The sequence below is a fragment of the Podarcis muralis genome, chromosome 2 (genome assembly GCF_964188315.1).
Source record: "Podarcis muralis chromosome 2, rPodMur119.hap1.1, whole genome shotgun sequence".
Taxonomy (NCBI): Eukaryota; Metazoa; Chordata; class Lepidosauria; order Squamata; family Lacertidae; genus Podarcis; species Podarcis muralis.
Genome location: NC_135656.1, coordinates 103225150 through 103453617, shown reverse-complemented (window position 1 = coordinate 103453617; position 228468 = coordinate 103225150). Strand labels below are relative to the sequence as shown.

At 45.9% G+C, this 228468-nt stretch overlaps 4 protein-coding genes across 11 annotated transcripts; 1 reads left to right on the top strand and 3 right to left on the bottom strand.

The window, feature by feature from the left end:
- Positions 1–2454: 2454 nt before the first annotated feature.
- KCTD6 (potassium channel tetramerization domain containing 6) lies at positions 2455–22419 on the top strand. Of its 3 annotated transcripts, none has more exons than XM_028719597.2 (4): positions 2466–2612; positions 15245–15391; positions 15583–15690; positions 20003–22419. In XM_028719597.2, the coding sequence occupies exons 3-4, from the start codon at positions 15664–15666 to the stop codon at positions 20687–20689; spliced, it is 714 nt and encodes a 237-aa protein (XP_028575430.1). In that variant the 5' UTR covers positions 2466–2612; positions 15245–15391; positions 15583–15663; the 3' UTR covers positions 20690–22419. The 3 variants fall into 3 exon arrangements, with proteins under 3 accessions (XP_028575428.1, XP_028575430.1, XP_028575431.1); XM_028719598.2 differs by having other exon boundaries at positions 15245–15406; XM_028719595.2 differs by lacking the exon at positions 15245–15391 and having other exon boundaries at positions 2455–2612.
- Positions 22420–25130: 2711 nt separating this feature from the next.
- ACOX2 (acyl-CoA oxidase 2) lies at positions 25131–58751 on the bottom strand. Of its 2 annotated transcripts, none has more exons than XM_028719591.2 (16): positions 58538–58751; positions 57899–57968; positions 56261–56439; positions 55254–55416; positions 46368–46519; positions 45432–45539; positions 43827–43946; positions 42547–42662; positions 41895–42067; positions 40380–40542; positions 38599–38789; positions 35978–36139; positions 34316–34421; positions 32676–32893; positions 31233–31365; positions 25131–28110 (listed from the first exon to the last, which is right to left on the bottom strand). In XM_028719591.2, the coding sequence occupies exons 3-16, from the start codon at positions 56418–56420 to the stop codon at positions 28048–28050; spliced, it is 2028 nt and encodes a 675-aa protein (XP_028575424.2). In that variant the 5' UTR covers positions 56421–56439; positions 57899–57968; positions 58538–58751; the 3' UTR covers positions 25131–28047. The 2 variants fall into 2 exon arrangements, with proteins under 2 accessions (XP_028575424.2, XP_028575425.2); XM_028719592.2 differs by having other exon boundaries at positions 56261–56421.
- A 15257-nt stretch (positions 58752–74008) lies between these two features.
- FAM107A (family with sequence similarity 107 member A) lies at positions 74009–141003 on the bottom strand. 4 transcript variants are annotated; one of them, XM_028719588.2, is made up of 5 exons: positions 140879–141003; positions 112483–112546; positions 87170–87344; positions 79407–79563; positions 74009–76495 (listed from the first exon to the last, which is right to left on the bottom strand). In XM_028719588.2, the coding sequence occupies exons 3-5, from the start codon at positions 87337–87339 to the stop codon at positions 76388–76390; spliced, it is 435 nt and encodes a 144-aa protein (XP_028575421.1). In that variant the 5' UTR covers positions 87340–87344; positions 112483–112546; positions 140879–141003; the 3' UTR covers positions 74009–76387. The 4 variants fall into 4 exon arrangements, with proteins under 4 accessions (XP_028575421.1, XP_028575422.1, XP_028575418.1 ...); XM_028719589.2 differs by lacking the exons at positions 112483–112546; positions 140879–141003 and adding exons at positions 95717–96057; positions 105115–105421; XM_028719585.2 differs by lacking the exons at positions 112483–112546; positions 140879–141003 and adding an exon at positions 105115–105416.
- Positions 141004–144044: 3041 nt separating this feature from the next.
- On the bottom strand, positions 144045–193165 carry FAM3D (FAM3 metabolism regulating signaling molecule D). Of its 2 annotated transcripts, XM_077925107.1 has the most exons (10): positions 193155–193165; positions 164014–164080; positions 161620–161730; positions 159924–159944; positions 159139–159262; positions 157584–157642; positions 151163–151213; positions 149701–149785; positions 148781–148907; positions 144045–146105 (listed from the first exon to the last, which is right to left on the bottom strand). In XM_077925107.1, exons 2-10 carry the CDS (start codon positions 164024–164026, stop codon positions 146016–146018), a joined length of 681 nt encoding a protein of 226 aa, XP_077781233.1. In that variant the 5' UTR covers positions 164027–164080; positions 193155–193165; the 3' UTR covers positions 144045–146015. The 2 variants fall into 2 exon arrangements, with proteins under 2 accessions (XP_077781233.1, XP_077781234.1); XM_077925108.1 differs by lacking the exons at positions 161620–161730; positions 193155–193165.
- Between the last annotated feature and the right edge of the window lie 35303 nt (positions 193166–228468).

Genomic DNA, 228468 nt, shown 5'->3' with positions numbered 1-228468 from the left:
AATGACCTTATTGGAGAGGTTATTAGCTAAATATAAACTCACATGTGAACTAAAACTATAGATGCCATTCACTGTGTATTTGAAAATGGTAACATTCTAGTGGCATAAAATAGGCACGGGCAGATTGAAGGCTTGTAGGATCTACTTTTCCCCATTTCTTTTTTCCCTGGGCTGGAGCGGGGCACATTGCCAATTTGTGGCAGAGTCAGCTATTTATTTATTTATTTAGAGCATTTGTCCCCTATTCCTTAGCAAAAATAAAACAAAAACAAAAGTTCTCAGAGTGGCTCACATACAACCAACTTAAACAAGACAGTCCTTGCCCACAGGCTTACAACCAATAATTAAAAAAATCCCTATTACACAAAAGGGGAAAGGGATAGGGAGAGAAAATTATACTCAGGCAATCCTTAAGTAATTGTTTTTATAACGACAAGCTTGCATAGTTCAGGGGTAAGGAGCTGGACTTTCAGCTAAACTGATGGAATGAGGCCTGCTTTCCATCTCTCCCACTTGTGGAAATATATACTGTATATTACAAGTTACATCTGAGTTACTACAAATCAATGCGGAGCCTGTTTGACAAAATGGTTAACATTCCAAATTAGGGCCAGAGGGCCTAAGCGTCAAATTCCTACTCATCAGCCGTGAAGCTCAGTGGGTGATATTGAGCCAGTCTCTTATCTCTCAGCCCAAGCTAGGTCTCAGCATTGTTGGGGGCTTAATGGGTGGCGAGAGGATCTTGTACACTGCACTGAGCTCCTTGGAAGGAGGGCAGGATAAAGTGTTCAGGTGGGTATGTCTAAAGATTAGGGCCTTGCTGTGCAGTCAGATATACATCTACTCAGAGGGTGAGCCTACTCCCAGGTAAGTGTGCGTAGAATTTCAGCCTCAGACTTAAATCAGTGGCCCAAAGGTGGGGAATCTTTGGCCCTCTGTTTAAGAAATCAACAACAATGTTGCTGACCAGCAGTGACCAGAGGAGGAATGACCGCTGGGAGGAGCGCAGAAAGAAGAAACGCCATGGCACACCTGCATCAGCACAACCGGTCACCTTCATCTGCCCCACCTGCAACACAACATGTCTCTGCTGTATTGGTCTCTACAGCCACAGGAGGCGCTGTCACTCTTTACCCCTAAAGGTGCACTTCTCCATCATCAACCGAAGACTGATGGATGCCCACCAGAATGCTGCTGAAGTACAGCTCCCACCATCCTTGCCCATTGGCCAAGCTTACTGGGGTTGATGGGAGTTGTAGTTTAGCAAATAGCTGGAGTGCTAAAGGTTCCCAACCCTTGCATTTAAGCCCCTAATGTCTATTCAAGCATTTATGAGCAGCCCTATCAAAGATACTTATTCTTTAAAATGTGAAGGATGAGCCTGATGAATGAAGGGTTTAGAAGTTAGGACTGGCTCCCTCCTTGTCCTTCTGCCTGCAGGTGAATACTTTCTCGTTCCAACAGAAACTGACTGCTCTTAATGAAAGGGCTGGTGCCGTTTGATTAATTGATTAATTCCATCAATGTTCAGTTGTTTCTTTAATGCCCCCCCCTTTTTTGCAAGCTGGGGGAAAAGGCCAGGTATAATTTGTTGTTAACATCCATCCATGCTGTATTGTTTTTAAAACTCGATTGGGAGCCACCCAGAGTGGCTGGGGAAACTCAGCCAGATGGGCGGGGTATAAATAATAAATAATAATTATTATTATTGTTGTTGTTGTTGTTAGTCTGGGTGTGTGGATTCAAACCACTGCTTTAGCAACACCAAAGTGACCTCCCTGGGATACAAGCCTGGGCAGTGCGTATGGAGGTCCTGGGCTGCCCAGAAAAAGACCCCCTTCTTGGCCACGCTGATGTGGTCCAAAGGAAATCAGAACAATACATTTGGCCAGCTTGGCACCAGGAGTCGCTGGAAGGAGGTGTACAAGGCGCCATCCAATTCCAGATTTACTCCTTAGCCTTTTCCTCTCCCGAAGAAGCCACCTGGGCAACCCAGTCAGATGGGTTGGGTACAAATAAAATTATTACAAAGTACTATATCCTGCAAGGCAGCAGAGGTTTAGGATCAGAGCAGGGTAATAACAGTGCTTTTTTCTGGGGGTACTCAAGGATACGCAATACTAGCACCCAGATGTTAAAAGCGTGGGAGTACCAGCACCTTTTTTTTTTAAAAAAAAAGCACTGGATATAAATAAATATATAGCATCAACAACAATAGTAATAATCATAATCATAACGGCACTCTCTTCATCTCCAAAGCCCCGGTCCTCCATGCATGCACTGAACTCGGCGGGACTTGCATACGAATCAATAGGCTTAGGAGAATGGGGATAATTTGCTTTTGGCTCGCTTCGGAGAGACTGACTCCACTCCAGCCTAGGCCTCGCCAGGCTCCGCTCCTCCTTTTCCTCTCCAGCCCTTCCCTTAGGAAGGCTTCCCCCCGCCCCTTGCACGAGGCCTCGCGGAGCAAGGCAGGCCCTGCAGGAGGAGGAGGAGGAGGAGGCGCCGGCGCCGGGGAGGAGCCAGCGACGCCGCCGGCCCGGGAGCAGCGCAGAGTGCGCGCTGCAAGCCGAGAGACGGAGGGAGCTTCCCCGAGGCGCGCCTGTTCCCGAGTGAGTAGCGGCGGAGGTCGGGGCATCATAAAATGGCGGGAAGACACCGCCGGGAGGGCTGCCCAGGGGACGGCTGCGCCGCGGTTGTTGCACCCTCGGGACGCCTGGCTTCCTCGTCGCGGCGGCGGCGGCGAAGGGGAGGAGGGAGGGAGACCGGAACGCCCGGGCTTCTTACAAAGGAGGGGTGGGAGATGCAGCCCGGACTCCTGGGTTCCTGTTCAGGAGAGAAAAGGGAGGAGAGGAGCAGGAAATGTAAGCTGGCAGGATGCTTGGGTCCCTTTTCAGGAGATGAGGCAGGCAGGACGCTTGGGTCCCTTTGTAGGAGGGAAAGATGAGTGCAAACAGGACACCTGGGTCCCTTTTCAGGAGGGAAAGGGAGCGAAAACAGGACACCTGGGTCCCTTTTCAGGAGAGGAGGCAGGCAGGACGCCTGGTGTGTGTGTGTGTTTAGGGATTTGTCAGGACGCCTGGCTTCTTATTAAGGGAGTAATCAGGATGTGTCCGAAGAGCCATCCTGGATCATTCGACATTGGGCAGCTACCACATAAATGTTACACCTTCAGTCCTTCTCATGGGAATGGTGGTTAAAGAGTGATCCTCTCGGCTATTGCAGTACACTACATGCTAATGGGTAACATGGGCATACTTTTCTGTGTTAGCGATCTCATGGTACAAAGTCTGGATATTGGACTTTGTTTTATTTCGGTTTTTTTGTTTTTGCAGGCGCATGTGAATTATGTCATTAAGGCAGCAGTCCTAATTACACTTACTGGGAAATTAGCCCCACTGAGCAAAACATGCTTGGGATTAGAGTGCAGAATACCTAAAATTCTCTCTGTGTGTGTTGGCTCTGAAGGATGGTTGATTTCCAGAATTACCTGTTTTTTGTTTTCATGTGTGTGCTGCCAGGATTCTTGGATCCTTCTGTAGTTTCTGTAGGAAGATGGAATTCCTGGTATTATGTGTGACAGTTTGAAGCATAGCCAGGACCTCTGTTTTTTGGTGGGGTTACACTGTATTCCCCTGAAAGGTGGAGGAAAGCATGTGTTGAAGAAGGGTCCCTGTGCTGTTTTCGTTTTTTAAATTCAGTAGGATGATTCTGCCAGCCCATTGGGATACCCGAGTAAGAGCCTCTCTGTGTTGTGGCTCTATGGCTTTCCCCTTCTGAAGGTAGTAGTGTTTGGAAATGAAGGTGAAGAGGATCCTTATTTAGATTGAAGGGTGGGGAGGAATTGTTTAATAGGGTTTCTTGTTTGGTCTTTTGCTGGTTCCGGCACAATGTGTTTTCATCCTTGCCTGTCATCCACCCACAATCCAGGGCTGCAAATACTGCTCTACTGTATATATCTTTCACTTTCTGTTCTGTAATTGTGCGGTGCCCTTCTGCTGTTAGTGAAATAATCAACATGTGCACCAACTTTAACCAAATCAGGTCCTCCTGGATTATAACCTATGGCAACCATGTCACTCTTGGTTCTTGGAATTTGGTTTAGCTAGCTCAGATGCATTGTTTCGTATAAGCAGAAGTCCAAATGATAGTCTGTGCCAATCACTGTTTTGCACATGGTCACATATTTCCACAGGGGGAACTGCTGTCAAAAAAGACCGCTTCCAATCAAGAAACAGACCAAGATATTTTGAGGCCTGTGGCAGCCTGGGGTGTGAATTATAATAAGCCAAATAACTGATAATTTGATAGCCTTGTTCTCACAGTGGCCAACCAGATACCTATGGGAACCCTGCAAGGACATAAGCACAGCAACACTTTCTTTTTACTTGTGCTCACCAGCAACAACTGTTCAGAGGCATCCTGCTTTCAACACTGGAAGCTTTTATGCAGCCTTCAGGGCTAGCTGGTATCCATGGATAGCCTTATTCCCTGTGTGAAAAGCAGATACATCATGTTGTCGGTTGTGCTCAAACTTCCCATGGAGACAGGAATAGAAAGTATTAATTAGGTTAGTGGGTTCTGTTGCTGGACGCTCTTCAGGTAGCCCTGCCATCAGAATTTGGAGGGATGTCCCAATGAAGGGTTAAGGGGTATATCAAAGAAATGCTGACAAGAATGGAAAGCTGGTCTTTGGGAACCAGGTGAGTAGCAAATGCTTTCAGAGGTAGGAACAAACTGTGTCGCAATGCAGGAATCTCAGCTAGATCATACGTGACCAGTTCAAGATCCTGGTACTTTCATTCTAAGCTGTAAATGTTCTAGGTCAGGCATGGGCAAACTCGGCCCTCCATATGCTTTGGGACTACAATTCCCATCATCCATGACCACTGGTCCTGTTAGCTAGGGATGATGGGAGTTGTAGTCCCAAAACATCTGGAGGGCCGAGTTTGCCCATGCGTGCTTACCTAAGGGGGCTCTCTCTGTCTTTGTCTTCATTAGCCAAATTAACAGCTTTGCAGCCCTGCTTGCTCTGTAGTAGGATATTCATTGATTCATAGAATTGCAGAGTTGGAAGGGACCCTGAGGGACATCTAGTCCAAGCCCTTGAAATGCAGGAATCTCAACTAGATCATACATGACAGGACTGACCATCCAACCTCTGCTTAAAATCCTCCAAGGAAGGAGAGTCCACCACCTCCAAGGAGAGACCGTTCCACTGTCAGACAATTCTTACTGTCAGAAAGCTCTTCCTGATGTTTAGTCAAAATCTCATTTCTTGTACTGTACTTGAATCCATTGGTTTGGGTCCCAGCTTGCTCCATCCTCCATGTGACAGCCCTTAGATATTTGAAGGTGGTTAGCACATGTCCTCTCAGTTTCCTCTTTTTCAGGCTAAACGTACCCAGCTCCTTCAACCATTCCTCATAAGACCTGATTTCCAGACCCTTGATCATCTTGGTTTCCTTCCTTTTTACATGTTCCAGTTTGTCAGTATCCTTCTTAAATTGTGCTGCCCAGAACTGGACACAATACTCCCAAGTGTGGTCTGACCAAGGCAGAATAGAGCAAGACTATTGACTTCCCTTGATTGGGACACTAGACTTCTCTTGATGCAGCCTAGAATAGCATTAGCTTATTTTTGCTAATCTATCACACTGTTGACTTGTGTTAAGCTTGTGCCCATATATGTTGTGCTGGACAGATCCATGCTGCATTAGACAGCAGGTGGATTTTCTATGTAGCCACCAAATTAGTTCTACCTATTTATATATTTGGGGTAATCAAAGTGGCATCCTCCAGGTGGACTACAGCTTGCATCATCCCTGACCATTGTCCAAACTGACAGGGGCTGATGGAAGTTAGAGTCCAAAGACATCTGGAAGGCACCACGTTGGCTTAGCCGTGTTAGACGGCAATGGCTAGTAAATAAGACCCCATAGCATTTGGGAGGGGCAAGGCACCATCCACAGAACACTGCAGCTTCTCAACCTCTGTTCATTAGAGAGAGTCTTCAGATGGTCTACACCAGGGGTTGGCAAACTACGGGCCGCGGGCTGGATACGGCCCGAGGGGGTCGTTAAAGCGGCCCCTGGCCCTTGCCGCCCGTTCGGTCAGTCCCCATGTGGAGTAAAACTGGCGTGACGCGCCGGTTTAGCTCTGCGCAGGGACTGACCTCCAGGACGCAGCCACGGCTTCCTATTGGCTGCAGGAAGCTCCTGCAGCCAATAGGAAGCTGCAGACGCTGCCTCCTCCCCCGCCATGGCTCCAAAAGCCAGCGGGGAAAGAACGGAGGGTGTGTGCGCATGTGCATGGGTGCACACGCTCCTGTGTGCGTGCCCATGCGCTCTTGCGTGCAGGTGATCCGGCCTGCCGGCGGAAAAGTTTGCCGACCCCTGGTCTACATAGTAGTATCACGATGCAAATGCCAGCATATGGCCTGAGTCTGTGGAATTCTGAACATTTCAAGCTCTCCCTGTTTTGGTGGGTAGATGGGAATGCGGCTTTTGTTTTTAAAGAAACCTTGTGGAACAGGGTAAGATCCACTTGCAGCACAAGACTGTACACGTTTAAGCAGGAAGTAAGTCCCGGGTAAGTATAGGATTGATTGCACTGAAGTTAATGAACATACAATAATAGAATCTTTGATTTGGTAGGGATCCAAGGGTCATCTAGTCCAACCCCTGCAATGCAGGAATCTCAGCTAAAGCATCCTGTAGCTTTAGGGAGGTATATAAATTCTAATCATCATCATCCTCCATGTCTAAGCTAGGTTCATTAACTTTCAGTAATGAGTAAAACTTAGCTGAATACCACTTGAGTAATGTGTGAACCCTGCCCACATACCGTATTTTTTGCTCTATAAGACTCACTTTTTCCCTCCTAAAAAGTAAGGGGAAATGTGTCTGCGTCTTATGGAGCGAATGCAGGCTGCGCAGCTATCCCAGAAGCCAGAACAGTAAGAGGGATTGCTGCTTTCACTGCACAGCGATCCCTCTTGCTGTTCTGGCTTCTGAGATTCAGAATTATTTTTTTTCTTGTTTTCCTCCTCCAAAAACTAAGTGCGTCTTGTGGTCTGGTACGGTACTCAGTAGGACTGGGCAATATATCGATATCACCTGTTCAAAGTCCATATTGTGATGTCGGTTTCATAGTTTTGTGTGTGGGTGTACGCTATGAAAAAAATCACAATGTGGGGAAAACCGTGAAGCCAACCAACGCCTCTACATAGCTCCATCCTTATTTCAGACATTGTGATATATCAGTATATCGCGATGTTTAGCTGGTGATAATATCATAAAGTTGAAAACCAGCCCTAACTGATGTTCAGCCTGGGACAGAAGGGAGAAAACCGTGCAGGGAAAGTAGCTACCCTTCCAGCTGTTTGTGAAAACACCAACGCAGCCCATCAGTCTGAAACGGGATGAGATTGTAGTATAGTAGTTATCACCATAAAGGGGGTTAGGTAAGCAAATTGAGGGCATGTGCTTAAAAATAATCAATGCTAGAGTACAGTGGAACCTCGACCTACATCCGCCTCTTCTCACGGACGTTCCAAGTTGCGACCGCGGCAAACCCAGAAGTAAACACTGGGTTTGCCGCGATTCGCACATGCGCGCAAGCGGCTTCTGCCACCTGCACATGTGCACAAGTGGCTGCCGCCTCTACACATGCACAGAAGTGCGCAGCCGGCGAATGTGCACACGCACAACGGCGCCTCTACTAGCGTTTGGTTTTGCCCAGTGGACAGGCCTCCGGAATGGATTATGATCATAAGTAGAGGCTGTACTCTAGTGCTAAATAGCCAAGTGGTAGGTCGTTGAAAAACTTGCATTTAAAGACCGCTCATTAAATGGTATCATTTTGTTGCTGTATTTTAAATGCTTTCTGGCTTCTTATGCTGCCTAGGTTCCTTTGTAACTCTAATCTCTCTGAACATTTTCCTTTCCTTTTTAAAAACAAAAATGTTCATGCCCAATTCTTTACATGTTTCAGACAGGGAGAGATTCAGCACAAATGCCGCTGTAGTTCTCCTTGGAGCTAGGACACATACTCCATCTGTTACATATATAAAATATCTTGGTGCCAGAGGCAGGGATCTTAGTATAATGGGATGCAATTGTCATTCTGCAAACAGCTTGAAAGACGGACAGCATGGAGTTGTGCAAGGAAAATTACAGCCTCTTTTTTAGTTAATTTTTTTTAAAGCCCTTTCAAATTCCCATTTTTGTATTGTCTGTAAAATCTTCAAGGTTTTAAAAAGCCAAGGTACCTCTGAGTGGGACGCGGGTGGCGCTGTGGGTTAAACCACAGAGCCTAGGGCTTGCCGATCAGAAGGTCAGCGGTTCAAATCCCCGTGACGGGGTGAGCTCCCGTTGCTCAGTCCCTGCTCCTGCCAAACTAGCAGTTCAAAAGCATGTCAAAGTGCAAGTAGATAAATAGGTACCGCTCCGGCAGGAAGGTAAACGGCGTTTCCGGGCGCTTCTCTGGTTCGCCAAAAGTGGCTTAGGCATGCTGGCCACATGACCCAGAAGCTGCACGCCGGCTCCCTCGGCCAATAAAGCGAGATGAGCACTGCAACCCCAGAGTCGTCCACGACTGGACCTAATGATCAGGGGTCCCTTTACCTTTACCTCTGAATAGTTGTTCACATGGGTAGAACATCAGCCATTTGCGATAATCTGGGAGCAGTGTCTCCCCCCCCCCCCCAGTGTTAGGACACATGACTTTTTCTTAGGCTCAGTCTCTTGTGCCACCAGTTAAAAGGATCTTAGGTAAAAGACCGTGAGCTGGATGTTGCTGAACTACAACTCTCAGAGGTCGATGATACAGCTGTAGCTGTGCTACACCCGCAAGGCCACAGATTCCCTACTCCTGGGCTGGGTGGACCAGTGGTTTAACTCACTGTAAGGCTGTGCTCTATCTCTGTAACTAACAGAACTGATCACTCTAATTCTGTTTTCATTCTTTTTTATCCCGTCGAAAGGTTTTGCAGCGGCGTGTGACTCATTAGCTGACATTTACACAAGCTGGGCCTTGTGTAATGAAAACCACATAGGTATCACTTTAGGGGATCACTGCAGAGGCATAATGCCATTGCTAAGCTTACCCATGTATCCTCCAACCTTTCCCTTTGAAAACAAAGCGAAGCACCAGCTCAGATTTCTAGACGCGAGCTTAAAATTATTTAGTCGACAGCTGGTCAGGACTGACCAGCCATATTTCCATCTTCCAGCTTCCCTCCTTCCTTTTTGGGTTGGGTGTAGGTACGCTGGTTGCTTTGGGGAGCAGTAGGGCTTTCCCCCCCCATGGCAATTTCCATGCTTGCAGTTTTCTCCCTGTACCTCTACAGCGTCCTGTGTCCAGGGTGGAGTACTTGCTTGGCAGGCGTGTAATGCCAGATTCAGGCTGCTCACAATCTACATGCTCCCCCCCCCCTCCCCAATTTCAGGCCATCTGTGCATTGCAAATAGCTGCCATGCACAAAAGCACACAGTTCGTCTGCCCCCCCCCCCCCAGCTGATCTGCGTAGATCTGTGGGGTCATCGTTCTCTCGCATCAGATAATCAATCTGATGATCAGGAAGAGGACAATTTGTACCCCTAGCACTGTGCTTGATTTCCATTTCTCTCCCCTCCCCTCCTCTGCTGCCATCAAAATTGGTGGACCCCTTGGGAAGCAGGAGAAACATTTGATCATGGGGCAGGAAGGCAGTGAGGCAAATTAGACTCCTGAACTATGGGTTAGCACCCCCCCTCCCGTTTTTGTGGCTTTGTTTTCAGGGTTGCTGTTAGGGGTAGTAAAAAAAATAAAAAATTAGATATTCATCCTGTTCCTGGATAATCTTATTTTGCCCACCAAGCAAAGTGAGCACAAGTTTCTGAAAATAGTAAAATAAAAATAGCAACACTACTACTACTACTACTACTACTACTACTACTACTACTACTACTACTAATAAAACAGTGGTACCTCGGGTTAAGTACTTAATTCGTTCCGGAGGTCTGTTCTTAACCTGAAACTGTTCTTAACCTGAAGCACCACTTTAGCTAATGGGGCCTCCCGCTGCCGCCGCGCTGCCGGAGCACAGTTTCTGTTCTCATCCTGAAGCAAAGTTCTTCACCTGAAGCACTATTTCTAGGTTAGCGGAGTGTGTAACCTGAAGTGTATGTAACCTGAAGCGTATGTAACCTGAAGCGTATGTAACCCGAGGTACCACTGTAATAACAAGCCATTTCTATAGAACAGGCATGTCCAACACACAAGAGACTGCGATCTACTCCCAGTATAAAAATTCTGGAAGTGATCTACCCATTTTTTAGGGAGGGAGGAGACGAAAGTTCTTGACCTTTTGGGAGGAGGGAGAAAATCACTCACCTAAAACTGCAATGCTGCGGTAACGACTCTCTGCTTCCGTTTTCTAACATACCATTAAGGAACACCCATTTGACGCAAACGAGGAACAGAGCCGCGGATGAGGGGGCGGGGACTTTCATCCGCAGACTTGCTTATCGCCAACGCCGATTGAGAGGGAGCCCAAGATCGTCCGGGGATCAACCTGTCCATCGCGGTCAACAGCAACAGGTTGGACATCCCTGCTATAGAACATATAACTTCTGGTCATCAGCATTTTAAAAAATGAACCTGGTTGAAGAGCTGTGCTGGTTGTTGGGGAGACAGAAGGTGCTGCCATGGTCAGAGCAGGAAAAATTATCTGTAGTTGCAATTAAAAAATAAATAAATCAGGATCCAGCAATCAGCATCTATGAAGCCAAACCTGGACATGGGTAGGGAAAGATGTCAAATAATGTTTTAGGTGCCACAGCGTTGCTTTTTGAGGCACCTGAGATCTTTCCAGCCACGCTTGGGACGCTCACTTTGCTTCTGTGTTTTGTGCGTGCCATAATATTTCCCCAGTTTGCACCAGCTTCTCTGTCCCTGCTCTTCTGCTCTGGGAATTGCCATCCTGTTATTTCTTGCAAGGAAACAATGGCCGAGCCTCCTATTGTTGCCCCCAGAAATCTTACGCGCTTGGGCCCATGAAATAAATCAGGATGGGTGTTTTGTGGTTCCATTGAAATACAGCCCTACAGCTTCCAGGCTAAAGTTGTTTGATAGAGTCAGCTTCTTTTAAAAAAGAAAAGGCGATGTTCTAACTGCATGCGATAGTCTGTCGCTGTGCATAACTTTGTTCCTTCCTTGAAGTGTTAACGTTTTCTAACCAGATTTCTAGATTGTTAGCGGTCCTGGAAACCTACACCAAATCAATGAGGCATCTGCTGTCTGCGCCTCCTTTTTGCCCGTGCAAACGGATGGGAAGAGGCTTGCCTGAACTAATTGCTTTGATAAATTATTCATTCTGGTGCTACGCAGCAGGCTGGCGATCAAATGCTGTCTCTTTTGCCTGCGGAGGAGACAAGAAGATGTAAATCTCCCTTCCCCTGCAAAGAGCAGTGATTTAGGTATCTTTTAAGGCCTACGGGGTCAATAAAGGGAATGGAAATTGGTCACAAAAGCTGAACTGGTTGATGCCGACTGACTTACTGCTCTTCCTTTTTCAAATCAAGAGACAGACATCCATTGGGTGTCACTGCGCTTCGGAGATTGGAGAAAAATGCCCACAACATCTGACTGTGGTTAATTTCCAATGGGATAGTTCTTTATCTCCCCCTCTTGCCCGCAGTAAACTTTCACCTGCAGTGAATTCATCAAAAACTTTCAGTTTTGTTTCCCATGGTTGATGGTTTCGCCATAAGCTGTGTCTTCAACACTTCATTGTTGTTTAGTTGTTTAGTTGTGTCCGACTCTTCGTGACCCCATGGACCAGAGCACGCCAGGCACTCCTGTCTTCCACTGCCTCCCGCAGTTTGGTCAAACTCATGCTGGTAGCTTTGAGAACACTGTCCAACCATCTTGTCCTCTGTCGTCCCCTTCTCCTTGTGCCCTCCATCTTTCCCAACGTCAGGGTCTTTTCCAGGGAGTCTTCTCTTCTCATGAGGTGGCCAAAGTCTTGGAGCCTCAGCTTCGGGACCTGTCCTTCCAGTGAGCATTCAGGGCTGATTTCCTTAAGAATGGATAGGTTTGATCGTCTTGCAGTCCATGGGACTCTCAAGAGTCTCCTCCAGCACCATAATTCAAAAGCATCAATTCTTCGGCGATCAGCCTTCTTTATGGTCCAGCTCTCACTTCCATACATCACTACTGGGAAAACCATGGCTTTAACTATATGGAACTATACGGACCTCAGAAAACATGGCTTTGGATAAAAAGCTTGCTTAAACCTTCAAGCTGTTTCCTCCCTCCACCCGCTTCTCAATGTGATGTCTTAGTGGGAAAAAGAGGAATAATAGATTCTTACAGATACTGGTAGACTTTAAAGACAAGGTGCTTGGATTACGGTGGCCAAAGATGGAAATCTCTCTGTGAAATCCATTAGCTCCACACCCTCATGTTTGCTACCCCTTCAGCTATCTAAAAAACAGTTGCTGTCAGGTCTGAAGGTACGGATGCAGCTGGGAGCCCCTCTCTGTACACACCAGGTGATCTCATGATATGCAACATTGCATGGTCTGGGTTCTCAATCACACAGGGTTGGGAGTCCGTGTGTTGCTTAAGCCTCAGAGCTCTTCTAAGGAACTGAGGAACCAAGGCATCTGCACTTGCCTGGTCAACAGACTGGAGAACTCAATTCCCAAATCTAGAGGAGAGTCTGACTGTGACAAATTAATCAAGGAGTTGACATCAGTCAGTTGCCTTCACTACACAGTTGTACCTTGGTTGACGAACGCCTTACGACTCAAACGTTTTGGCTCCCGAACGCTGCCAACCCGGAAGTGATTGTTCCGGTTTGCGAGTGTTCTTTGGAACCCGGACGTCCGACGCGGTTTCCACAGGTTCTGATTGGCTGCAGGACCTTCCAGCAGCCAATCAGAAGCCGTGCCTTGGTTTCTGAACGTTTTGGAAGTCGAACAGACTTCCGGAATGGATTCCGTTCGACTTCCAAGATACGACTGTACTACTGAAAACCCTTTTCTTTAGGTAAGCCTACCAAGCCTAGATAGGATATGAAAACAGCCAACCACTTAGAAGTTTTATTTATGGTGAAGTGGTATACATGTTTTGTTAAATAAATAAAATAAACATTTTCTGATGTTGACACAACTTCTGCGTGCTTTCAGTCCTACGTACGTACGACCAATGGCAGGGTCCGATTTGAATATGTCACACAGATTGTGGGCAAAGCTACTGCGCCGGAATGCCATTTTGCGATGTTAGTCTTGGCTTGGGGTGGCTTAGCCCTGGCCTGATCTGGACACCCCCCCTTCCAAACATTTATTTTCTGGTCTTCCCTGGCACCTCCAATATGGGTGGCAGCAAAAAAAGGGTTTTTAAAAAAGTAGATACAGTGCTGTGATGAGGATGCAAATCACCAGTCGTCAGATCAATCGTTTGATGAGTGGAGAGGGGCCAATTACTTTTCTCTTAACTGATTCACACAGATTCTCTAGAGGAGAGTGTATTGTGTGTGCTCCTCTGGCCAAAAATGGTCAACTGTCCCTATTTTAGCTTCTTCCATTTTCCCTCTCTCTCTCTGTCTGCCCCCTCTCCCAAACCTATCTGCCTATGAAAGAATGGTGAGCCAGTTATTTCAAAGCTGGAAAGAAATATTGTTCCAACTAACGAGATGGATTTTTGCAGAGGGCGGCAGCAGCCCTGCTGTTTCCAGCCAAGCCAAGCCTTGCATTGTTTTGTTTTGTTTTTACTGTGGAGAGTTCACATTTGCCTGTGGAAATGTGGGTCGCCGTTTGGACCGGTTTGTAGTTAGCCGTTCCTGTGAGATCACAGAGCTTGCAAGGAAGCTGAGCACAATTGTACTGGAAGCCGCATTCTTCCACAGCACTCGCAAGGATCCCAGTTTGCCGTCCATTGAAGCTGAAGAGCAAATGCTTTTCCGGTTCTGAGCTCCCCATAGTTACGAAAGGCTCCAAGGACAAAACCGTGGTATTGTTGTGGTTTTTTTAATCTTTGCTGCATGACTAGAGAGTAGGAAGATTTCAGACTGAAAAAAATGTTTTTAATGCCAGATCAGTGGGAGTGGACTATCACTTTGCCCCAAATACAAAGCCTGGGCTGTGTGTTAAGATCAGCAAGGGGAGCCTTCATGGTTGTTCCACCACCCTCAGAAACCGTGTGGGTAGGTAGCTTGGTAAGTGGGCATTCTCTGTGGCAGCCCCTAAGTTGCAGAAGGCCCCCTTCCCATGGCTTCTTCACTGTACAGTGGTACCTCGGGTTAAGAACTTAATTCATTCTGGAGGTCCGTTCTTAACCTGAAACTGTTCTCAACCTGAGGTACAACTTTAGCTAATGGGGCCTCCCGCTGCTGCTGCGCCACCGGCACACGATTTCCGTTCTCATCCTGAGGTAAAGTTCTTAACCCAACATACTATTTCTGGGTTAGCGGAGTCTGTAACCTGAAGCGCCTGTAACCTGAAGCGTCTGTAACCCAGGGTACTACTGTACAGCTTTTGGAGAATGCTGAAGACTTTATCCTGGCCTCTGACACCAAAGATGTGTGTTTTCAGCACCCCACCCTGTTACTGTGAACATAATTTATGTTTTAACTTTAATTCTCCTTTCTTAATGGTTGTAATCCGCCCTGGGATCTGCTGGTGAAGTCTGGGTGGTGATAAATAATAAAAGTTTTTGAAGCTTATTTATGTGTTGTTTTGTGTCTAGCCCATGGCTGTGGCTATTGCTGTTTGATTTTCAGTGTTGGCTCATTTCCAGTTTCCTTACTTTGATGAGCTCCTGTACAGGACACACACGGGTTAATGGCAAACCCTCCCCCCATCCTGGAACCTTTCAGATGCTGCTGGACTTACAGAATAATAATTTTATGATTTATACCCTGTCCATCTGGCTGGGTTGCCTCCCTCCAATCCCTGACCATTGTCCGTGCTGGCTGAGCATGATGGTTGTTGTAGTCCAAAACATCTAGATCAGGGTTTCCCAAACATGGGTCTCCCAACTGGTTTTGGACTACAATTCCCATCATCCCTGACCCCCTGGTCCAGCTAGCTAGGGATGATGGGAGTTGTAGTCCAAAAACAGCTGGAGACCCAAGCTTGGGGCAGCTGGATTTTGAGGTGCATCCATGTCATTGATTCACATGTCCAGAGCGAAGGGATTCCTTGGCGTATGTTTGGAAGGGTCCAACCTTTGAAAACCGTCTCCTTTCTCCCAGATAAAATATGCGGACCATTTTTTAAAAGTGTGGATCACCTTCAGAGACCAAGTGCTCATTATTTCTACTCAGGCGGCTGCGTAATGATTATCTTTTTTCCCCCTGCGAGGCTCAGCGGCTCTCTACACCTGCAAAGGATGCAAGAAGGTCAGTGGCAGGAAGGTAATTTTTTTCTGCAGGTGATTGTACTTGAGTTTCTTTGTAGCTGGAATCCGAGGCGCAGGCAAAGAGCCTGCCGTTTGAAGGGGTAGAAACACCGCTCTCTTGTTCTTGCTCTTCTCCATCTTGAAAGTGCTTACAATCTGCTCTGCTTTTTTCCTCTCTCCCACCCCCACCAGGGAGGAATAAGCCGCGAATTGCATAAACTTTCCAAAGACTTCCAATAAATCCAGGCTCGCGCAGCTCGCGCATTGGAACAGATGGATAATGGAGACTGGGGATATATAGTAAGTATGCCGGCTGGGCTGTGGGGGCATGGCAAATTCTCCCAGGGGTTCTGTGTGTGTCTGCTGGGCACGTGTGTTTAAATCTGCCCTCCTGTGCTCCTTTACCAGACAGCTGGCCCCATACAAATGCTCCATTTCTTCCAGTCGTAATACCCTGTATGTGTTGTTGGCTACAGACCTACAGCCAAAGATTTGGCCGGTAGATTTCCTCTGTCAGCTGCAGGCAAGGGTGGAGAACCTTCTTCCAGCACGAAGATCACATTCATTGGAGGCTTTTAAGCCGTGTTAGGAACTCAGATAATATAAGCTAGGTGCCAAATGGCTCCTTAAAGCAAGATTAAAGGTAAAGGACCCCTGACAGTTAAGTTCAGTCACAGACAACTCTGGGGTTGCAGCGCTCATCTCGCATTACAGGCTGAGGGAGCCGGCGTTTGTCCGCAGACAGTTTTTCTGGGTCATGTGGCCAGCATGACTAAGCCGCTTCTGGCGCAACGGAACACCGAAACCAGAGCAGTTCATGGAGACGCCATTTACCTTCCCGCCGGAGCAGTACCTATTTATCTACTTGCACTTTTGGGCGTGCTTTCAAACTGCTAGGTTGGCAGGAGCTGGGACAGAGCAACGGGAGCTCACCCTGTCGCGGGGATTCGAACCGCCGACCTTCTGATCGGCAAGCCGAAGAGGCTTAGTGGGTTAGACCACAGTGCCACCCGCGTCCCACTAAAAAGCAAGATTACAGCTGCCCAAATGGAATGCTTTGTTGCCATTTAGGGTAAGACTGCTCTAAAGTCTTATTTTTCAAAGGATGAACTGACTGTGATTGATCATCAGTTAAACACCTGGCTGGTTCAGATGACAACCTTGAGCTAGGTTAAGAGCTTTGAGAACTTAAAGAAGAAAAGTGGCTTGATCCAGGGACAGGCCACATATATATATATTGGCCTATTCTGACCTATTTTTCTTAATGGTGACTGCTCCTACCCAGGCTGCACAGAAAAAAGCATTTTGGTTCCTGAAATTCATTCCAATTGTGCAGATAAAATATAACTGATAGAATTCTACAGGATGTGTTGTTAGTGTGTGGAAACAGTCAAGATGCAATGATCCCCAGGCTTGCACCTCCAGATGGTGGAGATGTCAAGCGCCGTCCTGAGGCCAAGGCACCTTTACTTGGTCGCAAATGGTTTGTAGCCAGGTGCAAAATGCGCCTGGCTAATTTCGAACACAGCTTTTAAGCAGAGGTGGGTGGCCATCTGTCACAAATGCTTTAGTTGAGATTCCTGCATTGCAGGGGGTATGGCGAACCTGGTCTTTCTCCTCCGTCTGACAAAGCAGGCGACTCCATGGGAATTTATGCTACGCTGAATTTATGTCACAAGGATCTTCGCTGTTGGCACTCTTCTAACAGCTTCATACCATGTAGTATTACTTGTTTATTACAGTTACAGCCGTACCTTGGAAGTCGAACGGAATCCATTCCAGAAGTCCGCTCGACTTCCAAAACGTTCGGAAACCAAAGCATGGCTTCTGATTGGCTGCAGGAAGCTCCTGCAGCCAATCAGAAGCCGTGGAAGCCCCGTCAGACGTTCGGCTTCCAAAAATAGTTTGCAAACTGGAACTGTCACTTCCGGGTTTGCGGCGTTTGGGAGCCAAAACTTTCGAGAACTAAGCTGTTTAAAAACCAAGGTAACAATTGTACTTATATTTTGCCTTTCAGGGTACAAAGCCTCCCAAGGCTGCTTATAAGTAACATTTGCATTTCAAAACAAAACAGAATGTTATATTAAGTCATCAGGGTATTTCACACAGGGCAGTTGATGGTAGGTAGAAAGATCCTGGTTTGTGCAGGGGGGTGGGGAGGATACTGCAAACCCCAGGTGTCCCTTGCCTACGTCCTAGAGACTATATTCATATCTGAGAAAATTTCCACCTCTTCCTCTTTTCCTTTGAATGGGCAGTATCCGTCAATAGCTCCTAATGCACAAGAACAGCTGAAATCCCATTTAATAAGGCCTGCACAGGTGAATCTCCTAATGCCAAGCATCCTTTTCTAAAAACCACCCCGCAGGCAGCGGAAGAATTAGATGAGCATCTCACCTTGACTCAAAAGCACTCTATGTCCTGCTAGTTCACTCATGAATCCGCCACCTGGCCTAGAAGTGAATCTGCCTTGTTTTTCCCCAGTGCAGTGGTCAAGAAGTCATTGATGTTTGCAGCCAGAAAGTTTTACCTCCATCTTCACTATAATGTTTTAAAGGAGCCTTATTTTGCTATTTCTATTGACTCATCCTGGGGGGCTTCTCTGGGCAAATCACACATTTCTCCTAATTGGCTCTTCATTTCAGCAGTTCATTTGTTATGTGGCTCTTTTATTTCGACCTAAAAGAGATCCTTACTCAAGTCTGGTGCCGCTGGTCCTCTCGGCATTGGTTTCTTTTTTGTTCGGCTGAGCTATTTCTGCCTAGTATATGTTGAATGTGCATAGAGCAAGGAGAGGCATTGTGCTTGAATTCAGACTCTGTAGCCTGCTGGGCTACACTGTAAAGGCTAAGCAGGTTCCCTCCCTTCCAGACACACTGTCACAAAAAAAATCTCCAAAAGAGTTGTGCAGCATTGTGGACAAAGGCACACGGGGTGCCTAAGTGAGCTCATTCTTGGGTGAAATTGGCCGCATGGAGCCATTTAGTGCAGCCTCCGGGGGGTGGGGGTGGGTACCATAATTGTATAAAGCCCAGTTGGGCTAATAGTAGACCGGTTGAAATGAATGAGCCTAAGTTAGCCATGGCCATGGATTTCAATGGCTCTGCTCTTGAGTAGAGCTAACATTGGGTGCAAACCAAAGTGGCGTGTGTGCCAGGAGTGCCACAGAGAACAGTGGTTTGCGACTGATCCTGGGGTGCAAGTACCTTTTTTTTTTGCACCTCTTACTTTTTGCAGCTTTGTAAATTAAGGATAAAGAGGCAGTCACGCCTCCCTTCACCTGGTTGCCCGCCTTCCTCTCCTCTTTGGACAAGAGGTGGGGACACTTGTGCGCAGGAGTGACGGCACAGTAGAATAACTGCATGAGCAGCAGGCTCTGCACTGTGATCTCAAAAGGAAATGGCAGGCCAGGTGAGAACGGCACGCAGAGCCAGGGCGATGCGGGATGAGTCAGTTACTGCGCCGCTGATAGGTGGCTGCGTTCGGTCACCCGTCGGCAATTGTTCCTCCGCCCAAGAGAGCAGCTAATTATATGGCTAGATGAATGCTTCCCAGAGGATGGTACAGTTGTGTTCCAGATGGAATTGAAAGGCAGATTATAAATACTGTTCTGCCTTATCAGGGGAGGAATCCAGTTGATGCCTTTGGGCTCAGCCAAGGAGCTTTTGATTCAGGCGGTGCCTCTGCTAAGTGGACAGGCAAATTTTTTTTTGGGGGGGGTTGTCCTCTCTCCCTGCTCCCTCCTTGTGCCACCTGAAAATTGAGCTAGAGACCCTCCAGAACAGGGCGGCAGGTGGCAAGAGGGAGAGCTGCAGGCATAGTTGTCAACCGTCCCTTATTTGGCGGGAAACTCCCTTATCCCAGCGCTGTGTCCTGCTGCTGTCCCTTATTGATGATTTCCCTTAAATTTCATGGGTTTCAAAGGAAGCAGCTCCTCTCCCTCCCTCCTTGCCGGCCAGAGAAGAGGGAGGTTCCAACTGTGTTGTTTGGCTGTGTTGCTCACCCAATAAGGAGTCTAAGAACGACTGGGCTTGCGTGCCTTGTGCCGATCAAATCGACCGCGTTGCCTGGGGACTCGCCTTTGCTCAGTGCTCCCCAGCGGAGAGGTGACGGTGGTTTTCCTTGCTGCATCCCCTTTGCCGGGTTGCTGCGCTGTGGGAACGACCGCTTGAGGCTTCGTTTGGCTGCTAGCTGGGCTTTCTGTCTTTGGCTCGGAGGGGCTCAGAAGGCGAACATACCTGTGCTGGGAAAATCGCTTATTTTGGCCGCTGATCCCTTATTTTCGAGGCTGCTGGTCCCTTATTTTCAAATCTGTAAGTTGACAGCTATGGCTGCAGGTGGAAGGGCAAATCAGGAAAACTCCCCTCCATTTCTGTTCTTCTGGATCACAAACACTTCTGTGAGTGCAAGTTGGGCTCTACCTGAATTAACTTTGGATTATAATGCCCCATGCTAAGTCATACAGGGGGAAAGTGCAGTTCTTATTGCTTGCTTGCTTGTGTTTGTTTGTTTGCATAAGCAGTGGTTTTTTAAATGATCGTTTAAGGTACTTACGGGGTATTCATATGTTGGCTTGTGAGAGCTCTGAAACTTTTCCTCTCCCCTTCCGTAGATGACTGAGCCGGTCACTCTGAATGTGGGTGGACATTTGTACACGACGTCGCTCACCACGCTCACGAGGTACCCCGATTCCATGCTGGGAGCCATGTTCCGGGGAGGCTTCCCCACCGCCAGGGACTCCCAGGGCAACTATTTCATCGACCGGGACGGGCCGCTTTTCCGGTACGTCCTCAACTTTTTACGGACGTCAGAGCTGACTCTGCCTCTGGACTTCAAGGAATTTGACCTGCTTCGTAAAGAAGCGGACTTCTACCAGATCGAACCCTTGATACAGTGTCTTAACGAGCCCAAACCTCTGTATCCCGTGGATACCTTTGAGGAAGTGGTGGAGCTCTCCAGCACTCGCAAGCTCTCGAAATATTCCAACCCAGTGGCGGTGATCATAACGCAGCTGACCATCACGACCAAGGTCCACTCGTTGCTGGAAGGGATCTCCAACTATTTCACCAAGTGGAACAAGCATATGATGGACACGAGGGACTGCCAAGTTTCTTTCACGTTTGGGCCCTGCGATTACCACCAAGAAGTCTCCCTTCGGGTCCACCTGATGGAGTACATCACAAAGCAAGGCTTCACCATCCGAAACACCAGGGTCCACCACATGAGTGAACGAGCCAATGAAAATACGGTGGAACACAACTGGACTTTCTGTAGACTGGCACAGAAAACGGACGACTGATTTCACCCCTTCTTTCCCTGTTTGTTTACCGTCCAGAAGCTATGTAGCAGCTTCTCAGAACAAGGTATTAAGAGACTGGAGACTGGCTTCCACTTAAAACAACATTGGAGAAAATCTCTGCATCTCTCCCTTTCTCCATATATACATAGATTATATATATATATATATATTTGTTTTAAATATTTATTATGGATTCCTAAGGACCGGAGAATGGGCATGCTCCGGCCTCTAATCTTCCGTCATGTCGTGAGGAAATGTTTGCATGTGCCTGCTCATTCCATCAAAGAAACATTTATTTTTTTATTTTCACAAAGGATGAACCTTGGAAGGACTGTGAAATAATTACATTTAGGACACGTTTTCCGTGGTGTTCACACAGTACAATGTAAAGTGCTAAAAATCGTCTCCTGGTTTTTAACCTGTGTTTAACCCGTCTAGTGCTCTTTACAAACCACTCCTGAGGCTCCAGTCCAGTGTGAATTAGCTCGTAAGCTACACCAAAATTAATAAGAAACAGTACAAGAGAAGTTTGTGTAGGAGAAGTTCTCTCTGGGCTGTACCCAGATTTGTTAATGTGCAGCTGGGGAGAGGAAAAGCTACCATCATGTAATCTAACCTAGTTTTCATAAATCGGTAAGCAAGCAGTATTAAAAAAATTGAGGTACCATCAGGCTTCTTCCGCCCCTGGTTTTATTGTCAGCAGTACAGCATTTTACAGTTAAGAGAACTCTTTCTTTCTATGCATTATAAAACAAGCAACCAAATATTACCTATGGCGATAAAAATACAGTTAGAAGTATTTCCATTGGATTTGGAAGGAAAAAATAATAATAATCCCTGTGGCAGAACTTTTTTTTAAATGCCTGGTGCAGTATTATTCCCAGGTGTAATGCTTGCCAGCAAGAAGCTAATAAAAAAAAAATGGAAATTACAGATTTGGGGTTTTTTTTTGCTCTCTTGAAATTATTCCAAGATACATAGGAGTAAATGAAAATGAAGAAAGAAAACTTTTTAGAATCACTGGTTGGAATTTTCTAAGCAAAATAATGACAGCGCTGCAATGTCAGGATTTAGGGATCTATATTACACATGGCAGCTGGGCTGGGCGAGAGGAATATAATTGTGAAGAATTGCATCTTCCCGTAGAATAACGAAGGCCAGCTGGCACGCTGCAGGCCAGATCTAGCCCTTGAAACAATTTGATCTGGTCCTCTGAGGCCCTACCAAATGCTTTTTGAATGGGGTTAAAAAAACAAATCTTGCTTTACAATTTTGCTTGTAAGGGGAAGAAGTAGCGAGTCTGCACGTATGTTTCCTATACATTTTATTGTATTGCTGTTGCATTTGCATTGTGGGGATGCACAGATGCCACTGCTGATCTCCCGCCATTCGGGGATCTTTCACGAAGCCTCCCCACCCCTCCCAGGCTTATGACCTCATACCATCTGAGCGCTTGTGTTCTGCGTCTGCTTAGCGCTAATAGATGCCAGAACACCCTTTGCATTCTCCAGCCTCCAGATGAGCACTCGGGACAACAGAGGGTCCTCTTAAGAACACAGGAGCCGACCTTCTCTGCCATTAAAACAAACAAAAAGCTTGTTTCTCGTGGATGCAGATAAAGTATTTAGAAATGTACAATTGCAGCAGTCTCTCTCGCTTTGTGTTTGTGCATGGGGCTTGTAGTAACACAGATATGACCCTTATACGATGAAATACACGAGGTCAAGAAACGTGAGAGAAACAGTATTATAAATATTACAACGTGGGATGCCTTTAAGGTCATGTTTTAGAGCTCGCACAGAAAGCTAATAAAAAAATGGAAATTACAGATATGGGTTATTTTTTCTTTCTCGAAATTATTCCAAGATGGATAGGAGTAAATGGAAATGAAGAAAACTTTTTAGAATCACTGGTTGGAATTTTCTAAGCAAAATAATGACAGCGCTGCAATGTCAGGATTTAGGGATCTATATTACACATGGCAGCTGGGCTGGGCGAGAGGAATATAATTGTGAAGAATTGCATCTTCCCGTAGAATAACGAAGGCCAGCTGGCACGCTGCAGGCCAGATCTAGCCCTTGAAACAATTTGATCTGGTCCTCTGAGGCCCTACCAAATGTTCTTTGAATGGGGTTAAAAAACAAATGTTGCTTTACAGTTTTGCTTGTAAGGGGAAGAAGTAGCGAGTCTGCACGTATGTTTCCTATACATTTTATTGTATTGCTGTTGCATTTGCATTGTGGGGATGCACAGATGCCACTGCTGATCTCCCGTCATTCGGGGATCTTTCACGAAGCCTTCCCACCCCTCCCAGGCTTATGACCTCATACCATCTGAGCGCTTGTGTTCTGCGCCTGCTTAGCGCTAATAGATGCCAGAACACCCTTTGCTCTCCCAGCCTCCAGATGAGCACTCGGGACAACAGAGGGTCCTCTTAAGAACACAGGAGACGACCTTCTCTGCCATTAAAACAAACAAAAAGCTTGTTTCTCGTGGATGCAGATAAAGTATTTAGAAATGTACAATTGCAGCAGTCTCTCTCGCTTTGTGTTTGTGCATGGGGCTTGTAGTAACACAGATATAACCGGATGTCCCTTATACGATGAAATACACAAGGACAAGAAACGTGAGAGAAACAGTATTATAAATATTACAACGTGAGATGCCTTTAAGGTCATGTTTTAGAGCTCGCACAGAAAGCAGTTCTGGAACACGGCATTCAGGTGTGTGTGTGTTTGTGTGCGTACCTATTCATTCAATAATTGTTGCAACCTTGCTTGCGAACGGCCTGAAGGGTTTTTAATTAAAAAGTCATTAAGTCTTGCTTTTGCTTCTTTAGTGATGTCAGAGGGAGGGAGGGAGGGAGGTTTCTGCCTCAGGCAGATAAAGGACGCTTGCGCCAGCGTGTTTTCCCCTACAGTGTTTGTTTATTTTTTGCTCAGTTAAAGACCAAAAAAAGAGAAAGAAATCTAAGCGGCCTATTACCGTATTTTTCGCCCTATAGGACACACCGGCCCATAGGACGCACCTAGATTTGGGGGGGGGGGAATAAAGGGAAAAAAATTATTCCCCCCCACACACGCGGGGCTGGGGCGGGGGAAGCCCGAGCTTCCCCCGACCCCAGCCCCCAGAACAGGAGTCAGAGCGATGCCGAAGCTGTGGGCAGCTTCAGCATCGCTCTGGGAGCTTGCGCGGCTGGGGGAGGGGGAAGCCCTCCGCCAGCCTCCAAACCACGTCGGGGGACAGCGGGATGGTGCGCTGCGCCTCCCCACTGTCCCCCGAGCTTGTGGGGCTGGCGGTGGGGCTCTCCTGAAGCCTGGAGAGCGAGAGGGCTTCAGCGAAAGCCTGCACTCGCCCCATAGGACACACACACACATTTCCCCTTCATTTTTGGAGGGGAAAAAGTGCGTCCTATAGGGCGAAAAATACGGTATATGAAAGCAGTAAAAGCACAAAAAAGTTCAATAAAGTTTGCTAAAAACTTCGGGAAAGTTTAGGTATAAGAGGTTTTTTTAAAATTGGTTATGTTCTCAGCTGTTTTCAATATTGTGTTCAAGTTTTGTAACACATCCTGGAACCTTAGAGTGAAGGGTGGGTGATAAATGATAATGGGCAGTGTGTAGGGAGGTCTTGGGCTGCCCAGACAACAAGATCGCCCTCTCGTCCTCACTGATGTGGTCCAAAGGAAAGCAGAGCATTTGGCACCACCTTGGATGCGGGAGTTGCTGGAATAGTGGCAGAGGGTTGTTAATGTACAGTGGTACCTCTGGTTACGTACTTGATTCGTTCCAGAGGTCCGTTCTTAACCTGAAACTGTTCTTAACCTGAGGTACCACTTTAGCTAATGGGGCCTCCCACTGCTGCCGCACCGCCAGAGCACAATTTCTATTCTCATCCTGAAGCAAAGTTCTTAACCCGAGGTACTACTTCTGGGTTAGGGGAGTCTGTAACCTGAAGTGTATGTAACCCGAGGTACCACTGTATTTTGCTACTAAAGCGAAATAGCTTGCTTGTCCCTCTGCTTTGCAGCAGCTGCCTGGTTACTACAAATAGGCTCATTAATTTTGTGAGACGACTTCGATAAGTAAGAGGCTGTTTCAGTGGACCTGTATCAGCCGGCCGTTTTACCAAACTCTCCCAAATAAAATAATCCCAGAAGATAGAATGCAAGAAGGGGGAATGTGGAATTTGAAGACAACGGAGGCCTGCAAAATTTAACTCAAGACTAAAAACATTTCTAAACCTCAAGCAGAGGCCCTGCTAGCTTCAGCCAAGGTTCGCTTGATTCTTTACTCAAACCCTTTCCAGCATTTAAATCCAGTTAGCAGTAGATTTGGAGGGTTCCAGCACCAATAAATTCTGCACCCTTCCCCAAAAGCTGTTTTCTCCTCATATATGTCTCCATATATGAGACAACACCGATCGTTTCAATGAGACAATGTGGCATCACATGTTTTTATTTGCAATGGCTAGAATTGTTCAACGTACGAATAGCAGAATCTAAAAAAAATTAAGCGGCGCCATTTAAAAATAGAACAACATTGTATGGGGAAGATAGACCCATCACCTCTTGGATTTTGAACAGCTCCACTTGCAAATGACACTTTCTTTTTGTTTAAAGTACTAATGACGCCATGGAGCTACATTGACGTAGTGCATTAATGAGCTACAGATACAGCACAGTGACTTAAGTGTGAGGAAACAAATCCTCTATTCAACTTGTAGCTTGATTACAAACTCATTAGGTGGCCTTTGTCAAGCTGTTACGATCCCTCCTTCATCTTCACCTCAGCTTGAAGGTATTACCTTTTTATTCTGTGCCTTTCCTCCCGGACTTCAGGACTCCATGGTTCTTTGCCCTCCACCCCCTTTGCACTTTAACCTAACAACAAAGGAGGCAGTTTAGGATGAGGGAAGGTGACAGCTCAAGGACCAACAAATGAGCTTCATGGCTGAGTGTAGATTTGAATCCTAGACTCCTCAGTCCGAGTTTTCACGTTCCAACCACAGTCGCACATGCAGCCTCTTGCTCTTAAACTTTAAACGCCAGTAGAGGATTTCCCCCATTCCTTTACTGCGCTCCTTTAATTTATTCACAAGATCATTATTTATTGCTCTTTGTTCCTCAGCCTTCTCCCCTCTCGTAGAAGCTCAAAGTGCTGCACAATAATCATAAAAATAAAATATGCATAAAACCATAAAACCCTTATCAGCAATGAAATACAATTCAACAGACGGCGATACCTAGACTGCTGAACTTCAGTCCAGCTCTGTACTAAAGTATGTTCTAAGTTTTCAAGAATGATAGTGGGGGTGGGGAGCCAGCTTTCCACCAGGATGGAATTCCACAATCAAGGAGACACCACCGAGAAGTCTCTGCTTTGCATCGCGGCCCCATGGCCCATGTCTCTCCAAGGGGCTACAAGCACAGCTTTGCCATCTCTAACCCTGAACTGACAAAAACTGAGGAAGGCACTTGTTTTAAGTACTTGAGTATCAAGCCACTTGGGGTTTTGTACCAATCCCTTGAATCAGGCACAGTTAGCTCATAGGCAGCCCGTGCAGCACTTTAAGGATTGGTGACACACGAGCCCCTCTTGCTGCCCCATGTGTTTACCTGGCAGCAGCAGTAGCGTCAGCTTTTGCACAGTCTTCAAGGTAAGTCCCACATGGTGTGCATTGTAGTAGTCTATCACTAAAAGGGGGCGAGACACATATGTATCCCCTGCATCCTCCAAGGAGCTTCACATGGCATACATGGCTTTCCCCACATTTTATCCTCATAACAATTCACTGGTAGGTTAGCAGAGGTGCCTGTGGATGAGGCCATTGTTCCTTTTATAGGCAGGGAACGAACTTGCATCCCTTCCCCACTGAATGGCAATTTATTTGCTTAAAAGTGCTCTTCCTAAATTGCACACTTGCAAGCTGATTAAATGGAACTTGATCATTAGCTTAATTTCAGCTTGTGTGCTTCTGCCAGCCTGGTGCCTGTGTGAAATTAATTTAAAACATCTATACCCCTGTCTTTCCTGTGCAGGATCTTTAATTTAGTGCAAGCTCTGTCACCACAGTCAGATTTTAAATTAGAGGTTGCGAGGTGGGTTTGAGAGACCTACAATTACATCCTAAGGGTCTGGTGGTTCTTAAAGGCATCTTGGCGAGTTTCTTTCTTTCTTTTTTACTGGTTAGGCACTTGGAGAATAGGTGCGTTTCCCTGAAAGTATTAAAAACAAGAATCGTCATTACGGACCATTCCATGCCTCTTCTTACATTAGTGAAGGCGAATTTCCACGCAGGAAACGTGTGTGTAAGAAAAGGGGGCGGAATCATTTTTGGTTGTCATACATATGACAAGTATGATGTCATACTTGATGTCGTATGACATCAAGTGGATCTGACCTGGGTGAAATGGTGCAGCTTGCATTCCGCTCCAGATTTACATTGCAAGCCCTGCTTGCAAAAGGAACAACTGGGAGCCCCAATTTAATGCTCCCAGTTGCTCCTTTGCAGCCGAGGCTTTACCTGAGGTCATATGACATCAATTGGTGGGTGTGGCCAGGCCCTGAGAAGAGCCATAGCAATGCCTTCTGCCATCACCGGAATTCTGCCATCAATAAAGTTGCTATAGGGAAGAAGAAGAGTTTGATTTGATATCCCATTTTATCACTACCCGAAGGAGTCTCAAAGCGGCTAACAATCTCCTTTCCCTTCCTCCCCCACAACAAACACTCTGTGAGGTGAGTGGGGCTCTGAAGTATGACTAGGCCCAAGGTCACCCAGCAGCTGCATGTGGAAGAGCGGGGATGCGAACCTGGTTCACCAGATTACGAGTCCACTGCTCTTAACCACTACACCACACTGACTCTCTAGGGGGTTCTGTAGAACTGCTACCCTCTTGGTCCTGGTCCAGATCCTAAAGCAAGGGAGGGAATTGTGGCGCTCCTCCTAGCTCTGGTCAGCATGACCAATGGTCAAGGATGATGGGAGCTGTAGTTCAGCCATATCTGGAGGGCCACAGGTTCCCCAATCCCAGCCCTAAAACGGCTGGTGGACTGATCTCGTGGCAGTAATTCTGGTGGACTGGGCTGGCACATACCTTGTCAGTAAGGGCTGCTGTGCACAGCGAAATAAAATAAAACTTGGCTTATTTGGTGAAGTTAAAAGGCATCTCCCCACCGCCAAAGCAAATTGTTCAGATTCGCTGGCTGCCTTCCGCTTGCCAGGAAAACTCAAGAGAAAGGCAGTCGGCCACTACATTTTATGGGTTTACATTAATCAATAAACGTTGTTGTTGCTTTGAGAGCAGCAGGGCGGGGGGGGGGGGGGGAGCTGCCTCTCTGCTTCATTTCCTCCTTTCACAGCTTGGACAGGGCATTCCGGAAAAGCGGCTTCAAATACGTCTCAAAAATCCGGTTGTCCTGTTGAGGAGACAGAAAGTGAGTGTCAATCGCATAGTCAGTCAGTGGAGGAATCAACTTCCTGTCTAACCCTGTGCTTCCTTCTTTAGTGTCAAGACTGAACAGGGTAAAGGCAGGGCTTATGGGCTCTTGCCCAGCTGCAGAGTTCAGCAATGGAACCGGTATGAAGGTCATGTTTGGAAAAGGCGCTGTAGGAAGACGTGCTTATGTGCAGTGTGTTCCTGCAGCAGCTAAGATGCAGGCCACACACATCACCTAATAATGGTCAGTAAGTGCTGAGAAGGAATTAAAGAACCTCTTAATGAGGGTGAAAAGGGACGCGGGTGGCGCTGTGGGTAAAAGCCTCAGTGCCTAGGACTTGCCGATCGAAAGGTTGGCGGTTCGAATCCCCGCAGCGGGGTGCGCTCCCATCGCTCGGTCCCAGCGCCTGCCAACCTAGCAGTTCGAAAGCACCCCGGGTGCAAGTAGATAAATAGGGACCGCTTACCAGCGGGAAGGTAAACGGCATTCCGTGTGCTGCGCTGGCTCGCCAGATGCAGCTTGTCACGCTGGCCACGTGACCCGGAAGTGTCTGCGGACAGTGCTGGCTCTCGGCCTATAGAGTGAGATGAGCGCACAACCCTAGAGTCTGGCAAGACTGGCCCGTACGGGCAGGGGTACCTTTACCTCTTAATGAGGGTGAAAGAGGAGACCGCAAAATATGCCCTGAAGCTCAACATCAAAAAAATTTAGATCATGGCCACTGGTCCCATCACCTCCTGGCAATTAGAAGGGGAAGAAATGGAGGCAGCGAGAGATTTTACTTTCTTGGGCTCCATGATCACTGCAGGTGGTGACAGCAGTCACAAAATTAAAAGACGCCTGCATGTCAGCTATGTCCTCCTAAGGCCCTCAGGAGGAACACAGCTTTCAACTGCATCGGGGTCAGGCTCCCAAGCCTTGCAAATAAGCAGGGCTCTGCACTGAGCTGTCTCATTCTCCCTTGGAGATATGCAAGAGAGAAACATGCCTGTATTTTACCGACATTACTAATAGGTAAAGGTAAAGGTAAAGGGACTCCTGACCATTAGGTCCAGTCGTGACCGACTCTGGGGTTGCGGTGCTCAACTTGCTTTATTGGCCAAGGGAGCCGGCGTACAGCTTCTGGGTCATGACTAAGCCGCTTCTGGCGAACCAGAGCAGCACACAGAAACGCTGTTTACCTTTCCGCCAGAGTGGTACCTATTTATCTACTTGCACTTTGATGTGTTTTCGAACTGCTAGGTTGGCAGGAGCAGGGACCGAGCAATGGGAGCTCACCCCGTCACAGGGATTCAAACCGCCGACTTTCTGATCAGCAAGTCCTAGGCTCTGTGTTTTAACCCACAGCGCCCAAACTCTGCAGCAATAAAACCTGGATTCTATTAAGTGCACAGTTAAGCAAATCGTGCAGATGATTTCCCTATTTTGCAGAATCTATTCTCAGTTATTGAATCATGGTTTAAAGGAAACCCACAACAGCTGCCCCGTTTCTTCCTCTGATTTTAGTCAAGAGCTGTGCCCCTCTTCGGCTTCCCTGTGATTCTGGTTTTGCTGCTTGGGGGGAAATCCAAAGAACAGCTCACCCTGTTGGCTGCTGGGAGTCCTATTAAGCTCCTACTGCGGCACTGAAGATTGTTAGATGCTGACAATGTACATTCATGCTTCTCCCTGCAGTCGCCAGAGCTAGAAAATTGCCTTTCCTAAAAATACATGTGCCCCATAGCAAATCTGGTGTGCCCCCTCACCTTTCTGCGCAGCAGTGTGGAGTGCACACAACCCTTTATATAAGTGTGCCTTGACCCTCTTCTCTTCCTGTTTCTCCATCTTTCTGTGCATCAGCTGATCTGTGTTCTTTTCACTCCCTGCTCTTTTTTTTTTTTTTGCTAATGCCATATCACCCCTCAACTCTCCTTATTTCCCCCGCCTTCTCCAAAGCTCCCGTCAGCCCTCCCCTAAAAATAAAGCTTGCCCCGAACCACCCCAAACTCACCCCCCCCTGCACTTTTTGGCTCCAGTTAACACTTCCCTGCCCTGTTCCATCTACAGTAGTACCTCGGGTTACATACGCTTCAGGTGACAGACTCCGCTAACCCAGAAATAGTGCTTCAGGTTAAGAACTTTGCTTCAGGATGAGAACAGAAATCGGGCTCCAGCGGCGCGGCGGCAGCAGGAGGCCCCATTAGCTAAAGTGGTGCTTCAGGTTAAGAACAGTTTCAGGTTAAGAACGGACCTCCGGAACGAATTAAGTTCTTAACCCGAGGTACCACTGTACTGTTTACGATGCTCAGGGCTGCTTGTATTTTGGGCTAAATCTGTCACAACGGTCCAGAATTCTGCACCGTGCAAATCCAAACTATGCATTGTGGAATGCTAATATGCATTAAGTTATGCAAATTGGACGCAAATGTTTAATTTGTGCTCAGTCTGCATAGATTAAACACAAATGTGCTTTCCATAATTAAATTTCGGCTCAGTATGGAAAGCAGGCTTTGCCCTGCTCTAGTGCAGCATGGCAATTACTGTATTTTTTGCTCTATAAGGCGCACCCGACCATAAGACGCACCCAGTTCTAGCGGAGGAGAACAAGAAAAAAAATGTTCTCTCCCTCTCTGCTCAGCACGTCTCCAGCAAAGCGGGAGGAGAAATGGAAGGGGCTCCATTTCTCCTGCTGCTTCTCTGAAGGGGCACTGCGCAGAGAGGGAAAGCTGCGCAGCGGCTCTCCAGCGAAGTGAAGCCAGGGGAGCAAGAGGGATTGACCCCTCTTGCTCTCTTGGCTTCAGCAAAAGCAACGCGAAGCCTCCTGAGCACAGCGGGAGCGCTCCCGCTGTGCTCAGGAGGCTTTGGGAGGCTATCCCTGAAGCCAGGAGATCAAGAGGGATAGGTGCGCACTGATCCCTCTCGCTCTCCTGGCTTCAGCGATAGCTGCGCAGCCTGCATTCGCTCCATAAGACGCACACACATTTCTCCTTACTTTTTAGGAGGGGGAAAGTATGTCTTATAGAGCGAAAGACATGGTAATTCACGTTAAACGGGGAAGCACCGGTAGGCCTCTCCTTTAAGTTGTCTGGATGCCTGTTGACTTTGGCCTGCGCTGTTCTCACCTGGTGGTTGGTTGGTGACTTCTTGGCCGACTCGTAAAGCCTCTGATAGGCTTGACCGTCGTAGCAGCCAAGGGCTGAATTTAAATTAGCGTCTGAGAAATCAAAGGCATCCACTAAGGGCACAGCATCTTTCCTGAAAAAGAGCAAAGGAAACTTAATGAGCCCCAATATACAAGTCACAATTTCTACTCCATAAAAACCAAATAAAACCCCTAATACTTGCTCTGCACCCTAGAAGTGCCAGAAAGCTTTTTTGTTCCTTTTGCAGCATAAACATTAACTTTGTCCAGTTGGCGGTTCAAATCCCCGCGACGGGGTGAGCTCCCGTTGCTCGGTCCCTGCTCCTGCCAACCTAGCAGTTCAAAAGCACGTCAAAGTGCAAGTAGATAAATAGGTACTGCTCCGGCGGGAAGGTAAACGGCATTTCCGTGCACTGCACTGGTTTGCCAGAAGCGGCTTAGTCATGCTGGCCACATGACCCGGAAGCTGTACGCCGGCTCCCTCGACCAGTAAAGCGAGATGAGCGCCACAACCCCAGTCGGCCACGACTGGACCTAATGGTCAGGGGTCCCTTTACCTTTACCTCCATCACTAGATAATCAATTTGCCTCTTGACTGCACAAATAAATCTGTTCTCAGAGCTAGGTATGGAAGATACTATTTTGATATCCAGGGGCACCCGTTGCTTTGGGTTTTATAACCCAGAATAAACCCAGTAGTGTTATTCTATGCTGGGTAGATATATTGTGATCCCAGACAAATGAAAGGAGATACACATGGGATAACTGAAAATAATAAGAAAATGTAAGTTTCACAGGGGAGCCAGCAGAACAATTTACTTTACCATCTATCAGTTACAGATTGTGTCTCTTTAATTTCAATCCACCAAGGTAAACCCCGAAGATAATCCATTAATGGCATGCAAACAATAACTTTATCTTTTAATGCTTTTACGCTTCGTGGTGAAGTCACGACATCATAGTCACCCTCCTTATTGGAAGCGATTTGATAAACGTCTTTAGAGTAAATATTTCTGACTTCTTCAAAAAGCCCACGCAGCTGATTTTGCATCAAAACCACCTGCCGGTGCTGAGGCATCCGCTTCCGTTGGGAAACGGAGAGGTCGCGGCTTCTGCGCTTTTCAAAATTTCAGAGCCAGCAGGAACGCAATGCTTACTGCAATATCTTTATCTGATTGTTTTTATTAAAAACAGACAAGATCTCGATAAGCCACAAGAGACGTCATCGGAGTAGGAAACTGACCAAAAGGTCAAAGAGACATTTTCTATTTGATGGGTGAATAATGGCTTTCACCCATCCTAATGTTGGGCAGCTTGCTAGTTTCATATACAGTATTGTTTAATGACTGTTACAACACAACGCATGTTCCAAACATGGAACCAACGGTATTAAGCCCTTAGCAGAAAAAGAGAATAACCTCACCGAACGACAGCCAGGAGATCCAGGTACGATTCGGTCACCATGTCAGATTGCTTTGTAGAAAGGTAGCCATCCTGCACAAAGTCTCCCAAGTCAGAGAAGATCCCATGCAAGGCATAGAGGTCGCAGAGATGCTTAAGGACCCTCTGGATGGCAGCCTCTTTTCCAAACGTCTCCAGCGCTTTGACAAATTTTTCCACCACGATGTATTGGCTGTGAGCCTGCCAAAGTAAAAACAGCTAGAAGCAAGCACCATTCACCTCTGTGCGATAACTCGCCTTGGGGGGAAGCGGTGGCATTGTGGAACCAGGAATTGTCTCCAGCCTAACTGTTAGAGGTCACACCCACATTTAAAGCACCGTTATAAAAGTAAAAAGGTTAAGGACCCCTGGACGGTTAAGTCCAGTCAAAGGCGACTATGGGGTTGAGGCGCTCATCTCGCTTTCAGGCCGAGGGAGCCGGCGTTTGTCCACAGACAGCTTTCCAGGTCATGTGGCCAGCAGGACTAAACTACTTCTGTCACAACGGGACACCGTGACGGAAACCAGAGAGCACAGAAACACCTTTTACCTTCCTGCCACAGCGGTACCTATTTATCTACTTGCACTAGCATGCTTTCAAACTGCTAGGCTGGCAGGAGCATGGGACAGAGCAACGGGAGCTCACCCCGTCGCGGGAATTTGAACATGGCTCTGTGAGAGGTCTCCTAACAACTCTCAGCATATGACAGACCCCAGGTTTCTTTGTGGGAAGGGGGCTTTAAATGCCTGGTGCGGATATGACCCCAATATCAAGGTGACCGCAGTGCCTTTCAGACTCAGCCCCTAGCTGAGTGGGAGCTGATTGTCTCCAATGTGCTCCCACATGACTGGGGGCTGTGTCTGGCATGCCTGTGTTTCCACAGCAAAGGCATAAGCCTGCAAATCCGTTCCTCACTCCTTTCCCAAAACCTCCACTCCATTACTCTGTCTATTATGGGGTCCTGCTTCCACAACTCTTAAAAGAAATCCTGAGCTGGGTTAGGTGGACTGAATTTATGCATCACTCCCCACAGCAGAAAGTCCCGAAATGATTTAGAGTGAGACAAAATGATCTCTCGCCAGTTCTTTCTACTGTTCATCACCACACACACCCATTTAGGGAAAGTCGTAGCTCAGGGGAAGATCATCTGAGGGCCCCGGTTCAATCCTTGGCATCTCCAGGTACGGTTATTTTTATTTATCCGTTTCATAAAATGTATAGACTACTGGATTGTTAAAAATTTTTAAAAGCCCTCAAAGCAGTTTACAAAAAGACTCCTCCAGAGTTTGCTGGATTCTAACTCCTATCAGTCCTGGCCAGAATGATCAGTCGCCAGGGATTATGGGAGATGAAGTCCAGCAAGATCTTGAGGGTCAAAGGTTAGCCACTCCTCCTTTAACAAGGTGCTGCTTAGACCTAGAAACATCAGTATCATGTTCTTATACAAAACAGGGCTTTTTAAAAATGGGATCAGGATGCAACACAATATGATATACTGTTTGTTGTTGTTGTTGTTGTTGTTGTTGTTGTTGTTGTTGGCTTAGTTTTTCAAGTGCAGTTTACGAGACAGGATTCCTGGCAGAAGAGCCAGTAGTGGGTGAAGCTACAAAGTTTTTACCAACCATGGCAGCCTGGGCAAGTTGGACAGAGCACCTGTTCCAAGCGTCGTGCTGTGCCATTCCCTGCTGAACCAAACCCTGGAGTTTTACAGCTGCGTTTCTTGCAACTCTATAGGGAAAGATTAAAATAACAATAGTAATTTATTATTTTCCCCAGCCACTCTGGGCGGCTTCCAACAGAATATTAAAAACACGACAAAACATCAAACATTAAAAACTTCCCTAAACAGGGCTGCCTTCGGGTGTCTTCTAAAAGTCAGATAGTTGTTTATTTCCTTGAAATCTGATGGGAGGGCATTTCACAGGGCGGGCGCCACCACCAAGAAGGCCCTCTGCCTGGTTCCCTGTAACCTCACTTCTCGCAGTGAGGGAACCACCAGAAGGCCCTCGGAGCTGGACCTCCGTGTCCGGGCTGCATGATGGGGGTGGAGACGCTCCATCAGTAACTATTATAGACACCCAAAAAACTGTCAACAATTTTGCAAATATTTATGGCTATTTTTAAAAAATGCACCTAAATGGCAGAAACAAAGGTCTGGTCTGCACATGGGGGAGAATGAAGTTGACAGAAATCTGGGCTGTATCATGCAGGTGTCTTCACCAGTTTTTAATGGTCCATGATGTAAAGCACAAAAACTCCATGCAAATTAAAACAGCTCTTAGAAAAAAATGTTGGAGCTTCCCCCCCCCCCCCAAAGTCATAAGGTCTAAAGTGATGGCAATCCCTCCTACTACCACCTAAGAACTCTACCACCATGTTTTGATGAATGTATAGCTTGGGCAATATGCACACGTACCAGCCTCTCTCCACAGAAGCTCTTACCCCACTTCTAGATTTTTCGCTCTATAAGATGCACATTTTCCCCTCCTAAAAAGTAAGGGGAAATGTGTGTGCGTCTTATGGAGCGAATGCAGGCTGTGCAGCTATCGCTGAAGCCAGAACAGCAAGAGGGATTGCTGCACAGGGATTCAGAATATTTTTTTTTCTTGTTTTCTTCCTCCAAAAACTAGGTGCGTCTTATGGTCTGGTGCATCTTATAGAGCGAAAAATACGGTACAAATAAGTCCCCTGTTATATGATGAATTTATCCTGCATTCAGAACATTTGCATCTTGCTCTTAAATTGCATTTTATTGCATTGCCCTTTTGCACCCCATAGATTTGAAATTCTAACAAGATAAAAGACAACATAAGAAACAAAAGAAGCAATAAAAATACAATTAAAAAAATAATGTGTTTTTAATGCAGCCATGACATGAACTGAATGAATGAAACTCGTAGTTCACTGGTGGTGCACAGACTACAGTTCGAGAATCCCTGATATAAACCATTTCAAAAAGCATTCTAAAAACAGTTAACACATTCAACTAGTAATTTCAGGGTCACGGGGAACAGAATCTTTCAGCCTTCAAATAGGGCTTATGTAATCAGCCCTTCATCAAGGGAGTTTGGGGGAGCAATTGTAATATCACAAAACAACCCCATGAGGTAGGTTAGACTGATACAACTTGGACCAAAGCCTTCCCTGATCACTATTACACCTTATTTGATCTCCTGTTGTTTATCATCCTGTGCCTTTAAGATGAGACATGCAAGAAATCCTCACCCCCCCCCCAAAAAAAACCCACCCAAGCAAAACTTGGATTCCAGCATCTCTGTACCAACCTGAATGCTCTGTGCCTGTAAGCTTCAGTGTAAACGTCAGGATTGAGGAAGTCTCTCTTTTCCTGGGCTTGGCATTTCCCAAAGCTTTCAGAAGTCAGGTAAGCAACTGATGAAGGAAGAGGCTGGCCGCTTTGTGCCACCCCAAGGCACTTGACCAGAAACCTAATGACAAAGAAAATGAGAACTGAGCCACATCCTCATCCCAGAGGCATTTGCTGAACTAGGCACCTTGTTTCCAAACACTTATTTTTCAGCGGTTAAAAAGCAGGGCCACAGATAAGGCAATGTTTCTGTACGACTCATGATACAAATAACTGGAAAACAGGATAGTTAATAGGCAGGCCAGGGGGAGAAAGATATTTAAGAACATAAAGGTAAAGGTAAAGGGACCTCTGACCATTAAGTCCAATCGTGGCCGACTCTGGGGTTGCGGCGCTCATCTCGCTTTACTGGCCGAGGGAGCCGGCGTACAGCTTCCGGGTCATGTGGCCAGCATGACTAAGCCGCTTCTGGCGAACCAGAGCAGCGCACGGAAACGCCGTTTACCTTCCCGCCGGAGCGGTACCTATTTATCTACTTGCACGTTGGCGTGCTTTTGAACCACTAGGTTGGCAGGAGCAGGGACCGAGCAACAGGAGCTCACCCATTGCGGGGATTCGAACCGTCGACCTTCTGATCAGCAAGTCCTAGGCTCTGTGGCTTAACCCAGTGCCACCCGCATCCCATTTAAGAACATGCAACATGGCTATATCTCAGGATATTGACTCTGCTGCAGAATCCTCAGCAACTCTATCTTGCATTCTTAAGTGTGCTGGGTTTGCAACCCTACTTGTTGGCAGAGAAAACACAAAAAATATATTTGTCAGAATCACTATTCCAGAGTCTCCTACAAAGGCCCACCCCCAGGAGGCCACTAGATTAGTCACTCAAAGACTCCACTGAGTACAGACTTCCCACAAAATACCTGCTGCCACCAGCAGGCCTCTCCCTTTATATTCTTACCCAAATACATCTGCACAAGCCACCCAGGATGAGACGTGTGGACCTTAGAATCCACCCAGACCAGAACACAGTTTAAATGCTGAGCAGACAATTGATTAAGGAACACAACATCCAGAACAAGCAGTTATTGCATACAGAAGATTCAATGGTATTTCAAAAACAGCTATCCTCTTTTACAGTTGCTTGCTTTCTGTCTGCCTGTCTCTTTCATCTCATTCTCCATTTCTTTCTGTCTCTTGCAGTCAGTCAGCTGTCATTTTCCAATCAACGCTCAATTCGCTTAAGTGATTTCTAATCCCACTTTTCATTAAAAATAATCCTAGAGTGGTGTTATCTGCCTATCACTCACTCGTAGCTCCACCCAATATTTGACTCCATTCCTCTACTGTCAATCATTCTTCCACTCATTCTTCTGCCAGGCAGAGTCTGCAGAAGAGAGAAGAGTTACACTGGCACACTTGAGCACTGCATATCCTGATTTTCGGCCCATAACATCTCACATACCACTATCTTTCCTTAATCCTTATCTTAGTCCCCAGGCACAACAACAACCAAATTATATAATCCTTCCATTTTCTGAAATTTGGAAATCCTGTTTCTTGAGCCTGCGAGAGGTTTTAGTTCTGGCCAAAATGACAACTTTCCCTTCCCTCACAGAAGGTTGCCTGCAAAATAAGCTTCAACAGCATTGACTGCTGAGAAATTGGAATGTGCCCTGAATTGGAATGTACAGTTCTCTACATGAGAACTGTAAACACCTAAAAAAAGGATGCAATCCGTGTCAGTTTTTCCCAGTTGCTGAGTTTGGAGCTCGTCATTTCAGAATTTTGGAGAGTCAAGCACTCCCTTAAATAAATCCGCATGAAGTTGCTTGAGACACAACAACTTTGGCTGCCTAGTTTCAAGTAGGTTTTTTTAAGGTGTTTTCAGTTCTCATGTAGAGAACTGTACTTTCCAAATTTCAGAAAATGGACCAGTGACATATGAAATGTCTGTGCTCTGTGGTAGAGTTTAAAGGTACAGTGCAAAGTAACAATACAAATACAAGGAGATTGGGATGGATGCGGGTGGCGCTGTGGGTTAAACCACAGAGCCTAGGACTTTCCAATCAGAAGGTCAGGGGTTCGAATCCCCGCGACGGGGTGAGCTCCCGTTGCTCTGTCCCTGCTCCTGCCAACCTAGCAGTTCAAAAGCACATCAAAGTGCAAGTAGATTAATAGGTACTGCTCCAGCGGGAAGGTAAACCCCATTTCTGTGCGCTGCTCTGGTTCGCCAGAAGTGGCTTAGTCATGCTGGCCACATGACCCGGAAGCTGTACGCCGGCTCCCTGGGCCAATAAAGCAAGATGAGCACCGCAACCCCAGAATTGGTCATGACTGGACCTAATGGTCAGGGGTCCCTTTACCTTTACCTTACAAAGTAACAGACAAAATACAAATAATCAGATTAAACAATTAAGGTCTAATTCAGAGTTCAGACCCTCCTGTATAAATGGTTTTAATCCTGAAAATAAACCGTGAAACGTATCGTGGAAAAGCTTCTGATATCTAAAGTGGCTTTGGCAAGGGCCTCGGAAGCAAGATGGAAGACAGATTTGGATAGATTTTCAGTGCAGTTACCTGGATGTCTGCAGGAGGAGGACAGTGTTTTCCCCCTCATAGGTGCAACCAGCCACCTGCCTGGTGAATAAGGAAGGCAGGCCACTGAGAAGAGAGTAGCCGTGGCCCCCACAGGCCTTCCGACAAATCTCGACTCCAGCTGAGCAGTAGTCTGTGGCGATGACTTTAATTCCTGCAGCAAGAGCATGAAGCTGTGAATTAAGGCAGAAAGAACAGTATTAAGAGAGGACCACTTCTGCATTTCCCATTCTACAGAGCAGCATCTCTGGACCAGTGACGTATGAAATGTCTGTCGGTTTATATCCTTTCCTATTATCATCCTACTCAGCTTAAATTCGTAGGTCATCTTTTATGGCCGCGGGAGTGTTACCTGTCCTAAATTCTTGGGATAGGTTACAAAACTTATTTGCAATCAGACCAAAGAATAAGCATGACAGTGCTCTATAGCAGCTAGAGCAAGTTTCGTTGATTCCTGTGGGAGTCAGTTAAAACCAATTAAGACCTTTTACTGGACACCAGCGAGCCCTTAAAAGTGCTGGATTTTGACTGGATTGTGTGCAACGTCAGAAACTCTGGTTTGTGTTTATGGAATTAGCCACATTATCAATGATACTGGGAATATCCAACATGGCGGCCTCTGGATGTTGGTGGATTTTGGCTCCCCTCAGACCCAGACAGCATGGTCAATGGTCAGGAATGTCCAAAGGCATCTGGAGGGCATTGCAATGACTGTCCCTGAACTAAACCCTGAAACTGCAGATTCCCACAAAGGTAAAATTCACTTAACAGGTAATTCAGTCAGGAGGACGGCACCGAGTACATGCTCCACTGAAACTCGACCATTTCAAGATGGCAAAAGTGTTTTTTTAATGTGGTGACGCATGTCTGTATGAACCCTGCATGTGAAAAGGGAAGTACCTCAGAAGCAAAGGTTTCCGTCAAGCTTTCCACATCTAGCAAGTGTTGTTTTTGGAAATGTGGGAGAGGCACTCGGCTTTGCCACCACCCAGAGCTTGAAACAGCACAGTTCGAAGGGAATGTAACACTTGCCTTTCCTGCATATCTAAAATCAGCTTCAACAGCCAGGTTTTTACAAGCAGGTTTGTCAGTTGAGGGGGGAAAATACATCAGTTGAGGAGCGAAAGCCTGCAGCAGCCACACCACTAGTGTCACTTTTAAGATAAACTGTTACTTTTTCTTAGTCTGTTTTATTCTTGTGGATTGTTTTTAGCATTGTTTTACTAATATTCTATAAGGCGGGGGGGGGGGGAGTTTATATTGTTGTAAACGGCTTTGGATGGGCTTTGCATGTAAATATTTTTAAAGTACAGTGGTACCTCGGGTTACATACGCTTCAGGTTACAGACTCCGCTAACCCAGAAATAGTGCTTCAGGTTAAGAACTTTGCTTCAGGATGAGAACAGAAATCGTGCTCCGGCGGTGCAGCAGCAGCAGGAGGCCCCATTAGCTAAAGTGGTGCTTCAGGTTAAGAACAGTTTTAGGTTAAGAATGGACCTCCGGAATGAATTAAGTTCTTAACCCGAGGTACCACTGTAAATGTAGATAAATATCACCTCACACATCTGATTGCAAATCAAGCAATGTGGATATATGTCTGAAGTAGCCCTCTTCCTGATACTTCTTTTTTTTTAAAAAAAAGATTTCAAAATCTTCTGGGTTTCTTCTTCTGATCATTTGTTTGTTTTATTACCCACCTTTCAAAGTTTAAAGGTTTCTAAGGGAAGGCTTGAAGGGATATTGCTTATCTTTCTCCACGTTACCTCAGGGAGCAAGTCAAACTTTCCTTCTTTGGTTTCCATGTAGCCCCTGTCAAAGAAGTCCCGCAGATATTTTGCAACGAAGTAAAAGGCAAAGGCGGTTGCCAGCTGAGGGAGAAGCTTCTGTTGCTGGGTCTGATAGTCAAGAATCTTTGCCTCCCGGTCACTGAGGGGGGGGAGAGAATGTTGCAGATTATCCAAAATGAACGGCAAATGAATAACACCCATTTACCCGAAGGAGTTTCCATTTTGCATTTCTTCTTTCATTCTGGGAAGCCAGCACAGGGCGGCCAATTTCTGTCTCACAAACTGACCCAACCACATGCCCCAAAAACATCCACTCACAGGTGGTGACCAGCTTAGCAGTGAGATCTTATTCCAATGTTAACAGGACAGCATTTTCCACCTGACTAGCTTAGAGGGCCAGCGGTGGCCATGCGGCAGGTAGAGGGGCTGATTCAAGTAAGTTTTTGCGCTAGTGGAAGCCGCAGAAATGAGTCCCATTCCAGGAAACATCCCTTGTCAAAATACATGGAGGTAACTTGAAGTCTGCACATGGACATTCTAACACCTTTAAAATAAAGATAATTTTAAGCAGATTTAAGCAGAGGCTGTTTTCGATAGCCTTAATGTACACACACAGACAGTCCTGGGTTCCCTCTATGTTTGTGTCTTTCCTGACCTGAAATAAATTCTGAGACAGCATGAACACACAGCCAGGTATCTGTGGTCATAGAAGGAGGAAGAACATATTGAGACAAAGAGACATATTTGGGAAACAGTGTCCCCTTCCAAAGTAATAATAATAATAATTTATTATTTGTACCCCGCCCACCTGGCTGGGTCTCCCCAGCCACTCTGGACGGCTTCCAACAAAGATTAAAAATACATTAAAATGTCACACATTAAAAACTTCCCAAAACAGGGCTGCCTTCAGGTGTCTTCTAAAAGTTGTATCGTTATTCATCTCATTGATATCTGAAGGGTGTTCCACAGGGAGGGTGCCACCACCGAGAAGGCCCTCTGCCTGGTTCCCTGTAACTTTGCTTCTCGCAGTGAGGGAACCTCCAGAAGGCCCTCGGAGCTGGACCTCAGTGTCCAGGCTGAGCGATGGGGGTGGAGACGCTCCTTCAGGTATACTAGGTCAAGGCCATTTAGGGCTTTAAATGTCAGCACCGACACTTTGAATTGTGCTCGGAAACGTACTGGGAGCCAATGTAGGTCTTTCAGGACACTTGGGGCACCCGGTCCCTCACACTAGTTTCCCTACCCACCTTTTTTTGGCCCCCACCCCACTCCTGGCTCCATCAGCTTCACTGCCTCTTCAATATTTGCAAATTCATCTGCTAGCTGAATAGTTTAAGTAGCTGTATCAAGAAAACAGGGAGGGGGGGGATTAGTGGCCGGAAACCCAAGAGTTGGTGCGAAAAGAGGAAAGCAACAATAAAAATAGTCAACAGAGGAGCAGGACATTTAACGTATCCCTGCCTGGAGCCAAGCCCTCAATTCCCGCCATACCCGGGCTTTAGCTCAGACTGCCGGCGCACTGCGGAATATCGGATTGCGATGGTGCATGCCTTCATCAGATTGGGGACAACTTCATTCTGAAGCATGAGGACACGGACCACAATCATAGTAAGGTAGTTAATTTGCGCAGATCCTTTTTTCATATACCGGCCATCTGGCAGGACCTGGAAATTGTGAAATAAAAAAACAACAACAGGAGGTGTGTGTTAGCAAAAGGAAAATTTAAGTCCAGTGCTCAGAACTCTGAAGCATTTACAGACTCTGCAAATGTCTTTCAGACAGTGGTTTTCCCCCCTTCCTGTCACCGGTTTTTCTGTCACCTCTTTCTTTGCTGCCCATGGCAGCCATTTTGTGCTATCACCCACAGCACTTTTATCAAAATATGACTACTGGCCCTCATTTTTTTTAAAAAAACCACACAACAACAACCCTGAAAAAGCACTGTTTTCAAACATTCCTCAATTACCATGAGGACTAGTCTCTTTTAAAAAATGAAATAAGAGAATGAAGATTCTTGATTCTTGACATTCTGTCTTCACCACCTAATAGATTCCATATGAAATTCCACACATGAGAGAATAACTAGAGGCCTTTGCTATGGTGCAACTGATGAAACCTGTTTGATATCCACAGGTAAGTTTACCTGAGAGAACTTGGCCAGCATGTTTTCCCTTGGAATCCGAACATTCTTCAGCAAGAGAAAGCCATTGTCAACATTTTCAAAGCTCATTTTGGGACCAATATCCCCTGCAGTTACTCCTACGGAGCAAAACAAGCAAGGATTCAGACAGACACATAAGTTTAAAAGATTGTGCAGATTGAAGTCTCTTTTGGAAATCAGGATACATAACCCAGCATTCTGCACAGTGATGTGGTTAGGTAACAACAGACTCTGGACTTAATGGTCTTATGCCCACCAATGAAAGTACACGTATCTTCTGCCCAACAGAAAGCACTGAAAAATCTATGAACTCTTTTTTATTAATCCCCCCAAATTAGACGGCAGTATGTACTACTCCACTTACAGTGCAAGTCTATGCATGTCTACTCAGTAGAATACCCCATTGAGACAAATGGGACTTTACTTCCAAGTAAGCATGTATAGGACTACAGACATTACAGTGGTACCTCGGGTTAAGTACTTAATTCATTCCGGAGGTCCGTTCTTAACCTGAAACTGTTCTTAACCTGAAGCACCACTTTAGCTAATGGGTCTCCTGCTGCCGCCATGCCGCCGGAGCGTAATTTCTGTTCTCATCCTGAAGCAAAGTTCTTAACCCGAGGTACTATTTCTGGGTTAGCGGAGTCTGTAACCTGAAGCGTATGTAACCCGAGGTACCACTGTACCTTCAAATGGTGGTAAGCCGGACACCCTTGCCCCCTAAATATTCTTCCTTATTCTGTCCACCTCCTTTGCACCCCCTCATTTTTTGGACCTGTCAATAATATTTTAATACTTTAATAGATTGGCTAATGTATTTCTGTATGTAATGGTGTCTGATGAACTCTGCTATTCTTCTCTCCATTTATTTTTTTATTTTTCACTATTATTATTATTATTTAGGCACAGCCCAAAAAGTGATGAATATATCTGAACCACATGACAACATGAAAGCATTTTCCTGAGCTTAAAAATAATGTTGGATGCCAGATTTATTTTTGCATTTAGAGGCCTCTTTGCTCATTCTGATGAGAGGGGCCCAAGATTGCGATTGCAGGGGGTTGAACTAGATTGAGCCTTAGGATCCCTTTCAACTCTCTAATTCTATGTTTCTATGTCTGCCTCCCAAGCCTGCCCTGATGGCACCACTGATCTCAAGGTACCCCTGTTTCTGATGGTCAAAGCCCAGCATTGGCAGGCTTGAAAGAGATAAAAAAACACCACCCAGTAGAATCGTCTCGGGACCCTCTGGAGTAAGTCACCTGGTTCCAGAGAATGATCTCGGAGGCTGCGGATCTGCACCATGAAGGGATGCATGCCATACGACTTTCCATTCAGGTAAAGCTGAGCAAAGACCACAGCGTGAGTCGCCGTTCGTCCCACTGTAAGGGTGAATGGAGGGTGAGAAAAATAAGTCATCAATTCCTCAAAAAGTTAAGCGGTGTTTTCAGAACATAAGAACAGCCCTGTTCAAAGTGTTGGTGCTGACCTTTAAAGCCCTAAACAGCCTTGGCCCTGTATACCTGAAGGAGCATCTCCACCCCCATCATTCAGCCCAGACACGGAGGTCCAGCTCAAAGGTCCTTCTGGAGGTTCCCTCACTGTGAGAAGTGAGGTTACAGGGAATCAGGCAGAGGGCCTTCTCGGTGGCGGCACCTGCCTTGTGGAACACCCTCCCCTCAGATGTCAAGGAGATAAACAACTATCTGACTTTTAGAAGACATCTGAAGGCAGCCCTGTTTAGGAAAGTTTTTAATGTTTGATGTTGTTACGCTTTTAATGTTCTGCTGGAAACCGTCCATAGTAGCTGGGGAGGCCCAGCAGGATGGGTGGGGTATAAATAATATTATTATTGGATAAGGCCTGTGAGTGCAAGAGCAATTCTCCTCACCTGCCATTCCCAGCTACAGTGACATGAGAACATAGCCTGTGTAGCAAAGACTGGCAGTCTTATTCTCCATGAATTTCTCTAAACCTCTCTTAAAGAGAAAACTTTTCTCTTATCTACTTTCTCCACATTATACATAATGTTACGCACAGCTAGGCCGCCCCCTGCTACCTGATTTCTCCCTAAACTTTCCTCACAGGAAAACCTGCTCCCATCCCCCCAATCATTTTGGTTGCTCTTTCGAAAACCCTTTCCAGCTGCACAATCTCCTTTTTATTGTTGTTGTTAAATCATTTTTATTATTTTCCAATAAAAAACATCCTATTAACATATCAAATCATAATCCAATTAAACTAAAAAAACTAAAATAAAAAAGACCAAATTATCATCCAAATTATAATTATTAATTTTTCGGGACTTCCCAGTCTGGACCTTGAAACATATCTCCAAATCTCCAAGTCCTGCCTCTCCTCATTGTTTCCATATTTTTCACATCTCGATTTTAACGCTCACAATCTCCTTTTTCAGGTAGGGTGTCTGGAATTGTACACAATATTCCAAGTGCGGTTGTACCATAGATCTGTATAATGGTACTATGATACCTTTATATTCCTGCATTGACCATATTCAAAGCTGCAATTAGAGATGCAGATTGGGAAGACAAGTAACCAGGGGTTTGGGAAGGGACTTCCTGCATGTCTAGACACAAATCTGGGATTTAAAGCTCTGTACCCGAGCAATGGTTTTTTGTTTTGTTTTCTGTCCTGGCGCTTGCCCCAGGAAAACCAGTGTTTTCCTGCTGAAATGCAGCAAATGGAAAGCGGCTTTTCCTGTGTACGTTTCCCAAGTGGATTCATTCATAGTGTTCCACTTACACTTTTAAAACACTCAGCTATAATACACCCTTTAAAGATTTCGGAAACAACGAAAGCACAGAGCGAACGAAAAGGCCCCACCCCTGAGTGTGTTTGCTACCTACAATCTCCCGGCCACCACTTCATGGCAGATATGCTTGGCGTGTTGAGAACAAACTCCTGTGTCGCAGCATCAAAGGTGGCTGTTGTCTCCAATCCCCGAAGGTAAGTTCCTTTAATAACAAAGAACACGGTTGCTCAGAGCATCGCAAGACCACCAGCAGATTCCACATTCACTAGTCAGGCCCACAAATCCCAGCCGTGCTGTTCTCAAGGCTGGGTCCAACTTCTCCTTTTTTGTAAGCGAGCTCCACCCTCACAGACAACTCAATTTTTAATTTGGGGCTTTCTTGACTCAGGGTCACTGCAGCCAGTGCTATTTTTCTATAAAAACAGGTGCCAGAAATCACCATGGACGCCTTCCTTGTTCTCTTATAATGGCAATTGCGCCCACCTGAGGGTTGCTGGAACTGAGTTCCGGCAAGTTCCGGCTGGGGGAAAAAAAAGCCCTGAGTGTTGCTAACCCCATTTCCCCATGACCTCTATTCTCCAGCTGTCTTTAAAAAAATGAAAATAAAAAATAGGGATCTTCCCTGCAATCAAAACTCAGGTGTTGAACTTGACAGTTTTAGACTACTAGCCATTTTCCTCTTGTGGCCTTCAGGGACCAAAGTCATAGAATCATAGAATCATAGAGTTGGAAGAGACCACAAGGGCCATCGAGTCCAACCCCCTGCCAAGCAGGAAACAAAGTCCCTAAAGCACTGCCAGACAATTGCCAATGGTCAGAGTCTTCTGGACGGTCAGCTGCCCACTCTGCTGCAAGGCAAAATGCCAGCTGGAGCTGCCTGGACTCAGACTTTGGGGGTTAGCAGCAAAAGTTCCCCACAACTGCTCTGGAGCAGTTGCTACATTAGGTCCCCATTGGCACAGTGGAATTTGACATCGTGGTATTTGGATGGATTCTGGCCCTAAGAGTCACAATAAGTTAGGAAACTTACCGTGACCCAGTTCGGTCTGGGCATAGGTCCCTACGATGTAAAATTTTTCTGCCAAAGGGAGCCACTTGGCAAGCTGTTCGTCTGTGGCCAACCCCATAAGGCTCTTAACAAAGACCACATGGACGTTGAACGCCAGGTTGGCAGAAAGAACCCTGCAAAAGGATATACAATTCCTGTCATCTCCTTGATCTTAGTCCCTAAGTGTATGATCCCTGCGCAGAAATGCAAAATTGTAAAGCGCAGGGCGATAACATCAATGGAGAACGTGACATTTCAGCAGGGCATTTAACTTCACAACACCTGTCTTCCTCCTTGTGCCGTACTGCTCCCTGATAGATATGGCTGATAAAAAGCACATTTTGTCCAAAATTTAACCCAGTCTTTGTATTCAATTTCATAACCTAAATCTTGTTCCCACCTTAACATATTCTTACTTTTAATTTCTTGATCTATTTGTATATTATTTGATAATTTATACATTTTTGTAAGTATTTTTTGTCTACTCTGTAGGATTTCTTTATCTAACTTTTTTTAGATCAAGTTAGAAAAGCATATTTTGAAATAGCCAGTCAACATGGCCTAACATTACTCGTTTGTTCGGTTTGCCCACAAAAGCCATCGACAACCCTCGCTAACTCATTCCCGAAATCCAAGGGGCTCCCACAAACACAGAACAATATATATTTGACCTCACTGGCGTCTACAGTACAGTTCTACCGTGCAGTCTGATGCAAACGGACTTACGCTTGAGGGTTAGGTGCCAGTGGTGAGCATTGCCAGCAACACACACACACACACACACACACACACACAATGGGTGGAGCAGTGGAAGGAACTTTCACCTGTATGCAGTATGCAGATGTCTGAGCTCTTTACAACCAGTATAGGCAATTAAGAGGCATTGGCATAGTTCAAGGACATGTTCTAACCTGGCAACCACAGAAGGTATGGAGCAGAGTCAGTGAGGGGGGGCGGGCTAGGGAAAATCCCAAGAGCAGGGAAGGGGGGAGTTTTGGCCTTGTATACGTGAAGGAGCACCTCCACCCCCATCGTTCAGCCCAGATACTGAGGGTCCACCTCCGAGCGGTTCCCTCACCGCAAGAAGTGTGGTTGCAGGGAACCCAGCAGAGGGCCTTCTCGGTAGTGGTGTCCCCCGCCCTGTGGAACGCCCCCCTGTCAGCTGTCAAACAGTCAAGCAAGTACAGTCATACCTTGTGTTTTCAGGTTACGGACCGCTGAAACCCGGAAGTACCAGAATGGGTTACTTCCGGGTTTCGGCAGTCATGCATGCACAGAAGTGCTAAATTATGCTTTGCGCATGCACAGAAGCGCCGAATCATGACCCGCACAGATCACGTTCGCAACCCGAGCATCCACTGTATCTGACTTTTAGAAGACACTTGAAGCCATCCCTGTAAAGGGAAGTTTTTAATGTTTGATGTTTTACTGTGGTTTTATGATTTGTCGGAAGCCACTCATATAAAGTGGCATATAAAGTTGTTGTTGTTGTTGTTAGAGAGGGAGGGCTGGAAGGTGTCCTTTGGGTTTCCCTTCCTAGCTAACCATGTGTACTCAAAAGTACGGTAAGTCCCTACTTAATTCAACAAGGTGTACAGTGGTACCTCGCAAGACGAATGCCTTGCAAGAGAAAAAACTCGCTAGACGAAAGTTTTTTCCGTTTGCGAGTTGCCTCGCAAGACGAATTTCCCTATGGGCTTGCTTCGCAAGACGAAAACGTCTCGCGACTTTGTTTCCTTTGTCTAAATAATAATTCGCAAGACGAAAAATTCGCTAGACGACAAAACTTGCGGAACGAATTAATTTCGTCTTGCGGGGCACCACTGTACTTCCAAGTAAGCAAAATTAAGGCTGCAACCTTACTTTCTTTTTTTTTTTTTATAATGATTTTTATTGATTTTACAACATAAACATAAACATAAACAAAATACAAACAAACAAAACACGACTTCCCCATACCTCTCTTTCACTGCATTCTTATTTTAAAATCCTTTTTTTCTAGCAATCCATCATTCAATTTTGTGTTTAATTCCCTTTAAGAATTTTCTTAATTTCAATTTTAACAGCTGTAATTCTCTAGATCATATCCCTCGACATCTCAACATTCCACAATTTTACAACAATTTTTAAGATAAACTTTAAATTTTTTCCAGTCCTCCTCCACTGTCTCTCTCCTCTGGTCACGAATTCTGCCGGTCATCTCTGCCAGTCCCATAAATTCAATCACCTTGGTCTGCCATTCTTCCAGAGTAGGTAGTTCTTTAGTCTTCCAATACTTTGCCAGAAGAATTCTTGCTGCTGTGGTTGCATACATAAAAAAGGTTCTATCTTTCTTTGGAATCATTTGGCCGACCATGCCCAAAAGAAAGGCCTCCGGTTTCTTGACAAATGTCCACTTAAGGATTTTCTTAATTTCATTGTAGATCATTTCCCAGTAAGTCTTAACCTTCGGGCAGGTCCACCAAAGATGATAAAAGGTTCCTTCACATTCATTACATTTCCAACAGTTGTTATTGGGCAGATGATATATCTTTGCAAGCTTAACTGGGGTCATGTACCACCTATAGATCATTTTCATTATGTTCTCTTTTAAGGCACTACATGCCGTAAATTTAATGCCTGTGGTCCATAACTGTTCCCAGTCCGCAAACATAATATCATGTCCAATATCTTGTGCCCACTTAATCATAGCTGATTTCACTGTTTCGTCCTGTGTGTTCCATTTTAGCAGCAGATTATACATTCTAGACAGATTCTTAGTATTGGGTTCTAGCAGTTCAGTTTCTAATTTTGACCTCTCCTTCTGGAATCCTAGTTTCCTGTCCTGCTTAAAGGTCTCATTAATCTGGTGGTAATGTAACCAATCTCGGACTTTAGGCTTTAACTTCTCAAAACTCTTTAGTTTCAACTTTTCACCATCGTATTCTATAATTTCACAATATTTTGGCCACACTGAATCCATATTAAGTTTTTTTACCTCCTTGGCTTCCACTGGTGATAACCACCTGGGAGTTTTACTTTCCAACAGATCTTTATACCGACCCCATACATTATACAATGCTTTCCTGACAATATGGTTTTTGAAATTTTTATGAACCTTTACCTTGTCATACCATAGATATGCATGCCAACCGAAGTTGTTATCGTAACCTTCTAGATCTAAGATATCTGTATTCTCAAGAAGTAGCCATTGTTTCAACCAGCAAAAAGCTGCTGCTTCATAGTAGAGTCTGAGGTCCGGCAGGGCAAAACCCCCTCTATCCTTTGCATCAGTCAAGATCTTAAATTTTATTCTGGGTCTTTTGCCCTGCCAGACAAATTTAGATATATCTTTCTGCCACTTCTTGAAACATTCCATCTTATCCATAATTTGCAATGTCTGAAACAAAAACAACAATCTCGGCAGTACATTCATCTTGATAACAGCAATTCGGCCTAACAAGGAAAGTCTCAGCCTAGACCATATGTCAAGATCTTTCTTCACCTCCAGCCAACATTTCTCATAGTTATCTTTAAATAGGTTCACATTTTTAGATGTTAAGTTCACCCCCAGGTATTTCACCCTTTTTGCTATTTCCAACCCGGTTTCCCTTTGAAAACTATCTTTTTCCACCATAGTCAAATTTTTCTCCAGCACCTTTGTCTTATATTTATTTAGTTTGAAACCTGCTACTTGCCCAAATATTTCAATTAATTCTAAGACTCTTTTTGTGCTGGCTTCTGGTTCTTGCAATGTCAACACTAGATCGTCTGCAAATGCTCTTAACTTATAGTGTTTCGTTCCGACCTGTACTCCTTTAACCATCTGGTCCCTTCTAATCATGTTCAGCAAAACCTCCAGTACTGTTATAAACAGTAGAGGGGATATTGGGCACCCCTGTCGTGTCCCTTTCTCAATTGGAATCTCGTCCATAACCACCCCATTCACAATTAGTTTAGCTTTTTGTTCAAAGTATATTGCACCTATACCGTTTTCAAAGTTTCGGCCTACCCCCATCCCTTGAAGATTTTTCTTCATAAAGCTCCAACAAATGTTATCAAAGGCTTTCTCTGCGTCCACAAAAATCAACACCGCTTTTCTGTTTATATCAGTCTCCAACAGTTCCAAGATATCGATAATATTCCTCACATTATCTGCCATATGTCTTCCTGGGAGAAAGCCTGTTTGATCCTTATGGATCTCCTCTAGTAGAACTTTCTTAAATCTTTTTGCCAAAATATCTGCAAAAATTTTGTAATCCGTATTCAAGAGTGATATAGGGCGGTAGTTCTTAACTTGATGTTTCTCAGTTTCTGTCTTCGGTATAAGTGAGATAAATGCTTCTTTCCACGATTCGGGAGCCTTTCTCCCCTCCAAAATTTGGTTGCAAACTTCTTTCAATGGTTGTATTAACCATTCTTTCAATACTTTATAGTATCTTGCAGTCAAACCATCTGGTCCTGGTGATTTTCCCAGTTGCATGTCCTGAATGGCACGCTCTATTTCTTGCTCTGTAATTTCCTCATTTAGAATTCTTTGGTTTCTTTCAGAAATTTTTGACAATCCATATTTTTTAATAAATTCTTCTATCTCTTGTTCATTTTTTGGCCCCTGTGCATACAGCTTCTTGAAAAAACTTTGAAAGCAATTACTTATCTCATTTGGTTTGTTGATAAATTTCCCATCTACTTCGAGAGATGTCACAGTATTCAACTTTTGTCTCTTTTTCAGCTGCCACGACAGTAGCTTCCCACATTTATCTGCTGATTCAAATGTCTTTTGCCTCATTTGTCTTATTTTCCATTCTATCTCTTGATTCATCAGTTCCATGTATTGTGTTTGGTAGAGCTTTATTTCTCTTAAAATCTCATGGGACTTAGGTTTAAACCTAAGTTTCTTCTCCCCTTCTTTTATTAGGTTCCAAATTTTCTCTTTCTTCTCATTCTGTTTTTTCTTCTTTATAGAATTTTGTTGTATTAGGAAGCCACGCATTACAGCTTTACCTGCGTCCCAAATTATCCTCTTTTCAACATCCGAATTCAAATTTATCTCGAAGTAATCTTTCAGCGTCTTTTGGGCCTTTTTACAAAATGCTTCATCTCCAAATAGAGCGTCATTCATTCTCCATCTAAAGGTTCCAGCTGTTGTCAGTTTCATTTCCATCTTTACTGGATTGTGGTCGGAGCAGGTTTTTGGACAGATTTCTATTTTTTTAGTCCTTGATGCCAGATTACTGGAAATCCATATTTGATCAATTCGAGTCCATGTCATTTTTGCCTCAGAGAAAAAAGTCCCCTCCCTTTCCAGAGGGTTCCTAGTTCTCCAAATGTCAATCAGGTCCAGGGTATCAGTCAATTCAAAGAAAGTCTTTGGTAATCTCCCATCTTTAGATATTACTTGTCTTTGGGCCTTATCCATGTTTGTAGAAACAACTCCATTCATGTCGCCCATCATTATAATTTTCAGGTCCAAAAAGTCCATTAAAGTCTCATGCAACTTCTTGAAGAACTCGGCCTTCCCCTCATTAGGTGCGTAAACTCCTACAATCAAAATCTTTTCTCCTTGGATTTGAATTTCCACTGCCAGATATCTTCCTTGTTCATCTTTAAAAATCATTTTTGGTTCAAATTTCTCCTTAACATAAATCACTACTCCTCTTTTCTTAACTTTATCTGAGGAAATAAATTCCAGTCCTAATCTCCTGTTTGTTAAAAGCTTCCTGTTTATCCTGGCAATGTGGGTTTCTTGTAAGCAAATTATATCTAATTGTTCTTTCTTCAATATGTGAAACACTTGACCCCTTTTTCGGGGATGGTTCAGACCATTGCAGTTCCAACTCAGGAGTTGCAGAGACATTTTTGTTATTGGGTAGCTTTACCACCAACTGCACCAAGTTCCTGCTCCTCTTCAGTCGGCGCTGGATTCAATCCAAATGATAGATTTGCAATGTCTGGTATGTCTGTTATATCTCTCTCACCTACGTTTCCTTTCTGGAGATCCTCTAAGTTTCTGTCCAAGAATTGTTCTTTGTCCTGGTATGTTTTAATTTTAAATTTCTTCCCTTTAAAGATGAAGGACAACCCTTGTGGAAATTCCCACCTAAATGGGATGTTGTTCTTTTTAAGTAAGTCCACCAATTCTTTAAATTGTGTTCTCACCTCCAAAAAGTGCTTGGGTATGTCCTTAAAGATCTGTATTTGGGAGTTTTTAATGACCAAAGCCTTCTGGAAATGTAGATTTAGTATTTTATCTCTTTCTTCCTTTGATCTCAGAGTGATTAAACAATCTCTTGGTTTTTTGCCTTGCTTCCTGCCAATCCGGAAGGCAGTGATTATTGCAAATTCGTCCTCCTCTCCTTCTAACTCGTCGTTCCAGAACTCTTGAAATTTGTCTGTGAGGAATTCCCCAAGTTTGTCCTGTTCCTCCTCTGGTACCAGTCGTAGTTTCAAATTCTTATTTTTCCTCTCCAGCTCCAAAAGGGCCAAAGCTGCATCATGTTCTTGTACTTTCTTGACAATGGGTGCCACTTTTCCTCTAGTTTCCTCGGCAGTGCTTTTCGCGCTCTCCGCAATTTTCCGTGTCTCTGTGCTTTCTTGAATTAATCGGTTTATAGAGTCTGTATTAGATGATATTGTCGTTGTGTTGAGGTCCAATCTTGTTGTCAGTTCTGTTAGTTTCTTAGAGTTCTCTGTAGATTGCTTAGTGAGCTCTGCAGACTGCTTAGTGAGTACTTCTAGAGATTGGTTTATTCTGAGCAGAGCCTGTGTCATAGAATCCATTGATGCTGTCGTTCCTTTTTCCTGTGCAGCTGCTGCTCCTGATAAAGAACCTCTTTTTTGAGTTTGCTTTTGAGCCTGTTTTGTCTTGCTTCTTGTTGATATTTCATCCAGTGGGTTGCTCATAACTCAAGGTCGTTCTCACAGGAAAGCTGCAAGTGGAAAATCCCCCTTTGTCCACCGTAATGCAGTTAGAGTCCTCTAGAGGGAGAAATTGTATCCACACCGGTGTGCCAGGGAAACAAAGAAGCAGAGAGTCCCAAATACAAGAGTTCAACCAAAATCCTTACTTTGTAGCAATTTAAAATATCCCAATTCTTGTCCACCACCGTCCCATTAATTTGTATCAAGTAGATCTTACTTTGTAGCCACCAGTATTACTTTAACAGCTCATTTGACAGCTCAGTCTCTAGGTAACCGCTGCTCCGGCAGTCTGGCCAGAGTTATCGACTGTGGAGGGTCCCCCGTTCAAAGCTCTATCCTTCTACAGGCAAGGTTAGTTCAATTTTTCTCTCCCCCTTCTCCTGCTCCAGGGGGGGAGACCCTTTCGATGTCAGGTTTAACAAATTTTCGGAATTAAAAGAACTTTCCCTTTAAATGCAGCTCAGTCTTTTCATTGCTCCGTTAATCATGCAGCTCCGGGAGGCAGACTTCCTTATTTTTTGCCTTTCCCATTTTCAGCCAAATCTTCTTAAATTTAAAGTCCCCTTTACTTTTCAGTTCTTACTCACGGGGTTTGTAGTCAATCAGTTGTTTCAGGAAGGAATCGGCGCTCTCCGTCAATGGCGACGCGGCTTCACTCCGCAGGCTGGGTAGCGATCCTCAGCACCGCACTCACTCCCGATGCCGCTCCGGAGCCTTTAAAAAGGCTCTTTCGCGATACCGGGGGGTGCAAAGGTGCCCGCCGGATCTCCTTGTCCACAGGCTTCAGCGCCTGTGATTCTAGGGGTCCCCCGCTCGCCGTAGCGGGTCAGACCCGAACCCGCGGAGCAGTCCTGCCTCGGAGCTCGAGGCAAAGGCAGCCATTAGACGCTGGCGCCGACCGGAAGTGACTGCAACCTTACTTTCTGTTCAGGCGCTTAAATTTATACACCACCCTGATTGCAACTAGAACCTCTAAGCGGTTTACGAAAAACAAAACGGTAATGAAGTCAAAAGCAGGTGTTTTCTTTTTTTAAAAAAAGAATCAAATAGAATTAAATACAATAATTAAGCTAAACATAGATTGAAGTACACGTCAGCTTTTAGGTGTCCAGATAGGCTTGCCTGAACAAAAATGTTCTTAGCAAACACCGAAAAGGGTACAGTGAAGGAGCCTGCCTGATGTTTGACAGGCAGGGAGTTCCAATGTGCAGGTGCTGCCACACTAGGAGATAGACTTATTGCAAGTATAGGTCTAATATTGCATAGAACCTGCAACAGTGCCCATTCTGAGGAATGAAGGGGTCCAGTGGGCTTATATGGGTTAAGGTGACCCATCAAGTAAGCTGATCCTAAGACGCTATGGCCTTTATATGCTAATACTAACACCTTGAACCTGGCCCAGTAACCAATCAGCATCCAGTGCAGTTTTCTGAACAGCCAGGTGACATGCTGACAGGGTCTCATTCTCGCTCACTTTCTGCACTAATTGCCGTTTCCAGATCAAGTGCAAGGGAATCCCTACATCGCATGATGCCAATGTTGACGTCACAGGTGCCTGAACTACTGTGCTCAAGCTCTCCCCCCATACATTTCCTTTCCCCTTGTGCTTTTTGAACCTGAATCCAAACCCTTTCAATCTACGGCTGCCCAGAACGAGGCAATATGGCCATAACTGCTCCTTTGTGTATTTAGAAACATTGATTGTAACCGAACTAAACCTCACAGCAGCTTACAAAAATAATAAAATTATAGGTAAATTTTCAAATCAGATGTGGCGTCCTCTCAACTCTGAAAAGGTATAGGATCGAGAACAGGTAATTCTGTCTGCCACAAATTCGCACACTCTCTCGGAAGCCAGAGATTTCCCTTGACTATAGCAGGCCGCCTCACCTAGCTTAGGTGAAAGCAGGCACTTTTTTTAGACAGCTAAAATAGAATTCTAGCAGCATTTTATTGTTTTCAAATCACCTGTTGCAGTAAGCCAGTTCAGGTCCGCCTGTTGCCCATCCCATTTTGGCCGCCATCTTTGAGAGGTGAACGGACTTCCTGACAGCATCTTCGTATCTTTCATTCTGGCTCATGAAGTACTGGTTTTCTAGGCTGAACACCGGATCACTCTGGATCATGGCTTCTGCAGAGTACACAACGATCCTTTAAGCAGGCCGAGGCACAGGAATCACACACAGGAAAACCAAGCTGCAAATTACACTGATGTTCACCACGAGATTTACAGAAGAAAATGCAGTTCTGGCAGTGAAGCATCTATAGCAGGCTTCTTCAACCTCGGCCCTCCAGATGTTTTTGGCCTACAACTCCCATGATCCCTAGCTAGCAGGAACAGTGGTCAGGGATGATGGGAATTGTAGTCTCAAAACATCTGGAGGGCCTGAGGGTGAGGAAGCCTGATCTATAGCATTTTACAATGCAGCAGAACCCTCCAGGCCATTCACATTAGCCTAAGGTACTTCTTCACAAAATCGCTGAGTCGGGGGTGACCCAAAAGGCCATCTTAGTCCAGCCTGCTGACAACTTGTATGAAATCCACCATCATTTAATACATACAAGTAGATGGGGGACAGACTACTGCCAGCATGTTAATTCCAGCGCTTAAAAGCTTGTGCTAGCTGTTCATACATTACTGGACCAGGTTCAAGGTTCTTGCACAACCACTGTTTTAGCTTTTGCACAAACTTAATCAGGATGAATGTGCGATGAACAAGTCATTCTGGAAGAGCCTCTTTAAAATCAATCATCTCACCAGTCCAGTTTCTGAAGACTGCAAAAAATACAATTGGTTTGGCCACGCCTTTTGTTGCAAACAAAATTATCCACCTCCAAAAATTGTTTTTGAGCGCTGCGAAGGAGGATACACCAAAAGGCAAACGATGCATAGTTGGGGAAGCATTTAAAATAGTGTATCGTCAACGTTCAAAATAACACAAATACCGGTACTTATTTCCATGTGGACGACTTACCCACTGTCCTCCGCATCTGTGTCTTTTCAGCACCTCCATCCAGTATATTGGTCAGTTGTTCAACACTGAAGGAGGCCGTTTTTCTTTCAATGTCAAGGTCAGGGTTCACAATTTGTCTAGTGGAATTCTGGATGTTTTTATTTGCATTCCACGATGCCATTCTAAACGTTGGTGGAGTGCTGAAGAGACAGAGGAAATTAGTTACTGAGCATTTGCAGAAGTCTTATAATGAAGTTGGGGACGCGGGTGGCGCTGTGGGTTAAACCACAGAGCCTAGGACTTGCCGATCAGAAGGTCGGTGGTTCAAATCCCCGCGACGGGGTGAGCTCCCATTGTTCGGTCCCTGCTCCTGCCAACCTAGCAGTTTGAAAGCACATCAAAGTGCAAGTATATAAATAGGTACCGCTCCGTCAGGAAGGTAAATGGCGTTTCCGTGCGCTGCTCTGGTTCGCCAGAAGCGGCTTAGTCATGCTGGCCACATGACCCGGAAGCTGTACGCCGGTTCCCTCGGCCAGTAAAGCGAGATGAGTGCCGCAACCCCAGAGTCGTCCGCGACTGGACCTAATGGTCAGGGGTCTCTTTATCTTTAGCTTTATAATGAAGTTGTGGGGTTTAATATTTTTGTCTGCAGAACTGAAGCTGCTTTAAGACAGCCCTTGAATGTGCACTTTACTTCTGAGTAAATGTGCGCAGGATTGCGCTCTGTGAGCACATCTTTAAATCAATTGGCACCACCTTGAGAATATGCTAATTTGGGAAGAGCCTGCTCATAATTATAATCAGGGTAGGCAAACTAAGGCCTGGGGGGTCGGATCCAGCCCAATCGCCTTCTAAATCCGGCCCACGGACAGTTTGGGAATCAGCATGTTTTTACATTAGTAGAATGTGTCCTTTTATTTAAAATGCATCTCTGGGACCTCTCAATACCATCTGCTGGAGAATAACAGAACTCAAAGATCCAACAACTGGAACCAGGTGCAAAACAGTGGCGAGGACAGACAGACTTGAGGACCACAGTCCCTCTGAGCTTACGTTCAGCCCAGGAATTTGTTTTCAGAACCGGAACTGATTTTCCAGTCCTCTCACACAAAAAATTGACTCCTGGTCCCCAACCTTCATTTCATCAACCTTTTTTTTTGGGGGGGGGGAGATTTTTGCTGTTGCGGCTATTAAACAATTGGCAGTCAGAATCCTTGCTGATCTATTGCAAACCAAAGATCTGCCAGTAGATCACAATCTACTTTCTGCAAACCCTATTTTAAGCTGTTGTGAATTAATAGTTCCTGGGGGCTGGGGAGATCTGTCCTCTTTATAAAGCCAAGTGTACTTACTTTGCCTCTCACCCCCCCCCCCCCAATTCCTTGGCACGGTGCATTAAACCTCTGCTTTGTACCTAAGGACACAGGAGTTATTGCAAAACCTCAAACTTTGTGCTGATCGCAGCTGTAGATCTCACACTGTACCCTCTTGCACAACAAATTCAATGCCTGTGCTTGCACATCCCAAGGTACGTGTTTTTCCTTCTGCGCACGCCCAACATGGGTTAAACATTTTCAAAGCTGCGAATTATTATTTTGCAATAGTAAGCCTTTCCTTAAAATCGCACTTTCTATAAAGCTGATAGGGGAATTTCCCTACCTCTGATCTCAAAAGAAACGTCTCGGACAGGAACAACCCGGGCGATATCCAGCGAAGACCCTCGTGGCACCTTTAAAGTTGAACAAATTTATACTGTATAGGCATCCCTGGACTAAATCGCCCTCCATCAGATGCATGCAACGTCACCCCCAGTTGCAGGTGTGGGTTTTTGAGCGTTGCTGGGTTGTAAACAGGGAGGCAGGGAGGAAATGTAGTGCGGAAAAGTACGGGCGGTGATCACTGTGTGGCCATTCACGTTCACAATCAGAAATTAATAGAAGGGTAGAGTTGGAGGGGGGACCCTGGCGGTCATCTAGTCCAGCCCCCTGCAATGCACGCCTCTCAGCTAAAGCACCCGTGACAGCTGCTTAAAAACCTCCCGTGAAACCTCTGCTGTTCCCGACGGGCAAAGTGAACTCAGCCGGGAGAGACTACCGAGAAGTTAAAGTCCCACCGAATTGGGGTGGGGGTTTAACTCCCAGGAAAGCGAGTCCAGCTTCAATCAGGTCCCCCTCATAGCTGTCAACTTTTCTTGCGAGGAATCCTATTCGGAATAAGGGAATTTCCCTTTTAAAAAGGGAAAGGTTGACAGCTCTGGTCCCCCCCCCCCGCACACGTGGGTCGTGCAAAGTGACTTACCGCCCTTCGCAAAGGGGAATCCTCGCCAGGCTATTTCCTGATCCGAGCGGCGGCGGACGGAAAGACTTCCACTGCCGAGCGCCTCGCTAAGTTTGAATGCTCTTTTTTCCCCTTCTTTGCATATGCGCGTCTATGGTGTTTTCTCCCCCGTCTCTATCGTACTTGCTGAGCGGGCAGACGCGTGTCGCCACCGCCTTCTCCTGGCCGGAATGGCGAGCTGCTCCCGGGAACAGAGGAAGAACGCCAAGAAAGCTCTTTTTTTTTGCCTTCTCAGATCCGAGGGGTTGTCGCTGTTAACAGGATCAGAGTTCATCCTCATGTAACAGATGATGAAATCAAGGCTTTATGCTTAACTCCGTCCTCTCCTAAATGCTCTCAACCAAGCAGTGTTTATGTATAATAATAATAATAATAATAATAATAAATTTATTTATACCCCTCCCGTCTGGCTGGGCGGCTTCCAACAGAATACAGTGGTGCCTCGCAAGACGAAATTAATTCGTTCCGCAAGTCTCTTCGTCTTGCGAGTTTTTCGTCTTGCGATGCACGGTTTCCCATAGGAATGCATTGAAAATCAATTAATGCGTTCCTAGGGAAACCGCCTTCAGACCAGGTCCGGGGACAGTCTGTCCCCCGACCTCTTCTGAAGGCTGGGGGGGGGGGGCGAAAGTCTTTGCTCCCCCCGCCTGCATTCAAAAGCCCTGCGGGACAGCGGAGAAACGTGCTGCGTTTCTCCGCTCTCCCGGGAAGGCAGGCAGGGGGGAGCAAAGACTTTTGCCCCCCGCTGGCCTTCAGAAGAGGTCCAGGACCTCTTCTGAAGGCTGGCGGGGGGCAAAAGTCTTTGCTCCCCCCCCTGCCTTCAAAAGATGTCCGCCCAGAGTTCGCGGACCTCTCCGCAAGCAGCGGCAGCGCTGCCGCAGCTTGCGGAGAGTTGCTGGCATGCCGAAGCCTGGGCGCGCTGAGATCAGCGCGCCCAGGCTTCGCGGCCCCGCCCCCGGCATCGGGGCATGGTCCCGATGGCGGGCGGCGGGGGGAGGCGTTCCCGCCCGTCCACCGGCATCAGGGCATGGTCCCGATGGCGGGCGGTGGGGGGAGGCGTTCCCGCCCGTCCACCGGCATCAGGGCATGGTCCCGATGGCGGGCGGTGGGGGGAGGCGTTCCCGTCCGCCGCCCGGCATCGGGGCATGGTCCGGGGCTTTTAAATTGCCCCGGAACAGCGGAGAAGTTCCCCGCTGTCCCGGGGCTTTTTAAAATGCTGGCGGGCGACAGCGGAGGCTTCGCTCCCGCCCGCCAGCATTTTAAGATCGCCCCGGACAGCGGAGAAGTCCCCCGCTGTCCCGGGGCTTTTTAAAATGCTGGCGGGCGACAGCGGAGGCTTCACTCCCGCCCGCCAGCATTTTAAGATCGCCCCGACAGCGGAGAAGTTCCCCGCTGTCCCGGGGCTTTTTAAAATGCTGGCGGGCGACGGCGGAGGCTTCGCTCCCGCACGCCAGCATTTTAAGATCGCCCCGACAGCGGAGAAGTTCCCCGCTGTCCCGGGGCTTTTTAAAATGCTGGCGGGCGACAGCGGAGGCTTCGCTCCCGCACGCCAGCATTTTAAGATCGCCCCGACAGCGGAGAAGTTCCCCGCTGTCCCGGGGCTTTTTAAAATGCTGGCGGGCGACAGCGGAGGCTTCAATCCCGCCCGCCAGCATTTTAAGATCGCCCCGACAGCGGAGAAGTTCCCCGCTGTCCCGGGGCTTTTTAAAATGCTGGCGGGCGACAGCGGAGGCTTCGCTCCCGCACACCAGCATTTTAAGATCGCCCCGGACAGCAGAGAAGTCCCCCGCTGTCCCGGGGCTTTTTAAAATGCTGGCGGGCGACAGCGGAGGCTTCGCTCCCGCACGCCAGCATTTTAAGATCGCCCCGGACAGCAGAGAAGTCCCCCGCTGTCCCGGGGCTTTTTAAAATGCTGGCGGGCGACAGCGGAGGCTTCGCTCCCGCCCGCCAGCATTTTAAGATCGCCCCGACAGCGGAGAAGTTCCCCGCTGTCCCGGGGCTTTTTAAAATGCTGGCGGGCAACAGCGGAGGCTTCGATCCCGCCCGCCAGCATTTTAAGATCACCCCGGACAGCGGAGAAGTCCCCCGCTGTCCCGGGGCTTTTTAAAATGCTGGCGGGCGACAGCGGAGGCGCTTCCCCGCTGTCCCGGAGATTTCCCTATGGGCTTTCGTCTTGCGAAGGAAGCCCATAGGGAACTTCGTCTTGCGAAGCGCCTCCAAAACGGAAAACCCTTTCGTCTAGCGGGTTTTCCGTCTTGCGAGGCGTTCGTCTTGCGGGGTACCACTGTATTAAAATACAATAGTCTGTCAAACATTAAAAGCTTCCCTAAACAGGGCTGCCTTCAGATGTCTTCTAAAAGTCTGGTAGTTGTTTTCCTTGACATCTGGTGGGAGGGCGTTCCACAGGGCGGGTGCCACTACCGAGAAGGCCCTCTGCCTGGTTCCCTGTAACTTGGCTTCTTGCGGTAAGGGAACCGCCAGAAGGTCCTCGGCACTGGCTATGGCTTAGGGCCTCACTCTCTTGGGGTCCTCCCAAAAAATTAAAGGGAAAAACCTGGATGTACATTTCTAAAATATAAGATAAAAAACAAATAAAATAAAACCTACATACAGCAACCGTGTTTTGTGTTGTGTAGGCTTCTATGATGTAAGTCATGGGCCCCGCCTGCTAGCCTGCTCCCTAAAATATCACTAGTTTGCTCATTTCTATATATAGGGTGGAACGCGGGTGGAGCTGTGGGTAAAAGCCTCAGCGCCTAGGGCTTGCCGATCGAAAGGTCGCGGTTCGAATCCCCGTGGCGGGGTGCGCTCCCATTGTTCGGTCCCAGCGCCTGCCAACCTAGCAGTTCGAAAGCACATCCAAGTGCAAGTAGATAAATAGGGACCGCTTACTAGCGGGAAGGTAAACGGCGTTTCTGTGTGCGGCTCTGGCTCGCCAGATGCAGCTTGTCACGCTGGCCACGTGACCCGGAAGTGTCTGCGGACAGCGCTGGCCCCTGGCCTCTTAAGTGAGATGGGTGCACAACCCTAGAGTCTGTCAAGACTGGCCCGTACGGGCAGGGGTACCTTTACCTTTACCTATATATAGGGTGCCTATATTCTGCATGGACTGGTTGCATGGCAACATGTGCAAATGGTTTTAGATACCTATTAGGTCCATAAATTACCATGTAGCATATATTCAGCGACAATTTGTTGTTGACAAAGGACGGCTGGACATACAAAGGGCCACATTACCTTCAGTAGCTTAGGGCCTCATCAAACCTAAATCCGGCTCTGGCTCTCACCCAAGGGCCAAGTGTTGAGATGCCTGGACTAGATGATCCTCGAGGGACCCTTCCAAATCTACAATTCTATAATTTTTTTAAATATTAAGAATACAGATAATAATACAGCCACTCTGGGCGGCTCCCAACAGAATATTAAAAATACGAAAAAACATCAAACATTAAGAACTTTCATCACCTCCACTATTATTATTATTATTATTATTATTATTATTATTATTATTATTAATTCACACCTCACCTTTCCACTGCAAAAGTGGTGCTCAGGGCAGCTTGCAGCAGTTTTTAAAAAAACAAAACAAAACTTTTCCCTATATGGGAATGAGCACCACCAGAGCGACTCACAAGACGCAGAAGGTAATATAAGGACTTGCAGAGAAAGGCACATTTGATGAAATTCGTGGTTTCCATTTATTTCATATATAAAAAGAGGCAAAAGGATCCTCGTTGCACCTGATGCACAAGAAGGTTTCTGGAGAGGATTTGTGAATTTGTGATATGCTTATGCACGATCATGGATGCATTATTGCACCAAATTAAGCCGTACCATTGTCGTTGTAATACTGCAGACTGGACTCTAATTCTGTTTTCCTGTTAAACCCCTTTTTACTGAAAAACCAATACTGGGGGAAAACACATTTTTTAAAAAAATTAAAAATTACGCGTTGCTGAAGGGTTTCTTTTTAAATCCGCCTGCTGTTCGATTCATCCATATGTCTTTTAAAAAAATGGTTTTTATTGGGTTTGTGTGTGTGTTTGGATTCATCCGTTCTCTGCTCACTTCAAAAGACGAGAGGGTGATGTTCCTTGGGGCTTTAAGTTGCACTGGGAATACAATAAGGCATCAACAGTGCTTCAAAACATATACCTCAGCAGCTGCAGTGTGTGAAATTGCGCCTAGGCTATTGTCCTTGGGGGAAAGACTATATAGCTCAGTGGTAAATCACATGCTTTTCACAGAACTGCCCCCCCCCCCCATCAATTCCTGGCTTCTTCGAGTTGGGCTGGAAACAGATTGGCCAGATTTTTCTTTTAAAAGGGCCAGGGATCTTTCACCTAATAGGTGCAGAATAGGAGTGGGGAACCCTTTTCATCCCGAGGGCCTCATTCATATGTAGGTAATGTCTGGAGGGTCATATGAGCAGGGCCAGAATCAAAATATTTCCTTCAAAGGCTGGACAAGGTTACATTTAAGATCCCTTCCAACTGTAGGATTGCTCAACATGAGGAGCAGGTAAACTATTTGGACTGTTCTGCAATACTAAAAAAGCCAATGCAATTCTGGGCTGCATCAATAGGAGTATAGCATCTAGATCAAGGGAAGTAATAGTGCCCCTGTATTCTGCTCTGGTCAGACCTCACTTGGAGTACTGTGTCCAGTTCTGGGCACCACAGTTCAAGAAGGACACTGACAAACTGGAACGTGTCCAGAGGAGGGCAACCAAAATGGTCAAAGGCCTGGAAACGATGCCTTATGAGGAACGGCTAAGGGAGCTGGGCATGTTTAGCCTGGAGAAGAGGAGGTTAAGGGGTGATATGATAGCCATGTTCAAATATATAGAAGGATGTCATATAGAGGAGGGAGAAAGGTTGTTTTCTGCTGCTCCAGAGAAGCGGACACGGAGCAATGGATCCAAACTACAAGAAAGAAGATTCCACCTAAACATTAGGAAGAACTTCCTGACAGTAAGAGCTGTTCGACAGTGGAATTTGCTGCCAAGGAGTGTGGTGGAGTCTCCTTCTTTGGAGGTCTTTAAGCAGAGGCTTGACAACCATATGTCAGGATTGCTCTGATGGTGTTTCCTGCTTGGCAGGGGGTTGGACTCGATGGCCCTTGTGGCCTATTCCAACTCTATGATTCTATGATTCTATGCATCCCATCAGAATCTTGGAAGAACTAGGCCTTCAAGGATTATACAATGGGCACCAGGCAAATATGCTTGCGGAGGGCATTCTGCAATAAGAGAAAGCCCTGTTCTCTAGTGGCCTCCCATTTCATATCTGAAATGAGGCCTTCACTGATGATGATGATAATAATAATTGTAATAATTTTATTATTTATACCCCGTCCATCTGGCTAGGTTTCCCCAGCCTCTCTGGGTGGCTCCCAACAGACCACTAAGAACAGAATAAAACTTCAAACATTAAAAACTTCCCTAAACAGGGCTGCCTTCAGATGTCTTCAAAAAGTCAGATAGTTGTTTATTTCCTTGACATTTGATGGGAGGGCTTCCCCAGGGCGGGTGCCACCAATGAGGAGGCCCTCTGCCTGGTTCCCTGTAACCTCACTTCTTGCAGGTGTTGTAAACAAAAATTGCCCTTTTTCCTTATGGGGTATCTAAGAGGCCATATAGAGTCCTTACATAGGTTTCCTATTGGTAGGAGAAAATAGCAGAGGCCAACCAGAGAATATTGAGAAGCAAAGCAGCAAGAAAGCTTGATCTTTATTGATCTGTTGCAACAGGGTGCTCCCCTCACCCGCAGGAGAGGAGGAGGAACCCAGAACAATGGCGTGCAAGGCCTTATAAAGACTTTTGAAATTGCCACCCTGTAGATCAAGACCACCCCCAGAAACATCATACATACATCACAGAAGGGGTGTAACCTAAGACCACCCCTCAGATACATCACACCTACATCACAGAAAAGGCGGTCTAAAACAGAAATTTGAATGCTGTTTTTCTCCTGTCATTGTTTATCTCCTGTCTGGCAGGTTACTTGATTGGATTGCCTTGGGAGCCTGGTCAGTCTTTTGTAATGATAATTACTTTGTTCCTGGGCCAGGTCACAGGCTCACACCCTATTCATATCTTAAATGTGCCCTTAGGACAGGATTGGTGAGGAAAGAGACAATGGGGAGATGTCCCACTTTGACCTTGCAGAGAAAGCATTTGCTCAGGTTAGGAATCAAAATGGTTCCAGGTCGGTCTTCCTGTGCTGATCTATGTACGTGCTTGGTTGGTACGTTTATCAACATTACCATCTATCTAAGACCTCAAAATTCCTATCACACAGGGAGGGAACCGCCAGAAGCCCCTCGGAGCTGGACCTCAGTGTCTGGGCTGAACGATCAGCATATGCCTGGGATCAGATGGGAATTGCTTATGAGACCAGGGAGAAGAGTTGGTGCAAGAAGACTGGAAGAAATTTAAAGACTATTTGAATTAATGAATGCTAAAATGATGTTGGATTGAAAATAAGTGGTAATGGTATTAAGATTAACAAGAATATGCAAATATGGATTGATAATGAATGAAAATATACAGTTATAATAGGTTAAGATATAGAGTAAAGATGGTTGAAAGAGGGTAAGGATTTGCTGAAATGTCTTTGTGAATGGGAATACAAAAAGGGGAGGTGAGAGGAGGTCAAGGAAACAAGTAAATGAGTCCAAAGATATTGAAAAATGGATATTTTTTCTTTTTAAATTTCTTTTTCAACTGCCTTGTTTTTTTTTTTGCATTTTGTACCCAGTTAGTTTGTTAACTGTTGTTATAATTTTAGTTTGTTAATTGTTGTTATAATTTTCTCTACTTTGTATACTTATGTTTTCTATTTTGTAAAATTTGAATAAATATCTTTTTAAAAAAACAAACAGATGGGAATTGCTTATGCAATCCCCACCATTGCACCCCCATGTTAGGAAAAAGATTGCTGAATTTTTTGCCTGTCGTGCAGTTGTTCCAGAGACCCAGCTCAGGGAGAGAGCGGGTTAAAGAAAGTTAATAACAGTTTTGGACTTTGGGCATGTGGCTGCTTTATCAGCCCTGAAACTGGAACAGCAGCATTGTGCTGAAGTTCCTTAACAGCGTGGAGGTTTATTGCTGGGTAGCTCAGTCAGAAGAGCATGAGGAACTTAAGGGTCGTGGGTTCAAGCATTGCAGGGGGTTGGACTAGATGACCCTTGGAGTCCCTTCCAACCCTACAACTCTCTGTTTCAGTTTCACATTGATATACCTGCCACATTTTCTTCTCAAGGAGCTCAAAGTGGCGTACATGGCTCTCCTGCTCCCCATTTCATCCTCGCAACAACCGGGTGAGGTAGATTAGGCTGAGAGAGGTATGTATGGCCCAACATCACCCGGTGATCTTCATAGCTGTGTTGGGATTCGAACCCGGGTTTCCCAACACTCTAATCATTACACCACACTGGCTGACAAAGGAAGGCCGACAAATTCCTGCTAGTTTCCCTAAGACCGGTTTATACAAATTTGATGGCTCTTCAGCGACATCCACTTTCGCAAGGCCTTCATTTCCCCTTAGGCACAGTTTCAACACAAAGGGAAGGGGAACATTACTCCTTTCTTGAGACAATTTTTTTCTACACGGGTAATCTAACCCGCTTCATAAGAAGGCAAAGGATTGATCCTGTTTTATAACTGGATTTGGATGAAGGCAAGTGGAAACAAATGCCCTTTAATTATCAGGCTCAGCAAGGACAGAAAGCGTGGTTAATAGCTTCTGAACTCATAGCACCATAACTTTCACCTGTTAAAAACCTGCTATAAAATCTTTATGAACCAGCTTAAATGGAGGTTGCTTCTGGGGAAGTGGTTTCCAAACTCGCCCCCCGGACCACTTGAAGATCGCTAGACCACTTAGCGATTCTTCTGCCTCTTGTAGCCACTATAATGCACTGTGCTAGTTGCCGCGTGTTTTTTAATGGCATTTTTATTGCTTCTTTTATTATATCTTGCATTTCATTGTAGAATTCAAATTGCAATACAATGTAAGAAATAAAAGGAGCAATAAAAACACAGTTAAAAACCAAAACACATATTTAATGTGATGGATGTGCCATCTCCTGCCTTTAACCGCAAATCCAGAAACATGCCGCACACCACCTAAATGAAGTCCACTGGCCAATAATCAATAATCAGCACCTGTGGATTTTCTTGGGTGTGTGTTGTGCTGGGGATAGATACTGGGTTAGATGCAGACGTGGACTGTATTTTTAAAACACCGTGATGCCGTACTACTTTAATATCCTTCTCCTCCTCCACCATCAACACCTTAATGCTGAGATTAAGGTAAATCCTTTATTGCGTTTCCTGCAAGGATTGTCCAGGTGTTTCTCAGATTAGGCTGAAGACATTCCATCTCTCCACCCTCTTAAAGTGGTTGCAGGAATTGCAGTTTCCCAAGCAAAATGACAGTTCACTTCTGAGTTATGCAGGCCAAATGTATTGGGGCATGCGTAGCAACGCTCAACTTCCCCGGCCATTGGCCATGCTTGCTGGAGCAGGTGGGAGGTGTGGTTCACCAACATCTGGAGGGCCAAAGGTTCCCCATACCTGGACCGGGGATGAATTTACATGCGTATTTTGGAGCAAGGGTGGGAAACCTGCCACCCTTGGGATACTGATGGACTACAATGCCCATCATCCATGCTCACTGGCCACACTGGCAATAGGACAGTAGTCTGACAACATACCGTATTTTTTGCTCTATAAGACTCACTTTTTCCCTCCTAAAAAGTAAGGGGAAATGTGTGCGTCTTATGGAGCGAATGCAGGCTGCGCAGCTATCCCAGAAGCCAGAACAGCAAGAGGGATTGCTGCTTTCACTGCGCAGCAATCCCTCTTGCAGTTCTGGCTTCTGAGATTCAGAATATTTTTTTCTTGTTTTCCTCCTCCAAAAACTCTGGTGCGTCTTATAGAGCGAATATACAGTATGTAGGCCCGCAGGTTTCTCAACCCTGAGTTAGAGTAAACTTTGCACTACTTCTTCTGAGAATATTGTATAAAAGCACCCCCCAGTGGTGAAATTATGTTTCTGAGCCTGCAGTAGGTGGATATTGGATGTAAGTTAACATATTTATTAGTATATTCTGTGCCATTTTTGAGCATGGTGCTTTGCAGTGTGCTAGAGGAGCAGAGGGTAAATGACTGGGTTGAGTTAATTAAAAAAGATTTGATTGGGGGGGGGCAGAGTGCACCCTAACCCTTTGGGAATCTTTGTTTCTCTTTTTTGATATTATTCTCTATGGCATGGGTCATAAACCACTTTGAGGTGTTTGTTTTACAATCAAGCAGTGTATAAATTTTAGGTAAAGGTAAAGGGACCCCTGACCATTAGGTCCAGTCGTGGCCGACTCTGGGGTTGCGGCGCTCATCTCACTTTATTGGCCCAGGGAGCCGGCGTACAGCTTCCAGGTCATGTGGCCAACATGACTAAGCCGCTTCTGGCGAACCAGAGCAGCGTACGGAAACGCCTTTTACCTTCCCGCTGGAGCAGTACTTATTTATCTACTTGCACTTTGACGTGCTTTTGAACTGCTAGGCTGGCAGGAGCTGGGACTGAGCAACGAGAGCTCACCCCGTCGCGGGGATTCGAACTGCCGACCTTCTGATCGGCAAGCCCTAGGCTCAGTGGTTTAACCCACAGCGCCACCTGGAAACAATAAAACAACAAATAGGGGAGCAGCTGTCTTGTATTGTTGTCTATGACAGATTTCCAAATGTGGATGTAGGTCCAAAGAAAAAGGGTATTTTTGGGTCAAGTCAAGAAGTTAGGACAGGGAGGTTAAGAGAGCTGGGAATTGTGTGCATGTGTGAACTGGTGGCCGGGTGGGAAGTTATAGTTCATTGAGATTAGTGCAGCGAATTTATATATATAAAGTTACTCAGTCCCTTTGAGTTAATGGGATCTGCTTGTCAAATAAATGAAACATCCTAGTGCCATTGTAAAGTTGAGGGGGTGGTAGGAGCAAACTGACAACTGAAGCAAGGCTGAGGTAATTTTGAGGGCTGAGGCGGTCAGGCTGCCAGACAGAGAAATCACTGATGAAGGAGGGGAAGTATATTGCAATATTGCAATATTGCGCAGGCTTAACTTAGAAGTAAGCCTTTCAGAAGGAAGGGAGTCATGTCTGAACATATGCATATGTGTGTGTGTCTGTTTCTCAGACTCATTCAACAGGGTGGAAATGCTGGAGGGCTATTTTATCCCTACTGCACCAGAGCTAGCCTGAACACCAGCTAGTGGCACATGTGTAAATAGAAGGTGGGAGAATCTGGTGGGGTGTTTTTTTTAGCCAATCCAGACAGAGAGAGAGAGCAGGAAATCCTGACAAGGGGAATACTTTTGTCCATTACAGTGGTGCCCCGCAAGACGAATGCCTCGCAAGACGAAAAACTCGCTAGACGAAAGGGTTTTCCGTTTTTTGAGTCGTTCCGCAAGACGAATTTCCCTATGGGCTTGCTTCGCAAGACGAAACGTCTTGCAAGTTCTTGCGAGTTTGTTTCCTTTTTCTTAAAGCCGCTAAGCCGTTAATAGCCGCTAAGCCGCTAATAGCCGCTAAGCCGCTAATAGCCGTGCTTCACAAGACGAAAAAACCTCAAGACGAAGAGACTCGCGGAACGGATTAATTTCGCCTTGCGAGGCACCACTGTATTGATCCTGGCTCCTACCTTTGGAAGATGGCTCCCAGTTCCGGACCAGATTTGTCTATGCCTGTAAATTATATATAATGGGATTTAAATTCCTCCCCCCTTAGAAAATGATAGGTTATGTCTGGCAGCATCATAGCTGTCAACTTACAGATTTGAAAATAAGGGACCAGCAGCCTCAAAATTAAGGGATCAGCAGCCAAAATAAGGGGTTTTAGACAACCAGCTGAAATGGGAAGTTAAAAGGGACCAGATAATTTTGGAGAGCAGCGCCGGTTTTTAGCCCTTCGTTTCCAGAGATTGCTGCTCAAGACACCAGCTGATGAAACACTGCAATTAAATAACTACAAGCAGCAACCACTTTTCACACAAAACGAAGTCCAAGCTATGAAGATGCTGCTGCAGTTCTGTATCTTTTCTCTCGTGCTCCACCTGCAGCTCTCAGTTCCATCAGGCAGGGCGGGAGGAAGGGGGGGGGAATAGCGCCCGAAGTAAACCCGTAGATCAGACCATCTATGCTAGTCTACCACTACAAATCTATGGGATTTGCGGTCCCTCCGCTTTCTCCCTCTATGGTTAGCCCTAGTGCCTACACCTCCACCTTCTCTCTTTCTCTCTGCTTTCTCTATGGTTGCCCTCGCTCTCCTCTCAAGGCTCCTCAAAAATTCACAGACCATGCCAGGCCACCCATCTCATTTGGGTCCTTCGGCGGCACAGCCGCAGTACAGCCTAGCAGGAGCGGCGGCGGGCAGAGGGGAGGCCCCAGGCAGAGACGCTCAGTTCGGCGACCACAAGGAGGATGGCGGCAGAAGGGTCTGAGGCTCCCACCAGTCCCGGTGGGGAGGGGCTCCTGGGGGCCGAGGCTGGTGAGAGGAGGCTGGAGGGGGGCGGGCCGGGCAGCCAAGCAACACAGTTGGAGCCTCCCTCCTCTCTGGCCGGCAGGGAGGGAGGGAGGGGAGCTGCTTCCTTTGAAACCCGGGAAATTTAAGGGACATCATCAATAAGGGACAGCAGCAGAACACGGCGCTGGGATAAGGGAGTTTCCCGCCAAATAAGGGACAGTTGACAGCGTTGCCCTTGGGTCCCCATCGTAAAACCCGTCTCCATAGCAACAGTCCCGTTTCCATAGCGACGGCCCCTGCCTCTCAGGGATCAGGCTGGATGGGACTCCGTAAAAAAACCCGTTCCCTGAGTGATGGTCCTGAGCTCGCAAGGGTCAGGATGGTTGAGCTGTGTAGGCCCAGTGCACAAACCGTTTCCATAGCGACAGTCCCATTTCCACAGCAACAATTCCTGTCTCGCAGGGGTCCGGCTAGGTGACCCTCGGGACTACATCACAAAACCCGTTCCCTGAGTGATGGTCCTGAGCTCGCAAGGGTGAGGCTCGGAGACCCTTGGGTCCCTGCTCCGTTTCCATAGCGACAGCCCCATTCCCATGGCAACGGTTCTTGCCTCCCAGGGGTTAGGCTGGGTGACCCTCGGGACTCTGTCACAAAATCCTTTCCCTGAGTGATGGTCCCGAGCTCCCAAGGGTCAGGATTGGAGACCCTTGGGCATAGCTGTAAACTTACAGATTTGAAAATAAGGGACCAGCAGCCTTGAAAATAAGGGATCAGCAGCCAAAATAAGGGATTTTAGACAACCAGCTGAAATGCGAAGTTAAAAGGGACCAGATAATTTTGGAGAGCAGCGCCGGTTTTTAGCTCTTCGTTTCCAGAGGTTGCTGCTCAAGACACCAGCTGATGAAACACTGCAATTAAATAATATCTTTTCTCTCGTGCTCCATCTGCATCTCTCAGTTCCATCAGGCGGGGCGGGAGGAAGGGGGGGGGGAAATAGCGCCCGAAGTAAACCCGTAGATCAGACCATCTATGCTAGTCTACCACTACAAATCTATGGGAGAAGCGCTTGCGGACCTTCCTCCGCTTCCCCTCTCTATGATTATCCCTTGGAACACCTGCCCGCGCCTCCGCCTCCTCCTCCTCTTTCTGGTTGCCCTCGCTCTCCTCTCAAGGCTCCTCAGCAATTCACAGGCTGCGCCAGGCTGCCCATCTCATCTGGGTCCTTCGGTGGTGCAGCCGCAGTACAGCCTAGTGGGAGCGGCGGCGGGCAGAGGGGAGGCCCCAGGCAGAGATGCTCAGTTTGGCGGCTGCAAGGACAATGGTGGCGGAAGGGCCTGAGGCTCCCGCCAGTCCTGGTGGGGAGGGGCTCCTGGGGGCCGAGGCTGGTGAGAGGAGGCCAGAGGGGGGCAGGCTGGGCAGGCAAGCAACACAGTTGGAGCCTCCCTCCTCCCTGGCCGGCAGGGAGGGAGGGAGGGGAGCTGCTTCCTTTGAAACCCGGGAAATTTAAGGGACATCATCAATAAGTGACATGGTGCTGGGATAAGGGAGTTTCCCACCAAATAAAGGACGGTTGACAGCTATGGGCAGCATCGACCCCACGATGTGGGAATCCCTTGCAGACGACCGCAGTGCCTGGAGCCAGCCAGCCAGGACGTTTATCTGCAGCGGTGACCAAGGGAGGAATGACTTCTGGGAGGAGTGCACAGAGAAGAAATGCCATGCTGCATCTGCAGTAGCACAACCAGACGCCTTCATCTGCCCCAGCTGCAACAAAACATGTCTCTTCCTTATTGATCTTTATAACCACAGCAGACGTTGCAACCTTTCAATGGTTCAACTCACCCCTCCATTGTCTCCCGAGACAGATGGATGCAAACCAATGTGTTCAGTGGTTTAAACATTTTTGTCAGGCTCAGTCTAGACCAAAGCCTTGTGCAACTTCAAGCTGAAGCGCTGCGAATGTAACTATACTTGTATTAACTGTTATGTACTGAAGTTCTCACCCTGGGCCAGCAGGGGGATACTGTAGATAGTTTTCACTCAGGTCCACATATGCAAATAAGGGATTGAAAGTGACGTTCAGTGATTGGATAGTTACAGAAAGTGGTTGCTGTTGCGTTGTAGTGGAGCTCTGTATAAGCAGGCTGGCTGAACCCTTCAGTTCAGTTCTGTTCTGCCCTGTGAATAAACACAGTTTGAAGAATAGCTGTGTCATCTGATATGTTCACCCACAAGTTAACATTAACTGCAGGTGCACTTGCTATAGCCAAACACTAGAAGACAGCAGACCCAAAGCAGTTCTGGCAGCAGCGACACTAGAACTTGTCCTTGGTGCAAGAGTGCAAAACAAACCATGATCCTGGGTTTGGATGCTGTGCTAAGCTAGCTCCCTTGTGGTTCATCTACCTGCTCAGGTGAAGGTGGGTTGAAGTGGGAGGGCTTGGGCTGTGGGCATCGATATGTAACTCGTACACAGGGCAGGCTTGCCTGGGGATGTCAAAACCTCTTTGCTCCAGGGCAGGATTTGCTTTTGTCTTCTTTGCCAACACAAAGTGTTCTAAGGATAATTGGCATCCTTGCCAAATGGCTATTATGAAATGAGGCCGGATTGAGCAAGGATCGCCAACGCTCTCAGGTGTTCATGGGACCCCATTAATTACCGTATTTTTCGCTCTATAGGATGCACCAGACCACAAGACGCACCTAGTTTTTGGAGGAGGAAAACAAGAAAAAAAAAATTCTGAATCTCAGAAGCCAGAACAGCAAGAGGGATCGCTGCACAGTCAAAGCAGCAATCCCTCTCGCTGTTCTGGCTTCTGTGATAGCTGCGCAGCCTGCATTCGCTCCATAAGGAGGGAAAAAGTGAGTCTTATAGAGCAAAAAATACGGTATCTCAGCCACAGGGGGAATATTGTGAACAACGAACGGGTGAGACACATCAAAGGATTTGCCCTCCCAAAATTAATAATGGGGAACTGAATCTCGCGACCTTATTCTCCTTTTGAGATTCTGCATCGTTCAAAGATTCTAAATATCATCGCCATCATTATTAATGCATTTGTATCCTATCTTGCTTCTGAAAAGCAAGGTGGAAGCGTTCATGAGGTCCCCAGGCACTCTTTTATCCAGACGTTGGCCAAACCCAGACCTGCTGCTTCGTTCCACACAGCTGGCTGCATTATACATCCTTGGATTGTGAAGTGCTCTAATAGATTTCGCTATTTCCACCGAGCAACTTGGAAATAGCGAAGATGGCATTGCTTTGTGAATTCTTTGCATCTGAAGGCAGCCCTGTTTAGGGAAGCTTTTAATGTTTAATAGACTATTGTATTTTAATATTCTGTTGGAAGCCGCCCAGAGTGGCTGGGGAAACCCAGCCAGATGGGCAGGGTATAAATTATTATTATTATTATTATTATTATTATTATTATTATTATTATTATTATTTTAAAAATTAGTGGCTTTTCCACACAGAATTCTGGGAGCTGTAGTTTGTTAAGCTGTCGTTGGTTAGAGTTGGTTAGGAGCCCCTCTTTCCCTCATAGAGGCTACAGTTCTCAGATTTCCTCTTGAAGATACATTGATTGTTAAACCACTACGGTAATTGCAGCTCTGTGAGGGGCACATGGGCCCTCCTGTATAGAAACTAGCCAACTATTATGAAGATAAAAATTACATTTTTGCTCTGTCCACTTTCTTCTCTGATTGTGTCCACCACCAGCAGAACATTGCCCAGATAGGAATGTGGCTCCTGGTCTCCCTCTCTATGCTTTCTTTCTCCCTAGATGGGTCCTGGGAGGAGATCCCAGTGTGCAACTCTTAATGAAAAGCTGGTCACCTGGGGGGAAGACCACGAAAGTTGAAGCACCCGCCTTGATTAAGCCTGAAGTTGTAGTTTTAAAAGATTATCCGTTCCTTAGAAAAATGAAATCAGTTTATTTTGGCTGCCGGCTGTTTTCATTCATAGAATATCTAGCAAAATATACAATTACTCATCAATTCAGGTTTTGTTCTGTTTTTTTTTCTTGATAAAATGTTCTCTCCCCAAGAAAGCAAACGGTGGCAGTTAAGTTGTTAATATGAACATGTGCAATCATATACATGCAGCAGGTGCACAGATATCACTATGTTTATATAGCACAGTATACCTAAGTAGGGTACAGAATGAGTTTCTTTGGGGTAATCATAAGAATAATATGCGCTTTCGAGGAAAAGTAACAGACATTTTGGGAAGCACAATTTCCGGTACCTCTGTATAGGCTGAATTCTGACTCATATAGTACAAGATCTCCAGGAGCTGTTAAAACACTGCCCAAGAAAGATCTCTGCATAGCCTTCAGACGTGGTGCCCCTGGCTTGTTCCAGAACATTTGGAATGGCGAGCCCCAGTGTTTACACACACAAATTCCTAATATCTACCAGGAGGTTGTATTATGGATTAATTGGTCCCAAGCCAAGCCTTCCTGTGTGAAGGCACTTTGAGGCTCTCTTTGAACCAACTTCTCATTACTATTCCAAATTTTTCCGTGGGGGAAATATTTCTCAACTTTTGTTTCTTGCTTTAAGAAGAATTCCCCACCCGCTTCACGTTGTACCACTGAGGGGGAAAGGAACTACGATCTGACGGCTGGAAGGGACCTACTTTTTTAAAACAAAGAAATAAAGATACAGTAAGGGAAATACTTTTATGTGCGATAGAACTGCTCCTTCTTACGCAGTGCAGTAAACCATGAAGCTCCCTCACAAGGGAGTCGGCAACAGCCACTAACTCAGAAGCTTTTAAAATAGGATCCAGCAGATTCATGGTGAAGGCTACTAGCCACAATAGCTATCTGTCTCCACGGTCTGAGGCAGTACTGCTCCTGAAAATCTGTGGCGCGGGAAACCGCAGGAGAGGAGAGCACTCTTGAACTCGGGTCCTGCCTAAGGGTTTCCCACTGTGAGAACAGGGTGCTGGACTAGTCAGGGCAGACATGGCCAAACTTTGCCCTCCAGCTTTTTTGGGACTACAACTCCCATCATCCCTAGCTAACAGGACCAACGGTCAGGGATGATGGGAATTGTAGTCCCCAAACAGCTGGAGGGCCAACTTTGGCCATGCCTGAGTTAGGCCATTGACCTGAGTCCTCACAGGCCTCTGTGTGGCCCCATCAGGCCCTCTCTATGCAGCTGCTGTGATTCTTATTAGGCCACCACTTCCCGTCTCTCTGAGACTATTTTCTTCCTCCATATACTGAAAGCAACACGTTTGTAGGCATGGTTTCTTATTCCTTCCATACGGCTCCTAAAGGCCCCTTCTGGAATATGATCCCCACTCCCCATGTCAGAGCTCGAGGGTTGAGAAGTTTTTGCATCTGACCGCATGATATACTGTAACCCGGGCCTGCTCTTTCAGTAGTAACATGTTAAGTTAACATGCTATTTTACGACTGAATCTAAGAGAGGACCAATACATCCTCACAGACACAAAGAGACACCACACCCACAATCTCAGCGGTGCAATACATAGGAGGCTTGCCTTATCGTGAGTCAGACCATTGGTCTGTCACTCAGTACTGTCAACACAGGCCAGCCGTGGCTTTCTGAGGTTTCAAGTGGGGGCTTCGACCTGGGAGCCTTTCACGAACTTCAAGTGAAGTACGGAAACTCACACGCTTATTGACATGGTTGCATTTTCTGGGTGGGTGTTGCTTCGACACAGCAGAAAGTGACAAAAGCGTAGCTGAGTGAGCTCTAGCGGTTAGCTGGCGCTGATAGCCTCTTCCCTCTTCCGTTTCTTTCATTTTTTGGCCCCCTTCCCTGGTTTTCCAACAAGCTACTCCAAAGATTAGCTCGACTGAGCCTGAAATTTATTACAACCATTAGTTTCTGCTGCTGAGCTTCTTGAAGCCCTGGCATTGATATAGCAGCCTATTCTTCATAGACCACCGCCCACACATTGCATCTCCAAGGTTTAAGCCCAGAGCTAACAAGGGATGGGATAGGGCATCAGCATTGCCTGTTTACTCGAGAGGAAGGCTCAGGCCATTATTATTACTCCCCACCCAAACGCTTCTACTAGCATAGCATCACAAACTTTCCCAGCCCCCCCACACCGATGTTACTCCTTCCTAGATATACAGCAAAAGCCCATGTTGGGGAGTTTCTACCGGAGCAAGCGTTAATAAACAGTAAGCAGCCCCAAAGACGTAACTGCGAATGTCCACCATATAAGAAGATGTCAGCATGTAGGTATTCAAGCGAGCAGAGAAGGTCCTCCTCTTCCATTTTGGTCTCAGCTGCTCCCATCTGCTAGGCGACCTTCTCCGCCCCAGTTAGCGTCGATGTCCTCCTCAGGTTCTCTTTTACTTTAATAAACTCTGGCGCGTTTTCTTCTTGCTTCTCTTGCTCCCTCTCCAACTGATGGGAGAAGAAAGGAAGGATATATACATGAATAAAACTGTGTATATGTTTGTGTGTGGAGAGGTGGGGGGAGGGGAAGGAGACCTCAGGCTGAGGTGGCGGAAATGCAACTCTCCATGTCTCTTCATCAGGCCCCCAGCACTCTCTCTGTTATTATCTGTTTAAAGATACAGCGGTACCTCAGTTTACATACACTTCAGGTTACATATGCTTCAGGTTACAGACTCCGCTAACCAAGAAATAGTGCTTCAGGTTAAGAACTTTGCTTCAGGATGAGAACAGAAATCGTGCAGCGGCGGCACGGCGGCAGCAGGAGGCCCCATTAGCTAAAGTGGTGCTTCAGGTTAAGTACAGTTTCAGGTTAAGAACGGACCTCCGGAACGAATTAAGTACTTAACCCGAGGTACCACTGTATTTTAATCCCACTCTTCATCCGAAAAAGATTTGCAGATCAGCATACCTTAAAAAGCAGAGACATCACCTTGCCAACAAAGGTCTGTACAGTTAAAGCTATGGTTTTCCCAGTAGTGATGTATGGAAGTGAGAGCTGGACCATAAAGAAGGCTGATCGCCGGAGAATGGATGCTTTTGAATTATGGTGCTGGAGGAGACTCTTGAGAGTCCCATGGACTGCAAGAAGATCAAACCTCTCCATTCTTAAGGAAATCAGCCCTGAGTGCTCACTGGAAGGACAGATCCTGATGTTGGGAAAGATGGAGGGCACAAGGAGAAGGGGACGACAGAGGACGAGATGGTTGGACAGTGTTCTCGAAGCTACCAGCATGAGTTTGACCAAACTGCGGGAGGCAGTGGAAGACAGGAGTTCCTGGCGGGCTCTGGTTCATGGGGTCACTGTACAAGCAGGCTACATTCCAGTCGGAGGTTTCTACAAACAGGAGGTTCACTGGTGGGGAGTGGGGGGTGGTTTTGCAGGGGTGGCCCTCCTTGCCACCCTATGCCAAAATAATCCCCTTCTCTGGTTTGAGAAAGGCAGGATGTAGAATGGGAAGGAAGGCTGATTAGCAGCACGAACCTCCTTGGAATGTTGCCACACTTTTAGCGGGGGAAACATAGGAAGTCTCCTTACATGGAGTCAGATTCATTGGTCCACCTTCCTTAGTACTACTGTATATGCTCACTGGCAGCCCCTCTCCAGCCTAGGGGTCAGACTAGGGTCTCTCTCTGCCCTACCTGGAGATGCCAAGGACTGACCATTCTGCAAGCAAAGCAGATGCTGTACCACTAAGGTACGGGGAGAATGCATTTTGATCTCCTCCCATTCAAAGTCCTGCTCTTGCACCATCTACACTCCCCCCCTTTTTTTCTAATGAAAGGCAGCTGCTAAAAGCTTTAAGTGGAGGGGGGGGGAAAGGGATGCTCGGATCATGTACTTTAGCATGTGTCTAGCAAATAGCTTTAATCGCAAATAAGCCAGAATAATTAGGAAATTGCTGAAATCAGGTTGAGTTGAGACAATAGTAATTAATAATCATAAGAATCAGGAGGCTTTAAAATAAAATAAAAGGAGTTAAGAACTCTTAATTAAAAGCTTGAGGAGGAGAGTATTCCGTTTAAATTGTATTTGGGTATGTTTTTTAAAAACAAAAAGCAAAAAAATAAATAAAAGAGCTTAATTACAGCAGATTTCCAGCTAAGCTCACGCTACGCGTCTTCCAAGCCATGGAACATCCACTAAGCGATGTCTGCAATTACCAGCTAGCGTGAGAGAAGGGAGCAGCCTGTGTTAATGAAAACAAGAAGGATGAACATGGCAACATGTTGATAATTGTGCCTTCAAGAGATGTGTGTGGCGCTCTGCCGAAAATTTAATTAAGATCTCTATCTGGTAAGAGTGCAACGCGCGCAATGTTTTGGTTGCCTTCCCTGTTTCGCCAGGCTGGTTTAAAAATTTTGAAATCCTGAACTGGTGTTTACAAGCTTAGAGCTCTCGGTGACTTCAAGGGGATTGAAGAGCTTGTAAGTGGTGTTAAGATCTGGGGATTAAAGCCAGGATAGAAAGCAGCTGCTCTGCTGCTGGGGCAGGAGGCTTAGGCGGCCTGGTGGCTGCAATCCCATTACGGATGGCAGAACCTGGATCGAAAGGGTTTATCCAGATCAGCAGGTGAAAGCCTGAGGCATATTCCTGCAAGTCCTGAGCAAAGGTAAATTGCACAACGTCATGTCAAGGACTGGGGTTTAGGGGTGCCCTTTGCCAATGAAGGCTGGTTTGCTCCAGTGAACGGGCCCCCTGCCACACTAACCCCAGCCTGCCTCTCTGTCAATCTTCTTACTTACAAACAAAGTAACAGGGGGCATGACCTTTCTGCTTCCTCCTGCTTAGTCTCAGCAAAGGGACCAAACTAGAATTAGCTGGGTCCGCTTGCCATTGGCTCCAACAACAAGATTTGCAAACTGGACTTCACAGGTGATAACGCTGATCTTCCCATGCCATGAAAATGTCACCTGGCAAACTCATTGGTTGTTATCCTACTGTTGGTTGGGAGTCTGGGCTGCTCCCCTTGCTTTTGCAAAAGGGGATGGCGTGCATCCCAGTACGACAACATGGCTCTGCGTGTCTTGTGTGGGCATGCATGTGAGACGGTGGCACAGTTGCACCCAATTTTGGCAACACCCACTGCTGGCCTGGGGTGCCCAGAGGGATGACTAAGGATGGATACAGCCCTCTGGTCACAAAACATTAGTCACTGATGGTTTACCTGCTCTGGTATGAAGCTTGACAGCAGCACTGCGCATGAAAACCCACAGATCCTTCCCCTAACCTACCAATGCAGAGTTGTTTGTGAAAAGACTGAAGAGCGCCATGTGATTGTTTAGAGTAAGTACAGGGTGGATTTCTCTGCACTTCTGATGCGGTTTATTGCAACAAGATTTCAGAACTGCGTCCTACCTGATCCAGCTTCTGTTGCCTCTTCAGGAGCTCTTGCTCGAAGGGAGATTTTAACTTCTTCGCCTCTTCCTCTTCTTTCCTCTGCCTGATCAGCTGGTTCCGCCGCCGATGCTCCAGAACTCGCTGCAGTTCTGGTTTGCTCTCGACTCCCAAGCCTCTGTGAAACGAGGAGGGAAAAGGGGCAGGTTAATTAAGGCTGAGCTGCCAAGTGCAAATGGTTGTATCCTGCAGGGAAACAAACAGGGCAACCCTGCTCAAAAGTAATCCCCAGAATTCAATGGTGCTTATTACAAGAAAAGTGGGCAAAGCATTGCATCCTTCTGTTGCAATCCTATACATGTCTACTGCTAAGAAGGACATCCCATTGAGTTCAATGGGACTTACTCCCAGATAGGTGTGTAAAGGACTGCCTTTTGAAAAACTACTTACCGTATTTTCCCCTCTATAACACGCAGATTTTTTCTCCTAAAAAGGAAGGGGAAATGTCTGTGCATGTTATGGAGCGAATGTGTGGTCCCTGGAGCCAAAAAATCAGACAAAAATCAAATCGCGAGTCACGGAGAAGGGAAACCTGAAAAGAGGAAGTGGCTGCTTTCCTGCATTCTGCCTCAGGGTCTTACTGCCCACCCTCCTCTGTTTCGTTGCTGTGTTTGCTCACACGGAACAAAGAGCAGGGAAAGCCCCTCCCCTCCAGGCAAGAAGAGGGGAAAGCAGAGTCGTTCCTTCTAATTCCTCTCTGTGCTCCGGTGCTGCGTCTAGGGACTAGCAGGCAACATGCAGGTGGGGGAGAGGGAGGGAGGGAGAGATAGAGAGATAGATAGATAGATAGAGAGAGAGAGAGAGAGAGAGAGAGAGAGAGAGAGAGAGAGAGAGCTGGCTGGTTTGGGTGCTTGGGTGGGGGGAAACTTTTGCCTTTCTTTCCTCCCTCCCGTTAAATCCCTCTCCTGCATTCTTAGCCAGCTGCTTCTCTGCACACCCCTCTCATGCTCCTTTTCCCTTCTTTGTTTTTCCTTCCCTCCCCACTTAAAATGTGGTTACAAAGCATAGATCCACATGGATCCTCAGGATCTTTGCATTGGGTCACCCCAAATTCACCATCAGATCACATAGCATGTCCATGGCTACAGCCTGCCCCCCAAAAATCACACACCCACTGTTGCCTGGGGCTGCAATGGTGTAAAAACGTGGTTAAAAAGCATGGATCCACATGGATCCTCAGGATCTTTGCATTGGGTCACCCCAAATTCAGCATCAGATCACATAGCATGTCCATGGCTACAGCCTGCCCCCCAAAAATCACACACCCACTGTTGCCTGGGGCTGCAATGGTGCAAAAACGTGGTTACAAAGCATAGATCCACATGGATCCTCAGGATCTTTGCATTGGGTCACCCCAAATTCACCATCAGATCACATAGCATGTCCATGGCTAGAGCCTGCCCCCCAAAAATCACGCACCCACTGCATTGGGTCACCCCAAATTCACCATCAGATCACATGTCTGTGGCCACAGCATGAAGCACAAAAATGATACATCCACTGTTTCATTCAGAATGTTTTTTCCCTTGTTTTCGTCCTCTAAAAACGATGTGCGTGTTATGGTCAGGTGCGTGTTATAGAGCAAAAAATACGGTAGGTATAATGATTATGTACAAAGCTGCCCCAGCTATGGAATCATTTCCATAAAGAGAGTCACCTGATGCCCACATTGCTGCCCTTCAGGTGCCGCACAATCATTTTTATTTACCCAGAAATTTAAGAAATCGAAGATGATGAGAGGCGACTTATCTATCTGTGTCTTAGAATTTCAACAGGTGTTGCTTAAAGGTGCCACAAAAACCTGTCCTTTTTACAATTTGGCCACCCTAAAAAAAAAGAGGGGGGAGGAATGGTAGCGGGTTAGTGGTGTGGTCAACCATGTGCTGTGCCTTCCTCTCAGCCAAGGATATGAGAGGAGGTGTCAGGTGGAGTCTTCCTGAGTAACCAATTCAGGCTGACTGGGCACAGGAACAGTTCCATTGGCCAGAAAGAAAGTGTTGGGAATTTGTGGTTGCTTGCTGGCAGGGCCGGGGGTTAAGACTGAGGGTACCATTTCCCCACCAAGTGGAATAAGCAGGAGCCCCCACCCCCAAGACAGAGGAGGGCTGGCTTGCCACTTTTTAGAGTAAGCAAGGCAATGCACATGGCCATCTAAAGGGCATTCCCCAACCCCGTAAGACTGCTAAGTTCAGAGTCTAAAAATGACCCAACTGCAGCATGGATGGGAAGGGGAAGGAGATTCTGTGATGGCCACCAGGCAAGGGCTTTTCCCACTTGCCTTGCCACACCCTCCAGCCTTCAGAACCCTCAGAGATTTCAGAAGGAGGTTGCTACCGTGACCATAACGTGAATCTGCTTTTTGATGAACTGAGTAGAAGACTATGAGTCATGGGGAGGTGGGGAGAGAGAGTGTGAGCATGTGAATTCAGCAGTGTTTAGTTTGTTTTTTGCTTGTTTGTTTGTTAATATTGTTAATACAGTGGCACCTCGGGTTACAGACGCTTCAGGTTAAAGATGCTTCAGGTTACAGACTCCGCTAACCCAGAAATAGTACCTCGGGTTAAGAACTTTACCTCAGGATGAGAACAGAAACCACATGACGGCGGCACGGCAGCAGTAGTAGGCCCCATTAGCTAAAGTGGTACCTCAGGTTAAGAACAGTTTCAGGTTAAGAACGGACCTCCAGAACGAATTAAGTTCTTAACCAGAGGTACCACTCTACTGTTTTGTGGATTGTAAGCACTTTGTGAACTTTATGACTTTTCTCGTGGTTGGGCTGTTATCTATTTTTTTAACGTTGTTTTGTTAATGTTTTATAGGAGGTGGTCACTTTATTGATGACTTGGCAATTTGTATATCATCTCTGTTGCAATTGCAATGTTCTGCTATGTTGTTATTTATCGTATGTAAGCCGCTTTGTGACTAATGAGAGTGAAAAGCGGCATAGAAATATAATAAATGAATGAATGGGAATAAGAAAGTTACAGACTCCTGGAGGTCCCACTTCATGACAATGAAAAATATTTGAGAATATTTGATCAGTGAGGCAACTTTATGTATGACAAATCACGCATCAGCGCAAAAGCTTTATCCAAAATTATTCCCCGCCCTGCTACTCTCTGTGATCAACTGGGTGTACCCTTAAAATTGTATGGAAAAAGTGTAAAAAGAAAATGTTTTAATTAAGCATAACATTTCAAAGTTTGACCAACTTAAAAAAAAATAAATCTCAGCCACTGCTTTACCATCCACCAGCAGGGGGAGTAATTCAACCAATAATCTTACATTAGAATACCTCTGGCAGTTTTTGCTGCAAATAGTTCCTGCACAAATTGATCTGCTCTTAAGTTCAGTACTGTAAGCATTGGCCATTGCCCACCATAATGACTTGAGCAAAGTTGGGTCAGGATTCAATGGCTGTTAATGTGGCATAAGAGTGCTATAACTGCATGGTGCGGATGTGTGGCCTTAGTCAGTGTGGTGTGTTTGAATGGGTTTTTTGCTCTAATGCTACTGTATACATTCTGTGATGTTTTGGTCACCCTGCTCAGATGACGTCCCTTGCAGCTTATCAGGATCTTGACCGTTTTTAACAACAACAATAAACATCAAATGAACTGGCAGAGAGCTTGGAGAACATGGTCAATCATGTCTGGACTGGAGGGACCAACGGTCTCGCTGTATAAGGCAACATCTGCACCCTATAGTTGTGCCTCCTCCCCACTCAACAACTAACCCTGGGTATTGTGGTTTCTTCCCTAGGAAGATGAGTTGACTTTTAAACACTGCAACTCTGTGAGGCAAACAGGCAAACTCCCAGCACCCTTAACAAACGACAAGATGCCAGGATTCTTCAGAGGAAGACCTGACTGGATAAAGAGGTGTGATACGGTTTTAAAAGTATAGTGTAGATGGGAGTCTTAGAGAGGCCCCCTTCTATGTCCAAGCTTGTGAAATAAATATATACAGTGGCACCTTAGTTTTCAAACGCCTTGGTACTCAAACGCCTTGGTTCTCAAACACCAAAAACCCGGAAATAAGTGTTCTGGTTTTCAAACATTTTTTGGAAGCCGAACATCCGATGCGGCTGTTGTTTCTGGGGCACCTGCACCAATCAGAAGCTGTGCCTTGGTTTTTGAACATTTCGGACGTCAAACGGACTTCCAGAACAGATTAAGTTCGGTGCTTTTGTTTTTGCTATTTATTTTGCGTTTTTGTTTTTGAGGCTTTTTCTATTTCGATTTGTTTTTGTGACTGTGTGGAACCCAGTTCAGCTACCGTTTGATTGATTGCGTGACTGTGGAAATGGATAAAAGCCCTCCATCCAAACAATGACTATCATCAGTACAGGTAAGGGGAAAAAATTGTAATTTTTATCATCTACAATACTGTCTTATTTATTTTATAATAAAGCACATTGATTATTGCTTTCATTTTATGGATCAGTGCTCTCGTTAGATAGTAAAATTCATGTTAAATTGCTGTTTTAGGGGTTGTTTTTAAAAGTCTGGAACGGATTAATCCATTTTGCATTACTTTCTATGGGAACGTGTGCCTTGGTTTAGGAACGCTTTGGTTTTGGAACGGGCTTCCGGAACGCATTAAGTTTGAGAACCAAGGTGCCACTGCACAGCTAAAAGCAAGTGCTGAGGACCCACAGAAGAGGAGAGCAAATGTTTGGTCCTAAGTAGAGGGCGCTCAGTAACCTGCCTTGGATTTTCAACCTGGAGATAGGGATCAGATCCTGGAGCAGGGGGACCAGGACTTGCACATTCCTTCAGACCTGATATGTTGCCTGCTGAGGCAACTGCAGATCTCCAAGATCTCTGCTGTATTTAGATGGGCACTAAACATGCTTCAGGCCTGAGACTGTTTTGAAGATGTTGCGACAATTAAACTGGTATTCAAACCAATACGCTTCCAGCACAGGTAGGTATTAAGATTGTGAAGATTATGAATTCTGTGCCAGATCCTAATCTTATCAGATGGAAGCAGGCAGGATACACACAGCATGGAATAAAAAGAGCTCCCAGCTCCACAGGTAAGCATGCTGGTTGTTAGCTGCTGCCATTATTATCTGGGTTTGGGGGCTGTCTTAAATCTACAGAGGAACATAGGAAGCTGCCTTAAACTGAGCCAGGCCATTGGTCCATCATCTACAGGGCTGTCTTAAGTATATGCGGTGCCGGGGTGCAAAGATCCGCCTGGTGCCCTTCCCCAGTCCCAGGCGAGCAGGAGGGAGGAGCTGGCCGGCCGCCTCAGCATCTCGCTGGCTCGGTCACCCCCAAACTCATGGTGCAGAGTTTGAGCCCACCGCGGTGCCCCAACTTTTGGGCCCTGGACTCTCAGCCTGGTGCCCCTGAGACACAGCTGTCAACCGTCCCTTATTTGGCGGGAAAGTCCCTTATCCCAACGCCATGTCCCGCTGCTGTCCCTTATTGATGATGTCCCTTAAATTTCCTGGGTTTCAAAGGAAGCAGCTCCTCTCCCTCCCTCCCTGCCGGCCAGGGAGGAGGGAGGCTCCAACTGTGTTGCTGGGCTGCGTTGCTCACCCAATAAGGAGCCTAAGAACGACTGGGGGGGGGTGGAGCTTGCATGCCTTGTGCCGATCAAATCGGCCTCGTTGCCTGGGGACTCGCCTTTGCTCAGCGCTTCCCAGCGGAGAGGTGACGGTGGTTTTCCTTGCTGCATCCCCTTTGCCGGGTTGCTGCGCTGTGGGAACCACCGCTTGAGGCTTCGTTTGGCTGCTGGCTGGGCTTTCCGCCTTTGGCTTGGAGGGGCTCAGAAGTTGAACATACCTGTTCTTGGAAAATCCCTTATTTTGGCTGCTGATCCCTTAGTTTCAAGGCTGCTGGTCCCTTATTTTCAAATCTGTAAGTTGACAGCTATGCCCTGAGAGCTCAGTGCCCGGGTGCCCAGCACCCCTAGTGCCTATGGGTAAGACGGCCCTGATCATCTAGCTCAATACTGCCTACATTGACTGGCAGAAGCTCTCCAGAGTTTTAGGCAGGAATGTCAGGGACTGAACTAGGAATCTTCTGCATTCAAAACAGACCCACTACCTCTGAGCTACAGCTCTTTTCTAGCCACCCACCACAAATGATTGTTCTTGTTCTAAGCCAGCTAGGGAGGGTGTTGTTGTTGTTTTTTGCCCTGAAAGGTTGAATACAAATTTATAAATGAACGAATGCACGAATAAATACATATGCTAATGATCCAATCTGAACAGCTCACTCCATAGCCTAACTGCCCCCTGCCTGCCCTTTTCAAACAAGATTCATGCTTCATAAAACAAACAATGCTAGCGGATGTGGCTTGGAAGCGGACAGGATATTTACCAGCTCTTCTGCTTCCTTTTATCTAGGAGGACCTTTGCAAGCAACCCTGTCTTCCTTTCATCTATAAATATATGTACCTCTTCGGAAAGTTTGGGGAAATCTCGGGCGGGAGCTGACGTTCTTCAGGCTCTATTGACGTTGCAAGAACCCAAGGCGAGATTACGAAACGTGACTTGAATTGTGCGCAGGCTTCTCCTCTGGTGTAGGAGTGCGTGTCCACTCAGGTTTTGTGATTTTAAATAATGATTTATTTATTTTTTAAAGAGAAACAAAAGAGCTGTGGACATTGTAGTGCATTGAACCAGCAGGTGAATGTTAAAAGAGTAAGGATGGATAAATTTTAAAAGGAAAGGCCCACCTGTGCTAATTGGAATAGTTATGGAGATATTCACATTGATTCCAGGGCTAGAATTCCAGAATCTGGCATGGATTATCAGAAGCTTGGCAGGTCCATCTATTTCCCCATCGTGCTCCATGACTAGCAGGGGCAGACCAGGGTCTGTGGAGGAGCCACTTGCTACCTGATCCTTTAAAGCGGGGGCGCCAGGGCATTTCTTCATATAAACATTATAAAGCACATGCCCTACTGCTCAGCTATGGTCTACTACCCTAATCACTACTGCTCAAAATGACTATACAGTGGTACCTCAGGTTACAAACGCTTCATGTTACAAATGCTTCAGGTTACAGACTCCGCTAACTTGGAAATAGTACCTCAGGTTAAGAACTTTACCTCAGGATGAGAACAGAAATTGCGATGGTGATGGTGCAGCAGCAGCGGGAGGCCCCATTAGCTAAAGTGGTACCTCAGGTTAAGAACAGTTTCAGGTTAAGAACGGACCTCCAGAATGAATTAAGTTCTTAACCAGAGGTACCACTGTATAGCTCTATTCTAGGATGGATGTGGGTGCGTGGAGGCTTCTGTGCTTAAAATGTCAGCTTTCTTTTTCATTTAACAGAGCAACTTCCTAGTACTTGTGGCTTGCGGAAAAAAGCTACAAAAGGTGCCATTTCCCAATGAGACTCAGGCTAATTGGAGGGAAGGATCTATTTGCTTCACACCAATCCCTGCCCTTTATTATGACTCCTGGCCTCTATTCTGCAATTATTTTTTTTACAAAAAAACAAGGCTCTAAGAAAGACTCTTAAAATCTATCCCCCCCCCAACCCCCAGCTCACAGGCCAAAGGCCTGACAGGAAAAAAAATCCATAGTCTGGGATGTGGGAGGACATGGCATATTCCAGTTTTCACAAGTGGAATAAACTATTCAGGTCAGCGGTACAACTGTGCATAGACACGGGACCTGCTTCTCCTTCCTAGTTCATAATTCTACTCACTTTGAGGTTAGGGTGCAGTAAACCGCTGTGCTGGATCTTTTTCCTCACCTCTTGTGATTCATAAGCAGCTCCCTGTGAAGTTCTTGATGGCTTTTCGAGGCTCTTACAGGGTTGAGCAGCTTTTTAGGTTTGATAAGGTCAGGGTTTCCGTCAATGTAATCTGGATGAGTCATGATATTCCCAATATCTGGCCTCTCTCTCTGTATTTCAGTATACATAGATGCTAGGAGAGAGGGGGAAAGAGGGGGAGTAGAGAAAGAAAGAAAAAAGGACTCTGGGTTATTATTATTATTTCTTCTTCTTCCAGATATATACTGTATATATGAATCATCTCAAGTCTGTGCCCTTCCGGATTACAAAGACTACCTGAGCAATGTCATTCCATGACAGTAAGTACAGTGGTATCTTGGGTTACAGATGCTTCAGGTTACAGACTGCTAACCCAGAAATAGTACTTCGGGTTAAGAACTTTGCTTCAGGATGACAACAGAAATCGCGCCGCAGCGGTGCGGCGGCAGCAGGAGGCCCCATTAGCTAAAGTGGTGCTTCAGGTTAAGAACAGTTTCAGGTTCAGAACGGACCTCCAGAACGAATTAAGTTCTTAACCTGAGGTACCACTGTAAGCAGTTTGCGCTGGACCTCTTACGCGGCATTTGAGCTGAGCTCTCTAAGCTTTTGGAGGACTAACTCATGTGTGTGGAGAGTTCCACACAGATCCCCATACCTCTTGAAAGAATGTGCGGGAACTCACTGAGAACGCCTCCCTTGTTCTCTTATAATGGCAATGGCATCCACCTGAGAGGTGCCAGAACTGAGTTCTGGCTGGGAAAAAAGCTCCCTCTCTCCTCTCTCTGTGTGTGTGATATATAATTGCTGTGTATCCCGGCATTGCACACATGAGCCACATTGCTCACCAACCATCCCTTCGCATAGAGCTCCACCCCCCACCCCCCATACAAGGGTATGGGAATCCTGATTGGTCCAGGATTCCCCCTTGCATGGAAGAGATTTATCCGTGGCTACTAGCCATGATGGCTATGTTCCACTGTCAGAGGTAACGTGCTTCCGAAGGCCACTGTACTGGGCCCCATATCCCTAGAGCTGGTTGGCAATGTGGGTGCTGCGGGAGTGGGTCTGGCAGGCTCAGCGCCACTCCCTTCCTCAATGCATGAGTGGTGGTCCTTTGAGTGACCCTCCAGCAAGGTAGGCAACGACATGGTACCCTGCAAATGACGGGGCTACAACTCCTAGGGCTGCCATCTTTCAAAAAGTAAAAAACCAGGACACCCTGAAAGTTGTCGAGCTCTTCATTAGTAAGACCCCAGAGTTCTTGAGCTTAAAACACCCCAAAATTGTTGAGCTTTCCGGAAATTCACCCTGGATGTCACTTCCGCCTTAGAAATCCCGGTAATGTCTGGAAAAATCCGGATGCATGGCAGCCCCAACGACTCCCATCATCCTTGACCATTGGGCCATGCTGCCTAAAATATTCAGCTCGAACTCCATTTCCCCCCACCTTTCTGCCCCATTCCCCCACTTCTGTGAATGTCTACGCCCTGCATGCCATAGTGATATTGCCGGGTATGCTTGTACCAAACGTTGGAAATGTCAGAGTGAGATCAGAGAAGAAGAAGCAGGGCAGCGTTAAGTGAATTACGACCTGATAAAACCCATATAGGTAAAAAAACAGAATTCAGAGTGTTGAAGCGGCTTCCTGCTACATCACATGCTAACTGGGCTAGCGTCCCACCGGGGTGGGGCAGGGGGGGTCAAGGGAAGGGGAGAAAAACAGATCACAACTGATTACATCAGCATAATTGGGGCGAAAAGTTCAATGCTGCAATTAAACGCTGCAGGGTAGCGGATCCAGCCGCTCCGTGCACCAAATTGTTTTGCAGCAGTCGCAAACCCCATTCGGCTAGCAGGGAAAGAGAGGCTGGCTAGTTTTGTCTAGCTCGGCCACAGTTGTTGGGACACAGACCTGCAGCTCACCCTGGCCTCTTACGAAACAAGAAACATCTGCTGTACTCAGGAAAGTGCAGCTCCACATCTAGGAATGATCCTTGTTGGAACAGCTCCTTCCTTTGTACAACTTTTTCAGAAACAGTGTGTGTGGTTTTTGAATGCTTCTTCCACAGCTTTGGAAGCAAGAATCTTGGGGTGCTTCCAGAATCCAGACTGTCACTATTTTCTGGTGGGGTTCAGTCACATGCCAGCAAATTTGGGTTGACTGGGAGGTTTTGCCCAGCAAACTAATTTCCCCAAAAGGCTGGGTTTTGTTTCATTTTTGCAATAAGCAAAGCGATGGGGAAATGAACTTGCTTTGGTGCAGCGATGTCTAACATCCCCAGCAAGTCAGAATGGATACTCACTGAATAGCCAACTTCATCTGAACTCCCTGCCAAAACAGTTCAGGATGAATGGTCAATGAACAGGTCACCTGGAAGCTTCCTTGCAGGCTATATGGCGATACTACAAGCCAGGTAGTGGAGGGAGAGCTGTGGGGCCAGGACATAGGAGATCCTTGAACGAGACCGGTCCTGAAAGACCTACATTGGCTCCCAGTATGTTTCTGAGCACAATTCAAAATGTTGGTGCTGACCTTTAAAGCCCTAAACCAGGCTTCCTCAAACTCGGCCCTTCAGATGTTTTGAGACTACAATTCCCATCACCCCTGACCACTGGTCCTGCTAGCTAGGGATCATGGGAGTTGTAGGCCAAAAAAACATCTGGAGGGCCGAGTTTGAGGAAGCCTGCCCTAAACGGCCTCAGCCCAGTATACCTGAAGGAGTGTCTCCATCGCCATTGTTCTGCCCAGGCACTGAGATCCAGTGCCAAGGGCCTTCTGGCAGTTCCCTCACTGTGAGAAGCGAAGTTACCGGGAACGAGGCAGAGGACTTACTTGGTGGTGGCACCCGCCCTGTGGAACGCCCTCCCATCAGATGTCAAGGAAATAAACAACTACCTGACTTTTAGAAGACATCTGAAGGCAACCTTGTTTAGGGAAGTTTTTAATGCTTGATGTTTTATCATGTTTTTAATATTCTGTTGGGAGCCTCCCAGAGTGACCGGGGAAACCCAGCCAGATGGGTGGGGTATAAATAATAAATTATTATTATTAATGAGACTTTGCTTTCTGCATTACGTTGCTATCTCCAGCCTGAGTTTCTCATCTGTAAGATGGCCATAAGATTGACCTACCCCACAAGTTTTGATAATGATAGCAAAATGACTACCAAGTTGCCAGCAATGGTCCTGGATGGTTAGAGTGTGGTGCTGATAATGTCAAGGTCACTGGTTCAATTCCCCATAAAGGACAGCTGCATATTCCTGCATTCCAGAGGTTTGGCCTAGATGATCCTCAGAGTCCCTTCCAACTATGATTCTAAGGGAAGGATGTTTCCATCACGGGTGCAGTGAGATCAAGCGGCTCAGTCCCACTTTCTTCCCTCAGAGGATTTTGTTGGGAGCTGCTACAAAACCAGGGAAGAACCTAGAGCCTGTTCGTTGCCAGATCGATACAGTGGTACCTCGGGTTACAGACACTTCAGGTTAGCTGAAGTGGTGCCTCAGGTTAAGAACAGTTTCAGGTTCAGAACAGACCTCCAGAATGAATTAAGTTCTTAACCCGAGGTACCACTGTATGTGGTTAAAACATTTATATCCCACCTTTGTTCCAAGGAAAAGGTGACAAACATGGTCAGAGCATCAGCAAAAGGTCCCAGGTCTAGTCCTTGGCATCTCCAGGTAGGGTTTGGAGAAACACCTGTCTGAAACCCTGCAGAGCCTCTGCCAGCCAGTGTAGACAATACTGGGGTAGGTGGACTCAGCATAAGGCAGAGTCTGACTCAGCATAAGGCAGCTCCCTATGTTCCTAAGTCTCTCCCCCTCACTTTCATCCTCATGCCCACCCTGAGGTAGATTGGGTTGAGATGTGTGATAGGCCCAAAGTCTCTCAGTGAGCTTCATGGCTGAGTAGGGATCTGGACCAAGTTTCTGCCAGTCAGAGTCTGATGTACTAATCACTACACCACACTGCCTCTCTGATTTATGAAAGTCCCTTTACCACATAAAATGCTCTTGCTGAAGTCATACATTGGCTTTGATATCCAATGGTTGTTGACTCCCCCCAAAACCTCTCCACTTGTCACATTGAAATGAATTTTTTGAAATGTTGGAGGCAGCAGAAGAAAGAAACAACCTTGAAAACCTATTTAATTTGCCCTCTAAAGTAAAGGAAAATGAGAAGCTGGAGAGCCTTTTGTTTTGCGATCCCTCGGCCTTTGTGACAAACAAGTGTTCCCACTTGGATATTTGAGTGTAAAATGAGAGGAGCAGGGAGACGCCAGTTCCTGGGCAATCTGTCAGGAGAAAGGAACAGCCTCTGGTTGTTATTCATCCCTCTCACTCTTACGTAACCCCTGAGCTCCTCACTGAAGAGGACTGGACTTTGTTCTCGCAAAGAGAGGCTGAATTAATTTGCCGACATCCCAGAATGTTCGAAACCAAAGAAATCGATGGCAATGAGTAGACAGGAAGGTATCTCCAGACTGGGGTCGGGAGCTCCTCTTTGCTCTGGCCAAAATCGGAAACAAAAAGCTTGTTCACACATTACACTGAACGCAGGCACAAGCCGTCTCTACACATGTCCAAGGGCTTGTGTGAAAGAGTGCGCACTTTTCAACACTTGCTGAAAGCCACTCCTATGCTCTTTGCATGCTGCTTTGACAGATGGTTGGCAAATCTCCTTGCTCTATGGTTCGTAAGTGCCTGAAAACCAAGGCACTGCCAGACACTTGGGGAGAGCCGAACAAGGGGCTTTGATAGGACAAACCACCTGCCAATATCGTGATGACATCAAGTGATTGACAGGTGGATTGTCCTGCCCATTTGCCAGAACTGGCCTATGGGGGGGGGGGGCAGATAAGGATCAGGCTTGCTGGACTAAAGAAGTTTCCCACCCCGGCCTATGAGAATAATAGTGGCTTTTGTCTTGTGCAGCAGTACCAGGGCTGGCTCAAGACATTTTGCCGCCTGTGGCAAAAGGCAAGATGGCGCCCTTCCTCCTATTCCATGTACAGAAGCTGACTGGACGGCCGGTTGAATCTTATTTCAATGCTGGTAACAGGACAGCATATCTTCCACCATACCTGAGGGCAGCAGGCTGGCTTAGAGGGTGCAGACAGTCTGCGTGGAAAACACAGACCTGTCCCCCAACACCCTCAACACTGCCCTGCTCCCCAACACCTGCTGCCTGAGGTGGCCACCTCATCCTGCCCGATAGTAGGGCCGGGACTGAGCAGCATGCAGAGCACAATGCACTTGCAAACATTACCAGGTGCCTGGCTTGACGGAGATCAGAATCTTGACCCGGAGACAGCTCAGAAGGATTGCCAGAAAGATTGTATGGATCAGTGCAGAGCACAGAGTGACTGAAGCATGAACATACTTCAACAAGCCGAGTGAGTTTCAGACAAATATTTACAAAAAGGAGAGGTATAGCAGGTTTTTGCTGGACCTCACCTTGCAGAAACATGAACTCCGTAAGGAAGGTTCTCTCTGGAAACAAAGGGAACAGTTTCTGAAAATTGACGTGGCAAAGCTAACAGGACACATAGTACTCAATAACTAGGATCTTGGCATTTTTTTGTAGTCATCAACATTTTGAATCTTACACCTGGATCCGGAACTTCCTCTTGATAGCTTCTGCCCTTAACCACAAGGCAACATCATTAGGCCATGGAGTAGTGGGGCACTTCGAAGTGCAGAAGCTCATTATGACGCCCCCAAGGAGAGTCCAGAAATGCCGCCAACTCTGTAGGTCTACTGTATGTATATGTACACACATACACCAAAGAGCAGCAGTACACAATACTACCCCATTTATTAGGATCAGCGTGGCTGTAATCCTATGCACAACTCCCTTGAAGTCAGCTTCATTGATTTCAGTGAAGGTTCAGCTTGCAAACATACTGAGCTTCAGCACACGACCTTTGGGCTGATAAAATGCAACGTTTAGCTTTAGAATGCAAATGATCTTGCAAAGAAACAGCTAGCATGAAGTAGGAACGCCCAACAAAGAAAAGGGAAGCTGCGTCCAATCTCTGCTTGATTATTTTCCTCTTTCTCTGATTTCCCCTCTTCTGATCACTTACCGACAAACTTGAAAACCTCGTTGTTCCCTCGTTCACTATTGCTTTTCAAAAGGAGCAACGTTATTCCTGCTACAGCACTTTTCAACGTACAAAGCATTCTGTAGTTTTGGGTGGAATCTAAACACACGTTGAAAACATTGTGAATTTTTTTTTAAAAATTGTTTTGAAAAATTCATTGAATTTGCTATAGCTCACATTCGCCATCTGGTGTCACAATTGTATATTGCACTTTACGACCCATTCAAAACGTTTCATTTGCAGCTGTATGGCCGAGTCCCTTATTTCCTAATATAACAGCCCTACCATCCTTTTCACCAATGAATGTTAAGTCCAATAACAGATCTATCAATGATCATGGTCTCTTGGACCAAGATGGCAGCAACACCTTCTTGTTACACACCTGTCTCATAAGAGCAAAATCAGGGCAGCTGGCGATGCTGATCTCTATGCTGAGAGATAGCCAAACCCATTGCAGTTCAAACTAGTCTTAAGACCACATCTGACAGAATTAGATTAGTCACACTGGCAATCATTTACAATCTGTTTGGGGTATTTGGTAATGTTTTAGACTCCATGGCAACTGGAGGAGAAGCGGGGGTGGGGTGGGAAGCATTTTAAAATGTGAACGATCTCTGCTAGGGAAGGAATATCTGACAAGGAGGGTCAGACTAATACAGATTGATGCAGGTCAATACAGGGGCAGGTGATCTTTCAGGTAATCTGGTCCCAAAGCTGTTCAGGGCCTTTTATTTGTTAGCAACAAGGCCCGGAACATGGCCCAATAGCTGATTGGCAGCCAATGCAGTTCTCTCAGCACATGTGCACATCCAAGTGTTCTGGTCAAGAACCACTCAGTGTGGTAGGTCTTTGGGGAAATCCAACCTGTGCTGAGTTTTCAGCAAAATCAGGCAAGGCAGTTGCACACTGCCCTGAGTCAAATTCAACCTCTGCATGCTGCTACACACATATTTATATAGGTAAAAAAGGTAAAGGATGCCTGGATGGTTAAGTCCAGTCAAAGGCAACTAAGGGGTTGCAGCGCTCATCTTGCTTTTCAGGCCGAGGGAACCGGCGTTTGTCCACAGACAGCTTTCCGGGTCATGTGGCCAGCAGGACTAAACCGCTTCTGGCACAATGGAACACCGTGACAGAAACCAGAGCGCACAGAAACGCCGCTTAGCATCCCGCCACAGTGGTACCTGTGTATCTACTTGCACTGGTGTGCTTTCAAACTGCTAGGTTGGCAGGAGCTGGCACAGAGCAATGGGAGCTCAGTCCATCGTGGGGATTTGAACTGCTGACCTTCCGATCAGCAAGCCTAAGAGGCTCAGTGGTTTAGACCACAGTGCCACCCGCGTCCCTACATATTTATATACTGAGGCATTAGAAGGGTTGTGCTCAAACCCAACCCATGTGTGATGATGTCACAGCAACTGCTTCTCCACAGTTGTGAGGAACAGCCCAGGATACTATGCTGCTGATGGCGGACTGACAGCAGATAATTCAATTAAAAAAAAAATTAGAACCCATTTTTTTCCAGCCTTCTAAAAAGAAGCATCACGCTAAAAAGGCCACTTCCATGTTTTGTGGCAAGATAAAAATAGGCTGCATAAAGAAGCATTGTCATTTGCTTAAAGCTGTTGCCTATTAATTCTATTAAGTGAGCGTAAGTTCTTGTGCTTTGACAGAGAGGATGAAAAATGTTCCCTAAGCAAATTTTCTACATCATTCTTTTTTAAAGAAATAAATACAAATTTTATTAAATTTTCTGTTTTACAATTTCAGATAAAATTTTTACATACTTAAAATATCAATGACCTCCCTTCTTCTCTTTCCATGGTTCATTTTGCATATCTTATATCCCTGCATATTTTACAAAAACTATACCAATTGGTTTTCCATTATTACACCCATGAAAACTTATTTACACTGTTGAATTTATCTTAATGCTGCCAGCATTTTCAGCTGAACACAATTATTTCCCATGTATTCAACAAACTTTTTCCAATCCTCTTTAAACGTATGCTCTTCATGTTCTCTTATTCTATATGTTTAAGCCTACAAGTTGTGCGTATTCTGTCAACTTGAAGTTGCCATTCTTTAGTTGGGACCTCGCTCATTTTCCATTTGGGGGCTACTGAAACACGGGCCGCAGTTGTTGCATACATAAATAACCTTTCCTGATACCTGGGAATTTAATTCTTGATCTCCTAAATCTTTCATAGCCATCATTAGATGTTTTTTATCTAAGCTAAAAGACCACTTCTTTAAATCTTTCTTAATTAGGAGGACGATCAATTCCTCTGATACTTTCAGCTATTAAACCATACCGCCTACAGCTCTGCTAATATCTTTAGAAATGTGTTGCTGACCAGGATTTTGCACTGTGGTACGAAGGTGGCTTCAACACTAACCTTTTCTCTGGAAATGCTATACTTACTCAACTTTTTTTACCGAGAATCCAGAACACACCATGGCTGTCAAATTGCATTTCCACTGCTTTAGGAGCATAGGATGCCTGTCTTATGTCATACTGCCGTTTTCACCATTACATCCGTTGTCTCTCATGCTGACATTTTTTAGGGAAGACTTTTCTTTAGTTAAAAGCTTGGTTTCTGCTCCTTTAATTGTTTCCTGTTCAGCATAGCTGGGCGTTAAGTGACTAATTGCTCCTTAATGAGGCAGGTTCTGTTCACTGCACGGAGAAGCTTTAACTGCTGGCTTTCTTTTATTACATTTTGTTTTCTTTCTTTTGTAGCAAAATTATATTGTTTTAGCTACCTAAGAAAAGGGGAAAATGGAAGATGATGTAGTCAAAGCTCTACCGCAGTGGAGGAGCTTATTAATTAAGAGGTACTTAATCATTATTCCTCACAGTCATACTGAACAGGAAGCAACAGAATGGCAAGAAGCTACAAAGAGGAAGCTATTAATTAATTTTTCAGGGGACCTTGGCTGAACAGAGCTTATTTGTGACTGAACAGTACTGAAGGGTTTTGGCCACAGCGTAGGGTGTTGCTGGGTAACTCAACGCTATATGCTGTGTTGCCTGAAGCCACTATTTTAAATTAGCGCTAAACTAAAGTAATTGGACAGTGTTTATTTTTTTTATGCCTTCAGGAAGGTGAAGCAAAGTAGCCCTCAAAGGCGAAATTCTAACGTTGGAGGGAGTGAATTACCATATTGGTGAGAGTGGATTTACCACATCAGATGAAGCAACAGACTATTTCACAGTTGTTCTTACTTAAAAAAAAGCTGCAACCAAAATAAGTAGCCAGGGCTGTGGTACTCCTCATTGCCTAGTGCAAACAGTGCTATGATAGAGCATCTTCCCCATTATTTGTAAGAAGAGAAAGAAAGGGAAAAGGACTGCCCCCGCTGAGAGGCGATACACCACCACAGGACAAAAATCAAGACCATTTTATTTGATTTAACTTAAATTGGAAGTCGGTCCCCTTAATATCTGGTTGCACAACTTTGTCAATGAACTTCTTGAATGCAGTCCGTTAATTTTTAGTTTATTTCCATGTCTCCAGTAGTCCCTGTCCCTCCACTGATATCCTGTATACTAGGGATGGGGAACCGTCATCCCACAGGCTGGTCCTGACCCAAGAATAGGTCCAATTTTGCCCGCAAGGCCATCTCCCCCAAACCTCACCCACCTGCCCGCCAGCTGACATCACTGGTCAGTTTATGGGTGGGAGGTCAGGCTTTAGTCCTGCATTAGCTGCATACCATGTTCCAGGCAGGAAACAGCCAAGGCGGCAGAATTTTACCCCTGCTCATCGGCGTTAAAGCTCTTTGCAAAAGCACTCTTTGAAACAGTTCTGCTTTAAGCAAGTGGGTAGGTGGGTGACAAGAGAGGAGAAAGGAGCCTTCTCTCCCCCACCATCAGTACCTGCCTGCTCTCTTAAAGGAGAAGCCTGGGGCTGTTTCAAATACCATTTTTGCTAAGGCCTTTAAGACAACTCCCCATGCTCCTGTTTCAGTCTCTGGAGGCTGAAAAGGGCGTGCGGATGCTGTCGTAAAGCCCTTTGCAATAGTGCTTTCTGAAACAGCCGCCCCAGTTCTCCTTTAACAGCAAACTGAAGCTCTCAGGTTACTTTCCAGAGAAAGGGGCATTACTTCAAGTACAGAGACAATATACGTCCCTGAGAAGTGAGACTTGGAATCTTTTCTCCTTGACTAACACAGTTGGTGTTTCCAAGAAGCTGACATTACAGTGGGCCATTAAACAAAAGTAGCATTTTGCCTGCCAAAGTACAGATATTAAATACAAAAGGGTTTCCATGCCAACTTGAACTCTCCCTCCTCCTTTTCAAGGTTTCGGTGACCAAATCTGATATTTTCCGAACTCTGTCAAAAAAGCCTTGTCCAAATAAAATGGATTTTAGAAATAATGCCTTAAAGAGAGAGAGAGAGAGAGAGAGAGAGAGAGAGAGAGAGAATGAAGGACAGTGCCTCTCCTCCTCTTGAAAAGCAGGAATACCAAGCACTGTGGAGATTTTGAAGGTGGTAGAAGAATATCCCTATTTTACAAGTCTGCTGAAGCCCAACTCAGTTACAGTACAATCGGGAATGGCTGACTTACAGCACGATCCTAACTAACCATGTATACTTAGAAGTAAACCCCATTGAATTCAATGAAACTTACTCCTAATTGGTTTAATTATCAGCTCAGTCTCACACTCCATGGTATGGGTAGATCAGGATCTACTGACTGATCTCTAAAGGATTTGCAGCAGATTAGCAAATTGGATTGTTTAAATATCAACCACCTCGGGCCCTACAACTATCAGGAGAGGCCCTCTTGGTGGTGGTGCCTCAAGTTACGGCCTGGATGGATTTCCTCTGTGACAGGGTCTTTTTGGCAGTGGCTCCAAGTGGTTTTTAAAAACATTCCTGTTTACCCAGGCATTTGATGGCTGATAGACACAGGCCATGGCAACCGTGAAATTTGTAATGGTGGGGGTATGTGATTGTTTCTAAACGTTCCTAGATGTTGTAAATATTTTAAATATGTTTTATTTTAACTATACTCTGTTTTAATTGCCTTCAGCTCTGAGGTTTGCCAGCCTGGGATCCTTTGATGGAAATTTAATGAATGAATAAAGGCAGCGATGGCCAAAATGAAAAAAGGGCAGTGTCCCCCCCTTTTAAATTAAGATGGTGAGGATTTCATTCTGGTCCGTCACCCAAGCCTTGACCTCTCTGGCCAATGATTGGCAAACCTGAAGCCCAGTTGATGGCGGGCTGTCCTGCCCTCCTTTGCGACCAGTTGAGGGAATTCCCAAACAGACTGGCCTAGGATGGAGAGGGCTTTCCCCCCATGGAGCCAAGGCCCTTACATAACAGGCTGCAACTGGGTAAGAGGCCAGTTTGGTAGTAAAATCAAATTTTGAGTACAGTGGTACCTCGCAAGACGAATGCCTCGCAAGACGGAAAACTCGCACGCGGTGTGGTAGCCTTTTTTGAGGTTTTTGAAGACTTTGGTGATTTTTGAAGCTTTTACAAAACTTTCCCGACACCGTGCTTTGCAAGACGAAAAAAATTGCAAGACAAAACTTGCGGAATGAATTAATTTCGTCTTGCGAGCACCACTGTATGTGGTCAAAGGCAGGACCCTGGTCCTTAATTCCACATTTCGTGGTGAGGTAAGTGGGTTACTGTGGGGCGCTGGTGATAAAAACCCATATGATTTTGGGGGCACCAAGTGCATCTGGACTCTTATGACATGTTTTCAAGTCTGCAAACAGGATACACATTCCACTGTGTCAAAAAGCCAAATGCCAAGAGATAGTTTTCATGCGGCTGAGGAGTGGCTGATAATTTATTTCATTCCCATTCCGCAAGCCGACACAAAAGAGGCAAAACTTCACGGCACACAATCCCCCCCATTGTTTCTGAAGGTTCTAATTTGCAGTTTCCACAGTGCAAGCCAACGTGCTTTGTACAATGGGGCCTACGGCCTAGTAAAACGTGTTTAGGATTGCAGCCTTATTGTATTCGCAGACCAGCAAAGAAGAGAGTCGGATTTCTGAAAGATTAGGCCTAGGGTGGTTTGCCAACTGAAGAGTCGATTAATCCCCTTGCTTTTAAAGTTATCATAATGCCCAAACCTCAATATTAATGCCTTTTTGAAAATACTGAAGGCGAGAAATGTGAAATAACCTGCAATCTAGGCAACCTCCTGCCCAGCCTCATTGTTAGATTGAACCTGTGTACAAACCATACTTTTAAGCACATTTAAAGCGCATCTCCACAAGGTATCCTGGGAACTGTAGTTTGTTAAAGGTGTTGGGAATTGTAGCTCCGCGAGGACTACAGTTCCCAGTGTTCTTTGGGGGAAGCCATGTGCTCTAAAGGTAGGGTGCGTATGCTGCCAGAGACATACTTTATATTCTGTGCTTCATTTAGTGCCTCAGTAACACACCTGTCTTAGGCATGCTAACAGAAATGCACCACAGCCTTCTTCAAACTGGTGCCCTCCAGATTTCGTTGAACTTCAACTCCCATCCAGAGCAGTCTTAAGCTTTTGCGGTGCCGGGGTGCAAAGATCCGCCCTGCGCCCCTAGGTTGCTGTTCGCCCGCTGCCTCACCCTCCCCTGCTGCATGGTGGCTGTTGCGGCTGTGCGCACAGCACCCGGAGCGCCGTTTAACGTTATGGGCGCTCTGCGATGCATCCTGTTGCGTGCACCAAGCTGCGGGTTCCTTTGCTGGCTTTTCTGCTGTCTGCGCATGCTCCCAGCACCACCCAGAATGCAAGTGGCAGTGGAGGAAAGATCTCTGGACGGGATCCGCATGCTCCTATTCACTGGGATTTGTTGCTGCCGGCGGCACTGTTGGCGTGCGGCAGATCCTGTCTGGAGATGTTTCCTCCACTGCCACTTGCATTCTCACGCTGGCACCCCACGTTGGGTGGCGCTGGGAGAGTGTGCCAACAGCGGAAAAGCCAGCAAAGGAACCCACAGCTTGGCGCATGCAACAGGATGCATCATGCAGCGCCCACAATGTTACATGGCGCTCTGGGCGCAGCGCTGAAACAGTTAGCTGCCATGCAGCTGGGGCAAGAGCCAACAGCCGAGCGGAGCAGAGCCCGTTGGAGCGCCGCGGGCTCTTCTGCTGTGCGCGGCTTGGCATGAGTTCGGGGGCGAGTGTTGGAGGAAGAGCCACCCACAGCAAAAGAGCCTGCGGTGCTCCGACGGGCTCTGCTCGGCTGTCAGTGGCTCTTCCCTGGAATGCAATGCTCGGCCCCGGACTCTCAGCCTGGCGCCCCTGAGAGCCCGGTGCCTGGGTGCTGTGCACCCCTAGCGCCAATGGTTAAGACGGCCCTGCTCCCATCAGCCCCTGCCAGCATGGCCAATGCTCAGGAATGATGGGAGTTGTAGTCTCTGGATGGCACCAGTGGACCTTTTAAAGCAAAGGCCGAGGATAAGTAACAGCGTTTCTTTACCTCAGACGGCGAATGCACTGAACAGCGGAACTAACACACAACACAGGCCAAGACATTCTACCTCAGCCTCCTTTCCTTGAACCTGTTCTTCCCCCACTTCTGCTTATCACCACATCATCTGATTAGGGCTGCCACCTGAAGGTCTTAACATGATCTTAACACACAGAGGAAAAGGGACAATTTCCCCCGCATCATTAAAAGTAGTAAAACAAACAAACAAAAACAATAAAAGCCCCATCCCTGGGGTGACATAGCAGATATCCCTTGATCTGCATGGTGAGCCGCTTATACCTGAAGGAGCATCTCCACCCCATCGTTCTGCCCGGATGCTGAGGTCCAGCGCTGAGGGCCTTCTGGCGGTTCCCTCACTGCGAGAAGCAAAGCTACAGGGAATCAGGCAGAGGGCCTTCTTGGTAGTGGTGCCCGCCCTGTGGAACGCCCTCCCATCAGATGTCAAAGAGATAAACAACTACCTGACATTTAGAAGACATCTGAAGGCAGCCCTGTTCAGGGAAGTTTTTAATGTGTGACATTTTAATGTATTTTTAATCTTTGTTGGAAGCCGCCCAGAGGGGCTGAGGAAACCCAGCCAGATGGATGGGGTACGAATGATAAATTATTATTATTATTATTATTATTATTATTATTATTATTATTTATTATTATTATTATTAACGGGGAAATATTTTATACAGACTGTGGCTCAGTGGTACAGCATCTGCTGTGCATGAAAACGGTTCAATCCCTGGCATCTCCAGGTGAGAAAGACTGGGGAAATCCTGGCTGGAACTCTGGAAAGCTGCCCATTAATAATAATAATAATAATAATAATAATAATAATAATAATAATAACAACAACAATAATTTATACCCTGCCCATCTGGCTCAGTTTCCCCAGCCACTCTGGGTGGCTCCCAATCGAGTGTTAAAACAATACAGCATTAAATATTAAAAACTTCCCTAAACAGGGCTGCCTTCAGATGTCTTTGAAAGATAGGATAACTGCTTATTTCCTTCACATCTGAAGGGAGGGAGTTCTACAGGGCGGGCGCCACTACCGAGAAGGCCCTCTCTCTGGTTCCCTGTAACCTCACTTCTCACAATGAGGGAACAGCCAGAAGGCCCTCGGCGCTGGATCTCACTGTCTGGGCTGAATAATGGGGGTGGAGACCCTCCTTCAGGTATGCCCATTGCCAGTCAGCGTGGGCAATATTGAGCTATAAGGCAATGTCCAACGTTGCCCTGTTTCCTTCAAACCAACGTACGGAATTTGCTGCTGCTGGTGACTAGCTTGAATAGCTTTAAAGGGGGATAAGACACATGAGTGATGGTGGAGGAGGATGAGTCTATCGGCGGCTGTCAGTCGCAGTGGCAAAATGGAACCTCCATTTTCAGAGTCAGTATATCACTCAGTGGGAAGCAACGACCAGCAAGAGTGCTGCTTGAGGGCTTCCCAGCAGTATCTAACTGGCAACCGTGTGGGGAACTGTACGGTGGAATTGATGGGCCTTTTGTATAATCCAGAAACGGGGTCCTTTTTAGTCTCTTAATTAGGCTGCATGCAATGGACGCAACCTTTGCAACCAGACCTCTGGCAGCTGGATGTCCTGTGGTCCCGTTTTGGAAAGGGAGATATAGAAGATTGCAGGGCTGTGCTGGAGAGAGGCAGGGAGCTGGTAGGAGGTTTGGAACACGGGTGAGAAACCGTTGTATTCTGCGAGCAAAAGAATCTGTGAACAAGGAAGTGTTTGCAAATGCTCAAAAGTTACGAAAAATTAGGCATCAGGTGAAAATACTGCTTTTCATGCAGGGCCTTGGCTGATTAAATCATATATGGCCTTTTAAATGTGTTTGTGGGTGGGGGTTGTTATTATGCTATGCATTTTGTATTTTTTTTATGTTGTAAACTGTCCTGTGATCTTCAGAAGAAAGGCGGTATACGAATTTAATAAATAATGATGATGATGATGAACAGAATTGCAACCTGGAGTTTTTGCCCCCAATAAATTTTGCAAATTAAGAACACTTGCATAAATTTACTTCTTCTTTTGTTTACTTACCTTGTTGCACAGCCAACATTTTGAACTTTTTTATTTATTTTGAAAAGCAATGGGATGAATGCATGGGGACTGAGGTAATTTGCCACTATAACCTATGGGGAGAGTTTATTAAGGGTGCTTGGAGTTGTAGCTCTGCGAGGGATAAACTACAGCTCCCATGATCCTTTTGTGGGGGGGGGGGGAGATCCATGTGCTTTAAATGTATCTTATATACTCAGCCTGATAAAGGACTAGGAGAAACAGTTAATGCCTTGTCTCCTAAGGTACATTCCTACTGTAGCTTTGGAGTATTTGCTAATCAAATACAGTGGTACCTCAGGTTACATACGCTTCAGGTAACATACGCTTCAGGTTACGGACGCCACTAACCCAGAAATAGTACCTCGGATTAAGAACTTTGCTTCAGGATGAGAACAGAAATTGTGCTCCGACGGTGCGGCGGCAGCGGGAGGCCCCATTAGCTAAAGTGGTGCTTCAGGTTAAGAACAGTTTCAGGTTAAGAACGGACCTCTGGAATGAATTAAGTACTTAACCCGAGGTACCACTGTACCATGAACAATATTTCTTTGCAATCATGAGGTCTAGGACCTTGATTCTTTTTCTTTAAAAAATAAATAAAACCAAAGCTTTGATTTTGAGGACAGATACTGAATGAGGAACCAGATTCCACGCTTGTGAAGTGAACTACACGGACTCCAGGCCAAAGCTTTACGTGCTTTTCAGTGTGTACAGAAGAGTTCCTACATGCATAGGTTTCCCTGACCACTTCAATTCTAGGGCAGCCCTGTGCAAGTACATTCACTCCTCTTCCTAATTCCCTGAATAAGGAATTTCTTGTAGGCATGGAGTCGCATGAGTTTGGGGATTAGGTAGGCTGATACAAACCTTGGTGACCCTTAATTCTTTTCTACCAATTGTCTCTTCAATTAATTGCCTAACCAATCATCTCCAAACTTCTCGCACGATATGCCCATTTAAGCCAACAGTGACTCTGAGCTATTCCTTTAATCACAGAGCTTTTGCTTCAGCAGCTTGTGGGAGTTTGGCTTGCGCAGAGATTCCTACACCATGCCTGTTATCTGCCAGCAAAAAAACTGAGCATAACTTTTGACGGGGCACCATTTGCTCTCCCGTCACTCACCCGAATGTCAGGCGATGCCCTTCTTTTTCAGGAACAAAAGCTCCTGAAGGAAGGGCCAAGCCCCCTTTGTGTGGTCCGCATGTGAAACATTAAATAATTAACCACATCTAATTTGCCAGTATTCATAATGCAGCAAGGGGTCTGGAAACTGAGGCTGACTTCATCTACTCCTTATCAGGTCTCGAGGTAAAGGAAGATCAAACCCTATTGCACATGCACCTGGCTAAACCAGGTTATTCACATGGGAACCCACCCTTAGCTAATACAGGTGCAATCCAACTTCCTATTTAAGTGAGTGCAGAGCTCTATCTTCTCTGGGAAAAGAAAGGTCTAAAAGACAGCAGTCATATAAACATGCCAAGTTACATATTTCTCCTTCCCCTGATGAGTTAACACAGGGAATGATTTTAAATGCCTCTCTGAAATGTCAAGCATGCTACTGTTCACCAAAACCACTCCAGTAGCCAGCAATATTTTTCTAAAAATATAACTGCAACGAAGCAGTGCAGCAATATTGATTCCCCACCTCTAAAGAGTATAAAACGAATCTCTCCAGTCCTGCTGATATGATATACTCAATATGAAGAAATACTGTGTAATCTAAATGATCAAAACAACTATTTACTTTTGCTAAGCGGTGACGGGTGTCCCGGAACCATACAAAAACTACCGATTTGCATCATCGTGTCATCATTAATTAGATAATTAACTAGACACCTCGCAGAAACAGGGTCCACTCCCTCAGCCCCAGCTGACAGCGCAGAGCAAATTGTCACAGAAAGTTCAGCAAGGGTTTATTTGCTGGCAGTCTTCCAGAAAGAAAGAAAGAAAGAAATTTTTTTTTTCTAAATGCAATTAGCCTGATAAGTTTTCAAGTTGTGTAATACTACAACTATGCACAGTGAAATCTTCTGCAGCTGAGAAAGATTTAAAAGTATCTGCCACCAAAATCGGACATCTCAGGATAGCGAAATTCAGAGGACGACGAGAAACAAAAGCTGGACCCATTCGTATACAAGAAGGATTCTGCAATCCAAGGGAGAAATTCCTAGGCAGTGTGAGATCTACAATCCCTGTTGTCAAAGAAAATAGGTGTGGGTGTGTGCCTGCTCTGCTACAAACCCAGTGTCGTATAGATATCTTGCACTGTGCTGCTCAGAAAGCACCCTCATGTTTGCACTTACCTGATTTGACTAGCATTGCTCTGTAAAGTCCCGTCGCCCCAGGTGGGATTCTCACCTGGTCTTCCATCCTCTGGCTCATTTAGGCTTTCAGGTCTTGGGTCGCTCTCTCTCTGTCCCTCAGCTCCCTGGCACTGCCTTAAGCCTCTCCCTCTTCCCCGCACCTCGGCATGTTTCTAAGCGTGCATGACTTTTTGGCAGTATACGGCTAAGCTCTTTCACTTCTGCAAAGACCTTTTCAGAGGCAACGAGAATAAGCGGTCACGTGACCCTGCGAGCGGCTCTATAGTTGCGGCCCTCCCCTGCTGACAAGCACATTCTGCTCTAACAAAAACCGTTTCCCTCAGATCCTGTGATATATTGCATTACTTACTGTGCAAAAAAAGAGAAAGCACATCAGCCCACACCTCTTAAGAAGGGGGCCACTATAGACTCCCTTTTGCACTATGTTTGTTGTCCATGCTGTGAACTTTGTCAGTGCCTTCAATGCTAAAATAGAATATTTTGTGTTTATTATTTCAGGACACACACACACACACACACACATATTGGGAGGTAGAAAGTAAATTAGCAAGTGGGCAGCGTGGTGCAAAACAATGAGTTATAGAAGCCAGCTTTCAAGGAGCTGAGGAGTTGCTAGAATGGCAATTTAGACAGGAACGTTTGCAGCTTTCCTCCTACGCCTGGAATAGCAGGTGCCAGTGTCAGAATTAGCACCCAGGTCACAGCAGCCAGAGACTGCTTTGTTCTACAGGTGCACTCTGAAGACTGTTCCTCAGGATAGAGAGAGAGAGAGAGAGAGAGAGAGAGAGAGAGAGAGATCAAGTTGTTGGGTAAAGCCATAGGGACACATGAAGTTTACCTTATCCTGACTCAGGCCGCTGGCCCATCTAAGCTCACTATTGTCTACACTGAGTGACAGCGGCTCTGCAGGGCTCCAAATAGTGGGGGCTGCTCCCAGCCCAACCTGGAGATAAAGGTAAAGGAACCCCTGACCATTAGGTCCAGTCGTGACCGACTCTGGGGTTGCGGCGCTCATCTCGCTTTATTAGCTGAGGGAGCCGGCGTACAAATTCCGGGTCATGTGGCCAGCATGACTAAGCCGCTTCTGGCAAACCAGAGCAGCGCACGGAAACGCCATTTACCTTCCCGCCAGAGCGGTACCTATTTATTTACTTGCACTTTGATGTGCTTTTGAACTTCTAGGTTGGCAGGAGCAGGGAACGAGCAACGGGAGCTCACCCCGTCGCGGGGATTCGAACAGCCGACCTTCGGATCAGCAAGTCCTAGGCTCTGTGGTTTAGACCACAGCGCCACCCGCATCCCTGGAGATGCTGGGGTATAAATAAATAAGGGACATTCTGCACGCAAAACAGGTGTTCTGGCATTGAATCGCAGTCCTTTCCAGTGTTTCTCAAACCCCCAACTGTGGTTGGACTACCACTCCCATCATCCCTAGCTAGCAGGGCCACCGGTCAGGGATGATGGGAGTTGTAGTTCTACAACTGCTGGGGACCCAAAACTGGAAGCTGATGGTTCCCTACAGTCCTCAGTCAAAATAAGCTAAGTGGTGATGAGTTTCTGGGTCACAACCCGCTCACCACTGAGGAGGAGTGCTGCTAGGTGCTTAAAAGAGTTTGGGTATACACAGGACCTTAACACAATGTGACACGTGATAATTTATATTTATATGTGCAAATATATAAATGGGGGAGGGACAAACTCTGGCTGCCAAGGCTTACTGGGAATTATTATGTGCCGACAGAATTTTCCAGGCCCGGTGTCCTGGATTGGGCCCTCTGCCCTACCTGCAACCCTTTGGCAAGAACTGCTGCCTCAAGTGCCCATTAAAGGTAAAACAAGTGCCTCTGGGCATATTCAGAGGGCATTGTGTAGCATGTCTGGTCCCCCGTAAGCAAAATCCGTTATTTATTTTTTTAAACATCTTAACTTTTCTGGTTATTCTTTTCTGCAAGCTGCTCTGGGTACTTTATAGGAGAAGGGCAGGGTATAAATGCTAATTAACGACCAAGAACAACAACAACAACAGGTGGGCTGATGCTAGGTCCCAATTGCTGAGGTAATTGGGCAGGGTAGGGCCTTTCCTTAGGGTTGCCATAAATCCAGGTTTTCCCGGACATGGCTTCTTTTGGGGGCCCAGCATGGGTGGATTTTTGTATTTTACGTTAAATAACTTTTTTTTATTTTGGGGGCAGCGCTAGGTCTGGTGATGACTCCTCTGGAGTGGCGTGGCGTGGGGGGTGCAGGGGGGGCCGGCCGCACTGGGCGCAACATCTGGGGGGGGGGGCGCGCTCGCCGCTTCCGGAGTCGCCGAAGAGCCTTGGGCGCAGGCTGTAGCAGAGCCCCATGTCTCACGGAACCGACGAGCTGGCAGCGGTTCTCAGCGCTCGCTGCGGTCCCCGCACGTCAGGGCCACGGAGGGGGCGCAAGCAGCCCCTCCTCACAGCCCCGCCGCTGTTGCTGCAGCTGCTGGGCCATGTTGCATTTTCCTCGCCTCTCTGCCCTCCTCCTCCGGGCAAGCGGCGTCATTTGGGCGGCAGCGCCAGCGGCAACTCGCCTCAGATCACCTGACACGGACCCGCCGTCGCCACCGTGGCTACCTTACCGTAAATACCCCAGCCCAGGCAGCAGCAAGAAGAAGCTGGCAGCGGCGGCAGGTTAGGGGGCGCAAATTACTTGCCTTGCCCCGGGTGCTGACAACCCACGCTACGCCACTGCTCCTCTGGCCTCCAGGCCTTGCACGGGCCTCCAGCCTCCCATCGTCTGGAGACACAGTGTCTCATGAGCACGAGGGCAAAGACAGCAAAGGGAAGAGAGGGGAAGGAAGGAGGGCGCAAGCAGGTGGACGAGGAAGGGGTCAGCGGCAGGGAGGGGGCACGGAGATGCAGGATGGTGGGGGGTGTGCGTGCCCTTGATGTGTCCAGGTTTTTGCGCTTTGGAATATGGCAACCCCGCTTTTCTGCCTTAGCTCCTGTTGGGTCACATGTTGTACAGGGTACAAACTCCAGGTTCTTCCCAAACTTTCACCGTTTAGTAGCAATAGTAAGCAGTGTAACTTACAACTAGGGATGGGTTAATTGATCGATTTTGGTTTCTCTCAGTTTCCTATTTCTCCTGTTTTTTAAGTTCCAATCACCACATTTCCACATCTGTCTGCATTCTGTTTGTTCCTTACAGGCCACGTGAAAATTGATCAGCATCTTGTGCGCATTTCTCCTAGTACACATTTTTGAGTGGTGTCTTTAGGATTTATGGTTTATTTACACATATATGCAACCTGAGCCTACGGTGGAGGGGCTTGCAGCATTAACACCCCAAGAAGGCTTTGCTTCTCCCATAGCCATATGCGCCAGTTTGTGAGGTCACACATGTGCAATGGGTCTCCCCAATGTTGGCTGCAACCTGGTGAAAATGGTAAACTACGCCGAGCTTGTTAGACTGACAGAATACGAGACCAAGATGAACAGAAATTTCATGAAAGTTGGAATAAATATTGGAATTATATTGGAACCAATTTGTAAAGGAAACTGGCGGGGTTGGAATAAACCTAACAGTGAGTGACTAACATTTAAGAATAAAAACAAAATACGTGATTGTGGAACTTATCTGATACTTACCAAAAGGGTGGAGGGGAGTCCAGGGCTATGAGTTTCTTTTTTTATTTTTATGATTTTTGGTATAATTTGGGGAAGAGAAATAATAAATTATGTAAATATGTACTTATATATATACTGATATGCTTATCGGTGTGTTTATTTATATTTTTTTTGTGTGTAATTTGAATAAAAATGTATTGCAAAAAAAAAAAAAAATGTTGGCTGCAACCTTGTGCCTCTGGGTGCTAGTAATGACTTACATTGTTGTTGCTGTTTAGTCGTTTAGTCGTGTCCGACTCTTCCGTGACCCCATGGACCAGAGCACACCAGGCACTCCTGACTTCCACTGCCTCCCGCAGTTTGGTCAAACTCATGCTGGTAGCTTCGTGAACACTGTCCAATCATCTCGTCCTCTGTCGTCCCCTTCTCCTTGTCTTTCCCAACATCAGGGTCTTTTCCAGGGAGTCTTCTCTTCTCATGAGGTGGCCAAAGTATTGGAGCTTCAGGATTTGTCCTTCCAGTGAGCACTCAGGGCTGATTTCCTTCAGAATGGATAGGTTTGTTCTTCTTGCAGTCCATGGGACTCTCAAGAGTCTCCTAGCCTTCTGTATTTTCCTGTGTTGCTGCTTAGCTTGAACAGTAGCTTAGCATCATGCTCTGAACCAATGACTACCCTCCACTTAACCTGAAAAGAAGTGTGTTAACAGCTGCTGCAAAGGTGTTGCATTGCAGAGTGGAAGTGAGATGAGCTTAATAAGTATCTTTTTATCATGTTCTCTGTTAATTTACGCCTACGATTGAAGATGACGCTTTGCAATACCTCACATGCCACGTGAATGGCCAAGGGACATTTAAAGATCAGTTCCTACATGGAAGCATCCTTCATTCCCCCTTCACTGACAAAAATATTTGGAAGTTGCAACTGGTACAAAGTTTAGCTGCCATTGTTCTCATGAGAGTGAAGCAGTCATTCCCCAGCTGGTGGCCTCCAGACATTGCTGGACTACAGTGTCCATCATCCATTACTGTATCATCATCATCATCCTTATTATACCCTGCCCATCTGGCTGGGTTTCCCCAGCCACTCTGGGTGGCTCCCAACTGAATATTAAAAACACAATACAGCATTAAACATTAAAAATTTCCCTAAATAGAGCTGCCTTCAGATGTCTTTTAAAAGTAAGATAGTTGCTTATTGCCTTGATATCTGATGGGAGGGCATTCCATAGGGCAGGTGCCACTACCGAGAAGGCCCTCTGCCTGGTTCCCTGTAACCTCACTTCTCGCAGCGAGATAACCGCCAAAAGGCCCTTGGCACTCACTCAGTATCTGGGCTGAATAATGGGGGTGCAGACGCTCATTCAGTTATACTGGGCTGAGGCTGTTTAGGGCTTTAAAGGTCAGCACCAACACTTTGAATTGTGCTCAGAAACGTACTGGGAGCCAATGCAGATCTCTCAGGACCGGTGTTATATGGTCTCAGCGGCTGCTCCCAGTCACCAGTCTAGCTGCCGCATTCTGGATTAGTTACAGTTTCCGAGTCACCTTCAAAGGTAGCCCCACGTAGAGCAAATTGAAGTAGTCCAAGCGGGAGATAACTAGAGAATACACCACTCTGGCGAGTCATTGGAGTATTGGCGAGTATTGGAGCCTCAGCTTCAGGATCTGTCCTTCCAGTGAGCACTCAGGGTTGATTTCCTTAAGAATGGGTAGGTTTGATCTTCTTGCAGTCCATGGGACTCTCAAGAGTCTCCTCCAGCACAATATTTCAAAACCATCAATTCTTCGGCGATCAGCCTTCTTGATGGTCCAGCTCTCACTTCCATACATCACTACTGGGAAAACCATAGCTTTAACTATACGGACCTTTGTTGGCAAGGTGATGTCTCTGCTTTTTAAGATGCTGTCTAGGTTTGTCATTGCCAGTCCCAAAGCCTAGTTAGTGCTTTCCCAGCTTTGAAAAGGAGATGTGAGGGCTCTAGGGCCCACCAGAGCCTTGCGCCTCTTTCACATTACTTTTATGCGTGTGTGCAAGCCTCACTGATCATTCCAAGAAAAGCAGTGAAATGTCTTAAAATAAACAGAAGCATTTGTTGGCAGAGTGAGGTCATGATACTACAAGGTTCAAGAAACTCCCCAATGGACTTCCAGCACCAAAGCTCATCATTTAATGTTCCACAGCAAAGTCAGTAGTTGCCTATGAAGAGATGATGACGTCTTTTCCGAGTTAGACCAATGTTCCATTGCCTGTTCTGACATGCAGCAGCTCCAGGGTTTCAGGCAGTCCAGAGCACCTGAGACCTGAGAACTTTTCCGGCGAACCTGGATCCTTCTGCATGCAGCCAGCCTTTTCAGATAGAAAGCGAGTTTATTCTCGCGCTAATCGGCGGTGAGGCACTTCTGTATCGATCAGCTTGTTGCATCATTGGGGATTAAACCACTGCCGACATTTCTGTGTTTGCCTCTACGTTGAAAGAAACAGAAAATGAAAAAGTTGCCTATCTGACATCATGGAGGACTTTGACTTTGGAAAGGCTGCTCTGCTGAGGTTGCTTGCACTCTGCTCTGAAGCCGAACGCCAGAAGATTCAGTGCAGATAAAAGACAGCACATCTTCATGCACAGCACCTAGTTAAACTATGGAACTTGTTTCCACAGGAGGCAGTGATGGCCACCAACCTAAGGTAAAGGTACCCCTGACCATTAGGTCCAGTCGTGGCTGACTCTGGGGTTGCGGCGCTCATCTCGCTTTATTGGCCGAGGGAGCCGGCGTACAGCTTCTGGGTCATGTGGCCAGCATGACTAAGCCGCTTCTGGCGAACCAGAGCAGCTCACGGAAACGCCGTTTACCTTCCCACTATGTATGGATTGCTGGTATAAGAAAGGAAGGGCAAATGGGTGGGTCTCCCTCCCTCGCCTGGCTGGTAGCGAGAAAGACAAAAGGCAGTGTGAGAGAGAGAGCTGAACTGGAAGCAGGCCGCAGGCAGAAGCGTAAGAAGGGAGACATGCTTGATTTTTGCTTGAATCCAAGATTGTGGCTATGGGAGAAGAAGGGCCTTCTTGGGGTGTTAATGCTGTGAGCCCCTGCACTGTAGGCTCAGGTTCTGTTATGTACTAACCTTGGATCCTAGAACAATAGGCAAGTAAGGCAAGTAAGATCCTAGAATGCAACAAGCTTAAGTTAACCAGCCTATTAGGCTGGTAGGATCGTAGAATGCAACATCCGATTGGCCTGCACGAAAAGACCAATCAGGCTTCAGGAGGGAAGCAGAATCAGCCAATCGGACGGGACTCATTGTGTAAATAATGTATATAAAAGCCTGAGGTTTGGGGGGCAAATCAATCACTGTTTTACAAGCTGCAATAAAGAGCATGAAATCACTACAGGACTCCGAGTATATTTCAGGTTTCATATAGGTATAAATAAACCAGATATTCCAAAGACACCACAGTCTCTGCTGTCCCTCATTCCAAGGAGATCGATCCCTGGGTACACGCCTGGAACCTCCGGAATCTCACACCATTCGGAGATTGAGGAGGCATTCAGCATTATGTTCTCAAACCTTGGCGAGGCCACTCCTAGTCAGGTTTGACAATGCTCAGCTAGATGGAACAATGGTCTGGCTCAGTATAACACTACATCCAAAGTTCTGAAGGGGGCAGGACACTTATGTGAAGAAAAAGTCTCAGAAATTTTGGCCCAGCTACAGAAGCAGTCCCCATTACCTGGGCTCGTAGTTATCTCAAACACTCACCTGAGCCATTGATAACATGATTCCCGTTTTCCTTGTGACACTTGGGCTGGAGGGAGTATTCTTTCTAGGAAAAAGGGAAAGAATTTTATTGTTTAGTTTACATTTATTTAAACCTTTGAATTGTAGCCTCCTCCTTGCATTGTTATGGTAAGAGCTTGATCCAAATGTTATAGGATGTTCTTGCTAGATCTAAGAATTTTTGGGGGATGTAATGGGGAGGTGGGGAAAGGAAAGCTACCTAAAAGACCGTATCCCCTCAAATGAGTATGCCTTGGTAGGCACACTTGGTAGGGACAAGGAACAGGGCCTTCCCGGTGGCTGCTCCCAGATTTGTAACTCCCTCCCTAGAGATGCTAGACTGGCTCCCTCCTTGTTGCCCTTGCACCAGCAGCTAAAGTTGTTCTTATTCCATCAGGCTTTTGAGAACTATCTGCTTTTAATGAAAGGACTGGTGCCATGCTGTTTTGTATGGTTTTAATAGATTTTATATATATATATATATATATATATATATATAGTTTTAAGTCTATCAATGTTTAATTTTTTTTAATGGTTGGTTTTTTGTGTTTTATTATTCTAAATCAGGCTCTAACATCTGCAGGGCCATGTAGGGCTTTACAGGGCTTTCATTCAAGTAAATCAAAAGTTGAAACCCTAATTCAGGAGTAGTAAGTATAGTGATCTCCAGCTGTTGGACTTCTACTCTCAACAGCCCCAGCTAGCATTACTGATGCTGGCAGAGGCTGATGGGAACTGTGGTTCAACAACATCTGGAGATCACAACACTGATTACCCCTGCCCTAAGGTATACAAATGATGTATCTGCTCTGCTAAGTGTGAATTCCGAGTTGTGAATAGAAGTTATGCACCTGAGTTAAAGTGCACTAGTAAATATGTTGACTCAGAGGTTGCACTCTGGTCGGTGCGGTTTAGTCTCCTATGGGTGAGTTGAGAATCACAGCTTCATAGTGCAACCCTATGCATGTTTGCTCAGAAGTACATCTTGCAGTGTTCAACGGGGCTTGCTGCCTAGCAAGTTTGTTTAGGATTGCAGCTTTTATTTTTGCAAAAATTCCCTGGCATGGAACCAAAATATTAGGGAGAAGCTTGCAGCTGGTTTGCCGTCATGTATACCGACAACAAACTCATTTCCCATGTGCCTTTCATTTTTTTTTACTTAAAAGCTTTCATATACCTCTTAATATTTTTTTAAAAAAACCAAACAGCTAAGCAGTGCACAGTTTAAAACAAACGATTTAACAGTGAAACAAAAAACAAAACTGAAAACCAGTAAAACAGCGATATAGATACACATTTGAAACATATAAAAGTCGGAGGAATCAAACACGTACAGAAACATCTAACCTTATGGGGCAGGAAAAGCCTGGGCCCAGTGAGATGGCCAAAACTGCACCATCCACACACAAGGAAAGTATTTGGGAGGTAGAGAAGTCTTGGGAGGAAAGAAGGCCCAAGGGGGGAACCCTCCCAACAGCCCAATGGGGAATCAGCATGTCCAGAAGTCACAGAACATGTGTGTATCTCTGTGGAGGAAGAGGAACAGAAAACAGCGATGGCAGAATAGTGGAATGGAATGGAGTGATCTGAAAAAAGGGACTGGCTGGCTGAGAAGAAACGAACAGGCATACTCCATGCTGCAGTATTTTGTTGTAGGCCCAACTTCTTGTACTAAGAAGTCTTTGCTTAACCCAAAAGTAGTTTACTATCAAATGGAGGGCTTTCTATTTATAATGTGTGTGGTGGTGTGTGCCCCCCCCCCCTGTAAATGTGATTATTGGGGTGTGGAGCTGGCGTGAACAATACCTGTATCTCACCAGATGTGTTGGTCACCCACAGCCCCTGTCAGTAACATGAGAAAGAGGAAGCTTTAATTCTCATCCTTCCATACACTGGATTAATTCTACTTATTTACACGGGATAACCACTTCAAAGCGAGGAATGTTACCTCGACCCGTTTAACCCCGAGCAGAGAGTTTAACAGGGGTGGGTTTCCACATCCAAAACCAGTTTTTCCCCCCAGAAGTTGTGCGAGCTAAGACCCCAATTTGGCACCTAAATTAGGAAAATAATCCCAACCTATGCTCTTAAAGGCTTCTGCACAAAAAGCCTTTGTGTTTCTCCAGGGCTCCCTGAAGGTTACTGTGTGTCAGCGCTGCTGGTTGCTAGGTGATGTTTATCTGGTGCTGCTCCTTCGGACAATGCTTTTCATAGTCAGAGGACTTCTCCTTCCTGCGATAGTACTTGAGAGACTGGGATTCTTGCACTTGATATCTTGAGACGCTGTAACATGAATACTGCTCGGTCCCAAGATGGCAGCAGCAGCAACCTTGGCCAAACTCCCCTCCGCCCTTTCTCCTTGCTGATTTGCCAGGCATGGAACGTTCCATAAAAGTTTCTTTTCAAATCGGAGGAATTATGCGAGCTAACGTCACAGGCGCAGAGTGCTCTTCTTATCTGGTGATACGAAGGGAACTCATAGGTAACTTCCGCGTGAGGGAACACACACCGGAAAGGCAGTGTGGTGCATTGGTTAAGAGCAGGGGTAGGCAACCTAAGGCCTGTGGGCTGGATGCGGCCCAATCACCTCCTCAATCCGGTCCACGGATGGTTTTACATGAGCAGCATGTTTTTACATGAGTAGAATGTGTCCTTTTATTTAAAATGCATCTCTGGGTTATTTGTGGGGCATAGGAATTCGTTCAATTCCCCCCCCCCCCCAAAAAAAATATAGTCTGGTCCACCACATGGCCTGAGGGATGGTGGACCGGCCCATGGCTGAAAAAGGTTGCTGACCCCTGGTTAAGAGTGTCAGACTGGGACCTGGGTTCAAATCCCCACTCAGGGACCTTGTGCCAATCACTCTCTCTTAGCCAAACCTACCTCACGCAGGGTTGTTGTGAGGACAAAATGGGGGGAGAGAACCATTTATACTACCCTGAGCTCCTTGGAGGACAAATGTGGTGTTATAAATGTGATAAGTAAATGGGGAGGCCTGCTCCTCGACAGTTGCGGAGCTCTGGAAGACACTTCCTAGTTTGTTTCAACACTCAACCGCCTCCTCTCTCCCTCTTTATTCCCCCCCTTACTTTCTCACTGCTCCTTCAAGCCTGAGGCCTCTCCTTCTGAGGCTGGATTAAGTACGGCTGGAACTAACTGCACGGCCTGGGAATAAACCCCCTGCCCACCGGAAACACCTGTAAAAGGAACTAGAAAGCAGAGGTTGGCATTTGGGCGATGCTCACTTATGCACTGCCATAAAATAACTCTTTTTTATGATGCTTCGCTAAAAACTGAGAGCCCCAATTTGCATAAATCCTGTGTGTGCTAGTATAGAAGTAAATGTATAAACTATTACTATAATTCAAATCGAAATGCAATGCATCTCACCATAGTGGGGAAGACTATAAGTAGGTGACTGCACTGTCCGCTGTCCAGGTGCTAAGTGATGATTGGTTGCTTCAGCATCTCTGTCTTCCTTCTTATGGTCCTTTGATTGATATTTGGACTAGACAGACCTTCAAATAGAGGACCCCCCTCTCTAGCATAGGCTCACAGCCATCCTAGGTTGGACGCTCTTGCTCTTGGATTATATTCCACTGTTCTTATGAGGAATTTAAGGTCCATTCTTTTTAATCTAGTATTTTTCATGCTTGAGGGGAGGTTTCAACTTGGGCTCCCCATTCCTAGTCCAACACTCTAACCACTATGCTACCTTGTCTCTATATAAGGTATAATCTGGAATCTGCCCAGATTGTTTTTTCCATGGCTTTGCCTTGCTCCTGCCTCTTCTGTGAGCTCCTTCCTGATCCTGCAATTCCTTTGTGTCTTTACTTGCTCCCTGCCTGTTTGCTTCTACTTAGTTAGTTAAAACATTCCTATCCAATCCCTCTCAATTCAAAATTTCCAGGGTCAGTAACTAATTTTTTTTTTTGCCAGAGTGGCATTTTGAGAAGGAGGTGGAAACTGATGGGCCAACACCCCAAGTCTCACTCACTCCTGAGGAGTTTATTATCTACTCTCCTCCTGACGGTCCCAGGAAGGAAGCACATGTGCATCAAAATAAAAAAAATTAAAAAATGCAAAATTAAGCGAGTACCATTGTAAAAATCTGCAATGAAACAGCAGATTATTAAAAAGTAGTGGTTAAGGACGGTGGACTCGTAATCCGGTGAACCGGGTTCGCTTCCCCGCTCCTCCACATGCAGCTGCTGGGTGACCTTGGGCCAGTCACGCTTCTCTGAAGTCCCTCAGCCTCACTCACCTCACAGAGTGTTTGTTGTGGGGAAGGAAGGGAAAGGAGAATGTTAGCCGCTTTGAGACTCCTTCGGGTAGTGATAAAGCGGGATATCAAATCCAGACTCTTCAAACAAGACACTCTCATTCCATCCATGCACCTGAACCCTCCCCAAAAGCCTGGGCAGAAAGGTGTGTCATCACTTGTAGGTGAAGCAGAAGCAGTGTTGTGGTAAGACACATCTCAGAAGGGAGGTCATTCCATTGCTACACTGCCTCTACTTCAATATCCCCTCTTTTGTTTTTAATGACAGCCAGTGCTTTTTCCCTGGGGGTTACGCATGCCCCTAAACATTTTATGAATCTAAGTTTGGCTTCATTGAGGGGCAGTATTTCAATATGAGTAGGAAAATGAGAATACCCCTAAACATTTAATTTTTTTAAGGAAAAACAGCACTGATGACAGCAACTGGAGTCGATGCAGCAACACTTAGTGGGTAGGAGGTGGATTTGTCCCCAAGGTCTCCTAGTTACTGACTATGGATATTTGTGATATAAAAACGGACACCAAATATTGTGACAAAGCAGATGCACGCTTTCCCTTTGTTCAGACTTTTTCTTTTTGCCCGCAAGTAGAATGCAGGGTCTCACTTAGCTCGTCAAATAATGCTTGTTGGCTAAAAGGGACACTGCGTACTGCTTCTGTCCCTGTTTGTATCTATATTAAATATCTCAGCACAATGAGAACAGCTGCTTCCGTGGAGGAGGACATCTCACGGCCGTTTCCTTTTTATCTGTTTCAGACCACATATTGAAAGGAAATATACACATTGCTTGCAAAAAGCGCACACACACAAAAACGCCTTTCTGCAACATAGAAACTAATCTTGTTTATGTAAATGAAGATCACATCCACACCATTAACACTTCCCCCAAAGTACTTTGGGAACTGCTAGCATATCCTCCAACATTTCTCAAGTGAAAATTTGTTGTCGCTTAGTCGTGTCTGACTCTCCGTGACCCCATGGATCAGAGCACGCCAGGCACTCCTGTCTTCCACTGCCTCCCGCAGTTTGGTCAAACTCATGCTGGTAGCTTCGAGAACACTGTCCAACCATCTTGTCCTCTGTCGTCCCCTTCTCCTTGTGCCCTCCATCTTTCCCAACATCAGGGTCTTTTCCAGGGAGTCTTCTCTTCTCATGAGGTGGCCAAAGTATTGGAGCCTCAGCTTCACGATCTGTCCTTCCAGTGAGCACTCAGGGCTGATTTTCTTAAGAATGGATAGGTTTGATCTTCTTGCAGTCCATGGGACCCTCAAGAGTCTCCTCCAGCACCATAATTCAAAAGCACCAATTCTTTGGCGATCAGCCTTCTTGATGGTCCAGCTCTCACTTCCATACATCACTACTGGGAAACCATAGCTTTAACAATACGGACCTTTGTCAGCAAGGTGATGTATCTGCTCTTTAAGATGCTGTCAATGAAAATAGGGATGTTCTGTTGAACAACGACAATTTTATTATTCAAACCCCACCCATCTGACTGGGTTGCCCAAACCACTCTGGGCGACTTCCAACATACTAAAAAAACAAAACCAAACAAAACCCCATCAAACATTTCCCCACACAGGGTTGCCTTCAGATGTCTTCTAATGGCTGTACTTCATCTCCTTGGCTCAGGGGTCACATAACTCCACACCCTCCAACATTTCTCCGATGAAAATAGGGACGTCCTAAGGAAAAGCGGGACATTCTGGGGATTTCAACTAAAACTCCATCTCTTAGACAAATCGAAAGGGAGCCCCATCCTTGTTTACATCTGGTTATAGATCCATTTTTATTCTGCAATTAAGTAATCAGTTAATTATCCAAACTAATTAAACCAATTGGTATTTACATCTCTGGTATGTATTACTGCAAAGCTAGGACCAACAGGTGGAATCGTATCTTACCAATTCTTAAACAGCTGGTTACTAAAGTGGCCGTGTGTGGCCTACTTGGGAGATTCTTCTGTTTGAAGGGCTGCCTGGTCCAATTCTGGTTTAAAGGCCAAATAAACACCAGAAGTGAAGTTGCCCATCAACAGTTATGCACCAGGGCAACTGAGCAGGCACACAGGCCATTCAGTCACAGTCTTCCCCACTATAGTGGAATATACTGAACTGGTATCTGAATTACTGTACGACGAGGTTTGTGTTCAGTATTCGGCAAAAACTACACAATGGAGGTGCCAGCTGTGGGGAGGGAACTGCTACCTCTTTTTTTTATATATATATAAATATTTATTAAAGTTTTAACAAATACAAAAAGCAAAAACAAAACCAGGAACAAACAATAAAAAGATACAATAAAAAAGACAGAAAAAAATATAGAAAAAGAAAAGCAAAAACAGCAAAAAGACAAAGAACATTTTAAAAACACAAACATTTAAAAAAGAAAAAGAAAAAACCCATGTTTTCATATCCTTATTTTACAATTGCTTATTTCCTTGACTTCCTCGAACCTCCCTCTTTGCATTCCAGTTCAATTAATTATTTCAGCAAGTCCTTTCCCTTTTTCACCAATTTAAATCCCAACTTTTTCTTAACGCAATTTAACCTTAAATTTTACACTTTAACCATGGTCGATCTATTTCTTACTTAATTCTTAGTAACATTTCTACTAAAGCCCAATACCTTCTTTCCAACAACCTCCTAACATTCATTAATTTTACAATATTTCTGTAAATATACTTTAAATTTTCCCCAATCTTCTTCCACCGACTCTTCTCCCTGGTCTCGAATTCTGCCGGTCATTTCCGCCAACTCCATATAGTCTATCAACTTCATCTGCCATTCTTCCCGGGTAGGTAGATCTTGTGTCTTCCAGTACTTTGCAATAAGTATTCTCGCTGCTGTTGTAGCATACATAAAAAAGTTCTGTCCTTCTTTAACACCAATTGGCCGACCATGCCCAGAAGAAAGGCCTCTGGTTTCTTCAGAAAGGTATATTTAAATACCTTTTTCATTTCATTATATATCATCTCCCAAAAAGCCTTAATCCTTGGGCACGTCCACCAAAGGTGAAAGAATGTACCTTCAGTTTCTTTACATTTCCAACAAGGGGGGAACTGCTACCTCAGGCCTACTGAAATTAATAGACATGACAAACTAAGATTCATCAGTTTTAGTGGGTTTACTCTGAGTAGGAGTGAGTTCAATACAACCCTGGGAGTATAGGATTGCTAGCCATTCTAGGGGGAAAGATGTGCTGCTGAGTCCTCCTGCTCAATGCCCCTGCCTTGCCTTGTGGTCAAATAAATGAAATATAAACCAAATCCACCCCCCTCACACACACACTGCTGCAAGCTGGCTAGGGAGGTATGGATGGCTTGCTTGGCTTCCTGAGAGAGAGAAGATACCACGACAAAGGACCTTTCAAACAAAGGCTTTCTGGTTGATTTAATAATTCGTATGTAGAAAAATGAGGGGAGCAGAGAATATTTAGGAGGAGCTAGGCCCCCTAGCTCCCCTGTGAAGGTGCTTCTCTGAGTGCTCCTGCTGCCACAAGTGAGGTGGGTGATATCTGAGGAAAGGGACTTCTTAGTTTTGGCTCCCTGTTAATGAAATTCTGCCCCCTGGAAGACTTGCCCGATGCAGGTGAAGGTCTTACTTTATCAGGCTTTTAAACTGTTAAAACTAATGATTTCATTGCTGCAAATTACCGTATTTTTCGCTCTGTAAGACACACCCAACCATAAGATGCACCTAGTTTTAGAGGAGAAGAAGAAAAAAAATATTCTCTCCCTCTCTGCGCATCGCCTCTCCAGCAAAGCGGGAGGAGAAATGGAAGGGGCCCCTTCCATTTCTCCCCCCGCTTTGCGCAGCCCCTTCAGCGAAGAACCTAAGTGTGGCTATCCTGCTGCGATCAAGAGGCTTTGCATGGCTGTCGCAGCTTCAGAGATAGCTGCGCAGCCTGCATTCGCTCCATAAGATGCACACACATTCCCCCTTACTTTTTAGGAGGAGAAAAGTGTGTCTTATAGAGAGAAAAATATGGCGGTGGTAGTAGTAGTAGTAGTACCCTGCCCATCTGACTGGGTTGGCCCAGCCACTCTCGGTGGCTTCCAACAAATATAAAAGCATCTATCATCTATCTATCTATCATCTATCTATCATCTATCTATCTATCTATCTATCATCTATCTATCTATCATCTCTCTCTCTCTCTCTCTCTCTCTCTCTCTCTCTCTCTCATCTATCTATCATCTATCTATCTATCTATCTATCTATCTATCTATCTATCTATCTATCATCTATCTATCTATCTATCTATCTATCATCATCTATCTATCTATCTATCTATATCTATCATCTCTATCATCTATCTATCTATCTCTATCTATCATCTATCTATCTATCTATCTATCTATCTATCTATCTATCTATCTATCTATCTATCATCTCTATCATCTATCTATCTATCTATCTATCTATCTATCTATCTATCTATCTATCTATCTATCTATCTATCATCTATCTATCTATCATCTATCTATCCATCATCATCTATCTATCTATCTATCTATCTATCTATCTATCTATCTATCTATCTATCATCTATCTCTCATCTCTCTCTCTCTCTCTCTCTCTCTCTCTCTCTCTCTCTCTATCTATCTATCTATCTATCATCTATCTCTATTTTTTATCTTGTGTGCCACATAAATGTGGAAGGGTGGCATAGATTTTTTTTTTAAAAATACTAACAGGGCTGACCTATGGCAGAGCTACTAAAGCACAAGGAAAATGGTGTGTGCAGGGAGCACTTGGCCATTTTATGATTCACTTCTATCAAATCGATCTTGCGACTTGTTTTTCTGAGAGCTAACATTTCAAATTTCCTGTGGAGAGAAATACAGCATGACGTGAGGTGGCGTGACACCACCGAGTCATCTGGTTAAAACCGTTGCACTGAATCATAGCTGGCTCGTCTTTCTCAGGAGCAAGTTAATTAACTAGCATCAAATCAGGATATTACACTGAATCTAATAAAATATACGGTACTCCCAGGATATGTGTGTTCTGCGCGTGTGAAAGTGTATTGAATGTATTTCCTGCTAAGGGGAGATGAACAATATCTTATGTTTGAGGTAGATATTTTAACCTCCCAGCTTTTGGGCTTGGAAATTGACTTATTATATAATGGTAACGATTGGAGCATTTTATTAGAGGTGAGCCTCTTTCTACTTTAATGGTTAGTGAACTCTTTCCAGGCTTAATTCAAGATTACGGTTGTTGTTTTTTTACAGCACGATCCTGTCCACGTTTACTCTGAAATTGTACTTAAATGGCAGAATTACTCAATCAATCAATCCTTTATTAGGCATAGCAAACCACACATTATCAAACAAACACCGTATACAAATTATGGAAAATACGAATTCAGCATAACAGGGTTTGTCCCAGTCAGATCTTTAACTCCAAAGAATTACCCCTTAGTCAGTGTGCTTCGGATCACAACCCTAAGTAATCTGGGACCAAATATATATAGTTATCTCCCGCTTGGACTCTGCAATGCGCTCTACATGGGGCTACCTTTGAAGGTGACCCGGAAACTGCAATTAATCCAGAATGCAGTAGCTAGACTAGTGACTGGGAGTGGCCACGAGGACCACATAACACCGGTCTTGAGAGATATGCATTGGCTCCCAGTACGTTTCCGAGCACAATTCAAAGTGTTGGTGCTGACCTTTAAAGCCCTAAATGGCCTCAGTCCTGTATACCTGAAGGAGCGTCTCCACCCCCATCGTTCAGCCCGGACACTGAGATCCAGGGCTGAGGGCCTTCTGGCGGTTCCCTCACTGCGAGAAGTGAGGTTACAGGGAACCAGATAGAGGGCCTTTTCGGTAGTGGCGCCCACCCTGTGGAACGCCCTCCCATCAGATGTGAAGGAAATAAGCAGCTATCTTATTTTTAAAAGACATCCAAAGGCAGCCCTTAATATTTAATGCTGTATTGTTTTTAACACTTGATTGGGAGCCACCCAGAGTGGCTGGGGAAACTCAGCCAGATGGGCGGGGTATAAATAATAAATTATTATTATTATTGCCTGCCTACCAACAGTTGAGGGACCCAGGTGGCGCTGTGGGTTAAACCACAGAGCCTAGGGCTTGCCGATCAGAAGGTCGGCAGTTCGAATCCCTGCGACGGGGCTCCTGCCAACCTAGCAGTTCGAAAGCACAAAGTGCAAGTAGATAAATAGGTACTGCTTCAGCGGGAAGGTAAACGGCGTTTCCGTGCGCTGCTCTGGTTCGCCAGAAGCGGCTTGGTCATGCTGGCCACATGACCCGGAAGCTGTCTGCGGACAAACGCCGGCTCCCTCGGCCAATAAAGCGAGATGAGCGCCGCAACCCCAGAGTCGGTCACGACTGGACCTAATGGTCAGGGGTTCCTTTACCTTTACCTTTACCAACAGTTGAGGCTTAGTTTATTGTCTCCCTGCCACCTGCAATGTGGCAAGTGTGCATGAAAGACAGGGCCAGCCCTACATTTAGGCAGCGTGAGGCGACTGCCTCAGGCAGCAAATGCCAGGGGAGGTAGCAGTATCCCCACCATTTCTCCTGTATTTCTCCTGTATAGTTCAGGGGTAGAGCACCTGCTTCATAGAATTGCAAGGGTCACCCTAATCCAACCCCTTGCAATGCAGGAATCTCAACTAAAGTATCCATGAGAGACGGCCACCCAACCTCTGCTTAAAATCCTCCAAGGAAGGAAAGTCCACAACCCGCTGAGGGAGTCCATTCCACTCTGAAACAGCTCTTACTATCAGAAAGTTCTTCCTGATCTTTAGTCAGAATCTCCTTTTTTTTGGTAACTTGAAGCCACTGGTTCGAGTCCAAACAAGCTTGCTCAATCTTCCATGTGACAGCTCTTAAGATACTTGAAGATGGCTATCACATCTCCTGTCAGTCTCCTCTTATGCAAGCTAAACATACCCAGCTCCTTCAACAGTTCCTCATAAGGATTGGTTTTCCAGACCCTTGATCATCTTGGTTGGCCTCCTCTGCACACGGGAGGAGGCAGAGGGTCCCATATTCAATTTCCAGGTCTGGCTGGGAATTTCCCCTGTCTGAATTATCAAGAGCCGCTGCCAATCAGTGTTGACAATACTGAATTAGGAGGTCCAATGACCTGACTTGGTATAATACAGCTTCCTAAGTTCCTATCAGGTGTAAGGAATATTGTATCAGCAAACTTTTCAATAGCTCATGTTTCTTTGCCAGCAAATTGTGTATATGCGTCTCTCTCTCTCTCTCTCTCTCTCTCTCTCTCTCTCTCTCTCTCTCTCTCTCTGTGTGTGTGTGTGTGTGTGTGTGTGTGTTATGAGAGAGTTTTATAAGCATCTCTAGATTTGTTTTTGCTTTCTGAAATTTGCTGAAATTTCATTTCAGTTCTGTTTCAGTAGTGGAGCAGCAGAAGCACACGTTTGGCAACATTTCTTTCTCTTCATTTGTCTTTTCCCTGCCGCTACGTTTTTGCCAGTGGCAAAATGTGTGTTCCACACAGGTTCCTCGCTTTAGGGCTCTCCTGAAAGAGAGCATGCCATGCCATTGTCAAAGCTTTATGCCTGCTCTGCTCTCCTACGCTAAGTATTAATCATATGATAATTGTCCCACACCTGGCTAGCACAGAGTCACCTTTCAACGGAATGAATGCCGCCAGTAATCTGTGGCTGCATTCTTGCTTTGATTGAGGCGGTTTCGATGAAGCCAGCTGCCAGCCCGCACATAATCTAAGTACCAATAATGCGAACTTAATTGCTCCATGGCAGGAGTGCCTCTGAATAGATTCAGGTCTGCATAAAATAATGTTGCCATCACAATATTAAGCTGTTCCAAATCTGATCTCATGAACTGGGGAGAGACTGCGGTGATTAATAAATCTTAAGATGTATAAACACAGCAATCCTATACATGCCTACTAAGTAAGTCCTATTTTGTTCAATGGGACTCATTTCTGGATTGGTGGGTGTAGGATTGCACCTTAAATTACCAGTCAGAAAGAGATTTAAGATACAATCCTAAATTAAGCTAACCAGACGTCCCCATTTCCCAGGTACAGTCCTGGATTTACACATCAGTCCCCACACAAAATCCACTGAAATTGAAAACTGTCCCTGGATTCATTGAAAAAAATCTGGTAACCTTATCCTAAGTCCACATACCTTGAAGAAAGCCCAATTGAATTCAGTAGGATTTATGAGTAAGCATGACTGGGATTGCACTGCAAAAGTTGCAATCCTTTGCATACTTAAAAGGTAAAGGGACCCCTGACCATTAGCTCCAGTCGTGACCGACTCTGGGGTTGTGGCGCTCATTTTGCTTTATTGACTGACGGAGCCGGTGTACAGCTTCCGGGTCATGTGGCCAGCATGACTAAGCTGCTTCTAGCGAACCAGAGCAGCGCACAGAAACGCCATTTACCTTCCTGCCGGAGCGGTACATATTTATCTACTTGCACTTTGACGTGCTTTTGAACTGCTAGGTTGGCAGGAGCAGGGACCGAGCAACGGGAGCTCACCCCATCGCAGGGATTCGAACCGCCAACCTTCTGATCAGCAAGTCCTAGGCTCTGTGGTTTAACCCACAGCACCACCTGCGTCCCTTTGCATACTTAAAGGTAAAGGTACCCCTGCCCGTACGGGCCAGTCGTGTCCGACTCTAGGGTTGTGCGCCCATCTCACTTAAGAGGCCGTGAGCCAGCGCTGTCCGGAGACACTTCCGGGTCACGTGGCCAGCGTGACGAAGCTGCTCTGGTGAGCCAGCACCAGCGCGGCACACGGAAACGCCATTTACCTTCCCGCTATAAAGCGGTCCCTATTTATCTACTTGCACTCGGAGGTGCTTTCGAACTGCTAGGTGGGCAGGAGCTGGGACCGAAGACGGGAGCTCACCCCGCAGCGGGGATTCGAACCGCCGACCATACGATCGGCAAGTCCTAGGCACTGAGGTTTTACCCACAGCGCCACCCGCGTCCCCTACATGGGCATACTTACATGGGCGGAAAACTCTTTGAACTCAGTGGCACTTCCTTCTAAGTAGACCTCTACAGGATTACTCCACATCGTGGACTATTTCTGCGAGCAGCAAAATCATTAATAGTGGGCATTTAGCTGAATACTCTTGGGTGAGGAGGTGGAATTTTCCAACAGCTTTTCCTCAGAAAAACCCTCTATTGAAAAAAATTCAGCTCACTTAACGTTGAATGAAATTCTAACGTTGGTTTATGCTGGTTGATTGAAAGAAGGAGTGGGAGGAGGGGCTGGAAACTGGTAGGAGTAGTGGGGACAAATCCATTGCTTCCTTCAGTGATTTTAAAATAATATTGAACAGTACTAAAAACTGGGTCCTCATTGTGTCCAGAATTCATGGATGAAGAAATTTGGAAAGCCATTTTGCAGAATATAGTGAGAACTGGATGTTGGGCCTTTGACCTGATTCAACACAGCTCTTATGACTACCCCCCACCTTATATTCTCCAGGGCAGGACTTGAATTTTCCTTCAGAAGAAACTCGACAAAAGTGCTTAGTTCCACCACCCTCAGAAGTACAGCCTGGGAGACAGACGGCTTTCTCTGTGGCACCCCATAAATTGTGGCACTCCCTCCTCACAGAGCCACATCTCGCATTTTCACTGCACAGCTTCTGCCATATGCTGAAGACACACCTCTTTACCCTGACCTTTGGCAGTTAAAATATTTTGAGTTTCTTCTGGGGACCCATTAATTTTGCTGAATTTACAATGTTCCATTTCGGTAGGAACACATTGCACTTGTTTTCGTAACTATGTATTATATCACTGGGACCTTATGGTGAAGGGCCAGTGAGAAAGCTTATAAATAAATAAAAGGGAACACGCTTTTCCAAAAATTTGTCAGAAAATATATCCTAATTCATTTTGGCTTAGTCGTATTTGAAAGAAATCAAGGATGCTTCTCTCTCGATATCAGGTCTTGGATGATTTCCCAGAACGCACTGCTAGACAGGGCCACAGAGAAGACAAGCGTCTCATGGGTGTCAGGCTAAGAACATGTGAAGTCCGTTGCGTGAGTCTCCTCACCCGAGAATTGGCAAGCGCCTCTGAAGCACTCTAAAATACAAGAGCTATTATGCTGCTGTCACTGGCTTCAAAGGAGGTCATTTTTGGTGGCGATTTTTAAGCCAGAGGAGCCATCAGTCTTTGGCAGCAAGATCTGTCAGCTGGTGCTTAGCCAAAAGGCTAAGATCACATTGACTGCTGTCTCTCACCCAGCTTCTTTAAGTCCCCTTCAGTTTATAAAGAATGGCAAGCGCACGGTTTCATGTCACAGCAAAGATAAGGATGAGGCATCCTGAGCACACAGGATGGGGTGGCAAAAGAAGAGAGACGAGAACGATGCTAATGGAAAGGAAGGCAGCTCAAAGCATAGAAAGCAAGAAGGGCAGGCAAAAGCCTTGGCTTTTCAGCAGGGCTCACTATTTCTAGGGTATACTGTCCACAGTGAGCTAGGCCCCAAACCAGACAACACAATAAAGCAGCGTCTTTAACCTCCCCATCCCCAAGTGCTACAGGTTGTTTGGCTACCAACTCCAAAATGGATTCCCATCAAATTGTGTTAAATGTAAGACTAAGAGTCTTGCTGGATCAGACCTGCATCCTGCTCCCACAGTGGTCACCCAGATGTCTTTAGGAAACCCACAAGCAGGACCTGAATGCTATAGGTCCTGTATACCTGAACAAGCGTCTCCACCCCCATTGTTCAGCCCAGACACTGAGATCCAGCGCCGAGGGCCTTCTGGCGGTTCCCTCATTGCGAGAAGTGAGGTTACAGGGAACCAGGCAGAGGGCCTTCTCAGTAGTGGCACTGGCCCTGTGGAACACCCTCCCTTCAGATGTGAAGGAAATAAGCAGCTATCCTGTCTTTAAAAGACATCTGAAGGCAGCCCTGTTTTTAATATTTAATGCTGTACTGTTTTTAACATTTGATTGGGAGCCGCCCAGAGTGGCTGGGGAACTCAGCCAGATGGGCGGGGTATAAATAATAAATTGTTGTTGTTGTTGTTGGAACCTGCCCTACTACAGTTTCTGGCAACTGGAGTTCAGAATCATGCTGCGCTGAGCAATGGCAGTAGACCCTAGCCATTGTGACAAGTAGCCACTGATAGCCTTTCCCATGAATTTCTCTAATCCAAGTGGGTGGCCATCAGCGCCTTTAAAGTATGCTTGTTTTTTCCAGTTTCTGGTTTTAAGGCATTCATTCCAGGCCAGAGGTTGCCATTTGTGGCACCTTGGATACAACGGCGTCTTTGAGATCTTCCCCCTGGTGCCCACAACGCCAATATTATCATTAACATCACCATCACTGAAGGCAAAACAAAGGTGGTTGGTTTTCTACCCCTTCCAGCCATTTTCTTTAGGCCCATGGCTTCCTTCCTTCACCATAAGGACATCAGAAGAGGCTGTTGGATCAGGCCAATGGCCCATCTGGTCCAGCATCATGTTCTCACGGTTGCTGGTAGGAACCAGATGCCTGTGAGAAACCTGCAAGCGGAAACTGAGCACAAGAGCCCTCTCCACCACAGTCCAACAACTAGTATTCAGAAGTTTTACTTCTTTCGACTGTGGAGGCAAAGCACAGCATGTTCTTATCCTTTACTAGACTGGAGACTGGGAGTGGCTGCTGAGACCATATGACACTGATCCTGGAAGACCTACATTGGCTCCAAGTATGTTTCCGAGCACAATTCAAAGTGTTGGTGCTGGCCTTTAAAGCCCTAAACAGCCTTGGCCCAGTATACCTGAAGGAGCATCTCCACCTCCATCGTTCAGCCCGGACACTGAGGTCCAGCTCCGAGGGCCTTCTGGCGGTTCCCTCACTGCGAGAAGTGAGGATACAAGGAACCAGGCAGAGGGCCTTCTCAGTAGTGGCGCCAGCCCTGTGGAACGGCCTCCCATCAGATGTCAAGGAAATAAACAACTACTTGACTTTTAGAAGACATCAGAAGGCAGCCCTGTTTAGGGAAGTTTTTAATGTTTGATGCTTTATTGTGTTTTTAATATTCTGTTGGGAGCTGCCTAAAGGGGCTAGGGAAACCCAGCCAGATGGGTGGGGTATAAATAAATATAATCATCATCATCATCATCATCAACTTATCAATTTATTGAAAGTAATTTTGCAGAGTACAGTTCTCTGAGAAAACTGTAGGGAAAATTCACCTTCCCCACAATAATTTGCAGTGAAACCCATCTACCCCCCCCAGCCCCCATTTCACTGTCCTGCATGTGGCATGAAGAGTTTGGGGGAGACCGTTTTTGCTCTTCCATGTATTGTCTTAGTTTTCTTCACATTGACTTACAGCCCCAGAACTCAAAGATTTTTCTCTTCATCCCTTTGTCAGCTTGCCAAAGTGTCTCCTGTTTTGTCCTTCCTGTCTCCTGCTTCACAGGCAAAGAAGTGTAAAGTGAGGCATCTGCTTATTTTTTGAGTAACACAGAAATATTATCTTACCTTTATTCCCTGACCTCAACACACAATAGTTTTCAACTAGTATCATATGACACAATGCTCTTCAGAGCCATGAGTGCTTGTCGTTGTAATGTTGCATTATCTATCTTTGAGAGAGAGAGAAATTCCTAATTTCTATGCTAGGAAGGAGCTGGACAAGTTCAAGAGAGGACAAGCTGGGAATAGTCCTACAAAGTTTCTGGCTGAGCTTTGCAAAATGAACAACAACCCTGATGGGTTTTTAATAGCAGGGAAGTTATGATTTCATATTGATACCAGGCACAATGCCTCATTAATAGGCTTTATCACAGTGTCCTGTTACCATGGTGTCATGGCAGGCTCCATGATAAACAGCCAAGTGGTCCCATCGCCAGTTTATCCTCTTTCACTGTTCATGTTGGTTGCCAGACCAGCAGAATACAAGTAATTTGGGTGTTAGTTTGGCAAAAGTTGACTAAAGCACACTGCACAGTGAAAGAGAAGGGATATATCTGCCCATGGTCTGTAATTTATATAAACGTCGCCTGGAAAAGAGGAGGCTGAGAGGAGATATGAGAGCCAACTTCAAAGATCTGAAGAGCTGTCACATGGAAGATGGAGCAAGCACTCCCTGGTCTCTGTTTCAGGTAGCTGCTTTACAGTGGTACCTCAGGTTAAGTACTTAATTCATTCTGGAGGTCTGTTCTTAACCTGAAACTGTTCTTAACCTGAAGCACCACTTTAGCTAATGGGGCCTTCTGCTGCCACCGTGCCGCCACTGCACGATTTCTGTTCTCATGTTGAAGCAAAGTTCTTAACCCGAGGTAATATTTCTGGGTTAGCGGAGTCTGTAACCTGAAGCGTCTGTAACCTGAAGCATATGTAACCTGAGGTACCACTGTATTTGCAAGCATGCCACACTACAATCAGTGGGGCTTGCTCCCATCCATGTAAATGTGTATAGGATCGCAGCTTAAGAGTATACATTCTTGCTTTGTGAATTTAAAACATGCTTGTGTGTCACATGGGATGTGTTTCTCGATACCTGTATCCTTCTGGTCCAGACACGTAGGCAGGGATAGTCTTCAGACTAAACTTCCTTCCTTGGTAATGACATGGTGTAGTCTTAGTGTAACTCCTCCTCCTGACTGGGATTACTGGGATTCCATTTTGCACAGACCCAAGGATTCCTCTTGGATGGGCCATCAGTACCTTTTGTCATGTTAACAGCCTCTATCCCAGCTGAGGGACGCGGGTGGCGCTGTGGGTTAAACCACAGAGCCTAAGACTTGCCGATCAGAAGGTCAGTGGTTCGAATCCCCACGATGGGGTGAGCTCCTGTTGCTCGGTCCCTGCTCCTGCCAACCTAGCAGTTCAAAAGCACATCAAAGTGCAAGTAGATAAATAGGTACCACTCCGGCGGGAAGGTAAACAGCGTTTCTGTGCGCTGCTCTGGTTCGCCAGAAGTGGCTTAGTCATGCTGGCCACATGACCTGGAAGCTGTACACCGGCTCCGTCAGCCAATAAAGTGAGATGAGTGCTGCAACCACAGAGTCAGTCACGATAGGGCCTAATGGTCAGGGGTCTCTTTACCTTTTTATCCCAGCTGAGGCCCTGGCCTGGAAAGGGAGTTTAGCCAGTGTTTTTCCACTGGCCTGGAATCCTCCCTCCAATATGCCAAATGCTATCTAAATACTACTGTTCATTAAGGTGTACCGTTCGCTAACGGACTTTGGTACCCTAGATCTATAACAACATTACTATTATTATTTATTGCATATACTCCCCTACATCCAAGGATCACAGGGCACTTTACAATATGCGTGGGGTTATGCTGCCCTAAAGGCCTAGCTAATCAGTGACCCCGAGAATGTGCTCTTGCTCCTAACAGTAAACAGACCAAAGTCCATCAATCCAACATTCTTTGCAAGGACCCCAGCACACTAGGTTGGCTGCTGCTCACCTCAGATATATGGCTTGTTAACTACTGCTTTTGCCTATCAGGGCACTCCTATTTAAGCTTCAGGGGGAGGGAAAAGTGAAAGAGGTCCTCTTTGCCTCCTTGACGCTTCAGCAGTTTAGTTGTCAATAACCTGATCTACAGGTAGGTGTAGAAATGTGCAACAGCTGCACATTTCACAATAGGACGTCCCTATTTTCACTGGAGAAATGTTGGAACGGAGAACACTGCCATTTGGGCTACCTCTTTGGCCTACAAAGGTTCCCTCAGAATTATAGTTCCAGATAACTGCCGTACAAAGTAAGCGTATTTCTGTCAGTTTGGGGGGCTTATGTGTGACTCCAGGAAGTCCCATAAGGCTCTCTTCTGTTTCTATACCTGAGGGATTCCCAGCTAGTTGACACGTTTTACAGCATGGGTCTGCAAACTAAGGCCCGTGGGCCGGATCAGTCCCAAATGCCTTCTGGATCCAGCCTGCGGATGGTCCGCGAATCTCCGCGTGGATTGCCAGCGTGCACGCTCTTTCCCTCTCCCTCCCACGGCAGCGGCGCCAGTGCTTCCTCCCTCCCTCCTCCTGGCTTCTCCCCGCCCTGCCTAGAGGAGGAAGGGCACTGGGCTTTGTTGGTGCCAACAGCAGCAGTGCTCGAGCGGCCACCATTTTAAGCGGCCGCACTCCGGAGCCCTTTTGTGCACCGCTCACTGTCCCACCACCACCGCCAGCCCCTGCCGCTCGCAAGACACAGGTAAGCAGCCACCGGGGCTCGTGGTGCTCTTGCATCATTCCCCCCCCCCCAATATAGTCCGGCCCCCCACAAAGTCTGAGGGACAGTGGACTGGCCCCCTGCTGAAAAAGTTTGCTGACCCCTGTTTTACAGCCTCTGCAGCTGGCCATACCAACAGACATATGGAAACAATAACATTATTGCACTGCCACCTGCTGGCCACACAGCCAGCCAGCTGGCCCTCAGAAGTAGCAGCAGATAAATGATTAAACTTTTTGTTTCATGCCTGCCATAGAGACCGTTAGTGGAGTTGGGCTCACAGGGTGAGGCTTTTGTCTCTCCTCTTCCCCACAGCAGGACTTTGTGCACCCTGAATAGTAATTCTGGAGGAACTGGGAACCCGCTGGAACTGCAAGGGGCTGCTTTTACAGGGAAGGGGGATCAGCAGAAATCTGAGATACATTACTCAAAATGGGAAATGTCAGCAACTGGGATTTATTTGCGTATGAAAAACCACAGGGTGAAGTCAAATTGCTACGTTAGCAGCGCTGGAGTAACATCCCTGGGGCGCAAGCCTGGGCAGTGTGTACGGAGGTCCTGGGCTGCCCAGGTGACAAGACACCCCTGTCAGCCTCATCAATGTGGTCCAAAGGAAAGCAGAGAAACACGTTTGGCACCTGCTTGGCTGCAGGATTTGCTTGTAGGAGGCATACAAGGTGCTATCTGACCGTCTTATCCACTCTGGATTTGTGTAGAGCTTACTCCTTAGCAAGGCCGTCTTAAGCATATTCGGCGCCGTGGTTCAAAGATCCCTCCGGCGGCCCCCCCCCCCCCCGTTTCCCAGAGTTGTCGACCTTTCCCCGAGCCTCTGTGGGGATCGCTCTCCTCCCGCGGAAGCTTGGGAAGGAAGCTGCACGCCTGCCAGCCATATAGTTGGCAGGGCGCAGCTTCCATCCTAAGCCTCTACCAGGAGCGCTCTCCTCTCACGGAGGCTTGGGAGGCAAGCTGCACGCCCGCCAGCCATATGGTTGATGGGACACAGCTGGCGGGTGTGCAGGGAAAGGGGAGGGCGTTGGCAAAGCCACGCAGCTCCCCCACTTGCTGGGGCGTCCCTGAGAGGCCAGCGCCCTGGCGCAACGCGCCAGTAAGCCTTATAGGAAAGACGGCTCTGCTCCTTAGCCCTTTCTTCTTCTGAAGACATCCCACAATGCAGCAGAGGTTTAAGAGCAGAGTTTCCCTTCTCCTAGATGGGCTATCTTCCCAGGGTAATGAGCCCCATCTGCCCCTCACTTCCATCTAAAAACATGTGCAGAAACTGCCTTCTAGGACTCAGTCTTGGTCTCGTCTGCTCAGTCCACCTGAAACTGTCTTCGTAAGGAAGGGAAGCCCACTTGTTGTTGTTTAGTCGTTTAGTCGTGTCCGACTTTTTGTGACTCCATGGACCAGAGTACACTAGGCACTCCTGTCTTCCACTGCCTCCCGCAGTTTGGTCAAAGTCATGCTGGTAGCTTCGAGAACACTGTCCAACCATCTCACCCTCTGCCATCCCCTTCTCCTTGTGCCCTCCATCTTTCCCAGCGTCAGGGGCTTTTCCAGGGAGTCTTCTGTTTTCATGAGGTGGCCAAAGTATTGGAGCCTCAGCTTCAGGATCTGTCCTTCCAGTGAGCACTCAGGGCTGATTTCCTTCAGAATGGATAGGTTTGATTTTCTTGCAGTCCATGGGACTCTCAAGAGTCTCCTCCAGCACCATAATTCAAAAGCATCAATTCTTCGGCGATCAGCCTTCTTTATGGTCCAGCTCTCACTTCCATACATCACTACCGGGAAAACATCACTACTAGTGCACTATTATTGTGTTGCAGTATCCACCCATGACCCCTGCCCCCACAAAGCTACCACTCCGGAGGGGTCCTAAGTTCATGCTAGCATTCAGTGCCACACAGAACTTCCAAGTGATACACCATGCGTGCCTCTCTTCTCCGATAACTTTCTAGAGGAAAACACAAAATGGAGCTCTCACTCTGGCTGGCAGCAAGTACTGGACCAGGCCCCTTTGCAGCCTAAAAACTCTGGGCGCATGCCCACATTGCCCAGCTCCTGGTTTGGCCTCTAACTGTTGCTATGCCACAGGAATAACATCTCCACCGTGCCAAATGCTCCTCAGAAACCAAGCAGGTCTGCACAAGTTGAAGATCAATTCTGAGCCCACCTTCCTGCCCCACTGACGGAGCTCTTTCCTCATTGTTCGCCTTTGCTTTCCAGATGAGAAATGTATAAAAGTAAGTTAAGAGAAGGGCATGTGAATGGCTCAGCCTTTTAAGCGACGGCACCTCTCTCCCTTTCTCTTTAAAGTAGATGCCGTCCCAGGCCCTGGAACTCTGGCACAAACACATGATCCAGCTGCCTAAGTAGCTGGCATTACATGCTAATCCCCTGGAAACATTGAGGGTTCTCCTTCGCCTGCTCCTCTGAATGAAAAGAGGCCTTTCCCTTTCATGCTCTAAAGCTGCCCTCTGTTTGGCAGGCCACAAACACTGATCTCTTGTCTGCTTTCCCTACCCCTACTTCTTTTTACCCATTACAAATTGAGGAACATGCATTCTTGTAGTTGGGATGAAAAATGTGCAACTAGGGTTGCCATATTTCAAAAAGGACTCCCTGAAAGTTGTTGAGTTTTTCTTTTTTCTTTTACAATTTTTCCCCCGTCTTTTGGAAATTCCCCCCAGACTCATTTAGGGTGACCAATGCCCCCCCCCAATTAAATATGATGTTCAAAGATGATAAAGGGGAATAGCAGATCCTCCAAGCAAAGTGTCTCTATTTTCCAGTGAAAATCCCAGATTTACAGAAGCTGTCCTGGTTTCTGATTTGATCCCAGAATGTCCCCCTTTTCCTTAGGACATCCCTATTTTCATCTGCGAAATGTTAGTGGATATGGTAAAGCTAAAGCTAAAGGACCCCTGACAGTTAAGTCCAGTCGCGAATGACTCTGGGGTTGCGCCGCTCATCTCACTTTACTGGCCAAGGGAGCCAGCGTTTGTCCGCAGACTGTTTTTCCAGGTCATGTGGCCAGCATGACTAAGCCACTTCTGGCGGAACCAGAGCAGCGCACGGAAACGCCGTTTACCTTCCCACTGGAGCACTACCTATTTACCTTCTTGCACTTTGAGGTGCTTTCAAACTGCTAGGTTGGCAGGAGCAGGGACCAAGCAACGGGAGCTCACCCCGTCGCAGGGAATCGAACCGCCGACCTTCTGATCGGCAAGCCCTAGGCTCAGTGGCTTACACCACAGTGCCACCCGTGTCCCTAGTGGATATGGTAGGATGTTCCTATTTTCATTTGATAAACGTTGAAAAGTATCGAGTTATGAGACCCCCAAGCCATATGAAGGCTGTATAGGGAAGTTTTAAAATGTTTAATGTTTAATCATGTTTTTATATATGTTTTATACATATGTTATATATATATATATGTATATGTTTTATACATCCCTATTTTCGTCAGAGAAATGTTGCAGGGTATGGGATAGGGTGCTGTATGACCCAGAATAAGCAGGAGAAATGAAGCACAAATTCCCACCACCTCTGACCATTGGGCTAAACCAGCTGGTGATGATGGGAGTTGTAGTCCAACAACATCTAGGGACCCAAGGGTGAAGAACACTGACTTCAAGAAAGTAACACTGGAGTGAGTGTGGTGAAAGAAGTTAGGGTTGGATGAATCTGTCAGTTAGGGCTTACTCCCAAGTAAGTGTGCATAGGATTGCATTCTAAGATGCATAGATATGAGAGAGTTTAGTGTGCTGTGTTATCTTAAATATCTAATGCAGCATACAATTCTCTGTTATCGATCCCCAGATCCATACCCTACTCCACAAACTATACAGTTCTCTGTGGAAGGGGAGAATGACTACAAAACAGTTTCAGTATGTATGAGGGTGAAATTTGTGGATATTGCTACATGCACCACAATCTCTGAGCAGTGATATGTTTCTGGGGTTCCGGCATCTACGATGGAACTGATTTTATTATAAAGTCACTGGAGACTGAAGTTACTGCACAGTTCCAGAAAAGAAGCATCACCTGCTTATTAACAATGCTTCCTTGACAACATGCTGATATGTCTAGATTAAGTTGGTAAAGTTGATCCAGAAAACAAAATATTAGTTAAATAACAATATTAAAGATGAGAGTTACAAATTGCAAGATAAGTAAGAATATAATAAACATAAGAAATGACGATCACTGGTGGAGGGAAGTAGGTGTAACATTTATGTTTGTATTTTTGTATTGTCGGTATTTGAATGTTTGTAGTTGTAATGTTGTGTGTGCATTGTATATAATGAAATATTTTTAAAAAACAACAAAACAATGCTTCCTTGATCTCCTGCCCAGTGGCCACATGAACTGCAGAGCATGACGACAGCCTTAGATTTTTATGTATAGGGGAAGAAATGTTGCACACACCCAGCAAGAATATCTCCCTCCCCGTTCCCTTCAGCAGCAGTGTTCAACACCTTGCAAGCCTCTTCTTCAGGGGTTGAAGGCCTATACATTCCATTTCACCTGTGCAGGAGTGGACATCTGTCCACCCCTTAAAGCAAACAAACTGAAAAGGAGTGAGAAGCAGTACAAATATCACCAGAGTCTCTTCTCCATAGTCTGCCCTCTATCCCAATCAGCTTATATGTCAATTGTAATTGAAAAAAGAATTTGCAGGGGCTTTGCACAAGGCCTAAGGCACTTGATGCACTGAGAGAACATGAAGGTCCTTGACAGGTAAACAGTATTAAGAAAGAACGAAGACACCAGACAATGGGATTAGGTCAGATCGGGATGGCAGGCCGTCCTAATAGGCTTTTGTTTAAAATAACTCTCTCCTTCAAAGTGAAAAAAAAGGAGGGAAGCTGAATAAAGATAAGGGACTAGTAGGAGATTTTTTAACACAGAGAGATCAAAGGCATTCTCAGTCCACGTGGAGCTGCACCCAGAATACCTCACTATTCAGGGAAGTGGTGAGCAAATAGCAATACAGTACTCATTGGGAGACGATGGTGGGGGCAGAGGGAGTGGTCCGCCCTGGGTGCCATGCCTTGGTTTTTTTTTTTTTTTTTTTACAAAATCCCTCCCAGGTGGATTGGCGTAGCGGCACTCGTACCCATGGTGGGTGGATTTTTGTGATCGTTGTTGCGAAAATCCACCTGCTGACCGGTGTGCGGCACTGGCTGCCGGGGATGCACCTCCCCAGCGGGCGTCGTTTGCACCCACCCGGCGGGCGGCACTCGCATCCCCGGCGTCCAGCGCTGCACACTGGCCATATTTGTGCAATGGGTGGGCGGTGCTGGCACCCCCAGGAGGATCAGTGCACCCCCGTGGGTGGATTGCCCTGCCCTCGGGTGCGCATCATATTTGCCGCTCTGGGTGCCCCAGTGGCTTCCTCCGCCACTGACAGTACAGTGGATGCTCGGGTTGCAAATGTGATCCATGTGGGATGCACGTTCACAAACCGGAGCGTTCGCAACCTGCACCTGTGCATGCGCGGGCTGCGATTGAGCACTTCTGCGCACGCGCAAAGCGTGATTTAGCACTTCTGTGCATGCACGGCCACCAAAACCGAGAAGTAACCCGTTCTGGTACTTTGGGTTTCGGCAGTCCGCAACCCAAACAAATGCAACCTGAAGCATCTGTAACCTGAGGTCTGACTGTACTTAAAAAGAGAGAGGAAATAGCAAGGTCCTGTCCATTGGCTTGACCAGGACTAACTTGCTTGTTGCTCCACTGTTCCTGGAATTGTCTCCATTAGCAGCTATTTCATCAGGCTGGGCAGAGAGAGTAGTGAAACTGGAAAAACCTCTCTTCCTGTGCTTGGCCAGTACCAATGGCCAATTGGCTCTTCCTCTCCTGAAGTGCCTCCATCAGTGGCCAGGGAACCTGGATTTTCCTTATTTTCCTCCTTCCTTCCCATCACTTTCCCTCTTTTATCTTGCGTAATAGACACTATTTCTTCTTTCTTTCTTTCTTTCTTTCTTTCTTTCTTTCTTTCTTTCTTTCTTAAAATCAATTTGTCATAAAGATACATACAAACTAACGGATAGCTATATAAACATTAGCAGAGCCATACACAGAGCATATTCAGTATAGCTAATGTAGGCACTATTCTAAACTATGAGTGCATTAGCAGAAAAAGTAGTAATAATGAAATAATAAATCCAAATAATAATTGTAAGTGAGGGGTGAGAGACCTGTGGCCCTCCAGCTGTGGTTGGACTCCAACTCCCATCAGCCCCAGTCAGTCAGTGTTCAGGGATGATGGGAGTTGTAGTTCAACAGTGTCTGGCAAGCACAATGAAAGTAAATACACATTTCTATTTAAGGCAGTTGAGTTCAGAATTCCCCCCCCCCGCCCGCTCTCCTGAAACTAATTCCAATTTGATTAAACTTAACCAAAAAGAATCCCATGAGACTAAAATTAATGGAAAACCATTTGTGAGTAGCTTATTTAGGTGTTGTTGTTGTTGTTTTTGTTGTTGTGTGTGTTTAAATGTGTTGCTGTTGTTGTTTGGATGAAAGTATTCATGGGAATACCCCTGGGACCATCTTTTCAATATGACCCCCAATACTCACAGCATTCCAGATTAGCCAATGAAGTCCCGCTCTCTTCGTTGGCTTTGTGAATCATAGAATCATAACCCCCTACAATGCTGGAACTTTTGCCCAATGTGGGATTTGAACCCATGGCCGTGAGATTAAGAGTCTCATGCTATACTGACTGAACTATCACAGCTACTCCCCACCCCCCTGAAAGATGGATCTGATTAATTGCAAGGGGTTGCCCATGTATTTTGGAACAGTTTATGGATGCAGAATATAAATTAAAGGTAAAGGGACCCCTGCCCGTACGGGCCAGTCGTGACCGACTCTAGGGTTGCGCGCTCATCTCGCTCAAGAGGCCAGGAGCCGGCACCGTCCGAAGACACTTCCGGGTCACGTGGCCAGCGTGACGAAGCTGCAACTGGCGAGCCAGCACCAGTGCCACACACGGAAATGCCGTTTACCTTCCAGCTATAAAGCCATACCTATTTATCTATTTGCACTTAGGGGTGCTTTCGAACTGCTAGGTGGGCAGGAGCTGGGACTGAACGGCGGGAGCTCACCCCGCCGCGGGGATTCGAACCGCCGACCTTACAATCAGCAAGTCCTAGGCACTGAGGTTTTACCCACAGCGCCACCCGCGTCCCAGAATATAAATTAGTGATGGATTAATACTTGATCATCCACACACCATTCCCTATTACAGCATTAGTTGTTCTGTGATGCTTCCCCAATGTTGTACCACTATTGCCATCTGGAGGGCACTCTGTAGCGCAGCAATCGTGGGACAATAAATAAACTGGAACATCAACTGTGGTATGCAAAGTTACAGTACTTCAGAAGGAAGTTATGGAACATGCACCAACTGGAAGCAAAGCAGTATATCTTCCCCAAATCTTTTGATGGTACAAGCAGCATTCAAAGCAGGATGACGTATAACTGCCCCGATCCCATCATGAGCACGAATAATCATGGATGTACAATAAAAACAGTGTCCAGAGGGGTCCTAGGTGGGACCAGATTCCACAGAGTGGCTGCTTCTTAAGGCATGTTACACTAACTGTGTACTGCTCACTTACACTCTGGATAGCTCAATTGGTTAGAGCATGGCACTGATAATAACAAGGTTTCAGGTTCGATCCCCATGTGGGACAGCTGTGTATTCCTGCATTGCAGGGGGTTGGACTAGATGATCCCTGGGTGCCCCTCCAACTCTATGATTCTGTGATCTGTGCCTTTTCTTTAAGTACATGTGTGGAGGGGTGTGTGCTATCAGGACAGGACTGCAGCACCCGGGGAGGGGAGCTTTATCCCGACCCCCTCCAATCATGATCCAGACAAAATCCCCCCTCCAGGACCAGACGTCTTGGGGGAAGGAATGCTCCCTTTGGTGCAAATGGGAGCTTTCACCCTAAGGTTCATAGTTGTGCTGTGTGGGGCAGGTGCAGGGAGGGACATTCATCTGGGTCACTGTTGCGGAGGAGAGGGAAGGGACAAACCTCTCCTCCTCATGAACGTGATGACAGCCACCTCCTTTGCACCTGCAATTATTATTATTATTATTAAGCCCTGTCTTCTGTGCAATCAAAGCAACATCCAGTTTGGCACTTAAGCCACCCCGATACATCCATCTCAGCTGGTTAATTCCAGTAATGGCTAGCTAGGCAGTGCCTTCTTATACAAAGTGGAAACACATAGCGAAAAAGCATTACCTTTTTCCCATGAGCAGCTCCCATGATTTTAAGTTGTTCAGTGCCGTTCCCTGCAGTGGTTTCAATTTAACTCTCCTGGCTTTGGCAATGCGTGTCAGAGAAAAGGCACAACACCTTTAGAGAAACGGATTTTTCTTATTCTGCCCCGCTGTGCATGTCCCTATGTGCAGACAGACGCCTTCTGCACCCTGCGCCGGAGAAAGGGCTGGTGGCGCGCAGCTCCTTGCACTCCCATTCTACTCGCCGAGTAAGAGGAGCAGAGGAGCATCGGGGACAGCAGGCTCTTCAAGGTGATGAGCAGAAAAGTTTTCCCTTGATGGCTTCCCCTGGCATGTAAAGAATTCATTCCCCCCTTCCCTCTCCCCCTTATATACCTAACGACTGCCAGGGGCTACACACAAAGGCAGCTTTCATGCTGTCAGTGCCCAGCTTCTAAGCAGAGTCCCTTCTTGTGGTGGTGGGGGAAAAGCCTGTAGAAGATTAGAGTAATCAGACTTGACACAGCAAGATGTCACAGAACGCAGAGCCAAGCTGAGAAGGAATTCAACCTGCGCAGCACAGCTGGGCCTCAGCACTCTGAGCTTCTTCCTTGCCTAGAGGTTTTGTGTCACCCTGTCTTCTTCTCTTCCTCTATCCATATCCCCACGGCCTTCTTACCTCAATGAAGCTTTGGTGAGAGAGCTTTGGGAAAGGAGCACACGGAGACCTGCTTCTGGAGGAACAAGGTGGCGGGGTTCCTGCTGGGATCAAGTCTTCTGCGCCACTGAGATCAGGAACAGCCAGGCAGTCCCTGAACTCTCTCCCCATCCCGCACCCCCCAAATTCTTGCTGCTGCCCACAGAGAAGCTTAACCCATGACGTTGCATAACGTGAAGGCAGCAAGCCATAACCAGGGAGCAAATCAGCCCTGAGCGGATAGGCACAGCCTTCTACTTAATGTGGTTCTGTGCTGTTTCAATGGGACAGTCCTAGGCAATGTCTTCGGTACAGCTAACACAGTGGTTTGACTTGACCCCAGAAGGCGCACTCCATTGTCCCTCAAGACGGACAGAGGCCAACAGCGCCTATCATCCCCAGCTGTTGTGGCTAATGGTCAGAAAGGATGGGAGGCACCTCCTTGGCTACCCCTAATCTATTTTTTTTGAATGCTAGTTTTGAAAACATGTATATCTGAACTTCATGGTACAGAAGGAGCAGCAAAGGTGGATTAATTGCAATTTTGCAGAAACAATGATGCCAAAATCAGGGAGCCAAAAACTGCACCGGAAACACATTATCGGTTACATACAATGAAAGCCTGCCAGAATAAAATGGTCTTTAGCAACTGAGGGAATAGGGTGATGGTAATTCATGGGGCAAAGGGATTCCATAATTCAGGTGCAGCCACTGGGAAGCGTTTTTCTCTTGTCCCAATCAAAACAAGAGGCCCAGTGAATGGCCTCCGCTTCAGAAGTGGGCTGCGTGTTACTGAAGGAGGCAGTGAAACGAAAACCTCTAGCACAACCACACCATAGAGAATCCAAAGAAACTTGGAGACTGTAGTTTACTCCTCACAGGGCTTCAATTCCCCAAACCCTTTTGAATGAGCTTCTGTTCTTTAACCTATGCTGTCTTGGGCAAGAAGGCTAGTGACTTTTTTTATTTTTAAGAGAAGTTTCTATTCACCAACGACAAGGCCTAACATTTTTTCCCTGCTCCTATTCCTTTATAAAGGGAAGATTTCCACCTGCTGGTTAGAAGATAAAACTGTGTCGTCGTTGAACGATTGCCACCACAGCGTAGTAGAATTCTTTTTATCTTCGGTGCGGAGGATAGGAATATTAATCACCGAGCATTCAATCCAGTTCCAAGTCGCTTTAGTTATTTCCACAGAAGCAGTCTATGGCCGTGAGGCAGAAGTAGGTGTACAGCTGCAGCTTTGTTTGATGCTGCTGTCTCAAGGAAAACTCGCAGAAATGAACACCTGCAATAGCTCAAACCTTTGCCAAAATATATTTCAGGCGCACCCACGTCAACAAACACGAGGAACAGGTCTACCTTGTCAGAAAAAGGAACTGGAGTGGGGTATATGCGTGAGGATTGCACAATGGGGCTTCCCCCCTTCCTTTCCTCCCGTACCCCCAGGAGCCCCCAAAACAGTTCTGAGGTTTCCATCAACATCCCAGAGCAAATGTAGGAGGCTGCCGGCAGGGGGTGGGGGAGGGGAATTCCTGTTGCACAAGAAGGCCTCATTTTGTGCTCATAGCAACTTAGTTTCAAACCCACCCCTAGTTTCAAACCTATTCCTGCTGTCATTGCTGGATCCAATTTTCAAAGGTCTTTGGGGGCAAGATGCTCCCATTTCTCCCCTGCCTCCCGTTGGAGTGCCACACCTCTTCCTCTTCCTTATTTTTTGCTTTATTTATTTCATAAAAGGTATTGACCACTTGATATACTTTTTTAGGTCTTCAAAGCGGTTGCTATGATGGCCACTGCCTATTTGCTCGACTCAGCATCACTTCCAGAGGCAGAAGCCAAAGGATGCACAGGCTATTCTTCCTTGTCCTTGCCTATGCAGAGGGGTAGTCCGAGTAAACAGGCAACAAGGATGAATAGGAGAAGGACCAGGAGGCTCCAGGGATTGGAAGTGGCCCCCTTGCAGCGGTGTGGGCCTTGGCAAGTCCCTGTCAACTATGCTGTCAGGGGTTGAGTCAGGTGTAGGTCAGCAATAAAACAATAAATCACCTGAGGCTCATCAACCCCTTTGCTGAGATGGCACCATCGCCGGCCCAAGACATTTGTGTACCTGAGGCGAACCACAAAATGGCAGCCCCCCACACACCAGGGAAGAAGGGGAGAGAGGAGCCCAGCAGCCCCTGTAAAGGTGGCATTGTGGGGAGCTGCTGAGGAGGAGGCAGATCCGGCCTTCAAACAGCGCATTGAAATCATCACAGCATATTTTGTTGGAAGCCACCCAGAGTGTCTGGGGCAACCTAATCAGATTGGCAGGGTATCATTATCATCATCATCATCACCACTGCCATCTGTTAGAATTCCTGCTCCATGATTGCAGTCATGGGATTTTTGTCTTTCACATGACGGTGTATGTTTTGACTCCACAGAGTGGGAAGTGACGGAGACAGGATGTTTGTGTTACTGTGTTCCGTGAAGTGGGACTATTGTCCTTTGTTCTTTTTCTCTTTGCTGTCTGATGCTAGAGAGAGAGGGAGCCATCTTGCAGTGCTCCGTGTGTGTTTATATGTAAATAAAAGTAGATTAGCCAAAATGTTGAGTTGCTGAGGTCTGTCACGCAAGATGCGCAAACTCTGCGGATCCCTAAGTGTGCCGATGTCTGTTGGCATCGGTCACTGTGAAGTTCGGGCAGAAGAAAGCTTTTGAAGCTCCCGAACGATCGACCAGGAGGGAGGGAACCTTTCAGTCGGGCATGTGTCTCTACCAGGGTCCTACTCGTGTGTAGGCCAAGCTCCTGACACCATCATGGTAGTGGTGGAGGCACAGCTCCTGTGAATCTTGCCGCCTGAGGCGGTTGCCTCATGAGTGGGCCGGCCCTGGCCACCACAGAAACAGGATGGGCTCCTCTTAGCTTGGTCAGGCCCAGCTGCTGCAGGCTTGTGCTACTACCGCAAGGGGCAGGGCTACCTATGGCCCTCTAGCTGTTGCCAGGCAACAACTCCTCTCACCTGGTCATCACTGGCCCAAGTGCCAGGAACTGATGGGAATGGGAGTCTAATAACAGCTAGAGGGCCTCAAGTCCCCCCCCCCCTTCTGCTAATGTAAACGAACGCTTGGAAGAAGCAGAAATTACCAGCAATACCACTAGTAGTAAACATAGACAAACAAATGAAGGATTTTATGAAAGGGTATAACAGAACAAACATTTCATAGCAACACTAAACACAAGAAAAACTAAAATTATAAAAAGGATGTATTTTTGTTGTTAAGCAACAACCCAAAAATTGGAGTGATTTAACCGTATAATGAAAGAACTACATGAAGACTGAAGACACACATACCATACAGAGAGCTCAGTCTTCTCAGATCCCCATTTTTATATAATATCTGTCAATATGGCCTATCAGGGAACCAAATGCTGATAAGACAGCCTTCTCCCTTCCCTGCTCACTTACCCACACAGTATTGTATCTAATACAAGTCCTACCTTCAGAGTAGATTCACTGAGATTAATAGACCTAAGTTAATCATGTACCGGTACATTAATTTCATTGGACCTGCTTTGAGTGGGACTCACATTGGACACAACCCGGGATCACTGAGGACTTGTTGGTTGTGCTGCCATTGGAGGCTGCCTGGTTGGCACTGACCCATGGCAGGGCCCTTTTGGTGGTGGCTCCCCGGTTGTGGAATGCCCTCGCTAGTGAGGTACACCTGTTTTCATCACTATTAACTTGAATTTGAAACTCCTGTTTGCTCAGGAGTTGGGTGTCTGAAGAACACTCTTCCTGGCAACTTGGGTGGAAGTATGTCTTTAATCACAACTGCTTCTAGAATGTTTTAAAACTCTAATTTGTGTGTGTTTTAATATTGTTTCAAAACATTTTCCTTAAAAAATAATAATTGTGCATCTGTTGCTGCCCTGGGCTCATCAAGGAGAAACAGCGGGATATTCAATAAATAATAAATAAATAAATCACTGCCTCCTCCCCTGGCTTTGAAACAAAGGAACCTATGCCCAGGGGGCTGTGGTGGAAGCTGCGCGACCATGCCGTTGTGTGTGGGTTGTGTGTGCTTTGTTTCTGAGCCAAAGAAATGACGACAGCAGCGGCAGCAACAGCGACTGGCAAAAGATCCATGTTTGAGGGAGTCCTCAGCCAAGTGCCTTTTAAGGCTCACCTGGCTGTGGGCTGTGGCAGCTGCAGTCGCACTCGGTTCCATGGTGGGCAGCTGCCAATTCCATATCCCACACTGCCCCTGGTGTTGTGCTGCTTTGGGGCACTATGGGAAAACAAAATGGCCGCCACCTGACACTGACTGGATTAGCAGTTTTAAAAGGGGGACTAGGGACAGGCATTAGTGAGAAGCCCTGCCAGTGAGCTAAGGGCCCTGACAGCTGCCCATGGGTGCTGCTTTCAGGCGCCATGCATGGACAGACCTATCCAACTTTTGATTTGCTGCTATGGTAGAGGCAGATAGGGCTGACATATGTCCAAGTTTTGAATTTGCAAAACGTCTGGGGAAAGCCGAATATATGGCAAGTCTTTTTTTAATGCTTTAAAGATCCAAAAAAGCCCCAAAACTTTATTTTTTGGGGGATATGTTCCCCCCCATAAGCTCAACAGCTGTGCCCCCCTCAATAAAAAGGCTCAACGACTTTGCCAGGATTTTCACTTTTAGGAATATGGCAACCCTAGGGGTAGAACTTAATATAAAAACAGGCCTCACAGCATATCCACAGTGCAGAGGACTCTCTCTCTATAAATATACATACTTGTGTGTAAATATTATGTGTGTCTTCAGTTCAAACAACTCTTCTAAAGCTGTTTGCTGTTGCTGTTTGAGGGTCCTGGCTTCCCACCTGATTCCAAAGGCATGACATAAACCGATTGCTGAATACCTTTCACAGATCCACTTCTTCACCTCTGTAGAATCTATTATTAATACAACGCAACAGTGCACTGAAATCCTGCTGGCCCTGCGCTGAAATGAAGCACTCTGGGTTCAAAACCCCACAGGGCAGAGGGTTGAGTCTGTTCGAATTGGTTCCACCATATCTGAGGCAAAGTGAAAAGTCTGTCAGCTGGGGGCCACCGGTAGCTGTTCTGAATTTAGCTCATTGTCATTCCATCTTCTTAGGTACACAGCCCTCCATTTCCAGAAGCTCAGGCCAGCCGTCATACTTGTTTGTCTCCTTATCATTTTTTAGGTGCTGTGGAAAGTAAAATAGAGAGAGACCGTCAGCTATTCAATGAGCTTGGTGCATAATAATTCCCCTTTACGCTTTTTGCATATGATTGTTAACTGCTGGAGAGCTGCACATATGGCTATGCCTTATACTGAATCAAACCATTGGTCTGTCAATCTCCATACAGTGGTACCTTGGTTTACGAACTTAATCCATTCAGGAAGTCCGTTCTTAAACCAAAGCGTTCTTAAACCAAGGCGTGCTTTCCCATAGCAGCAGGGGACTCGATTTACAAATGGAACACACTCAACAGGAAGCGGAACATGTTCTGCTTCCATGGCAAAGTTCACAAACCAAAACACCTACTTCCAGGTTTGCAGTGTTCTTAATCCAAGTTGTTCATAAACTAAGCTGTTCTTAAACTAAGGTACCACTGTATTTCGATTCTATTCTCACTGGCAGAGCAGGTCTTCCCCATTCCTGCTTCCCAAAAAGATCCTTTAACTGGAGATGTTGAGGGTTAAAGCTGGGACTTTCTGCATGCAAGTAAGTCCTACCCCCTCCAACCCTTTCAGGGCACTTCCATGCTGCTGTTTGTCAAATTTAGCATTAATCTAGGAATATGGGAATAGAAACTGCCAAAGAGAGGTGTGCAGTTGTGTACGCTCTGTGCAACAGACTTCACTTCCAGTGACCCAGCCCATCGTCCCCAGCCTGCTCCAAACTACCGCCTGAGGCAGTCTGCTCAACTGCCCAAGTGTTCATACCGTCAAGGAAGCTTATCCTAATGTATTGCCAAAACCCGTATCCCTGTAATTTCCACCCTAACTTAAGAGAAAGGGAGTAGCATTTGGCCCCCATTCTCCCTGTAGGTTCCGTCCTTCATGTCCACTATATTTTCCCTTGCATCACAATTTGACTTGTGACTAAGTATAGGCAAATCCGCCAGTCTGGGTTTCTCTCAGTTTCTTGTTTCTCCAAACTTAAATTCAGTCCTTCACATCTCTGTACCAATTTGTGATTATTATCATGATTTAAAAGAAATCCTCATGAAATTTCACCCGCATTTAGTGCTAAGTTCTCCTAATAAACACTTTTTTTGGTATGTAGTCTCTCTCTCTCTCCTTCTCTCTCTCTCTCTCTCTCTCTCTCTCTCTCTCTCTCTCTCTCTCTCTCATTGCCCAGAATATGATGCATTTTTGTATGTTATTTTCACAAACATTTTTATGCACCCTTTCCCTGAAATAAATGCATTTCTGTAGCTTTTTAAAAAAATAAAATAAAATTGGAGAGCTGCAATGCAAAATTCGGAGAAGGGCGAATTTTGAAGGATAGCTGTGATTCAGTTTACATATAGGTTCGAGAAGTGCGAATTAGTTAGTTTCTCATAAAAATGCAAACAAAATCAAATTTCTGCCCTATCCCTACTCACCGTATCCTAGAACAGTTTTTAACCATGCCAGGATACAGTGAGGTTGACATATGGCAGAACAGGAATGAAGACTAAATACTTGTATTATTAGCAGAGTGTGTACATGCAGAATGGTTTCCCCATTTGAGTGTGTGGAATATGAAGGAGGATGGTTCAGAACACCCTCTGCTTCAGAATAAATGGCTGCCATGCTACCTGTTCAAAATGCAGCACCTCAGAGGGGCATCAATGAGAAGGTGCCAAATGGCCACATCTCTCTCACTAGGTTTTCTCTTGAGCAGCTGCTGACCCCATCTGCTCCACAAATAGCTCATTGGTGCAGTGGATGTGCAGGAGGTTATAATGACCACTGCAGTGGTACCTTGGTTCTCAAACGCCTTGGTACTCAAACAACTTGGAACCCAAACACTGCAAACCCGGAAGTAAATGTTCCGGTTTGCGAATGTTTTTCGGAAGCCAAACGTGCTCCGTTTTGAGTGTTATGCTTCCGATTTGAGTATTACACTGAGGAGTGTCTGTTTTTGCTATTTATTTTGCATTTTTGTTTTTTGCGGCTCTTTCTGTTTTGTTTTTGTGACTGTGTGGAAGAACCCAGTTCAGCTACTGATTGATTGATTGATTGATTGCATGACTGCAGTACATTGTTTATTGCTTTCATTTTATGGATCAATGGCCTCGTTAGATAGTAAAATTCATGTTAAATGGCTGTTTTGGGTGTTGTTTTTAAAAGTCTGGAATGGATTAATCCGTTTTGTATTACTTTCTATGGGAAAGTGCACCTTGGTTTTGGAACGCTTTGGTTTTGGAATGGCCTTCCGGAACGGATTAAGTTTGAGAACCAAGGTACCACTGTACGAGGAAGCACATCTCATAGTTGTGCACCTATTATTTAGGGACAAGTGTACTGATTAGGGCTGCGTACTGGGATTTGGCCAAGGCCAGTGCCAAATGGGGCATATTTGGAGGAAGTCAAGAATTGGACGAGCCAGGGAAAGACAGCCCCAGATTGGGTTGGATGGGCCAGAGTGACCTGCTGCTGTCAGGGGGCGGGGCATCAGGCAGGAAGGAGAGGCAGGCATCCTATGGGGAAACACGTGACCATCAGGAGAAGGAAGGAGCTCGCTCCCTGTACGGTGCAGGTTGCTTCCCTGCAGAGAAGGCACTTGCAAAGGAGCAGGATTGCCGTGAGAGAAGGAAGGTTCACAAATGTCTGCTTAATAAACCAATCCCTAAAAGATAAATATACAAGCAGTATAATCACAGGTACCTGCTCAAAGGGGCTTTTGTTTTTGAGCCCCTTCCCTCCAAGAAACACCCAGTTGTCTCGAAACCCCAGCTTGGTCGCGTGGCTGCTTCCCAGTTCAGCAAACAACTTCCGTGCTTCATCATTCAGCCTGGAGAGACGGGGGATAATTATTTATTTGTTATACCTTGCATTCCCTTTAAAATTCCAAAGAGGTGTACAAAGCTTAAAACACCTAAGACTTTTTTTGGGGGACAAAATAAGAATGGTGGTGGGGGGGGGGGGGAAGCAGCAGCAAAATGACGGATCCAGGTGAGATGAAGAGTAACAGGCCAGTACTGGAGTACTACAATATATCCAAAACAATGGGAGAAATTGGAAGGATCCCAAAAGAGAAGATAGACAGGGATTGGAAGGTGTTTAAAGGATACTTACAAAACCATATTGAAAAATCAGACCTCCTATTAGAATAAACAAGTTCCGTTTTAAATACTGAAATACTAAAGAAGATGGATAACAATGTGTAATAGAAAAAGAAGCATGAAATTAGGTTAAAGGTGTGTGAAAGAAAGTAATAGAAGTGGAAAGAAATTGCAGTTGAGTAGATTGGAAGTCTAACACAAAGGTGGGGTGAGGGGTGGTGGATGGTGATGGGAATTATCTGTGGGATTGAGTGTAGGTATGTTTGTATATATTTAAGGACTGTATGAAATGTATGCTTGTATGTATGCTTGTATACAATATGTGTGTATTTTATAATAAAAAATAAAAATTGGTTTTTTAAAAAAAGAGTAACAGGCTAGTGATTTTCTGAGGCCATCGAATGGATGTGCAGGGAGATTTGGAAACTGGGATCTCTCAGTTGAAGAGCTCAGCTGGCATTATAGCAGTTATACACCAAAGACCCCAGAAATCCAAGCCACACACACCAGTGGTTCACTCACTTTGTTGCTGGGTCATCGTAGGAAGCTACGAGCACGATGGTACCTGCGCTAATTGCTTTCAGGAAATCCAAGAGATGCTTGACATCTAACAGGGAGATGAAAGAGAAATTGTGAGGCTTGCTCTTTTCTTATCCTGCCATCTAGTGGTCTCTCAAGATACATGCAGAACAAGGAGACAACATTGAATAGTTAACACCAACAAGGACTGGACATATATATATGGTGCTTTCTGAGGTGATTCAGTACACACACACACACACACACACACACACACACACACACACACTCACTCCAGAACCTACTGCAGATTAAGAAAGAGAGAACACTATTTTTCAGAGGTTCTTAAAGAAAAGGAAGTCCCACATAGAATCATTATCATTACCACATTTATACACCACATTATGCCCAAGGAGCTCAATCTGGGCTCCATGGTTTTCCTTGCTGCCCCATTTAATGACCCCAACAACCCTGTATGGTAAGTTGGGGCGAGAGACCTGCGACTGGCCTAAGAGAACCCAATGCGTTTCATGGCTGAGTGGAGATATGAACGAGTGTCTCCTCACTCCTAGTCCTACATTATAACCACTATACCATGCTGCCTCCCAAACTTTAACAATAAATGTGTGTGTGTGTGTGTGTGTTATATACCATATGTCATGCAAACAGGGTCCTTATGCTATGCTTTGGAACACATCAGCTGCCTGAAAGGAAAATAAAACCTGAAAAACAGTACAGTGGTACCTCGGGTTACAGACGCTTCAGGTTACAGACTCCACTAACCCAGAAATAGTACCTCAGGTTAAGAACTTTGCTTCAGGATGAGAACAGAAATCGTGCGGCGGCAGCGGGAGGCCCCATTAGCTAAAGTGGTACCTCAGGTTAAGAACAGTTTCAGGTTAAGAATGGACCTCCAGAACGAATTAAGTTCTTAACCCGAGGTACCACCGTATCTCCATCTTAAAGAATCCTCTCTGCTTGATGGCAACAGATATAAAGGCCTTAAGTTGGCCAGGAATGCCACGTTCCAGTGGGATCCAGGTGTCTTTAAGTTCGGTAGTTTCAGTGCAGAAAAGGCTAGGTTTTGCTTCCATGGATTCATCAGTCAATATACACATTTTTTTGTATGTTATTTTCATGAGCACCTGCTCTTTACACCCTAGCATATGTGCACTGCACATTGCTGGGCTGAAGGACCACATTGCAGAATCCTCAGCAGTGCAAATTTGGAAGAACGGCTGTGTTTCGTTGTGCATATTATTCCAAAAAGTGCAAACGAGGAAGCTTCACCTCTGAACGCAAATGGAACATAATTTCTTCCCTTTTCCTATGAGAAAGACACAAATTCTTTCCTCCAGCTCTTCCACCCACATTTGCCACTCAAAGATGGTCCATTCATTCTGCCGGTTGGCACTATGCAGTCAATATAGTCAACTCTGTGGTTGGCACTCTGTGGTTGACCTACCTCCAGAATACATGTCAAAGGCGGCCGTCTTGAGAAGCTGTCCACTGCTTCCTAGATATTGGAATGGAAAAAACAGCTTTAAAGGTAGCATGCTTATATACAGACACGTTCTTCAGATATATTAGAGCAGTGGAATAAATAATAAAATGTTCCCTGGTTTCCATTAACTATTGCACTTAAAAAGAGAGAGAGATTTCTGAAACACAAGCTTTTAATCTGGATTTTCCTAGTATGCAGAAAACATCTAATCCAACCTGCTTCTTGATGCAATAAAGCTACAGCAACCGTGAGTCTCACATTGATGTTGGACTACATCATCCCTGACCTCTGGCCCCTCTAGCTAGGGCTGATGGGAGTTGTAGTCCAACAACATCTGGGGACCCAAGGTTGGGAAAGGCTGAACTAGAGCATCGCCAATGGACGGCTGTCCAGCCTCTGATGGAAGACTTCCACATCTTGAACTCAGAAGTGGTTCACCTGACAGAGCAGAGCTCCAACACTAGCTTCCTGGCAGGTGTGTCACTACTCTTTACCAGAAAGGAGAGAGGTGAGGAGGCAGAGAAATCGGTACAATGAAGATGCACTGGCTGAGGCAATCCAGAACGTCCACCAGTGGAACCGCCCTGCATTGGTCTCACTGCTTCACCCTCTCCCTCCCGGTAAGCAGTTGAGACACATCTGCCAGGAAGCGGGCATCGTAGTTCTTATGTTCCACCAGGTGAGCCTTTTCTGACCTCGACAGCTCAGAGCCCCGGGTGCTCAAAGTAACACGCACCACTGTTTGAACTGCTCTTAGCATTAGACGTCCCTCTTAACGTTCACTTTACCACTTCAGCTGTCACAGCTTCGCCCAAAGAATCCAGGAAACAATGGTTTGCTAAGAGTGCTGGGAACCGTAGCTCTGGGTAAACGAAGTGCTCCCAAGATTCTTTGGGGGACGCGGTGTTTTTAAATGCATAGTTCACACGCAGCCAATGTCAGCGTGGCAATCTTCAAAGACACTGCTTTACTGTGCTCTCATCCTCCCCTGTTCCCTGTGATATGGGCTATTTTGCAACCTCAAAGCACCAAACAAAGGACCTTCTGTCTCCATTCCAATCTTTAAGAGCAAGTAGTGTTTTATTTTTTAAGTTTACAGACTGCTTGACAGGAGGCTTTGACCTTTCTTAGTCTGACTACTTGGTGTTTCGTCTTTGTTGCTGCTGTTGCATGGCTTTAATATACTGTTTGTTTGATGCGATATTGAAACACTGTTGTGTTGCTTTATTAAACTTTCAAGAGGACTTGTTGACCTATAATGCATTAAACGGCTCAGGACCGCAATACCTCAAGGACCGTCTCTTTCCATATGAACCTACCTGAGATCATCTTCTGAGGCCCTCATTTGTGTGCCTCCTCATCGAGGTGTCCAGAGAGTGGCAGCACAAGAACGGGCCTTCTCTGCAGTGGCTCCCTGTCTGTGGAATGCTCTCCCCAGGGAAGTTCACCTGGCACCTTCATTATATACCTTTAGGTGCCAGGCAAAAACATTCCTCTTCAACCAGGCCTTTGGTTGATTTGATTGACATCCTACGCCCTTCTAAAATGTGTTTAGTAAAAGGTAAAGGGACCCCTGACCATTAGGTCCAGTCGTGACCGACTCTGTGGTTGCGGCGCTCATCTCGCTTTATTGGCCGAGGGAGCTGGCGTACAGCTTCCGGGTCATGTGGCCAGCATGACTAAGCCGCTTCTGGCGTACCAGAGCAGCACACAGAAATGCCATTTACCTTCCCGCCGGGGTGGTACCTATTTATCTACTTGACTTTGATGTGCTTTCGAACTGCTAGGTTGGCAGGAGCAGGGACCGAGCAACGGGAGCTCACCCCGCCGCTGGGATTTGAACCGCCGACCTTCTGATCGGCAAGTCCTAGGCTCTGTGGTTTAACCCACAGCGCCACCCGCGTCCCACCAAAATGTGTTTAGGGGGGAGTTATTGGGTTGTTGTTTTTATTTTGATCATGTGCTTTGTGGTTTTATATTCTATGATCCACCCTCAGAGCTGCGGGTATAGGGCGGTATATAAATTCAATTACGGTAATCATCACCATCATCACCATCACCATCCTCAATGTTGCATATCAATAAATAAATGAAACTCATGCATGAGATGACTCTCCTGTTAGCCTCTGTAACAGGGTTGGAGAAACCTCTGGCCCACGGCCAGACTTAGAATAATAGAATCATAGAAGCACAGAGTTTGAACGGACTCTAAGAGTAATCTAGTCCAACCCCGGGCAACGCAGGGGGTCTGTGTGTGGATCAAACTCATGACCTTGGCACAATCAGCACCATGCTCTAACCAGCTGAGCTAGGCAGCTTGGCCCACCAGGCCTCCCCATTTGGCCCACTGGGCCTTTCCCCCTAAATCATACCCACCCACCCCACAACTGATATCGTAAGTGGGGTTCAGGCCTGGGGCAGGTACAAATATGACTATGAAGGAATAGTCAGGAGCTTGACGTCCTGCAAGTCTCCCCACTGTTTTGGCAACGGTTTCGGGTGGCACTGTGGCTTAAACCACAGAGCCTAGGACTTGCCGATCAGAAGGTCAGCGGTTCGAATCCCCGCCATGGAGTGAGCTCCCGTTGCTCGGTCTCTGCTCCTGCCAACCTAGCAGTTTGAAAGCATGTCAAAGTGCAAGTAGATAAATAGGTACCACTCTGGCGGGAAGGTAAATGGTGTTTCTGTGCGCTGCTCTGGTTCGCCAGAAGCAGCTTAGTCATGGTGGCCACATGATACAGAAGCTGTATGCCGGCCCTCTCAGCCAATAAAGTGAGATGAGAGTCGCAACCCCAGAATTGGCCACGACTGCACCTAATGGTCAGGGGTCCCTTTACCTTAGCCTTCAGTGTAAACTGCTTTGTGCTCCAGGAGCAGGAAAGCCTCTCACGCTGCGGTTCCCAAGCGCCTGGAAAGTGTTGCACAATGAATTTTGACATGTGGGCGAGGCAATCCACCAGTCTGGTGATTGACGGATGGGTTGTGCCACCCACCTCTCAAGGTTGCCAAAGGGCCCGCAGGATGCAGGATAGTATATACCTGCTTGACCACTTTGATCTGCAGAACTGGTATCGTTAAACACATCACCTAATGCCCCTTCTGCACTTGTAAGAAATCCATCGCTGAGTGCGCATCACCCACACTTTAGAACTCCCTGCCTGTGGACATCAGGCAAGTGCCATTGCTGTATTCTTTCTGGTGCCTGCTTAAAACATTTTTGTTCGGGCAAGTAACGTGTGTTTTATTTCTTTTTAGCGACCGTTGGTTTTAACCATCTTTTGAACGCTTTAAATACCTGTTTTTAAACTGGACTTTCATTGATAATTTTTCCAGGTTTTATTTTATATTGTTGTAAACCATTCAGAGGGCTCCCCACCAACACCATCAAGCAGTATGCACGTTTTGTCTAGTAAATAAATACAATAAGGGTCTGGCCCACAGGGCAGGACAGGGCAGAGTTCCCCTGCTCTATCCTCTCAGCAGGACCTGCCCCGGGGGTTCTGGACTTCCCAGAAGCAGCCATTGCTAGCCAGGTTTAAGGGGAGCTGTATACTAAGACTCAATACAGTGGTACCTCGGGTTACAGACGCTTCAAGTTACAGACGCTTCAGGTTACAGACTCCGCTCACCCAGAAATAGTACCTCAGGTTAAGAACTTTGCTGCAGAATGAGAACAGAAATTGTGCTCCGGAGGCACGGCAGCAGCGGGAGGCCCCATTAGCTAAAGTGGTGCTTCAGGTTAAGAATAGTTTCAGGTTAAGAACAGACCTCCAGAACGAATTAAGTACTTAACCAGAGGTACCACTGTAAATGGATGAAGAGGAAAGAAGTCATTATAAACCAGGGCAACCCAAGGTCCAAAAAGGATGGTCTAAAAAACATTCCCCTTTACATTAACAGCATTTTCAGTTGCCTCTGGTGGCCTGCCTGCTGCTTCCTTTGTGCAAAGTACACAATGCTAAGTCACACACAGAAGGGTGTTTGTGTTAAGCTGCGGCTCACCGAACACGTTTTCCTTCAGACCTGAATGGTGACCACTTCCCATTGCGCTTGCCAGCTGCCATGCCATTTTCTCAAGGTCAAAGCACTTATCTTTAAATTTTATGAGAAGAAGGGATCGGCTCAGTTTTATTGCACAAGGAAGGAGAGGCATGCTTCCATCCGTGTTCCAATGCTCAACTTCCCCATCAGCCTAGATTGGAAAAGGGTGTGTGGAGTGGAGCGTCATTGTGCACCACCCGGATGGAACGCAAACCATTCACTCCAAAGTGAAATAGTTTGGACTGATTTATTTTAATTTTTTGCTCCAGGAACTGAGAACTGCAAACAAGAAGAGTTGGCTAGACTGGAGCTTCTTGAAAACTGGTTTCGCACTGAGCTGCCAGACACCAAAAACATTGTTCACCTTTTGGATACCAAACCCCACCCTATCCCAGCATCAGTCAACTGTCTGGCAGCTGAGCCTGCAGAGATCCTCAGGTACAGTTACGGACTTTCCCCTACTGCAGGGGTCTGCAACCTTTAAGACAAAAAGAGCCACTTGGACCCATTTCCGAAGAAAAAAACAACTGGGAGCCGCAAAACCATTGTGACATTTAAAACAAATATATCTCTGGAGCCGCGATCTGACAGCGGGAAGGTGACGTCGGGACGGTGCATGACTAACGCACGCACCGCCCCCATGCGACGTCACAGCCAGTACAGCGCCCACCACAGTGGGGAGTGTCGGGGCGCACAATGCGCCTCCTCCCCTCGCTAGTATCCGCCCTGGAGCCGCGGCAAAGGTGTAAAAGAGCCACATGCGGCTCCGGAGCCGCGGGTTGCAGACCCCTGCCCTACTGCATGTGCCTGCAGATCAAGCTAAAGTAACATTCAATATATTCAGCTTTTAAAATATGTGCTCTACCCCTCCCCTCAAAAAAGGAAAAAAAGTGTAAACGAGGGTTCTTCTGAAAAGATGCAAAATGTCATTCAAAATAATAATATAGGCATGCTTTGGGCTAGAGGACAGGGTTTCCATATCAGAAAGCCAGTGGCATAGCGTGGGTTGTCAGCACCTGTGGCAGGCAAGCCGCTCCCGCAGTGCCCTCTCCCCCGGAGCCAAGCAAGGCTGTGCTGTGCTGCCTGCCTACACAGCGGGGAGCCCAGCCAGCCACTGTGGCCCTTGATGGGCAAATTCCCCCAGTGAGAGGAGCAGTGGGCCGGGCTACACTGGAGTTAGGCGTTGCCTACCTCCCTCTGTCTGGGCCCACTCAGCGTGGACATGTGCTGCTCTGCCACCTTCACTGGGCCAGGGCAAGGATCTCTGCGGAAGCTGGAGCCTGTGTGGGGGAGCCGAATTGCACCCCCTCGGAATTTTGTGCCCGGGGCCCCTGCCCCTCCTGGTCCCTGCCACACTATGCCACTGCATGCCTTTTAGATGGGCTGAATCCTTGGGAAATGCCCTGTTTCCTAATTAAGCCTGGACCGCCACAGTTGGTGGATGACCAGTAATTAGTCATCCACCAACTTTACATCAGGAATAAAGTGCCGGTGGCCCTTTAGATAACACTGGACTACAACTCCCATCATCCCTGGTTGTTGGTTGTGCTGGTTAAGACTAATGGGAGTTGGAATCCAGCAGCGCCAGGATGGGGACACCTAAAGGACACCAGCTGCTTTTTGCAGACAGGAAACAGACTTGGTCCTCTTATGATGCTCTAAGAGAGCCAATGTCAATGTCAAGGTTTCCAGCTACATGGTGGCTCTGATGTGGAGGCACGTTCAAGCAGGCAATCTCCCCATGGTTTGAGAGATGGTACAGCCCTACAAGGACAGTGCTGTGTGCCATTGCTAAGCAGGTCCAGTCAGTAGGATCTGAATGTGCTTTGCACCACTTTAACACTTATGGATTCCATCAAAGAATCTGGAGAATTGCAATTGCGTGGAGTGCTTAGCATCCTCTGTTAAAGGTTCCTACCGCTCCCCTACCTGCTAAACTACGATTTCCACTTCTGAAGTTAACAGAGAGAGACACCTGAGTTCCTGATACAGTAGGAAGTGTCAGGTCACATGGACACCAGAAAGTTGAAGCACTCTTCTGCAACTTTAACAGTCCTGGTTTCCCCCCAAAGAACCCTGGGAAGGGTCGTTTGTTAAGGGTGCTGAAAATTGTTAGGCAACCCACCTCACAGAGCTGCATATCCCAGCACCCTTAACAAGCTACAATTCCCAGGATTCCATGGGGGGAAGCTGGAACTGTTAAAGTGGTATAAGAGCACTTTAGATGCACGGTGCAGATGTCACGTTCGTGCAGTCACTGCAAAAGGAAACATTAAAAAGGAACCCAAAGAACAGGGGGGAACTGTGTGAACGGTTGACCCCTTAAAAAACAACAACTCACCATTGACAAGCGCAATGTTTAAACCCCGACCAACGTTATTTTTTATGCTGCTTAACACCCTGTAAAAGAAGAAGAAGAGGAAGAAAGGGAGGGGGAATTAGGCATATAGGGCTATACAGAAAGTCCTGCTGGGTTGTATACTCAAGGGGGAAGTAGATGGTTGATGGAGAGCCCTGGGTGGGAGGCGGGGAAATGTCAGTCATCCAGGATGAGAGGCTGGGAGGAGAAAGGAAATATCTCAGGTGAACTCCTCCCTTCTGTGGGTGGCAAGGCCTAAGAACTACCCTTAAGAGAGGACTCCACCTTCTGTTTGTTCTACCTGTATTTTTTGTAGCTCTTATCTTTTTGCAGTATGGGAAACTTTAATAAAAATCTTATTACTGGAAGAAAAGCTCTGCTGGGTCAGGTAGGTTTGCCATGTTTCAAAAAGTGAAAATGTGGACACAAAAGTTGTTGCGCTTTTTTTTGGTGTGTGTGTTTGTGTGTGTGTGGCAAAGTTGTTGAGCTTACGACTGTCGTATTCCGGCTATGCCCAGGAAATTCCAGGTGTATGGCAACCAAGGCCAGGCCAAAGGCCCATCTGGCTCAGCATCCTGTTCTCACAGTGTCCGGTGCCCATTAAAAAACCACCTGGGATGCCCATCAACTGGCATTCAGACGCATGGGAGTCATTTTGGACTCACAGCTGTCCATGGAGGCGCAGGTTAATTCTGTGTCCAGGGTAGCTGTCTACCAGCTCCATCTGGTAGGCAGGCTGAGACCCTACCTGCCCACGGACTGTCTTGCCAGAGTGGTGCATGCTCTGGTTATCTCTCGCTTGGACTACTGCAATGCGCTCTACATGGGGCTACCTTTGAAGGTGACCCGGAAACTACAACTAATCCAAAATGAGGCAGCTAGACTGGTGACTGGGAGTGGCCGCCGGGACCACATAACACCGGTCCTGAGAGATCTGCATTGGCTCCCAGTACGTTTCTGAGCACAATTCAAGGTGTTGGTGCTGACCTTTAAAGCCCTAAACAGCCTCGGTCCTGTATACCTGAAGGAGCATCTCCACCCCCATCGTTCTGCCCAGACACTGAGATCCAGCGCCAAGGGCCTCCTGGCGGTTCCCTCATTGCGAGAAGTGAGGTTATAGGGAACCAGACAGAGGGCCTTCTCGGTAGTGGCGCCTGCCCTGTGGAACACCCTCCCTTCAGAAGTGAAGGAAATAAGCAGCTATCTTATCTTTAAAAGACATCTGAAGGCAGCCCTGTTTAGGGAAGTTTTTAATATTTAATGCTGTATTGTTTTTAACACTCGATTGGGAGCTGCCCAGAGTGGCTGGGGGAAACTCAGCCAGATGTGCGGTGTATAAATAATAAATTATTATTATTATTATTATTATTATTATTATTATTATTATTATGCCTCTCGCGGTGAGAGCAGAAGACAGCCTTCTCTTCCATGAATTTGCCCCACCCTCTTTTAAAGCCCCCCAGGCCAGCACAGGCCACTTCATGAAACATGGACACATGGTGGTGCATAATGTGCTGCACCTTTGCACAGAACTTACTTAACATTGTCGAAGCACATGGAAGGTCCGACCACATTGGCTGCGCCGCTAGTGATTCTGAAGGCGAAACTATGGCTGGGGCAGGGTCTTTGGTTGCCGCATTTATGCCGGACAATGTGCTTTTCTGACAAGGAAAAAGAAAATCCAACCTGCAGTTTGCATCACAGCACTAATATCATTTTTTTAAAAAAATTATTTTTTTATGTGCATATTTAGTAGAGGAAAGGAAGGGGTGAGGGGATTATTAGAAACAAATAAAAAGGAAGAATACTAATAGTCAGGGGGAAAACACCATTAGTTCACATTGCAGACAGAGTAACTATGAGTAAATGCATCTGGAGTTAAACATATACGTAAATTAATGTAAGTCCTCAATGTCCAGCTAGGCATCCACATGAAGTTGACATCTACAGTGGTACCTCGGGTTACAGATGCTTCAGGTTACATATGCTTCAGGTTACAGACTCCGCTAACCCAGAAATAGTGTCTCGGGTTAAGAACTTTGCTTCAGGATGAGAACAGAAATCATGCTCCGGCGGTGTGGCGGCAACAGGAGGCCCCATTAGCTAAAGTGGTGCTTCAGGTTAAGAACAGTTTCAGGTTAAGAACGGACCTCTGGAACGAATTAAGTACTTAACCCGAGGTACCACTGTATATGGTTATGTACTCTGATGCACATAGTCTTGAGACAGTTGTATATATTCATCTTTCACCCTGAGTTCCAGAGAACTGTTAATAAATATCAGGTTATACAACAGAGTTGAACACAAAGGCAATGTACTCACTGGTTGGCTTCACTCCGCTACCTGCAGAGATGGCAAGGAAACAAAAGCAGAATGAAAAGTCTTGGTTGTTTCATGCAGATATTTATACAAGGTAGCAACAAATATGTGACGAGGAAAGAAAAGCCCCCCCCCCCCCCAAGTCTTCCTCCCTGGTTTCCTTGAACGCTCAAGTGTACTCATCATGAATTTGGCACAATAATGCTCCTGCCGTTGCTGGCTTAGCCTTGTTCTAGGAGAAGACTCTGGAGAGTCCCATGGACTGCAAGAAGTTCAAACCTCTCCATCCTGAAGGAAATCAGCCCTGAGTGCTCACTGGAAGGACAGATCCTGAAGCTGAGGCTCCAATACTTTGGCCACCTCATGAGAAGAGAAGACTCCTTGGAAAAGACCCTGATGTTGGGAAAGATGGAGGGCACAAGGAGAAGGGGACAACAGAGGACGAGGTGGTTGGACAGTGTTCTCAAAGCTACCAGCATGAGTTTGACCAAACTGCGGGAGGCAGTATAAGACAGGAGTGCCTGGCGTGCTCTGGTCCATGGGGTCACGAAGAGTCGGACACGACTAAACGACTAAACAACAACAAAAGGCCAGGTGTGGGGAAATTTTGGCCCTCGAGGTGTTCTGAACTACAACTCCCATCAGCCCCAGCAAGCATGGCCAATGACCAGGGATGATGGGAAGTGTAGTTCAGTAATATCCGGAGGCCCAAATATCCCCCAAGTCTGTTCTTGGCCCTTATACACAATCCTCTGTGGAATTATCTTATGGAAGACACACTGAAATGAATGGGACCAGGGGAAGAGCCGCAACCGGCCCCATTCATTTTAGCTGGGACCTGGTAGGACCGGGGCGGCGTATTCCGTTTTGCCACCTGAGGTGAGATGGGAAGGTGCTGCCCCACTGCCCCTTATACCGGGGTCGTATGGTGGCGCTTGCAAAAGCAATGACGATGACAGCTGGGTCTGGCGAGATCTCGCAGAGTGCGTGAGGTCCTGTGAGATTTCAGTGAGAGCTCCTGAGAGCTCAGCAGGAACGGCAGCTGCCCCAGCCTTGCCTCATGGACAAGCCTGCTTTGTGTAGGACAGGGAAATATACTCGGAGTCGAGAGTGGATTTCAGGCTCTTTATTCAGCTCATAGTTGTGAGGAGGAATGGAAGTTCTCCCAGAATATCTGCTTTATATACATTATTTACACAATGGGCCCCACATGATTGGCTAATTCTGGGATTCTGCTGTAGGCCAATCAGGTTGCGGATTCACTTCCACCTGGAGCTGGATTGGATGGCTCCTGTAGACCAATCAGACTGTTGCATTCTGAATCCTATTGTTCTAGGACCAATCAGACTGCTGCATTTTGTATCCTATTCAACTCAGTACATAACAGACAGCTTCCACCAACCCAGTACTCTGGCTGGGGCTGCTGGGAAGTGGTGATGCCCCCAAAGACAAAAATCCTACCTGAATTCAGCTTTGTGACTGTCAAAGGAGACAACACACATGGTTCCTTCGGGTTTTGACCTGGCAACCCCACGGAGCTATCAGGTGAGGATCTTGGGCCTGCTTCCAATTTTAGGGGTGTGGGAAGCTGCAAGAGAGATCCTTGCCCTCTGGCTGCTCTCTCAGGTGTAAAAGAGGGAAAGCTCAGCGGGAGGAGAGAAGGGGGAAAGTTCTCTGGTTACAATCACGACTTACTCACCCAGCCAGCTCCTCAAGCTGATGGATTTCATGCCAGTGTGGTTGAAATAGGTGTTGACAAAAAGCCAAGTTGTTGCCAAGGTGAACAGCACGGCCAGGATTCGCAGCAAACCTGAGTCAGAAGGGAGATGGGGGTCAGGTGGAAGGTAGGAGCAGAGCAGGTGGACAGACTGCAGATGGCAAGGCAGAAGGATGAGGCCGAGCGCGTTCCTGAGCAAACAAGCAAGAGCCCAACCCCAAGTCTGCAAATCAGCCCAGCTTTAAAAGCTGGATGACAGTGCAAGTCTTCATAAGATGGTAGTCATTCAGAAGTCATCGGCTACTGGACCAGCTAGTTCCCACTCTCTGGGTGGGTCTCAAAAGTTGAGACAATGAACTAAGTCAAGGAGCCACCACTCACAATGAGGAGCTTGCTGGGGCACATTCCTGTTGCAGAGGAGGTTTGATTTAACGAAGGATTTATATTTGCCCATTGTGAAATCGTAAAAGGGCCCTCTCCCTAACTAGGCAAGAAGTCACACTTCATCTGCAGCTACAGAGGCAAGAATGTTATTGGCTCAAAAATGGAAAGAAGAAGAAATCCCGACGAAAGAAGGAATGAATATGAAAACTTTTGGAATACGCAGAAATGGCAAAACTTAGCGGAAAAATAAGAAATCAAGATAACATTTTTTAAAAAATAGAAGAATGGAAATGGTTTATTCAATATTTACAAACAAATTGTAAACAGATAAGAACATTGGCAGGATTACTGTAATAACCTGCAGGTTTATAAGCGTATACAACTAAAGATGAAGAAATGATTAAGTTAATTTGGAATATGCAGAAAATATATTTAAAAAATCAATTTAAGGAACCGCAGAAAGAGGGGGAAGGAAGCCAAGTTTTGAGATCTTAAAATGATTATTGAAATGTATAAAATTGAAAATCATAAATAAAAATTAAAAAAGAAGTGATACTTTGTCCACAAGGGCACCAATAATAATAATAATAATAATAATAATAATAATAATAATAATAATAATAATAATAATAATTTTTTCCCCACCCATCTGACTGGGTTGCCCTAGCCACTCTGGGAGGCTTCCAACATAATATAACAACACAACTAAACGCCATGCATAATGGGCATTTAAGTCAACCACAACACCCAGACGATGGTTTGATGGAGATTTGAAGTTTGTAGTAATGGATGGAGCGCTGATCTCTTCTGAGAACAAAATGGTGCCTTGGCTATAAAGGCTGCATTTTCTAGAGGGTGGCGGGTTTTATTTTTGTTCCTGGCCATCTGTGCATGTCCCCATGGCTAGATGTAGCTGGCTTTCAACATAATAAGAACATAATAGGAATTCTCCTGGATCAGGCTAAATGCCTGTCTAGTCCAGCATCTTATTCTCAAAGTGGCCAACCAAAGTGGGCCATGGAAAGAGTGCAAGCAGGCCATGAGTGGAACAGTGTTTTCCCCACTTGTGAGTCCCAGCACCTGGTTTTGTGATGGTGTTTCAGAGCCTAATACAAGAGCACTCCTCCCTCCTGTGGTTTCCAGCAACTGATGTTTGGAAGCATTACTGCCTCTTGATTATGGCATTGCCTTCCTGGTTATTCTTATGTGCCTAATAATAATAATAATAATAATAATAATAATAATAATAATAATTTATTATTTATACCCTGCCCATCTGGCTGGGTTTCCCCAGCCACTCTGGGTGGCTTCCAACAAAACACTAAAATACAATAACTTATCAAACATTAAAAGCTTCCCTAAACAAGGCTGCCTTCAGATGTCTTCTAAAAGTTTGGTAGTTATTTTTCTCTTTGATATCTGGTGGGAGGGCGTTCCACAGGGCGAGTGCCACTACTGAGAAGGCCCTCTGCCTGGTTCCCTGTAACTTGGCTTCTCGCAGCGAGGGAACCGTCAGATGGCCCTCGGCGCTGGACCTCAGTGTCCGGGCAGAACAATGGAGGTGGAGACGCTCCTTCAGGTATACTGGACCGAGAAGAATCATAGAAGCTTAGAGTTGGAAGGGACCCAACTCTACTCCAACCTTCTGCAATGCAGGAATCTCTGCTAATTTGTCCAATTCTCCTTTAAAGCCACAAAAGTTGTTGACCATCACTACCTCTTGCGGGAGCAGATTCTATAGTTTATCTATGCACTTTGTGAAGAGATGGTTTCTTTCGTCTGCTTGTCTGTCCTAAATCTTCCAACATTTGTAGGGTTGCCCCGGGGGTGGTGTTACCTGCCCCCACTCCATTTTCCTTGCTGAACTTTCTGTTATGTTGTACCTGACAACGGGTGAGAAACTGACACCAAGGTGAGGTATGTGAGAATATAAAGAAAATGTCCTGAGGCATTTTTGCCTCGGGGGGGGGGGGGAAGGGCCTCTTTTCTTACCTGTCACCCTCATCCTTTCGTTCCAACGTAACGAAATATGTACAGAAGCTTGTCAAATGTCGCGAGCTGACCTGTTGAAAGCAAAAAAAAAAAAAAAAGGTCAGTGGTCTTGATTTAACAAGACATCTAATTGAACGATAAAAATAGCAGGGAGAGGGAAAGATTAAGCCACTTTGCACTTTAAAGCAAATTCACTCAGTTTATACTTCCTCAACCTGTGTGAACCAAAGACACATCTAACCCTTTGAAATTCACACTTGTCCAAATTTGGCAGTGTAGTTCTGCAACAAACACATGTGCCCCGAAATAACTGCTCGCCGAATGCATATTTTAGGCAAAATCACGCACAACACTTGCATGTAGTAGGATAAATTTGCATGAAACTACATACGAATTTTCATGCAGACTTTGAAAAGAACAAATAATAAAATGATGCACAAATGGGATGAGGTTGAGAAGATGAAAAATTGAGAGCTATAGAGCTAAGTACTATAAATAAGAGGATTTTCAGTTGCTGTTTATCTTTGTGAGACAGAGACAGAGACAGAGACAGAGAGAAGGACATTATTTTGCTGTGTGAATGACTCTTGAGTGGCAAACAATGGGGAAGTGAGTTTATTATGATTGTATTGATTTCCCACCCTTTCTCTTAGAAGCTCAAGGTGACAGCTATAATTATCTGTTCCACTATAATCTTCACAACAACCCAGTATGATACATTAAGCTGAGAATGAGTGACTAGTCCCAGGTTGCCCAGTGAACTTCATAGCTGAGCAGGGATTCAAACCTGGGTCTCCTGAGTCCTAGCCTGACATTCTAACCACCACACCTTTGTCTCTACAATGCCATACATCTCAAAACAGGATGCCTACCAAGCTAGATCTCTGCTCACAGCCGGTCAGCACCGTCCCTTGTTGTTTTTTAGTCATTTAGTTGTGTCCGACTCTTCGTGACCCCATGGACCAGAGCACGCCAGGCACTCCTGTCTTCCACTGCCTCCCGCAGTTTGGTCAAACTCATGCTGGGAGCTTCGAGAACACTGTCCAACCATCTCGTCCTCTGTCTCCCCCTTCTCCTTGTGCCCTCCATCTTTCCCAGCATCAGGGTCTTTCCCAGGGAGTCTTCTCTTCTCATGAGGTGGCCAAAGTATTGGAGCCTCAGCTTGAGGATCTGTCCTTCCAGTGAGCACTCAGGGCCGATTTCCTTAAGAATGGAGAGGTTTGATCTTCTTGCAGTCCATGGGACTCTCAAGAGTCTCCTCTAGCACCATAATTCAAAAGCATCAATTCTTTGGCGATCAGCCTTCTTTATGGTCCAGCTCTTACTTCCATACATTAGACAAAGGTGACTGCCTCAGGCAACCAGTTTTGAGGGGTCATGAAAGGGACAGCAAAACTTTTACTCCCAAGGAGTGACACTTGTGGGATTTTCTGTCTCAGGTTGCGAAATAACACAGTCATGCTGGGTGTGGTGTGTGTGTTATATATTTATTATTCTTTTTAATAATTCAGATTGCACATAATCCCATGGTTTCTCATTTATTTATTTATTTAAACGTCTTATTAAATGCAAAACAGCCAAGGGCTAAATTCCTCTCTCTACAGGTATATAAATGTTATGTAAAGATTAAAATACATACAACATTAGTTGTGAAATACATTCCCCCCTCCTGCCATCTCCGGAAGCAGAGCCTTCCTCCGCTATCATACCATTCCAAAACAGGAGCACTTGGCTGTCCTTAATTATTTTTTTAAAAATTATGATTTTGAAACTCGATTTTAAATAATCTGTCTTTAAAATGCATCAGAAAGGGTATCCTGCATCGCCTTGCTGCTTTGTAACCTGTCTGGTCTTCCTCCCTTTCCCCTTGAAAGCTGTGTGTTCCTCCCTCCTCCTCCTCCTTCTTTTTCGATCACTCGTAGCCGAGTAAGATTGTCTTCCATAAACACGGTTTTAACAGTGAGTCCGTAAGTGACTGTGGAGGCCAATTCTGGATCCACACATCCTTCCACAGTGGGGACAATAAACCTTCCTCTTAGCATGTTTCTCCCTTTTGTACTTAGTTCTCCAACTGGAGTACTCCCAGGCCAGTATTTACCAGTTGTCAGTGTTTATACTACATTTTAAAAGCTTTGCCTTGAGAGAGTCTTTAAACCTCTTTGTGTTCCTCCCAAAAACAGCAGAAGAGCCCTGCTGGATCACGTCAAAGGTCGATCTCATCCAGATCCTATTTTTCTCTACAGGTCCCAAACAGCACTTAATCCTCCCCAGCACTAAACCACATCACTGCCCTCTTTCTCTTGCCAAGGCGCAAATGGTAATGTGGTTTTCCGCTCGCACAGCGAGGCCCGTCTTCGTCCCGTCCGTTGCCAACGGGCTTAGTACAGTGTTGTCACGGCTAAGCTGAGAATCCGGAAGCCCTCAATTCAAGAAAGCTCACCTCTATCAGAAACTCAGGAGGTGGTCTTACAGATGCCACTGTTTTCCCAGCTTCACTCGCCCCACAATCTCCCACAAACAATTTTACAGTCAGCAAGGGGGTGAGCAGAAGAGGGAGAGGGGAGGTGGCAGAGCAATCGTCGGCCACCTCATAATGAAAGCACAGGCAACTCCCAATAACGTTCCAAGTCACCACACTGTTTAGTGAAATGGCATATACAGTGGTACCTTGGGTTACATACGCTTCAGGTTACATACGCTTCAGGTTACAGACTCCGCTAACCCAGAAATATTACCTCAGGTTAAGAACTTTGCTTCAGGATGAGAACAGAAATCGTGCTCCGGCGGCATGAGAGCAGCAGGAGGCCCCATTAGCTAAAGTGGTGCTTCAGGTTAAGAACAGTTTCAGGTTAAGAACGGACCTCCAGAATGAATTAAGTTCTTAACCCGAGGCACCACTGTACAATGCTTCTTTCGCACAACTGGGTAGTCTTCATTGCATCCATTCCATACGAGCTCAGTGTTGCAGAGACTGACAGGCAAAAACCAGCCTTTCCCAATCTGGTGCTGCGCTGATGTTTTGGACCACATCATCCCATTAGCCCAAAGCATCATGGTCAGAGATGGCAGAAATACACTCCAAAACATCTGCAGAGCACCCAGGATTGTTGGGGGGAATCCATGCGTGTTTGAGGTGTCATGATACTGTTTTAAATGTACATCGCAGACAGGATACTGATACACATTTATTATCTGATTATTAGCATTTTTAAAAAATTAAGAAAATAGTTTAATACCGTGGAAGTCAGAACCTGAATACAGTTTCTAGTTTTATCTAAGATAGAATTCAGCTTTGAAAAAAAGAACCCCCTATTCAGGTATATTCTTCTTTTTCCTCCCAGGCAGTTCATACCACATGCAAATCCCTTGAACAAACAAAGCACTTAAAGGTGACATTAAACGTTGTCATGGAAAGCTTGGGTTTGGCATTCACACAATGGGTAGAAGAGTCTTTCTGTTTCCTTGCTTCCGGCTTGGGAATGTGCAAAGATCCAAAGTCCACGGCTTGGGGCCAAATCAAACATGATGCTGGAGACCTGCGACTGGTCTCCGCACCGCTGTGGAAATTAAAATTTAGCTTTGAGGGGCTGCACGTTTGATCAGAGGAGTGGTGCACACTCCCTACCCACTGCCCCGATCAAAATCCAACAGGGGAGGCAAACCATAGCCACTGATGAGCTCATCCTCATCTCTAGCCCTCTTTTGAAAGCCATCCAAGTTGGCAGCCATCACTAGGGGAGCGGTTTCCATCACTGAACTATGCGCGACGCCTTGAATCTTCCAACACGCAATTTCATTGGATGTCAATGGGTTCTAGTGTTATGAATCAGAATTGTAGAGCGAATCTCGACTAAATCATCCATGGCAGATGGCTATCCAACTTCTTTTAGACTGTGAAGAAGGCGCAGCAGAGACTGTACTTTTTGAGAATTCTAAGGAAAAACCATCTTCCGCAGAAACTGCTGCTTGCCTTCTATCACTGTGCCATTGAGAGCGTGCTCACTTATGGCTTATGTGTGTGGTACGGAAGCTGTACTACCCAGGACAGGATGGGGTTGCGCAGAGTTGTTAAGGCAGCAGAGAGCATTGTTGGCTGCCCACTCTCCACCTTAGAGCAGATTTATGCCACAAGGTGCCATAGGAAGGCACTGGACATAGTAAAAGATCCATCGCATCCTGGTCACTGTCTCTTCGAGCTCCTGCCGTCGGGACGGAGATACAGGACGATGAAGACAAGAACGAGCCGTCTTAAGAACAGCTTCTTCTCCAGAGCGATCTCGGCCCTGAATGGGAAGCCTGGACTTTGAAAGTCATCTAATCTTCCTTGCTGTATTATACTGTATTGTTTTAATTAGTGTTTTTATAGTGTTTTGATTTTGTGTGGAGTGCCCTACCTGGGTGGATGGAGCAGCCAAGTAATTTCGTTGTCCCCGAGAGGGGGCAATGACAATAAAGATATTATTATTATTATTATTATTATTATTATTATTATTATTATTATTATTATTAGATGATAGATAGATAGATAGATAGAGTGAGGGGGAAAAGTATTTGATCCCCTGCTAAATTTGCCCCGTTTGCCCTCTGACGAAGAAATGACCAGTCCATAATTTTAATGGCGGGTTTATTGTAGCTGTGAGAGACAGAATAACAGCAGGAAAACCCCCAGAAACCCAGAAGACAAAAGGCAGAGATTGATGAGAAATTTTCATCTTTCTAAGTTATCTGTAATTTCTAGTACATTACAAGCGCATTTAAAATCCTGCTAATGTTTCAATCTGTTTACAGTAATTTTGTATATACATTATAAACATTTCCCATTCTTTCTTTTTTTAAAATTTCTTGTCTTCTTGGTTCCTGAGCTTGCCAGTTAATTTTGCCATTTCGGCACAGTCCATCAACCTGATCTGCCATTCTGGCTATCCAACCTCTTTCCATCCAAGGAGAGAGGGAGAAAAACTTATCTCTATCCGCTTTCTCTATGCCATGCATAACTTTATAAACTTCTGTCATGTAGCCTCTCACTCTCCCCCCCCCAGTCCTAAACACCCCAACCTTTCTTCATAGGAGAGCCACCCCATCCCTTCAATCATATTTTTTGTCCTTTCCTGAGCCCCTTTGAACTCTGCAATATCCTTTCTGAGGTGAGGCAGCCAGAAATGCACTCAATGTTCCAAATTCAGTCACATAAAGAACCTGACGGGGGAGATGTGCAGCATCTTGAAGTTGTCAATTGATGGCGACAACCTGAGCAGCAGACCTAGGAGGCAAAGAGGGTCTCCTGGTCACATCTTCCCAGCTACGGCAAGATGAGCTTCACTTCTATTTAAATTATAGTAATTATTTCTAAAAGTGCACCTCTACATAGAAATCAGCACATTCTAATTCTCTGCAAACTTGCGTCTTCTTGTTTAGTGATGCATAAGTGTAATTTGGCAATGTACAGGCCTGAATGGTTCTCCATTATATACAGGGCTCCCCCCGCCCCACCGCTGGAACTTGTCGGAACTCAGTTCTGGCACCTCTCAGGTGGGCGCCATTGCCATTCAAAGAAAACAAGAAATGTTTTCATGGTGAGTTCTGGCATTTCTTTTTCTAGAAACTTAGCACTGATTCTCTCTCTCTCTCTCTCTCTCTCTCTCTCTCTCTCTCTCTCTCCACACACACACACACACACACACACACGTAAAATGAGTGCATCAGGGAGAAAATCACAATTTTTTAAAGCTGGCATTAATTTTCCTTGAGGAGGAGTTTAGGGTTAGGTGGAGGCATAGGAAACACGAAGCATGTGAAACTGCAGTCTGAAATGCTACAACTCAGACATACCTTTATTGTTTTTTGTTGTATTTTATCCTTTCATTTTTGAAATGTCTGTCCTGCCTTTTGACAGCCAGGTGGCTCCGAGGTAGGTCAGAACAATTTAAAACAATTTGTACAGTAAGATATGATGATAAATAGTTAGTGGTTAAAGGCAGACGTTTAAAATTATGCATTGCCCAAGAGCAGTGGGAAAGCAGTAATTATAACAAGCCAAAAGCCTGGTGAGAGTAATGTCTTCAGTGCTCCCCTGAAGGCAAAAAACCAGGGAGTCAGCCAAGCTTCCTGAGGGAAGGAATTCCACAAGTTTACACCTTGCCTCATATATCTCCACATGGCAACTGCACTCCTTTTCTAAGTGGTTACAGACAGACTGTTTAATTATCTGGTCTAGGACCTTTCCTGGTATTTATGTCAAGCTCACCGGTTGGTAGCTACCTGGATCTCCCACTGCCCTTTTTGAAGATGGGGACATTTACCTGCCTCCAGGGTGGCGCTGTGGGTTAAACCACAGAGCCTAGGACTTGATGATCAGAAGGTTGGCGGTTCGAATCCCCGCGACGGGGTGAGCTCCTGTTGCTCGGTCCCTGCTCCTGCCAACCTAGCAGTTCGAAAGCACGTCAAAGTGCAAGTAGATAAATAGGTAAGTCCTAGGCTCTGGCAAGAATGGCAGATGAAGGTGATGGACTACATGGAACTGGCAGAAATGACCGGCAGAATCCGAGACCAGGGAGAAGAGTTGGTGGAAGAAGATTGGAAGAAACTTAAAGACTACCTACAGAAACATTGTAAAATTAATGAATGTTAGAATGATGTTGGATGAAAAGTTATGTGGTTTTTAGCTATAACACTATAAGGAGTAGGAAAAAATGGACTATTAACAGGCAAAAATTTAATGTTACATTATTTTAAGATTAAAGATTAGGATAAACAAAGAGGGAAAGGATTTGCTGAACTAACAAATTGAACGGGAATACAAAAAAGGGAGGTGTGAGGAGGTCCGGGAAACAAGCAAATGAAAGATGAGTGATTGAAAGATGGAATTGTTTTTTTAACTATTTTCATTTTGTATTTTTCTTTTTTTGTTTTTCATTTTGTAAAATTCTAATAAATATCTTTTTAAAAAAACCAGAAGCTGTACGCCGGCTCCCTCGGCCAGTAAACAGAGTCGGTCACGACTGGACCTAATGGTCAGGGGTCCCTTTACCTTTACCTTTAGTCTTCAGGAACCTCACCTGTCCTCCAAGATTTCTCAAAGAATAAGACAGAGGCTCTGAGATTTACATCCGCAAGCTTCTTTAGTATCCTTGGGTGCAGGCAGGTCACCAGGCCCTAGAGATCTGAATTCATTATTTTCCTATCTTGGGCTACATTTCCCTCCTTACACCTTTTATTCTGTCATCAACAGGTTGGGCATTGTTTTCCTTTTCGGTGAAGACAGAAGCAAAGTAGGTGTTGACCAGTTCTGCCTCCTCTCTGTCACCCGAGAGCATTTCTCCATCTTTTCCACACAGAGGACCTTCCACTTGCTCGTTCTTTGAAAGCAGCCGAAGAAACCTTTCTTAACATTAATTTTAACCTCTCTTGCAAGCCTGAGCTCACTCTGAGCTTTGGCCTGCCTGACATTCACCCTGCAAATGTTGGCTACTGGTGTATATTCCTTCTTTGTGATTTCCCCTCTCTTCCATTTCTTATACATGCCCTTCTTAAATCGCAGCTCATCTGTAAGCTCCTTATGCAGCCATACTGGTTTCTTTAGATGCCTTCCACTTTTCTGTCTTGAATAAATTGTCTGCATTTGTGCCTTCAATATTTCACCTTTAAGAAACTTCCATCCACCTTGGACTCCCTTCTTATTGAGTATTTCTGACTGTGGGATCTCCCCCAGCAGTTCCTTAAATGTTTTGAAATCAGCCTTCATAAAGTCCATAGTGCAGGTCTAACTACATTCAGCTTTCCCTTGCTTCTCTACCATGAAACCCAGGGGGACATGATCACTTCCTCCTAAGTTTCCCAGTGCTTCTATTTTGTCAATGAGTTCCTCCCTGTTGGTGAGGACCAAGCCCAAGTTGATGATCCACTTGTTGCTTCTTCCACCTTCTGGGAAATGAAAATGTCCACGAGGCAATGGAGGAATTTGTTGGAACTTACATTCTTACATAGGGACGCAGGTGGCGCTGCGGGTTAAACCATAGAGCCTAGGACTTGCCGATCAGAAGGTTGGCGGTTTGAATCCCCGCGACGGGGTGAGCTCCCGTTGCTCAGTCCCTGCTCCTGCCAACCTAGCAGTTCGAAAGCAAGTCAAAGTGCAAGTAGATAAATAGGTACCGCTCCAGCGGGAAGGTAATTGGAGTTTCTGTGCGCTGCTCTGGTTTGCCAGAAGCGGCTTAGTCATCTGGCCACATGACCCAGAAGCTGTACGCTGGCTCCCTCGGCCAATAAAGTGAGATAAGCGCACAACCCCGGAGTCGGCCACGACTGGACCTAATGGTCAGGGGTCCCTTTACCTTTACCTACATTCTTACATATAAAGCTCTTCATGGCTTGGGACCAGTTTGACCACTTTCAGCTGTGGACCTTGCGCTTTTACAAGTGCCACATTCTGCATTTGCAAGGATTCTGTCTTTTAGTGCGCTGTGAATCTCTTTGCCTACTAACATGAGGCAGGTGCTCTCACTAGAAGCCCGCTGAAAACCTTATATTAGCGAAGATAACATAAAAACACCACATTGTACTAGGGGGAATGATTTTGCAGGAACGCATTACATTAAGCAAAACTGCACACACAAAGGTGTATAGTAGGAAAAATTCACGCAAAAACGTGGGTGAATTTTCATGAGGACTTTCTTTTTTAAAAAATGTTGAAATCTTGAAAGCTGAACTTAACGTTAGGAAAATGAGAAACTGAAATTGACATACACACTGAACACATTACAGTACAAGCCCATGTGTTTTTATTCAGAAGTAAAAATGCACATAGACTATTCAATGGAGCTTACTTCCAGGTAAATGTGCACATGATAGGATTTCAACTGCAGTGTAGAAGCACAGCAGAACTACCTTAAACTCAAAAAGGAAACACACACAGAGCATTGCATTGTGCTTTACTCTGTTTTTTAATGATGCTTTCGGTTTTTTTACTTAATTTATCTCATGGCGTATAAATGAGTTTTTGTCATATTAGTGTGCTCCTTTCCCAGAGTCTTGAGCATGCCTGATTTGGAATAACAGAATTACGCCCTAAGATATATCTTAATATATATGCGCACACAATGGATAAGCACATACCTAAATGCAAATATCAATTCGTCTTATTCCAATTATGTACATCCAGAAATAAAATTAATGGGCCATATCTCTAATGTGCAAGCCAATGCAACTATGTACATTTCCTGGGGATGAATGTTTGGCTCGCTGCCTTTTTGCTGAATAGGAAAATATATGTTTGCTTGAAAACTATTATAGCTGTTGTGCTCAGGGTGGAGATTAAAAATGCAATGTCGGCTGCTGGCTTCAAAAACAGCCACCTATTAATAGGAATGAATAGGAAAATTATCCTGTGCTCAAGTTCCCACATTGTTGGAATGACAGGCTGAAACAGGATGGATTCTCTACTATCTACTTCCCATTAAGCAAAGGAAACACTGCATAAAGATGAGCTGGAGCCAATCTTTTCCTCTTTTTTTAGCGTTTAAAGAAGGTAATTTGATAGAGACATCGTTCCTTGATGCATCCACCCTTTTGTCTGTTCTGCTATTATGTTCTGGAGAAACAGGTTTTGCTTGTACTTCTCTGTCTTCCTTTTAAAAGAAAAAAACCTGATTCTTGATTACATGGGTGGGGGACCTCGGGGCAAGGGGTCAAATGTGGTCCCCTTTAAGACTTTGTCTGACTCTCAGAACATTCCCCAGGACACACACCCTTCTCGGCCACACCCCCTTTGCAACCACGCCTCTCAAAAGCACTGCTTCAGATCCACCTTGAGTCCTTTGGTCTGGCTGGAATGCATCCCTGAGCTCTGTTATTAGAGTTATTAGAACTCTGTTCAATAATAGGGAGCAGAAAAGGTAAAGGGACCCCAGACTGTTAGGTCCAGTCGTGGCCGACTCTGGGGTTGCAGCGCTCATCTCGCTTTACTGGCCGAGGGAGCCGGCGTACAGCTTCTGGGTCATGTGGCTAGCATGACTAAGCCGCTCCTGGCAAAACCAGAGCAGCACACGGAAATGCTGTTTACCTTCCCGCCAGAACGGTATCTATTTATCTACTTGCACTTTGACATGCTTTCGAACTGCTAGGTTGGCAGGAGCAGGGACCAAGCAATGGGAGCTCACCCCGTCGCGGGGATTCGAACCTCTGACCTTCTGATCGGCAAGTCCTAGGCTCTGTTTAACGAACAGCACCACCTGTGTCCCTAATAGGGAGCATAGGGACTTGTTAAATGTTAACGCAGTTAATAAATGCTTTTAAATAAAAATAAATTAGAGAAGGATGTGTTTGTGTTGTGTGTGCAGAAACTAGGCAAAATTTACACCCCCCGCTTCACACACTCGTGCCTCTGGCTCTGTCTGCCCCTGGCATGTGGCCCTTAATAGGCTGCCCAGATGCAGATACGGCCCTCAGCCTGTAATAGTTTCCCCACTCCTGCTCTAGAAAGAGAGGATTTCAGGATCTTAGATATAAGACCTAAGTATCCCATGGAATTAATTTGGAAGACAACACTTAACTTCTACCTAGCATCCCTTTATTTCCCCGCAACCCTTCATTGCCATTATGGGATGGGAAGCCTGTGGCGCTCCAGATGTTGTTGGGTTGCGACTGCTGCTCCCTGGGCATTGGCCATGCTGGCTGGGGCTGATGGGAGTTGGAGTCCAGCAGCATCTGGAGGGCCACCAGTTCTCTGTTCCCAATATTGAGACCTTCCCTCCTCACCAAATCGTGCTAAGCGGCAAATTACCATGCCATGTTAGTTTGAGCATGAGCTTCAAGAGTCAATGGTTGCAACACCCGGTGAAGACGTCAGAGGAGCATTGGGTTGTCTCCAACTAAGTTAGCATAAAAGCAAAAGGAGAGCCTGAGGCCAGTGGCCTGTCTCGTCCAATGTTTTGTTGTCACAGTAGCTACCCAGATGTCTGTGGGAAACCTCATGTAGGACCTGAGCACAAGCGCACTCTCCTTTCCTGTGGTTCCCAGCGACTGAGCTACAGAAACATTAGTGCCTCCAACCACGGAAGGCAGAACATAGCTTCCATCTTGGCTAGTAACCATTGACAACCATAGTGTCCATGAGTTTGACTACTCCTGTTTCAAAGCCATCCAAGTTGGTGGCAACCACTGCCTTCTATGAGAGCCTGTCCCACAATTTAATTACCTGCTGCATGGACTACTCTGCAGTTTACTCAGAGTTCTCTACCCACTGAAACAATAAACCTAAGTTAGTCATGCTCCATAACTTCAATGAATCTGCTCTGAGCCAGATTAGAATTGAATTCAACCCATTGCCTTTGAAACCCCCTCTAAGGAATTGCTGGTGCTTTTTTCTAGCCTAGATTTTGTGTGTGGTTAACCTTAGTCTCTCCTAGCCCTCTAGCTGCCGGACAGCTCAGTCGGTAGAATATGAGGACTCTGAATCTCATGGTTGTGGGTTGGGCAGAAGACCCTGCAGGGCTTAGACCCTGGTGCAGGGCTTAGACCCTGGTGATCCCTCCCAACTCTGCAATTCTAGGATTCCTCTTTGATCCTACGATTCCCTCCTACCCAAGACCATTTAACTCGATCTGCCAGAGACAGAATCTGGGCTCTAACACAGCTAAAGCACACACTCTTCCACTGAGCTGGACCAGCATATATTTGGTTCCTTCCTGCTGTAAGAGAGAGTTAGAGGTGTTCTCAAGCTTCCACCAAGAACAGGTGCTGCTGCTAATTACTGATAAGAATGTAAGAAAAGGCTGGCTGGATCAGGCCACTGGGCCATCTGTTCCAGCACCCTGTACTTACAGTGGCCAACCAGATGTCTATGAGAAGTCCTAAATCAAGACTGAGCACAACAGCTTCTCCCTCTACTCGTGATTTCCAGCAACTTGGTATCCGAAGGAATACTGCCCATGACAGTAGAGGTAGAACACAGCCTCTGCTTGACATTTTATGATGTTTTTATACGTGCTGGAAGCCGATAGCTTTATCCCCCACAAATCAATACCAATGGACTGTAACTATTTTAACATACCACACAACTGAGACCCAGAGCTCCTAACAACACTCAGTAGGCTTACCAATAATCCAAGCAACAACCAGAGTGCAATATTCAATGATCCATTCCTTGATCCAAACCAGGATTCCAGAATGCTCCAGGTTTAAGCATAGACCAGTCCACTAGACCAGTGGTTCCCTATTAGCTAAGTACTGCGAGCCCCCTGTTTTTCAAATGCCAAGCCATGGATCCCTCACCTTTTGAACATTTTAATATCTCTGGGGTAGGTTTTGTTATCTGAATGGTGCCCCAGATTTCCTGGGTGGGTTACGCAGAATTCCCCGGGGTCCACAGACCCCCCAGTTAGGGATGACTGCACTAGATGGGTGGGGCAGGGGATTCCAGAAGACAGAACACCACCAGTCTGCATGAGGCTGTAAGCAAGGAAGGAACGCTAATCGTTTTTTCTTTCTATGCTGCTTCTGGAAGGCAGGTGCCAGCTCTTCGCTCTGTTGCAGGCACTTTTTCCACACACACACATCTTTTCCTTTGTCCATTCTGGGGCCCCTGCCACTCAGGAAGCTGATAACAATCTCCCGAGAGTACAGTGCGGTGAGTGGTTTCCCAGGATGTCCGGCTGAATTACGACAAATTCATGGTTATCTTTGGTAAACAGGCACTCAAGGAACTGGGGCCAGAATTAAATGCAGCCTTACTGACCGCAAGTCTGGGGCACCTACCCTGTCCAAACAAGGATGTTGGAATGTTAGGAACCACTGAATAATGGTGCTATAATTTAACAGCTATAATTTATGATCCATCTGCACAATTTAGCTAAAGCAACTTCATGCAACTTTAGGCAGTCATGGCTTCCTCCAAAGAACCTGGGAACTATTGTTTGTTAAGGGTGGTGAGAGGTGTCAGGAGACCCCACTACATAACATATGCTTAGAGTAGGAGTGGAGAACATGTGGCCCTTCACATGTGGTGAAACTACAACTGCCATTATCCTTGTACATCAGCAATGATGGCTGGGGCTGATGGGAGCTGAAGTCCAATAGCCTCTGAAGGACCACAGGTTCCCCATCCCTACATTGGATTATATCCTTGGAGTTGTGTCCCTCCCGCCTTGCCTAAAACCATCTAGGAGATTCATGGATGAGACATGATTCAAAGCTGGTATTTCCCAGCGCACAAATCATTTTTCTTAGGTATCATATCGCAGCCGCCTAGTTATTTGGAACAGATGCAAACAGAGATAAGAGGCAAGAATAAGTGACAGGCACCTAAACCTGCGTCACACTGTCAGAATCTAAGGGTATTTAGATGCTAGCTGTTGTGAAAAGGACAAATTCCATTTTAGGGAACATTACTGCAAGTAAAGATACCAATATTGGTATGATTGGTATGTATGGCACAGCCGGTTTTGGAGTACAGTGGTACTTCTACTTATGTCCGCCTCTGGTTACATATCCTTCGGGATACGTATGCAGCAAACCCGGAAGTATTTTTCCGGGTTTCGCCCCACGCACATGCGCAGAAGCAATCCCACTGGTTGCGGAAACCTCGGGATCCGACTGGAGCTCCGGAACGGATCCCGTCCACAACTGGAGGTACCACTGTATTGTGTACAGTCCTGGTTGCCTCACCTAACAAAGGGCTAGAAACGTTTCCATAAACAGCAATCAAAATGGCCAAGGAGCTGGAGCATCTCACAATGAGGAAAGATTTATGTTCTTCTTCTGCTGGTCTATTAAGCTCACAGTCTTTTCTCCATCACAGACACAGCACATAAATGGTCCATATAGACAGCAGTCCCCCCAAACAAGAAGGCAAAGTTTTCCTTTATTTTAAGCTCCATTGATGATATTATTATTATTATTATTATTATTATTATTATTATTATTATTAAAAAAATAGTATGAGGGATGGATGGTGCAAGTAGCTAACAGCTACTTATCTGAAGTGCCCAGTTTAAATTGGAGATTTAATTTTTTCAGGATGCAAGATGTAAGCCAATTTCCTACAGAAATCCAACCTCCATCAGGATTTTAATGGGATGCCTTTGGCTTTCACATCAGTTGTGATTCCCCTCACCCAAAGCCCAAGGATAGTCAATTAAGCTAACGGGGCTCTTCAAACAAGGAACAGCTATCTTGGAATCTCTTTGAAGCTGGTTGAACAGCCATTAATTAGGAGAGGTGCTTGCAGAACAGTGGAGCCAAGGAATGGCCATACCAACTTAGCAAAGCTAAACCTCAAATGAGTAATAAAGGAAGGGGGAACCAGTTACTGTGGTTTAAATCCAAGTTCACCTGCAGCAAAATGCTTAGGTACCATGTTGATGGGAAAGACACGTACCAGGAACCCAGTGAAGTGGAATGAAGAAGAAGAGTTTGGATTTGATATCCCGCCTTTCACTCCCTTTAAGGAGTCTCAAAGCGGCTAACATTCTCCTTTCCCTTCCTCCCCCACAACAAACACTCTGTGAGGTGAGTGAGGCTGAGAGACTTCAGAGAAGTGTGACTGGCCCAAGGTCACCCAGCAGCTGCATGTGGAGGAGCGGAGACGCGAACCCGGTTCCCCAGATTACGAGACTACCGCTCTTAACCACTACACCACACCTCATGGTAGAAGATTCAGAGCAACAAGAGGAATACCTCTTTGCGCAATGCAAAGTCACACTGTGGAATTTTCTGCTATATAAGGTGGTGATGGGCAAAAATTCAAACAGCTTTAAAGAAGGATCAGACAAATTCGCAGAAGGTAAGGCTATGCCTCCTAGTCATCGCAATGTCTGCACATTACCCCCCAGGATCTTCTGAAACCATGTCCCTGGTGAAGAACAGCAGCAGAGAGCTTTTGCACCCAAGTTGTAGTTGGGAGCTTCCCATAAGAATCTGGTTGGCCACAGGATGTTGGACTGTTTGCCCCAATCTAGCAGGTCTCTTATTATGTCCTTGGGGGGCAGTCAGAATAGACAAGCCTACCTCAACCTGGTGCTTACTAGAGGTTGTCGGATTACAACTTCCATCTGCCCCAGTCAGCATAACCAATGATGTGGGGGATTATGGGAATTGTAGTGGGAAACATCTGGAAGACACAGGGCTGGGGAAGACAATATTTGGCTAGATGGATCAATGGTCTGACTCAGGATGAGAGATCATGTTCCTTTAGAGCGGCGGTTTTCAACCTGTGGGTCCCCAGATGTTGTTTGACTACAACTCCCATCATCCCTGAGCTCCGGCCTTGCTCACTAGGGATGATGGGAGTTGTAGTTCAACAACATCTGGGGTCCCACAGGTTGAGAAAGGCTGCTTTAGAGGCTTCCTTCCTATTGCAGCTGTATGGAAGATTTGATATGGCGTAAGCTTTGGTAAGTAAGATATGGTAAGTAAGATATGGAGGGACGTGTGTGGCGCTGTGGGTTAAACCACAGAGCCTAGGACTTGCCAATCAGAAGGTCGGCGGTTTGAATCCCCGCAACGGGGTGAGCTCCTGTTGCTCAGTCCCTGCTCCTGCCAACCTAGCAGTTCGAAAGCATGTCAAAGTGCAAGTAGATAAATAGGTACTGCTTTGGCGGGAAGGTAAACTGCGTTTCCGTGCACTGCTCTGGTTTGCCAGAAGCAGCTTAGTCATGCTAGCCACATGACCTGGAAGCTGTACGCCGGCTCCCTCGGCCAATAAAGCGAGACGAGCACCACAACCCCAGAGTCGGTCACGACTGGACCTAATGGTCAGCGGTCCCTTTACCTTTAAGCTTTGTATATCTTCTTGTAGCACTGGATCACCATGCTACCTGGCAAACGCATTGTCTGTTGATTTCTCATCGCTTTGTCAAAGGCTTAAGAGCCTCTGTCCATCTCAAGGAGGCCTGGCAACAATCTTAGCTGTGTTGCAAACACCAGTGGGGTTATGTATACAGCATGGCTCTGTTCCGCTGGGTCCTGGGGCTTCTCCCATGGCAGAGGGACCTTTTCACAGTGGAATGGATTTAACGCCCATTGTTCATTATGAAAGAATCCAATAAAAAGAGAACCCTCCTGGCCTGCTGCAGTTATTGTCCTTCTACAGATGTATTTCGTAGCACACGAGGGATATGCCTGCTTCAGCAAAGGGAATGTTTTCTAATAATGCAATGCTTTACAGTAACAGGAAAAAAAGGAGTGGCTTACAGATCCCATAAAACACACACACACACACCATTTTTAAACAACCTGTTATGAGCAAATGCATTCACAGAGGGTTAGCGGAACTGAGGAAGTGGGGCGGGGAGGAGAGAACAGGAATTTTCACTAGAGGAGCAACTCAACTATGGCCTAGAAAAGCTACAACTTCCTCCTCATTGATAATAAGGTTGCTTTGTAGCTAAGAAATTAAGCAGAAGCCCCAGGGCAGGGCCAGCCCAGCCCATGACATTTTGCCGCTTGAGGCAAAACAGAAAAGGTGTCCCCCGCCCTTCCACCTCCTTATCCACTGTGACCTGTGGCGATTGGAGGTAACCTGGGGAAGTTCTGGCGTGCTGACGGTATCAGAGGAGAAGAAAGGAGGCTGGAGAGGAGCTGGCGGTGATGGGGGTCAGTGCTGGGGGTGGCGGCAGCAGAGGAGGAGGCGGGTGCAGGTGCCAAGAAGAAGAAGAAGAGTTTGGATTTGATATCCCGCTTTATCACGACCCGAAGGAGTCTCAAAGCGGCTCACAATCTCCTTTCCCTTCCTCCCCCACAACAAACACTCTGTGAGGTGAGTGGGGCTGAGAGACTTCAGAGAAGTGTGACTGGCCCAAGGCTGCATGTGGAGGAGCGGGGAATCGAACCCAGTTCACTAGATTATGAGTCTATTGCTCTTAACCACTACACCACACTGCACACCAAGCGCAGGATGTGGCAAGTGGCACTCTCCTCCTCCCTGCTGTCCCCAGCCTGCCACCTGAGGCAATTGCCTCACTAAGCCTCATAAGCCAGCCGGCTGGCCCTGCCTGCCTCAGGGACACCAAAAGGCTGTGGGAAAGGAAGCCACTAATACTGTTCAACAGCAGCAATCCTTACATCTGAGAGACTAAGCGATCTTCAAAACATGAAGATTATTCACAGTAGTTTAGGGGGGAAATGGAGCAAAGGACATCTATCATTTACAGCTACACAAGTTTAAATAAATCTCTTCTGGCTTTTGCTCAAAGTACCACAGCTGTTCTGCTTCTGAGGGGAGCGTTCCTTGCCTTTGACTTTTAAAGGTAAAAAGGTAAAGGTAAAGGACCCCTGACCGTTAGGTCCAGTGGCAGATGACTCTGGGTTTGCGGCGTTCATCTCGCTTTACAGGCCGAGGGAGCCAGCGTTTGTCCATAGACAGTTTTTCCAGGTCATGTGGCCATAATAACTAAGCCACTTCTGTCTCAATGGAACACCGAAACCAGAGCAGCTCATGGAAATGCCATCTACCTTCCCGCTGGAGTGGTACCTATTTATCTACTTGCACTTTGACATGCTTTTGAACTGCTAGGTTGGCAGGAGCTGGGACCAAGCAACGGGAGCTCACCCCGCCGCGGCATTTCAAACCGCCAACCTTCTGGATGGCAAGCTCAAGAGGCTCAGTGGTTTAGACCACAGCGCCACCTGCGTCCCTTCTTCTGATTTTTACAGGACTTTTATTCAGACAAAAGAAGTTCTGAAGCCTCAGCAACAGAGGTTGGACCCGTGAAAAATGCAGGAGTCTAGGAATGGACAATCTTGTCCCCCACCCCTCCATCAAGGGCTGAATGCCCTTGGGGGCACATGCCGGTGTTGGAGGTGGGGCGAAAGCCATTCCACGCATTCTCTCAAAGTCTCTCTTAAGAGAAAAACATCATTCTGTACTGGGTTCTCCCTTTGCTCCCTTTTAAGGATCTCAAATAGAGGGTAGGGGAGAGAGAGAGATAGAAAAGGTGGTGATGATCTTAATTTTCCTCCTCAGGGCTACCTGTATGGAAAAGCCCCATGAAATTAGTCTCATGGGTCACAGGTTGTCCACTGCTGCTGTAGCCTAAAGGCTCCTAAGCTGTTAGCTTGATCTGTAGACATCAGCCGGTGACGATGTTTGCCAAGTTGCTGTTAAAGGCATAGAAGCAGGCAGGGTTCTTTTTCCAGATCACGTGGCAACTTTCTTGAGCCCTCTGTGAATCGAGTTCAAACCGACCCCTGTGCAGCCCTGCTCTTAATAGCAGCTTGTTAGGCAGGAGTCAGCAGGTGGACATATCCTCAGCACATAGATATATGTTACCCCCCCGGCTGCAAATCGTGGCACAGCAACACAGGCCGGTTGAAAGGTTGGCAAACCCTTCGCCTTGCTCAGCGCCCGCAGCCTCAGACCATACCTTGCATGTGAGAAACAGCCAGTTGCGGATCAGACATCGAAATGGAGAACTGACATTGCCTCAAAAGCAAAATGCTGTCAAATATCACATGCATGTGGGGATCAATGCCCTTAGATTAAAGCAGAGAGCACCCAGGGGAAATCAGTAAGTTTGAACTGGCATAGAGCCATGTGCCAAACATTATTTTGCCCAACCACCCAGAATTCTACCTGCTTTTCTGTGTCCTTGCTGTTCTGTCCCCTCAGTCTGGAGTCTCCTATAAGGGCAAAGGCCCTGCAGGTGTCCTTCTTCCTTGGCAGTTGTTGCCAAACGGAGCACAGTTATCTGAGAGTGGGAGAGTAAAGCGAGGGAGAAGGGAGGGGCTGGACAACTTTATGACTAAGCCACAAATCCAGTGAAATAGAAGGTTAAATCCATTGCCAAACCCAGCCTCTCTGTCTCTCTGAGTCACAGGCCAAACAAACACCTCCCAGCCCCACAGCTTGTGCGGCTGCCCTTGCAAATGTTAAACGAACCGAGTTGTGCTTATATTAGAACGAGGAAGCATTATTGCAGTTGCCCAGAAGGAAGCCCAGCTCAGCTCTCAACAAGGGCCTTCGCATCAGTAGCAAATGCTCAAATCAACTTCAGAAATAGACAAATCTGTCAGTCCATTGGCTCAATATGGTCAGCATTGATTGAAAGTGGCTTTCTGGGGTTTCAGAAAGGGACCTCTTTTGCAAGCATAGGATCATGGGGTCATTTAGACCAACCCCCTGCAATGCAGGAATCTCAACTAAAGCATCCACGAGACATGGCCATCCAACTTCTGCTTAAAAACCTCCCGTGAAGGAGAGTCCACCACCTCTCGTGGGAGTTTGTTCCACTAGCAGCTCTTACTGCCAGAAAGTTGTCCCTGATGTTTAGTCAGAATCTCCTTTCTTGCAACTTGAATCCATTGTTTCAAGTCTAATACTACTACTACTACTACTACTACTACTACTACTACTACTACTACTACTAATAATAATAATTTATTATTTGTACCCCACCCATCTGGCTGGGTTTCCCCAGCCACTCTGGGCGGCTTCCAACAAAGATTAAAAATACATTAAAATGTCACACATAAAAAACTTCCCTGAACAGGGCTGCCTTCAGATGTCTTCTAAATGACATCTGGTGGGTGTTTCACAGGGTGGTTGCCACAACTAAGAAGGCCCTCTGCCTGATTCACTGTAACTTGGCTTCTCGCAGTGAGGGAACCACCAGAAGACCCTTGGTGCTGGACCTCAGCGTCTGGGCAGAATGATGGGGGTGGAGACACTCCTTCAGGTATATTGGGCTGAGGCTGTTTAGGGCTTTAAAGGTCAACACCAACACTTTGAATTGTGCTCAGAAATGTACTACCCTCCAAAGCAGAAGAAAACAAGCTTGCTCCATCTTCCATGTGACAGCCCTTAAGATATTTGAAGATGGCTATAATTCTTCCTCTCAGTCTCCTCCTCTTTTCCATGCTAAACTCACCCAGCTCCTTCAACCATTCCTCATAAGGCTTGGTTTCCAGACCCTTGATCATCTTGGTTGCCCTCCTCTGCACACAGTCCAGCTTGTCAACATCCTTCTTAAATTGTGGTACCCAGAACTGGACCCAGTATTCCAGGTGTGGCCTGACCAAGGTGGAACAGAGTAGTATAGAATCCTAACTGGAAATGATGGGAACCAAAGCTGGGAGAACCTCCTGCATTCAATTCAGATGTTCTGCCACTGGACTAAAGCATTTTATTTCTCACACACCAGCCATTCTCTGTTCTATGTATGATCTATTCTCTGTTTTGCTTCCTTTCCTCGCTTTTCTCTCTTTTTTAGGCCAGGAGCATGTGTTTATTTTCTTGGCGTTTCAACCACCTGTTCCCTCTTTGCTTTCAAAAAAAGACTTGACACTGTAGCACACGGTAGGTACACAATGCGCGTAAGTACTGCAAAGTAAACCAATTCAGCTTCCTTTTGGTAAAGAACACTGGCGTATGGTAAACAGTGACAAGTGAGCTATTGTGAGCTCTTAGAGATAAAGTGACATTTGAAGTCCCGCAAGCACAGGTGCCAACAGGATTTCAAAAGCACCATAATTCAAAAGCATCAATTCTTAGGCAATCAGCCTTCTTGATGGTCCAGCTCTCACTTCCATACATCACTACTGGAAAAACCATAGCTTTAACTATATGGACCTTTGTCGGCAAGGTGATGTCCTTTGTTGGTTACTTCCAGCTAAATGTGCTTTATTCTGTAAAGGCAACACATTTGGGGAGTGAATGAAATCATGTGGACATAAGGAAAGTGCTGTAACAAACGTCCCCCAATATCCTCCTCCATCCAGCTTTTCCTTTTTTTTTTTTTAATACTGCTCTCGGAGGCCTGCCTTCCAAGTCCAAGTTGGGGATGCTGAAGTTCCTTCCTCTCATTGGTTAACAATAGTAATTAAGTGATTTCTAAGTTTGTCATCTTTCCGATCTTGAGTTCACTACTCCACATTTATACACCGGTTTGCAATCTTTTTTTTTTAAAAGAAAAAAGTCATCGAAAGAATTTGCCAAAATTCTTCATCATGTTAGTGCGTGTTTCTCTAAGACAGACATCATTTTATATGCACTTTTGCCAAATATATGCATTTTCAATGCATTTCCGCCTAATATAATGCATTTTCACTGTGTTCTTTTTAATGACACAATATGTGATTTTTATGCACTCTTTAACCTTGTGTACAAGTTTTAATTTGTTTTATTTTGTATACATGGCTGGAGAACTGCACTGCAGAATTCAGAGAGGTGCAAATTTCAAAGGATCCACGTGTTTCAGTTTGTGTATTATTCCAGGAATTCTATTGGGGCAGAATTTATTTTTTTGCTCACTTTGCTGCAGCAAGTGCAAATTGGGTAGGTTCGCACAAAAATGTGGACCACCGAATTCCTCCCTCTGCCATCCCTTGTGGATGTTAGCTCGGAAGAGTAATGAGAGGCAGTGTGGTCTAATGGTCAGAGGGTCGGACTAGGACCTGAGAGACCACTCAGCCATTCAGGGGCAGTGAATGTCTCTCAGATAATCTACCTGCATTTTTGTGTTTGTGGCTCCTTTTTTGTTTGTTTTTGTGACTGTGTGGAACCCAGTTCAGCTACTGATTAATTGATTGTGTGACAGCAGTACACTGTTTACTGCTTTCATTTGATGGATCAATGTTCTCATTACATAGTAAAATTCATGTTAAGTTGCTGTTTTAGGGGTTGTTTTTAAAAGTCTGGAACGGATTCATCCATTTTGCATTACTTTCTATGGGAAAGCGTGCCTTGGTTTTGGAACGCTTTGGTTTTGGAACGGACTTCTGGAACGGATTAAGTTTGAAAACCAAGGGACCAGTGTGATGGGAATTTCACTAAGAGGTAGCTGGAATGCTGCTGCTATAAAGAAGTAGGAAAACTTTTCTGTAAAAGGAACTCTGCTGCAGAAAGAAATGAAAACCCAAGAGTAGATGCTCACTCACCAACGTGACAAAACAGCGACACTCCCCCCAAACCCTTGAAATGGGAAATATCTCTTTAATGTCACTACTTCTGAACTGAGTACCATCTGGAAGAACCTCCTTGACTGTTTCTGTGTTTTTTTTTACACCGGTTGTTCCGAAAGCAAAAGGCAAAATAACTTTTAAGTTTTGATATTTTTTTGGGTACCCCGGGTCGAAAATTTAGCTGCAGTGAGAAAGATCTCAGTTTGAATAAGGACCAGAGGCTTGCATGTCTCTGGGGAAATATCCTTGCTATTAGTTTGCTTAGCTGCTGGTAAAAACGGGCTCAGTTCAATAACAAAAAGCCTCAGTGCTTCAGGGCTGCGCTGCTGTCCATGGAGGCAGAGATGCTTGCTGGTTTGGGGAACAGTAATTACCGCTTCCTAGCTCAGCTCAGCCCAGGTTGCCTTTACTTGAGCCTAGAGCTCTTCTCCATCTCAGCAATAACATATTGCATGGCTTTGATATGAGCCTCGTTGGTTTCAGGGGCACTTTCTTCAGCCATAGGAGCCCTGCGCTTCTTGCTACGAAAGCAAGCAGGCTCTTCCGGGCTTGATTAGAACCTTTTGGCAGTGTTTCCATTTAGCTCCGAAGAGAAGAGAAGGTGGCCACAAGCGTGATGACAAAATTGGGGGAGAGGGAACTGGGACGATAGGGGAACCCAACTGCTGGACCCACAACCTGGAGGTCTCTGGTTCTTTCGGACCACATCAACCCACTGGACTGATGGGAGTTGCAATCCAAAACGCCTGGAAGGTTGTTGCCGACGTCCACTAGAGCTCACCAACCTTTCTGTTAAGAGAAAAACCCCGAAAACTTTTCAAAGTTGCTTTTGGTTAAGGTAAGCGAAGGGTAGCTGGGGATCCTCTGCTGGGGACGAGAGACTGGCTGTGCTGTTTTTTTTTGTGGGTTTGCTATCCGCTGCTTAATGAGCGGTATTCTACTGACACGTCTCATCGGCGCAACTATTTCTGCTTGTGCAAAGGAACTTTCCTCTCCTCCAGCACCTAGGCATGAGCAGGGCCCTCTGCAAATCTGCTTCAGAGAGGTTTTTTTTGGGGAAACCTCACTAACAGATTTAGGGGCCATGCAGGGAGGGGTGGAACATTCCATTGCACAAGGAGAAATCCTTGCACTGGTGGAACGAGAGACTTAGTGCTGTGTTGAAACCCATCCAGTGCTTTTTTTTTCTGGGGGTGTTCAAGGGTATGCAGTACCGGCACCTCCCCCCCATTGTTAAAAGTGTGGCACTTACTATAACAACGTCATGGTGAAGTACCCCCCTAAAGTCTGGACGAAGGTCCTAGGGCTTCCTTCTTACTTTATAATTACAAATGTTTGCTACAATTCTTGCAAGACTATGTGTTGATCATTAGCGTGCATTTCACAGCAGGCAATATTTGTGATAATTTTTTCTCCCGCTGCTTTTTTTTTTTTTTGTAATTTGTTACGTGCCAAACTTTTCCACACAGCTCCCCGAGGGAACGGCTTCCTGCCCTTTCGCCAGTTTATTTGCTATAATAGTTTTAGCACCTGGCGACAGGTTTCCAAGAATTTTCTAGGTTTCTTTTTACAAGTTTTCCTTTATTATTTAACAAGATGACCTGCTACACAGGCATAAATTTATTCCCTGCTATGATTTCCCAAATGACTTTAGTACCAAATTCTAATAGCTTTTTAATAACTTTATGGAGCCTTTAGATATGCAAGAAACTAGTGTCTTTAGCCCGATCCCTTCCAGCACCTTCTCCTGGTGGTATTGTTATGAGTCTGGCAGTCTCGATTAGCATAAATTACCATGGGTGGAATTCCATGTTTCACCAAGGCAAACGTTCCATCAGCTCAAGCATTTCTGCTCGCCAGATGGAATGAGCTATCTTCTCCTTCGCCCATGTACCATTCTGGAGGTTCTCCCAACCCCCTGGAACCAATTTGAGGGGGTCAAGGGGATCAGCGAGGGGGAGAAAGCCCCATTGTGCTAGCAGGACTCATTGTGCTGGCTCCTGCCTGCTGTCCAGCTGAATCATTTCACTCTGGTTTCCTTTACATGTGGCCTGATGCAAATCAGAACAATATCGTTCCCTGGTGGCTGGAACTCTCTTTACTTCCATTGGAATGTGTTAAGTTGTGGGTGAACATACCAGACGACACAGCGATTCTTCAAACAGCTCTTGATTATTCACAGGCCCAGAACAGAACTGGGCTGAAGGGTTCTATATCAGCCTGCTTATATAGAGCTCCACTACAACGTAACTGTAACAATTTTCTAAAACTATCCAATCACTGAACGTCACTTTCAATCCCTTATTTGCATATGTGGACCTGAGTGAAAACTATCTACAGTATCCCCCTGCTGGCCCAGGGTGAGAACTTCAGTACATAACACAGAATGGGATACCCAACAAAGTTTAGAAGAGGGAAACAGCTAGAAAGAGCTGCAGTCTGAATTGAGACAGAGACCGAGGGTGTGGAAGTGAGTGAGCTAAGAGTTTAGCTGGAGTGAAAGCAGTCTAGGGAGCAGGAACGGTCCATACTATCACTTTAGGATATCTGTTGCAGGCAATGCCCACCACCGGAGTCATTTGTTCCATTTGTCTCTGTGCTTATATTTGGTATAGAAAACAAACATTTTTTTATTTCAATTTGTATTATTTATAGCCTGCTTTAAAAAAAAAAAATCATTTCCCCAAAGTGGCTTACAAACCAAAATCCTGCAAAATCACCAAGCTGTATCCAACATGAAGCCAACATGAAGCAGATCCAAGCTTTTTTCCCCTCAGCCAGAACTCACCAGAACTCAGTTCCGGCACCTCTCAGGTGGGCGCCATTGCTATTATAAGAGAACACGGGAGGTGTTCAAGATGAGATCCAGCACCTCTTTTTCTAGAAAAATAGCACTGCCTGCAGATGCACTGAAATGAATGGATGTCCATTCATTTCAGTGGGTCTACGCTGAGTAGGAGTAAAGCTGGATGGAACCCGAGGAATCCGTTTGCGCCGATAAAGTCAGGAAACTTTTTTTGTGCTAGACAGAAATTGTCATGTGTGGAAGGTTCAAAATGGGTGTCACCATGGGCGTAGTCAGGTTTTATGGGGGGGAGGCTTTATGTTGTGTGTGGGGTAGAACCCAGCTGTTAGTTAAGTATTTTTATTTATTTATTTGATTTAGGGGGGCAGCTGCCCCTCCCTGCCCCCCCCGGCTATGCCCATGGGGGCCACGATGTGTAGATCAGTTGTGGGAGACCTTCACTCCCTGCCTTTCTCTTAAATAGAACGATTTGTGGAATAGATCTGTTTGCCTGTGTGTGAGGGTGTGGGGGAAATAAGGTCATGCGCATGTTATTTTTAATTTTTGTGTGTGTGTGTGTCTATTTTCACCTATACCATGTACTAACATAGAACAAATCAGTCAATCAATATAAACAAAAGTATGTATAATCAGTGCTTTTTTTCTTTAAAAATATGTTTAGGGGTACTCCCATTTTCCTACTCATATTGAAATGTTGTTTAGTTGTTTAGTCGTGTCCGACTCTTCGTGACCCCGTGGACCAGAGCCCGCCAGGCACTCCTGTCTTCCACTGCCTCCCGCAGTTTGGTCAAACTCATGCTGGTAGCTTCGAGAACACTGTCCAGCCATTTCGTCCTCTGTCGTCCCCTTCTCCTTGTGCCCTCCATCTTTCCCAACATCAGGGTCTTTTCCAGGGAGGCTTCTCTTCTCATGAGGTGGACAAGGTATTGGAGCCTCAGCTTCATGATCATATTGAAATACTGCCCCTCAATGAGGCCAAACTTAGATTCACAAAATGTTTTGGGGTATGCATACCCCTGTGTCCCTCCCCCAGAAAAAAAGCACTGCGTATAATACTAGTGAAATTTTCTGTCCAGTAAATGTTCGCCAGCCACTATATTTGAAAGGGTCTACTGTGCCATAGGAACGCTGGAAGCTGCCTTGTACCAAGTCCAGGGGAAGTTTTAGGGTAGCGTGGATGATTCATCCGCACCGGGCGCCACGCCACAGGGGGCACCACAATGTTGTAGAAAGGAGCACACAAAAGGCCACCAAATATTAGTGTTGCACAGGGCACCACTGAAATTTTAGAGCCCTAAGTCCGCCGCTGCCAAGTGGTATGAAGGGTTCAGCCAGGTCAGTACTGTCTACATTGGCTAGAAGTTGCTCTACAGGGTTTTAGACAGGGAGTCTCTCCTGTCCCAATCTCGAGATGCTGAGGATTGAACCGGCGACCTTCTTCATGCAAGGCAGATGTTCTAGCCACTGAGCTATGGCCCCACCCATCCGTGAGTCTGAGCTGCCTGCTCAACCACTTAGGCGTGTAGTCTTCCATTTCCCCTCCTCTGGTTTCCATAGCCCAAGCCCTGCTCTCAATCACAACAAACCGTTGTGCCGAATGCTATTAAAATGACACAAGACGTTGCTCGACGATAAATTAATGCATCAAAACTCTGAAACAGATAATTAACTCGATCACAACGGAGTAAGCAATAAACTATTAGTGGTGCAATAATATCACATCCATCACAACTTGTCATCTCTCCAATTGCAGGGTGTAATTTCCATGAGCTTCACTGGGATTAGCCCCCCCCCCCGCCTCCGCGTGCAAAATTACCTTCGATATTGAAAAGGCCCGAGGCAGGTGAATAATATGCAATTAAAAAAAAGCTAAAAGCTGCTCTCCGTGCATTCTCATTAGAGGTCCCATCCTGTTCCCTTTGGAGACAGAAGCTCTGTTCAAGTCATAGAACCAGAGGGTTGTCGAGTTGGAAGAAATCACTGCTAAAGAATCCCTGACAGATGACCACCCAGCCTTTGCTTCAAAACCGCCAGTGGAGGAGAGCCCACCACTTTCTGAGGGAGTCCGTTCCACAGTCAAACAGCTCTTACCATCAGAATGCACCCCCTAATGTTTAATGGTTCAGGTCACTGGAGCAGCAAAAAACATGCTTGCTCCATCTTCCACCTGACAGCGCTTCAAATATTTGAAGATGGCTATATCTCCTCTCAGCCCAGAGCTGGCCCACCCATGAGGCAAGGTGAGGTGTCTGCCTCAGGCAGCAACATGATGTTACGATATTCCATTCCACCTTAACAGATATGTGGAGTTGTTTACATTCCAGCACAGCCTGCTGGGAACTTTTGTTTATGCTGTTTGCTTGGACACGAAGGGGAGCACACATGTTTTTCCTTTGTCCTGATGATGAATAAAATGCCTGTAAATACAGCCTCTCATCTGCCCTTCTCTTGTGAAGAGTTCTTATCTCTGCTGGCTTGCGTGCTCAGCTTCTGAAAGCTTCAGAAGCTCGGGTCGCAGTTACATGCTGATCCAAGGACCAGCGTTCGCTCGGCTGCTGGCCGGTGGGCTGGAGCCAGCTGGGGGCCTGCCAATTGCCCCCATTTCCTTGGACGCATCCCAACACATCCATTGTGGCAGCAGATCCCAATATTGATCTTTCTTCCCCTCTTGCTCCTGATGTAGATCTTCCCTCATCCCTTCTTCCCTGGCAGGGAGTGGGGTGTCATTGTGGGGTCCACTTCAGGTGCTAAAATGTCTTGGACCAGCCCTGTCTCAGTCTCCTCTTTTCCAGGCTAAACATACCCAACCTTTACATATATACAGTGGTACCTTGGTTCTCGAACTTAATCCGGTCCAGGAGTCCGTTTGACTCCCAAAACCGTTCGAAAACCAAGGCTTCCAATTGGAGGCAGGAACTTCTTGCACTCAAGCGGAAGCCACGTCAGACGTTCGGCTTCCAAAAAACATTCACAAACCAGAACAGTTACTTCTGGGTTTGTGGCATCCAGGAGCCGATTTGTTCGGGAGCCAAGTCATTCGAGAACCAAAGTACCACTGTAAAGTTAATTCTTTTTAACATTTATTTTTCGCTAGTGGCCTCATACCAGGTGTTGTTTGGGAATTCTAAGAAACTAAAAAGATCAGTGCAGTTTTGAAATAAATCTGTGACTGAAATTAGTGCAGCTTTGACCAAGTCGGCCCACCATCTTGATTCAAAATGGCGTCCAATTGTATCCAACCATAGACGAAAATCTTATCCTCGATCTCAGGAACCATCATGCAAAATTTGGGCACGATCACTTAAAGAGATGTCCAAACGCCTGGCGAACAAAACAGCTTTCCAAAATATATAGTAGATGATTAAGTACTTTGTAAAAACAGCAGATGGTAGGCGCCATTTTCCCCTCGCAGACAGAAAGGAGCGCCTCATTTAAGATGGTGCCTGCAGTGACACAGGCACACAACTTCTCAGCGCAGCCGATGTCTCCCCTCCCAAACTGCTGTTTTGCTCTTACGCAAATATATGCAAACGTTAAGCGATTAATGGGTTCAACACGATGAATCTGTTAAGATTTCCCTGAGCCGGGTGACAGCGCTGCTTTTAAAATAACGGCAATAATAGTAATAATGAGTGTGAGCAGGACTTTTTTTTTAAAAAAAGAGTCAGGGCTGCAATCGTTTAAAATAAACAAATCTATTTGGTAGCCATCTTTGAAGACGGCTTGAATGAAGATGCAGAATTCTGCAAGGAATTTTGCGGCAGTGCTATAAGGAAGGTGGGGGGAAAAGCCCCCCCAACCCACTAACTCCTGCCACTTGGCTGCCTGTGCTGGGGACGTTAATTGACAGACAGTTCACCAAAGGTCCGCCTGCTGTCCTCAGAACTGTGATAATTAATGCTCCTGATTGCCACTTCCTGGGCTGAGTGTGAAGATGCTCCATTATGGAAAGGAACAGCATTTAGCCCCCTCCTCTGCACACTTTCGCAATTGGCAAAACAGAAGTATTAATTGAGCTAAAGGACGAGGCGCATTAGTGAGCTGATTACGCATTCAACAGGCTTTGCCACAACGTGGCACAAATGGCTTTTTGCATTAAGGTTTATCGCCCCAAACAAAACAAAACAAAACCCACACCAACGACACCCTGCAATGTTTCAGGGGGACGGTGAGAGTGGAAATGTGTTCCCGAGACTGCCTTGTGGGCAAAACAGAGCTGGGAAGAGATGGGGCTGCAAACTCCCTGTACGTATAGATCATAGGAGACGAGCCAGGGTTGCAAATGATGATGCAGGCAATGGAGAATAAGAAGAAAGATGAGGCTTGTGTTCTTAAACAGCCAAGATAACAGTATTGGGGCTTTGCCTGTAGGTGGTGCTGTTGTGCAGCGCATGGCCTTGCTAGCGGTTCCCCTGGCCATAATGTGCTATGGGAGGAGGAAAAACTGCCACTGCTTTTGCCATGAGAGAGGAAGGGAGGGGGGTGGACTCAGTCCATACACGTTTTTAAAGCTCACAATACAGGGTCCTCATCAAACTCGCTAGCAATTTACTTTTATTATTTCCTCGCAGGTCCCTGGAACCAAAGGATGATGCACACACTAAGTGTTTAAGAGGAGGGTAATTATTTCACATTAGCCAGATTCACAGAGTATAGACACAGAAAATAAGCATCCACTGATTATCCCGAATGTGGCATTTGTAACATTTTTCAAATGCAGTAATTAGACCTATTCTAGAAAATTAGTTTTGGTTGCACTTTGTCAAAGCCTCATTCATCATCCACTACTTATTATATACCACGCTATTGCCCAAAAGGTTATGTTTCGTGCTACAAACTGGATGTTCAAAATATGCACGTGGAACATTTGTGCCTGGGAGGGCAACAGAGAGGATGCTTTTCATTTTTTTTTATCATATTTATTGAAATTTTCCAAAAAATCCAAAAAAGAAAAAAGAAAAAGAAAAAAGAAAACATTTACATTTAAGCCTCACTTTCAATAACATCTTTCCAAGACTTCCCCACACCTCCCCTTCTTGTATTCCATTTCCATTTGTTTAGTTCAACAAGTTCTTATCCCAGGTTTTTGACCTTATTGTATTTCGCCCATTATTCAGTTTAGTTCATTTTATATATCCACTTTCCCTTTATAATCCACAGTCTTTAAACATAAAATCTTTTTCTAAGGTCGACCCCAATTCCCTTCCACGAATTCCCCTTTTTTGTACTCATAGCAAAACAAAATAAAGAAAGAAAAAAGTTCAAAATATAGTTGTACGCCCTTTGGATTCCCAAACTCCAACCCCTCTTTTCCGGTTTCGATCCCCAATATCCATCAGTCTATCTACTATCAGCCTGGAGATCTCACATCTGAGGCCCTTAATTCTCTCTCAGTTCCTCTTTGCCGGTTTGTTTGGTAGTCCCTTATGTCCAACTCCAGAGAGGATGCTTTTCATAACAGGATGGCATAATAGAATTGTAGGGTCGGAAGGAATCCCAAAGGTCATCCAGCCCAACCCTGAGCGACGCAGGAATCAGAATTCCTGACAGATGACCATCCAACCTCCACTTAAGAACCTCCAACGAAGGAGAGTCCACCACCTTCCAAGGGAGTCCGTTTCACTGTCAAACACCAATTACCATCAAAACATTTTTCCTAATGTATACTTGACATTTCCTTTCTTTTAATTCGAATCCTTTGGTTTGCAGTTCCTACCCTCCGGAGCAGCAGAAAACAAGCTTGCTCCGTCTTTCATGATCTCTCCATCTTCTTGAGAAGCTGGCGCCTCTGCCAAGGGCATTGCATCCCTTTCCCCAATAAATATTTTCAGGAAAGGTTTGGAGAAGCATTTGGCAAGAGACGCCAAGAGGATGAAAAGCTTCAGGGCTGCAGTTAAGCTAGATGAGCTGCTAGGTATCCAGTTGCAAACCTGCATTCCCATGTTTCGACTGCATCCCCGGCCCCTTTTTAAAAAATACTGCATTCCCATGCATGTTTGCTGAACTCCTCAGCCTACAAGATGGTCCACCATCTTTGGAACGTTTTCTGAACACATGCCTGGGAATTAAACTGACACATGTACGGTCCTTTGCAAATTACAAGGGGATAATATTATCTCCATGCCACTTTCTAGAGTAACTCCCTAAGGACACAAATCAAGAAAACAGCAAGGGACGCAGGCTGAGACCACAGCCGTTTGTCTAAGCAACAGTTTTAGTTTTTCGCTCTGCAAAGGAAGCAGGATCGGGCTGAGGCGAGCTAACAGCGGAGTAGCTTGGCATCGCTGTGTACGGTCTGCAGTAGCTTAGTTTCCATTTGCTCTTTTGACAGCTATAACGCTTGCTATCTATTTCCCATCGTCAGACATCATCCCCAGTCCTGGGCTCTTGATGGCAAAAAAGAAAGAAAGAAAGAAAGAAAGAAAGAAAGAAAGAAGCCCTGAAGTGCTGGTCTGCATCCAGATGTCCCCAGACCCTTAGTGTGTGTTCACAGACTCTGGCTTGGGAAGGTAGGCCAATCGTAGTAGGCCCCCCACACAAAAGGAGAGCCCCAAATGTGAGAGGAAAAATAACCCTCTTGCCATCTTCCTGCTCCCCACTCCAGCTGGTATTTGAAAGCAGAATGATGCTGCAGTTAAGGAGGACTGGCCCTACCATTAGGCAAAGTGAGACAGCTGCCTCAGGCAGCAGGAGATGGAGGGCAAGGGGCAGTGGATAGGCCCTGGAGGTCAGGACTGGGTGCTCTGCAGTCTGTCCCATGACCCTTAAGTGTGGGACGATTGATTCTCTCTCTTTTTTTTACCCTGTATTTTTTACTTTTCCTCCCCCTAAGCTAGCCTGTTGCATCTCTTGAGTAAGAAGAGCCTTCCTAGATTTATCCAAAGGCCTATCTAGTCCAGCATCCTGGCCTCACAGTGGACTACTAGATGCCTAGCCCTCTCCCTATTTGTGAACCCTATACATACATACATACATACATACATACATACATACATACATACAGTGGTACCTCAGGTTAAGTACTTAATTCGTTCTGGAGGTCCGTTCTTAACCTGAAACGGTTCTTAACCTGAAGCACCACTTTAGCTAATGGGGCCTCCTGTTGCTGCCGCGCCGCCAGAGCCCAATTTCTGTTCTTATCCTGAAGCAAAGTTCTTAACCTAAAGCAATATTTCTGGGTTAGCGGAGTGTGTAACCTGAAGCGCATGTAACCTGAAGCGTATGTAACCCGAGGTACCACTGTACATAATTTTATTTGTAGGCCACCTTTCTACAGTTCAAACCATGCTCAAGGTGGCTTACAACATGAAAAACATACGCAACTATAACATAACAAAAGTCATATAGAACATTACAAAATACACAACCAAACCAAACAATTTCCGCATAAATCGCAACAAATCAAAATACAAAAATCAACAGAAACAATATCCCAAAACAAAAACCACTAAACCACACTCCAGCTGAAAAGTCCAGTCAGGAGCCTCAGATTTTGTAGCTGGAGTCAGTCAAGGCCTCGCCCGCCCGGGCCAGATGGGAAAAGGCCTGCAAGGCAGAGAGCAGGTCTTCCAGGATTCACAGCCAAGGTGCTTTCTGGCCTCTTCGGCAACCTCAGCTTTTGCAGCTGGAGTCAGTCCAGGCCCAGCAATGGTATTCAGAAGTAAGCTGCCTCCAACCGTGGAGGAAAAACTCAGCCATCATAGCTAGCAGCCACTGATAGCCTTAAGGTGTGTGAAGGATAACAGGGCAACTTCTGGAACTGTGACTGTCACTTGAGGCTCAAGTGGCTTCCATCAGCTTTGGCTGGTGGCCCAACTACACCCCTATCTGGGCAGATATTGCCTCACTTCTGTTGTCTACACACACACACAGACACACACACACACACACACACACACACACACACAGTGTGCATTTTAGGTTGGTTTACCCTTGTATTTAATATTCATTTTTTTAAGTCACTTTGAGCGAATAAAAAAGTGACTAACAAATATAAGAAAACAAACAAACAGATAAAATAAGGGTGTTGAAGTAAGATTCAGCTCCAGTCAGCTTCTATATGTGGAATCTGCGGTGTCTACTGAAAGCGGTTCATGTGTACACCTTAAAATGTAAATCGGCCCCTCTCCGTGGGTCTAAAATAACTAGAAAATAAATGGACAGATCTTTACTGTCGACTGTTACTGTGCTTCCAAAACCACTGAGGGAAGTCGTTGTGGTGAGGTGTCGCCTTAGGGATGACCAGCTTTCTCTCAAGCGCACAGGAAGGGTGCATTTGCATCTTATTTCCTTGCCCCTCGCCTCACGGGAGATATAGTGATGTCCCTCAGAGAATTATTCCGCACACAGGCAGGATAAATATTGTAAGACACTGTTCATATTTTAGAAGTCTTACATAAGAGCTAAAAATAGAGCGCAGGCTCCAAGGAAGAACAGCCTCACAAAGGGCCTTATATTGGCAAGAAGATCTTTGAGGAACATCCTGAGACCAAACTCTGCACTTCGTTCAACAGTTGGAGGTCACGTAGGGTGAGCCCCTACCCATAAACACACACACACACACACACACACACACACACACAGAGAGAGAGAGAGAGAGAGAGAGAGAGAGATGCTGCCTTCACAGCATACATTTGAAGCACATTAAAACAACACACACACTCAAAAGTCCTGGGAATCGTAGTTTGTCATGGGTGCTGAGATTCTCGGGTGTGCATGCGCATGCTTTAAATTTATGGTGCGTACGCAACCTTGGTGACAGTCCTGAAAATGTAGTGGCCAGGCCCGTTTTGACATTTTGTCTCCTTCAGTGGCCCAACAATTATTGTTTAAGATGGAAATAAATACAACCCCTTGTTGTTGTTTAGTTGTTTAGTCGTGTCCGACTCTTCGTGACCCCATGGACCAGAGCACGCCAGGCACTCCTGTCTTCCACTGCCTCCTGCAGTTTGGTCAAACTCATGCTGGTACCTTCAAGAACACTGTCCAGCCATCTCGTCCTCTGTCGTCCCCTTCTCCTTGTGCCCTCCATCTTTCCAAGCATCAGGGTCTTTCCCAGGGAGTCTTCTCTTCTCATAAGGTGGCCAAAGTATTGGAGCCTCAACTTCACGATCTGTCCTTCCAGTGAGCACTCAGGGCTGATTTCCTTAAGAATTGATAGGTTTGATCTTCTTGCGGTCCATGGGACTCTCAAGAGTCTCCTCCAGCACCATACAACCCTATGCCTTTTCAATTCCCCCCCCAAGGAATATTATTTTGTTTTAGATAATAATTATTGGGCCACTGAAGAAGACTAAATGTTGAAATGCACTCAGCCGTATTTTTTTAATTGGCAGTTACTTGCAAGGGATAAGAAGTGCTTTCCTTCTACTTCTGTTCATTTATACTGTTCATTTTATGGAATATCAAAAATCCACGTTTATACACGGTCTAAAGCAAGTCACCCTCACAGAGACATCTCTGAGAGGATTTTTACTCACCCTGTACTAGGGTGCAGCGCCAAAAAGGAGGGCATATGCATGTGGTAATTCAAATGCGCAGACACCAGCTTAGAAATAATTACTATCCTGTGAATGGAAATATATTACATGTCACTGCAGTGGGGTGTTAGAAGTGGGTCTGAGACCCTCAAAATAAAATCTGAACAAAATTGGTGAAGCAGCAAAGAGTTTATTGAATACAATACGTTTTTGCAAGAGTGGGTGTCCAGAAAGTAAGCACACCCAAGAATTAACAAATCATAAGCTTTTGTTCTCTATACTGCACACAAGTTCCCTCCCTTGTCTCCCCATTGGCTGGGGCACAGCAAGGTTTACAGCCTATCACGACCGCCTAATTACCCTATGCAATTATTTGCTAAGCCAAACAAAAATACCTGGAAATAAATGTGAATTAATTTCTATACTTCCTGGTGCTTCATCTTGACCACCAGCAGGTGACAGAAAGTTCTATGATTGCTGTCGCCTGCTAATCGAAACTTTCCAAAATTATCTAGCACTACAGCCAGCCTTGTAGCCCACGGAAGAAGAAAAGCTACATTTTGCCTGAAGGAGGCTAGTATCTATGGCCTTGAGCGAGGCAACATTATGCCTTAGAATTGTCTAATAATTGTGGTCCTTGTGGCTTTTATATGAAAGAACATTTCATTTCTTTTGCAGTCCATTTTCTTATGTTTTTACACATTGACTCAAGCGACAAAGCCTAACCACCAGTGGGTGAAAATGAGTTCCGTATCAGCCAAAGCATACAATGGAAGCATACAATAAACAGCAAAACAGCCCTACCTATGAGTATCCTAACCACAAACTGTACTAAAGATACGCCTTATAAGCAAGTCTGTGATTACCTAGCTGTTTGCAACCTTATGGCTTTTCTTTTTGAAAAAGCAACGTTTATTATTCCTCACATGGGGTCTGTGGGTGACTGTGACCAATTTTCCTTCTCCTCGTCTGCTGCCCAGGTGCTAACTGTTGACGTGGAACTTCAAGGCTCCCACACTCTCCCTTCTTAAGAGTTCTTTATATTTAAAACCAGACTGGTACCGGACAGCTCCTCAAATACAGGACATGTTCAACTAGAGGACTATTCCCTGTAAAACGGGACACATGGCCATGCTACCTAGATCCCCAGAGCTGAGGGCCAGTTGCAGCCCTCCAGGCTTCCCCATGTGGCCCTCAGAACTCTTCGCCAGACCACGCTCCTTACAGGCCTCACTTCTCAGAAGTGTTTCTGCCTGGCAATAATGTGCCTTTCAACTTGGATAAGGCTTGTTGCTTGTCAGGAGGGAGGTGGATGTGTGGCGGATGTGCGGAAACAGGTGGATGTGTGGAAACAGGACTCCTATACAAAGGAGAAAATGTGCATTCTCTACCCAACACTTATACATGTCCCTCAGAAGGGTTTCCAGAGGGAATGTGGCACTAGGACTTAAGAGATCTCCTCCACCTTTGACTTAGAAGGTGCCTAGGATAACATCTCACCATCTTTAGTGTGCGGTGGGCAGTAGGCACCATCTATATGGCATCTTGCTTTATTTATCCGTTTCCTTTTAATCCTGCCCTGTCCTCGGAAAGACCAACACTCTTCCATGGATGCGGCCTACTTACCCACATTGCCCTAAGCACTGCTTGAGTGGGGAGCAGGCATTTATCGGCTATTGTAAAATGAGGCTGCATTTTAAATTGCATTTTAACATGTATTTTAAATTGGCTCCCCCCCCTCTTTTCTCCCCTATTATGTTTTTACTGTGATTTACTATGATTTTATTGGTGTTAGCCACCCTGAGCTAACACCATTATTATTATTATTAGCCTGATTCCCTCCTCTTGCTTGCAGTCATGAGGGCCATCACCTCCAATGAAAATATGGACAGCCATAATAATAATAATAATAATAATAATAATAATAATAATAATAATAATGCTTTTATACTTTTATTATTTACACCCCTCCTATCTGACTGGGTTGGGACGCGGGTGGCGCTGTGGGTTAAAGCCTCAGCGCCTAGGACTTGCCGATCGAAAGGTCGGCGGTTCGAATCCCCGCGGCGGGGTGCGCTCCCGTCGCTCGGTCCCAGCGCCTGCCAACCTAGCAGTTCGAAAGCACCCCCGGGTGCAAGTAGATAAATAGGGACCGCTTACTAGCGGGAAGGTAAACGGCGTTCCGTGTGCTGCGCTGGCTCGTCAGATGCAGCTTGTCACGCTGGCCACGTGACCTGGAAGTGTCTCCGGACAGCGCTGGCCCCTGGCCTATAGAGTGAGATGGGCACACAACCCTAGAGTCTGTCAAGACTGGCCCGTACGGGCAGGGGTACCTTTACCTTTTTACCTATCTGACTGGGTTGCCCCAGACACCCTGGGTGGCTTCCAACATGTATAAAAACATTATAAAACATTAAATATTTTTTAAAAAACAAAACCCCACACAGGGCTGCCTTCAGATGTCTTCTAAAAGTTGTATAGTTACTTAGCTCCTTGGCTCGGGGGAGGGGTTGCATACCTTTAAACCCTCCAACATTTCTCAGATGAAAATAGGGACATCCTACCCAGGGCCTGATTTAGGTTTGGTGAGGCGCTAAGCTACTGAAGGTAATGGGGCCCTTTATATGTCCAGCTGTCCTTTGTCAACAACAAATTGTCACTGTTTTTTGTGTTGAATATATGCTATATGGTAATTTATGGACCTAATAGGTATCTAAACCCTTTTTGCCACTGCTGCTGTATGTAGGTTTTATTTTATTTGTTTTTTATCTTATATTTTGGAAATGTACGTCCAGTTTTTCCCCCTTTAACTTTTTTGGTGGCCCCCAAGACAGAGGGCCCCTAAGCTATAGCTTGTTTAGCTTATATGTCAATGTGGCACTGACCCCACCATACCCTCCAGGGATTATCCCTAGAGAATAGGGACACTTTGTGGGGTCTGGGGGTTCCTGGCTGCTCCTTACAACCTAGCCCTCTGCAATCTCCCCACACCACCATTGCAAGCTTTGCCTCAGCCACGAGGGGCCCTTCCTCAGCAATAGCGAATTTGGGGTGAAGATGGAGTCAGCACACTAACTAAAGCTCCCTCACGGCAGCCACCACTCTTACAGCTGGGCGAGTAATGCGCAAATGAGAGGACAGAAAGGACTCAGCACCACTCAGGCGCTTCCTCGGCGAAGGAGCGGAGGCATCGTTACGAAACCAGCGCCGATGTAAGTTATTATTAATGCTCACCCAGGATGTTTCTAAACCTATTAGCATCACATTAGTCAATTTGTTACTTTAAGCACTAGCCGTGATTTTATTACAAGGTGGAAAAGATAACAGAGCAACGCCAGATCGGCCTAATTAATGGCCGGGGTGGGGATGGGGAGGCGAGAATGACAAGGGAAAGGAAAACCGTCAGCCGATTTCTGAAGGCTACGTTTTGAAAAGCGTTGCTGAAGGCCTGTAGCCCTTTCGCTTTGCTTGGTGTGTCTGATAAGATTGCAAAAGAAGAGTCAGGTTACTCGGCCCATGAATGGGATCGATGCAAAAGGAATTATTGCCCAAAGCAGCATTAATGAAATGGCTGGGGGAGGCAGCCCCAGGCCTCAACCTGCTGCCTGGAAGCAAGAACTTGCTTGAGACCCACTTGGTGTTACACTTCTACTCCCGTGTGTGTTCAAAAGGTCACTGAATGTAGCGCTGAGATTGTGGCGGCAGCCATCTAACACCTCTTCCTCTCTAAAGGCTTATGAGGTGCAGGGTGTGTTGGTGTCAATGCAGAATGGAAGTCACCAACCCTGTGAGGCCCATGGGAGCATTTCGACTTTTGAGCAAGTGCTGCGGGCGCCACATAGGAACGTCGGTCCATCTGGCTAAGTTTTGTCTACACTGACTGACTCCAGGGATTCAGACAGGGAGTGCTCTCCTGAAGTTTTGGACGACAACTCCCATCAGCCCCAATTGCCATGAACAATGGGCAGGGATGATGGGAGTTGTAGGCCACAACATCAGCAAAGCGCCATCTTGGCTACTCCGGATCTAGAAATCATATGGTTGGGTTTTTCATAAGAGATTTTTTTTTTTAACAAAGAGAAGAGTGTTTCCTTGGTTTGTTTTAATGTTTGTTTTCCATGATCTTTGGATGTTGAGTCATTGGGCTCAGTAGCACTATTCTTTGCATCCTGCTAACCGAAGCAGATAGCCACATTAATAACAGTCATTTTCAGACACATGTGTGATAAGAAGGAAAGTTTAAAGTGGCCATATTTAATGTGCTCTGAGAGAAATATTCCACGCCTGTATATATGAACATCAGACTTTGCAAACCTTTGGTATCCTGGGTGAAGGTTGAGATAGGATCAGTGGGGTTACTCTCGCCTCATTGGGGATGCTTTCTACACCTTTATTTATTTATAAAATATCTATATACTACTATATACCATATCTATATATTACTTGCCAGGGTACATCTTCAGGATTTAGGTCCCTCTCAAGAATTTAAGAAGTTAAATCTCTCAATGGGAAGATGGATAAATTCTGCAAAGTGCTTTGTGGTTTTTGCTACAATCAAGCGATGCATAAATTTTATGAGATACATAAACAAATTCCTGCATTGCTGGGTCTTGGGCTAAATGACCATCGGGACCCTTTGTAACTCTGCATTTCTATTAGTCTATGATTAAATAAATGAATGCACGTAAAACATTAAGGAACCATACAGCTTGCAATTTCACATGCTAGCAAGGCTAATTTTGAACTGCTAACAATGCATTGAAGGGAGAGCATTGGTTTGTTTGTTATTATGTTATGTATTTTTGTGTTTTTATACTGGAAACCACTCTGGGTTTCTCAGATGAAAGGCGATATATATAAAATAAATAAATAAATAAATAAATTTCATTCTCATTCACACCCACCCACCCCTAGTTAGCAGTCAAATACTTTCACAAAGCAGGCCCTATATTTCTTTAGCCCAACCCCAAACAGATGTTTTACCTCAGACAAATCACTTTCTGGCTAATGAATCAGGAAACCACACTCTTTTCACATTTCTCCAAGATGCTGATGGCCATCTTTCCCTCTACTGCGAAAACTTTAAAAATGCCATATAAGTGAAGTAGAGCATCACAAATCTAATTAATTGTTGGAACTTTCCTTTTTCTGTTGAGAGAGAATTTTTGTCAAAAACGATTCTGGAGATGAAAGAATTTCTGAATGGCTAAGAACACAAAAACATCCCCACCCAGAGCAGCTTCTTTTAAGCCATTAAAAGATATTTAGATGAGCTCTGAGTTATTCATGTCGAGCACCATGGGGCCTTATTACAAACATGGCTTGTTTTGCCCAGTGAAGACCACCCGTGAGCGTCTGCTGGCACTTAATTGAACCCCCTACCTCCCAGTCCTTTGAAGATCATGTCAAGATAATGAAATTTCGTCCTCTTCCCCACCTACTCTTCTTTTCCCACCCCCTCATTTGTGCCTAAATGTAACATGCTACATCGCCTGGGCTGAATCAACCGGCAGATTTATAACCGAGAACTGAGAAAGAAAGAGGCTAGGTAATTTGCTGGGGTAGCTCAGTTCCTTCCTAAGGGACCCACAGGCAGTGATGGGGACTTCTCCTGTGACTCTCTGAGCTGAGCAAATGGGCTCCTCATGTGTCTGCTGCCGTTAAGCTATTTTTTCACCTCCCACATTCAGCCGGCTCAATATTCCATTGGGGGGTTAGAACACTCGTCACACATTCGTTCTGCTACACGCCTCCCCCAAAGTCAATGTTAAAAGCTTCCATTCTGCAAATAACAAGAACAACAAGTCCATATATGGAAGCTGCACTGTTCTTGACTCTCATGGTTCTGCTTAAGGGTGGTAAAAGGTGGAAAGAAACCTGTCACCCTCATTCAGGGAACAAGACAGTGTAGTCTCTCAGATGTTGGCTGGTTCCAGTTGCCATCATCCCTCCCCAGAGATTATGAGGTTCTCTGGGGCTGATGAAGGTTGGAGTCCAACAACATCAGGATGCTAATAATAATAATAATAATAATAATAATAATAATAATAATAATAATAATAATAATAAATTTATTATTTATACCCCGCCCATCTGGCTGGGTTTCCACAGCCACTCTGGGCGGCTTCCAACAAAATATTAAAATACAATAGTCTGCCAAACATTAAAAGCTTCCCGAAACAGGGCTGCCTTCAGATGTCTTCTAAAAGACTGGTAGTTGTTTTTCTCTTTGACATCTGGTGGGAGTGCGTTCCACAGGGTGGGTGCCACTACTGAGCAGGCCCTCTGCCTGGTTCCCTGCAACTTGGCTTCTTGCAACGAGGGAACCACCAGAAGGCCCTTGGTGCTGGACCTCAGTGTCCAGGCGGAATGATAGGGGTGGAGACGCTCCTTCAGGTATACTGGGCTGAGGTTCCCCCAACCCTGCCCTAATGGAAAGCTGTGGTTTCATGCTGGGATAACTCTTCTATGGTTGCACTCCTTTTCTTTCTCTTCCAGCACTGGCTCTTGTTTTCCTTCTCAGGCAGTAAGGGGATATGGATGACCTTGTGCTTGATAAGGACACAGAATCTGACCAAAGTAACGGTCTGGCTGCAGTCCTGCAGATTCTGCTTTTTTATTATTAGAATCCCCGTGGCAAGAATGCATACTCAGAATGTCTTAGCAAGGAAGGCAAACTAATATCTGCTCAGTGATCATAGAATTGTAGCGTTGGAACAGACCCCATGGGTCATCTAGTCCAATTCCCTGGAATGCAGGCACCTCAGCTGAAGCATCCAAGACAGATGGCCATCCAACCTCTGCTTGAAAACCACCAATGAGGTTTGCATATACACTTTTGAATATGAATGCGAGAAAAGCCTTATTAGAACAGATCAAGGTCTGTCTAAGCCAGCATTCATCGCTTAATTCCCAGGAACTGGCAGACAACGTCAGAAATTGGTTCTTGGTCTGTCAGTGAACCAGGACACCAAAGTCAGCCTTAGGCTAGCCTATACAGTGGTACCTCAGGTTAAGTACTTAATTCGTTAAGGAGGTCCGTTCTTAACCTGAAACTGTTCTTAACCTGAAGCACCACTTTAGCTAATGGGGCCTCCTGCTGCTGCCGCACCGCTGGAGCATGATTTCTGTTCTCATCCTGAAGCAAAGTTCTTAACCTGAAGCACTATTTCTGGGTTAGTGGAGTCTGTAACCTGAAGCGTATGTAACATGAAACGTATGTAACCCGAGGTACCACTGTAGTTTCCATTTGAGAAGTTGGAAGCAGTTACTCTGCAACCCAGAGCCATCTACTGTACGTTGCCTTCTCTGACATAATTTGGACTGGGATCCTTGGGGAAACTGGTAAATTTTTCAGTGGCAGCACATCCAGGTGAGGTATAAGTGGGGAAATGCAAATTTGAGTCTTTTGTAGGAAGCCAAGGCTCTAGCACCATGAAGACCACTAATGGAATATCAAGATTAGCACGGGAGAGGAGCGGCTAACCTTTGACCCTTGAAATATTGCTAGACTCCTATTACTATTGGCCATGCTGTCTGGGGGGTGATGGGAGTTGGAGTTCAGCAGCATCTGGAGGGCTACAGGTTCCTCGTCCCCTGTACAGCTGTTATAGGTCACCAATGCAAAAAACGAACTGTTGTCAACCCGCGAAAGACTTTGGAAGAGTGACTTGAATTTTACATCCAGGTGCCACTTGGGATGGTTTGATGCATACGAAGCATTCCCATCTGAACTTGTGGTGCCCTTTGTTGTGCGAGGAAGGCTTTGTCCTTAAAGTTCTACCAGTTCAAAGATTTAGAGTGTCAGCCTTTTATGCTGCCTTTTTATTTGCATGTGCTGCTGGCGGGCTGCCTCGGGAGTCATCTTCGTGGCAGCTGCCCACATTCATGATTCAGCATGAGCGCCACTACCTCCCTCAGCTTGGCAGCCTGCAGTCATCCCTGTCAGCCACAGGTAGGGACTGGGGGGAAACTGCCAATGTTGGTTTCTCTGAGTTTTCTCGTTTTCTCATTCTTCAGTTTGCTCCATTTCTGCACCAGTTCATCATTTTTTTAAGTAAGGAAAAAGAAACACCCACCAGCATTTTAATGCACAATTCCCAGATATGTAGAATGTGAATGTGTGTTTTGATTTGTTTAGCTTATTTGCTGCTTTTAATTTTTTGAAAGTTTTAAATAGTTTTTAATGTCAGTTTGCATCTCTTAGTGCAAAAAGTATTGATCTGATGTGTAGAGATCTTTCCAATTCTAATTAGATAGATAGATAGATAGATAAATTTATTGTCATTGTCCGTATATACACAGTATACACAACAACGAAAATCAAACACCCACCCAAAGACCGGGTTCACATACACATTTGCACGTATCTCCAACACTCTCATCCTATTCAGACATAATCTATAAAAACATAACATAATCCAGAATATAACATAACCTATTAAAGGCATAACATAACCTAAAACCTATCTCATTCCTTCCTACTCCCTGCTTGCTATTTCTTGCAACTGGCCCTGAGATCATTATTTAGTGCAATCAGAGCTCTTGGATAGAAACTATTCAGAAGGCGTGTGGTTCGTGTTTTCATTGTCCTATATCTTCTGCCCGAAGGCAACAGTTCAAAGAAGTTGTGAGCAGGATGGGTGGGATCTCTCAGGATATTGTGTGACTTCTTCAAAGTGCGAGACGTGATTAATTCAAGAGGGTTCTGGAAGCTTCTCTGTGTGAAAGAAACAAGCAGAAGGTTCCTGATGTTTGGGTTATACCTTCAGAGAAGCTGAGGACAGCTGGTTCAAACTGGTTCTCTTACCTCTTCTGTCGAGGTCATGTGGACTATAAAAGTGCCAATCCTGAATGTATTGGATTTGTGACCATTGTGCTCATTTGCCTTCAGTAGCAGTAAAGCTCTGATGGATGAAATATAATTGCCTCAAGTCTATTTTTTGGGAATCCTGCAATGTGTTTTAAGTTTTTACTCTGCTAACTATACATCTGAGTTCTGCTCTGGATCAATATTGAGTAGAATTCCATGACATTTAACTCTTTTTAATTGGTCATTTAATTGTTTTATTCCCTTTGAGTGTTTTTTGTTTTTACAATCAAGTGGTTATGAAATAAATAAATTTCTTATACCCATTTTTCTATGTGATTTTACCAAACAAGTGTATGGTGTTTATTTATTTTTTTGGCAAGCAATTTCCCAAAAGAGAATGCATTTTCTGTGTTATTTCCACCAGTATCTGAATTTTAATGTCCATTCCCCCAAAAGATCCCTTTTGAGGGGTTTGGAAAACTATTGCAAAATTCGGAGAAGTGTGAATTTCCTGACATTTGGTTATATTGTTTTGGGCACCTCCAGTTGTACAGTTGGGGAGCGAACCAGCTGGCCTAAAAGTAGAATGTATGTGTTGCAGGAACGCTTCTGGACATTCTTATTGAGGCACCCAGATGTGTGCTTAGGAGCTGGACTCCTGTGTGCTCGACCCACGTTTTGCAATGAGGGTCAAAAGAGGAGAAAGGTCTTTCCAGTAGCTCATTCTCAATTGTCCTCCTGAAGCATCTGTGGTTCAGCAATGAAAAAAGAAGCAAAGATTTTTCCCATCTGCCTTGCTTTTCAGGGCTTGTGGAGTCACAACGGTCTCATTAAGGTTGGGGAGGTGGCTCCAACATAATTTAATACTTTCAATAGATAAACTGAGGGGCTTTTATCAGATAAAAATGTAAATTCAGCTTGACAGAAGGATGTTCAGTGAGAATGCACATACTTAATTGAAACAAAAAGAGCCTCAATTAAAAAATCCCCCCCAAAATAAACTGTAGCAATTTGGTTTCAATGCCCATAGAGACTGAAAATTCATCTATGGTGAGGGCTGTTTGTATTTAGCAAGCACCCATCTTGAATGGTGCAATTGTGAGAATGTGGCTTCTGGAACAATCTAAAACTCAGTTTTCAGTTCTTTTGAAAATCAATTTCCCAATCCTTCCAGATGCAGAAATGAACTTGGAAGAAAATACATGTATGCCCGATCTAATCTCAGAAACAAAACTGTTTTAAGGGTTAGGTTGAAAAGCTTCTAACTTTAACTTTTCTACCTGCTGCCCTGTGATTCTACATCACTATTTCATTGGTATCCCGGTCTGCTCACGATTTATCACCAGAGGAAATCTTCTCGGCGCAGAGTTGCAAGTAATCCTTATTAAGATGGAGGATTTTGATGCTCAGTTGTGATGCAGAGCCAATTACTTTCTGGAGTTTGCTTGGCAAGCATTAAACTCCGGTAGTATTACAGTGCTATGGGAGGTTATATAACAGAGACATTAGTTGGAGATCTGTGGAACAAGAGGTGGGATTTTATACTTCAGTGGGTCTGAGGCTGATTTTTGACATCTCCTCCAGTTGTTTAGACAAGTTCATTAGAACCAATGCACAGGTTTACAGATGAGTGTGTTAAATAATGCCATTACAGTGCTACTTTGGGTTACATACGCTTCCGGTTACAGATGCTTCAGGTTTACAGACTCCGCTAACCCAGAAGTAGTACCTCAGGTTAAGAACTTTGCTTCAGGATGAGAACAGAAATTGTGCTCCTGCGGCACAATGGCAGCAGCAGGAGACCCCATTAGCTAAAGTGGTGCTTCAGGTTAAGTACAGTTTCAGGTTAAGAACAGACCTCCGGAATGAATTAAGTACTTACCCTGAGGTACCTGTAATGGGTATGAGTTACTCGTGCGTAAACTGGCGCCTCTCTAGGCTAAATTGCCTTGTTAAACCTTTCTGACTGCACAGCCCTTCTCATCGTGGCTGCCTCAGTCGCTAGCAGAATCCGTCAGTGGGCGTTTCTTAAACCTCTTCCAACATAAAAGCTGTTTGACACCCAGTCTCCTCCTCCTCTCACTGCGCGGAAGTCTTCTGCGCAGGGAGGGCGTGGGTAGCGGAGGACCTGTGCTCTCCTCACTGATGTCCAGTGAAGAGTCCTGGAGCCCTCTCTCCGATTCCCCCATCTGCCCCCCTTTATCCCTGGTGTTGCGCTGATTTGCTTCCCCCTCTACTGAGCTGCTTCTCCCCCTGCTGCTGGGTCCTTTGCCAGCATTATCTGGGAGCCTCCCCTTCGCCTCTCGCTCCGATGTCAGTTCCCTGACAGTACCACTGTATTATTTTAAGGGAAAACAGACTTGTACTTTGAGAACTGTTTCTTAACAAGGCAAAAATCCTTGCCTAATCTGTTTTGGGCCATTCAGGAAAGAGAATGCAACTCGAATGGTCTCAGACTGTGTACAAACCATACATTTAAAGTACAGGATTCCCACCAAAGCATAATGGGAACTGTAGTTTACCCCTCACAGAGCTACAGTTCTTAGCAGTACCTGGTTCCCAAGATTCTTTGGGGGAAGTCATGTGCTTTAAGGGTAAGCTGTGGTTGCAGCCTCAGTTACTGTAGTATAAATGCAAGGAAATCAGATCTCTAGGGAGACAGTGAGCTCCCAGGGGTGTTGAAAGGGCTCCAAATGAATCTCACTGTGGTCACATGCACACACACAAACATGTAACATTGATTACATGGTTGTTTTTTATTGGTATTCTACATGAGTATTTTAGACCATTATAACAGCTTAGAGGTCTTTTGTTCTAGGAAGTGGCATATAAATCTATATAAATATAACAAATCAAGTGATTGATAGGTTTGCAACCTGCCCCATCAAGCCTGGCCTATGTGGGAGAAGGGATGGAATGGCCAGCTTCTCTCCCCCCCCCCCCCATTGAGTTTTCAGGCCAAAGTACCTGCCTTTTTCACTCGGCATCCGCCATTTTGGAAAAGGCTGAGAAGCTATGAATAGAGTGGAAAGGAATTCCAGAGCTTGATCTCTTGTACATGTAATCCTGCCCACCTGCCCAGAGCAAACAGCCCTAAAAGGTTATGAACTGGATGCAGACCCACATATAAGATTACCTCCCAACGAAATCCCCTTAGGGGCCATTCATATGCCATGAATAAAACATTCTTTGTGTGGAGCTTCTGAAGATAGTTCTCCCTTTGACGTTCTGCTCTGTCAAAAAGAGGAACACCTGGGACCGAAAAGCATTTTGAACTCTAGACGCTTTTAATCTGTGCACACTGGAAGCAAAACATGAATTAGTGATATGAAAATTTATATTGATGAAGAAAAAGAAAAGACCTGGGGGAAAGAAATCAATATAGTTTGATGAAACATACCACTGCGCTCGCTTACCAGGATAAATAGAAAATCTGCGGCAAGGTGTCGTTGTTCTGTTGTAGTGTATAATTCACACTAAGGCATCTGAGCCTTTACAACTTCACTTCGGGGGTCTGAGGAAACGTTATTTATGCGACTGAAGGTGTCTCCCTGTTATGGAGAGTTATGGCAGCTTTCGGCCTCCAGTGATTCAGAGATGTGCTTAAGGTCAGAGGGGACCTTTGTCATTTTAGTACATGGATCCTTAGACAGATCTTGCCTCCTCCTAGAAAGCCAGCCAGCTGTCATGTAAGTTGTGCGTGCTCCTCAAGACAGAAGTCAGTTAACGTCTCCCACAAAATGCTTTATCCTAGGACCATCCTACCCATCAGAAACTTCATCCACATTCTGAGCTGATATGTAAGTGTCATGGTCCAGTTTATGGGCGGTTGAAGTCCTGGTGGAGGGCGTTGGGACTGGGGGAAAGATGGCAGGGTGGGAGCAGGACTGAGAGTCCGGAAGCCAGGAGTCTGGAAGTCAAGGGTCAGTGAACCGGGAGTCAAGAAGCCAAGGGTCCGAGGATCAGGAAGTGTGTTGCTGTGGCAAAGAGCCAAAGGGAAATGCTGAGCTTATATCCCTTCCCGGCTCTTGCCACCAGGTGCTGTGAGTTACCAATTGGCCTCACCTGTGTGGCCACACCTTGCCTCTTGAGAACAAACTCAGGAAAGCCCCAGTCCTATGAAGCCCTACTGGTCACAGGGCCTGGCTCCTGCATGCACTCCTGACAGTAAGAGTCCCAGGGTGGGCACTCTTCGCAGGCCAAGATTCATGATGTTCATTTTGGGGAGAGCAAGAGCCACCTGTTTGCAGTGTCCTGAGCAAAGCAGAATGTCTTCAAACATTTCCTGCAGGTCTGTGAAAGACAGCTGTACATTTAAGCCAGGGGTCGCCAATGTGGTACCTCCCACATGTTCTTGAACTTCAGTTCCCATCAGCCATAGCCAGCCTGGTCAGGGGTGACAGCAGTTGCAGTCCCAGTAAGGAGTTGTGCCATGTAGGTTGCTGCAGATTTAAGCAATTGCACTTTTGCCTAATAAACTTTTTGATGGGGCTGGATGAAATTTGTAGGCATAGCATCTCCTTCTGAGTGGATAAAAATCTGCACAATTTCAGGCAAGTAGGTGCTGGGGAGCTAGGGGTTGTGTGTGTGTGTGTGTGTGTGTGTGTGTGTGTGTGAGAGAGAGAGAGAGAGAGAGAGAGAGAGAGAGAGACAGTGTGGTGTAGTGGTTAAGAGCGGTAGAGTCGTAATCTGGTGAACCGGGTTCGCGTCTCTGCTCCTCCACATGCAGCTGCTGGGTGACCTTGGGCCAGTCACACTTCTCTGAAGTCTCTCAGCCCCACTCACCTCACAGAGTGTTTGTTGTGGGGGAGGAAGGGAAAGGAGAATGTTAGCTGCTTTGAGACTTCTTCGGGTAGTGATAAAGCGGGATATCAAATCCAAACTCTTCTTCTTCTTCTTCAAAATTAACCTCCTGTGCAAAGGTAACATTCACATTTATTGCTCTATCCATTTTTGCTTTGCCTCTGGCGCTGCCCAACATAGAATGCAGCCCCTGGAAGTTTGCTCAAATGGGACCGTGCCTCTTGTTCCAAATTCCTGTACTAGAGGCATGCCCTTCTGACTCTGGAGTGTGAACGCACCTGTCTCTTAATAAAAGTCTTATGAGGTGCCATTTGTAAGAACTTAAGCCAAGGAATTTGAGTGGCTCTCCCAGTATTGCTGAACTGCAAGTCCCATCTCCCCCAACCATTGGCTGTGCTGGTGGCCTTCATAACGCAGCAAAATCCGGTGCCCCACAGCTGCCCCACCCTTGGCTTAAGCAGAGCATCTGCCTCAAGTTGCCTATTCTGATGAGAGCAACAATTGCAAGTGGATATATCTTAAGAAGCTGAAAACTATGAGGAATAATAAATGCAGCCATCATTGCGTCCAAGGGCAGGGAGATAGTGGCCAGCCTTATTCCTTGGCCATCAATCATTATATGTATCCTGACAACGTTCATTGAGTTAACTACTGGCGATGAGTGATGCCACTCGATGCTGATCTTCTGCACCCAACCAGCTATATTTTATAAAGTTGAGCCAAGTTGCCTTCATGTAATGGGAAAACCGTTGTCCAAAGCAAGCACCATATCCGCTTCCTTGATATGAATTAATGAACACTGTGGATTATTAACTTGACGCTTAGGATCTTTGGTGGCTTACCGTCGATAATAATGTGGGTAATGAAAATCATTAGTAATATAATTTTCTTCTTCAGTTTCCTCCAATATCTCACCCAGCTTGTCAGCATCTTTGGGCTATAGGACATCTCCTACTCTATTATTCCAGTTGATTTATGGAGATGAGCTTCATCTTTTTTGATCAGCCTCTAGACCATTTGCTTGGATTTCTTTTTACCTCTCCACGTAGCGCAGCTTTTGTGTGAGATAAAATGTCAGTCGGCTGCCCACACAGAGAGAGCCAAGTCTCTGGGTTCATCGAGGAGCAGATTTGCCCCACCCAACGTTAGAAAATGTATCCAATGAAGCTCCATTTCTTTAACAAAAGAAATCTCACCCAGTCTATGCTCAGGCATCTCCCACTGCTGGTAATCCTGCCATTGCAAATGACAGAGCTTCAAAGTGTCTTATCCTGCAACCCCATGGTCTGGTGGGAGGGCATCTCAGGAAACATTGGAGATATTGGATGACATAAAATGCTCCTTGCTCAATCACACCAATGGGGCATCTATTTCAGTGGCCTATTCTCAAAGTGACCGACCAGATGTCCAGAATGCGGCAGCTAGACTGGTGACTGGGAGCGGCCGCCTAGACCACATAACACCGGTCTTGAAAGATCTACATTGGCTCCGAGTACGTTTCCAAGCACAATGAAAAGTGTTGGTGCTGACCTTTAAAGCCCTAAACGGCCTCGGTCCAGTATACCTGAAGCAGAATCTCCACCCCCATCATTCAGCCCAGACACTGAGGTCCAGCGCCGAGGGCCTTCTGGTGGTTCTCTCACTGTTAGAAGCCAAGTTGCAGGGAACCAGGCAGAGGGCCTTCTTGGTAGTGGCACCTGCCCTGTGGAAAGCCCTCCCACCAGATGTCAAAGAGAAGAACAACTACCAGACTTTTAGAAGACATCTGAAGACAGCCCTGTTTAGGGAAGCTTTTACCATTGTATTTTAATATTTTGTTGGAAGCCACCCAGAGTGGCTGGGGAAACCCAGCCAGATGGGCAAGGTATAAATAATAAATTATTATTATTATTATTATTATTATTATTATTATTATTATTATTAGTCCCTGGGAAGCCCTAAAAGCAGGACCTGACTGCAACAACACTCTCCTTGCTTGCAGTTCTCAGCCTCTGGTATTCAGAGGCACAATGCCCCCATCAGTCAAAGAAGAACATAGCCATTGTGACTAGTAGCCATTGATCACCTTCTCCAAGGGTGGAGCGAATGAGAGAAGTCCAACAGGCCAGTCCTCTTTTGTGAGGCTGTAGAAAGATCTGCAGCTGGTTCCTCATCAACAGTGGAGAGGGCAGAGGGGAGGACTAGGTAGGCCTTTGGTCTGATCCATCAGGACAGTTCTTATGTGGTCAGTTACAGAGCCGCAGTCCCCCACCGCACCCCCCCCCATATACCCCTGGACAGTGGTACAAACTGCCTCAGCCCTGGAGCTGGTGTTATCTCCTCCTATCGTTTCAGAAGGAAGGGAGATGGTACAAGAAAGGGGTTGGGGGAAACCTGGAAAGGAGCATAAGACTACTGCTCCAACCTCACTTCTGCCCTGTCACCATGAGCCCCACAGGGTATTGGAACAGGTGTCTACTGATACCTCACTCCCTCATCTCTCTGGATTACAGCCTTAAGATACATTCATGTGTTCACATATGAAGGGGGAAGAGATGAACTCCTGGCTCATGGGTAGGGAATCTGTGGCATTCCCAGATTTTGCTGGACTACAACTTCCATCATCCATAACCATTGGCCAGGCTGGTTGGGGTTGATGGGAACTGGAGTGCAACAACATCTAGAAGGCCACACGTCCCCCCAATCCTGTCTGAGACAGAGCAAGGAACCTGGTTAGTAAGTGCATTTGCCAAGGAAGGGCCCTTAATGCAGAATTTGGCTGGGTTTTTTTTGTTTGTTTTCACAGTCTTTTTCAGCAGCAGTGGTGCTTCATGGCAGAATGCTTTGGGGCAGCACTGATGGGTTCAGAGGGCTTCACTTCGGTTGTGCAGCAACTTACACAAGACCAGCTGTAGTTAGTTTCTGTGGCATCGTCTCATCAGGTTCTGCGTTGCTCCTTGTAGAATTCAGCACAGAGTAAACATGGAGAGAGAACAAGACTTAGCTGGCTCTGCCTCTCATTGGCTTCACCTAGTGCAGGGATCTTTGAGCACCAGCTACCTCTGGTGCCGCAGGTGGGTTTCCCCACCCACCCCCAATAACCTGCTATAGCTTTTGCTTTTTCAAAGGCACTGCTTTGACACACGAGTTTTTGAGGCCAGTTGCTGTAGCTCTGGAAATTAAATGATAAGATCAACTAGAAATGTGCTTTTAGCAATGGTCCATTAACTCTAACAGGGTGAAAATGTTTCTTCTGTTACATTCGGCTTAATTAGGGCACAGTGTGGTATTAGAGCAGAACGCTGTGTGCATCAGGAAGGCTGAAGAACACCAAATCAACTCATGAGAGAGGGGGTTTCCACACCACACGGAGGCTATCTTGCAGCTAGTGTGGTGACATTCCCCCCCCCCCATGATTCCCCCCCATCCCCTATTCTCCACCAGTGGAAAGCCCAGGAGAGGGTAGCCCAGGAGAAATCCTTTGACAGCTAAGGCATTTTATGGGAACTGCCTCCTTTGCTGAATTTATACTGTTTTGTTCCATTTGGAACTGTTTTGATTTTTAAACATTATTATTATTATTTATTCTTATTCTTATTATTTTGTTGTTGTTATTATTATCATCATGCAATGGTTTTGTCATGGTATATAATACTGTTGTAAACTGCCTTGCAATGGGTGAAGGATGAGTAAGAAACTGCATAAATAAGTACAGTGGTACCTCGGGTTACATACGCTACAGGTTACATGCACTTCAGGTTACAGACTCCGCTAACCGAGAAATATTACCTCGGGTTAAGAACTTTGCTTCAGGATGAGAACAGAAATCATGCAGTGACGGCGTGACAGCAGTGGGAGGCCCCATTAGCTAAAGTGGTGCTTCAGGTTAAGAACAGTTTCAGGTTCAGAACAGACCTCCAGAACGAATTAACTTCTTAACCCGAGGTACCACTGTAAGCAAATTGTACAAATGAATAAATGAAATTAATGAGAAATGAAATTGTTTTCAGAAATTATCAAAGGGGGGGGGGGAGAAAATGTCATGCGTGGTGTGCAGGTTTGTGTGTGTGCTTATTTGACTTTTGAGGTGGCTTAGGAATGTTTTCGAGAGAGTTTTTCATGCAAATAGATGACATACAAAATTGACTGAGAGGAGTTGTAGCAGAAGGAGCAGGAGGACGAGTGGCAGAAAAGCAACTGGAATTTGGTGTGAATAAGTGAAAAGTACATCAGAAGCAAATGATGCTAATTAGAGATACAGAACGTTGGGCTCAAAGTTAGCTGGAGGCTGTTGTGGGTATTTGGCTGCAAACATCCATTCAGAGCAATGCACATGTCAACAACAGCAAAAGGAAAGAGAAATGCTGTGAGCTACCAGGGAAGGAAAAGAGAGCAATTTGGGGGAAAACTGACTACACAAAGCAGTGCTGTATCATTTTCTTACAACAGTGTGTAAAGCTGGGATGGGTGTAAGGAGAAGCAGCAAAAACCTTACCAAACCTAGACTAAAACACTATAGGGTTAAATCAGTTTGTCTTGAGGGCCAGGTTTTTACCCAGCCTGTGGGTCCCCTGCTGGCCATTTTTGGACTATATCATATTCAAGTCTGCTTTCAGTTCTGTGAGCCTCCTCTGGTGTCCAGGGTCGAAGGGATTAGCATGCGATGGGCTTTGTGAGCCTTCCTGCACTCACCACCGGCAGGAGGGGAGCGAAGTGGAGAAAGTCTTTCTCCCCTTGGTCCTCCCTGCTGCTGCTGCTGCTGTGAGAAGTGCAAAAGAGAAAACAGCCTTTTTACACATGGGTGGAACAATTAATGTTAGTTTTCCCTTTGTGCAGAAGGTTAGTTTCTACACACACAACCCCGCTCTATCCTTTGTCTGGACTAGCAATAGTAATTACATTGGTAGTTGTTGTTGTTGTTTAGTCGTTTAGTCGTGTCCGACTCTTCGTGACCCCATGGACCAGAGCACGCCAGGCACTCCTGTCTTCCACTGCCTCCCGCAGTTTGGTCAAACTCATGCTGGTAGCTTTGAGAACACTGTCCAACCATCTCGTCCTCTGTTGTCCCCTTCTTCTTGTGCCCTCCATCTTTCCCAACATCAGGGTCTTTTCCAGGGAGTCTTCTCTTCTCATGAGGTGGCCAAAGTACTGGAGCCTCAGCTTCACGATCTGTCATTCCAGTGAGCACTCAGGGCTGATTTCCTTCAGAATGGAGAGGTTTGGTCTTCTTGCAGTCCACGGGACTCTCAAGAGTCTCCTCCAGCACCACAATTCAAAAGCATCAATTCTTTGGCAATCAGCCTTCTTTATGGTCCAGCTCTCAGTGGTACCATTACAGTGGTAGCTCAGGTTACATACGCTTCAGGTTACAGACTCTGCTAACCCAGAAATATTACTTTGGGTAAAGAACTTTGCTTCAGGATGAGAACAGAAATCGTGCTCCGGTGGCGTGGCAGCAGCGGGAGGCCCCATTAGCTAAAGTGGTGCTTCAGGTTAAGAACAGTTTCAGGTTAAGAACGGACCTCTGGAATGAATTAAGTACTTAACCAGAGGTACCACTGTATTAGAGTTCCAAGGCCCATTCCAGCCAGGCAAAAACACTTGGAGTTCAAAGCAGGACCAGTGAGGGGTGTAGCCTGGAGAGAGGAGGTGTGGCCTGGAGAGGGGGCGTGGCCTAGGGGTAGTCATCTACAGAGGCCTGGAGGGCTGCATTCAGCTCCTGGGCCTGAGGTTCCCCACCCTTGCCTAAAGCAAGAGTCCTACAGTCTGAAATGCCATGAAATGACCTGGGAACTGTACACGTGCCTCGCTTTATTCACTCCTACTGATCTGGACTCGATGTCGGCGACCTCCTGGTCACTTCCAAACTTGCAAGCTCCAAGTGCAAAGTTATAATGCTCTAAGCAAAGTCTGCTATATTTATTAGCAAGGAAAGAATAAAATATTTACAGGCTTCCAAAGCAACATGCGTATGACTTTGGTAGCCAAAGCGATAAAGGATTCATGGAGGTGAGAGCGGTCACCCAAAGGCCACCGCTGACACCAGCCTTCCAGCCTCCTAATGGAGGTGCCAGTGACCCTTGATCCATGCCATCTACAAAAGGGAACAAGTTCCAGTTAATTGACTCATTTCTTCTCCTGGAGTTAAGTAACAGGATGCTGACCTTCTGCACCGAAGGACTTTGCTTGTTCATTTGTGGCTGTGACAAAATTGCAGGTATCGATAACTGTCTTGTGGCATTAATAATGAAGTGCTTGAAACCGCATAGATGATTTGGATTAATCAAAGGGGGGAGAGCAAAAGCCTCAGAAGGGGAGGAGGAAACCAGAGATGAGGGAATCCAAATGAGAGATCCGAGTAAGGGGCGGGGGAATGAAGGGACATCATTACTTCGGGTCAATCAAGAATTTTTGTAACTCGGATTGGGAAACAGCACCTGCAAAACATTTCACACTCTTTTTAAACAGCCGCGACTGGTGTCTTATCAGGACTGAAAGGGTGTAATGCAGGGTGGCCAACAGCAGGGGGAGCCAGAGCCAATGGCAGGCAGAGCCAACTTGTTCAAGTTTTGCCTCCATCCTTATTCCTGCTGAGTTCTACAAGGGCAACAACTGAGACTAAGGAGGAGGAAGCTGACAGCCAAGGTCACCCTCTTGACTGGGTGTGAGGAAGGAGGCAGGCAGGTGGGGGCTGGTGAGAGCAAACTGGGGTTGGTGGGGCAGTGCGCCATTTCACCCAATGGACTGTGTGATCCACTCCATGGGAGATACTCAAGCACATGCTGGGGAGAACAAAGGGAAAAATCACACACACGGTGTCTCTTCTTCTGTACCCCCACCACTTAGTTATTTCTTCACTCATACACCTACCTTGGCTCCCAGTATGTTTCCGAGCACAATTCAAAGTGTTGGTGCTGACCTTCAAAGCCCTGAACAGCCTCGGTCCGGTATATCTGAAGGAGCTTCTCCACCCCCATCGTTTAGCCCAGACACTGAGGTTCAGCTCCAAGGGCCTTCTGGCAGTTCCCTCACTGCGAGAAGCCAAGTTACAGGGAACAGAGGGCCTTTTCGGTAGTGGTGCCCTCCCACCAGATGTCAAAGAGAAAAACAACTACCAGACTTTTAGAAGACATCTGAAGGCAGCCCTGTTTAGGGAAGGATTTTAATGTTTAACAGACCACTGTATTTTAATATTTTAATATTTTGTTGGAAGCTGCCCAGAGTGGCTGGGGAAGCCCAGCCAGATGGGTGGGGTAATAATAATAATAATAATAATAATAATAATAATAATAATAATAATAATATCAGCAGCCAGCTGGCTCCAAAAGCACCTTACAGTTAAAATCCATACAGAGGTACAATGTGTTTTATTGTGCTGGGAGCTGCCAGATGGGTGGCCTATACATAATAAAATTATTATTATTATTATTGATTAAGTATACACCTCAAGTTCCAAAATCCAGGATTGCTTCCGATGTTCTCTGGAAGCTATATAATGAAGGTGCTGGACACACCTCTGTGGGGAGGGAGTTCCCCAGCTTAGGGGGCCACCACAGAGAATGCCCTCTCCTGGGCAACGGAAGAACCAAGATGGCACCCTCTGCAGTTCTGTATGTTATTTGCACTAATAAATGCATTCTTTTACACGTTTCACATCAGTCCACATTTATTTGCTGGAGAAGTGCGTTGCAAAATTCAGAAAAGTACAAATTTTGAAGGGCGGCTGGCTATGTTTCAGCTAATGTATTCTTTTGGAAAGCGTGTATGAGGTAAATGTGAACTGCACCAAAATTCTCTCCGATTCCCAACTCTGGGATATTAAAAAGCACCAGGGGCTGCAGTTTTCAGGAGCCCTTCTTTCCTGTTGCTGCTCCTCCTGGCACCCGCCTCTCTGTCTCCTCCTTGAGCGACTCACATTAGTATTCCAAACCATTAAACACGGGCGCAGGCACACTGAGGTGGGCAAACCTTTGCTCATCCTGATTTGCGTTTTCTCCAGACATTCTGACAATTGTTTTTTTATGCACTGTGTAAACCAAAGTAAATGTGTGGGAAAGGCTAAGTGCCTTTAGTAGCTCTGAATATTTCAGGTGCTTCATCTCTCCTCGCGCAACGGTCCATAACAGCCTTTTAAGAGCTCCATTCAAGGGCGTGTATTGGAAGCTCTCCTGGATGGGAAGAGCACTTTAAAACACTTTCACAGGCTATCATGTAAATCCTTCCGAATTCACGCTTTATTGACCATAATGGTTCTATATAAATATTTTGTCCCTCTGCATCTTGTGTGGGCACTGAGCCATCTGCTGCAAACTCTTTCTAATAAACATTTCATACGTCTGTTATTTCTGGTTTACGGGTGGGAAAGGCAGGAGGGGGGAAGGCAAGTCCAACTGAAGCACTTTTCACAGCTCTGCGCCATTCCGCCAGCTGGTGTTAAAAACAGAGGTTCTCAGATCTATCAGGTTGACGTAGGCCGCACACACACCTTTAGAGCACATTCGAAGAACATTCTCTCCCTCAGAGAATTCTGGGAACTGTAGTTTGCTCCTCACAGAGTTACAGTTCCTAGTAACCCTTAACAAACTACAGTGCCCAGAATTCTCTGAGGGGGAAAATGTGAACCCTTTTTCTAAGCTGCTAAGCCGCTAATAGCCTTTTAGCCGCTAAGCCGCTAAGTCTTTAATAGCCGCTAAGCCGCTAATAGCGCTAATCCGCTAAGCCGCTAATAGGGTTGCTTCGCAAGACGAAAAAACCGCTAGACGAAGAGACTCGCGGAACGGATTATTTTCGTCTTGCGAGCCACCACTGTATGACTGTATATGGTTTTCAACACTGTGGTATATCACCAGCTGGACATCATGATATACCAATATATCACAATGTCTGAAATAAGGATGGAGCTATGTAGAGGCATTGGCTGACTTCACAGTTTTCCTCACATTGTGATTTTTGCATAGCACCCCCCCCCCAATGATTCACAATATATTGCCAGGTCAAAAATTATGAGACCGATATCACAATATGGATTTCAAACCCGTTTTGGACAACATGTTGATATATCACCCAGCCCTAGTCTGCAGCCCTGTTTCATGCTGTCCTTGAATCATGGAAATCAAAATTGCCTACTTGGTGATCTCAGGTGTTCTCTCATTCGGGCCATGAATATTTTCTAAGGTTTCTAAGCAAGATGGCTGCCTGATGTGACCACAGACCACATCCTAGGGCAGGGGTGGGGAACTGGATCTGGGAAGTAGGATGGGTCCAGATCTGACCTACCATCTGCAGGCCACTTTTGAGAGGTGGGCAGGGCCACTTCCCAAGGAAAGGGCCATGGCTCAGTGGGAGTGTATGCGTTTCATACAAAATATCCCAGGTTCAATCCTGAATATCTCCAGAGAAGACTCGGAGAAACTCCATCTGAAACCCTGGAGAACTCCTGCCAGTCAGTGCAAGTGAGCTAGATGGACCAATGGTCTGACTCAGCAGCTTCCTGTGTTCCTAAACCTTAAGGAACACAAGAAGCTGCTTTATTCTGAATCATATCATTGGTTCATTCAATTACAGTATTGTCTACGATGGCTGGTAGCATCTTAAAAAGCAGAGACATCACCTTGCCAACAAAGGTCTGTATAGTTAAAGCTATGGTTTTCCCACTAGTGATGTATGGAAGTGAGAGCTGGACCATAAAGAAGGCTGATCGCTGAGGAATTGATGCTTTTGAATTACGGTGCTGGAGGAGACTCTTGAGAGTCCCATGGACTGGAAGAAGATCAAATGCATCCATTCTGAAGGAAATCAGCCCTGAGTGCTCACTGGAAGGACAGACCCTGAAGCTGAGGCTCCAATACTTTGGCCACCTCATGAGAAGAGAAGACTCCCTGGAAAAGACCCTGATGTTGGGAAAGATGGAGGGCACAAGGAGAAGGAGGCGACAGAAGACGAGATGGTTGGACAGTGTTCGCAAAGCTACCAGCATGAGTTTGACCAAACTGCGGGAGGCAGTGGAAGACAGGAGTGCCTGGCGTGCTCTGGTCCATGGGGTCACGAAGAGTTGGACACGACTAAACGACTAAACAACAACTACAATGGCTGGTTGTGGCTCTCCAGGGTTCTAGATTGGCGGATGGGGGGGGGACACACACTCTCAGTCCAATATGGAAGTGCTGGGGACTCAACCTGGGTCCTCCTGCGTACAAAGCTCATGCTCTACCACTGAGCTACAACCAAACATAATGTGTTGTTGCTAGGAAAACACAATTCTCCCCACCCCAATAAAAGAACAGCACAATGGGCTGCAGCAGCTCCGTCAGATCACTTTCAACTCCCTGGAAAAAAACAAAACAAAAACCTCACAATGCTTGATTACTCAGTGCCAGAATAAACACAACCAAGTGTGTTGGGTTCATATATTGTTTTTGTTTTGCAAACTGAGTGGTAAAACTGCAGCCATGAATAAGTTGTCTGTACTAAGGTTCTTTTTAAAAAATAATAATAATTCTAGTGCCATGGAAGCAGATGGCCTAATAAATATGCAGGGTTATTAAAAACAAACTACATATGCAAGATCAGAAGGAGGCCCACGCTTCTTCCATGCTCTCGTCTTTCTCTCTGTCATTCAAGCAAAATGTGACTGTCCTTGTTTTGTGTGCAAAAAAGTAATACAGTGGTACCTCGGGTTAAGTACTTAATTCGTTCCGGAGGTCTGTTCTTAAGCACGATTTTTGTTCTCATCCTGAAGCAAAGTTCTTAACCCGAGGTACTATTTCTGGGTTAGCGGAGTCTGTAACCTGAAGCGTATGTAACCCGAGGTACCATTGTAGTTGCATATCTAACTAAAGCCTAATTTCCAAGTTGCTTTCAAAAGTTGCTTTCAAAACGGGAAGGTCACCATGACGTGAACGTCTTGCAAGGGTTGGGGATGTTTGATTTGAACGAGGCCTCGTGTTAGAAATTCATAGAACTATTGTAGTGTTGTGGTATCTTTCCGCAGTCTGGGCAGACCGGTATGCATCAGATTGCAAGGCTGGGTGTGCACTTCTGATCTGTAGAGTCCAGACGTGGACCCTTCAACCCCAACAAACCAGAGAGGAGAGGATGGCAATGGATTCTGTGCAATTTGTACATCTCTTTTCTGGTAGTGAGGCTTAAGAGTGTACCAGGAGTGATGCTGTCTGAAGCCCCATGTTCTCAGTAGTTTGCTCTCGTGTCTACTGGTCTCTACAGAATCTATGAGCCAGCCTCAGCCTTGTTACCTGTGCCCCACATGTCCAAACAGGGTGATGTTCCAAAAGTGTTGTGCTTGCCTAGGTATGTTTCCTTTTGCCTGGCTGCAATGTGTCTTTGAACTCCAGTAATGCCTGTTGCTCCCCTGGGTAAAGAAGGGTGTGTGAGCCTGTGTGTAGAAACTAGACTACGGTACAAAGGGCAAAAATTGCATTTGTTGCTCTGCCAACTTTTGCCTCTGGCCCCCACCCACCATGGTAGAGCATGAGATTCTTAATCTCAGGGTTGTGGGTTCAATCCCTCCCTTGGGCAAAAGATTCCTGCATTTCAGGGGATTGGACTAGATGAGTCTTGTGGTCCCTTCCAGGTCTACAATTCTATGATACTTATGTATTCTGCTCTGTTTTGCAGAAACTTGAGCCTGCGAAAACTCCGGGTGCTCAGAAGAGTTCATGCCACCACTTTCTGGTTTCTTTGCTATGCTTGATATGTTTAAACCTGCTAGAAAGCTAGGAGGAAGGTGCCAGAAACATCTCAGCTCTTGCAATTCACGCCGCTAACAAGCAGGTTAAACTGGCGACGAGAAACCACAGGCATTTTAGCACTTTCACTAGCAGGGGAGTCTGGATGCAAAAGCTCCCACTTTGTGAGGGGTCCCGATTTGAAATAGCTTTTTTTAGCACTAACGAAAAGTTGGCTGTTGGAAGATGCTGTTTCTGTGAAATACTGGGGGGAAGTGGAAATTAGCAATTTGGGGGGAGAGAGACCTTTTATCTTTTTTAAAGTACAATGTCCTGTTTGGATTGTTTTGCTTTAAAGCCTGTTATAAAACAAATCAGCAGAGGAAAAGATTTTTCCTTCCCCTGGAGCTTTGCTTGAACTGTGAAAATCGCAGGTCAAGAAAAGCTTGTAAACATCATGGCAGTATATGTATAAAAGGCTCAGAAAACAATAGGGAATGATAATAAAGAACTCGGTGTGTTAGGTCTTAAGAATCTTGCCACCTTAAATCAATCGAATGAGTTGGCGGTCTTGAATTCTGCTGTTTTAACATTGGGGGTAGGTAGCATCTGTAACTGGTGTGAGCAGAAAGACAAAGGGAAAAACGGAAAGTCCATAAAGAGAGCCCCATTGGCTGAACCTGGAGGTCTCTGGGTGAGGCAGTCAGCACAGTGTGCGGCAGCTGTGACAAAAATGGTGAATGCTAAGAATGAAAACAGAACTACCATAATTTTGTTATACAGATCCATGGTTGCTCCATCTCAAAAAGGATATTGTAAAGATAGGGGGAACGTGGAGGGCAACCCAGACAATCAAGGGGTTTGGCCAAATCTCCCCTGAGAAAAGGTTGCCACATTTGGAGAGTTTTAGTTTAGTAAAGGAGTAAATGGGGGAGATTAGAGTGATGTATACAATTATGCATAGTGTGAGGAAAGTAGAAGAGTTTGGATTTGATATCTCGCTTTATCACTACCCTAAGGAGTCTCAAAGCGGCTCACAATCTCCTTCCCCTTCCTTCCCCACAACAAACACTCTGTGAGGTGAGTGGGGCTGAGAGACTTCAAAGAAGTGTGACTGGCCCAAGGTCACCTAGCAGCTGCATGTGGAGGAGCGGGGAAGTGAACCCAGTTCACCAGATTACGAGTCTACTGCTCCTGACCACTACACCACACTGGCTCTCAGTGATACGGAGAGGTTTTATTCCTCTCATAATACTAGAAATTTGGGGCCATGTGATGAAGCTCAGTTTTGTAAGACTCAGGACAGACACAATTAAAAACCATCATACAGTGCATAGTTAAACTACAGACCATGTGGTGATGTCCACCAACTTGGATAATATTAAATGGGACTAGTCAAATTCATAGTGGATTGAGCTACAAATCAATAATAGCTGTCTACCACGTCCGCTGTCAGAGACAGTCTGCCTTTGAATACCATTTTCTGGGGAACATGAACTGGGAGAGTGCCGCTGCACTTGGGTCCTGCATGGGGGCTTCCCATGGGCCGGATGATTGGACTACATGGACCTTTGGTCTGATGATCCACAAGAGCTCTTCTTCTGTTCTTCTATATGGTCCAGTATTTTGTTTGTTTTTCACAGTGCATAGCCAGATGCCTCCAGGAAGCCCACTTGAATAAATGTGAGTTGGAATTCTGAGTTGGCATCAAGCACCACTTGTTCATGTTATCAACTGTATGATTAGAAGTGGCAATGGCATGCCATTTTCTTCCATCTTTCCTTTGGTAATATGATGTATTATGATGTAATATGATGTATGTATGTATGGTAATGTATGGTAATATGATGTATGTATGTATGTATGTATGTATGTATGTATGTACAGTGGTACCTCGGGTTAAGTACTTAATTCGCTCCAGAGGTCCGTTCTTAACCTGAAACTGTTCTTAATCTGAAGCACCACTTTAGCTAATGAGGCCTCCCGCTGCCGCCGTGCAATTTCTGTTCTCATCCTGAAGCAAAGTTCTTAACCTGAAGAACTATTTCTGGGTTAGCCGAGTCTGTAACCTGAAGCGTATGTAACCTGAGGTACCACTGTATGTATGTATGTATGTATGTATGTATGATTAGATTTCCCACAACCCCTCTGTTCCTCTGCCCAAATTCAGGTGATGTCCTTTCTCCCCAAAAGCCCCTTGCTCCACATTCTTAAAGAGGTGAATCTGAACACACACACACCCATTACCCAGATATGGCTGGGAGTGGGTGGGAATGAAGTTATGGTTAAAACGTTTTGAGCTTTTGGAAAGGCTTCTCGGGGCCTACAGATGGCTGCGGGGCAAAAGGGTGGTCAAAACTTTTCTTCCATGGATTTCCTTAGGTTAACTTTGCAGGGTCCATCAATTTATGGATTTGCTTTGTTCATTTTAATTATGACAGTCCTATCCACTCACAAAAGCTCTGAAATGCTGCTGCTTTGTCTACATCTTGTTTTATCATCTGCACTTTGGAATTGCTCAAATATCCACTTTTTGTTATAGATTTCTGAACGGTAGCAAATTTGTGCTGGATTTGCTATTATTACGACAAGGCGCTGCATTGGAGTTGGCTTCCATCGTGTTTTTAAGTAACCAAGTTTTGTCTTCCGTTCCAGCCCTTGAGTTTGAACGCTTTGATTTTCGGGAATTGGCTATTTCCCAGTTGCAAGCAGGCTTTGGAAATGGTTCAGTGTCCTTTGGAGAATAAAATCAAACAAACCACCAAACGTTCTTTGCTGGACACTTCACTGAAGAAGCATTCACTTTCACACACAGGAAGAAAAGAATGCATTTAAAGAGTCCCACTAATTGTTGAGAAATAAAGAATGGTATGATTTTCTCATCTCTAGTCAATGGACTATGGCAGCCTGGTTTGCACATTTCCATCACCATGGGTGAAAACCTCGGTACTGTATGTGCTACATGCCACTCCAGCATGAGGTGCTGAGGAATTTTAATGTGTTATAACAGAGTGTCACAGAATTTTCTGAACTCCACATGATATTGTTGAGCAGAGAGATAGAAAAAGAACCAAGACAGGTTAGGCCAACACACCACAAACTAGTTTGGGTGGAGAACAGGAAGTGTATGCTATGACAGAGGTGACTAGTGCTTTATTGCAATGTATGTTCAAGAATGACAACTGGTTCTGTAGATAAAATAGACACTCCGTTAGGCCAATTCAGGTTCTTGGATCCAGTAAAAGTTGGGCTCTATGTGGCTATCGTCATATTAGAGAGTTCTGGACATCAGTTTGCACTTAGTATTGTTCCATCAGCTACTGCATTTCCTTAAGGGCCCCATCCAACAAACTACTCTCTCTTAGATAATACTGCAGCATGTGCCAAGTTGTTCAAGCAGTATTTGTCAGAATGTGAACCGGCAACTCACACAACCTCTTCTGTATTTTCATTGAGGAATGACTTCCACTTTAAAGCATCTTCTTTGAATAATCCCATAAACAACTAGCTCCCTAAAGGACCTGAGTTGGCAAAAACTCTGGCCTTGCTTTGGCAGACAATGCACTTGCCAATGAAAACTAGTCACGTCTACAACTCTTTCGAGGTAATCTGTGCAAATATGGGCAACAGGAGGGCAACAGGGGATTCGCCCAAGTTGCAAAAAGTAATTTGGCAATCAGCTAAGCTTTTTTATTTTCTGTCATAATTCCACATGTGGAAGTTTGGACAAAATACGTTAGAAGGCACAGACCTAGATTTTTTTTAATGCAAGTTTCTAGTCCTGTGGAAATGTATCAGAGATGTGTTCATTCCCTGCCCCACCCCTCATTTTGAAGGCAAGCTTGTGCTGTGGCATCTGAATATAGACTGCATTTTTAATCAAGACTTATATTGGCTTATATCTTGATCAGGTTCATAAAGTCTAAAATGGGCTTGAATTCACAAATGTTTCATGCCAGGCAGAGAAAACCTTGGCCATTCTCCTAAGACAAGGGGCCCCCCTTGATTTATAGCAGAAAACAATTCTCAAAGTCGTAAAAGCTGGAATTACAGACTAAGAGCGAGGACATTGACCTTACATTTTACAGAAGATAAAAAAGCAGAGATAAACATAATTAGGAATGAGTAAATAGTAAAATGATACCATGGGCCTCTCTTAAACCTTGAGCTGTATTTTCTAAGGCCAGAGGCAAATGGGAAAAAAAAAACATCTAGCTGACAGAAAAAGAGAGCATTTTTAGGAAATCTTCTAAAAGCAGTTTCTTTTTTAAACTGAGAGTTAAAAAGAGCAATAAATGTTGGGAAAGGCAACTGGCTTGGCTGGGGAAGAAGAAGCTTCTTCCTATTTTATTTTGAGGCTGGAAAGGAGGGTGAAAGGGGGGGGTGAACTGAAGAGGTTTCTTTTAAAAGCTGTTTTTTACTGAGTTCCTTCCTTTCTACTTTGAGAAGCTTTATTCTTTTAAAAGGTTACCTATGATAATGTATGAAATATATTAGCTTAAATATATTGGCTTAAATGTAATTATGCAAAGGATTTAAGAAATGCTAGATTCTTATTTCATATAGTTGTAAGAGTTGTATTTATCCTGAAATTAAGTCAGCCACCAGCCTAGCCCCCCTGCCAGACAAGAAGACCAATTAATTGGGAGGAAGAGAAGTCTTGATCAAACTTCTGCGTCTCAGTAAGTGGGAACTGAGTACGCTAGGTGGTTGGGTATATCAGATGGTGGTCTGGTGGGGGAAAAGGGAAGAATGGGAGGTAGAGTGTGGTGAAGTATCTTGCGCATTGTATGTGTGAGAAAGTACAGAGCAATCTGTAGCTGACCTGAGTGTGGAGTGGGTAGTACTTCGGTTCCCAGTGAGGCGACTCCATCTGGGCAAGGAAACCCACGAAGCGTGTGTGTGAGTGACTTGAGTGGATACTTCACAGGGCCATACAATGGGAGTTGGGGGTTCAAAGGGGGGAAATACACCTCTTGAATGTATGTTAAATAATTTTAAGAA

Excerpts from the sequence above, each read along its gene's own strand:
- KCTD6 (XM_028719595.2), top strand. The coding sequence starts at position 15,664 with ATGGATAATGGAGACTGGGGATATATA. Across the intron at positions 15,691-20,002 it reads ATGGAGACTGGGGATATATA|ATGACTGAGCCGGTCACTCT; the intron begins GTAAGTATGCCG and ends CCCCTTCCGTAG.
- ACOX2 (XM_028719591.2), bottom strand. The coding sequence starts at position 56,420 with ATGGCATCGTGGAATGCAAATAAAAACATCCAGAATTCCACTAGACAA. Across the intron at positions 46,520-55,253 it reads GAACTGGCTTACTGCAACAG|GGTTCTTTCTGCCAACCTGG; the intron begins GTGATTTGAAAA and ends ATCCTTTTGCAG. Across the intron at positions 42,068-42,546 it reads TGCTGGCCAAGTTCTCTCAG|GTCCTGCCAGATGGCCGGTA; the intron begins GTAAACTTACCT and ends CACAATTTCCAG.
- FAM107A (XM_028719585.2), bottom strand. The coding sequence starts at position 105,193 with ATGAGCCAGAGGATGGAAGACCAGGTGAGAATCCCACCTGGGGCGACG. Across the intron at positions 87,345-105,114 it reads AGCAATGCTAGTCAAATCAG|CATCTATGTATACTGAAATA; the intron begins GTAAGTGCAAAC and ends CCTCTCTCCTAG. Across the intron at positions 79,564-87,169 it reads CTGCTTATGAATCACAAGAG|AGGCTTGGGAGTCGAGAGCA; the intron begins GTGAGGAAAAAG and ends CTCGTTTCACAG.
- FAM3D (XM_077925107.1), bottom strand. Across the intron at positions 151,214-157,583 it reads AAACATTGCGCTTGTCAATG|GAAGCAGTGGACAGCTTCTC; the intron begins GTGAGTTGTTGT and ends TCCAATATCTAG. Across the intron at positions 148,908-149,700 it reads TACGATGACCCAGCAACAAA|GCTGAATGATGAAGCACGGA; the intron begins GTGAGTGAACCA and ends CCGTCTCTCCAG.